The sequence below is a fragment of the Zootoca vivipara genome, chromosome 1 (genome assembly GCF_965207765.1).
Source record: "Zootoca vivipara chromosome 1, rZooViv2.hap1.1, whole genome shotgun sequence".
Lineage (NCBI taxonomy): Eukaryota > Metazoa > Chordata > Lepidosauria > Squamata > Lacertidae > Zootoca > Zootoca vivipara.
In genome coordinates this window covers 95,350,540-95,631,345 of record NC_142582.1, presented here as the reverse complement: position 1 = coordinate 95,631,345, position 280,806 = coordinate 95,350,540, and the positions used below count along the sequence as shown (strand labels likewise).

Here is a 280,806-nt window from a genome sequence, read left to right as displayed (position 1 = left end):
ACAGGCTAAACTTTTTGCTTTTCATTGCCATTTGACCCTCCATTATATCCCTGTATCTTTGTGTTGTGTACCTATCAACTGACAGTAAATACACCTGATCATAAAATAGTCTAACACCCTGCAATGCAGGAATATGCAGCTGTCCCTTATGGGGATCGAACCAGCAACCTTGGTTACAGGTAGGTAGCCGTGTTGGTCTGAGTCGAAACAAAATAAAAAAATTCAAAAACCATGGAGCCACCTGGAATGAACAAAGACATAGGATTCTTATCTCATTATACATGATCAAGCTTTCCTTAGCACCTCAGCCCTTGCTTCCCCCCCCCACAAGACCAATTGCAGTCATTAACAGTCGTTAACAGTCATCAACAGGTTTACCACTCCTATCAGCCCATCACCCATTCCCATCACCCCCACCCCCACCTTCTGAATATACATAAGGGTCTGGCTACTTCTGTTTCAGTGTATCTGACGAAGTGTGCATGCACACGAAAGCTCATACCAAAATAAAAACTTAGTTGGTCTTTAAGCAGCAACCTTGGTGTTATGAGACCACACTCTAACCAACAGAGCTATCCAGCTTCTGTTCCTGGTTTATTCTATTCCTCCATGAAATCTTGTGTTTCAATAAATCTTCATGGTTCCAAGAGACTCACTTGTGCTCATGGCTCTGCACTGGCCCTGTGCTTGTGCCAGGAAGAGTGAGGCTGAGAGGAAAAGCTGCAGTTCAATGGCAAAGCATATTTTTGCATTCAGGAAATTCCAGGCTCAGTCCCTGACATCTCCAGGTATAACAGGGAAGGCCAGTATGTGAAATCCAGTCAGACAACCTGTTTATCAATTTGTTCACAGAGAAATAGACAGCATTGGCTTTTTAAATGAGCTTTCATTATGATTTGGTTTGTGAAGCATGGACCACTTATAAATGCCATCTCCAACCCTTGAAAGATTCCACCAAGGGTTTCTCCCAAATTTTTTACACATCTCTTGGGAAGTTAGGCAAACTAATGCCAGTGTACTGGAAGAAGCAAAGATCACCAGTGTTGAAACAAAGATTCTTCAACATCAATTTTGTTGGACTGGTCATGTTGTGCGGATGGGCTGATTATCATCTTCCAAAGCAACTACTCTATTCTGAACTGTAAAATGGAAAGTGTAATGCTGGTGGTCAATAAAAGACTCTCAAGGCAAATCTTTTAAAATGTAGTATAAACACTGACAATTGGGAAACGCTGGCCTGCAGGTGCTTCAGTTGGAGAACAGCCTTTACCAAAGGTGTCATGAAACTGAAGATGCTTGAACTCAGGATTATAGAGAGAAATGAGCTAAGAGGAAGGAAGGATCTCACCGTGATCAACTCCCACCCAGAAACCCATGTCCCCACTGTGAAAGGATGTGTGGATCCAGAATTGGCCTCCACAGTCGCTTATGGACTTACTGTTAAGACCAGACAAAATAAAAAAATTCCTTCCAGCAGCACCTTAAGAGACCAACTAAGTTTGTCATAGGTATGAGCTTTCGTGTGCATGCACACTGCTGGAAGGAATTTTTTTATTTTGTTTCGACTACGTCAGACCAACACGGCTACCTACCGGTACCTGTTAAGACCAGGTTCATGGAAGACAATCTTACTCAGCTATGAGTGATTGCCAAAGAAGAAGAAGACATCCTGATTAGATTTCAGAGGGATTAGAAAATGTTGGCTATTTAATGATTTTGTGAGGTGGTTAGATGACATTAGATCAAAGCGAGTATTGCCGCGTGTTTTCTCCTGTTATCTTCATTGCATAAAGTCCTTTCTTTGGGGGAAGAGGGATTGTTGTGAATGACCCCCCCCCCATCAACTATAACTGTGCAACCTAAATTCTAATCCATGCTTCAGCGAAAGAGAGCAGCTCAAATCTGTGCTTTGTAATAGTGCAACGATGCAGTCCCTTAGCTTTATCTTGCAATGTAAGTACTTGTAATAATAATAATAATAATAATAATAATAATAATAATAATAATATTTCCCCAGCCACTCTGAGTGGCTTCCAACAAAATATTAAAATACAATAGTTGTGAAAGGACCAATACAATCACTTTTACAAACACAGTAAGTAAACGACAGTACAATGCAAGATTAACCACACACACACACACACACACACCATATTGTGTCTCTGGAAAAGGGAAGAGAAGGAAAAAAAGATTGACACTGGACTTTTCATTAATAACTCATAACTCAGACATGGAGCTGAGCATGCAGTGGTATTTATTTATTTTTCTGTCTCTAAGAGGTTTTTATCTACCACTTTTCAGGGGAGATTAAAAAGTGGTTTACATAATAAGTTTAAAATAATGAGTTTTCATAAAAATTATTCAATAAAACAAACAAAACCAGAAAAGCAAATGGGGGGAAACCCCTTGCTGAAATGCTGGTTTTTTTTGTCATGCTTGGTTCTCAAACTAGGTTCCCTCTTTGCCCTGTAGAGACAGATGGAGGAGAAAAGGGCCACCGCGGTTAGAACACTGTGGTGTTCCTGCTGCAGCTTCCATCTTCTCAGACTCAGAGCAATATGGGACTTCAGAAGCCTCCTGCGGTGGCAGTTTCAGGAGGAAAGGAACATCTCGGCTGGAGCACTGGAAGCTAAATGGCAGAAGCTCAACAAGCTGTTATAGTATACTAGTGTATTTCAGCCCGTTCAATAACGGGCGCTAGAAGATATGTGAGAGGAGCAGCGGGGCTGCGGCTTTCCCTCTCTCTCTCTCTAGAAAGAAATGCTTTTAATGATAAGACATAATGTTTAACTTGTGTACTAAGGGCAGCGGAGGTGCAGCCTTAGAACAGTTTGGACAGGAGGGTTCAGTGACTGCAGTTAGACGATTACATTAGCAATGCCTGATCACTTAATTCAGAATACATGGATAGAATCATAGAGCTGGGAGGGACTCCCAGGGTCATCTAGTCCAACCCCCTGCAATGCAGGATTCTTTTTGGCCAACGTGGGGCTCGAATCCTTGACTCCCTGAGATTAATGAGTCTCATGCTTTAGTGAACTGATGGTGCACAGGGGAAGAATAAGAATACTTCAGATGGCACTGCCTAGAAAACACCAATTCTCACATTCTAGGAGAAGAGAGTCGGCGCCCTGCCCTCACCCGGGAGTGCTGCTATCACCGATGCACCTGTGACTAAGCCCAAAAGCGCAGATATATCGTGTGGGACCCTCCCCCGGAAGACACAATATGAAATATTGGCGGGGGGGGATGAGGGAAAGAGGGGGGCCAGCTGCGTCCCCCTTCTTGACGGGGCAGCGTCACTCTCCACGATCGCGTGAAAGGCTGTGTGACAGGGAGGAAACGACACCCTTTCATCCTCCCCACCCACCCCGTGAAAGCCAAGAAAGAAAGAAAAAGTTTCAGGAAGATCCAGCCTTTTCCTGTCCCTATAAAGTTGTCTCATCATCTGCCCAATAAAAGACCTAAGTGCCATAACAGGATCAGGGGCCAACCTGGCAGGACACTGGGGGAAGAAGGCGAAAGGCTGTAGCAAGTAAACAGGGCTGGTGAAGAAATCTCAGCCTTTTACCAGGGGACGCTGTGGCTTTAAACCACTCCAAGAAGGGTTTCCTCAAACGTCCCCTCCCTGCTCGGTTGCCTCGCTCACCCGTGCTCCGGTGTCTGATTAAATGAGAAGGAAGTGTGGGAGTGAAGCTCTCCCTTTAAGAGGCAGCCTGCAATGACAATTTCAACAATTTGTGGTTGCAGGCTGCCTCTTAAAGGGAGAGCTTCGCAGCCTCCACTCCCAAACTTCCTTCTCGTTTAATCAGACCCCAGAGTGCAGGGGGGGGGAGAGGAAAATAGGATCGCTGAAAAGGGGGGGGGAGGAAGAAAGAAGGACAGGGCGGGGGAGGTTCAAGGAGGTGAGAAAGCGAGCGAGGCAACGGAGAAGGGAGTGGAAATTACAATGGCAATTTCAACATTGCAGGATGGCATTCCACAGCTCTCACTCTTCCCCTCTTGTTCACATCGGCAGACTGAGGATGCCGGCGCTAGAACATCCCGGGGTTGCCGGCTCTGTCGGTTGGGGGGGGAGGGAGAAGCAATCCGATCCTCTGCTTCTCCCTGCCCCCACCTGACAGAGCCAAATGCCGGCTCTGTCGGGTGGAGGGAGGGAGAAGCAATCCTATAGGGACAGCGGGGTTTACTGCTGTGTAAGCGGACAGAGAATTGTACTGTTGGCAAAAGACGTGCTTCTTCTCTCCCGCCCGCTCCTTCAAGGCGCCCCTTGGAAGGAACTTCCTCGCTTGGAGCAGCAGTTGGCGGCCAGGGAAACGGTAGGTGGGGGGGGGGGAGAGAGCGCGTGCGTGTGCGCGTTCTGTCTCTCCGTCCAATCCCTGTGTCTCTGGGGTACATGCGCAGTACCCCAGGGACACACGGGACACAGGGACTGGACGCAGGGACACTTGCATATTATTATATAGGATGTTTAACTGATTCATGCCCCAATGTGATTGGCTGTTTGTAGTCCACTCAGCCCAGACGTCCCCATGGGAGGGCACAGAACTCATCATGCCATGTGATGTCACATTCTGTTAATTATTGAGATCTGTTTCACCACCAGCGTTTTAAATCGCTCAAGTGCAAAATATGGAAGTGAAATTCCGGAGCTATTTACCTACCAACATTTTAAGACTGGAGGGGCATATTAGTCCCACCAAACTAAAAATTCCTCACTTCCTGTCTTACTCAGCACGCCTTTTGTGACCAGCACATTGAAATCCCCCTTCTTGACTCATGCTGAACAATCAGGTGTTTTAACGTGGATTACAGTGTCCATTAAACATAAAAATATCAAGATGCTTCCTACTGTCACAATGCTGAACAGTAGATTTGGCTCATTTTCTGCTCTACGTTTTGTCTTGCTCTGGTTGCCAGGCATTGTGGGGTGTAAAGCGGTTCATCCTGTTTCCCTCTCTGCACCACTTCGTTAGTATTATTTTTGGCAGCTTCCTCTGCTAAGTAGTTTTAAACTATGGAGCCAGAAATATAGAATAAAATAAAAGCAAAAGAGAACCCAGGTGACTAACTTTAAAGGACTGTGCTTTGATAGTTTATGGCATTGCGGTTAATATATTGTGAGTTGCGTTGTTGCAACTGTGATATAAAATTGAAAATTAATAAAAACATTTTCAAAGAGACAGAGAGAGTGTGTGTCAATGTGGCTTAGAGTGTCAGATTAGGAGCTGGGAGACCAGAGTTCAAATCCCCACTCAGGCACAATCTCGCAGCCTAACCTACCTCACAGGCTTGTTGTGGTGTTTAAATGAGGAGGGACAGCTCCTTGTTGTTGTTGTTTAGTTGTTTAGTCGTGTCCGACTCTTGGTGACCCCATGGACCAGAGCACGCCAGGCACTCCTGTCTTGCACTGCCTCCCGCAGTTTGGTCAAACTCATGTTCGTAGCTTCGAGAACACTGTCCAACCATCTCGTCCTCTGTCGTCCCTTCTCCTAGTGAGCTCCTTAGAGGAAGGTAAATGTAATACTAATAACTGAAAAAATAATTATTATAATGTCGAGAGGGATAACTGGAAGTTATTTGGTCCAACTTCCTGCTCACTGCACAATCTGCTGGATGTTCTACAGAACCCCTGACAGATGGTCAGCCAGACTCTGCTTAAATGCCATCAGCAAAGATAGACATCTTTATGCCTTCACTATGCCAGTATAAAATAATTTACAATAGTACTTGATGTCTCATCACTGAACAAAATGTGCAGAACCAAGCCGCAGAAGTGTTGAAAACATCATTCAAAAAATGATTCAAAATCGCTTAAGGCTCGGTCCTATGTTCCTTGTGAGGTGTCCTGGGGGGGGGGGCATAGGAGTTTGTGGCCTCCCTCTCTTTGAGTGAAGGGGAAGATCTGTATGTGGAGCAGAAGTTGCACCTGTTGAGGTCTCCTTTTTGCAGATGCTGAAATATACCCTCTGCCATCAAAGCTTTGGTGTTGAGAACCAAAAGAAAGTGCCCTGGGGACTGATTCCCTCAGCACACACCGGAACCGGAGCATGGAGGGGGAAGGCAGGATTACAATAATACAGTGGTACCTCTACTTACGAACTTAATGCGTTCCAAACGCACATTCGTAAGTCAAAAAAAATTGTAAGTTGAACCCCTTAGGAATGCATTGGAAGAAAAAATGTGTCACGGTCCGGTCGGCGGACGTCAGGACCAGAGGCAAGATGGTGGTGAAGAAGCAGGGTCGAGGAGCAAGGCAGAGGCGAAGGTCCACGGGGCACGAAGCAAGGCGAAGGCAAAGCAAGGGTCCAGGAACAAGAAGCAAGGCGAAGGTCCACGGGGCAAGAGCAAGGCGAAGCAAGGTCCAAGGAGCAAAGGAGCAAGGCAAAGGATCCAGGAACAAGAAGCAAGGCGAAGGTCCACGGGGCAGGAGCAAGGCGAAGGCGAAGCAAGGGTCCAAGGAGCAAGGAGCAAGGTGAAGGATCCAGGAGCAAGAAGCAAGGCAAAGGTCCATGGGGCAAGAGCAAGGCGAAGGCGAAGCAAGGGTCCAAGGAGCAAGGAGCAAGGCGAAGGATCCAGGAACAAGAAGCAAGGCGGCAGCAAGGCAAGTGTCCAAGGAGCAGGAGGCCAGATGCAACCAGGCAGGGATAGTGTTGCTGTGGCAAAGAGCTGAAGGGAAATGCTGGGCTTTTATCCCTCCCAGCTCCTGCCACCAGGTGCAGTGAGATCTCAAGTGGCCTCACTACTCCTTGCCTCTCCAACACAAGCTGAGGACTTCACCTGTGTGGCTGCGCCTTGCTTCTCCAGCACAAGCTGAGGCATGCCCCAGTTCTGCAAAGCACTACAGGCCCAAGAGCATGACTCCTGCCCATCCTCCTGACAAAATGCATCCAAGATGGCGGACAGCATCCAAGATGGCGGATGGAGCTCCGTTCGTAAGTAGAGGTACCACTGTAATTAAGTAAGCAAGCAAGCCAAAGGAGGAGATGGGAAACACACAGCTTCCACTGAGATTTGGGGGTTTGGTGGCTCTTCCACCACAACCACCCCTTTTGGTGCCCTGACCCTGTGAGGTTGCTTTTTTACTAAATATGATCTTGACCCAAGACCAGCCCGAGAGCTTTTGGTTCCTGAAGTAGGTTTGCCACTGATGCTGCTTCCCCGATCTGGGCCCATGCCCCGGTGGAGTAGGAGGAGCATGCTGCCTGAGGCAGGTCACTGGAGGTGTGCCTGCTATGCTACAGCAGCAAGCTAGCTTAAGGGCTATAGGGCAGACCACGTGGTAAACTTTCTAGTCACTTTCCACCCCTCAGAATTTGCTGTCTGAGGCAGCTGTCTCACTCTGCCTCTTGGTAGGGCAGGCCCTGACTTGACCTAAAATGGTGATGATGATGATGATGATGATGATGATGATAATTCAGATTATTATTGACTACAGTAGCTCTGAAGAATTAAGTAAAAATCACTTTCCTTTTATTGTCAAAATGCTTATTGCCTATATTATTAGGTAGTTTGTTCCAATAAAAAAAAACCTCTTGACAATGGAAGTAGATCTCGCTGTCTCAGTCGCTGTATTTACATTTTAAAATTCTAAATTCAGGAAACAGAAATTAGTTACCCATAGGGATATCTTTTGGCACAGCAAACAAGGATGATAAACAGCGTGTTGTTTTAACATTTTCAAAATGCTTTCAAAGCTTGCTGTTGTGCGATGAGGAAGTCTTTGAAGATAAAAATAGCTGAATGAAAGACAAGCCTTTAACAGCTTCTCCTCCTCCCCTCCCCCAAGCTAAATTTAGTTTTATTCTGTCTTTACAAGGCAACTCATTTCTTGTGGGCACATAGCAACATCAGTAACACCGTGGCACAGTAAACGTCGTAAGAGTGCTTCATTTTTAAAGTAGAGTTCAAAAATCTATCTGGGATTCAGTAGTGTCAACATAACACATTAAATTCTATGCAATACTAGGGAAATACACAATTGTCTTCTGAGAAAGATATGAAATTGTTTTCCTTTTCTTCCCATAATTGAAATACAACCGACTCTTTTTTTCTTAATATCCCAAGAGAATTTTCTTATCGTAAAAAGTCTTATCTTTTGGGGCAGCGGTTTTGTTGCACATGACATCCCAATGTACACCCTGAATTTGCTGGAGTGCAACTGAATCTCGTGCAAAGAGAGTGACACTAGATGCACCCGACTGATTATTTATTTGTTCATTTATTATTAAATTTGTATTCCGCCCTATTCCCACAGATCTCAGGGAGGTTCACAACAAACTTGCATGCAAGCGCATGTAATGCAGCTGACAGCAGTCAGGATCGCAATGGCTGCCACCATCTTAGAGAAGAACTGCCCTCTTCACGGTTCATGCGCAGAAATAGGAGATACCCTTGCCAAAGAGGAAAACATCTGGATTTCTACAGCAAACAAGGCGAGGGGAAGAGAGAAATTGTGTTTAGATGTCTTAATTTTCTTGGGCTGTTTGATTTCCTCTCCCCAGTAAAAATTAAGAAAGATGGAGAGCAACTACAGCAGCAAGTAAAGCAGCTCACATTTTACAGCTGCTGTTGCCCCAGGTGATCTAAGGAAGAAGGTCCCTGTTGACTGCCCTCTGCATGCAGAGAATTACCCTGCCAGCTGGCGAGGAAAATGAGAAAAGAGGCATGCTGGGACCAAGCCCATAGGTAGGAAAGCAGTAGGCAGGAAGTAGTAATGCTGGGCCTAAAAATATATATACATTATTTTAAATGGTAAAATCTTTCAAGTTTTTTTTATCTAAGAAGAGGAATTCATGCCATTTCCCCCCCACTGAAGTAACTATAACAGTTTACTGCATTCCCCTTGCACCAGAAAACTCAGATGAGGCTGGATAGAACCCTGGTGTTTCCAGTTCAACTCCAGCCCTATATCTACTAGATCACACGTTCAAAAACACAATTTTGCACTCATCTATATAATAATAATAATAATAATAATAATAATAATAATAATAATAATAATATAATAATAATAATAATAATAATAATAATAATAATATTTATACCCCACCCATCTAGCTGGGTTTCCCCAGCCACTCTGGGTGGCTTCCAACAGAAAAATAAAATAATCAAATTAAACATTAAAAGCCTCCCTAAACAGGGCTGCCTTCAGATGTCCTCTAAAAGTCTGGTAGTTATTTTTCTTTTTGACATCTGGTGGGAGGGCGTTCCACAGGGTGGGTGCCACTACCGAGAAGGCCCTCTGCCTGGTTCCCTGTAACTTGGCTTCTCGCAGCGAGGGAACCACCAGAAGCCCTTGGCACTGGATCTCAGTGTCCGGGCAGAGCGATGGAGGTGGAGACACTCCTTCAGGTATACTGGACCGAGGCCGTTTAGGGCTTTAAAGGTCAGCACCAACACTTTGAATTGTGCTCGGAAACGGACTGGGAGCCAATGCAGGTCTTTCAAGACCGGTGTTATGTGGTCTCGGCGGCTGCTCTCAGTCACCAGTCTAGCTGCCGCATTCTGGATTAATTGTAGTTTCTGGGTCACCTTCAAAGGTAGCCCCACATAGAGCACATTGCAGTAGTCCAACGAGAGATAACTAGAGCATGCACCACTCTGGCGAGACAGTCCGCGGGCACGTAGGGTCTCAGTCTGCGTACCAGATGGAGCTGATAAACAGCTGCCCTGAATACAGAATTAACCTGCGCCTCCGTGGACAGCTGTGAGTCCAAAATGACTCCCAGGCTGCGCACCTGGTCCTTCATGGGCACAGTCACCCCATTCAGGACCAGGGAGTCCCCCACACCTGCCCGCCTCCTGTCCCCCACAAACAGTACTTCTGTCTATATAGTACTGGGGGGGATGGCCAGGTTTTTGTTTTTGTTTTGCCCTGGGTGAAACTTCCAGAGGGGTTCCATTGAGGATCCCAGCCTGTGTGTGAATAAATGTGCATGGGGAGGGGGTTGCCAAACTGGGTGAAATAAAGCCAAGTTTTACCTCTGTATAAAGCACAGAGGAGTGTGATTTTTATGTCCATATCCTGGCTGCCCCCCCCATTGAGTTACAAGTTTGAGGAGGACCAAGGAAACGCTTGCTTTCTATTACCGCAAATGTGGTGTTTGCTCCCAGTTGTCAGGTCTCATTCCTTAAATAAACCTTGCCTTGCTGATCTGAACTGATTTCCTGCATCAACCCTGGTTCCAAGCTGTTTCCTAGCCTGATTGGCCCAGCAAAAGAAAGCAGCCCCTGAAAAAAACATGGAAGAAAAATGATTTTGTCATGACGATCTGTAATTGTTTTGAAACTTTTGTATTAAAATTGTTTCCCCCCCCCGGAGGCAATCCTATATTTCAGTTATGCTCTCTTGGGGTCCATAGAATTTGGCACAAGCCCCACTATCCTGGCAGAACACAGGGGGGAAATGACATTGGAACACCTCAGGTGCGTCAGGAGAACATCCAAAAAGGTTTAGGATTGTGAGCAGCCCAGGGGAGCAGCAGACTCAGGACATATCCTTATACTCCTCCAAACCGTGGCCTAAGCAATGACACAACTTTGCACCAGCCCCAGACCTAGTGCAATAATGTTCCCATGCATTGACATAAATGAAAAGGGGGTAAAGAGACAGTGCTGCCACTAACAGCCAGGCGGGGGCGGCCCAGTGGTTAGAATGTTGGAACAGAACCTGGGAGACCAGGGGTCAAGTGGGTGACATTGTGCAGTCACAGCTGCAGCCTAAGCTAGCTCATGGGCTTGTGATGAGGGTGAACTGTGGAAGATTAGACTCATACCCTCTCCAACTTCAGGTCCTGGAAGGAAAGGCGGGAAATAAATGCAATAATAAATAGAATGAAAGAAAACAGCATGGGCGTACCCAGGGGGCAGCTGCCCCCCCCCCCAGAAACTAAAAAGAAAAAAAAGAGAGAGACAGCTCGCGGCGCACGCTTTTGTCCTTCTCGGTCGGGTACACGATCTTGCCGCAGCGGGCACAGCGTAAGACCCCAGCAGAAGGCAGACAGACCCCAGCACACAGACCCCAGCGGGAGGAGGAAGAGGAAGAGGGCGTGAGGGAAAGAGAGCGAGCGCGCACACACCAGCCTACCATCGGCGTGCACTGTTTTTTTCCAGGGTAAAAAGAGCAGAGGCCGGCGGGGAGGAGTTGCGGAGAGACGTGTGACCGCCCCTCCCCTCCAGGGGTGTGTGTGGACATTGACCATGCCTCCTGAGAGGATCCCGGCCACGTCATCGCCAGCCAGCCAATCGGGTGGCTGGGGTGGGGGGGCGTGGCTTGCCTGCCCCCCCCAGTTTTGATCCTGGGTACGCCCATGGAAAACAGCATAGGAAATGCTCAGTACGCAATCACACCTTACCACCCAGGATATTAAACCAGGGAAACCACAACTTGGATGGAAGGATGTGGTGTATGAGGTTATATCTCTTGGGCCTCAGGCTGCATACACTTAGAGCATACCGTGTTTCTCATATTTTAAGGCATCCCTACAAAATAAGGCATGGCAGGATTTTCCTGAGGTGGAAAAATATAAGGCATACCTCGAAAATAAGACGTACCGGGTGGTGGAAGAAGGTCTGTGGCAAAGAAGGGTTGCTGCTGCCGCGTTAACCCCCGAGACCTGGCTGCAGCCTCAGCGCGCAGCGCGTGCAGCCCCAGAACCCGGCTGTAGCCTTTGCGCACCGCACGCGGACACCCGGGACCTGGCTGTAGCCTCAGCGCGCAGCCCCAGGACCCGGCTGTAGCCTCAGCGCGCAGCCCCAGGACCCGGCTGCAGCCTCTGCACGCGGACACCCGGGACCCGGCTGCAGCCTCTGCCTGCCGCGCGCGCAGCCCCAGGACCCGGCTGCAGCCTCTGCCTGCCGCGCGCGCAGCCCCAGGACCCGGCTGCAGCCTCTGCCTGCCGCGCGCGAAGACCCGGTGGGAGCAGGTCTGTGGTCTGTACAGATACCGGTACCGGTACTTAATTAAAAAATAAGACAGCCCTTGAAAATAAGCCATGCTGTGTTTTTTTCAGGAAAAAATTAATATAAGACATGACTTATAATATGAGAAACACGGTACAAGGGGGCAGTCTGGTGAAGGGACCATACCACTGAATAACATTTTTTAAAAAACCTGGACCTGCACCATTTTGTGTCTCCTTTCCAACTCTTATGAGTAGGGTGGTTGAATTTTTAAAAGAGATTCATATAAAAGCTCCCTTTGAAATTTTTGCGTCGAGATGTTAAGAACCCAGAAGTGTCACTGAACAAAAATAACCTGGTGCTCTGTTAGGTGTTCATTTGCACATGTGGTTTTCCTTTCCCTCAAACTTTCCCTATTTCTCCAATCTCTTGAAAAACTTCTAAGTGAGTGGGTGTCTGCCTACTCCTGTGGAGTGACTAATAGGTTAAAAAGTCCTCTTTTGTTTCCTTGATGAAGAAAACAAATTGAACCTAATGGAATCAAGAAACAAGGCATGTGGTTGGGGATTCAGGTGGGAAGCAGGTTGACTATTGTTTTAGAAGGTTGTGGTGGTAGCAGAAGACTACCAATAAACAAGCCAACATTAGTCATTTTAACTGACTGGAAGAAATTTAAATTGCTTCTGTCAGGTTGTCTGTATTTGCAGCTGTCCCTATATAAAAGGGATTATCTACAGAATCTGGTTTGTTAGCTGAAAATATTTGATGTATATTATATATATATATATATATATATATATATATATATATATATATATATGGCACATCAAATATTTTCAGCTAACAAACCAGATTCTGTAGATAGTGATATATTTCAGCCTTGTTTTCCAGGTCTCTAGGTCTTTAAAGATCCGACTGGAATAGTGAATGCACTCGGGCTCAGGTTGTACATATGTGTAAGTAAACCATATATCATTGTCTCCATGGTCTCTCATTCCCAAAAGGAAACACAAACCCTGGACAAACACCTAAAAGCCCTGGAATATCTCACTGCTGAGAGATTAGGATGGCACGCAACAACACTTTCTGAAACCACAGGGGTGTGCAACAAGAGGGTCATTTAATTTTACTTAAACTTTTGCCAAAAGTTTTAACTCAATAATTTCCTATGAAGGATTGCTGTGCCATGCATTAAAATTCACAACGTCCCACTGTATTTTTAATTTTTTTTTTTTACAATGACTCATACACTTAACGTTTCAACAACACTCTGGTTGCTAGGGTACGTGTAATCAGTGTGACATCTAAAGTTCCTGTTAAAAAGAGTTTTAGGTTTTGGAATATAAGGAACAAAGCTTCACATTTATTACCTTCATAAATACCCCCTCTTAGTATTTAATTATGTAAATCAGCTTGACATTTTAAAAGTCTTCAAGGAAAATTGATCTTTAGAGTTCACAGTCTCCATCTGATAACTATATTATCTACTCTTTCCATTTTTGTGAATGATCTCCTGCCGTCTTTCACTTGCTGTATGGAAGTTCCCTTGCTGATTTCTTGGGACTTTCTCTCTCTTCTTCTGGTAACTTCACCGCAGGGCAAACAAAAAAACAAAAAACAAACAGACTATAAACCTGTTTCTTGCCTGCAAAAAAAGTCTTTTCAAGGAGTACAGGTGGCTGGGGCAAAATGCAGGCCAAGTTAAACACTCCTCAGTTCCAGTGATTTCAAAAGGAGGGTGCTAAACTCCACTATTAACTTAATAGGATTGAAATAGTTAACATTGGCTGGATTGTACCTTTGACATTCTGAGTAGTGTTTCGTAGTCCAATGGAAAGTGCATATTATTACCTTTTAAGCCCTAAATCAATGGTCCTTGGCATTTTTCAGTCTGGGGGCATGTACACCCCCTCGGAAACATAAAACAAAACACAGACCCAAAAAAGTAGGCAACGCTTCCCAAATAAATAAAAGAAAAAGTAGTGGAAACACATCCTAAACCAACAGGTTCCCCCCAAAAAGCCTGCAGAGCACCCCCACCTGGAATCCAGAGGCATTCTAAGGGAAAGGCAGGGTGGGGTGCTTGCATACCTGCATTTTGTTTCCAGCTAGTCCACTCCAATTATGAGTGCCCTCGGTGTCACAATGGGGACCCCAATCCCTAAAACGTTAAGACCAGAATGCTTGCCTTCCACTTGAGCCTTTCTGCTGTAACATATATTTGTTGGAGTGTCTTATCATCATTTCACCAGTCGCCACCATCAAAGGAGGGCTTTCTCCAGGGTTCATTCAGTACTTTACCCCTTGCTGGGCGCCATATTCTCTGGAATGTGTCTGCAGAATGGTGATAGCCCTGGAGACCAAGTTCTACGAGGAAAGATCAGAGGAATGAAGTATATTTTAGCCAGGAGAAGAGGTTATTAAGAGGGAATAAATATGATGTTGTCATTTTCGAAGGCATGCCTTTGAGGTGATGGAGCACATTTGTTTTCAATGATTCCAGAGAGTAGGGCCCAAAGCAATGGAGTCAAAATACAAGAAAGGGAGCTTCAGCTAAACATTAGGAAGAACTCCTGATAGTATGAACTGTCAAGAAGGTAGTGGGCTCTTTTTCACCAGAGGTTTTTGAGTAGAGGCTGGATGGCCACAGAGCAGCATCTGCAACAGATGCAAAAGATGTCCTTTGAGGTCTCTCCCAAATTTTATGATCCTGGGAAATCTGCTTTGCCCACTTCCGGTGAGCTTTTCATTGCCATTAAAAAAAAAAATCTCATGTTGTTTCAAGAAGCTTATGGACTTAGCTGAGTTTTGTATTGGCTACAATCCCCTAACTTTGTGTTTGCTGCTGGTACTATTTATTGCTTTTATACATTAATTAATGTTGTTGGTTATAAGCCACTTTGGGCATTGCAATGCAACAGAAAGTGTATCTATAACTAAATCAATGTTATGCATGCGAAGCTGCACAGTATTGAATGTACTTTGGGAAACTGCATCCCTTAATTAAAATAATATGCATTACAAAGTCTGTCCTACCCAAGCATTTTAAGTAGTTATTATTTAAAGTATTAGATTTTAATGGTCTGTCATTGATTGGCTGGCTTTGAGTTTTGACATATACATAGAAAAAATGGGCAGCTTCAGAGAGAATTTCAAAGAGAAATTACAGGGCATTTCTCAGGTCTCTAATGTAAGATCAGCAATAAAGTCTGAACTGATTTAATCAGTAGAAAGACAAAAGGGGTCTGATGCACTAGAACCATTTCAAAATTACTAAGACAAAAAATGCCAGGTCCCCAAGAGTGCTATAGAAATCTGTGCTTTTAATAGGCACGTAAAATCAGGAGGTTATACGAGACAATCTAAGCGTCACATCCAGACCCACTCTTGGCTTTCTCACTCATTCTCCATCCACGTAAATATAGGAGTAACTTGAGATGTGTCCAGCAGTAGAAGGACTTCCATTTAGCTGAGCAAACACAATTGAACTGTCTAATTAGATTATATTGCTATTAAAGTAATATCTCTGAAGCAAGACATTACTCACTCTGCATTTTACATCATTCTTTGCAAGTGTACCCCATTTTAACTCTAGGCAAGTACTGTAGATGGGAGCAAATGCGTATCACAATAAATGATTTTGGAATAATGACAGCTGCATGCATATTCACAGGGAAACAGGCCATGGAAAAGGCTGTTGTCCACAAATATGTTTGTAAGTTGTTTCAGGTTGCCTTGGGCAAGTTAAAGCGACTAACAAATTTAATTAATTAGTTAATTATTAATACATTTCAGAAGAATAGCTGTGTTTTTGTTTTTGTTTGTTTCAGGTGGTTGTTGCAAAAAATCTTACGGCATCTTTTGAAAGCTAACTAGTATAATTGCAGGGTGACATTTCAAAGGCAGGCGCCCACTTTGAGGCCCAAAATGCTGAAATGTGAAGAATAACAGGGCTGCTCATTTAATAACTAGTCTCATAGTTCCTTCAGTGCCCTCAAAAGAGACACCCATGCTGATGTTTTCAGTATGCAGATTATTTACATTTAACTGATTAATTGACCAAATGGCACCGACTCCTACATGTCTACTCAGAAATCCGTCCTGTTTCATTCAGTAGCAGGCCTCCCCCCAGGTAAGTGTGTACAGTACAGGAGTACAGCCTAAAAAGTCTCATTATTTGATGGAGGAACATAGCTTTTGTACCATATCTTTATACCACGTTTTTTGTTTCCTCCTCTCACATTGTAATAATGTGAGTTGTAATTAGTATGTGAAAATTAATTTTTAAAAGGTGCATATGAAAAAAAGCATATTAACTATTCACGAACAGAATACAGTAATCATGTCACATTGTTGTAGGCAGACAAAGAATGTATATCAGTTGTAGGCGCCTTTCAGGTCAATTAGCTTAACACAATTTGAACTGGAACAGAGTAACCTCCTAGTGTGCTTTTGGATTAATTCTTTACCAGATATTGTTTTACCCAAGAGCAAACAATGAACCCACTTTGGAAACAAAATAGTGTTCAATTAGCATTAATGAGTCATATCAGAATGTTTTTTCACTGGAAACTTAGGTCATTTTATATTGGAATCACATAGAATTACGTGCAATGTCTTTTCTTACCTTGCCTAGCTTATTTTTTTTAAAAAAAAGCTCAGAAGGCAAATCTAAGTTTGATCCAAATCTCTCTCTCTTTCCATACAGCTAAACCACAGTGGCAGCAATTCTAAGCAGACTTACTTGGGAGTAAGCCCCAGATAAGAGAATAGAATAGAATAGAATAGAATAGAATAGTAATTTATTCGCCAAGTACTTACATACTTGGAATTTGCTTTGGCTAATTTTACAATGTAAACGTACTTTATACAAAATATCTGTTCAATATCTGTGTGAGGATCGGAGTGTGCAGAACACTATTTCAAGCAAAGAGGAACCACTCCGACTGCGCCTGGAGCTTTTGCCTTCTGTCTCTGTAGTGACTTCAGAACAGGTTGAGGTGGTTGTTGGTGCCTCTGGTACCAAGTGAATTGCTCTAGTTCATAATGCTTGACTTTGCTATAAAACTGATTCAGGTCGTTTACCAATTTTTGACTCTCCGGAGCAGAAGAATATGTTCTCTTATATTCAGTAAAAGAAGATATTCTCTTATATTCAGAAATGTTCCGTAAATTCTTCCAAAGAGTAGCCGATACATGTTTGAGAATTGAGTCCGAATCATAGGTTCGTTTTGCCACTATAACTCAATGGGACTGACTTCTGAATAAATAGGGTTGTGTTGCACAATACTACAGTGATGATTATAGGTCCTGTACAAACTTCCACACCCCAATGGCATGCCAAGTAGACAATATTCATCCTTTTCTTCCAACTCCCATTTTATGTTACCCAGCACATCTAAGTCTGATAAGCATCTAAAAATGTTTTCATCTAAATGCAGCTCCGGATCTATGTGAAAGCATTGACTAAACCTTCCATCAATTTACCGGTGCCAGATTATGCTCACAACAGCTCTTTTGTTGTAAGAGCTGCTAAAATTAGAGCTAAGCAGTAGCCAGCATCATGCAATTTTAGCTATTATAGCTACCTGGAACCTCCTGTATAGGTCTGATTGAGAGATGCTGAGGACAAAGGGTAGAGGTACTTACATAGCCTGCTCTATAATTTTGCCAAGCTTCTGGGGAAAGCAGCATAAGGTTTCATCTGAAACATGTAGCTTTACTGACATTGGCCTATACAATTTTCAGTTGTCTTGACTCAGCTTGCCCTGTATCCAGCCCATAGCTGCCAAGTTATCCCTTATTTTAAGGGATTTTCCCTTATGCTGAATAGGCTTCCTCGCGAGAAAAGGGAAAACTTGGCAGCTATGATCCAGCCTGAACCTCAATTTACCTTGCATCCTGCCTAGGCCTCACCACATCACAGAGCAGAACAGGCAGAAACACACACATTTGAGTAGGATGGATCCCCTCAAACTCTCTTCCTAACTTAGAAGTGCAGCGGGGAGAAAAGAATGATCCTACAGCTGCTATTTATGGGTTTTTAAAGATGTGTGTTAATTGCATTCATGCAATTAGTATGCCTAGTTTTGCCTCTGGGCTGCAATCCTGTGCACATTTCCCTGGAAGTCCCACTGAACTCAGTAGGACTAATTTGCCAATCGATGTGTAAAATAGTGCAACTAATGTGGGAGAGTTTTATGTCTCTACTCAAGAGATGCAGGTGTACATATTGCTCCCATATCCATCATCCAGCACACCCTTGATTTCATTTATGATGGCTTTGGACATAAAAAGGTTGGAGCCAGACTTCCCATAAACAGAATGCTATTCACAGGATGAGCCTACTGTCAGAAGGAAGGAAAGTGATTTTACAACTAATCCAGAATGCGGCAGCTAGACTGGTGACTGGGAGTGGCTGCCGAGACCACATAACACTGGTCCTGAAAGACCTACATTGGCTCCCTGTATGTTTCTGAGCACAATTTAAAGTTTTGGTGCTGACCTTGAAAGCCCTAAACAGCCTCGGTCCAGAGTACCTGAAGGAGCATCTCCACCCCATCATTCAGCTTGGACACTGAAGTCCAGCTCCGAGGGCCTTCTGGTGGTTCCTTCACTGTGAAACTGAGTTTACAGGGAACCAGGCAGAAGGCCTTCTCGGTGGCGGCTCCCATCCTGTGCTCCCATCAGATGTCAAGGAAATAAACAACTATCTGACTTTTAGAAGACATTTGAAGGCAGCCCTGCTTAGGGAAGTTTTTAATGTTTGATGTTTGATTGTATTTTTTATATTTTGTTGGAAGCCGCCCAGAGTGGCTGGGAAAACCTAGCCAGATGGGCAGGATATAAATAATAAGTTGTTGTTGTTGTTGTTGTTGTTTCCTCCTTTCTCCTGAAACAGTTTTGGAATATTTGGGGACCTTGCAACAGTGTGGGAAGGTAGCATTGGGGGAGGCTGTAGGAAGAATCTGCAAAAAAACCCTGCCTCCTCCCCTCCTTTGCTGGTTCTCATTCATTTCTGTGAATGAAAGGAGCTTTTCCATTTGCAGAAGGGACCAGCTCTGGATCCAGCTGACATTGCCTTCATATGGAATGTATTTTTTTTCCCTAATAAAAGAGGGAAGAACTAACACAAAGTCGTGTAATATAGCCCAATGGTGGAAACAACTTGCTGCTTCATGTGTGTTCTGGCCTTGGGGCACGTTGCCAGCAGACAACAAAGCAGAAAAGAGCAGGTGCATAAAGAAAAACCTTTGCTGAATGCTTGCCATTCAGAAATCAGCTGCCTGGATTGTGTGCTAACTTTGTAGACCCTTCAGACAAAGCACAATATCTTAATTGGCATGTTACATCAGACTTCACACTAGCTGGACTTGCCTTGTTTTGTTACTAGAACCACAAAATCGACCAAGCAGTGCTAGGTGCAAAAATCATATCAGGTAGAGTTACAGAACAGAGGGCCTCTGAACACGTTCTAAGCCTTGGGATTTTTCACGGCCAGAACTGAACTGAACTGAACTCGCAGTCCTTTCACACAAAAATCCAACCCTGGTTAGCTTCCATAATTGCAGCAGCCTAATTTAGGTGGGAAAAGTCATGTTGTTGTTAAAATTGTTAAACAATTGAGAGTCAGAAATCCGTACAGATTTACTGCAAATCACTCAAAGTTAGATCTATTGCCTATCAGTTATATATCTATGTTTATCCAGCAATAAGCCCCACCAAACTGAATAGGACTTACTCCCTTCCAAGTGTGTATAGGATTGCAGCCTTATACTTGCAAACTTTAGCATGGATGTTAAATAGATTATTATTGATATCCCCCCAGCAACACTCTAAATAATGTTATCGAGGGGTTTGTTTGTTTTTTTTGAAGTTGTTTTTAAAAAGGCATGCAAAATAGGAACTGGAAGATTATTTGGTTTTGTATCACATTTATTTCTTTGAAAAAGATCATTTATTCTGCCAACAGTATGTGTGAGAAACTTATAAATATGGCAAGAAGGCAAGTCCAGAGGCAGTGACTAACCTGAAGCATGTCTATTTAGAAGTTGGCCTACTGAATTCAGTGGGGCTTACTCCCAGGTAAATGGGGTTAGGATTGCAGCCTAGCATTGTGAGCTGGATTCAGCTAGCCCTATGTGCTAGAGGAAGCTAACACAAGAAGAAGAGAAGAAGAGTTTGGATTTGATATCCCGCTTTATCACTACCCGAAGGAGTCTCAAAGGCTAACATTCAACTTCTCCTTTCCCTTCCTCCCCCCACAATAAACACTCTGCGAGGTGAGTGGGGCTGAGAGACTTCAGAGAAGCGTGACTAGCCCAAGGTCACCCAGCAGCTGCATGTGGAAGAGTGGAGACACGAACCCGGTTCCCCAGATTACGAGTCTACCGCTCTTAACCACTACACCACACTGGCTCTCAAGGGCATGCAAGGATGAAAGGGATGGATATTTCATCTGGCAACCAGATATATTTGCACCGCAGAACGATCAGAAGAGTGTGACATCTAATTCTTCCCAGAAACACAGGAGGTGGGCTTCTTTGACATCAGTTAGTTCTTCCTGTTGCACACTGGTAAATCTTGAGCGGCTCCTTCCCCACATTACATTCTAATAGTTATCAAACTACACAAAAGCTGGATGAGGGCTAGTGCCACAATAAGGTAAAGGTAAAGGGACCCCTGACCATTAGGTCCAGTCGTGACCGACTCTGGGGTTGCGCGCTCATCTCGCATTATTGGCCGAGGGAGCCGGCGTATAGCTTCCAGGTCATGTGGCCAGCATGACAAAGCCGCTTCTGGCAAACCAGAGCAGCACATGGAAACGCCATTTACCTTCCCGCTGTAGCGGTTCCTATTTATCTACTTGCATTTTGACGTGCTTTCGAACTGCTAGGTTGGCAGGAGCTGGGACCAAGCAACGGGAGCTCACCCCGTCACAGGGATTTGAACCGCCGACCTTCTGATCAGCAAGCCCTAGGCTCAGTGGTTTAACCACAGCGCCACCTGGGTCCATAGTGCCACAATAAATAACACTAAAAAGGAAAAACAACCATTTATTGAACATGCCTCCTGATTTGTTTGCAGACAGATGATGTTGGCTATTTAATGAGCACTGTCTCTGGACTCAGCTATACAGCTGCAAATTAAATGTTTTAAATGTGTTGTAAAGTGTAATATACAAATTGGACACTAGATGGCAACAATGAGCTATGCACAATTCAATGTATTTTTCAAAACTAGACAATTTGCAACAAAGCCAGTGTTATCCCAAACTACCCAGGGCAGTTCCCCATCACTTTCAGTGTGTGTGTGTGTGTGTGTGTGTGTGTGTGTGTGTGTATATATATATATATATATATATATATATATATATATATATATCCCTTTTGGAGAAGTGAATTTGTTGCTTAGGAGCCACAAATCAGCTTCAATTGTGCAGCCTGAATTTTCCAACATGTGGCTGAATTCCATTTGAAAATAGTGACAGCCTGGGAGTCCCAAAAGAGTATTGTGGCACCATAACAATTTTATTTGTTACTCTTTAAGCTGCTACAAGACTCTGCTGTTCTTCCTGCAATACACTAACACTGCCACACCTATGGAAATTGTAACAAGGAAGTTACTCCCGTTGTTCCTGGGAAATAATCCTCTGCACAGAGCCTTTATGAAGCTTTGTTCTTGTGTTTTCATGCCAGGTAGGTTATTATATGTTCATTTGTTCAATGCCTAAGGTACTGCAGAAGAACTTTAGCATAAAACATTTCCCTGCTTGTGCTCATAATCTAAAAAAGAAAACAGAACATAGAACAGGGGTGGAGTTGGTAATGGAATGGGAAAGAACAGGGACAAAAAGATGCAGGTAATATTCAAGTACATGTACTCTTTCTTGATAAATAGATGATGAAGCTGCATTTGGAGCCAGTGTGGTATAGTGGTTGGGGTGTCGGACTAGAACCTAGGAGACGACAGTTCAAATCCCCACAATGGGGTGAGCTCTCGTTGTTCGGTCCCTGCTCCTGTCCACCTAGCAGTTCGAAAGCACATCAAAATATAAGTAGAGAAATAGGTACCGCTACAGTGGGAAGGTAAACGGCGTTTCCGTGTGCTGCTATGGTTTGCCAGAAGTGACTTTGTCATGCTGGCCACATGACCCAGAAGCTGTCTGTGGACAAACACCAGCTCTCTCAGCCAATAAAGCGAGATGAGCGCCGCAACCCCAGAGTCATCCGCGACTGGACCTAATGGTCAGGGGTCCCTTTACCTAGGCCTCTTATTCCTGGTCAAACAGTTTGTGCCAATAAAGCACTAGGAGAGAGCAGCATTGCCCCCAACAGGAATCAGGCTACCCCCCCTCCCCCAGAATGGTTTTCAAATTATGCAAAAGGTTTGTTACCTTAGATCAGGCAATACATCCCCAAACTTCGGCCCTACAGATGTTTTGGACTACAATTCTCATCATCCCTGACCACTGGTCCTCTTAGCTAGGGATCATGGGAGTTGTAGGCCAAAACATCTGGAGGGCCGCAGTTTGGGGATGCCTGCCTTAGATACATTATTACAGTAACATAACCTGTTAAAAGCCTCACCGGTGTTTGCTCTTCAGTTTGCTCATGGTTTTTAAACAGGAAGCCAAACTCATGTGTGGTGGTTTTCTTCAGCTTGACATAGCTAATATCTAGGCCTGTATTCATTATGTCAAGCAGCAGAAAACCACCTTCCTGAACAGGTTGTGTTGCTACTGTAAACTCTAAATGGCTGTTTGTGCATCTTCAAAGATCGGTTTTGCTGCGCTCTCACCAGCTGTACACGGCCGGATGCAAGGGATAGAGAAATTAAAAGAAACATGATGGCAGTTCTCGAAGCTACGAACATGAGTTTGACCAAACTGCGGGAGGCAGTGCAAGACAGGAGTGCCTGGCGTGCTATGGTCCATGGGGTCACGAAGAGTCGGACACGACTAAACGACTAAACAACAACGATGGCAGTTCAATTAAAAAGACCACCTACAAAATGCATGTTTCTCTGCAATCTTTCACCTGGCACACAGCACACTGCTTTATTTTTCAAAGACAACAAAATTAAGGGTTCTTTTTATATCCTTATATGCACAATCTTTCACCTCTTTGTAGAAACTCTTATAACTGTCATAGTAACTATAGAGATATTTGTGGTTGGTGGTGAGTTTCATACACACACATATCCAGCTTTTGAAGTAAGATCAACCTTGTGGTTAAAATGGACTTCTGGGAGAGAGATTAAGACTGCAGTCCTATGCACCTGGAAGTTAAACCTTTGATCTCAATCGGATTCACTTCTGAGTAGATATGCATTTGAAAAATTCTGTAAGAATTCAGTGAGAAGTTTTTTTTTACAGATGTTTATGCTCAAACTTCCCCATCCTATGAAGTCCTATGGTTTCTTCTGCAATACTGCATTTTGATGTTGTTGTTGTTTAGTCGTTTAGTCATGTCCGACTCTTCGTGACCCCATGGACCAGAGCACGCCAGGCACTCCTGTCTTCCACTGCCTCCCGCAGTTTGGTCAAACTCATGTTCGTAGCTTCGAGAACACTGTCTAACCATCTCGTCCTCTGTCGTCCCCTTCTCCTAGTGCCCTCCATCTTTCCCAACATCAGGGTCTTTTCCAGGGAGTCTTCTCTTCTCATGAAGTGGCCAATGTATTGGAGCCTCAGCTTCCAGTGAGCACTCAGGGCTGATTTCCTGAAGAATGCATTTTGATATAGTTCCCCAAAAGCCAGTGTCACTCTGACTTCAAAATTGTTTGAGTGGTGAATCCCAAGTATATGCAGTGAACCCATTTCAATCCTATATGACTGGAGCAGATCTTGGGTGTGAAGTCTCTCTGTGTGTTTTTAACTTAAGGTAAAAAAGTAAAGGTAAATGACCCCTGGACAGTTAAGTCCAGTCAAAGGCGACTATGGGGTTGCAACGCTCATCTCGCTTTCAGGCTGAGGAAGCTGGCCAGGGGCATATGAAGTGGGGGGCAGGCCGCCCTGGATGCCACTCTGGGGGGAGGGGTGACAAGCTGCCTCCCCCAGCTGTAGAGCGTCCGAGGGCGTGTGCAGTCGGTATGGGCTGCCTCTTGCACGGCAACCATATGGGCTGCAGGGCGTGCGCATTCCGTATGGGATGCTGCGAGTGCGCAGTCTGCACGGATGTTGCACGTGCTCCACCGGGCAGTTCGCCCCGCTCCTCGGCATTCTGCCCCAGGTGCCGGAGAGGGTTCCTCCACCACTGGAGCCGGTGTTTGTCCACAGACAGCTTTCTGGGTCACGTGGCCAGCACGACTAAACTGCTTCTGGCGCAACGGAATACGGTGACAGAAACCAGAGCGCACGGAAACTCTGTTTACCTTCCTGCCGCAGTGGTACCTATTGATCTACTTGCACTGGCGTGCTTTCAAACTGCTAGGTTGGCAGGAGCTGGGACAGAGCAGTGGGAACTCACCCCGTTGTGGGGATTTGAACCACTGACCTTCCAATCGGCAAGCCCAAGAGGCTCAGTAGTTTAGACCAGCTTCCAGATGACTTTTTATTGAGCACTAGTGTCATTCAGCCCATTCAGTAAACGGGCGCTAGCCGGGCGGGAACAGAGGGGAAGCCCTGGGACTACGCAGGCGTCACCTCCGTCGAGCGCCTGAGGCCCACCAGCCCCTCCTCCTCCTCCTCCCACTGTCCCGGGTGGCGACGGCCACCTCCACCTCCCTGCTGCAGCGGAGTGATGCGGGGCGGTGAGGCAGGAGAGCGAGGGGCGGCGCGCTTACCTGAGGCACGCTGCGGGAGGCGGCGGCAGAGGCCTCTTACTTCTCCTCAGGAGAAGGGAGGTGGAGGAGGTCGTCGCCACTCAGGACAGCGGGAGGAGGCGGAGGAGGGGCCGGTCTCTGTGCTCCAAGTCTCTGCGTCCAATCCCTGTGTCTGTGGGGCACATGCGCAGTAGCGCGGACACAGGGACACAGGGACTGGACGCAGAGACACAGGGACTTTATTATATAGGATTGTTTGCCAGGGAAGTAATATGACATCAATCAAGCAACTGTTATCCCACACTTTCCAGTGCATTTTCTCATCACTTTCCTTACAGAAAAAGTCATTTTTTGGAAGCAGACTGTTGTGTGAGATTGCCAAATCCATTTTAATTGTGCAACTTGAATTCCCAGTATGCACTTGAACCCCACCTGCAAAATAGTGACAGCCTGGAAGCTCTCTGAGGTGGTGAGTAAGACAAGAGACTTACCGGTAATATTAAGGGTGTGGTTGCTGTGTTGCTCCAACAAAATTACTAGAAAATGAGACTGGGCTGAAGGTGGGGAACAGTGCAGGTTGTGAAAGATTCAGTAGCTGATAGTAGAGATAATCCTCTCTTGAAATCTGACAGTCTAATTCTAAACAACACATTTGTTGAGCAAACCTTTTATCAGTACAGTAGTACGGTACTTCCTAACTACTTCGAGCTCCGACTTTTGCTCAGGCATAAGCCTCAGTGAAGTTAAAGGGCTTTCAGTACCAGAAGACTTAGGGGCATGAAGACATTATTTCCCTTTCAACCAGCTTTTACTTATGAATTATTACTATTATTATTAATTGTTGTTTTCTTTGTTATTTTATTTATACCCTGCCCATCTGGCTGGCTTCTGACATATACAAAGCATACTAAAACATCAAACATTAAAACCTTCCCAATACAGGGCTGCCTTCTGTGATGCCACAGATAAATAAGAAATCTGTTCAGTCCATGAACAGTCCAACTTGCAGAGCCACCCGCTGATGTAAATGATACTCTTTATAATCAGAATGTTGCTTCTTTTGAAACAGTTTATTGGTTCACGACTACTGTTAAACAGTGCATTCCTATACATGTCTCTTCTCAGAAGTAAGTCCAACTGAGTTCATTAAGGCTTAATAACAGGTACTGTAATTGGATATACGTAGGATTGTAGAGCTAAGGCTCCATGGACTCCACATCACACAAGTTAACATTCTATCAAGACTTGCTTTTTGTCTTGAAAGTTTTAAATATCATCTTAAGAAAAGAGCTTGGAATCTTAATGGTTTTCATTGACAACTACTAGCTGAAGAGCAATTTTGTAGCATAATGATTCTCACTGCATGCTTTTCTTCTCACCATAATTTTAAATGCACAACTCACTTTCCCATATCCACTTCCCACACTGACTGAGAGAATCCAGTCTTTGAAGATATTTGTCTCTGATGCAGGCGGACAAAACTGAAAATATGACTAGAGATGACTGTGAACAGCAGCATTCAGATACAGACTATAATTTCAAAGAATAGACTGGAGATCAGCATTAGGCATCCTAATGTAGGGTGCTTTCAGATGTATTTATTAAGTATTCATTCTGATATTTTTGTGGGGAGGTTAGATGACTTTACATCACAACTGTAACTTCACACTTTCCAGTGCATTTTCCCTATGCTTTCCTTATTGGAAAAAGACTGATCTTTGGGGGAAGCAGGTTTGTTGCACAGGACCTCCCAATTAACTATAATTGCACAACCTGAAATTGATGGTATATTATTGAATCCCATTCCAATAGCAAGGGTCTGAAAGTACAGTATCCTCAGACTTGGCTCCACAGTGAAAAATTATACACAGTAAATACACACTACAGTAAAAATTATATTTAAAAAAATATAAAAATTGCCCAGTAGTACCTTAGAGACCAACTACGTTTGTTCTTGGTATAAGCTTTCATGTGCATAATAATAATAATAATAATAATAATAATAATAATAATAATATATTATTTATATCCCGCCCATCTGGCCGGGTTCCCCCAGCCACTCCGGGCGGCTTCCAACAAAACAAATTCTAAAATACAGAAATCCATCAAACATTAAAATACAGAAATCCATCAAACATTAAAAGCTTCCCTAAACAGGGCTGCCTTGAGATGCCTTCTAAAGGTCTGGTAATTGTTGTTCTCTTTGACCTCTAGTGGGAGGGCATTCCACAGGGTGGGTGCCACTACCGAGAAGGCCCTCTGCCTGGTTCCCTGTAACTTGGCTTCTCGTAGCGAGGGAACCGCCAGAAGGCCCTCGGAGCTGGACCTCAGTGTCCGGGCAGAACGATGGGGGTGGAGACGCTCCTTCAGGTATACCGGACTGAGGCCTGAAGAAGTGTGCATGCTAGACATTTTTTAAAATTTTATTTTTAATATCTCGACTGCATCAGACCAACACGGCTACCTACCTGAATCTAACTACAGTAAGGCTGTGACGACCCTTTACAGATGAGTATTTCAGTGTACTGTACTTTGAGGCAGAAAACTGTAATTTATCAGGCAAAATAGGTTATGAAACAAGACCAACGTTGCCCATAAAGGGAAAGAGAGTTTCGATATTTCAGACCAGAGCTCCCCCTTGTGTTATATAGGCCACTTTACAATAAACAGATTGAGGGCACTAGGAGAAGGGGACGACAGAGGATGAGATGGTTGGATAGTGTTCTCGAAGCTACAAACATGAGTTTGACCAAACTGCGGGAGGCAGTGGAAGACAGGAGTGCCTGGCCTGCTATGGTCCATGGGGTCACGAAGAGTCGGACACGACTAAACGACTAAACAACAACAACAACAATAAACAGAAACATATTGACCATGGTATAGCATGCGAAGCTGTTCGGCTCTTTTAGAACCATCAAGGCAGGTCTAAAAACCATTCATCCCCTGTTTCTGTCCCACATGACATAGTGGTGTAATGTATGACTCGTTTCTGGCCACCTACACAGGCATGTTTCCCATTTGGGAGTACAATCCTATGTGTGTTTACTATGCCTGTGTCCTATGGGACTGGCTCCCTATCCCTAATAACGGGAGCCTTAAATCAAATGGTCAGTTCAATTTCCATTCTGCTTGTTATGTTTATACATACCCGCGGTGCAAATTGAAATAAAATTTGGAGGGGCAGGTAAGCCCCGTCTTGCTTAATCACAAGTTGTGGCACACATGCACCATTTGAATGGCAATGCCCATCAACTTTTGAGAGGCCTCAGACTCCTCAAATATATTTTTTTGGGGGGGGGGGACAAAGGGACCTCGGCCCCTAGGAGTTTGCTCCTAGGACAGTCATTTGCTCCTTTAACTGTATTTATTAATCTGGATCTGAATGGTTGTGCTGGCAATCACACGTCCTACCATGGTGGTTCCAGGCTGAGACTAATTACTTCCTTGGTGACAAGTAATAGCCTTATGCAGAGCAGATGCTAACATGACTTTTGCCCTGCTTGCAACAAGCCCAGATTCGAGACATACAAAGCACAAGCTTTTTTTTTAATGGCCTAAATATAAAATAAAAATTCTGTGTTAAGCTTCATTCTTGAGTAGTGGGGTGATATACAGTGTTCCATGTTAGGAAATCTCCTGCAGTTCAGTGAAAGTGCACCAAAAGCATGTTTTGGTTGGCGTTGTGCAAGACAAGGAAAATTCGCTCCCTTCTATCCTACGTGAGCAAGATTACTTGAGCCAACCGAATGCCACTGAACGCCACTTCCTATCGGCCACCGTACTCTTCTTCCCCTAGAGATAGGAATATGTAGAGTAACAAGCATATTTGAAAAACAAACAAACGAAGGGACTAGGAATACAACTGTTGAAATCAATGGACTAAACTTTGTCCTAACTAAACTTATTTTAATCGGTCTACTTTGCGTATGGCTTAGTGCATGGGTAGGCAAACTAAGGCTTGGGGTCGGATCTGGCCCATTCGCTTTCTAAATCTGGCCTGCGGATGGTCCGAGAATCAACCTGCTTTTCCATAAGTGGAATGTGTGCTTTTATTTAAAATTAATCTCTAGGTTATTTGTGGGGCATAGGAATTCGTTCATTATTTTTCCCCAAAATATAGTCCGCCCCCGCCACAAGGTCTGAAGGACAGTGGACCGGCCCCATGCTGAAAAAGTTTGCTGACCCACCCAAATAGCTTTGTGTCACCTTGTTTGAGAGTGCGGATTGTGAACCATGAGGATGGGGAAATAAAATGAATAGAAGTCCAGAAAGTAATAATTATGCAATTCACTATGTTCATTCTGATGTTGAACTTTCTCGATAACATATATATCCTTGCCTTGGTAACAATCTTGTTTGTGTTGTTTTTTAATTACGTTATTTAGTTGCAAACTGCTTTGAAAGGATGTCTATTCTGAAAGGTGGGATATCAATGATTGTAGCAACAATTAGCACGTGGTATGATAAAAATCCTTTGCCGAAATTCAGTTCAAAGGATAGCACTGAGTCTCCTGACATCTTTTAAATCAGTGGTTCAATGTTGAGGTCTCCCTTTGAAGTTCCTTTGACTTTGAGGTCATTTACAATTTCAACCTGTTACGATTTTGGGGTGGGATTCAATCACATACCAGCAAATTCAGGTTGCACAGTTAAAGTTGATTTAAGACTCCTGCATAACAAACTTGGTTCATTTTTTAAAAAATGTCCCAAAATCAATGTTTTAATATAATGAAAGCTGTGCGTGAAAAGAACATGAACATTTGCCCTTGCTGCTTCTTTGTAGTTTGGGAGCTGGGAGGAAGGCATGATGACACAATGTTACTAAATCACAGCTATCATTATGCAGTCTGGTGTTACTTTATTGATTATGCAAATAATGAGGCACATGGTAGAACAGTACCCCTAGTTTACAGCACAGTTTGGCGTGCATGAAGTTTATATTTTAGTTTATTTTCCCCTTCTCCCCTCCCTCCCCCTTCCTATAAATTCTGTTATTGATCCAAAATAAGCAATACACATAACTACTATACATAATTTCTTATCTGTGATCATTTTGGTATATACACTTGGATACAACTTTGTTATTACATTCAGAAAAGTTTATTTGAGTGTTTATTGCTTTATTTTTATTTTTATGTATTTGTTGTGTGTCATGTGCCCTAAAGTAAACAAAGATACATACTCAATTCAACCATGTTAAACAGTTGAAAGATGAAAATGAATAAAAACTTCGTTACAAAATAATAATAATCATAGCTTTAATAATAGTTCTGCTTTCCCCCCGTTATCTCCCGTTGCCTCTAACGATGTGGGGAAATGGTCTATAACAGGCTTCCAAATCAAAGACTAGTCAGTCTTCACGTTCTTGTGTCTATGTTTGTTTTATTTTTGAAGTGCGAGGACCCTTTAGCTTAACACGCGAACCGCCTGAATTTCACGAATCCTGAATGGGAAAACTTCGGAAAGAGAAGGCGACGCTCGAAAGTGACACGTTGCTACTCCCCCCCCTTCCCACCGCAACCGCCAATATTCTAGTCGCCGTGGCCTCGAGCGAAGGCTGCCCAGCAACCATTCCGGGCCTTTGCCGAGGCACGTCCCTTCGGCGCCAGCCGTTAGGGGCCTTGTGATTTCGAACAGAGAAATGAGCCAATCGGAGAGGAGGAGGGGCAGAGAGGCGCTCAGTTTGAGGTGAGACGCGGCCGACGGAGGCCACGGCTAAGAGCAACGGAACAGCAGCGGCGACGACTGGGATGGAGGCCTTGGAAAGCCGCGGAAGAGGGTTGGCGAAGCTGGCGGTGCAGCAGCAGCTCCGAGCCGCCTATGGGATCAAGGTGAAGAACCGACCGTCGAAAGGGAAGCCCTTGCCCGCCACCGCCGGGGAGGGAAAGGTGAGTGGAGTCGGGGGGAAGGGGGCGAGGCGGGGCGGGGCAGCAGAGGCAGAGAAGGGCGCCGCCGTCACGCCAACCGGGGAGCAGGGAAGCCCAGGGCGACTCGGGGCCCTTCGCAGCTTTTCCGCTGCTCGGCGGCGGCCGCGGGGTGTGTGTGTGTGACCAGGTAGCTGACCCTTGTGCCACCACGTCCACCCTTCCGATAATAATAATAATAATAATAATAATAATACCTGTAATAATAAATTACTTATACTCCGCCCGTCCAGCTACTCTAGGTAAAGGTGCGCTAAAGTAAATCAAAAACAAAAGCGCTGGGTTGAGAAAGCGCTTTTAGAAGGCGACCCTCTTGACTTTTGGGGGACGCCTTCTTAAAAAAGGTTGATTTGCTGTGCAGACTTCTAGCTCCTTACTCAGGCTGCCTGTCCTTTGAATAAGGAGAAACTAACCAGTCCTTTCAGCCTCATCTTTTTGAAAACGTAGGAAGCTACAGTATTGCATACGGACTTATTGGACTCCCTAGTTCAGTACAGTATTGACTCTTGAGTTTAGGATCCAAGATCTGTATTTAAGCCCAAACGGGTATTTGTCGGGAGGGACTTTATTTTATTTTTTTAAAACCATGTATCTTCGCAACTCTGGTTGAGATTACTGTAGGTCAGGCTGCAGCCCGATGGTGAGACAGTACCACCCGTTGAGATCAAACGTCTGACTGACGGGCTCTTGATTTCCCGGCAGGAATTTTTCTCAGCCCTTCCTGGAGGTGCCAGGGACTTGCTGTGGCCGTATTAAAAATGATGGGTTGCATGAGATGTGCGGTCAGATCCTATGTATTTTTACTCAAATGTAAAGCCAGCTGTGTTCAATAGGTTCCGTTCTGAAATATGTCCCGTTAAATCCTGTGGGAGTTGCTTTTGAGTAGCCATGCTTTGGATTGTGCTGCAAGGTGTGCTTTCTTTATTTTCTTGCATAGGCCAAGGGAGATAATGTTCCCTTCTCCCTTCAGAAATAGCAAACCTTAGAAATAGATTGGAGTGAGAATGTGTTGAATCAGTGAGGATTCTTGCAGGCACAATAGTGGGCTTCTGTCATCCTCTGAGTGAGAAGAAATTGCAGTTCAGCAAGGCAACAAAAGGCCTCTGTAACATAAAAAGTAGTGTTTTTACTCCCAGTGGCTATGTATGTGTTGAGCGCTTCCTTCACTTTCTTTTTTAGGAAGCAGTAAGACTAGATGTTGTGGCTTTATTCTTCTTGTACATAAACACTTATGATAACTACACAAGAGCCCATTTCATCAGACTTATCATATATGAAGTGTTATTCAGAGTTCGTAGGTATATGCGCATACATGTGTGCATGGGAGCATGGGATTAGCTGTGAGGCCACAGGGCAATTATTTAAAAATACAGAGTAAGAGTTGAATTAAAACTTAAATGTATGCAACTGATTGTAGTGACCATTCACAAAAGATGGATGTGTACTCATATCAGGATAACTGTTAAAATCAATACTGCTTTGTATTGATTTAAACCGCCCTGTGATCTTCAGATGAAGGGCAGTATACAAATTTAATAAATAATTTGTGAATGGTCACTGTAATTAGTTATATACATTTATACTTAAATGCAGTTATCACTGTATTTCTTGCAACACAGTTACCTTGATCTTATTATGCAGCCATCAAAACTACTTTTGAGTGGCCACCTTAATTAGTTTACACAACTTTCAGCTTTAATGTAATTATCACTGTAATTTTCATTGAGCTCTGATCTCATAGATTTCACCCCCCTTCTCCGCTCCCATTTCCTACCAACCCAGGATAAAATCCTTTCATCTGATGAAATAAGCTCAAGCCTGTGATAAGTTATTATGTATTAAAATGGTTAGTTTTTAAGGTGCCACAGGATTCATGATGTGTTTGCTGCAATATAGCTACAGTACTCCTATGGTGTCATAAGGATGTGCCTTTAGGATCCCCATGAACACATAGACACAAGGTTTTCGTTCAGCTCTGAAGTTAGAGTATAGAGTAAAAAACTGTCTTGGAAATATTTTTTCCCTATTTTCTGCTATTGTGTATACTGTACTTCTCTCTTTAATAAATCATCCCATCCCACTCCCTGCAGTGCAGCCCTCATCATTAAAAGAGCAACTTAAATTATTTGAAAGACACTCAGGTTGAGGCCAGTCTAGATGGCTCATGTTACAAAAATGCAAGAATTTCAACTTCCATGACAAAATAGAGCTTGCAAAGGGGTCCCTGTTATGCTTCATTTTAAGGGAAAGATAAAAATTTGTGTTCTGGGGCAAAGGTAAATGAGCATGCAGTTAAATTTGCTTGAATGAGTAACTAAGAATGCATATATATATAAGGATCAGTTATTGTGTGATTAGATACAGTCATACCTCGGTTTAAGTACGCTTCGGTTTGAGTACTTTCAGTTTACGTACTCCGCGGACCCGACTGGAACGGATTAATCCACTTTCCATTACTTTCAATGGGAAAGTTCGCTTCAGGTTAAGTTAAGTACTTAAGTATGCTTCAGGTTAAGTACAGACTTCTGGAACCAATTGTGTACTTAAACCGAGGTACCACTGTACTATCTGTGGTCCAGTCTTAGGCCGAAAAACGAGTACTGTAGTTCTTTCATCCGATGAAACAAGCTGTAAGATACAAAGTAAGATACAGTACTAAATCAGCATTCAGTGAACCACTATAGAAGGCATACCTTCTGGAATTTCTTTTCTCTTGATTTTCCACTTTTAAGTATTAAATTATGTAAATCACTATCATAGGATAGAATGGAAGCAATGATTTGTGTTTACAGTTCTGCACAATAATTTCAGAAATGTTTACATCACAAAAAGCTCTTTTAGACAGGTCTGTTGACATTAGCGAATCCCTTTGCATCCAGTCAAGAGTAAGTGCAAATTAATTATGTTGATGCAAGTGCTGTGCATGCACTTCAAAAGATATTAAGACAAGATTAAAAGGGCATTTAATTCATAAGAATCAGTAGTTCTAGTGTCCTTTTTGCTTTACCTCTGTGTTCTCCTACTTGTTGAAAAAAGTTGTTTTGTTTTCTTTTTTAGGGCAAAATATTTGGATTAGCTCTTCATGAATTACCTCATCAAGATGTGCCTGAATATGGCCATATACCTTGGTAAGCAAAACCTATAATATAGCAGACATAAGGCATTATTAGGTCTTCATGTAGTTTATTCTGGTAGAAACATAAAAGTAAACCTGGGGAGAGAATAATTCATGCTATCAACTCCTGAAATTTGTTTCTGTCCCACACCCCACCCCACAAATGGTTGGTGCCAAGGAAGGAAAGTTCTTCATATTGATGAGGGGAAAGGAAATTGCAACATTCCCATGATCACAGCAGCAGGCATACAATGACCTTTTGTCCTGATAGAAGGGAGAACGTACGCTTTTCTAGTAGAGCATTGTGAAACTGCTGTTTGAAATTGTGTAACTGGAGGTGGTGAAAAGCAATTGCAATAGATAACACTTGGGGAGAAAAACTATTTCATTTACAAGCTATTGGTGAGGAGCACAAGGAAGATGCAGGACAGCTGAACTGATTAAATCTTGAACTGCCCTAAGGAGTTGAGTGGATAGGGATTTCAAGTCTTCATTTGATTATACATGCCATCCACAATATTATGGAGAAAATGATGGCTCATTAACAATGTTACTTTCTGATATATATCAGTATGGACATAATTTAATATTTCTTTGTTTGCAGAGATTGAATTCTTAATGCCAAACACACTGATTCTTTTTCGTTTTTTCCTTTAGCTTCTTAGTTGAGGCATGTAAATATTTAGAGGAACACATTGGCACTGAAGGGCTCTTCAGAATATCTGGATCAGTTGTTCGTATAAAAGCATTAAAGGTACAGTACAACTGTCTTTCTCAGTCTGTCTTTCTAAGTAAAGTGCCTAACAATACTAGCTATGCATTGTACAAAATTAAAAATAAGGCAGGTTCTGCCTACACTTCCATAACCACTTAAAGTAAATGGTTAACACTATCTGGGCTGATATGCCTTCAAATATCTCAACATTTCTTTCAAATGCCTGTAGGGACTTCCATCCAGTTATGTGCTTTTTCACTATGGCAATGTCAGTTTTAAAAATTATTTATTTTATATTTAGGGTAAACTGGATCAAGGTGAAAACTGCCTGTCAACTGCTCAGCCCTGTGATGTTGCAGGGCTTCTAAAGCAGTTTTTCAGAGAACTGCCTGAACCCATTCTCCCAAGTGACCTGCAAGAAGCTCTCATCAAAGCCCAACAATTGGGCAGCAAGGAGAAGAATTCTGCCACACTGCTGCTTTCCTGTCTTATGAATGACAGAACAATCAATATACTCAGATATTTTTTCATGTTTCTCCAAAAAGTGTCTTTAAGGTAAGTTGTGCTTACTGTTGAGCCTCTTTGCTTGGAATAGCACTAAAATGTTTCACATCATAGGAGTGCAGTTTTTGCTGCTTGCCTTTAATTTAGTAGGATTTCTTTTCTTGTCCCTGAACAGGCAGCTAGAAACACACGTGTGTGTGTGTGTGTGTGTGTGTGTGTGTGTGTATGTGTATGTGCAGGCGTGTGTGTGCTATTTTTAAAGAATAAAAACAAATCTCAGGGAGTCTTCCACAATCAAAAATAAATATGCAGATATATGAAGCAGTATAATCTCCACCCCAATCTTCTGTTCCTATGCCAATGATTCCCATGTAGAGGAGTTCCTTCCTAATATCCACCCAGTTTCTTAAACAACTACACTAATTTAAGGCTAAACATTCACTTGGCCTTTTGGTCATAACCTGTAGTTTAGAAAGGAAAGACATAGCAAATATAAAAGTACTAACTTAAAGCACACTCATACATGCAGTACTACCAAAAAATAAAGTGAGGAATAAAAAACTGCACTGAAATTATTAGAAGAAATGTTAGCAGATGGAAATATCCCCCCCAAAAAACTTGATCTTTCTATAAAACTTCTGCATCCTGTATGCTTTGAAATACTTATTTTTATTTCATTTCTCTTGAGTGCTCACAGAGCTTAGGTGTCTTGTCTATGGAGGTTGCCCACCAAATAATATCTAATGTTAACCAAATAAACCTTGCTTTGTCCCCCTGATCAATGCAGGAACCAGCTCTTGAGTTAAGTAACAATTGCTAAATGGCTGTATCACTCCATCAGAACAGTATACTCAAATGCCCACCCATTTCTATTCCCTTGGTCATGCTGCTTACTCTGAATTTCCCTGCACGTCTCTTCCTCCTTACCCCAGTACTTCCCCAAACCCAATAGGGCATGTTGAAAATACTCCCTTCTTAATCCCGTGCCAATATGAGATAATTAACAGCAATAGTTAAATTTAGGAAAGCATGGTGGTGTAGGTTCCAAAGTAGCTCCCACATGACTTGAAGTGCTTTTTTACTTTTTTTTCTCTCCTTGCCTAAGATGGCTACAAGCTTGAGGAATCAGAATCTTTTGCTGCTTAGGATAAGCTAGTTGCAGAAGGTCTAGAAAATAGCTGTATTAACGAGCCAATGCTCAAGAGCTCTTCAAGTGCAGTGCTGACTGGCAGTTTGTCCAGGGGAAGTAATAATTGCATGCAGCCTTAAAATCAGAAATTGTATACTAGTATGAAACTTCTGGTGCCATTCTCTTTTTGGTTTTCTTTTCCAGATCCGCTGAGAACAAAATGAGCAGTAGCAACCTGGCAGTTATCTTTGTTCCAAACCTCTTGCAATCAAATGAAGCTGACAAGATGTCGGCTCATACAGAGAGAAAGCTTCGTTTGCAGGCGGCAGTTCTGCAGACACTTATTGATCATGCAGAAGAAATAGGTAAGGTGATAATTTTTTTGTGACATAGAAATTTTTAGCAGTTGTGATATTCCTTGCACGGGCAGCTCCTGGGTTGGGTGCATCTGAAAGATGCGCAATTGCGAACATGCGTACGGCACTGGACCCAGAAGTAGCCCCCCCCCAAGTCATAAAGACATCATGAAAAGGGGCAGGGGTGGAGCGGGCTTTTGGAATGGAATCCCGCATAACATACATAACAATTGTTCCCTAATTCAGGACATGTACCAAAGTTCATCTTGGAAAAGATACCTACTATGCTTGGCATTGATGATCCTGTCTCCACTCCTTTGCGGCAAGAATATGAAGAAAGTGAAGGTGAAACTCCAGGTGAACCTACAAGGAGGAGGAGGAGGAGCATGGGAGGTGAGTGTGCTTCTCCTTGCACTTACCTGTAACAAGGGGAAAGTAGCTATACGAGAACCTTCAAATTGCTAAACTAAAGGGGAAAGTACACTTACATTTAATGTTAATGATAGGAATGCTTAATTTCAATGAGCCATGTATGCGGAATATATTTTGATTCTGGGAGCAGGTTGCTTAACAATTGATCAATAGATATATATTTAGACCACACACCTATAAATCAATATGTGTACTTCTTTGGTGTTTTTGTCCAAAAGTGGTTCCTAGTCTACCTTATGAGCAATTTGAATTAGAAGGAAATTGTTGTGCAGGAATAGAGCATTTAAATTGTCATTGGCCAATAAGTAGCATGCTGTTTTTTGTCTTGTGCTTAAGGAGCACACTTTTGCATCTATTTAACAGTATGTTTTGTACACTCATATTTATGTGTCCTCTATCAGGTGGCAAGGGAAATTTGATTATTTGGCCATAGATCATAGAAAAGCTAGCTGCTCTTGAAACCTTAACTATGTTGCCCTTAGTGACCTAACATACTTGAGATTGCAATCTGCATACGTAACAGATTGCAGATTTATCAGTGAACATGGCAAATATGATGTAAGATTTTCACTATTTCTTATTTTACATATATACGGGCAAACCTTTAGCACTAGTGAGCAGTTGCACTATCAGTAGTGCTATTTCCATATCTGAGTTTTAGATATAAGCTGATGTGATGTTGATCTTTAGCATGATTGCTTACTATGGCCTGATTCACACAATGCTAAGCTAAACTGTGGGATACTGTGAAGAAACAAGAATAAAGGTTCTTGGATCAAAGATCATGACTAGCTGCTGTAACTAAGCATGGCTTAGCTTAGCATAACCTCTGTACCCAGGCTTGTGGTTGTCTCACTCCAAACAAACCATGAGCTGCAGCCAAGGTTTGTTTTTGGTTTACCATTTGTGGCTAATCTTAGGAAGACAATCCCAGGTTTGGAAGTAACAGGGAATGGCTTAGCCTTGGATAGTGTGGTGGCAGCAGCCAGGGTGGAGCACAGGAGTCATGATTTTTGCTCCAGTAACCTGCTTGTTTGCACTAAGGACTAAGCCATAGATTGGATTATTATTATTAGTAGTATTAATATTATTTGAATATTTATTTATTTATTTATTGCCCACCACATGGTCCTAGGGCAGGTCTCAGCAAATTTAAAGATAAAATATTAAAAACTATTTAAAACAATTGCATGCAAATTATGTACAAACTGGACCTGTGTTTTGGGTTTGTGAATTTTTTAATATTTGCTTTTTCCCTATGTTCGTTCTGTTTATTATTTTTGAAAAGTATTAACTCTGCGAATAAAATTCTATGTCTCATTTTGCTGGGATCTCAAATTGTTATGGAAGGCTTATTTAACAGTTTGGTCATTTTAACCCATTTCTTTGCAGGGAGCTTACTTTTCGGCCTTGCTGGGCAGATTAAAGGGAGGGAATCCAAGTAGAAGAAAATTATCCTGGATCTTTCAGCTAACCTTCAGGGAAAAAAACTTTTAAAAAGTTTGTTGAAGGGTAGCAGGGCCTAACAACATTGTGCTTCTTAGTTTGGCATGGGCAGCATACAACCCACAGAGTGGAACTCTCATTTGTCCAAGGCAGGTTCATGTAGCTAGGCTGCTTTATTTCTCCTCTGCTTCTGTTTTCGTCCCTGCTTTTGTCCAAAGCAGAGTTCCTCCTCTACGTTAGAGCTCAGGCCTATGTACTTTTCATTAATCCTCCTTCCTCTCCCATCCCCCAGTTCTGCACTAAATTTCACCCTGCAGTGTGTACTTCTCCCTTACGTAGCTGAGGGAAAATGCTTTCCCTTACTGCAACCTTCACCTCCTGCTTGGGCCTGTGGCAACCACTCAAGAAACTCCTATACAATGGTACTTTGGTTCTCAAACTTAATCTGTTCCGGGAGTCCGTTCGACTCCGGAAACCAATCGAAAACCAAGGCACGGCTTCCAGTTGGCTGAAGGAGCTTTCTGCACTCAATCGGAAGCCATGTTGGACATCCAAAAAATGTTCACAAACCGGATCACTCACAAAAAATGTTCACAAGCCGTTCGACTACCAAGGTACCACTGTACCTTCAAAAAAGGACAGTTTATCAATTTAAAAGTTCTCCTTTTTTTTCCTTAGAAAAAGAATTCATGCAAAGTTTCAAAGATTCTCTCATAGCTGATATTATTAAGGAGTTTAGTTCTTAGTGTCCAGCCTTCCTACAAGTGTTCAAGCTGCTTTTCCTCTTCATCTGATTTTCTTCACATCTCAGTCCATCACTATTCCAAGGAAGGAGAAGTTGTCAGTGCTGACCCTAAATCTAGTCAAGCTAAAGTTTCACATGAGCATTTCTGAACACCAGTCTCCTGATCCACATACCACATCCAAAAGGAAAAATCTATCCAACCTCCCCTGCTATATGGGTCAAAACCCAAAATATTACCTCATCCAGGATATCTCCTGCCACCATCTCTTCAGAGAGAAAAGAGGGACAGTGAAGTGACATGTCTGATACAGAGGACTATTGGAGCTGTAAGATGGCTTAATGATTTTGATTACAGTATTTACTTTATTGACAACAATGGTTTCTGCCTTAGGTTTGCATTCTTTTGAGCAGGATCCAGCACATGGCACTTCCAAAGAAGTATCTCTTCTGCCAGCAACAACATTTCCTTGGAGGATTCCCCCTGTACCGTGTTTCTCATATTTTAAGTCATCCCTACAAAATAAGCCATGGCAGGATTTTCCTGAGTTGAAGAAATATAAGACATACCCCAAAAATAAGGCGTGGTGGTGGGAGCAGGTCTGGATGGCGCCATGGAAGAGGAAGATGCCTGTCAGCGCCCGGAACCGGATGCTGCTGCCCCTCCAAAATGCCCAGCAGCATGCACCGCGCCAAGCGCTGACCCGGCGGTGGGACTGGCAAGAGCCACAGCGCTTGGCGTCGCTCCAAGCCCCGACCCGTCGGTGGGACTGGCAAGAGCCGCAGCGTGTGCTGCTCCAACCCGGCGGCGGGATGCAGTAACAACAACAAAAAACACCCGGCCGAGCCTTCATTGCCCGCCACGGCTGCCGCTCGCTGGTCCCTCCCGGAGCGCCTTTGCGAAGAGACTGCCCCACCGGAGCTTTGAACTGCTGCGCGTGGAGGCAGCAGCGGCGGTGAGTCGCTGGGAGCTCGGCGCCAAGCAGGAGCGAGTGAAAAAAGCCCCGAGCTTGAGCGCGCCGCGGCGTCAGGGCTTGGAGCAGCGCGTGCTGCGGGTCTTGCCGGTCCCGCCGCCGGGTTGGCGCTTGCGCTGCTCCAAGCCCCGACCCGGCGGCGGGACACAGCAAGAGCCGCAGCGCGCGCTGCTCCGAGCCCCGACCCGGCGGCAGGACACAGCAGCGTGCCCTGCTGAAGCGCCGACAACGCGCCCAGCAGCGCAGCAGCAGCAGCCAGTTCCGGGCGCCGAGCCATGACAGGAAGAGGAGGTACCATACTGTAATTTTTTTAAAAAAAATAAGACACCCCCCGAGTACAAATAATTGTCTTGAGTACAAATAATTATAAGACGTGTCTTATAATATGAGAAACACGGTAGGTTTTAGATACTTGAGTCAAAGTTGACCATACATTTAGGCAGCAATAAATTTAACAGTGCACACAATTACAGCATGGATAGCCTAACATTCCCTTCAGATGCTCTTGGGCTGCAAATCTCATCAGCTTCAGCCAGTATGACAAGTGGCCAGGAATGATGGGAGTTAGCATCCAGCAACATCTGGAGGGCACCACATTGACCACCTGTACATTAGAGCAACAAGCCCCATAATAGCCCTGCTGTCAGGGTTGGAATGGAATTGTGATGTCCCCTTCCAGGAAGGGGGGAAAAGATTTGATTTGACCTTAAAGAGGGTTATGAGGCCATGGCTTTTCCCATAAGGACAGCTTCCATCCTCATAGCAAGAGCCAGCCATTTGTAGTTCAAGCACTTAACTGCAGTTCCAGACTTTGGCTAGATAAGCTGCACCGGGACCACTCCACAATTATCTAGATTGATGCCACAATGGATGTGTTAATTTTTCACCAGAGCCATTGTGGTTGGTGTTGTAACTAGAATGTCAACATGGCTAAAACACTGGAATGTAGTCCCCTTTAAAGAAGCTGGCCTCCTTGGAGAGGAAGCACTGATGGAGGCTTTAGCAGAGACACAAGGATGTACTGTCTGTTTCCAGAAGAAGGCAGGCTGCAATCAAAGAGACAGTCCTCTTTCTTTTGTCAAGACTTCAGGAGCAGCAAACCTTTTTGGCACTGTCATTCCTCAGGAACCAGAACTTCACAACTTAAACCAAGCCAGACAAACATCATTCTGACATCCAGATCCCAGTGGGGAGTGGCTCCATTCTCCATTTTGTAATGCACAATACATGATAGAACTTGTTTGACTGTCTTGGGACAGGGTCTGCTCATCGCCAACCTCCATGTCCATTCAGAAACGCCGAATGATAAAAGCAGGCATCACCCACTTATTGGAGAAAGAGGCAAAGGAACTTGTTACCCCAGAAAAGAGATTCTAATCTTTGTGCTTCCTACTGAGCCTCAAGTACCTGACTTCATCAGGTTAGCTTCCACCCCCAGGGCCATGCAGGACCGCTGGAACATTTGTAGAAATATGTTTTTTCTCAAATTTCCTCAATAGCTATCTTTAACCATCCCGTAGGATAAATCATCTGTGGTGATCACCTGTATGTTCTGGGATCTTTTATCCTTCTCACCAGTGAGGATTCTCAAAATCTGGCAAGTGATCTCTCCACTTTGAAGATCCATAGCGAAACGAGCATCAGAATTCTTGCTTTTACCTAACCAGGCATGCAACAAGGTCTTGGACAAAATGGCTTCAAGCAAGAAGCCTAGGTGCTTCTCTTCTTTCAGCACCAAACTTTTGGGTTCATATCCTCATCCAAAGAGATTCGTCAGGGGGGCTTCCTTAATCTGCCTGCCCACCAGTTTCCTTCCTGGCAGTTAAACATGAACTTTTATGCTTTATCTCACCTGCTGTTTGAACCCCTTAATGCAGTTCCATTCTATCTAACCTTGCTCAAAGTCACCTTGATCACCATAAACAAGACTCATTTGAGCCCAGTTCCTAATCGGTTAACAACCCCTGCATTTTCCATACGGCTAGAGTTGTCCTGAGAACTGATCAGTCTTCATCTGAAGGTTGACAACATGTTCCATGTATCCCAAGAGTTAATTTTCCCCTCTTTTGTCCCAATTCTAGTCATTCTCAGGAGCATCCTTGGCATAACCTAGACATTAGGCAGACCCTTGAGTTACTCATTCAAAGAGCAGGGGCCTTTAGATAAGCTTAACAGCTGTTCCTTTTATTCTGTGTCCCTGGTCATAGGAGGGGATGAGAAGTGACCGGCTTCACTGTAGCACACTGAATCAAGGCCCACATAACATTGGCCCATGAATCTCAATGCTTACCCACTCCATTGTACATTACTGATATCTGCAAAGCAGCCACATGGTCATAGGTTTCCATTTTAACGAGCCACTATTAAGATAGTTTTGGAGAACTCTTCTTACATGTATAGACCTAACTACTTCCTGACTAGGCAGCCACCTTTATTTCTGTATGCTCTTTGTCTGTCTATAGCTTTTATATGTCTCTCAAAATGGGTTTCTCCCATGTCACACTGAGAATGGAACATCAGTTTCTTTCCTTGAATATTCCTTCTTGTTTGGCAACGTAGAGATATCCACTGCCACACTCAAGTTGTGGCATTATTTTATTCAAGTACCTGTTTGCTTGCATGCATGAAAACTCCCAATCAAAGTTTGTTTGTGGCAGGCTTTTTCTTTTCCTACTACTATATGGCTGCTGCCCCCACCCACCTACTTTTCATATATATATATATATATATATATATATATATATATATATATATATATACACACACCTAATTTTCTTACGAGATCCCTTCTGCTTGGACATGGTGCCGAACTGGAGGAGAAGCCAGAAGGGGAGGGAGAGGATAATCAAATTGCCTAGTCACAAGTCCCTGCCTTGGCTGAATGAAAGAGATACAGCTTACATAGTCAGTGTCTCCACAGGCAAAAAATGAACCTTCATTGTAAGGAACCCAAATCTCTTAACTGAATACTTTTAAAGGTTCTAGTGAAGTGTTTCTGAATACCATTTTTCATTTCATGGGGCTGGCATAAATGTGCTAACCTAAGAGGTAGGACCTTAGAGTGAAACAAGTACTTATTGCAACAGTTGTATGCATCTTGCATGCATCAGAACTCTGTCAGCACGACTGGGATTCATTGTGCTGAAGCAGTAATTTTTTAAAGGATCAGCTTGGTAACGGCACATAACAATTTTGACAAATTGGGTTTCAGCTTAAACAGAAGTACAGTATAAAAATGGATGCATCATTAAGAAGCTATCCTTTCTCTTTTTTAATAACAAAAATCACTTTATATGTAGAAATTAAGCAGTATAAAATTCCTAGTAAAAGCTTGATTGCTTGGTGTGTCTTCAATTTCAGATATTGTTAGTGGAGCTCTGAATAAACTTAAATCTAACAGAACCCCCTCCACTACTCCACAGAAAGACAGGCATGGTAGGTATAGTGCATTTGCATGGAGCACTTCATACCTTGTCCTCAAGACTTGAGCATTTTATAACAAGACTGTGCTCGCGTACAGTGCTGCAGATTACTATAACAAGTCTGTAATACTGGCTTGCTTGCCCTTGGCCTTGCTGTTGCACTGATTGTAATGGTCTGAGTTTCAGAGTTAGAAACTGGGCTGCTTTTTGCTACTGCATACTGGGGCTTAGGTGCCATTGATATGGTATCCATGAATGCAAATTATTAAAGAATCTCTCTTAACTTGGGTACATTTTCCTTCAGAAACATTGCTTTTCTCCTAAATAAATTTTGCCAATGAGATATCCTTGTCTAACATTGCAAAGAGTGCATGGCTTTAAATGTTTGTCATCTGCAAGGGGAGATGAGACATTCTAGAAGTTATGGAAATAAAATTTGTGGGGTTTTTTTTATTTAAAAAAGGCAGGACTTTACTAACTGCAGGAGGAAGCAAGCAACCACTTAAAATGTTTCCTATCTGTATTTTCTTGTTATTTCACATATAAAAAATGTGAGTGCCAGACCTGCTCTAGCTACTAGTGCAAATTCCAAGTTCCACTGTTTCAACTGTACAGCAGTTTTATCTTGTTGCTGTTTGCCATTTTAAAGCTTTTATTGCATCTGTTGCTTTTTTTACAGTCTTTTCATCAGTGACTCCAGTGATACTTACTCCAAATTTTAAACGTAAAAATCCACCTGATTCCTCTCAAGGTTTCTCTAACAAGAAAAGGCGATCTATCAGGCATAACTTGGTTCTTGAATTGCTACCAAGTAACCTTTTTAGCGTTGGATCAACACCTAGTTCAGGTAAGGTAATGATTATTTAAATATTTTCTCCAGCCTAATCAGTTCAGAATTCTCATGGTACCTCATGGTAACCCGCTTTGCCTTACAAAATTGTAGAGTTACTGCAGTCAAACATGGCTACATAAAGATGACTGTTTTGCATTTATTGTTTATGTTCCTAATTGTACTTGCATTATGAGCCCTCTCATGCATTGGGCTAAGGTGTGGATTGGCGCCCATGGGAGACAAATTAGCTTCCCTAACATATGTATGAAAAGGCATATAAAGGAGAGTGGATGGGTTAAGTCCCAAGAGAGGTGTTCTATCTTCAAGAACTAATTTGAAAACAGTCAGTTAAATACACAATTTCTTGAACAACTTTAATGAGAACTTACAAATTTTCAGTAAAAAATGGAGACCCAGATCATAGGTTTTTAAAAGAGGAAATAATTTTGTAGTTATTTTAACAATAGATCATTTAAACACTTCTCTCTATCCTGTTCACAGCTCATTTTGAAACAAGCCCTGGTGTATCACTTGACGCATCTCAGAGTTCTGTGTCTATCTCAGTCAGTAGTGAAAAGCACCTGCCTAGTGTAGGAAGTCGAAGAAGCAAAAGAATTGCCAGCAAAAAAGTACAAAGGTAAGTTTGTCAGAAAATTGGCATTACAGGAACAGAGAGGGAAATGCTACCTGTGTTTCATGATGTTTAAAGAAGTCTAGAACTCTAAAATTTCTAAATTAAATACAATTTCTAAGTGAAATGAGTTAACTGAATTCTGTGACCTGGTTCTTTTAAAAGTGGAGTTTATATTTTGGCTCCCATCCTCTCGGTGCATCATCAAATGTATTTTCAAATAATTTAATGGGGTAGAACTTTGTACAGTCTTTCACACAGCCTCCCATAATTTAGGTATAAATGGCCTGTTTTATGCTTAAGGGATGGTTACTGTGTTGGAGCCAAACTTAACCTGTAAATGGAAGGACCTTCTATCCACAAAAGGCTTTTATATCAACCACATTATTCACTGGGGTCTCTCAACACCAGAGCAGAATTTTGAAGAGCACAGAGGGAACTTGCAAAAGCTGCTTCCTGCACCCTTTTTTGCCAGTAGCAGTACCCCTTGAGCGAAACTCTACTTGGGATGCTCCCACTAGCAGAAGCAAAGTCTGGATCCAAGCCAAATTATGAACATTATTAGACTTAAAACTAGGGTATTTGAGTTCAAGACAATGTGTACTCAGCTTATTTCTGATTCTTTTCAGGGTTGAGTCTGGAAAAATGGGTTGCTTTTCTCCTAAGGTTAGTCGGAAAGAAATGGTACGCAGGTCATTGCGATTAAAGTTCATTCTGGGAAGGAGCAGCAAAGAGGTACTATTTAACATCTCTTGTTATTGTATTTCACTCTTAAGAGAAGTGGTTACTTTCAGTCTTGCGCAGCTTTCAGTTAATTGTTGCAACTGTAGAGAATTTTTTTAATGTTAACCGATTTTTAAATGCTTTTAAAGTAATCAAATATTTCCATGACCCATAAATTCAGGCTGTTTGTATATGATTTATATTACTATTTTATTGGTTTTATGTTGAGTTTTTGTCTTAATGATATTGTGCAGCACTTTGAGATCTAAAAAATATTAAGTATTTATAAATGATTTTAAGTAAACAAACGGCATTCTTTGTGCAAATATGCATTGGAGCTGAAGCAGAGAGACCTTCTCTCTTAATGACTTGTGATCTTGTTCCAATTGTAACTTCTAGTTTTCAAAAGCCTTTCCCAGGCTACAGTATTTATGTTTTAGGTTGTTTTTAATAAGTGAGTAAGTAAATAAGGGGCTGAAAGGTTAATTCATATGATGGAGAATGTTTGGCAAATGTCACAGAGTCTAAATACTGCATGCTGAAGTGCATGAAGATCTGTACTACTGCCATTTCTCTGTCCCTTGTTCACCCTCTCAGCTAGCTCCCTATAGCTGATCCCTGTTTGTTTTCCTCTTCTACAGCCACTTGGTGTCTATCTCTTGCCATTTGCAGCTTTTTCTGTTGTAGCCAGTTATTCCTATAGACTTTGGATTGTGCTGCTACCATGAATTCCCAATGCACACACTTCTTTTCTCCATTCACATGATAAACAGACAGACTTAACATTGCAAGCTTTTCATTGCATTCCTTGTTTAAATATATAGTACAGTAGCATCTTTTAATTCTGATGCTTTCCTTAAATTGTAAAAGCAGTAAAGCATTTGTGCTGTCTACATAAAATAAACTTTTTTTTATCCTAAAAAGAATACTGCAGTGGAGCATCTGCCTAGCAACAGATCTGAAAATGTTGGCCGTCGACTTGCAAGTCAACAAAATGTTGAAAGTGGAGTGAATTATGGAAAAACAGCTGCGTTTTTAAGTCCATGTGTTGGTGAATCTATAAGAAAAAAAGGTAAATTTGGTTTACTGCTGAAAGTGTCAAATGTTGCTTTCTATATTATAAATAAAATTACCAAGCATACAGCAGAACAAGTATTACTAAATAAGAACGAGCTAGGCTTCTGCAAAGGTAGGTTTTATTGGCTGAAAATTCACTGGTTAACAAACAGGAAATAGAGTAGGAATAAAGACAGTACCCACAATGGAGGGGTGTAAGAACTGGGGTTCTCCCAATAATCTTATGTTGGGACTCGAGCTGGGCACTAAATTGATAAACTGTCAGAAACAAGTTACAGGTAGGTAGCCGTGTTGGTCTGAGTCGAAGCAAAATAAAAAAATTCCTTCAGTAGCACCTTAAAGACCAACTAAGTTTTTATTTTGGTATGAGCTTTCGTGTGCATGCACACTTCGTCAGATACTTGTCAGAAACAAGTATGGCATTCCGATAATGATACCAGTTTCAGACAATTTGAGATATTGCCCAGCCCTAGTTGGGACTGGTGCTTTATAGCTTGTTCACTGCTCAGCCCTGACTTCAAATGATATGAAGTGGCCTAGTTTGCTGATGACACCAATTTCCTTGGAGCAGTAAACTGGTTGGCCTCTCTTATAGGGACTCTTGCTTTCTGATCTTCAAACAGGTAGACACTATTCGGGCTGAATGCTAAGGTCACATTTTTATTGGCTGTTTGATCTTCAGAGAATGGAGCTCAGAGGAACTAAGCTGATCTTGGGCACACATGTTCTGAAAGAATGCTGAGAGCAGTATTAGTGTGGATCAAGACAGTAGCATGGTTTGCATGTACTTTCTCTTTTCCTAAACAGAAGTTGATAGTAACATCTATAGGGTGAAGTAGGGCAGTCCACAGACCAAAATGAACATAATATTTATGAGCACAAGTGATTATTTTTCTGGAGCATCTAATCTCATATTTGGTATAAAAGAAGTAACCATAACAAATGATATGGTCGTTCTTGGTGCTTAAGTGAATCTTGCTCCCCCTTCCTTCCTGAAACCTGAAATGGCACCAGAGATTGAGGTATTGGTCACCAGTTTACTACCCATTGTTGTGTTCCCAAGGTTAGGAACAACATAAGTGTGGCGTGTCTGTTCCTTCTGCATTTTTTCTTGGAGGTGGTGTCACCCATGATAGTATGGTAGAAAGTTTTACTTCATACAGGCAAACAGGCAAATGTGTTATTCAAGTGTCAGCAGCCTTTAGCTGTGGACACATCTGGAATTTTCTGAGAGTGCTGCGGGTACCACCTCTCTGATTACTTCTCTTCCCACTCCAGACAAAAGAGAAAAACACATCGTCATTATTTTTTGCTTTTCCAATGGATCTGGGTAAAAAGTCAAACCAAATAGAATTGCAGCAGATCTTGAATTTTTATCATTTTACACAAGTCCTGTCCCCAAAATCAATTGTCAAATAAAAGCTTGTGGTGGACTGCACAGAATAATTGCAGATCCAGTTCTTGCCAGCACCACAAGAACATTGATCCAAGGCACAGATTCTCATGACAGTTTTGTGGTCATCCTATGTAACTCTTGCACAAATCATGGAATATATATGCGGACCCAGATATTACCTATTATTTGATGGTGGTTTTGAACAGATCCCTTGTAAAGAGTGTTTTTATGCTATGGCAACACTGGAAAGCAACAGGTTTTCATGCTTCAATCAATTGAGAAAGATACAGGGGTTTTGGTTTTGGTTTTTTAATGGGACGTGGGGAACCGAAGAATAAACAGGAATTTTAAAAGGATGTGTTTTACTCTGTGTGCGCATGCACATCAGCTGTCTCCTGTCACTTCTGACATTGCACTTTTCACCTACTGGCCACACCATTTTCCTTTCCCCAAGTCTCCCAGATTGCTTCCCTTTCCCTACTACCTCAATGATCACTCTGCTTTCTGTTCAGCTGCTGGTCAGATCCTGATTTCAGCCTTGAAAAGCAGGTACAGCTGAAAGAGGAAGCCTCACTTCCGCCTTCAACTCTATGTACTTTTCAAGGGAGAAAAAAGGCAACCACCATTGTACCTCATGATTAAGAGTGCAGTGAGTAGGTGCCAAAGTCCTTAATGGCACTACGCAACAACAAGCATCACATTGGCAATCACAAGTGGTTTTAGTGTAAAATTAATTAGCAAGATTATAACTTTCTGATATACTTACTGTGTGTGTGTGGTTTTTGTTTTGTTTTTTAAGATTCCAAAAACATCAGCAAGTCAGAGGAAAACTTGCAAATTGAAAATCAACATAATGAAACAACCTACCGAATGTCCTGGACTGGCCCCAGTACTGCAGGATCTGAGAAGACTAGCAATAGGGCTGCTGCTTTAATGGCAGAAACCTCTTTTTCTGAGCCTGTTCTTACAGCTAGAATACCACCAATCATTCCTGTTAAGTGTAGACCCACTGATGCAAGTTCTGAACAGGAAAGCAATAAACAACAAACTTCTTTTTGTGAGGATGAAAATAATTTGACTGCAGACACTTTATTGAAAATTAAGAAAGCATTTTCTGAATCGGGAAGCAACCTTCATAATTTATTTGAAACGGAGCCTTCAAAATTAAATTCAACACAAGGTACAGCATGCTTTTCAGAACTCAATCTAGAGGAAGAGCTCTCTAAAGCCCCAGCTCAGAAATTGACAAATGTAGAACAGAAGACTCCATTTGTAGGTTCTGCGAATAAATCAAATGTCTCCGACAAACGTCTGCCAAATATGGATCAAGTCAAAGCTCTAGACAGCTCCCTCTTCCCACACAATAAAGAGACTAATTATCCAGTCCATGGTCGTAGCAAAAGTGATGGATCAATAAAAAAGGAGCACTTGGCCATAATGACATCTTCAGGGATGCATTTAAATAGCACAAACACCCTGAAAAATGAGACATTGGAATCAAATGAAAAAACTGATGAAGAATTTAGATACTGTTATTCAGAAATTAAAGAATGTCGTGAAAAGGGGGAGCTTCTTTCTCAGTTGCCAGAAGATGGCGACAGAAACAATACATGTTATCTACACATGGAAACTTCTGAGAAATCTACGTTTTCCCCTCCAGGAAAGGTTGCTGACCATATACATTGGTTCAACAAACTTTCATTGAATGAGCCATGTTCTGCAACCAAAACCAAATCACCACTTAAGTTTCAACGTACACCCGTCCGTCAGTCAGTACGGAAAATGAATTCCCTCTTGGAGGCTAACAAGCCACCAGTTGCTTCTAGATTAATAAAAGCTGGTGATGACTGTCGTCCTCTTGTTAAATCAGTGAGTTTTGAAACCGCATTGCCATCCTACATGGAAAATACCTCTAGTACATCTACAGCTTCTCTACTTTCTTCTGAATCAACCTGCAAGCAAGAGTCTACCTGCAATCGGTATTCTCTGCCTTCCAAATCCTGCCCACAACTAACCCATCCATTACAGCAAGCCAGCAGGCCTGGTACAACCTGCAAAGAGACACTGACTACCAGTCATCAATCCAAGTCAGTCCTTGAGGACCTAACTAATCACGAAGCACCAAAAACTGTTGTAAAAACGAACACAAATATAAATATTCTGGTTGCTACACCTGACAAATGTGATTTCAGGAGAAAATTGTCAGAAAAGAAGGTTTGCTATAGAGGGTCTCCAAAGAACCCAATAGCCACAGCCAAACTCCTTCCAGTTGTTAAACCTCTTGACTTATAGGTTAAACAACCCAATTCCTGGCATGTTTCCTATAGACTTCATTGGTGTTTGTATTCAGGATTGTAGCCAAAGTCTGTTGTTTATCTTAAACTATCAATCTGCTTCTTTATTTTTTTTAAAAAAAATCTATCATTTTTGTTTTAAATAGTATTCTTTCTTGAATTGAGAGGAAATGTAAGCTGCAACTGAAACTTGAATAAGTTCTGTTGGGTAGTGTTTACCTTGCCTTTTATATTTTGACTGGATTTTAGAGGGGTGGGAAAGCTTGAAAATGCTGCTGGTTACGGTTAATTCAGTTTTCAAAAATTACGAAGAATCTGTTTTTAGTTGATCTTGTAGTGTGAGAAGTTTAAAATTGCATTTGTAAGGAAGTGCATTCCTCACTTGCAAAGTATAACACTGTGTTTGCAAGTCTTGGTTCACAGTCTTGAGTCTCACAATATAGTTAGTTCTTACAACATTTTAAGTGTCTGTAAGGTTTATATCGGGTACTGGTGCTCAGGTAAAAGCAGCTCACAGCTTGTCTACTGATTGGAGGTGCATTTTTTTTGTTGACTCAAACAAATAGCCACCAAATAAAAACATTGGCAAGTTAAGCAACTATGTAACTGTAGGTGGATGCACACAGAGGATGTTAGCACAATTTACGGTAAACATTCCAATGCTGCTGGGTGCACATTATTAACTGCAAATTAATTAACTGCTATGCGCAAAAGAACTTGCAGGTCTTATTTTCTTTTTTTAAAGTAATGTGGTACTGCAAACCGCATGATTCAAAGTAACGAAATATACCTATTATGTCACTGCAATAAAACTGTGTAGAGCCATACTGTTCATTTGCACAGATATTTTGCTCTGTCTGCTGTAATATTGAAACTGTTCAGTTCTGTTTAGAGTACATAAATTATTTAAACTTGAAGTTGATTTTTATTTAGCTTTTCTGTGTAATTTGATTTGTGATTGTGCTAAATTTATTTTTTTCAAAATTAAATACTTATTTTTTTCTTTAATGTGTGTGTGGTTCTTGATTCAGTGGCCCATTCTTAATTTGCTGTGCAAATGTATAATATCAGCTGCTTATTTTCTAGACCACCCAACTTAACTAGGAAAATACCCATTTTTATAATACCCCTTGGATTTTGACTTTATTAATATCATTTTATAAAGTATCTCAATTCTTATATAGTACTGCTTACAACTACAATTAGGTTTGTTCAGTGCATTTTTCTTTTTAAAAATGTTTAGGGGTACTCTCTTTTTGACTCAAGAAAATCACCATTTTAGTTCTGTGAGGGGCAAGGGATATCGAGAAGCCCCTCCCCTCCTGAGTTCCAGCCCAGCCCCGAGGCTGAAAAGAGAGAAAGTTCCAGCTCAAGTGGGGAAACAGGAAGTGGTGTCCAAGGCTCTGGCAGGGTAGAAGAGCCATCGTCCCAGGTGGGACAGGAAGGGGGAAGGAAGGGGGGGAGGCCAGTCCCCCCAACTCCGGAACTTCGCAGAAAGCGTCAGGGGAAGAGGATTGGTCTCCCCAAGTTGTTATGCTGGCGCAAGACGCGCCAAAAGCCACTTGGAGGTTCTGATTCAAGCTGAACAGATGTGTCTTTGTAAATAGCACTGCCATTAGCACTGTAAATACTCAGCACCAATAAAACCATAAAATGCAGAGCTGTGTAGAGTCGTTACTCTGAAGTAGCCTTCTCCAGCCACCGTGACAAGTTCAAATCAGGAAAAATAAATACAGTAAATGGACAAAAGTACAAAGATTCACAAAATGTATAGGGGAATGTGTACTCCTGCATACCCCCAGAAAAAAACTGGGTTTGTTACAGTTTATTAACTATGAAGGGAGGTCCTGCAACTTTCAGCAGCCTAGGTTCCTTCGGAGTCCCAAGTCTGCCTCTTATCAGGAGGAATTTAAATTTAAATAATGTTAGGCCACTTAATTTGCTCCATTATACAAACCTAAAGTTTCCTTTCTCTTCCCTCTGCCCCTTTACAGAGCTGTGGGGTACTGTCACTCACAGGCTCTGTCTGACTTTTCCTCCCAGAAACTAGAATACTGTACTTGCTACTTTTGTGGGCTGGGTATTGGTAAACAAGTCCCAGTGAAATCAATGTGCATGACTACTCAGGCCCATTAATTTCAGTGGGTCTAATCTGGATAGATAAATAGGAACCGCTACAGCGGGAAGGTAAAACGGCGTTTCCGTGTGCTGCTCTGGTTTGCCAGAAGCGGCTTTGTCATGCTGGCCACATGACCTGGAAGCTATACGCCGGCTCCCTCGGCCAATAATGCGAGATGAGCGTGCAACCCCAGAGTCGGTCACGACTGGACCTAATGGTCAGGCGTCCCTTTACCTTTACCTTTAATCTGGATAGAACTTAGTTGGATACAAAGCTCCTCAAGGCCATATATGATAAGATTAACTTTTTAGAACAAATTCAACAGAAGGAAGCTTTCCCATGGGAACTTGGCTACCATGAGCACAGTGGTGCTGGGCTTGGTGGGCTTTTGGCTCAATCCTGCAGGGCTCTTGCGTTGTGGGTTGGAAGTGATCAGTGCGAGTTTTAATCCCAAAACTCTGGAAGAGTTCGGGTAGCCAAGCAAGATTGTCTTCCATGAACACGGTTTTATTAGTCTGTGATTGTGGAGGCCAATTCTGGATCCACACGTCCTTCCACAGTGGGGACATAGGTTTCCAGGCGGGAGTTGATCATGGTGAGGGTTTGCCAAGCGTGCCTTCCTCTTAGCGCGTTTCTCCCTTTAGTCCTGAGTTCGAGTTTCTTCAACGCCCATGACACCTTTGGTAAAGGCTGTTCCACAATCGGAGCGCTCGCAGGCCAGTGTTTCCCAGTTATCCCTGTATCAAAACTCTAGGAGATGACTCGCTGCAGGGCGGGGGAAGACGTTAAGTGGCCAAAAAGCAAACAAAACCACCTGCGCCCTCTCACCCTTCAGCGCCAGGCCCCTTATCTGCAGCGTGTGTAAATGGGAGGACAAAAAAAAAAGCCCATCTGCCGGGGCTCGCGTCTCCCTCAGGGAATCCTGGCAACCGTTCCTGCTGCTGCACCTGCGAAGGGATAGGAGAAGGATGCGACGGCGGCGGACAGAGCCTCACCCCCCCCCAACCCACTGAATGATTCATCGTTCATCGTGCTGTGCGTCTATGCAGGCAGCCTCTCTCTGCGCCTGGCCAGGCAGGTGACGCTCGAAGCAGCCGGCGAGCAGCAGAAGCAAGAGAGGAAGAGAGAGCGCGCGCGACCCTCGGGCTTCTCCCGGTCCAGAGTGGTGAGTGCGTCGCATCCTTCTTCCCTTGGGAAACGGAATGGCGGCGGAGGGGGACCGGGAATACGCTGTAGCGCTGAGCAGCGGCGACGCAGGAGAACTGAGACTGCACGGGGCACGGGGTCGAGGGGGGGTGGGAGGGAGGTTTTTTTCCGCTTCCTTTCTCCCCAAGGAGCGGGGAGGTCTTTGCTGAGGGGCCAAGAATGGGAAGCGTAGCTCTCAGGTGGAGTCTCGAGCTTCCTGCTCCCCCCTCTAAAACAGGGAGAATTTAGGTCGCAAAGGGTGCGGCCACGCTCAGCCCTTGTTTTCTGGTAGCGGAGTGGGGGGGGGGAGAGAAATAATGTTGCGAAGAGGAGAAATTCGTCTCGAAATCCCTTAACGGGGGTATTTTTAAAAACGCATGGGGGGCATACAAAACGAATAGCATTTGAGAGGCATTCGTTGGCCACTCCACTTGTTTTCCCGCTTAGGTAGGCCTCTCCCGTGTTGGCTTTAGAATAATGATAATAATAATGCCGCATGTGCTGCGCCGGGTATGAAATAAGCTTTCCCAGCATGCACTGTGAACGTGAAGAAATGAAATATAGGCTTCAATTTTGTGTCCACTTGGGAGCATAAGGCTACAATCTGCTTGTGTTCCCATTTATCTGGGAGTGAGCCTACCATTGAGTTTGATGGGGTTTATTTCTGAGTAAGGTGCGGCAAGTTTCATTAAACTGAGTAAACAAAACATGCCTAGGATCTGGCTGGGATATTTTACAAAGGTAAACAAGGTGGTACGGTGATGTGATTTGGTGTGTTCGTGTCTGCTTAATCTCTTCGGCCTTTTGGAGAATCCTATCAAACTGGAATAAACAGAGGATAAAAGGGGAGAGGGGAATATGTGGGGAACATGTTACATGTAAGAGCATGACAGTTACGAGTTTCTTGAGTAAAATAAACAATGCATCAGTCACAGAAAATGTTCTGCTTTCTAAATCAAGGCTGGCAGCCCATGACCATTTTGCCTTTTCCAAATTTAAAAAATCCTTGTACAAGGACAACATTGTACAATTTAATTGTAAAGGAACTGAAGCTTGACTTCAAAACAAATCTAATGGATTCTGGACCCAAATCGAAATACTGTAATAACAAAAAGATAGAAAGATAAATACAGCTTGAAACATACGGCTTGAAAAATTGTTTAATAATCAATATTTGTGCAATAAGTTATTTGCATGATTTAGTCGTAAGTGTTCAATTGGCAGTGCAGAGTTGAATATAAATGCTCTGGGGCCAAATTCCAGTTTCTGTACTGCAGGATTACTACTACCACTATTATTACTATTATTTATTAAATTTTCTATACCACCCTTCACCCGAGGATGGTTTACAATATGAAAACACAAAAATATATAACATACTAACAAACAAAAACAATGCCCCCGCCTCTGCAGCCTTTTTAAAAAGGCCATAGGTTGTTTAATTAGGTAAAGGGCTGGGAGAAGAATTACTGTATGTTTTTGCCTGGTGCCTAAAGATATGTAACAAAGCCACCAGGTGGGCCTCCTTGGGGAGCTGCTACAGAAAAGGCCCATTCTTGTGTTGCTGTCCTCGGGACCTCTCATGGAGGAAGCACACGAAGAAGAGCCTCCAAATATGTTCACAGGGTCTGGTTTGATCCGTATTAAGAGAGGCAGTCCTTAAGGTACTGTGGTCTGGAGCCATTTAAGGCTTTATAGGTCAAACCACCAACCTAGCAGTTCGAAAGCACATCAAAGTGCTTGTAGATAAATAGGTACCGCACCGGCGGGAAGGTAAACAGTGTTTCCGTGTGCTGCTCTGGTTCGCCAGAAGCGGCTTAGTCATGCTGGCCACATGACCCGGAAGATGTATGCTGGTTCCCTCGGCCAGTAAAGCAAGATGAGCACAACCTCAGAGTCGTCTGCGACTGGACCTAACAGTCAGGGATCCCTTTACCTTTACCTTTAGGTCAAAACCAGCACTTTGAATTGGGCCCAGAAACTAATGGGCAGCCAATGCAGTCAGGCCAGGATTGGCGTTATATGCCTGGTAAGCAACCTGACTTGAATTCTGCAGCAGCTGAAGTTTCCGAACTCTCTTCAGAGGCAGGCCTATGTATAATGTGTTGCAGTAATCTAAACTAGAGGTTATCAGAGCATAGGCAGCAGATGTTAGGCTATCCCTATCCGGATTAGGGGCGCAGCAAGGCCACCAGCTGAAGCTAATGGAAGGCACTCTGCACCACCGAGGCCATTTGATCCTCAAGAGACAGCAATGGATCCAGAAGTACCCCCAAGCTGGAGACCTCCTCCTTCAGAGGGAGAGTAGTCCCATCAAGAGCAGGCAGCCTCCCATCCATCAAGTTTAGGGAACCTCCCACTAACAGTGCATTGTAGTCAAAGTGGTGCCATCCAGCTATTGTGGACTACAACTCCCATCATCCATGGCCATTGGCCATGCTGACCAAGGCTGATGGGAATTGCAGCCCACAAGATTCTGAGGGTGGAGAACCACATTGGCTACCTTGGGTGGTTTATAGAGTTCAAACTTGGGTGTCTCTTCTTAGTTTTGGGTTTGGGTTAGGATTGTTGTTGTTTTTAAAGTCTCTTGTGGTCCACTCTTGTGGTCACAGTTAGGTTGCACCTTTCCCCAAGCTAGAGGGGAGGGAATCAGGGTAGATCATATTCTCCAGCCATCTCCTTACCTTCTTGGTTATGACCTACATTTTTCCTAACAAAGGTTATCTCTGTCCATGGCCTATGAAAGAATATTTACAGTCATTTTGGGCCCCATTTACTCTGCTCAAATCCCCGATCACAAAGGACCATATACATGTAATCTACCTTTGTATAAAAGGTCCCACCACTGGTTTATGGAGCCTTGCCTTTGGGAAACTAGTTTATTTGCCTACAGAAGCTGACCAGTTCCCTGTTTTTTTAAAAAAGGAGGTGGTGTGCTATTTTATATTTTCATTCATTTATTTCTTTGGCACAGGTTGCAAAATACAGATTGACGGCACCATGGCTACTACTGTGCTTTGCAGCATGATACTTCTGCTGACCTTTAGGCTGGCTTTGACTTTTAGTCACAATCCCAGGAGCCCAGACAGAGTTTCTGAAGCTGATATCCAAAGACTTCTACATGGGGTAATGGAGCAGCTGGGCATTGCTAGACCCAGAGTCGAATACCCAGCGCACCAAGCAATGAACCTTGTAGGCCCACAGAATATTGAAGGTGAATATTTATCATTCTGAATTATTATTGCTGTTACTTTTATAATCATTCATTTTTAAACCAATACTTAACTGTCATTCTGTATGTGATTCCTTAGCTCTGGATTCATATCAAATGGGGGGGGGGAAACCTATCACAGAAAATAAGGTTAGTGTTAGGTGGTTTATTTAATTTGTGAAGCAAGTGTTGCTGATTAATGGTAGAGTCCTAAGCACATTCATTAGAGAATGAGTTCCCCTGAACTCTGGGACGTGCTTCTGAGCAAGGATGCTTAGGAACACTCTGAAAAAAATTTCTCTCTCTCTCTAGTTGAGGCTGTGGGCCAATTCAAGTACTGTACTGCTTCCATCTTGTGGAGACAGCTGGAAATTCTTCTTTGCAGTAACAGCTCCACGTGGCTGTCATAACAGGTTAAAGCTGCTAAAGACATGGGTTGTCAATTGTGTGGAGAGTCTCCTTGCCAGCATGCCCCTTACATTTTGCCAGGCATTTGGCTTGTTTCACTTAGCTGTTGTCGTGTATATTTCTTCTGCTTCTTTTATTTCTGTTAGTAGCAGTATTTTATGGCTGTGAATTTATTATATATAATTGTTTTGGTGCCTGGGAAAAAACATTTTTGTTTAGGCAAGCTTACCCAGATATGTAGAATGTTGATATGCATTTTAACTTGTTTTTGCCTTGTTTTGTTGATTTTAATTGCTTTTTGGATGGTTCAAATAGCTGTTTTTAACTGCTTTCATTGATAATTTTGTTGTTTTATTCTTTTTGTAAACCACTTTGAGGTGTCCCCCCCCCAACAATCAAGCATTATATACATTCTATTGAATAAATAAATGGTTGCAAGCCACCTTGGGGATTTGTTGCTGAAAGGCAAAGTAGACATTTTAAGAAGTAAGCAAAATTCCTGATAGCTACTAGCGTAGAAGTTCTCCATCCCATTGGAGTCCTCCATGGGAAGCATTGTTTGTGACTACCATATTGAGCGGTTGCTATGTTGGAAGCATTTCCTGCAGCTTCTATGTGAGCTTTAACAGTTGAATCCCGTTCTCCGCAAGGAAGAAAGCCCAACAGCTTGTATACTTCTACACTGGGCTGGGGAACCTGTGGTCCCCCATATGTTGTACTACAAGTCATCCCTTTTGACCTTCTGGCTGGGGCTGATGGGAGTTGGAGTTCCCCACCCTTATTCTACACCAGGGGTGGCCAACTCCCAAGAGATGGCAGTCTACTCACAGAGTTAAAAACTGGCAGTGATCAAAGGTCAAAGTTGTTGAGCTTTTTTAAAAAAAGAAAGAAAGAAAGGAAAGCCCTGTTTTTATGGGTTCAGGTCAAAGCTTTTTTAGGGAGGAGGACAGCCCTGGTTTTTGGGGGTGCAGGGAAAAAATGTTGAGCTTTTTTTTAGGGGAGCCAAACTTGTTGAGCTTCATTAGGGGAGAGCCAGTGATTTGCCACTGATCTACCACAGACGTCCAGTCACGATCCAGTCACAGACGTCACGATCTACCGTACCTGTTGGACGTCCCTGTTCTACACCAATATAAGTTAATGAAATAGAAAAAAACCATTGAAATGTTACGGATCATGACATTATATCGCCAGTATATGACATCTGTGTCAAATGCATAAGCACCAGCACAAATGTTGACCCTTGTGGTTCCAGAACACCTGATGTGCTCCAGTTTTAAGCTGAGCTTAAAACACACTGCGGTCCTTTACTTTTTTACCCCCTAACAATTCCTCAAATTGTTTGCAGGTTTCTTTTCAGATGCAAATAGCAGTTTGACAGGTGGAGGATGATTTTAGTCAGGGGTATAGCAGAAGTGGGAAAGAGTTTAACTCCTCCCCCATTCCTTGTGCTCCTCTCAAATAGCATAGATGCTATTTGCATTCACACAATGTCCCATCAAGTTTGGCTCTGTCAGTAGCTCTGAAGTGCAGCTTTAATTTTTTTGGCTCTTCGGCCAAAAAAGCCTCTCAGAGCAGCTGACAAGTCATAAAAAAGAAACAAAAAAAGACTGTCCCTGTCCTCAGACTCTTGGTCCATCGATCCCACTGGGATATCTTGGCAGCAGTACTCCAAAGTGTCTCCAAAGTGCCGAGACCACATAACACCAGTCTTGAAAGATCTACATTGGCTCCCAGTACGTTTCCGAGCACAATTCAAAGTGTTGGTGCTGACCTTTAAAGCCCTAAATGGCCTCGGTCCAGTATACCTGAAGGAGCGTCTCCACCTCCATCATTCTGCCCGGACAATGAGGTCCAGCACCGAGGGCCTTCTGGCGGTTCCCTCGTTTCGAGAAGCCAAGTTGCAGGGAACTAGGCAGAGGGCCTTCTCAGTGGTGGCGCTTACCCTGTGGAACGCCCTCCCATCAGATGTCAAAAAGGAAAACAACTACCAGACTTTTAGAAGACATCTGAAGGCAGCCCTGTTCAGGGAGGCTTTTAATGTTTAATAGATTATTGTGTTTTATTCTTTTGTTGGAAGCCGCCCAGAGTGGCTGGGGAGACCCGGCCAGATGGGCGGGGTATAAATAATAAATTATTATTATTATTATTATTATTATTATTATTATTATTATTCCATGCCCTACTGCCTGATATGCTTTTAGCTGGACATTTCAAATATTGAACCTGGGACTTACACATGCAGAGCATAACAGCAGCTATAAATTCATCTGTATACATGTGCTCTGTTACTGAGCTATGGCCCTCCCTCTTTCACAAAACTATCCTGTCAAAAACTATCCTGACCTTTGGAGTTCTTTCTATTGAGATTTCATCAGCATATAAAATGCCACTTCTTAGCCACATCACAGCATAAAAGAAAGATCATTTTGGAACATTTTAAACATTTACTTAAGGTAATGTACAAGTACAACTACTGTACAACTCTGCCTTTCTAGTTATCACTGAAACTCTGAAATATGTCTAAATGTGTTTATGAGACTTGCATTGTTGATTATGCAGTCAGGGACTGTGTTGTTATTAAAATAGGTTTCAGTGGGCTACCTTGATAAATGCTTTGCTGTTCCTTGCTTAGGCATTGGGTGGCTGTTGAGTGCTGGATGTAAGTTCTAGGAATCCAGTTAAGACTGTATTTATACATTTTAGTCAGCGGATGGTGCACTGTAAGCAGCAGCCAAATGCATTTTGGAAGTGTGTAATGGAATAATGTCCAAGATGTTAGTGTTACAAATCAAAGCTTTATGTTAACAACAATTTATTTGCTGGTGACTTGGGTTTCCTTTGAAGACCTGCTATAATTCCTTATAAGAACAATAAAATAATTAAGCATAGCAGTAACTGCAGCCTTCCTGAATTTTCTACTCATATTGCTGTGCAGTCCTGCTTGGTGTCATTTAACCATCTACAGAAGGGTTATTTAAAGAGCAGGGAGTTGGGGAGTATGAAAGCATGTATTCAGAAGAGCAATTCTTTTTTAATAGACTATCATAAACCAGAATTTGGAGACGAAAGATTTAATCTGCCCAGAGTTCATCCTCATCAAGTATTTCATGGTGGGTGGAGCCTTACGTTCCTCAGAGGGCTGAGTGAGTGGGGGGTGGGGCTTTAGAGATACCGTATCTTATAATCTGTATTCCAAGGACCATGAGCAAGGACTGCTAAATTGAACAGTCTCAGTATGGCAGTGCACCATAGGCTTTCTTTCACGTGACAGCTTGTCGGCGCTGAGAGTTGTGTAGCCTTTCCTCGGAAAGTGCCAATAAGACTTGCCACGTATACCTAATCTATTTATTTAGTGCATTTCTTTGAGGGCATATTACCCTTGCAAGGCAGTTTACAGGAAAATAAAATAAAATGTTGTTTAGTCGTTTAGTCGTGTCCGACTCTTCGTGACCCCATGGACCATAGCACACCAGACACTCCTGTCTTCCACTGCCTCCCGCAGTTTGGTCAAACTCATGTTCGTAGCTTTGAGAACACTGTCCAACCATCTCGTTCTCTGTCGTCCCCTTCTCCTAGTGCCCTCCATAAATAAATAAAACTACTAGCACTTAAATAACAGAGTCCAGAGAGAAAAGTATTGATAACACTTTACTGAGGAAATTAGGGCCGGGGGTGGGGGGGCGCTTGGGAAAGGAACAGAGAGGTTTTTGTCTTTCTTAGTTCAGGCTTTGTACGTAGCAGGGAGACATTTAATCAAACCTACAGAGGAAGGTTCTTGCAGAACAACACAGCCAGTCGGAGCACACGCTGCTTCAGTGAACATCATGCCATTATGCTGGGTTGCTCAGTAAGACCCCCCACCCATCAACTCTCTTGTTTAGTTGACTTCAACATTAAATGAATGATCTCTGCTGCTGCACTTCAAACAAAAAACATCCAAGAATTAACAATAACAACTAGAAGAACTTAAAATTTCCCAGCACAGCAGATAAATAAATAAAGAATAGACCTGAATAAAAATATAAAATTCAGAACTGAAAGCATGCAGTATATATTCCCACCCCACCGTGCCAGCACATGCAGGGAAATGGGGCGTAGCATGTGACTTCTTTCTTCTTCTTTGGCGATCACTCAGAGCCAAGTAAGATTGTCTTCCATAAACACGATTTTAACAATGGGTCCGTAAGTGACTGTGGAGGCCAATTCTGGATCCACACATCCTTCCACAGTGGGGACATTGTTTCCAGACGGGAGTTTATCATGGTGTGGATTTGCCAAGCATGCCTTCCTCTTAGCACGTTTCTCCCTTGCGTCCTGAGATCGAGTTTCTTCAAAGCTCATGACACCCTTGGTAAAGGCTGTTCTCCAACTTACCAGCTCAGGAATAACATGAACATGACTTATGAGGCTAGAGAATATTGAATAAACCATGATCAGTATAAGTATTGCCTCCACAGGTGCCTATTGTGTGTATTGTGTGATAAATTTGCACTGTTGTCCAGCCAACAGTCTCATCAAGAGGGCGGCCTTGATGCTATAATTGTCATTGAGAGGGTGGTCTATTAACTTTCATGCTTGACAAGGCAGCATGTTTATACTGCATTATTTTGATTTTTGAGCTGTGCTTCTAGTAAGCATAACATCGAAAGAACAATGCTAGAATTAATTGCGTGTTTGAATTACTGTCTGCAATATAGGAGTCAGTACTTTGTTTCTGCCACCCTGGTCCTTTACTAGGTAAACAGTTTGTGAAGGTTTACAAAATCACTCAAAAGTGCAAAAATAAGGCATTAAAATCGTGGGATTATTTACTCTGTTTTATGACGAAAACAAAGGAACTGGGCTGGGGAGAAATTTTGAACTGAAGGAAACAATAATGTGTATCGGCATAAAAATTGCTTTGTATGTAGTCCAGGGGAATTTTGGCAAGCACTTGACATTTTAACTACGTACACACAATAAATAATAGACTATATTTGGAGGCTCTGAGGTGCTTTTTTTCATAGTGGGCAGAACTCTGGTGCAAGAGGTCTGTACAATGTACGGAAGTTGACTTGATGGTGTCTGAAGGATGTTCTGCAACTAAATGGTAAACAAGAATATCTAAACACTTGGAGGGATGTAATACAAAACAATTAAATCTCCATCTTTGGGATTTAAAAGCATCTAACATTCATTTGAAAAGCCTGTGTTTTTGTGCATTGTAGAGATGGTGCAGATACCAAAAACTCTTGTTTGTTAGCACAATGACCAGAAGGATATAATACTGGGAATTATTTCCTATAGACTCGCTGCTCCACTTCACAACATATCTACACAAAAAACTTGTGTTGGTGAGGTTGCCATGTACACATCACTAGAACAGAGGGTATGTACCACAAGAAAAGAGGAGACAAAGTTGCACACACACACATGATGCACATTTAGAAATAATTTCAGGAATTTAGTTACAATTTTACAGAAGGGAAGCCAATTAATTTCCCACCGAAACAACTACAGTACTGTACAAATAAAAAAATAGTAATTCGAAATAAATAAGATGTGCAAAATAACCTCAAAGCAACCTTAATATACTATATGGAAGTGCTAAAACACAATAATATACCATGAACACAAAACTGAAAATATATGGAAAATACAAAACTGCAGTCTATTGACCACTAAAGAAATGAATTCCAATTCTTTTGGGGTATGGTGATTTTTACTATGAGGCAAGGTGGAGGTCTTGTTCTTGTTTATTAACCTTAATTAATTGGCAAGCCAGCAGCTCACAGCTGCTATTCACTGCAGAGTGAATCCTTAAATGCCCCTGTTTCCTTTTTCAGTGAGATGGGGCTACGGGGGCAGCCATTTTTTCCTCCATACAATATCCCTGAAAAAGGATATTGTGCCATTTCCAAAGAGCACTTGATGCTTCGATTCATTATGTGCTGCAGCTGCGAGCTATTGGCTTGCCAGTTAATTAAGTTTAAAGGGGGGGGGGGCTGGGGAGAAGAAGAGGAACACCAACCACAGGCCACCTCACAATTCTGGACTAAGAGTGAAAGAGGACAGGTTTGGTATGAAAGAGGACACCTGGCAAAGCTATGTACTGGACTTACTGTACCAGTTTCAATGGTCTTGGGTTTTCCCATAGAATCTTGGGAGTTGTGTAAGTTTTCTCTTAGAGATTCCTAGCCTTCCTTCTTCAAAGAAGTAGAGTTTCCTGTGAAAAGGAATGACTGTTAAACCTTTTTGTGTCTGTGGCACAGAGAGGCCTTTACAGTTTGAGTTACATAACAGAAGGGAAGCTTTAATTTTTTTTATTATTATAATTAGGTTTTATAAACAAGAATAATGCTATACAAATAAGTATACCAAGTTTTCTCATGTCATCTGTATATCACAAAAACAGCATAATAAATGTGAAAAAATATCTACAACATGTTTCTTTATTATTATTATTATTATTATTATTATTATTATTATTCCCTGCCCTTCCCAGTCAAGACCGCGCCCAGGGCGGCTAACAACAAGAATATCAAAGCAAGCATAAAAGAAACAATTCAATTAAAATACAGATTAAATACAATGTTAAAATTCAATTTTAAAATTAGGAATCTACAAGTGCAACCTCATTTAAATATCTGTAGGATATTAGTGGTCAGTGTATGAGTTCTTGGTTTATGAATGGGTTTAAACAGGAAGGAAGAAGAAGTAGTAGTAGTAAAGGGGTGAAGAGGGGGAGTGGGGTGGGGTGGGGTGGTTATGCTTCTGTTATTCTATTTAGTGTGTGTGAGGGGTTGTGTCAGCATCACTTGTGTGGGTTCTCTTACTATTCACTTGTTGTATTTCCTTGGTGGTGAGAGAGGTTGGGTGTGGCTTAGGGTATGGTTGGTTGTCTTTGGTTGTCTTTATAACTTTTTAGTTATAAAGGGGGCTTTGGTAATTTTGACAGAATTTGAACAAATCGGAAACAGATAAGCAAATGAGGAATACATGGTTTCCCACTCTCACAGTGAAGTGAAAAGAAGACTCACTGGGGGGTACTACGGTAACTTGTTGGAGAACACTTTAACTTCTTAACAAGCCTGTTTTGAAAGCTCATTCCCTCCAGATTAAGAATTTGCAAGGTAGCAAGTGATGTGATGCAGAAGGAGTAAGGCCTAAGAAGAAATCTGAATTGTTGTGTGCTCCAGTGTACCCTCTTTGGCAGTTAACGCTGCATCATCCATTCCAGAATAAATAATCTGTTGTTGCTCTTTGATCCATTAAACTACTGGTGTGCCAGTAGTGGCTGCTTCTCATTATCCCATCAAAGACAAAAAGACATGAATTACTTCAACCTGCCCACCTCCACTATTTTTAGATGAATAGATGTGTTCTTTTCATGAAATCTATATTGACGTGGGAGAGAGAGAAGAGAGAGAGAGAGATGCAACGAGTAGGAATTTTGGATAATTGAACATAACAGGGGAAAGTGCTGGACCAAATTAGGATCTGTGCAGCATACCACTGCTTTCAATAGTGATCAGTCAGATGCTTGTTTGATTTCAATGTCAGCACATGGGCTAAAGTTATTTGTCCCCAGCACCTGGGACTCTGAGGTGGGTGCTGCCTGTGAGCTCTTTACCTCTAGAAAAAGGTAGGCTGACCACAGGCTATACGAGACACCCAAAAAATAAATTCAGCTTGTGGCTTTTTGTGGACTGCCATTAATCACCTAAGCTAAGAGGCAAGTCAAACAAACACGACAAAAGAAATCTGAGGCGTTCTTGAACCTGCTGTACTTTGTGTGTAAATTTTTATTAAAATAAAACTAGACATAAAGTTAATTTTCAAAATATTTCTATTGTTTTCTGTTAACCAAATCCAAATAGTCACTATTCTCCAATTAAAATTTGGATGGCTATGCAGAAAGGAAGTGCAGAATCCTGAATTCCAAATTTGTGATTTTAAGCATACTACAGTAATACTGCTTTGCACTTTTTTGTATGGAATTTCTTAGCCAGATGCCTATACTTATTCACACCCTACATTAACTAGTTCACATGTGAAAGACATAAAAGATGCACAGAAACAATGTTTTGCGTATGATTAGCATTTTTCTCAAAACATCTGGACTTTTCCTATGGTTACTTATGTAATTTCGAAACCAAATATATAATTTCTGTAAAACTACACATTGTATAGCATTTTAAATGATATGCTTAACTTTGTCTTCTTGCATTATGCTGTTGTCCCACAGCACTTGATTGCAACTTTGCAGAGTCATTTACATGAAGATTTAGAGCAAGACAAAGTGTTGTCCATGTTCCAAGGGAAAATGTTCATTCATGCATGTTCTTAATCATCTCTTAACTATTTTGAAGAAGGAAAAAAACAGTTTTTACTCGTGGAGATATAAATCCTTATTTATAATCCTGTTTGTTACATGATTAATAAATAAATAAAACAGCCAAGACTTCCTGCCAAGTCACTAACAGCCTACAACTTGTCATTATGTTTCATTGTAATTCCCCCCCCCCAACATTTATACATTGCTTGATTGTAATAAAACCTCAGTATACAAAAAGAATAGAGCAATAAAATTATCAGTAAAGAACAGTTAAAACTTAGTATTTAAAGCATTCAAAAATATTTAAAAGCAACAATAAGCTAGAACCAGATTAAAACATATGACAGTCTCTACATGTCAGGATAGGCTTGCCTAAACAAAAATGGTTTTAGCAGGCTATTCCCATTATAGTTCACTCCATTGATCAGATGTTTCATGGGAAAGCTGTTCCCATGCTACCTGCTTTCTGCATAGTACGGTATAATAGCTTCAAGTAAGGCCCTGCTTCACATCTAAAGTGGTGGTGGGGTGATGGTTGGCCTAGTATGGTTGATCTTCACCAGGCATGGCCAAACTTGGCCCTCCAGCTGTTTTGGGACTACAACTCCAATCATCCCTAGCTAACAGGACCAGTGGTCAGGGACGATGGGAATTGTAGTCCCAAAACAACTGGAGGGCCAAGTTTAGCCATGCCTGATCTACACTGTCCTCCTAGAGCAGTATTATTGGCTAGCTTATGACATCACCAAAACGTTACATCGTGATGGTGAAGCGATTGTGAGTCACTAATGTCACACCCACCCCATCCATTTAAAGTACATAGCTTCCCCCAAAGAATCATGGGAACTGTAGCTTATCTCTCACAGGGCTACAATTCCCAGCACCCTCAACAAACTACAGTTCCCAGGATTCTTTGGGGGAAGCCATGTGCTTTAAGCCTGACTGGGATTGGGTGTGATCCTAAAACAGATGGGAAAATGCTGGCTGTGGATCTTGACTAGGATGAATGAACACTTTCTCCATCTTCAGGAAGCCCCCTTAGACCAATGACTGAGAGTTCAAATGCCCATATTTTAAGACTTCTGCTTTTGCTTTTCTGAGTTTGCTACCCATGGGGGTCTTTCTTCCTGGATCCATGCAGTATTTGAGGCTAGTGTTAATGTACATCCTCAGGAGCACATCCAGTTTCAAATCCAGATGTCCAAGAAGAAATGGATGTGGAAAGTTATTGAAAGGGAACAGAGGGAAGCTTCATGTTCTGTCATATAGTCCATTACTGTAATGTAGCCTGCCCTCTTGATGCTAGAGAAATAAACAAGGGTCTTGATTTTGGTTTCTTAGTAAATCTAATGTAGTAAAATCATCATGTTATCAAAAAGATGGTGTGTGTGGTTCTGTCTTTATTAGGTGGAGCCCATGAAGGTCTTCAGCACCTTGGTCCTTATGGAAATATACCAAATATTGTAGCTGAGTTGACAGGTGACAACATACCTAAAGATTTCAGTGAAGATCAGGGATACCCAGATCCTCCAAATCCTTGCCCAGTTGGAAAGACAGGTAAGTTGCATGGACTTACTACAGGATTTTGTGTTAAATTCTGCAAGAGAAGTGAGAGGCATTGCAGCCAGCAAAAACACTCAAAGGAGTATGTGAAGCAGGGCCACTAGGAGTGTGACTTGGGGAGAATCCTAAGGGCTAGACAGAGAGACGTTGAGGGCCACATTCAGCCCCTGAGGTGATATTCCCCATCCCTGTTTTACATTAATCCACATTTTTCTACTAAGAGTGAATTATGAACATAGTTGTGGGATTTAGATTCTATTTAATTTACACGGCTGGTTCTGCTTCCAAGGTGCAGGTTTTGAAAGTATTGGCCATTTTTGCCAACAAGGAGGCAACAGGTAGGATGGACAACTGGGGACTAATTAGCAATGGGAACATGGACCAGAAGGGATGGGGGAAGTGAAAAGGAATGATGCAGGCGATTGACGCCTTGACCATGGTCTGCTTTTGCATAACTGGCCAGTGTTTTCTTCAGATGCTGATGACAGTGTTCGCCAAACAGAAAGGTGGAAAGTCTGTGAGATTATATATTCCATTGTAGCAACCCCATAATGTAAATATGTCACACAGGGTTTTGGGTTATTCACATAATCATTTTCCAGGATACTTTAAAAAATCCTAAGCACATTTACCAGAAAGGTGCCTAGAGGATGGAATGCTTAAGAGTAGGACAGCGACCCTTCCACAAAACAGTGTCAATTGTTCATTATAACAAAGCTGCCTGCTCCTAGGTAAGCTTATTTAGTTCTGAGATAAGCATCCAAAGGGTTGTGGTCCAGTAGCACAATCCTGTGCATGTCTATCAGAAGTAAATCTCACTAAGTTCCATGTGACTTATTTCTAGGTATTGTGTGTATAGAATGGTAGCCTTGGTCTCCTTCCCCTTTCTGACTGAGTCTAAGGCAGAGCTAGGAAAACAGGAAAAAAACGTTATTGACATTTTCAGTGAATACTTCCAGGTGACTTAAGTACTTATGAAACACATTCAGAAACCTCTTGTGGCATGCTTGAAAATAGAAAACTATTGTGTAATTTCTTTTTCCAGAAATAACATTTTAATTCTTATTTTTCTGTATATCGCTCTAGATTTTTCCTTTCTTCTCCTTTTTTCCTATTTTGTTTAGCACAATAGACTCCATTACTGGTTAAAATGTCAAGATTGAAACAATAACTTCCGTAGTATGCCTATCAAAAATAGATTTCTGGCCTCCCCCCCCCCTTAATTTTAAAACTACAGCCAAAATGTTGTTGGTTCGACTAAGATGCATCCAGATATGAAAATGGATAGCATTCCTTGGGAACTCTTGCTGTCATTATAAAGCTGCTCTTTTGGACACTTTCTGGCTAGTGAATCATATGTTACTTGCATTTAAGTGAAGCGGTTTTCAGAGATTTAAATATAAACTGCAGTCTGTGCCCAAGTAAAGACTGTAAAAACGTATTACATGTTAAACTTATTAGAGAATTTCCTCAGTGAGGTTTGTGGGCTGGCATATTGAAAGATGGGCCTCTCTTAGTGGTTTTCACAGTAATATGTTCTGTCCAGATTTAAACATCTTGGCACCTAAACCTTTCACTATTAGGGTCCCTGCTCTGCTGTGGCCTCATCCATTTCATGAAGTAGTAAACATAAGAGATGGCAAATTATGGCTTGCTTCCATTTCCAGGACTGGCCAATTGTCTTTTTTGTTCTGTAGAGTTGTTCTGAAATTACACCTGCAAGCTTCTTTAGTAGTACCCTTTGGTGTAGCTCATCAGACCCTGGAGACTTGAATTCATTTAAAGTGGCCAGGTTTTTCCTTACCACCACTTTTCCTACCTTGGGCTGCAGCTTCCTCTTTGCATCATTTATTCTGTTATCACCAGATTGGGCACTTACTGAGCAGGCTAAGCATCTTCCTGCTAATAAATGCCCTGGAAGAAGCTCATCTTCCAGGGCAGATATCCTATTTGGCTTCCCCCTGCCCACAATTCTTATATTCCAAAAACTTGATAAAGCTGTCGGAAGATTCAGAACAAATAGAAAGCATTTCTTCGCACAATGCATAGTTAAGCTACAAGTAATGGCTACCATCTTGGATGGGTTTTAAAGAGAATTGGACAAATTCATGGAGGATAAGGCTAGCAGTGGCTTCTAGCTATGATTGCTATGCCCTATCTCACCTGCCAGAGGCACTATGCTTTTGGATACCAATTGCTGGGAACCTCAGGTGAGGACAGTGGTGTGATGCTCAGGTTCAGCTTTGTGGGTTTGGCATAGGTGTCTGGTTGGCCACTGAGAACAGAGTTCTTGGCTAGTTGGACTTCTGGCCTGATCTCTTATGTTCTTAGCATAATAAAGATCTATTTCTTAGCTGGGTTTTGAGGTTCTTCTTTTGGTTTTTGGTACTGCCTTTTTTCTTATTTAATATCTGAACAGCAATTTGTTTGACTTACACATTAAACATATGACCCGGCAAGAAATCAGTAAAAGAAATGAATTTTACTTTGTGTCTTTTCCAAGGAATGGTGGAAATAAGTCTTGCCTCCGAAGAGGGAAAGTACTGTTTCCTAATCCCCTATCCTTTTATTATAAAATTCATTGCATATGTTCATGATGTGGTTTTGCTGATATATTTTACAAGATGTCAAGCAGCTCAGGTCCCCCCCCCCATTGTTTTTCTTCAGTTGATGATGGATGCCTTGAAAACACACCAGATACAGCACAGTTCAGCAAAGAATACCAACTTCACCAGCATCTTTTTGATCCAGAACATGACTATCCAAGCATGGGAAAATGGGTGCGTAAATCTTTTTTACTTTGGAAATCTCCAAATAATGCTGAATTAGTTAAGAAAAGGTAACACACTTTATATAAGAGAACTATAGACTGTTAAACACATTATTAAAGACCTTTAGAGCCAGGTTGCAGTTGTCACAAAAGGTCATTAATCTACTATACCCTATTTGTGTGCACTGTCTATATATATATTGTGTATCAGGAATCTAGCAAAACATTTAGAACTTTAGAATAAAGGAACCTGCATTACAAGGTTGCTATAAAGCTTTCAATTTAGTTCATCACAGCCTAAAAGTTGTCAATGCTCAGTTGATAAATGCATTGGTTTAGTAATGCTTGTTCACAAGAAAATGATTACTCCATTACAGCTGATTCAATTTTAGATTTATAGCACTGATCACCTTTAGGATTCCTAAACTTTTAGTCAGTCATGTGAAAATTACCACGTGCTGGAAATTCTAATTACATTGTGTTTGATTACCAAAGATTGTAACATTAAACAAACCAGATGTTGAACTCGAATTAACTATTTATGCCTGTTCCACTTAGGTTTTTTTGGTAAGTTATTCATTTTTGTACCTCTACTTTGAAAACTTTCAGGTACTTGTGTCTAAAGGTGCATTCCTAAAACATAAGCCATGGTCTAGCCATAATTTATCCCATTGGTTTCAGTAGGCTACATTGAGACACATGCTTAACTCACTCACTGAAATAGTGGGTTAAACTTGCCTAATTTTGGCCATCTCGTGCAAATAATATGTTTTAAAGAATATACTACACACTTAAAATGTTTTGCCAAATACATTACCATGTCTCTTATAAAGCAGGAGCTCATTATACGATGGAAGAAAGGGAGATAAATAGAAAAAATAATGATGATGATGATAATATGATTTTGAAAACAAAATAAGAGATCCAGATAAAGCATGAGTTTCTGCTTCATACATCCTCTGATGTAAAATATGCTTAATTCTTGTTCAGTTCCAAGAGGAGCAAGAGATGTTCAGTGTCTCATCAAAAGTCTGAACTCTCCACTAGGGGAAACTTGCGCTGTATTTTCAAATTTACCCTTATTGCAGGGATAATGTCGTTCTTATATATCAGATTTCATAACCTTATCTGCACTCTGCTGCTTATTATATTTAAGCATTAGTTATGGTTTCAAAATATTCTCAAGCAGACAAAACAAAATATGATATTTGTTGAGCCGAGTCTGTCTTTTCTTTCACAGTGCAACTTTTTGCCTTAATTACAGTCCAGCTTTTTTTTTTTTTAAAAAAAGAAATTGTAGGAAAACATTTATAGAAGTTTCAGGTAGAACAATAAGTTAAGGGAGAGTGCATTTGATACCATAAGGAAATAATGTACAGTTCTGTTGTTGTTGTTTTACATGTTAAATTGATTTTTTTCCCCAAGTGAGTTTGCAGAAATTAACTGTAGCCAAGAATGTCTCTTCTTGGCCAATTTCATCTCTGTTTCCTTGTCTCTTTGGCACAGCTCTGATGAAATAGTTGAGGCCAGGCAAAAAGCAATGTCTTGTGAACTTGGGTTTTAAATTAACATGAGAAATACCAAACAGATAATGTTTGGCACAAAAGACTCCAGCCCTTGGGCCAAGTAAGCTTATACTTACACTGTGCCAGATCTGAAGATAAGCTGCTGTAATGCCAGAATGACCACCAAATCCAATGCATGCTCAGCCTAGAAGGGGAAACACACACAAGAAGTACAGAAATGCCATAAAAACAGCAGACACACCCCCAGCATCCCTAGAAACAAATGTCACGTTGAGAACAAAGCAAAGTGAGCTCCTGGGATTAAAACAAACACCACAAGCAATCACACTCCCTAACCACTCAGTCACAGCTGCAGAATGGCATCAGATGCTCCACAGGGCCTTTATCGCCTCCTCCTCCCCTAGCTCCAACACCCAGCCACAGATGCCAGGAGCCAAGGGGCTGCAAGAGAAGCCATGATCCTGTCTCTCATTCTACACAATGGGGGTCCCTGCTTTGAATCCAGAGGAAAGCGAAGAAGACTCACCTGCCAACCCAGACACATCCGAGCCATTCAGCAAGAGCGCTGCATCAACCAAGAGTCTGCTTTGCTTGGGCCAGTCCACCCTTTGGGCAGACTACCTCCCTCGGGCAGCACCAGTGACTTAGGCTGTGTACACATTCCTGTTTACTCTGCATCCAGTGTGTTCCCACTTCTGGTTTGGGAAGCAACCCCTCCTCCTCCTCCCACCTAACTGCTTCACACACACACAAACCCTTGCAGGAGCATTCATCTTCCTTGTGCCCATGAGGTAAGGTTACCAGACATCCCCGTTTCCCAGGGACAGTCCCTGGATTTACAAATCAGCCCCCCGACAAAATCCATCTATTTAGTAGGAAGTTGAAAAGTGTCCCTGGATTCATTGAAAAAAATCTTGAGCCCATCAAGCTCTCTGCACCCGGGACTAGGCTTGGGGACTGGGATCCAGATCACTGTGCTCTAGCCACAAAGAAAGAGACACACGTAGCAAAATCGGAGCCTTTACCAAACAGTGTCCAGAACGAAGGAGTTCCTGAGAAATAGCAACATGTGTGGGTTTATCAGCCATTAACTCTGGTAGGGCTTCCACTTTGGACACACAGCAGGGTAGCAGGTAATGTGTCCCTTACAGCTTCAGCTCTATGCTAGGAAAATGTTTATGTTTTGCCTGCCCACCATGTGGTATGAAAGGGGCACCCATTGTCAGACTTGCGTTCTTCCTGTGCATGGGTTTTATACTGCTGGTGGTGTGCTCTTTCATGGCAACATGGATGGAACAAGTGGTGGTGGTGGTGTGTGGGGTTCATATATCCCACCCATGTACACACTACTGAGCTAGGGAGACCAGTGGCCTCACACAGTATAGTGGCACCTTGGTTCCCGAACGGCTTAATCGTTGAACAAATCAGCTCCCGAATGCCGCAAACCCGGAAGTAAGTGTTCTAGTTTGCAAATGTTCTTTGGAAGCTGAACGTTCAACATGGCTTCTGCTTGAGTGCAGGAAGCTCCTGCAGCCAATCAGAAGCCACGCCTTGGTTTTCAAATGGTTTTGGGAGTCGAACAGAATCCCAGAACGGATTAAGTTTGAGAACCAAGGTACCACTGTATAAGGTTGCTCTTTAGGTGCTGTGTTCCTATGTCTCCAATCCCATCTCAGCCAATGAATCAGCTGCTGCATCCATCACATGGTGGGCAGAATATCTTGAATTCTACCTGCACTGCAGGGCTCCTGATACACCCTAGAACCCAGGGGAGGCAGGGGCTGTCTCAAGAACAGGACGTGCCCTAAAGCATTTGTTTCTCAGAAATCAAGGTTTAATTTCAGAAGTGATGGTTTTGTGAACCTCTCACTACATCTGTTGTTATTGTGACTGTTGGGTCAATTGCTTACATAGCAATTACGCAGTAAAAGCTACACACACACACAGGTTTTTTCCTAATTTCTCTTAACATTTTTTTAGTGCAGCACCACTGAATAATTCCAACTGAAACAAAAATCTGTTGAGCATGTGTCTGACATTCCAGACCTTATTTGAGCTCGCTACATCTATGAAATATAGCAATATGTGGAAACACTTGTACAGGGCTGTGGTCATAGTCATCGTTTTTTATTTATTTTATTTTTTAAAAATTGTTTTCTGTCTGCCAAGACAACTCTGGCAGTTTTTAAAAGGTTCACTCTATTAAAAAACGTTCTAGACGTTTAATTTTTTTTGAAGGAAGTTTATTAGGATGCTACCAAAATGAAGGAAGGAATTGTGACTAGGATTTCTTTACCCAGAGGGTGCTTAACAGTTTGCAGGGGAAGCAGTTGAGATAAGAATTCTTTAAAAGAATTAAATTGTGTTACACACAGAAGCCACTAGCAAGTGCTGCATAAAAAAACCAATACTGTTCTGCCCCAACCTGATAGCTCTGCTCTTCCTTGCAGTTTGAATAATATACTACAGGGACTAGAAACTTGTGGCCCTGCAGATGGTGGCGACCTACAGCTGCCATAATCCCAGCCTTACAACCTGGGGCTGTTGGGAGTTGGAATCTAAGTTCCCCATCCCTGTTATACCAAGTAAAAGACTATTAGTGCACCTAGCGTAGTATTTCATACTCTGACTGGTGGCAGGTTTCCAACAGAGGTCCCCCTTTTTTATGCAGTTACTGAACCTGGGATGTTGTGCATGCAAAGCCTGTGGTCTACTACTCAGCGATTTTTCCACTCTCCGAGACAGTTCAGATTAAAACCATCATGCAACTTAGAATCATCATATATTCCTATTCATATAATGGTTGATGACACTAAGTGTCCCAGAAGAATAGCAAAATATTTTATTAATAGCTACAGTAATTCAAATGTTTTCTTGTGGTTTATCTTTCCAACAACATGGCATTCTCTCCTGAACTGCTTTCCAAAATATTCATATGCTAATATTTAGATGGCACAAAGTCTTGCTTGAAGAGCTACAAAATTTGATCCATACTTTTGTGTTTCCCCCCCTCTTCTTCTTCTTCTTTCAGAATAAGAATTTACTTTTTGAGAAAATGAAGGGTGGACCAAAAAGGAAGAAAAGGGTAATTTTCAGAATGCAACTTGTTTTCATTTGCCTTAGTGTAGAATAAGGCAAAAAGCAAAGTAAAAAAGATTGTTGAATGACTAATACATCTATATTAAAACTTGGACTTAGTCCTTTCTTCCAGTAAATATCTGTGATAAGCAATACAACTTTTGCAAAAAAATTCTTCAGTCTAAGCCAGCATGTCCCAATATTTTGTTAACCAAGACCCTTGATTTTGAATAAAAACTGGAAATATACTTCACCTTGCACCCCCTCCCAGAGATGTGCTTCCAAGTGAAGAAGAGTAAGAACCACCCACAGTTGAAAACTCCCTGTCTTTTTAAACATTTCAGTGTTTCGTGTGTGCTTCATATTATTATTAATAATATAATATTTATTTCTTACCCTAGGGTCCCATGGCAGGTTACAGCAATTTAACATACAACATTAAAAACAGTTTTTAGCAACTTAAAATCACAAAAATAGGGTGGGCCTTAAAAATCTCAGGTGTCAAAGTCTAGAGTAAAGAGATGCACCTTCAGCATTCACCAATGAGGTTGCCAGACACACATCTGTCAAGAAGGAGTTCCACAACCTAGGGATGGCTGCAGAGATTGCCCTGCCCCAGGAACTGAGGGTGGCTGAATTACCAGGAGGGCCAACTTGCTAATATCAACACCTGAGAGGGTTTGTAGGGAAGGAGACAGCCTTTCAGGTATTTGGGGCAGGAATAATTTAGCGCAGTGGTGGCCAGACCTGGCCCTCCAGCTGTTTTGGGACTACAATTCCCACCATCCCTGACTACTGGTCATGTTAGCTAGGGGTGGTGGGAGTTGTAGTCCCCAAACAGCCGGAGGGCCAAGTTTGTTTGGCCACCACTGATTTAGTGTCTTAAACAGTAATGTGAGCACCTTAAACTGGGCCCAGAAATGAACTGGCAAACAATGCAGGTCTTTTAAAATAGTGGTTATGTGAGAGCTGAATAGAACTCCAGCCAGTAATCTGGCTGCTGCATTTTGCACCAATTTAAGTTTCCAAGTCATCTTTATGGGTAGTCCCATGAAGATCGCACTGCAATAATACAATCTGAAAGTTACCAGAGCATGGAGTACAGTGGCCAAGTCATCGTTGTCGTTTAGTCGTGTCCAACTCTTCGTGACCCCATGGACCATAGCACTTCTGTCCAAAAGGGGCCATCACTGGCAGACCAGCTGGGTCTGGGGGAAAACATTCCTAGCCACAGAGGTCATATGTTGAAGGTGCATCTCCAAGATGCAGACGTCCTCCTCCCAAGGGAGTGCAACCCTGTTCAGAACAAGTGATCTTCTCACCTTCTAGTCATGAGAACTTGGGGCACATCTCTGTTTTCAGGATTCAGCCTGTTTACTGGCCCATGCCCAGACCATCACTGCCACCAATCACCAGTGTAACACTTGATCTACATCTCCCGGATTCAGATGGAACAGACTAGTGTGTCACCTGCTTTTTAATTACAATTGATTAATAATAATAATTAAATGTGTATATCACTCGTAATCTGAAGGTCGCAGGGCAATTCATTGTTGAACTGCTCTTGTTCAACTGAAATCTACCCTCCAGTCATTTAAGCCCATTAGATCTAGCTCTGCGGTCTTCTGTGTGGCAGCTTCAGTCATTTGAAGAGTGCTCTTATGTCCCAACAGGCTAAACACACTCAATTCCTTCAGCCAAGTGACTTGGACAAGGCCTTAGAAAAAAACATGTGCTGTATAAAATTTAGGATTTGCTCATTCTTACAAATCAGATACTTGGGAAACCAAACTATAGCGCTGCTATTGATTGCATGATGCTTTTGCTTTACAGAGTGTTTAATCACACTTATTTTAGTTGTCTTTATTAGGTGAGTCATCATTATCCCCATTTTACAGAATTGAGACTGAGGGAGAATCATTCAGCTACAGTCCTAAACACACTTACTAAAGAGTAAGCCCTACTGAACACTCTTAAAATCTCCCTGAATCTTTTTCCATTTCTAATTGCATTAAAAATATTTTTTTCAGAGTGTAAATCCATATCTTCAAGGACAAAGGCTGGACAATGTTGTGGCAAAGAAGTCTGTTCCACATTTTTCAGATGAAGAGAAAGAGACTGCAGAAAATGAATGAAGCTTTGTGGAAAGCCCTAATACGGCTTATATAATCACTGCATAATCAGTGATTCAAATCCTCATAGCGGTTGCATGTTTATTACTTATATATTTGTTGCTGAAAAGCAGCTGGATTTGTAGCATTTGTTATCCTAGATATATGAACACAGTTGTGTTTTTTGTTAAGTTACGGTATTAGGAAGCTCTGGATTTACTTTAGACCTAGAGCAAACTTTGAAAAAAATTATCATTTTAATAACTGGCGTGAATTAAACAGCTTTATGAAGCAGCTTATAAAGAAGAGGACCATTTTCCAAAATTTTCCTATTATTGTACTTATGATGTGATGTTTGTTCTCTGGGAACAATTATTTCTTTAAGTTTTGTTTGTAAATAACCGCCTAATTCACAATAAATGTCAGATACTTGCTGTTTGTTTTAATAAACACTGAAAGCAATCTTCAGTATTTGCATGGATATATAAACGTGTTTCAGATGATTTTTGAGGAAATGGCTTGCCTTATTTTACTGGAAGACAAATAAAGTTTGCTATGAATGGAATCACAGTAAAACATTTTCAGTTGCTTGCTGGTAAAACTTAGGTACCACAAATGATAAGGTGAAATATTTATTTTCTTCATACAGCTCAACTCTAAAGTGTACACTATTAACCAGGAGATGCCACAGATAATAACGGAGCAATAGTCTGTGATCCTGATTGTTTATCGCACGCTAGAGGTTCAGACAATATTGCCTTTCTGCACATGCTGAATTTCAAGGGCAGTCCCATACAGTAACATTGCATTGAGATTATAAATCTCAAATGGTTAACTAATGCTAGGCCTGAATCAAATATACCTACCTGCCTACCCACAATATGATTTAATTTCTCAGCCATCATCACAACATAAAAATCCAGGAATAATGATGTATGGGGAAGCTTTTAAAGGTTTAATGTTTTACTTTGTTTTTATATATGCTGGAAGCTGCCCAGAGCGGCTGGGGCAACCCAGTCAGATGGGGGCAGGATTTACAAATTATTATTATTATTATTATTATTATTATTATTATTATTATTATTATTATTATTTTTAAAATGTCAGTGTTATATGTGACCAAGAGAGTTCAAACCCCATCAGTAATAGGTGTCTTGACACACACATGCACACACTGGGATTAGCCCATGACAATTGTTTAAGCTTTCCCCCCAATAGTTGTGCATAGAAAGATGATATTGGATAAAGGAAGTCTAGGTAGGGAGATGACACCCATGTGCTAGGTAAGCACTATTTTCATTTTTCCAGCTGGAAATGCAGCACTTTTAGTATTTTCCCAGAGAAACACATTTGTTTGGCTGTATTCTTATGGGGGAACATTAAGCACTCTGTTATCCAGCAACATACATGGCATACTTATTCTTTTCTCCTGGAGCATTCTGACACAAGTTGAAGGATCAGCTTGAATTCCTCCTGTGCCTTCTTCCTAATTCACCATGAGAAGGGCGCCTGTAGTAACAGTTTGTGCTTGCTTTATTTATGACAGCAACTTTCCCCCCCAGTGACTATGTGGTTCCCCATATTAGAACTATCTGGTAGCCATGTGTTGAACACATGGGAGCATTGCAAATCTTAAATGATAGTAAATGCCATGGCAGAAACCTTTGCAATTACAGCCGACAGAACTTTGAAGATCACGTACAGCTAATGCTATCTAGGGTGGTGGGTTTTTTTAAAAAGGTTTCAGGGCACAAGGGAAGGAATAGGGTGAAAGGTTCCAATCTTGAAAGGGTGGGGTGACTAAAATCATTTTTTCCACCCAAAATAAGAATAATTGCTTTCTGCAGAAACATGGAAAATAAGAGTGTTGGTGGCACAACATTCCCCCGTACAATTAATTTGTTGGATTAAGCTGAAAGTATGAAGAAGGAAAATAACTTGGTACCTCCAAGTTCTTGTTGTACTGCCCTTCTGTCTTCGTCACAAGTTCCTACCCCAGTGCGCATGGATGGTAAGCAGATGCTATTGCAGACCTTGTCATCTCTTTTTAAAATCCACTGTGCTTCCAGTGACATCGTACACAAAAGCACTTAAAATTTCTTTGCTTAGGGGACCCAAGTGAGGAAACTGAGCTTAGGAGACATGATTGAGATAATACAGTAAATTAAAGTCAACATGCAGCTATCTCCTCATACCCACTTTTAACTCTGCCACAATTAGGTATGTAAGCCTAATACTAATTATTACAGGTTGCATCCAACTAAGTTCTCAGAATACAGTCACTGAAATAAATTGAATTGTTAGTCAACTGCTTTTAATGGATTTCATCCACATATGACTTTAAAAAAAGGTTTTAAAAGGTAAAGGACCTCTGACAGTTAAGTCCAGTTGTGAACGACTGGGGTTGCGGTGCTCATCTCGCTTTACTGGGAGAGAGCCGATGTTTGTCCGCAGTTTTTCTGGGTCATGTGGCCAGCATGACTAAGCTACTTCTGGCGAACCAGAGCAGTGCACGGAAACACCATTTACCTTCCCGCCGGAGCGGTACCTATTTACTTGCACTTTGACGTGCTTTCGAACTGCTAGGTTGGCAGGAACTGGGACCGAGCAACGGGAGCTCACCCCGTTGCGGGGATTTGAACCACCAACCTGATTGGCATAGGTATCATAGGCTATACTGCCATGTCACCTCCAGCTCACAGGAAAACCAAGGATCTGATTCAGTGGGTCTCTAGGAGCAATAATGCAAAACAGATCATTGTTCTTCAGCTGACTATGGACCCTGGGTGAAGTCAGTGCAGCCAATCTTTATCAGGTCCCAAGCCTTGCCCACCTGGCCGGGATGGATTGGCCAGGATTCAAATAAACAGATGGCAGGAAAGTCTGCCAGTCTCCAGCGGCTGGCCTGGAATTCCCTAATGATCGCCTTGCCCATGTGTTGCTCCCAAGGGAAAGGAGTTTGGCATGATGGGCTGCAACAGCCGCCCACCTTGTGGCTGGGTAAGCAGCCATTTCCTCATTTCAGAAGTTGTCCAGGTCTTCAATAAGGCCACCAGTAGGGCAACAGGGCATTGCCCCTGCGCCAAGGGGCTCATGGTCTGCCCATAACAATGGATTAGAGCTACAACAAGCACCCCAGATCACCATTATTCTGACCAGAATGCAATGTCAAACTGAGAGTATGCTAGATTATTGTACAGGGGTAGGCAACCTAAAGCCTGGGGGCCAGATGCGGCCCAATCGCCTTCTCAGTCTGGCCCGTGGGTGGTCCAGGAATCAGTGTGTTTTTACATGAGTAGAATGTGTCCTTTTATTTAAACTGCATCTCTGGGTTATTTGTGGGACATAGGAATTCGTTCATTTCCCCCCTCAAAATATACTCTGGCCCACCACATGGTCTGAGGGACAGTGGACCGGCCCACGGCTGGAAAAGGTTGCTGACCCCTGTTATTGTAAATCACCCAGTGAAGGGCCATATAGAAATTTAATAAATAACAAGAATATCTGAAGTATCTGAAGAAGTGTGCATGCACACGAAAACTCATACTAATGACAAACTTAGTTGGTCTCTAAGGTGCTACTAGAAGAAGGGGAAAAAATTATTTTGTTTCGACTATGCCAGACCTACCTGTAACAAGAATAGATTACTGAAAACGAGGCACACTTTTGCTAGTATGCATATTCTGAAAAGATATTGACCAAAATATATTAGCTACACACTGTAAGGCGAGGGATGTGCTACTTGCTGTTTAATTTTGTCATTTGTGCCTGTTGTGGAGAGAAAGAATGAGAGCTGGGATGCAGATTGGCTGCAATTCTTAAGCATCCAAATGGCTTGCTAAAAAGATGGCAGAGAGCAAAGAATGAGGGCCAGCTTGAGTGAACTGAGCGTCTTTCAGCCACTTTGTGCCTCTCTTCCTTTTTGTGCCCTGAGAGTATGGTTCTCACTCTCTGGCCCACTCTGAATGTGTCCCAGCAGACAACCCAGAGGCATCTTGAGGGCATGCCTGGGACAGGCGTGGGGCACTCAAAGCATATTTCCATGTCAGCTGTGCTCTCCCAGTCTTTCCGACTCTCTCCATTCCTCTCGCCCACGCCCGGAACAACTGACCTCTTCCTATGACTGGAAGTGGTTTTGAGCATTAGGAGCATTTACGCTTTGGCAAAACACAGTTTATACTTTATGACTTGTCCAAATTTATTTAAAAACACAAAAGATTTGAAGCATGATTTATTGCACATTCTTATGTTTGGGTTGCTAAACTGTTCACAAAGCCCCACTTACCGTGTGGCGAATTTCCACATTCGGACACATTGTTTATATATCTGCATACATACAAATGTGTGTGTGTGTGTGTGTGTGTGTGTGTGTGTGTGTGTGTGTGTGTGTGTTATTCACAATCCTTTAATGTTTCAGTCAATTACATCAACTGGATTTTTTTAAATATAAAAGTTAACAGGCAACTTCAACTGTTTGTGGAAAATAAAATATCATACACAAACACTCTTCTTGGCTTCATGCAGCTCAATTTTACAAAAAGGGACGAGCCATTCCTGATGTGGATGTGGTCAGGGAATAAAATACAAGAACTTGCGAATGCTAATCACATTTCAAGATATAAGAGGCAGAGATCAAGAAGTAAACGTACTATTACCCTAAGCGAAAGTAGGGCAGAACAGGGGTTGTTCTTTCTTTGATAGAAAAACATATGAAGGAAAACAGAACATTTGGAAATAGAAAGACAAAAGATTTGGCCACAGGCTTGTGGTACCATTTCCCAGAAATGGGAAAGCTCTTGGCAGTTTCTTAAAGAGAGAAGTTTGGTAATAATACAACTGAAAGGTGTTTATTTTTGCAATTCATAGTTTTGCTTTAACTTTACAGGCACTTATTTATCATCCAAATCCTTATCATCCATGATTACATTGGCAGCTGATAATGTGGTCTTAGGCAGAAGGGTAGTAACAGCATGTAAAATGAGTAATGTTTTTCATTCCTTATATCTTCACCTGGACCTGAAAAGCTCAGAACTGGTCCTTCTGTGATATTTTAAAAGGTCTTTGCTTCAGCAAAGAGGAAATTGAGAGCCAAGCTACTTGCTAAAACCTCTGGAAGCTAATGGTGATCACTGAATTGGGATCTACATATTTGAATGCTCAGCACCAAAATGCACTGCATACAACCCTACTGTACTGGAATTTATGAGCAAATGACTCACCAGCTTTCTTGTCATCCTTATTAAAGAGTTCCACATGCGAGACTGGCTTACACATTGAAAACCATCTTTTGAAATCATTCATACATAAGAATCCCTGCACCCGGCGGCAAAGTGTGGGTTGCCAGCACCCAGGGCCATGTGGAGGGAGGGAAACAGGCAGAGGACGCATGTGCATTCAACTGCCAATGGCGTCCGCATCACCCAGGAGATTGCAGCCACAGAGATAAGAAAAGAAGAGTCGTTCTGTTATCTAGAGAGGTTACTTCTTGGTTAACATGGAGAAGCTGTTTTCAATGGAGCCCACTCACAGCCAGCACCGGGTGTTGAAATTTTGTGCACCTAACGATTTTGAGCTCAAGGCAACTGCCCCTGTGCCCCGCCCCCCCACTACACCACTGCCAGCACCTGAGCCATGTCTGACTCGGAACCTCCTATTTCAGTCCTGGATTGAATGTCATGATCCATCCAACATCTTGCTTCAGCTTTACAGTGTATGTATGCAAAATGAAATATGACCTGAGAAGAGTTCTTGGACTGAGCTGATCCCAAATCAAAATAATGGAGCCTACCATATTTTTCTGTGTATAACACGCCCCCGTGTATAAGATGCCCCCTATTTTGGGGGACTCAAAATTAAGAAAATGGGGGGATTGCCCCTGTGTATAAGACAACCAATTTTTTAACAATATTTTCAGTATATATAAAAAACACCTAGTACCATACATGGAAAAGTATGGTAATTTAGAGGCACTTATTTTTGATAATATGGCACATACAGAATTAGGAATAGTTTATCTATAGCCCATGTACTTAAGTTCTCTGGAATCATAAAAGAGCAAGAGGATCAATATTATGGAGAAATTCCCTTATGAAGAAAGATTGCATCATCTGGGGCTTTTATTTTTCAGAAAATGCAAGTAAACAGTGACATGACAGAAGTTCATGAATTTATGCATGGCATGAGGAAAGTGCTGAGAGAGACGTTTTTCTCCCTCTCAAGCACACGGACATCCAATGAAGGTGAATGTTGAAAAATTCAGGACAGATAAAATGAAGCACTTCTTCATGCAGTGCATAGTCAAATGCAGAACTCGCTACCAAAGGAGAATGATGGCGACCAACATGGATGGCTTTAAAAGAGAATTAGACAAATTCATGGAGGACAAGGCTATCAATGGCTACTAGCTATGATAAAAAAATTCCTTCAGTAGCATCTCAGGTATTGGCACCATTACAGTGGGTGTTTCCGGCTATATGGACTCTGTTCTGAAACCATATGCTATCAGTGCTCCCAGCTACGTACGTGACACCACAGATTTTCTGAGGAAAATACAATCTTTGAACAATCTTCCTAACAATACTATACTAGCCACTATGGATGTGGAATCTCTATACACCAACATCCCACACAATGATGGTTTACAAGCCATAAGGAACACCATTTCAGATAAAACCACAGCGGACTTTGCTACCAAACTCTGCCACTTTGTCCTTACCCACAACCACTTCAAATTTGGTGATGACCTGTTCCTCCAGATCAGTGGCACAGCCATGGGCACCCGCATGGCCCCACAGTATGCCAACATCTTCATGGCAGATTTAGAACATCGTTTCCTAGACTCCTACCCACTCAAACCTCTCTTGTACCTACGATACATTGACGATATTTTTATTATCTGGACACATGGACAACAGACCCTGGAAACCTTCCACCAGACATTCAATGACTTTCACCCCACCATCAACCTAACAATGAACCAATCCATGCAAGAAATACATTTTTTGGACACTACTATAAAAATACAGGATGGACGTATAGACACCACCTTATACAGAAAACCAACTGACCGACAAACATATCTACATGCTTCTAGCTACCATCCCAAACATACCAAACAATCCATCGTATACAGCCAGGCCCTACATTACAACCGTATCTGTTCCAACTCTATAGACAGAGAATCTCACCTAAGAGATCTACAGCAAACCTTTTTAGAACTAAAATATCCACCTGATGAAGTTAAACAACAGATCAACAGAGCCAGACTGATACCTAGGGAGAACCTGCTGCAAGACAGACCCAAAAAAGAAAATAACAGAACACCACTAGTCATCACATACAGCTCCCAAGTTAAAACAGTACAACGCATCATCAGAGATCTACAGCCTCTCCTGGACAATGACAGCTCCCTTTCTCAAGCTCTGGGAGGAAGACCTTTCATTGCCTACAGACAGCCACCCAATCTTAAACAACTCCTCACCCACAATGATACAACCACCAGACTTAACATGGACACTGGTACCAGAGCCTGCAATAAACCCAGATGCCAACTTTGCTGCCACATACACCCGGACAACATCATTACTGGCCCCAACAACATCCAACACACCATCTCAGGACTATTTAATTGCTCATCTTCTAACATTGTGTATGCCATCAAATGCCAACGGTGCCCTTCAGCTCTCTATATTGGACAAACAGGCCAAACCCTACGCCAAAGGATAAATGGACATAAATCTGACATCAGGAACCATAAGACTGAAAAACCAGTAGGAGAACACTTCAGTCTCCCAGGACATTCTATACAAGATCTCAAAGCAGCTGTTTTATTACAGAGAAATTTCAGGAACAGACTGGAAAGAGAAGTTGCTGAATTGGAAATCATTACCAAGCTTAAAACCATGGAAGCACCTGGGATGAATAGAGACAACGGATTCTTATCTCATTATGCATGATCAAGCTCTCTTTAGCACCTCAGCCCAGGACTAATTGCAGCCATCAGCAGCCATTAACAGCCATCTCCAGGTTTACCACTCCCATCAGCCCACCACCCATTCCCACCCACCCCCACCACCCTCTGTATATATATATAGGGTCTGACACTTCTGTTTCTAGTGTATCTGAAGAAGTGTGCATGCACACGAAAGCTCATACCAAAATATAAACTTAGTTGGTCTTTAAGGTGCTACTGAAGGATTTTTTTTATTTTTTTATTTTTTTATTTTGCTTCGACTCAGACCAACACGGCTACCTACCTGTAACTAGTACTAGCTATGATGGAGGTTATGCTCACCTTCCTCACCTGGAGGCAACTATGCTTCTGAATACCAGTTGCTGTAAACTGCAGGAGGAGAAGTGTTTTTGGACTCGTGTCTTGCTGGTTTCCCACAGGCATCTGAGTTGCCCCTTTGAGAACAGGAGGCTGGATTAGATGGGCCACTGGTCTGATGCAGAAGGCTCTTCTTTTGAATCACCGCCAGCCACTGCACCACAAACCCATGTATGAGGCACTTGGTAGGAAGCCGTTATTAAAATTGGACAAGTCAAATAGCAGGATGGACCTGCCGTTCCAACCTCAAACAGGATGCCTCTGTAGCCACATCAACACAAGCCACTCTGGACACCATCACAGTCACGTATATCTATGTTGAAACAACAACAAAAAATCCTTCCAACAGGTCCTTAAAGACCAACTAAGTTTTTTTTATTTTGATATGAGCTTTTGAGTGCATGCACGCGAAAGACCAACGCACCACGTCAGACCAACACAGGTACCTACCTGTACATATATCTATGGTTAGTTTGCCATGAACAGAGCAATACAGAAGCGGTTAGTAACATTCAAGTTGGTGTGGCTGAATGTTTTAAAATCTCCTCTCTTCTCTAATCTGAGTTTTGCACTTCCAAACATGTATAAAGTGTCGTGATTTCTCCACTACTGAACGTCAGCAAACATAATGGCTTCTACATCAGAGGATATAAGAATGACTTTCAAACACAGCTGAGTCCCAGTATCTCTCATTTAGATATTAATCAGTCACACAGATTACAGAAATCTTGAGAGAACAGCCTTCCGCAGGTGGTGGTGGGTGGAAAGAGGGATACTGGAAACCAAATAGCTAGATTGTGCTCACATGAGGAGCAAATAGTAGTGGTATGGCAACTGCCAGTAACCATGCAAACATCACCACACAAAGGATAAACAGCCCACCAAAATCCTCATCATTGTTTAATGAGGGTCCACATCAACAGTGACTGAAGATGTATAACAGGTTATTCTTACGTATTGGGTTTTCCACATAATGGGTAAATCCAAATTAAATAAAGAAAAACCATGGGCTAGCATTTTTATGATAATGATGCTGACAGCATCATACAAAAAATGCAAAAAACTTCCATGCACGAGAAGCACCAGTTCCACAATAAACTCCCTTCTGGAAACACCTAAGACATACAAATCATAGCTGTCAAGCTTTCCCTTTTATCGCGAGGAAGCCTATTCAGCATAAGGGAATTTCCCTTAAAAAAAGGGAGAACTTGGCAGCTATGGTAGGGGGTGGGAGGGGGCCCCTGCCCTCCATAAGGCATCATGCTAGAGTTAACCTGACTAAAAGAATAGTTCCTGTAGAACAGACTGAAGAAAATCTAACAAAACAAAGAGGAAAAGTGATTTCCAAGGCCCCCTAGTGAATGATGGGTGTAATAGCTAGAGCATCGGACTAGGACTTAAAAGAGTAGGACTCAAATTCACACTTGCATTTTGGCTTCCTAACCTCAGCCTAACCTACCTCACAAGGTTGTTGTGAGGATAAAATGGGAAAGGGGAGAAGCATGTACAGTATGCTACCTTGAGTTCCTCAGAGGAATAGAGAGAGTGAATAGCTCAGTTTGTAGAGCAGGAGACTCTTAAACTCTGGGTTGTAGGCTCAAGACCCACATTTGGCAAAATATTCTTACATTGCAGGAAGTTGGAGTACCTAACCCTGGTGGTCCCTTCCAACCCTACAATTCTATGATTTGTAAAAATAAAGATAAAAGCAAAAATAAAAGAAATAATTACAGTGATTTAATAAAATGTATCTACATACAATAATACATAACATTAGTACAGTATATTCCATTCTGAAGGAAATCAGCCCTGAGTGCTCACTGGAAAGACAGATCCTGCAGCTGAGGCTTCAATACTTTGGCCACCTCATGAGAAGAGAAGACTCCCTGGAAAAGACCCTGATGTTGGGAAAGATTGAGGGCACCAGGAGAAGGGGATGACAGAGAACGAGATGGTTGGACAGTGTTCTCGAAGCTACAAACATGAGTTTGACCAAACTGCGGGAGGCAGTGCAAGACAGGAGTGCCTGGTGTGCTCTGGTCCATGGGGTCACGAAGAGCCGGACACGACGAAACGACTAAACAACAAGTACAGTATATAAAATGCAGGGCTGGCTGCTACAAAACGCCGCAGAGTGGTCTCAACAGACCCTACATGGCATTCTTTCACCACTGAACATACTCAGTCAGCACTGGGCTATTTTGGAGTGCCCCCCAATATGATTTTTAAAATAAATAAAAAACCCTTCTGCAATGCTTGTCCCCTCCCCTGCAAGCCTGCTGATACCTGCCCCTTGTTTCTCAGTAGCCTTGTTTTGGTTACACAACAATAATATCTCTGCGCCCGAGGTCACTTTTAATACATCTATTTAATTCTCCTTCTCCCTCCCAACACTTGCCATGCCATGCCCAGTGACCATGTTCAGTCTGCCTCACCGAGCTGTTTGTGGCTTCTCCCTCACCCACCTTTCAAGGCTTCTCCATCCCTATTTGTGTGTGTGCACACGCCAACCTTTGGATTGTGAATACTGCAACTTCCTTTTGTGCATTGGTAGTGTCTCTTGGCTATATAAGGGCAGGTGCCCAGAGGAAGAACTGACTGTTAATATACCTGATGATAAAATATCAAGCTATACTCAAGTCACAATGATTTATAAAAAGTGAGTAGCATATCTAAGCAATTACCATCTCAACCAGTGATTGCCTGTCATATACCACCATCAATGAGAACCAGGTTATAAACAAAAGTTTCTGCCAAAGTGATGGTACATACCAGCAGCATTTGCACATTTTCTGTGATGAGTGAACATGATCCCTGATTGAACTTTAGCAGTAAAACTTCCAGAAGAACATTCTTGTCTCCTTTTGCCAACATTAACTGGCAGACCTAAACAACTCTAAAAAGAGAGTATCTGCCCTAGACATACATTTCTTGATGCAGGTGTGAAGAACTATTGCCGATAACAGTATCAGTTTAATTTAATTTAATAGTCTACTTTCTTGTGGGGTGGCTTTTAGAGTCTCCCATTAGCAGTCATCAGGGATGCGGGTGGCATTGTGGTCTAAACCACTGAGCCTTGGGCTTGCCAATCGGAAGGTCGGCAGTTCAAATCCCTGTGACAGGGTGAGCTCCCGTTGTTCGGTCCCAGCTCCTGCCAACCTAGCAGTTCGAAAGCACGTCAAAGTGCAAATAGATAAATAGGTACCGCCCTGGCGGGAAGGTAAACGGTGTTTCCGTGCACTGTTCTGGTTTCGCCAGAAGCGGCTTAGTCATGCTGGCCACATGACCCAGAAAAACTGCGGACAAATGTCGACTCCCTCAGCCAGTAAAGCAAGATGAGTATCGCAACCACAGAGTATTTTGCGACTGGACTTAAGTGTCAGGCTGTATCTGAAGAAGTGTGCATGCACACGAAAGCTCATACCAATGACAAATTTAGTTGGTCTCTAAGGTGCTACTGGAAGGAATTTTTAAAATTTTGTTTAGCCTGATGTAAATTGTGGATTAATTTCTGAGCATAAATGCTTGGGGCTGATTTGCATGGCTGCAATCCTAAAAACCTGGGATTATGAGGAGGAGGGGAAAACTTTCAGGTCTCTCTGGCTTGTGATCCTTCTGTGTACATTTACTTGCATACAAGGACCACTGTGATTATTGGAACTTAATCCAAAGTGTATGTGGGAGGAGTCCATGAATCCAAGATCTCTCAATCTTTCCTGAACACACCAAGCTATATCACAAAGCCTGCGGATTGATGGTCCTGCTCCGCTCTGCTGTGCGGCAATGATTTTAGACTGTCTTTTGCTAAGACTTCTCATGTTCAAAGCATCTAAGGCAAGCCTGGGTACCGTACACAAGATTTTGAAAGCGAGCAAAAGCCTCTTAAAGACCTCGAGCCCGACTCCAGCAGAGGCATCATTGTCGGGAGGAGGAAACCCCCCCCCCAAGAGGGGGAAGACTATCGCCCGCTGTCTTTGCCGATGGGTTCCGCCCCCGCCGGTCGCGCCCCCCCTGCCGGTCGCGCCCCCCCTGCCGGTCGCGCGTCCCTCGGCCACGTGGGGATGCGGGTAGCAGCCAGCGGGTCCCTCGCCCGCCAGCGCCGGACTGACCTGGAGGCTCAGGGAGGAGCCGGGCGTCGCTTTCTCGGAGAAAGGAGAGTTCTCCTCCCTGGCGGGAGTTGCTGGAAGCGTTTAGGGGGCGTATTGGGAGGCGGCCGCTGGCCAATGATCAGGAGCGCTGCTCTCAGCTGGCAGGCATTTAAATGGGAGACAGCGCGGTGCGCCTGCAATTCGGAAGCGGGACACGGGCTTTTCTTGCCTCTCCTCCCGATGGGCTCGAGGGACAGGGAGCAGAGCACCAGCACCCCGAGCCGTCGCCCCGCGCACTGAAGCGCCCCACGCCAGAAAGGAGCCGCGGAGCAGGGATCGCTCTCCGCCCCCGCGCAGGTGAGGAGGCAGCGAAAAGGACCTGGGCTTCATTGGGAGGCCTTAGGTTGCTTTACGCCGGGGTGAAGGATGGAGACTGCCGCTCTGCTCAAGGCAGGCAGGAGGCGCTGGGTTGTAGCCCCCTGGAAGCAGTAGGGTTACTCGTGGCGTAAGGGAGTAAAGTGATGAGAGCCTTGGAAAAGTGCCCGTCGACTCTGATGGGGTAGGATAACTTAAGTTAGATTTATGCCTGGCATCATGGATAAATTGCTTTCCTGGAATTAATCCAGGAAAGCCTGTCGAATATATTCTACGAAATACCGAAGCTCTTACCTTTCCCCGTATCTGTGTAGCGCCTGACTGGAGGGGAGCCGCTGGAATCCCCTAACTCCCACCGCACATTTCTCATCGCTGTTTTTTTTGGGGGGGGGGCAAGGGGGGAACTTTGCTGGCTTTTGCCTCAAATGGAACTACTGGTAGAAGCAATACCATTTTCACACGTGATTTATAGCGCAGTTCTATGCTTATTTACTTGGAAGTAAGGGCCATTAACTTAAAAGGGGTTTGCGTACCAGTTAGTAAACATGGGGCTTCAGACCGAACGAGTTCTCTCTCCGTGCACCTGAAATTCTACTCCATTCGTTGGGATGCCAGCTAAAAATGCGGATCCCCCAACCCTGCACTAACAATCTTAGCACTTGATGTTTTCCAAGCCCGGTTTGCTCGAGGAAACCTCCTTAAAAGCTCGTTGGATTGCCAACGACACTCCCACGGAAAAACAAGGCCCACTCTTTTCAGGGTGCCCAGGATGTGACCCAAGTCCGTCTCGTTTCCCGGGAAGCCTGTGCAGCCGCTCCCGCCTTCTCTGCGCTTCCCAAGCGACCGTAATACCCCGCGGGTCGATTCGCAACTGGCTCTCCTCTAGGCTTCTTGGGCGCCCTGTGGTGCCACTGCCTAATGGGCTAATTTAATCGAAAGGGCCGAAAATTGCTCACAGCCGCGCGGCGGCGGCTGGGATGTGCGAAGAGGGCCGCGAAAAACTCGTTTTAAAAGGATTGGCCCCTTGCAAGGGGGCGGGCGCTGGCTGACAAAACGGGCTGGGCCGGCGCCTCAAACGGGCCCTGCTGCGCCGAGGCGCATTTAACATGCAAGCCTACTCGGAAGTAACTCCCACTGACTTCAACGGGGCTTGTCCTCCGTGGTAGCCCCGCTCACTATTCCAGATGCCGGCGGTCACAACCGTGGCGGCGGCGGCAGGACGGGGAGCCCGTCCTTTGCTCGCTCGGGGTTGGATTTGCGCCGCCCCGACGGCAAACGGGCGCGGACCGTGGCGTTTGCTCCGGTGGCGACGGAAAGCCGTCGGTTCTCCCTTCCCGCGGGCAGCTCTTTCCCTGCCAAGGGCGGAGCCGCCGAGGGGAGGCGGGTGTCTCCTAAGACCCTGCCGTGTGACTTACTCAAAACCAAACAAGCGTTGGGCTCCGCGGCGCAACCCTGGAAACGGCCTGTCTTGGGCGAGGCTGAGCTGAGGGCGCTGCCCTCGTTTGGGGGGAGGAAAAGAGGCGCCACCCAGCGCGCTGCCGACCACCCTCTGCTGCGCCTCCTGCGCGGCGGCCTTTCTGGGCGGAAAAACCAGAGGCAGACGCTGGGCATCTCCGAGGGGACGAGGCGTGGTTCTCTGTCCAGTACAAACAGCCTTCGCCAACCTGGGGTGCTCCAGCTGTGTGGGACTTAAAACTCCCATCAGCTCCAACTGGCTGTGGGTAGCCAAGGGGGAAGAGTTCAGTTTAACCCAGCAGCAACACCCCAAGAAGCGTCGTCGTGATGAGAGGGCCGAATAGTAGCCCCGTTTGAGCCCTTGTCATGGACACGCTGAAACACGTGGATGTTAATGTGGGAGATAAATCCAAGAACGCATTCTTTCTCCCCCTCCCCCGTTGTATATTCCCTTCTCTTTGGCTAAACTTACTTTAAGCTTCCCATAAGAAATGCCTCAGTCTTTCCCTATGAAAGATCTATCTTCAAATACTTTTTGCTGCATGCCTTGGCTCCTGCTTCTGTCCTTCCGATAAGGGAAATAACTTGGTCAGTGGTCATGAATGGAGTTGTAATCTCAACAGGTTCCCCACCTCTGATCTGAAGTGGGGTGTGTGCACACTCAGGGGTTCACAAACCACTGTCCCTCAGACAGCCACACACTTCTGTTAGATCTGAATCTGGAACCTGTGTGTTTCAGATCAGTCTGTTTTCTGTCTCCCCCCCAAAAAAAACCCCTCATTCTTAAACTGTGAAACATATATTTTTAGACCTCAGAAAAATGACTGGCAGTCCCTACTTGCAAGGGAACAGACACTTGGAATGCAGTTCTGGCCTTTTCATCTCTAAAAAGAAATTGCAAAGCTTCAGGATGATGCAGAAAGGAGCAACTAAACTCCATCTTTTCCTGCAAGAGGTTAACAGTGTAGTCATATGTGTATCTGCTCACATCTACTTTCAAGTGGGACTTGCTTCCTGGAAAGTGTACATAGCATTGCAGTCTAAAGCTCTTTAGTTTTTTAAAAAGTGAATAAGATGGGGGTGGGCCACAAACATGTTGTCTAAAGTAGCAAGTGGTGTGGACTCAATTCTCTTTCAAATCACTTCAATTTGTAGCACCTAAGGAAGGTGATGTCTTTGCCTTGCATCACCATTCAGTTGCCTACCCACTGCCTTTTGCAGTTCTCAGCTTGGAACTGAGAAGTTTTTACAACTTAGGTGGGGATGTTTTCTGACAATAATGGCTGGATTGAATATGATTTATCCAGAATGGCTCTGAAGGATTGGGGATAACCCACAGAAAATATTGGGATGGGTGTGGGGACGAGAGGGAGGTACCTTAGCCTTAGCACTAGGACAAACCCAAGCCACTGAGTTGATTTGTTAGTGATCACTTTCACCTTTAATCTTTTGTATTCATTGGTTACACAGAAGTAGTTCAAAAGCAGACAACACAGGATAGAATTTTCAATATATAATAATATATAAACACACACCAAACCTTTAATTTAAAAGAAGAGCCCTTGACTGCCAATGCTGTCTGCTATGCCAACCCAAAATATGAGCTTTGTCCTGAAGGCTTTTAGGTAATTGTTGCTAATAGCAATATTGGTGTTCTTACTCCTCATAGACCATCTCACTTTCATTGCGATTTCCTTTAGAGCTGCGGTCTAATGATGGATTTAAAATAGAGCCTTTACTCAAAAGTGCTCGGGTTTCAGCTATTGAACTTAACAGAAGAGAGGTTGGTCTAGGTCAGTACTGAGCCCTTTGAAAGCCTACACCAAAAACTTTCTTCTGGAAATGGGATGAAGGTATGCAGGCACTCCCCCCTAAAATGTGTGCTTTGCTTTGTGAATGTTCCTGAAATAGGAATATACTTACTGTTTCCTATTATATTTATTTACTCTAGTATTGCAAGCTAGAACTTTCAGGCAAGAACATGGCTATGTTTCTTGAGCGGGTTCAGTGTGCGTGTATGGAAGTGTGTAATGGAATTGTTAGTCATCAGTTGTATGTTTGAAATGACACTAAGTTGGAACACTCAAGTCTTTTATACTGCCAACATGTTCAGCTTCTATTTCTTCAACCTCCAAGTACATTGGCTTAGAATCTACATCGTAGTTATGAGGTCTCCCTCATTGAGTGTTGCTGCAAAATGATCACAGCAAACTTAAACATAATATAAGTATTTAAATAAAAATAAATCTGTTATCCAGCCCCAGAGTTAAAGAGTAGGGGAGGGAAATTCTTGGTTCTGGAAAATGCCTTGCTTCCAGAAAAGCGGGTCAGAGCTGCTGCCTTTTCCATCTGCAACTGATCAGGAGAGGCCTTTTCGTCTCTCAGCGACAGAGAGGTGGGCTCTTGTTTTCTGACTGTAAAACGAGTCCTATTGCAAATGTACAAAAGTAATATAGCTAGTTCAGAAATGATGGCACAGTTGTAATCCATGTTGCATGAGTGAAAGGCAGCGGCCACAACTGATGTTTCCCTCCCTCTTCAGTCCCCTGAGTGTGCACACACCCCACTTTAGAATCTTTAGGGTGACCTTCTGAGCATTATGGGATGTCTTGTGGGGCTACTGTGGGAGGAGAGATTCGCCGGAAGCATGGAACTTTGTGTGAGCAGTACGAGATTCTTTTGCCTAGTTTTAGGCCCTTTGCCCTCCTTCCACCGCCGCTCTGTAAGTCACAGTCCGCAATGTTCATTAAATCTATCCTGAGTCTCAGCAGGGACTTTTTACAGGATACAGGTGGGGGGAGGGGAGGGAGAATATTGGTTTCCTGAGCCTACCATCCCTTTGTTCAACCCATTGGGTACAACTAAGAAAGAAAGAAAGACAAGTTTACAAACTGATACAGCATATACAGTATGACATAAATAAAAGAGTCAAATATGATCAGTGATTATGAAGTCACAGGTTGATAAAGTGATTTTCAATATAATTATAATAGCACACAACAATATGATGGGCAGCTGGCAAAAATCTGTTCCAGCTAAGTCTTCAGAACAATCAATGTACTTTGAAAATCCAAATCTCTTATGAGAACATCAATGAATTGCTGTGACCATCCATGTGTACGCCTTTGACAAAGCTTCTAATTACATATGGAAAACTCAGACTCATAAATGGATGAATTTCACATAGTATTCCCTGACAGTCCTGTAACTTATTGCAATGTCTTCTACATGATGCAGGATGCAGCTGTTAAGTGTCCTAACTGGTGTTGGGATATGGGCACATATTTAACATGTTCTGTGCCAGTTTCTCTATTTTCCTGCATGCTTTTAACCTTGAAAGCCTTGCATGGTCAGGTATCCTTATGCTGGAAGGACAGTCTCTGTCCAAATTCAAACCCATTTTCCAGTTTAGGTCAAGTTAGCTGATGGTGTGGCTTATATACACACGACATGTTCAGACGGTGGCAACTAGGAGCCAGGTTTTTCTGTTGGCAGTCACCTGTGATAAAATTGGCCCTTTCATATCCAGACTTTACCTGAGGGAAATTCCATACAGGTTGGAATCTCCCAAGTTGCTAGATTTGAAAGAGTAGGGATTTGCTTTCCTCCCTGTCCTTTTTTCTCCCACTCCTGAGAGGAGGTTGGCATTTTCACTAGCTTTTGGATACTGGATAATGTGATGCAACTTTTTAGCTGACGCCATGTGAAATGGATATATCCTTTCTCCCTCCCCAGGATGAGTCGCACAGTTTCTACAGTTGGTGTCCTCCTTCTGCTTGGACTTCTACTACCCACCACAGAGGGGAGGAAGAGGAACCGTGGAGCCCAAGGCGCCATCCCCCCGCCTGACAAAGATAAGCCCAATGATTCGGAACTAACGCCACAGCAGCAGCAGCCGCCATCGCCACCGCAGCAGTCGGGCGCCAGAATCCGTGGCAAGGACAGAATCAAGCCTCCATCTGCTGAAGAGGTGCTGGAGTCGAGCCAAGAGGCTCTGCATGTCACTGAGCGACAATACCTGAAGCGGGACTGGTGCAAGACACATTCCCTGAAGCAAACCATCCACGAGGAAGGCTGCAACAGCCACACCATTATCAACAGGTTCTGCTATGGGCAGTGCAATTCCTTCTACATCCCCAGGCATATCCACAGAGAAGAAGGCTCCTTCCAGTCCTGTTCCTTTTGCAAACCTAAGAAACTCACCACCATGTCTGTCACACTGAACTGCCCAGAGCTTCAGCCCCCGAGGAAGAAAAAGAGGATCACGCGAGTTAAAGAATGTCGCTGTATATCCATAGACTTGGATTAGGAGGCACCCTGATGGGTGCTCTAGTTGTTGCCCTTGACTACAAACCCGATCTGCCTGAATGGGACACAAACAATAGAGAATTGCAACAAAAACAATGTATGTGTATCTGTGTGCAAGTGTGAATGTCAATACATCAATTACAAAAGCATGCATATGGAATAGCACCACTACTTGGAGTGCAAGTTGTCACCTATTTCTAGGGTCAGTATCTCACTAGTTCACCTGTGTGCTGGGGTTCCTGCTCTTCCATTTTCCACCAGCGTCTGTGCCATTGACTTGTGCACCTGTTGCAAGTGAGAGCATTGATGTGCACTAGGTCCAGTGTTATTTCTTAGAACAAAATGTTAACAGGGATGCAGTAGTGGACTGTTACAGAAATGCCCCTTGTAAATAGTGTTCAATAAAGGGTGCAATTATAATTGGGAATGAATGTTCAGAAGCAGCTTTGTTTGGATGGAAAAACGCAGCCACTAGTATTAGAAGACTTTTTTTTAAAGGCAATGGGCAAGAGAAGGAAAAAATGAGAAAGTACAAGAATTAAGAGCAACAAGGGAAGGCAATGTGCATATTGACTCTACTGATGCTTTGAATGTACTTTAAAAACATTTTTAAGAAGTAATTGTTTTCGGATGCTGCATTCTTTGACTATAAGTGTGGTGTTTAATTCCATCATTAGCTTTTAGGTTTGCCGTAATAATTTGTCGTAAAATCTGTTAATGTATATGTGTACACATCTTTTCTGTCTCCATTATACTATCAGGTAGTTCAGCTTAACACAGAAAGCACAATTCTGCAATGATCGTTTGGGACTTCAAATGCAATAAGCATACAAAGCTATATCAGAGCTTCAATGGGAGCTGTGTGATAGATGCTGCTTAGTCTCTGGCTCAAAGGATGTACTGCCTTGCCCATTTACCTTCCATTTACCCATGTTATCTTAGATTTTGGATTTGCTAAACTTTAGGTGCTGTTGGGGGATGGGATGGGTGTGTGGCAGAGTGCTCAGACTTTCCTTCAGCATTTACTGAATATAAGGGTCTTTTCTTTGAATAGCTCTTGAACAGTCCGTTCATGTGTAAACATGTAGCAGTAATATATGGTGAATATTGCCTTTTGTCAGAACAGAACATCAGCCTTGAGAGCGAAAAATGGTTTTAAAGTGTAAAATTCATTATGTATTATTATTACATGGTTTGTAGCTGAATTCATCTTTGACCAGTTCCCCCTATGTATTATAGGATACCACCTCTGTTTCCATCCCCATTGTAAACCTCTGGCCTTTATTTATATTGTTGAAGCGCCCGGACAGATAGACTGGCTTTTGAAAGTATAGACACATTAACCAGCTGTCTATGCACAGTAGGCAATTTCTGGTTCATGCCACAAGGAGAGGACAGGTATTTATAGAAATAAAACACTTATTTGTCTGTAACAACGAGGAGCCTGCCAATAATGTGTCTGCTTAATAAGCAAATGTATTAATATAAGAAGCATTCTGGCTCTTGACATATCACACAGTCATCAAATATACCATAATAAAACAACCCATATTTATAACCTAAACTATCCATTTATCATTTAACTGTATTGGTGCTTGTTCCATCTTTTGAGGAAAAGTCAACAACTGTTTTTCTTGTTCTTTTTAAATGTTTCATCTTGTTTTAGAGGCTATAGCTGTATCCTCTAGTTACTTATTCATCTATTAAGTTGTAGTCCCTTGCATAACAATTAGGGGATACCTCTTTATATAAAAACCCCCAATTCACTGGGACCTTGACAAGCATGATTTAAGCATAGCTAGATGCCTGTCAGCATCCTTTCACATGCAAATTTTTTTTTTACTGCCTTCATCTATACCAGTAACAGATTGCAAACTTGCATACTAGCCATATCAGGATCACCCACTGCAATCTTTTTTTTTAAGGTATTATCATACATTTATTTCTGTGTAGATCATTTTTAAAAGCCTGATTTCTGAGTTACAGGAGAAAATTTCCACTGTGTGGAATGTGGGTAGTTAAGCAGAAAGATATTTAATGGTTTTGGCATTTCCATATGATCAGAGAGCTTTCCTCTAACTACTTCTTAGAAGGTACCAAGGTTAAAACATTCCCTTTTCCTTCTGAACTCTTGGGGACTTTATGTTAATTCTTGTTTCTCTTCCTATAATTCATATACAGCTCTCACCAAGCAATATATAGTTCTGGCTTTTGAAAAGTTTTAACTTCCCATACAGCACATTTTTGAAGCAACGACTTGTAAAATAATTTAAGGTTTATAGCAAGGTGGAATTGGTTATCTAAGAAAGAATAGAAGATCCCTCTTCAGAAAAAAATGTATATGTTGATTTCATAGGCAGGTCATTTATGATTGATTTTTCAGGTTTCAAGGAAACCAAAGATGCAGCTGCAAATGATTTCAAATCAAACCATATGTACTGTACTTAAATCTGACTTTTTCTTATAAAACAATGAAGAGGAATGTGTTCTGTAGAATTTCACAATGCAAAAGCTGTTTAAAAACAAACAACTTTGATTTTGTAACTTGCCAACAGTTTGTTCACTTGCTATAATAAACAAGTTTTTAAAATATATATGTGTGTGTGTGTGTGTGTGTGTGTGTGTGTGTGTGTGTGTGTTGAATTGCAGGCTAAAATGAAATTGCAAGGGTTTTAGAACTGGGTTTTCAAATGGGTAAATATGAGAGAGGCAAAAATGTCCAATTCCCATTCTTGGCATAATGGCTTTAGTTGCATCTCGCAAGAGAGCCAAGAACAGTGGTAAGGATTCATCCAGCCACCACAAGGAAAGGGAATAGGATTATGGTACAAGTCGGACAAGCAGTAGAATAGTTGGGGAAAGCGTGGAATAAGATTCCTGTACATACTTTCCTAACTTGGTATGCAATTAAGGTAAAACAAAAGTATCCTCCTGGGGCTCTTCAGATTCCTACATGGTCCATATCCCAAGCGCCATTTCCTCTTGCCTAACATGCTGGGAACAGATGGTATGAAGTGGGAGGTTATTTGAATACAACAGCAGGTTTCTTTTTATTAGCTTTGTGGGTGTTTATGAATTGGGACAATACCTTTCACAGAACCCCAGCAGCTACTGCAAGGGAATTCTCTTGTCTGCAACGAAGCCCCTTGACCATGCCATGGGAGATTGCTGGGAACTGCAGCTACTGGTAGCTCATAAAGCTCTTATAAGCAGTGATGTAGCGGTGAATTCTAAACCGCAGACACGCTTTGTGACATCCCCATAGCCTTCTAAGACTATGCAACATGAACTGGTTAGACACAGAGGAATAGTGGCAGGGACCAGCTGGGGAGCCGCCAGGGGAAGAAGGCTCAGAGCCTGTGGATTGGTGGTGGGAAAACAGTGCTCAGAGGGAGAAGCCTGGGAGGTGTCAGAAGATGAAGAGGGAACAGGGCTTAATGAGCAGGGGGAGTCTGTGGCAGAGTACAGTCCAGAGGCAGAAGCTGAAGCAGGAGAGGAGGGAGTCCAAGAGGCAGAGATGAGTCCGGCTGGAGAAGAGTCACAGGTGTTTTCCCCTCCTGCTGTGACCAGCTCCCCTCCCTTCTGGTCTCTCAGAACCAGGAGAAGCATGAATTGGGCAGAGAAGTTAGTTTTGTGCAGGCACAATCTTGGATTGTTTGGGAAAACCCCCGGAAAGAGGGAACTTTGACAGCTGTGAGTAGGTGGGGACCTTCAGTTCCATCAACTGCTTCATGGGGGCAAGACCTACCGGAGTTGAGTTGCTTTGCTCATTAGGAACGACACTGCTGTGCAGATCTCACTTTTGCTAGTGAAGTTAACGCCAGCTTGCTTGATGTGATTTACTGCTGGCTTGCTCCTGTCAAAGCGAACATGATTTTTTTAAAAAATCAATGCATACATTTTGATTTCAATATCAAGCCAGTTTTTTGTTCTGCACCCCCCCCCCCTTTCACTTTGCTTAACATTAAGAGTACTGAAGAGTTCTGGGCAACGCAAAAGCTTGCTCATTTTTTTGCCACGTTTTGGGTGGCCATACTAAAGAGACTTTGGAATTGTTCAATATAAAAGTGGCAGTTTAATCTAGAACCACATATGCTAATGTAATGTAATCTGCCTGTTCCTCTGCTTAACTCACTTGGGTTTCTCTCTGCATGTTGGCTTGCAGAAGATTGGCCAATCGTACCTTAGAAGCAGGGGTGGGTCTACTATGGAACTAAGGAAGCTTAAGCTTCAGAGCGTCTAATCCCACAATGCTTTAAAAAATTGGGTTTGTAGACCAAATATGAGTCACACAACTCAAACTGATTTTTGTTGTTGTATATATCACAAAATCCCAAAGTTTGAGTGTCAGTAGCACAGGTATTGAAAAGGCAGAGTGTCACATTCCAAAAACTATAAAGTGTATGAAATTTTCATTCACACCAGTGAGATAATCCAGTTCAGCAATTTTAATCAAAATCTGAGATATAGTAGTTCCTTTTTTTAAAAAATGTGATCTGTCATAGAATCACATTGAAGAAGATATCAGTGGGTATCAGTGGTTCAAACTTCAGGACCCCAAAATTTAGGTCCGCCACTGCTTAGGAGATGACATAATTGTCCCTGCTGTGAAATAATTTGTGGTGCTTGGTCCCGGCGCCACTACAGCACTTCTCATCAGCAAGTTCTCCACAAGCTCTTTTGTAGCTGTTGTGTCCTGAGAGATGGCAAAAGTAACAAATGTGTTAGTGCCCAATGCATCCTGTACTTATTTTATCCTGGGGATTTGATGAAAGGTGATGTGTAGAGTGAATGGATGAACGAATGGTGATACTCAGACTTCTGATATTTGCCTACAAGAGGCCACCCATTTAATGCCTTGCTTTGCAGCACTATGACTAAGTTTTTAAGTCATACAGTTCAGCCTACTTATGGTCACACACAATGGGCACACCCCAAGCCCCTTTCACCTGTTTTAGATCTGAAAGAGATTCACACAAAGGGGCAGAGGAGCCATGCCACTGGTCTGCCTACATGTCTTCCTGGGCACAGCCTTCAATGCCATGTGTTGAACATGGAGATCCGAGCCACAGAAACCTGTCTGCATGGGCATGTATACATTACATTATAGCTTTCCATGAAAGTTGGATTCCAGGATTCCAGTAGAAGTCAAAGAACATAGGATTCCCTGGCTTGGTTGTTCATCCCCACAAGGTGTGGATATTGGAAATAGTATCAGGGCAGCCACATGATGGAGGTGAAGTTAACAGCAGCCCCTCTTAATTCATGCATCATGCTGTGTCACAGCTAGTCACTTGAAATGAATATATTGAATTGGTCTTAGGTGCTGAGCAGGGACCTGCTGAACTGTGACTCATACCAGTTTTCTTGCAAGGCACCTTAATGGGCTTAGTAAAACACACCCACCCCAAAACCATTAACATTAGTTCTCAGTTGCAATCAGTTCCCCCCCCCCAGGCGTTTTACAATATTTCCAGACTATTTTTACTTTAAAAGACAGTGTTTGCTGTAATCGAAAATAAAAACCATAGCTGATTAAAGGCGCAGACATTGTGTGGCTTTCTCAATATGCAGAGGGTCAAACGTTAAAGAGTGAGAATTTAACCATAGAAATCTGGGGAAGCAGGAGGGCTTACATTCTCTGTGCCTTTTATTAGAAAGTTACAGAGGGTGGCCACACACAAGCATTTTTTATCATACACTTTCTGGATGCAAGGTTAATTTATCCTAATTACTTGGTAGTAGGATACAATCCCCATTCAGGTGATTGGTACCCATGGGTATCAAACGCTTGTAGGATTTCTCTACGTCTCCTAGATGCCAACGCACATGCCTACCACACTTCTAGTCAATGCATATTTGGCACCAAACTGCAGGGGTCCTATGCACTCACATACATATCAGCATATGACTGTACCCATGGGGATACGTTGCTTGGCTAATCAGATTTCCCCTTCCCATGGAGGGAGCCATACATGAGTAGGCCGTCTTCAGGATGTCCTTGACTTCTTTGGTGATCACTCGTAGCCAAGTAAGATTGTCTTCCATGAACACGGTTTTAACAATGGGTCCGTAAGTGACTGTGGAGGCCAATTCTGGATCCACACGTCCTTCCACAGTGGGGACATTGATTTCCAGACTGGAGTTGATCATGGTGTGGATTTGCCAAGCGTGCCTTCCTCTTAGCACGTTTCTCCCTTGCGTCCTGAGATCGAGTTTCTTCAAAGCCCATGACACCAACTGGAGCGCTTGCAGTCCAGTGTTTCCCAGTTGTCAGTGTTTATACTACATTTTTAAAGATTTGCCTTGAGACAGTCTTTAAACCTCTTTTGTTGTCCACCAGCATTACGCTTTCCATTTTTAAGTTCGGAATAGAGTAGTTGCTTTGGAAGATGATCATCAGGCATCCGCACAACATGACCAGTCCAACGAAGTTGATGTTGAAGAATCATTGCTTCAACGCTGGTGATCTTTGCTTCTTCCAGTACACTGATATTAGTTCGCCTGTCTTCCCAAGTGATGTGTAAAATTTTCCGGAGACACCATTGATGGAATCTTTCGAGGAGTTGGAGATGCCGTTTATAAGTGGTCCAGGTTTCACAAGCATATAGTAAGGTTGGTAGTACAATAGCTTTGTAAACAAGCATTTTGGTTTCCCTGCGAATGTCCTTGACTATGCATCTACTTCATAACATCGGAGCCCAGGAAGTGGGGTTAGTCTGCATTTTTTAAAGCAGAGCCTCCAGCTGTTGCTAGACTTAACCTTATCATCACTCCTGGCTACTGGTAAAGTTGGCGGGGGATGCTTGGCATGGTAGTCTAACAGTGGGGACTCGAGGCTGAATAACACTGTTCTAGAGAGTTCCTCCATGGCATTTGGCACTGAATGCCTACAGATGATCAAGTTACCACCAAATAAGACCATCCTGGTGTCGTTTGGTTATCTGTATGCCATATGGACTCAACTAATCCCTCGTCAACTTTACCAGTAGCCAGGACACACACTGCTAATCTTCAGCTTGTTAAGTGGTCACCTGTATTGGTAAATGGCCATCCTGTCTATGCCAAATCCATGTACAGAAAAGCAGGGAATCGTCATGAATAGCTATAATGGCATTTGAAGTCCAGTTAGCTGACTTTGCTGACTAAGAACTGTTGACTTTAATATGGTTCCACATAACACCCCATATGGCAAATGGATGACTTCTCAGCTAAGCTTTGATGGTGGGGGTGGGAGGGGGCAATGCTTTTTTAATTGCTGCTTGATTGTGCTTTCATTATTTTCCCATCTGATTGGAAACAATATTTATAACCACGTCCCTTTTAAGTAATTATAAGAAGATGTGAAAGACAAATATACTGACATAAAAGGAGAATGGTTTGATTAACAGTAAAACAGGAACATTTTTAAGATGTCTCTTTCATCTTTTGTTTGATACAGATGTAAAGTCACATCATTCGGGGATGAATCAGTTGGAGCAGAACATTTGCAGTGGTTCCTAACAAAAACACTGGCATTTCTTTCTTAAATTAAACATTCAAAAGCAGATATATGCTGACAATATAGTGATTGAGTTAGAGAGATGCAGCCAGATGCCCTGAGTTGGAAGATGTAGTTGAGGCAAGGTGGGCTATTGAGGGAGTAGCAGTGGAAGCTACTGAAAGGATGGATGAAATCTGTCCATTTTGCTTTCTCATTTTCAGTTCAGTTCACCACATTTTCTCATCGGTTTGCATGTCTTTCTTTTAAAGTCCTCATCAAAATTCAAAAGCATTTTAGTGCAAATCTGTTACCAGGCGGTTCCCAGCCTTTGAGGATCCCTTCTACTTCTACCCACCCCCAAATGTCATGGACCCAACATACAAAAGCTTGCCAAGGCTTTAAGACAATGATCCCCTCCCAGTTGAGCCTCCAGGGGCACAAATGGAAGCAGGGGCTGTCTTGAAGCCTCTTGCAAAAGTGGACTCTGAAGCAGCTTCCCTGCTCTTTTAAACACTGATGTTTGGGAACCACTGTTGTGGGTCATACTTCAGGATGCTTAAGCAAACTTTAACGTGAAACGGCAGGTTTTGTAACTTGAGAGAGAAAAATATGTACCATCCTATGTGCAAAGTGGAATGTGCAACTGTAAGTCTCAGAGTTCCTTAGTTGGGGGGAGGGAGGGAGGGGGGGGCTTCTCAAAGGTACAATTACATATGTCACAGTTCCTGCTTGCCGTTTTGTATGCAAGCAGTAGAAGCCAGTCTCCCTGGCATACATTGTCAACAGTAGTATCAGATGTAGGAGAGGACATGATGTGAGCGTCAATCCATTTGGAATGTGCATGCAATTAATACCCCCCCCCAACAAATGAATCAGCATCCATGTGAAGTCCTGCCCAGCATTGTTGTAGTCATTTCCATGGATGGAAAGTTGCTTTCAAAGAAGCATGGTGGAAGGTTTGGCTCTTAAAAGGGTGATGGAAAGAGTCACGTGTTGAATTAATGTATTTCCACCCATAAAGGCACATATTTCCTGTCTCTGAAGGAATAGCAATAGACGTATCTCTGGCAGTGTGTGACCACCCAGTACCAAAACAACAGACATACAATATAGGCATATAAAGTGAAAAATGAATGAAGGAGTTTAAAACGGCCTTGGTCCAGTATACCTGAAGGAGCGTCTCCACCCACATCATTCTGCCCAGACACTGAGGTCCAGTGCCGAGGGCCTTCTGGCGGTTCCCTCGCTGCGAGAAGCCAAGTTACAGGGAACCAGGCAGAGGGCCTTCTCGGTAGTGGCACCCACCCTGTGGAACGCCCTCCCACCAGATGTCAAAGAGAAAAACAACTACCAGACTTTTAGAGGACATCTGAAGGCAGCCCTGTTTAGGGAAGCTTTTAATGTTTAATAAATTATTGTATTTTAATACTTCTGTTGGAAGCCGCCCAGAGTGGCTGGGGAAACCCAGCCACATGGGTGGGGTATACATAAATTATTATTATTATTATTATTATTATTATTATTATTATTATTATTATTATTAAAATAAATAATTATTTGTGTAGGCTAAAATACTCTTGTCCAGAACCTGAATACTGGTATTTACATTGGAGAACGTGAAGTCATGTACATATTGACTTGGAAGCAAAGTGCATTGTGTTCAATGGGGTTTACACACATTGCCCAGGTAAGTGATTAGATAGATAGAATCTTTGTTTGCATCAGTCACTAGCCTTAGCAATAAAATAAAATACAATGTACTGAGGATAGAGCTAAATGCTTAGCTATAGAAAGTATGTTCTAGAGGGTTACATTAATACAAATGGCAGAATTAATACGTTACACAGGTAAGTATGTTCCATCCACTTTTGATACAGGCTAGTTAGTTCAAACTACAGACAAATAGTCACCAGGTAAGTATAACTGAGTAACAAGTCATCAAAGAACTCATGGCAATCCTATGCCAGTCTACTCAAAAGTGAGTCCCATTGAGTTCAACAGAGCTTACTTCCAAGAAAATGGGCATACAATTGCAGGCTTAATCTCTGTTTGGGGCTTAAAAGATTTTGGAGGGCTCTTGAAAAGAGTTGAAAGGTGAAGCCACTATTTCTAGATTGTATTCTTTAATTTGTTTGTAATCCAGATGTATGAAAAAGTGAGACTTTGCAAAATTAAAGCTGTCAAAGGGAAAGGAAAGATCAAGCTGTACATATGACGGAGTGGGACCTTGGCAACTGGATTGCAAGATGGCAACGGTAGATGATTGGGTCTAATTTTTTGCAGTGGAGCAAATGCCAGATGTTTTCCCCACTTTGATCTTAATAACACTTTAGGCTGCAGACAATAAGATTGGTTTAAAATTTATTGTCTCTTTGATTTCTACATTCTAATGCTTTTAAAGGCTTTTTACAAAAGACAGATTTCTAAATATTGGCAACTGAGGTGGCACCAAGAGTGTCAAATCATTAAGCCCCCTCACAAAAAGGTCCTGATTAGAACCCCATTTATGTTTCCGCGCATTATTAGTAAATGAGTTCTTGTGCAGGCAATCATCAATTTTCTTCATATAATAAAAAGACCTATTGTGTCGTATATGAAGATACTTGCAGCATCTGTAGCCCAGCTTCTTATAAACCTTTCATCTTGCATTAAGATCATTGGAAGTTGTAACAGTATATTAAAATAATAGTAAGGGACAGGAGTTGATGTATTAAATGATTCACTTTATTTGGAAAATCAGCTGCTGTAGAACTTTTATCTGCATTAAATAACAAATTATTTAAATATCTCTGGGATTTTATCAATGCACACTCATAATTTCCATTCATGTTGAATGAATGCCATTATGAGATGCAGAAAAGTGTTGGGTATTCTGCAAGAATTTCATTAACAGCAATGATCTGGAAGCCCAGTTGCAATGCATGGAAGTGTCAGAGACTAAATCACACTTATGAGAGTTTCATGTGCAAACACTTCCCTAAGCAGTATGGGAATTTCTTGTGAGTGTCATCCTCAATATGACCTTAACAGATTGGAGAAATGGACCCAAATCAACAAAATGAATTTCAATAGGGACAAATGTAAGGTTCAACACTTAGGTAGAAAGAATCAGATGCACAAATATAGGATGGGGGTCACCTGGCTTGACAGCTGAAAAGGATCTAGTAGACCAAAGGTTTAACAGTGTGATGTAGCAACAAAAAAGCTAATGCAATTGTAGGCCACATCAACAGAAGAATGGTGTTCAGATCAAAGGGAGCAAATAGCAAGCTTGTTTTCTACTGCCCAAGAGTGTAGGACCCAAACCAATGGATTCTAATTGCAAGAAAGGAGATTGCAACTAAACATTAGGAAGAGCTTTCTGATGGTGAGAGCTCCTTGACAATGAAATGGACTACCTTGGAAGGTTAAACAGAGTTTGGATATCCATCTTTCAGGGATTCTTTAACTGTAATTTGTGAATGGCAAAGTATTGAACTAGATGACCCTTGTGACCCAGTTCTGTGATTCTGTGATCCCATGCTTGAAAAAACATAGTTCATTATTTCTCCCTTATTTGTAAAACTGACTTCATTGAATCCATCCCGGTGGATAACTGCTACTCTCTAGACCAGGCATCCCCAAACTGTGGCCCTCCAGATGTTTTGGCCTACAACTCCCATGATCCCTAGCTAACAGGACCAGTGGTCAGGGATGATGGGAATTGTAGTCCAAAACATCTGGAGGGCCGAAGTTTGGGGATGCCTGCTCTAGACAGTGGATGATTTCCATGCAAACATGGAACACTATCAGGACTGGCCCAACACATTTGGTGCCTGAGGTAAAGTACAAGACCAGCCCCCCTCCAATTCTATGTACAGAAGCTGACTGGACTGGCAGGTGAATTTCACTTTAATCCTGGCAATGGAATGGTGTATTCCATCCCATCTGAATGCAGCAAACTAGCTTAAGAGTGTTCATTGCAGGTTGTGTGGCACATGTAGCTGTAGTGTCCAAAGCTACTCAATGCCTCAGAACATCTGGTGCCTCAGGTGACCATTCCGTCAAGACAGCAAACTCTAAAGTAATAAATAATAAAACCATCCATACAAACTCTAAAAACAATGTCACAATTTAATCAAATATAAAAGTTATCTTCCACAAATGACTGGGTTACAACTTCAATGAAAACCTTCCTAAACAAACATGTCTACTGTAGGTGCCTAAACATAATTCTTTCTGATTTCAGCTGGTAATTGTTTCAAGAGGTTTCCAGCAACTGGTATTCAGAAGATTTACGCACACGAAAGCTCATACCAATGACAAACTTAGTTGGTCTCTAAGGTGCTACTGGAAGGATTATTTTTTTGTTTTGTTTCGACTACGTCAGACCAACACGGCTACCTACCTGTAACCAGAAGATTAAGGGAAAACCTATCAGCAGTTTTCAAGTATCTGAAGGGCTATCATGCAGAAGATGGACCAGACTTGTTCTCTGTTGCTTCAGAAGACTCAACTTAATTGATCGGGTGGAAATTGCAGAGAAACAGATTTCAGGTAGACATTTAGTAAAAACTCCTTGACAGTAAAAGCTGTTCAGCGGTGGAACCGCCTCCTTTGTTGGAGGCACTTAGGCATATTTAAGGGGCCCAGGTGGCACTGTGGGTTAAACCACTGAGCCTAGGGCTTGCTGATCAGAAGGTCGGCGGTTCGAATCCCTGTGACGGGGTGAGCTCCCGTTGCTTGGTCCCAGCTCCTGCCAACCTAGCAGTTTGAAAGCATGTCAAAGTGCAAGTAGATAAATAGGTACCGCTACAGCGGGAAGGTAAACAGCATTTCCATGTGCTGCTCTGGTTCGCTAGAAGCGGCTTAGTCATGCTGGCCACATGACCTGGAAGCTGTACGCCGGCTCCCTCGGCCAATAATGCGAGATGAGCACGCAACCCCAGAGTCGGTCACGACTGGACCTAATGGTCAGGGGTCCCTTTACCTTTACCTTTTTATGCATATTTGGGTGTTGCATTCTCAACTGAGCATGATGCTGGGTCAGGTTACCTGGGAGGTCACTTGATCCTTGTGTTTCTATTAATATAATAGATAAAATACTGTGTATGATACAGAAATTAAAGAGCCTGAAAAGAAGTCATGCCACTAATGACATGCTACTGTTAGAATTAAGATGACAACCAGGCCCACACCATGAAGAGTACACAGGATGGAAGTAGGAACAGTAGTCAGACCTAAACTTACAAGGCCTCTACGCACAACGTTCTTCTCTAAAGCTGGGAGTCAGAAATACGTCTATATTTGATTTGAATGGTTTCCTGCCCAGTCCCTGCTGTGTACCTGGCTACCTGGGGCTCCCATCACACTGTGGTCCATTGGGCTGACCCTGGACGGAAGTGCAATTGAAGTTTAAACAAGGACATGTCGTGGGGGAGAACTTCAGCCGACTGAAACCCAGAGTGTCTCTTTCCCTTTCGGATAGAACTGGATGTGGCTCCCTGAGGCAAAAGGTCAGCACGTCCGTCACGCATAGGCGAGACCGTCTGCTCTTCTCAGTTGGAGAGGGATGTTATTTTCTTAAGAAGCAGGATGTTATTCCTAGAGGTCTGCCACTTGGCGAGGTCAACAGTAATATTTTATGCCTAATGTTTATGATTAATTTTGGCTGCGGCCTTTCCTTTCAGCATTTGTATGGTGTCAACCTGAGCTGGCGAGGGTCAGAACTTGACAAGGTTATGGCGTGAACCATACATTTGCTTTTCTTCCCCAAACAAATACTAGAATAACAATGCACATGGGAACTGGGAAACACATGGTTAACTCATACCATAAGATCTACACACTCAAGAAACTGGAGTACAATCCAGGAATATTTTTCTTTCTTTCTTTCTTTCTTTCTTTCTTTCTTTCTTTCTTTCTTTCTTTCTTTCTTTCTTTCTTTTTTAAAAGCAGATCTATTTTCAAATAAATGGAATCTTATTAACCACAACTATAGTTGTAACCAAATGCCAAAATGTTGGGGTATTTATTTATTTTTGCCTTCTTTCTCAAAAAAAACTTTGATGACTGATTGTAGAGAAGCTTGGCATTGTATTCAACTTGCTAAGGTGTGGTTTGTAATGTCAGAGGATTTGGGCTCCACAGCAAAAGCAACATTACTATTCACCCTTACTTGGGAGTAAGCTCAGTGGAACTTTCTTCAGAGTAAATGAGCATGGCATTAGATGATATAAAAGACAAGGTAGATTAGAACCCAAACTTTCAGAAAGAAGCTGCTCTTGCAATGATGAAAGCAGAATAATTTTGAAGATTCTAGCTCACTTCTCAAAATACGATACAGAAAATTTCAAGCATAGCAACAGCATCAGACCATGCTTGGAATTATATATACAGTAGTTTCTGTAATAGGGTAAATTTTCGCCACAGCGAAATGGGACTGTCCCTATATAGACCTGCAAATTCACTTAGATCATCTGGGGGAAGATTCTTCTCATGGCACTGAACCCTACAGTATATAATAAATCTGTGACCTGAAAACGGGCATTTTCTGTGGTTGTTGCTAATTTCATTCTATACCACTTTATTTATTTTTAAAGAAAAAAGTTCAGAGTGGTTTACAACAATTAAAATGTTAAATAAAACAATCCAGAATAAAATGTTACTGAAGAAAGTCAGATATAAAGTGTACATTCAATTGAATTAATAGGAAACTAAAATATTATCTTAAAGATTTCAAAACAAAAGATTACAATGGAAATAAACTACAGAATGCATTGCACATCTAATGCAGCAAAGTTAAAAAAAACTTAAACATTTCAAAAGAACACATTACTAAAGGAAGTCAAATATAAAATACACATCTAGAACAGCACAATTAGCAAGAGGTTAAAATATTATCATAAGCATAGAATGTATCTGCTGCTGTTGCTGCCACTCGTGCCCATGGTGGTTCATGATGGGCGGCAGCTGTGGAAGTTCAGGGTTGATAACTTGGGTTTACACTAAGAGATAGCCAAAATGTTCTCTGGCCGCTGCAGCAGCCTCAGCTGTTGTAGTTGGAGTCAGTCAGGGCCCTCCTCTCCCAGGCCAGGTGTCAAAAAGCATGCAAGACACAGAACAGGTCTTCCAGGATACACAGCCAAGATGGTCACAAGAAGACTGCCCTGTTCTGTCTTTCTGCCATGGGGGAAGATTCAGACTTCTTATAAAGACTTACCTTTTTTTGCCAAGGCTTTCCTTGACTCACCGATTGGAGCCCGATATCTGTGCATGAATTCCTCCTGAGTTTTATTTGCTTTCATATTTTTGTATTTTTAAAAATTGATTTTAGGCTCTGTTTTAATGGATATTGTTTTGTATAGTACACAGAGTACACCATTTAGAGATTTTTAAATTGTTAAGCAATTTAGAACGGATTTGAAATAAATGAAAATAAAAATAAAAATTGGGAGGCAGAAATATGTAGCAAGGGAAACACTACTCTAAAACAAAAGGAACAAGTTTTGTTTTCGGGAGGGGGGGGAAGGCTAATCAAAGCACACTTATGTTCTTCCATGTAGCCTCATTCATGCCACCACAGTTCAAGGCAATTTGAAAAACAAGTAATGATTTTTAATCTACAATAGATTTTGGAAACTTGCTCAGAAACTTGTCGCCATGCGTTTGGACCCCCCCCTTACAAAAACTATAACCAAATTGGTTCCTGAGATGAAGAAGCAGGTTTCAACTTATATTTGGCTATAATTGGATGCCATTTCGAATCAAGATGGCAGGCTGACCCTTTCAAAATGGCAGTGACTTTTTGGTTTCCTGGAATTCCTGAGCAACACTGGGTGTGAGGCTTCTAGTGGTATATTTTCCTTAGAAAGGAAGATGCAAGGCAGGTAAAACAGGTTTCTTTTTTTACCATTATAGGTACCAGTTCTCATTAGCCACAGATAGGCAACCTGTGGCTTTGAGGCTACATATGGCCCTTAGGTTTTGTTTCCCCAAAGTCCTCTGCTGGTGATTATTTAAAACATCTAGCAAAAGTGACCTGTGTCTCTTCAGCAGCTCAATGGGTGGAGGAAAGTGGGAGACAAGGAGAAAGCGAGAGAAGGGGGGAGCCAGAAATGAAAGGGATGGTCCTCCCTGCTTATGGCTTTTCTTCCGATCACAGTCATACATGACCCAATCACTTACCCTCAAGGGTTACATGAAACTTAAAACAGTTGCAGACAACAAAACCAACACACTTTAAAATTCCTATTTGATTTTTAATGTATGAAGTGGTAGAACAGGAATTAGAATAACATGTTTCAAAAAGTATTCTGTTGATCAGGTGATCTTTTGGTGGTTATAAAGCTATGGCGGACAGGATCAAATAGTGTGTAACAACAAACAGGTTTGGAACAAATGAAAAGTAGATCAGCCATTAATGAAACACCTGCAAATGTTTATATTGTAATATATAACTATATCTATATCTCCGTGGAGTCAAAATACATCATTCTTGTTTTTAAATAAATAAATAGTTTCCACTGCATCAGGGTTAGTAAAACATAGTCTGAAGCTAGAGATTTAGCATATAAAAATACAGAGCAATAATATGGAAAATATATTCTATTATTTACATGCAATGGTCCCGTATCTCTTTCTTTGAAAAATAAAAGCATTTATACAAATTCAACTTATCTTGAAATTTCCAGTAAAATTAGATTTTTAAATACTCAACGGGAACATATGGTACATAATTGTAAAGAAAAATTTAGCTTAATCCAATCAGCTTCTTTTTAACAACTGGAAACTTCCCTGAAAGGAAGAAAAACATTGCTATTCTGCATACCCCCCCTCTATATTTACATCCATGCAACAAGCATTTCCTCAGCATCATGTCTGGCAATGCAGCTTGTCTTATTAGTGTCACTTCCAGGGAGAGTTCCCATTTCCACCCCACCCAACACCTTCTCATTGGTCTTATATGTATTTTATACATACTACTGTTTCTTTAACAATATTAATCCTTAGTATCTTTATACTAAGCGCCCCCTCCAGTGAACAGCTAATAAATCGTACCTATTTAATCACTGCAACAGCCTTGCTAGGTTAGGCCAGTATTATCATCATCACCCTAGATGGCAGACTCATTGAATCATGGAATTGTAGAGTTGGAAGGAACCAGAGTGGGCGATAAGGTGCAGAGAGGCTAGGACCACGAGACTCCAGATAACCTAAGACTTCCCAGTAAATTTATGATTAAGACCAGTGCTATTTTTTTCTAGAAAATAAGGTGCCAGAACCCCCCCATGAATGTCCCCCTTGTTCTCTTATAATGGCAATGGTGCCCATCTGAGAGGTTCCAGCAAGTTCTGGTTGAAAAAAAAGCCCTGATTAGGATGAAATTTGAACCACTAAGTTATTGCCATGCTCTTAACTACTACACAACCCCTGCTGTATTTAGAGGACTAGACATTCGGGCATTTCAGTTTCTTCATGCTTAGAATCTTTATATGCACTGAAAATCTTTATATCAACAGCAATGTCAAGTCTCAGATGTTGCTGCGAGCTCAGGAATTTATTTCATATCACACAAGTGCCTGCTCCTTATGCAATAGTCTGGATTGCATCATTACACAAGGATTGCTGACTTGCCTCTGAAATCTCGGGAACAGGCCCCAGAAGACTGGTTCCCATGGAATGAAGCTTTACGGAATGGCATTGATTTGAACTTCAAATCTTTCAAAGCTGTGTTCGATTAACCAACTCAGGCCCAACCTAGACATGGCACACAATTGAATGCAACTCTCCCCCTTTTCTCCCTCTACCAAGGCAGTTCCAGGAGCCTGTGAGTTTGGTGTTGGTGATGGTAAATGCCAAGGAAGAGGCTGCTTAACCCTTTTCTGTCTGGCCACTCCTCCCCAATCCACCTGTGATTTCTAATGCAAATGCACATTCAGATATAAACCAAGTCCCCAGTTGATGCTACAGCTGCCAAGTAATGCATATGCATGTTCAAACCAGTGCTCAATGTCACTCTAGGTGTACCTAAGCTCCCTTGCAACCTTAGCAAGGAGCTTTATTGATGCGTCCCCCCCCCCCAAAAAAAGAAATCCCACTTCTCCTGTTGGGGTTCCTTGTGCCCTTGGCAAGGACCTGTACCAGCACCCCCCCCAATCACTTCTCCCACATTTGATCTTGTCACAACAGTGGTGGCACATAACCATACACATGTCATTCACTCCATAGTCTCCAGTAGTCTACCTTCATGCCGTCTTGCCATTTCTGCTACTGCTCAGCTTCCAGCTCTTGTCTAAACTCATGACATTACACAGATAACTGGAGACTGATTTCTGGGCTGATTTTTGTGGCCCTTCCCTCAGACCTGTGCTCCCAGTGGAGCTGGCTTTGCCAACTCCTAGGCACTCCTCTGCCTGTGTTTTAGCTGCCCCGCCATGGCCAATGTGAGAAATCCAGCACTTGGCCCCGTTCTGCCTTTGTTATAAGAAATATTGTGACTTTTGACTCCTGGACCGCTTGTAGTGCAGAAGTGGATTGGGGTAAACCTTTCCCAAGCTGCATTAAATGTAGTGCCAAGGCAGTACAGTTGTGCCAAGACAACGGCAGGGGTTTGCTGCTGGTAGAATAGCACCAGTGCTTGTTACTGTGCTGGCAGTGGGGCTAGGGTCAAACCCTTGCGTTCTCATGGGATTCTCATACCCAAGTCCTATGTGCTCCTTTGTCAGCATATTGACTCATGGAACTGGGTCATAGGGGAGACACACTAGCTTTCACCCTCAGTTTCAGAATGAACTTCCTTTTTAACCCATGCCCTATGAGATCAGCTGCATGCTTAATAATATTTGTTGACTGGCCGGTTGGAAATATCTATGTTTTCCTGACCTTCCTACAGTCTCTGTGGTTTCTATAACATGCAAATTGGGAAGAGTTGTTTATGATGTTTATTTATTCAAGCACAGAGGAATGTTTTTTATTGCATACCAAACAAGGAGGTGATGTAATGCAGCTGAACATCTTGATCTAACTTTCATTGAGGAAAAAAATCCATTTGCATTCACTAACAAATTACTACCAAATTGCAAAAAGACCTGATAAAAGCTTTCGTGATATATTCTAAAAACATTTTACCCATGATTGACACTAAAACCTCAAGCGTTCAACTACAAGTGAGATGCTTCACTGAAATATGAGAGGCCCTTCTTTGTGTCCTGCCATGGGTGGAGATATAGATGATGACAAGAGATAGGGCCTTTTCAGTGACTGCACTGATAATGTGGACTATTTTGACCCACAAAGGAATACACTTAAGTTCTTGTCAGAATGGTTAGAAATGGAAGAGGAACTAAGACGACTTCAAAATTCTATTTATTTGTTTATCTAGGGCCATCTATGTACATGGCACTTTTCAAATGATGACAGATCCCCACCCTGAGCGGCTTACAATCTAGAAATCAACACAACAGAGGAAAGGAAGAGAAATGAAGGCAGGGGTCAACAGTTATACACACTTGGCTTGGTCATACTAGAGCAGGCATCCCCAAACTGCGGCCCTCCAGATGTTTTGGCCTACAACTCCGATGATCCCTAGCTAACAGGACCAGTGGTCAGGGATGATGGGAATTGTAGTCCAAAACATTTGGAGGGCTGAAGTTTGGGGATGCCTGTACTAGAGTATGAGAACGAGGAGGTTATGTGAAAGGCTTCATGGAAAATACAGATTTTGAGAACGGATTGGAAGGAAGCACAAGACATTGAAATCACACAGGCATTCTAGGAGGGAGTTATAGGCATACAGGGCATCAAGGGGAAAAAAGACAAAATCATTTGAGGGAGCAGGAAGCCTTGGGAAAGGTGACGGTGCTAGAGCTTGATAAGAAAAGATCACCATCAGAGATGCTTTAGGACTGGAAGAGTCAAGTAGAGATGGCGGGAGGATGTCTTACCCTGATCCAGAAAGAGCAGTCTGCACACAGACCAGCTATAGTTTGTGTTTTGTTTTGTTTAAAAAAACCCCGCTGGTACCAATTATCACATCCAAAACTGGAGGTAAACACACATAGTTCCTCAAAGTGTTATCTTATTAAGAGTTATTTGCAGAAGGAACCAAAAGTGTTGCAGAAGGTGGTGGACAACCTTGTATTGTCCCTGGATCAGTGACATGGTCTGGAGACCAAGGAGGCTTGAACTAATTGCAAAATGCTTCAAATAAACATTGAACACAGATAGAGGGCTTCCCATAAACCAGACTTTCCAGATATTGAACTTTGTTGTGTCCATATAGCAGTATAATACAAAAGGCTACTTTCAAGTCCTAAATTTAACTGAAGTTTTTACTCGTTCAGAAGGTACAATTATTGGGCACAATCCGGCAACAACAACATTCATCATCAAATGTGCTTAAGTTCGAGTGATTTAAATGGGGGAGATGAAAACATGTGGTTTCTCCTGCTGAAATAAGCTGGACTTTCAATTTTTGTGACGCAACAAATGGGATATCTTGCTTTTCCTGTCACTTCAAGAAAGCCAACAATAAAAACAACAACACTAAAAGTCTATTAGCAGAGTGCAGTTTGTAGACTTCACTAGTCTAGACCATCATCTTTAGGAACAGATATAACTATCCTCCTCACCAAAGAGGTATTTGCATTTTCTTCTATATGGGAAAATTAGTGAGGTGAAACAAACATCAGTACCAGTGTATAGTCTGAAGGCAAGCAAGACCACCACTCTTCTGAAGTTAGGCAGTACTGGGTCTAGTCAAAGTACACTGTCTTAGATTCCATGATGGGAAGAAAAATGAGATATACATGTAAGAAAAGCTAATTAATTAATTAATTAATACAATACTATGGAGTGGCCCCACCTCCCCAAATTGTGAGTCAACGTCTACATGATTGTGCTGCCAGTCATATTTGATACACTGCCTGCGAAAACCTGCCCAAGGCTTATAAGCTAGTGAAGCTGTTTACCGAAGTAAGATGCGTAGACATTATGCAAAACCGGATCCTCTGACAACAAACTTCAGATACCATGTTCTCTGTTTCTTATGAAGCATCTAAGATGACAGTGGTATGAAAGAAATTTAATCAGGTATCTCTGCAAAAAAGAGAAGGCATGTAATTGCTTATGATCTCATATGTGGTAGTAACTGAAGAGGGAAAAGGTAATGTCTTTCTACATTGTGAAATAACTGCATATTTGGCATTCTCTTCTCTAGCTGGTTTAGCATTGTGGTTTGGAGTTATTTGCATTTTTTTTCTAAACTAAAAAACTGAAGTGGTTGTTAAGACATTTTTCTTGCATAAAGAACTGTTTGGAGAGTAGGAAGTTTGAAGACTTAAGACGTGTGAATTAAAAATACCACTCATATGAAAACCTAGCTTGATCTGCTTCATATGAAACCTTAAACCTATAAAGCTCTTTAATGCAGCATCGTGAAGCCTTTGGGAAACAGCATGATTTTGTGTGGAACTATTTCTCTGATTTTAGTTCTGTGTTCTGCGTGGGAGACTATTCCCATCCTAGACAGTTCAAGTTTGTCTTACTCAGAATGAATGCCAACATTATTCTCAACACACTAGAAGATTCCAGCACTACTTAGAGGCCCAACAGAGGACTTCTGAATGGGAAAACCAGAGCAGCCAGGCCAACAGAAACAATTATTTTTGCTTTCTTGCCTAGCAAGAAATTGAAGATGGGTAACTATTTTATGAAGGGATTGTAAGTACCCATGACTGTCACATCAAATGGGAAAATACTGAAAGAAAATTTATATTACATATTCTTTGGAAGGTTTCAATGTCTGAGAAAAACAAAAGTGTTATATGACCAAACAGTGATTCTAGTGATTTTTTTAGAATAAAGAGGGAAAGTGTTTATAGCTTTCATAAGAAAGCAACCCTCAATGATGAGATTAAATTTCCAAATGTAGCAAGAGACAAAAACTGAAGACAACCATGAAAAATAACAGCGACAAGGAACTCTATTATGGAAACAGGAGAGAGATGCGCTTATAGCAAAAGCAATGCAAGAGTAGGTTCTTCTGGTATGGCAAATCGCTTTGGGATAAAAAAATGTTGGATGCAGCCACTTACTAAACCTGTTCGTCAAAGAGTTCAAGTTTTCAAGCTAACTCTGTAATACTTCATTGTTCAGCTCAGTAGAAATAATACATATTATAATTTATTATTAAGTCTTTATGAATCAGAATGGAAAGGCAGCTTTTTCATAATCCATTAGGATATTCTCCTGCTTCTACTTAACAGTTACACAGTGCTGACCGAATGGTAGGTACAAGTGGAATAACCTTAAAATAATAATCAAGGGCACCTTCAAGGCAGTGCTTTTTTTTCCTGGGGGGACGCAGGGGCAAACATTTTGTGAATCTAAGTTTGGCCTCATTGAGGGGCAGAATTTCAATATGAGTAGGAAAATGAGGGTACCCCTAAACATTTTTTTAAAGAAAAAAAAAAGCACTGAGTCAAGGTATTCTTCTTTGTAAATATTCTTACACTTTGCATGAGTTCTGAATCGGGTATATTTCTATTCTACTTGATTAAGGGGTTTTGTGTGAGCTGAAAGTTTGCATGATCTTCCAACAATATAAACTGCCTCGTTTTCCAAAACAACAGTTGTGCCAATTTGTGTTAGGCAGAAGAAAAACATTATTCTGGCAGCCACTTGATGACATAACACACCAGCTAAATAAAATTCACATCACTGAATATTATGCTGGTTCAGTGCATCCATGTAGCTTGGCACACTTTAAAATGGCTGTAGGAGTGCCTCACCACATACCCAGCATGCAGTTCAACTCAGTCACCACATCTTTCATATAGCTTCCAAAAACAGATTGAGCAGTGATGTGGTGAATGTGGATGAAACTATTATATGACTGAGTAGTGAAAGTGATCACACACACACACATAGTTAAAGCTATGGTTTTCCCAGTAGTGATGTATGGAAGTGAGAGCTGGACCATAAAGAAGGCTGATCGCCGAAGAATTGATGCTTTTGAATTGTGGTGCTGGAGGAGACTCTTGAGAGTCCCATGGACTGCAAGAAGATCTAACCTATCCATTCTGAAGGAAATCAGCCCTGAGTGCTCCCTGGAAGGACAGATCGTGAAGCTGAGGCTCCAATACTTTGGCCACCTCATGAGAAGAGAAGAATCCTTGGAAAAGACCCTGATGTTGGGAAAGATTGAGGGCACTAGGAGAAGGGGACGACAGAGGACAAGATGGTTGGACAGTGTTCTCGAAGCTACGAACATGAGTTTGACCAAACTACGGGAGGCAGTGCAAGACAGGAGTGCCTGGCGTGCTATGGTCCATGGGGTCACGAAGAGTCGGAAACGACTAAACAACAACAACAACAGTGAAAGTGATCAAATAACTGTTTTCACCATGCTCTGAACTCTGCATATTCCCACTTAGCTCACATTCTCAACACACTAGTTTACTGTGGGAAAGGCCCTGAATTTCAAGGTGTCATAGCATTTTAAATATCTTTATCAATTTTGCATCAGGGAGTAGAATACAAAGATTATTCTCTTCTAGTTTGTAGCAGGATAGTTAAGTATTAGGAAACAAAAACGCAGGGCATGAGTTTGGGAACAGTTGTTTACGTTCCACTTGGATCCATTTCCAGTGCTACTGTAAGTAAACTTTAAATAAACAAAACAATCCAGAAATGGGCTCTGAATAACTGTGAGATGCTAATGGGCTTAGGACAAAAGATTCTTCTCAGACTAAACAGTACTATCAGAACTCGCCAAACAAGAGGGTTGACTGTTATAACAATACTGTAAAAGGAGTTCTGCTAACAGCAACACAGTGGAAATGTATTAATGTACATTCCATACAGCTTTGGCCCAGAGATGTGCAATTTCCCACTGATGGTTCCCACATTCAGTCTAGAATTGGACGCCACAAGAAGACTATCTTAGACTGCTCAAGTCCAATGAAGCTGAGAGTCACATAACGGGTCCCCTGACACCCACCCACTCGCCCCACAATCCGTAGCAATGACTACAGCAGCGTTTCTCAAAATGGGAGGAAATGTGCTGGGTTTCCAGCAAGAGATTACAATTTTGCATGCTGTGTTGGTAGCAAGATTTAAAAACAATCAAGGCTAAGGACTTCCTTAGCACAAGCAAAACTGGCAATTTCACTGGGTACCATTTGGGGCTTTTAACTTCATCCCGCTGTAATCATCACGTATTAAGAAAAGCAGAGAAGATTCAGATAGAGATGAGAGCAACAGTGATGAGGAAAGATTTGAAAGGAAAACCTGAGGCAATTCCTTATAGTTAACACATACTATAACCATATCCTGCTCTTATTACAAATGCAAAACTCCAGCCGGACACTGTAGAATGGCACAAGTGTTTTCCTAGCCTTTGTGTAGCACAGCTGCCCCATTCAAATAGGTTTACACCCCTTAGCTGAAGGCATGAAGAGGTCGAGGTTTTTCTGCCTCTGTACGATCCAGAGTTTATAGTAAGAAAGGAATGCAGCTGTTCTCATCAAAGAACTAGTATGGCATAGAGAGAGCTGGACTAGGGCCAGGGAGACCTAAGCTCAAATCCCTTACTCAGCCTTGAAGTTTAGTGGGTGACTTGGGGGCAGTCACTATTTCGCAGTCTAACCAACCTCACAGGGTTGCTTTGAGGATGAAATGAGGAGGAGAGTCATATACAGTACACCACCTTGAACTCCTTGGAGGAAAGGTGGGATATAAATGGAATAATAAGAGGGGCACAGGCAAATACTTGTCTCCCCGTTGACAATAACATTTCACTGCTAACCATCATAAGCTGAGCCACAGGACCAGTTTGGTAAGAAAAAATGATGATCTAACTCAGAAAATGGTGGTTCAACTCAGAACACGTTTCAAATATTTACAAGGCTGCTCTAAAGAAGAGAGGAAAAACAGCACCAGGGAAGAAGCAGTAAATTCCCGATGCAACAGGGCAGAAATCAGATAAACTGATACATAGTGAATTGTCCAGAGAAGCTTAAGTTCTAAGCAGTTTAAGATCCAGGGGATTCTATCAATGGCAGATGGAAAGATGAGATGATGAGGGGGGAATATGTCTCCAAAATCACCTACAATAGCCCAGTTTTAAAGCCAACACTGAGCACTTCCACTTTGAATTTCTTTCTCATTCACTTTAATGACCACTTGGGCTAATAGGACTTGGAGCCCAACAAATGGAGAATAAGAAGCCAGATGCACATTTTTGTGTGTGGATGCTGCTTGGCTCCACTGAAACGAGTGACATCACACGGCACACATGGGTTGCCCGGACATGGATGTAAATGTATAGTAAAAATCTCAAGTCTCTTGTGAGTATTGACATTACACTGCTTCTGAAAGAATACATCAGTTAAGATCAATGTCAGTTGAACTAATTGTCGTGTGGCTGCTGCTAAGTTTTAAATTGTGGGTTACATCAAAATGCCCTTACATTTCAACTGCATAGCTCCATTATAACACACACACACACACACACACACACACACACACACACACACACACACACATTTGATCAGAAGCATGTCACTAAACCTCCACAGGATTTTGTAAGAGTCTGATCATCATTGTCTGACTACTGTTGCCCTACTCTTTGGCTTCTCTAGAGACTGTATTACTACTTTGGTCTGTATTTCTAAAGGTGCTGTAATTTTCCTGTTCCTATACAAACACTTTCAATTTTTTAGAATTATGTTTCCTTCAGCATAGGAAATTGTAGGGCTATATATGATAGATGTTTACATTAAGAGGGAAAAGATAAGTTCATTAACAGGGAAAAGATAAGTTCATTAACTGCTTTCTAATGTCTCAATATTTAGGATACTAAATTTCAATGACATTTGGATACCAATGGGAGACATAATATGTGCTGTCTGAGAATCTTGCCCTTGAATTGTGTAAGAAAAATAGCATGTTTCATATTAAATCTTTCAAATAGGTTGTTCGTACAGCTACATTAACGTCTTATAATAAGAAATTAAAAGTTATTTTTTAAGATAAATGATCGATTCAATTGTGGCACTTTGCCTAGGCCTATTACTAAATATGGTTCTCCTGCATTTGTCCTGTAGGTGACAATTTTCCCCTTTCTTCCACACTCTTTTCTGAATTTAATTTACCAGATTCCCTTATACTTTATTACAAGTGTCCTCTAGTACGGAGAACCTCTGTTCATCTCCTTCTTGGTACACTCTTTAGTTGTTGTGGCAACCATTTGTTAGCCTGTGTTTAAGTATTTATGATATATAGCATTTTATTTTACATAATTTTTCCACTGCAAGGACCGCTCTTTAATTTTAAGGGTGTGATTCTGCAAGTTCTCTCAACTACAGCCTAGAGGGGAGGGATCCTGACATACCTGACAGAGATTCTAAATGGCACTTCACATGAGACACTTACAGTACCTCAATGGGAGAACAATGAGATATTTCTATTCAAAGTCTATGGAGCAGAATAATGTATGTTCAAGAGCGCACATATGTCTGTAAATGATCTTTCTCTCACACACATGCACATATGTACGGGAAAATGTAAACATGTTCTAAAATCAGCTTCACCAAAATGCTGGCTATAAAAGAATATAGGCTTTGGTATAGATTAATGATAAATAATGGAAATGCGTGTTCTACAGCTAGAAGACCGACTACCTGTATAAATAAAGCATTATTGAATATTGCTAATTTCACCTCATGTTGATACGGAAAGTATTCATTTTGCCATCAGACGAAGAAGATAGTATGAACAAAACACCAAACGTTAATGAATGTAGCAGTTACATTATCTATGCCTTATTCAAGTACATATATATATATATATATATATATATATATATATATATATATATGAGATTTCTTTCTCCACATGTGCAAAAACAGTATTTCTACTTCTATGGCATTGATTGGGGTTCCTATAAAAATAATTGTAATAAAATACAGAATAGATCTGATACACTTAACTTCCACCATTTGCAAGAAGGTAAAGTTAATCCTTTGGATACCATCAAAACCATTTTAAACAGACATTGACTTAGTAAATATTACAGTCTACCAGCACATGAGCCATCCTGCAGAGCTGGCATAAAAGCTATTTAATTCACTGTCTAAAACCCTGCTTTTGCTGTCTTTTACATTAGTGCATTTTGCATAGAGTACTTCAAACAACTTTTAAGAAAAGAACTGCATTTAAGCCACATAAGGAAGAGTTACATAGAACTCTTCATAATTCCCATGTAAACAAACTTCTTATTGTTCCCTCTTCTGCACAAGCCAAGCCAAGGGATTCAGAAGTCTTTTGAGGATTGTCTGAGGAAGAGAACAGCAAAGCAGAACTTCCTAACGTCCAAAATAAGGTGCTCTCTAGGGAATGGGCAAAATCATGCAAGGTATTAAGTCACAATGCCATTATGTTCATGTCTTCTTTCAGTTGGTGGTCGCACTGGCTTCCTTCTGACGTAGCCTTTCTTTCTGTTGTTTAAGAAAAAAAGGAACTTTATTATCATTCTTTTATTTTATTTTCCATCTGTTCTCAAATTGCACAGAGTATGTGGTCTATTCACTTGAAGAATGGAGCAGTCCAAAACCAAAGTAGACATAAGCCTTTCCTTTTCTGAAAATTAATTCCTGAAGTGCCAAGCCAAGCCAATGGCAAGCTTTATACAAGCATACTTAGATTTGCATCTAAGTCACACCCAGAGTAGACACACTGAAATAAATGAATACAAAGGAGTCATGACAAACATATTGATTTCAACGTATCTACTCTGAGTATGACTTACCTGGATACAAATTTAGCCTCTCATATCATCCTAAATATATGCCTAATGTGTTCTGAAATGCCTTTCCAGTTAACATTAGCTAATATTGCACTGCTACAAAATATTAGTACTGTAATGTGAATGCAAACAAGAATATCTGGGGAGGGATTAATGTCTCTACTTACAGAAGGAGATTTATTATTATTATTAATTTTAAAAAGAGAAATGTACTGGAGCTGATTTTTAGCAGGGGCATCCCTTTCCCACAAAGTGGGACAATACTGTAGTGATTTCTCATTGCACATATGGAGAGGCCCCTTGATAAAGAGGAAATCGTAATAAACCACGATTGTGTGGGGAACCTTGGGTACACAGGAGTTGTGAACAAAAGCCAGTATAGACCAGATAAATTGGCTCACACTCTTCCTTAAGCCAAATTGATAAATGACCATCTCCCCTCCAGGTTCATCCCTGTGCGTTGCCCTTTATCCCAGAATGTACCAATAATAAATGGCACAAGCATGATTTAAGCACAGGTGTGTGTGTGTGTGTGTGTGTGTGTTTTCAAATATTGCTGCTAAATTGGATCCACCTTAATTTGGCAAGCCAGCACTGGTTGCATCCAAATATGGCAAAAGAATTTTCCATTTGTCTGTGCACAAAAAGAAGAGACAGCAAGCCTATACTGGAGAAAACCCAGGAAGCCAGGCTTGTTCCTAGATAAACAGGGTGACAAATGTAGGAAAAGGCTGAAAATAATGCCCTATTGGCTTGCAATTTCAATCTGCTCTCCCCTCTCACCCACTTCAGAAATGTGATAAAAATTTTAGGAGCACATGTTGTAAAAGCAGCCCTTGAGATTATTCAGAGTACAGAAAACAGCAGGCAAGAAGGAGAGCAATGGGTTAGAGACAAGTGACAAAACTGAGACAGCTCCTGAGGACTGATTTTTCCCCATGCAGACTACTTTTCCTGGCAAAGGCCTGTGCAGGGATATATTGAATTTAAAATTGCAAAGGCTTTTGAATTGATTCCCAGTCACTGCTTCAATCACTCAAAAAAAAATTACTTGAATATACGTACTTTGGGATTGGAAAGGACATGATAGTAAATTGCTTTTGAATGGACTAAAACATGCATCCTATTAGCTGTTTTTAAAAGCAAACTAGAAGACAAAGCATTCCAAAAACACATCATACCAGGCTGGCAGTAGGGTTGATTTTCTTTGTTTCCACTTTCTTTTCTGCAGTTAACTTGTTCACTGTTTGTTGAGCCACTTTGAGTCTGAAACAAAATACACAGAACAAATCTTACTGGAGCCAAAGAAATGGTACATATCTGGCATATGCAAGCTGCTTTCGGGAGTGCTTAGTTGCTGAATATGAATAAGGCTGTGTACACATTCCAGTAGTGATGTATGGAAGTGAGAGCTGGACCATCAAGAAGGCTGATCGCCGAAGAATTGATACTTTTGAATTATGGTGCTGGAGGAGACTCTTGAGAGTCCCATGGACTGCAAGAAGATCAAACCTATCCATTCTTAAGGAAATCAGCCCTGAGCGCTCACTGGAAGGACAGATCGTGAAGCTGAGGCTCCAATACTTTGGCCACCTCATGAGAAGAGAAGAATCATTGGAAAAGACCCTGATGTTGGGAAAGATTGAGGGCACCAGGAGAAGGGGACGACAGAGGACAAGATGGTTGGACAGTGTTCTTGAAGCTATGAACATGAGTCTGACCAAACTGCGGGAGACAGTGCAAGACAGGAGTGCCTGGCGTGCTCTGGTCCATGGGGTCATGAAGAGTCGGACACGACTAAACGACTAAACAACAACAACAACACATGATACCTTTATAGCATATTCAAAGCATATTTCCGTTCTCAAAGTATCCTGGGAACTGTAGCTTGTCAAAGGTGCTGCAAACTGTAGCTCTGTGAGGGGTAAACTACCGTTGCCAGGATTAAGGAGGCAGAGAGAGGGAAGAAATGTGCTTTGAGTTTGTGTAAATGGTATCATGCGCTTACAATGCAAGTGTGCAAACAAACAAGACAGTATCAAGCCTAAAAGTTTGAAAGGGAATGGTATTCCCTTCTCTGCAAGGCTGGAGAAGATGTTAAGAGCAGAGGCTACAACTATTAGAGGTGGCACAGCACAACGGGCTAAGAAAGAAAAGCACCATGGAGCCAGTAGCAGCATTTCCACTTGCTTCTCTTTCAATAGACCCAGCCTGGGATGTTTCTGGATCATTGTATTGTCTGACAGAATGCTGGAAACAAGTTTTCATATACATCTGTGATTTATGAAGTTTACATGTTGTTTTCCTGTCCTCTGAAGGGTGCAGTAATATGAGACAGCTTATTCCTTTAACAGCACTCTGTATTCCTGCAATTTTCACTGGTTAATAAGCTTTATTATCTTACACACACTATCTAAAGATTTTTTTTTTATAAAAAAACCAAACTGCTTGTCAAAATGGTGCCCATACAGCTGTTCAGTGTTTGTGACTTCATTATTCTTACTTAAGAAAAGAGTCACATTACTTTCCAGAGGTCTTATTTCAAACCATACGTATCACAGTGTGCTGATAAGAGAAACAGAAATGCACTCCCCATTAATTAAGCATTCAGTGATTAAATCTCAAAGGCTTAACATACTATTGTATGTGACGAATGTTGGTCAGATTTCTTCTCCCTTCATACTTAGTACAAACATAAAACCTCCACACATTACAGGGATTATAAATCTTCCCATGAACTGCTCTTCATTTTTTGCATAATGTTCTTAATCTTTAAAATGCATTGGCAAATTATGTCCCTGGATGATATGGCACTGCAACACCCAAACAAAAGAATCATGGTTGGCTTTCATTTAAAAAGGTCAATGAATATGTAGCTTATATAGCCTTAATTAATCTACTACCTGTTAGAAGTGTAAGACTGGCTCACACATAATGCTACACCATGTGTCCTTCCAGATGTTGCTAGACTACAATTCACATAATCTGTGACAATTGGCCATGCTGACTGGATCCAACATCTGGAGAGTCATAGGCTCTCTGTCCCTGATTTAGTACTATCCACACAAGGAGAAAGCAGCTGCCATAAACCTCGGGCTCCTGTACTTCCCCATATCTCTCCTCATCCCACAAGTCCAGGAAAAGGATTTCTGGCACAATTTAGTTTCACTTTCTACTTGGGTTATCATTAAATAGGAAGCAGGGATCATGGCTTAAAACAAACTTTAGCCAGTTTCTAAACAGATCAATTCCAGACCATGTGTTATGAAGCTGACTTGTTAAACCACTTGTTCATAGGAACAAGTGGGGTTTTGCAGAAAGTGAATTTGTGCTCTCCTTAAATGTTGTTTTTACTAGAAACTGAGAATCCTGTGGCCCACCACTGATCTTTGCATCTTCAAGAGCATAAACTTAGGATCTCATAACAGTTAAATCATAACTAAACATAACTATGAATCAGGACCAGTCCAAGATTGTCCTAGTGCAGCATCCTTTGAAAGAATCCTCGCAATCAGTGAGCACTAGGTAGCCAACTGGAGACTGGCCAATGGTTCACCAAAGTCTATTTTTTGCCTGGCGTCAGCATCAGGAAGCAATCTTGTCACGTTGGGATACTGCTCCAATATAAGTTAATAGAATATGGAGAAAACTACAGTTCTGGATCCAATACAAAATTCAAAATCAAGCAGATAAGACTACTTCACTTGACTTCTTTAAAATTTTGACTGGTGCCAGTGTTAGGATATTGTGTCCAGTTTATTGTATCATAACCTGGGCTAAATTAAGGTTTTTACTTCTATTTTCCATGTCTATGTGAAACTTTAAGGACAGCTTCATATTTATTCCCTCAATACATTCAAGAACTTTATGCTAAACCTTTTAGCATTTCCATGAATGAATGGCCTTATATTCTTTTTATATAACAACTGAACAGAATGGTTAGAACAGGACTCAAGGCATTACAGTCCCATTGAAAATAACATGGTCATAATAAACCATAGTGTTCTGTTTATCATTTTGGTTGCAGATACTTTACGAACAGATGTTTTATGGGTATATGCAGAGTGTTAAAAAAATTCTCAATATCATATAAACATAACTGAGGTTACTTTGTGAATAATTTTGCATTTATCAAAAATAGAGTTGTGAGTTTCTTTGGTAACTATTTCCTCTGCTTTAGAGTTAACCAGCTTTAATAATTTGGTGTCATCTGTTCAGCATAACATGCGAACTACATTTTTTGTTGTGAGAACTGACACTAACTAGAGTTTGCAATCTATTTAATCCACAGAGCAACATTCCCTCTTAATTCATATAATTTAACTTTTTTGAACTTTTAGGAAGGAACTGTAACACTACTGCATTGCATTGATCTGTGAGTGATGTAGCCGGTACCCACTTTCCATTCAAGACAATTCCCATTACTAATTTTTGAATCTTCAGTTGAAATGGGGGCGGGGGGAGAGGCAAAGAATCTTAAGGAATGCAGTTAGTTTAAACCATGAAATCTGACCATATGTACGGGGAATCCGTTCAAAAGAAGATTTAGGATCACTCATCATGGTGCAAAGAAGGTCAAAATACACAAAAGAATTGAGAAGAAAGGTTGCTGGTGTCAGCAATAATATTAACACACTTTTACAACTGTCGTGTATTGCCATGCCGTGCGGAAAACCACAATGTAAAGCAACAAAAAAAGTAGAATTCTGTATTTCAAAAAAACCTTAAACCACCTGATTTTTTTGCTTCAGAAAAAAAGAACAAAACACACAGCAACTGAGTTTGGGGTACAAAGTTAAATTAACTTCAAATTCTGTTCTGGGGGAATCACATTTTCAAACCTAAATATCTTCAGATTAAATGCAAGAACAAGAGCTATTTTGAAAAAATAATAATTATACAAATGAACTATAGAAGTTCAAATGAGCTTTTTTTTTTTTAAAGTACCTTTGCGTCTATAAAGTAAAAGAATAATTTTCACCTTTACAAGAACATACATAGTTGTGCCAAGGGTTAGGAAGAAAAAACACTGCTTACTTAACCCTGTGGCCTCTTCTCATTCTCAACATAGAGGGAGGAAAGAATAGGAATTAAGCCATGAAGTGATCCGATACCCAGAGACTGATTATTAGCCACAGACGGCTTCCTTGCTGGCGCAGCAACCAGTAGATTGGACCTTAAGTCAACAAGTGCTATTAAATGCTTGTTGGCACTATATACTATCATCACCATATTAAATTCCAACTTGATGATCTGTACTTATGGGATATGTAAAGGATGCTAGGGTATACTTTGCAGTATGTTATTGAATAGGGTTACTAGCTTGTTGAGGCTGTTGTGTTTTTCAATAGATACAAGCTGTAACTGACAATGTTCTGTTCTGTAACTGAAGCTTGGAATGTATATTATTTTTTTGGGGGGGGGATACTTTTTTGGGGGGGCTTTATGTCAGGTCCACATATAATGCCAAACTACGAAATGCACAATAGAAATGAGCTTGTGTGTGGCTCCCTCTCCTTGTCTGCTCTTCTTAATTACTTACTTCCTGGTTGACTGCATACCAAAGTTCACCATTTCATACCTTACATCAGCATGGCATGTTTGGCACTTGCCCTCAAAACCATGATTTCAGGCTGCAAACTAAGAGTTCCCCCACAAATCAGAAAGCAGCTAATTAAGTGGAGTTTCAGCAAAGGAGTCACGTAATGTGAGAGATGAAAACTGACGTCTATTGTAGGAAAATCCATTGTGACTTATCTGAATTTGTGAGACATGTGAAGAATACCAACCATATATTTATTTTTAAAAGCACTGATATCATTCTGTACGTGCTTCTGTAGATAAGACCACACATCCCCACCCCTGCTGCTCCATGGTTTCAGGAGGGAGGTGAGCTGATTTTTCAGAGACTAAAGTACGGTACTAACAATGGCCTTTTACGTATGTATGTGACTACAGCAGCTACCGTAGAATGCTATATGCACAGAAATGGAAAGAAGAGATGGTTCAAAGAAAGGAGGAATAGCTTTTAAAAGCAATAGACTATGTGGAAATGGCAAAGCTGACAGCAGTATGAAGAGATCGAAATGATGAACCTTTTTTTTTTTAAAAAAAGAATGGAGGCCTTTTTAGGACTACAGTGGTACCTCGGAAGTTGAACGGAATCCATTCCGGAAGTCAGTTCGACTTCCAAAATGTTCAGAAACCAAGGCGCGGCTTCCAATTGGCTGCAGGAAGTTCCTGCAGCCAATCTGAAGCTGCAGAAGCCCCGTCGGACGTTGGGTTCCAAAAAACATTCGCAAACCGGAACACTCACTTCTGGGTTTGCGGTGTTCGGGAGCCAAAATGTTCAACTTGCAAGGCATTCGCGAACCAAGGTACGACTGTATTTGAAAAAACACTACAGTCAAATGAAATCACAGGCAAGATTTGAGATAGGAACAATGGAAGAAAAATGATAAAGTAATTGTATTGATTAGAGGAATTTCCATAACATAGAAGTTTGATATATAATACAGTAGAAAACGGTTTGAACAAAAACACTGTGGAAGTGCGGGTGGGAAATCAATGCAAGAAACAATGTAACTATTTAATTTGAAGTCAATTTGATAAAAAATATATTATATAAAAAGTACTAACAATGGCCTGTGAGTGGATGCTCCCAAAGATGGAAGTCGGGGAGAGAATTCTTGCCCATTCTCGCACCCCTTTACAATCCCCAGAGATTCCCCAAAAGTGCCCTTCAAAAAGTGTTGGAGATGGTACAATGGGTTCCAGGGGAAATCAGTGTAAATCAGGCATCCCCAAACTTCAGCCCTCCAGATGTTTTGGACTACAATTCCCATCATTCCCGACCACTGGTCCTGTTAGCTAGGGATCATGGGAGTTGTAGGCTAAAACATCTGGAGGGCCGCAGTTTGGGGATGCCTGGGGATTCCCATCATTTCTACCATTTGGAACCTCCAGTGGATTAAAGGCCCTTCTGTGAATGAAAGGAGCCCTTCCACTTGCAGAAGGGCAAGTCTAGATTCAAGTCTTTGTTACTGTAAGTGGCTTCCCAAAAGACTATCTATGCAAATGTCAAATATACTGCATTTTTACAACTGGGGAATTGCAATACTCCTGTAACAGCAGTGCTCCGTTAAAGGAGAGTGGCTGCATCATCCACAATAGCTGAATATACTTTTACTATATAAGAAATTTGATGAAGCATAAAGGCCCTCAACACTCCAATGGCTGAGTTTTTTTATATCCATACTCAAATCAGGACTGACTAAAAGTCACTACAGATTAAAAATAAGACCATGAAAGTGACCGTGTAAATTGACCCTAAAACGGTGTCACATCCCTGTGGTATTGAGAATACCACATGGTACTGAGAGTAAGATAATACTTTTCAGCTACTTCATTCAAAATTTTCACCCAGCTGAGCAAAATAGCCATACCAAATTTATGACTGTTGGGCACACGTAATATATTTCTGCTGTATCCTTTTCATGTAATATTCATGTAATATTTATATTACTGAGGTAATCCAGGAACTTCATCTTAACTACCTTTTGATTTACCGCAAGTAGTAAATAAGTTTGCTAGTTATATATAATGTTTGTACCTTTGAGTACCCTCAGATTCCTGTATGCTATGCAGATTTTGTCTTGGGGCAAAAATCAGCTATATTACACAGGCAGCTAATTTATTTTCATGGTAGGTTAAGTGTAGAGCAGCATGGTTAAAGTGTTTCCTCTTCTAAAATGTCTGATAAAAATCTAATTAGATTTCTACACTTTTCTTACATTAAAAGTCAAGTAGTTTTCAGACAAAACAAACTCTTGCAGCCTAGCCCATTGCTTGGTTAAAGCTACCATTAACTTGCTTTTTCCTAGTCTGCTAAGAGATGTTGCACTGTCCTTTGAATAACCTCAAAATACTCTAGAACAGGCATCCCCAAACTTTGGCCCTCCAGATGTTTTGGACTACAATTCCCATCATCCCTGACCATTGGTCCTGTTAGCTAGGGATCATGGGAGTTGTAGGCCAAAACATCTGGAGGGCCGCAGTTTGGGGATGCCTGCTCTAGAAGAACCAATAGTGACAATAATGTTTGATGTCTTACTGTGTCTTAATTTGTTAGAAGGCGCCTAGAGTGGCTGGGGCAGGGCAACCCAATCAGATGGACATCATCATCATCTCATAATTGACAAGTTGGCAAAATAGGATCGTTTTGTTGCTAGATGGGCATCCTGTATAAATTTTTGCAAACTTGCCTCTGTTCACATTTGTGTTTTAAATTGTTGTAAAGAAAGGAACAAAAATTATCAACTATCTGAATCATCAGGTACAGTGGTACCTTGGTTCTCGAACGTAATCCGTTCCAGAAGTCCGTTTGACTTCCAAAATGTTTGAAAACTAAGGCACGGCCTCCGATTGGCGCAGGTGCCCCGGAAACAATAGCCAACAACTACATCGGATGTTCTGCTTCTGAAAAACATTCAAAAACCAGAACACTTATTTCTGGCTTTTCGGCATTCGGGAGCCGAAATGTTCGAGTACCAAGGCATTCAAGAACCAAGGTTCCACTGTATTTAACCTTTCTTAATCTAATTGAATGAAACTATTTTGTGTCTCTTTATTTCGCTGTAATTCCTTCTGTTTGGCCACTGTGAGAACAGGGTGCTGGATTAGATTGGAAGTTTCCTATGTGTAGAGAGGGCTTTTGTTTTTTTGGCACAGGGCGTTCAAACATGCAAACCCTCCTTCTTCTCCCTCCGGAATTTTAAATGCTGCAATCCAAGAAATATTTACAGCTTGAGTGTATAAACCGGCTCCTTTTCTATTCTGCTGAGGTTATGAAAAAAATATGATTACACTAAAATACACCTTAGGAAAATAATTGTTTTTCAAGACATAATGGTTATTTCTCAGTTCTCTAAATATGTTTCTTCCTGGAAATATGGTTGGCAAACTGTCACTCATACTTTGTAAAATAACACCCTCTAAAGGGTCATGGTTCTAAGCCATTTGAATGTGATAAAGAAACAACTCATCTGTCATTCAAACTCATATACTTGACACCAGCAACTCATTGTCTTCATGAATCATCTACAAATTGAACTGAGAATAAACCGAGAATAAACCGAAACCTTTAAAGGCTAAAAGTAATCTAATGAAGTCATTAGTAAATTAGCACAAGCCCCACCAAAGTATATGAATAAAATTCATGGTGTTAAGAAGGAAAAAACAAATCATTCATGCTCATGACAAAATATATGCAAGTCTTATCTTGCTACTCAAGAAGGCTAATCCAAACTCAAAACAGCATATCCAAAAATCACATATTTTACTCTGAATTTATTAATCTGGAATTCACCACTCCCTCTGCACTCACTGTCTTTCACTTCTTAAGAGCCTGGCCTATTTAAAACTGAGTTTGGTTCTATACTTTACAAGACTTGGATAACTGCTCCACAGTCAGAAGCAGTGCCCACCAGTGGAAACTGCAAGAGGGAAGAGTGCTCTTGTGATGGGAAACAGGTCCTGTTTCCCATACACCTGACTGACCACTGTGAGAACAGGATGCTGGACTAGAAGGTTCATTGGCCCAATCCAGCAAACTTTTATTATATTCTTAGGTACTCCTGACATTTGAGGAAGTGACAGCATCACATCCACAGTAGAGTTGTCTTTGCAATCCTGTTCATATTGTATCAGCTTTCCTGGTAACAGCAGGTGGAGTCTATTCCACATTCCAGAATTCCAGCTTTTCTCACTGGCTGCAGTCTTCCATTTCAGTGTTGCATGAGAAAAGTGAAACAAAATCCAAATATTTCTTCTTGCACTCTCACTTGCGCAAGGGGAAGCACGAGAACTGCTGCAGAACCTTCCTGTTACATGATGCAAAGACTCTTCTACTAATGTTTGCAGCAGCCCTCCATTATGCTTGATTCTTTAGTTCCAACCCAACATTTGGAGGAGGTACTGTGTTTCTCCAAAAATAAGACACCGTCTTATATTTATTTTTCCTCAAAAAAAGCACACTATGGCTTATTTTCAGGGGATGTCTTATATTTTTCCTCCTCCCCCTGCTGCGGCCGGTATTGCTGCTGTGCCTATCACTATGTCTTATTTTCGGGGTATGGCTTATATTCTTTGAATGCTTAAAAATCCTGCTATGGCTTATTTTATGGCTACGTCTTAAAATAGGAGAAACAGGGTACCTTGAGCAACACTGTCCCCTAGCAAACATTTTCCTTGAAATGGCAAACAAAATTCACTCGCTCATAAGTAGATCTACTCAAGTAACAAACTGCAACAATTTCTAATATGACCAATTTCACTTTAGAAGTATCCCCCCTCCGCAGCATGTTCCCTCTTAGCAGTGAAACTGACTATTCTAGAAGACTGCTGCTTGTGACAAAGGAATCAAGTGACAACCTAGCCCGCTGCATTAGCAGATCTATGTGGTATAATTAGCACGGCAATTTACTGGATTATCTCTATCTGCATTTAATTTAAAATTGCATGCTAAAGGATATTTAAGCTTCTAATGTTGAGCCTGATTCACACTGCTGTTTCATATGCAAGGCCAACTAACTGATAAATGATTCAGGTTCCAGAGTAACAATTATTTCTTTATATTCTTAGTACACAAAATAACAGACCTCAAGATATAAAAAGTATCAAGTATATGATTTCTGTTTGTACACATTAGGACTTGAAGATGTGCAGAATATGTGTTTGGCTGCACCTGCACCCTGCTTGGCATTTTTCATGCAATCACCCACTGATATTCACCGTAAGGGGCATGGTTCACACTAGGCCTAGAGAAGCTGTGACCTGCCAAGCCTTAGTAAGTGATGGATGGACTACATTTGTCTTGGTGAGTCACATATTCTGCAGCCATCTTGTGATCTTTTACTGTTTACACACCACTCCCCCCCCAATCAAAGGCTTGCACCTATTTAAAAGAGTGCGTGCTTCTGAATGATTGTTTTGGATTCCATCTTTATCACTGCTTTCTATCCTGCCCCTTAGTATTCACCTAGACTAGTCCTAGAGAGCTTGTTAATTTTATCTGCTCATTCATTTTAAACTGGCCTCTTCAAAATTCAATCACAAACTGCATCAAATTTGTTGGGAAGCACTGATGTGACTGATCATATTCAACATTTAATAAGAGAGAAAGGAACAAACAAAAAATAATAAGTCTGCGCTTGCCCAGAAGAGGGAAAGACGCACATTAGAACAGGACAAGAGGGACCTGCAACAAGATGTTGCAGCATGGAGTGTTTCTGCTAAGGATAACAGTCATGCCCTCTCCTACGATACTCCATTGGATTATTCCCACCCTCCCCTACAGTTTTCCATTACCTGTCCTACAGTCAGTCAATGAGCATGCCTGATCCTCATGGGACTGTTTTGAGAGCTCCCCCCCTTTAGCTTACAGTTTTACTTCTAAATGATTTTGTGAAGTTCCTGCAATGTTAATGCTACCTTGCTACACAAGGAGAGGCACTCACGGAGATTTGTATTTCCTATTAGTGTACAGTGGTACCTTGGGTTACAAATGCTTCAGGTTACAGACTCCACTAACCCAGAAATAGTACCTCGGGTTAAGAACTTTGCTTCAGGATGAGAATAGAAATCGTGCTCTGGCGGCGCAGCGGCAGCAGGAGCCCCCATTAGCTAAAGTGGTATCTCAGGTTAAGAACAGTTTCAGGTTAAGAACGGACCTCCAGAACGAATTAAGTTCTTAACCAGAGGTACCACTGTACATGAAAAGAAATACAATAAGAAACACCTATTGGGAAATTCCCTTAATTATTTTACAATAGAATGCCATAACAGAGCAACTGCATACAGTTAAAAAAAAGGGGGGGGAAGTATATGAAAGAAAGTGTTCGTTTTTCTTTTCTTTTTTTAAAAACAAATCTCAAGAGGTGAAACCTTTTATTTTAAAAAAAGGGTTTTAACTAAACCTAATAAAATCACAAGACAGTGGGAGATGCTGCGGCATGGAGTTTGATGTCCACAGCAGGATACCAAGAAACGGTGCTGTAAATTCAGTGTGGGACTTCAGCGCTGTGCTAAGTGTGGCCTGAATCTCATAGGCTACCCTTTGATGCAAGTGTAGTATATTAACTGGAAAAAGCATTCACTTTTATTTGTCTGTCCTGTCTGCAACAGCAATATCGCCTCATTTAGAGCAGTCCAACACAAAAATGCAAAGAGAAGCAATCTGTTACAAATTAGCACAGCTCCCCTTTCATTTTACTAGCTAGTAATTGGAAGGGGTTAAGAAAGTGTAATTTATCAGATTATATGTGTTTATCTTTTTGTGGGGACAGCATCCCTTTGGTGAATTTTCCTAGGCACCCTGAGGGAATAATCTTTCCTTGATGTCCATTTGATCTGAAAGAAAACAATGACGCCTGTGAAATATGGGAGTATAATTTGTTGAGTTTAAAAAAGGACCAGTTTCCCAGACTTCTAAAAAAAATTGTATTAATGACTTTATTAGAACCTTACCTTTCTTTGGAAATGTTTTTGCTCTCTCGTTTCCAAATGGCCTTAAAGTCGCTGCAGAACTCATACCACACCGTGAAAACGTAGTTTGGCGTGGTCTCCTTCTCGCCAGACTTTGGTTTTATCTCGAAGTATCCCACCAATTCTTCAAAGCTACAGTGTTGGGGGCAGGGGAGGGGGAAATTGTCAGCACATAAACCTAAGGTGGAAGTTCAGTTTCCCTCAGGGCAGATTTCTGACTCAGTAGCCTAGGCTGGCAATTAACATAAATCTGCTGTAATCTGGAAACTGTACCAGCAATGGATCCACCCAGCACTTCTGAATTAAATAATAATAATAATGGTGCTGTTTTGGTGGGTGTGTACATTAAGCAAAAAAAAAAAAGAATGTATATGGGCACAGAGACATTTTAGAAAGTGTCTGATTTTGGAACAACAGTTATTTTCCAGAATCCTATTGACTAACGCTCATTACCATGGGGATTTGGAAGCCCCCAAAGTCCTAGATCAGAGGTACCTTACCTATTTTTGTGCCTGGGGCATACCTGGAAATTTAAGGAACAGTTGCGGGCACCACAAAATACCCATTTTGTGGAACAAAAACTGGTGATGTTCAGTAAAACCTTCCAAGCAGCAGGCTAACCTTCTCCTGCTTCCCCTCCCCAAAAAACACAAACAAAACGCAGGCCACAGCTCCCGCCCCCAAATAAACAAGCAAACAACAAAAGCCAAAGAGTTCAAAGATTCTGAAGGAGAAAGTGGTGGGCTTCTCCATGGATGAATACCTGCAGACACCATAGACTTGGGAGTCCTGCCCTAGACTGAGATACTGTACAGAATTCACTTCCGAAACAGATTTGGTTTGCTTAGCTCCTTTCCTACTCCAATTTTGTTGTCACATTAAGCCATTTATATTTCAGTTGGCATTCCCAGCTGTGCAACTGCTTAATGATTGCATTTTATGATCTATTTATGACTTATTTTTAATGACATTCTTATGCTGACTCTATTGCTCCTGTTAATTGTGTTTTCCATGTTTATTCCTAGGAGTTTTGTTTTGTTTTTATTACGGTGCCATTTTACCCTGGAAATTTGTTCTATTTTTAAGCAGTCTTTCCAAGTCGCTTGGAATATTTTTGAGGAAAACGACTAACTGTCTTATATATAAAACAGTTAAATTTCCCTTCTGGGGCACCTAAGTTTAGAACTCTGTTCTTACTTCAGAGCCTACACTGTCCAGACTTATGAGATGAGCCTGGCTCTGAAAAACCATGCATTAACTAACTTCACCTTCTGTGGGGTGAAGAAAACTAATTAACTAACTAACAAAAAACCCCAACCCCTTCAGCCTTTGTAAGGGCTCATTCATACTAAGTTTCCTTCACACTTTCTAGGCATAGGTTTGTGCTTTACCAGTCCCTGTCCGAGCACGTTTTTTTGCCCTGCTGTTTTGCCCACAAAAACCTGCTCTTTAATGCTCTCATCAATCTGTGAAAAACCCAAACTGCCATTTGCTCCAATTCAGCGTTAAAGAGCAGGTTTTCCTGGGGAAAGTGGCAGATATGGACTAGGAAAGTGTGGACCTATGCCTGGAAAAATTGGGCAAAAGGTAAGTGTGGATGAGCCCAGAATTACAGCCTACCATATTTTTCCGTGTATAAGACTAGGTTTTTTCCCTAAAAAATAATGTCAAAAATTAGGGGGCGTCTTATACACTGGGCCATCTCCCCCTATTTTCTTAAATCTGAGTCCCGCAAAATAGGGGGTGTCTTATACATGGGGGCGTCTTATAGACGAAAAAATACGTATATTTATAAAAAGCAATGTCAATATCACCTCAGTTAATATCCGATGAAAGTCTGCAGGTATAATACCCTGAAAACAATTTATTTTCTCAGGATCTTGGTAAACTGATGACAGCAGCAATAAACAACAGGTGTTATTGCTAATACTTTAAGATTTACCTGGTCCATACTATAGGCTGAAGTACTCTTGAAATACATCAGAGTCTTCTACTATTAAACTTGTTTTGCAACAAACTTGTATTGGAATATTAAAATGTATATTAATATCTATACACCTGAAATCTGAACATACAAATCAGTGAAGAGAGGAACAGATGTCTCAACACACACAAAAAAGCATTTGTTGCATCAGCTGGGATTTGATGTGTCAACTGGGCTTTAGTGTAAACAACAATCTGTACCTACATAGCAAATCCCTTTTGAAACTGATGACAACTGTAGTTAAACGGTCTACAAATTGTCAAGTGTGTAGTAAAATTGTTCCTAGACTGCACCACTGCAGATTACAGGTCTGAATGCTTCCCTGCATTAAAAAACACACAGCAGAAATTCTCCCTTCACAAAAGCCAAGATGCTGAGATGAAATGTTCTAAGTCTGCTGCTATGGCTAAGGAACTGCTCTATGGACCTTGCAGTTTGAGTCTGAGTTCCTAGAGATTCACACAGTTCAGTCACAGGGTGTTACATGCAAAAGGTCCCAGATTCAATCCCGGCATTCCCTAGTACAGCAGAGTGAGGCCCCTGCCTGCAAAACTGGAGAGCTGCTGCCAACGGCTCAGTTTGGAAGGAACGCTGAGTCAAATCATTCCTCACCGTGAATATGCAAGCATGCAGACTTATGGAGAAATTGCAGCCGCTCTGCTTCTTCTTCAGTTCTGCTGCAGACACACTACTGTGTCCCAAGCCATGACTCAGCAAGCCGAGCTCACCTAAACCCAGACTAGTGGTTTGTCTCTTTCCAACAAACTTAGCTCAAAGCAGTGCAGCAGCAGCAGCAGCAGCAGCAGCAAAACTGGTGGAGGAGCAAAACATTTCCAGTCTCCTGTCTTGGGAGTCTACCCACTGGTCCATTCATGCTAAACCATAGTTTGCTTTAGTGCTATATGCGAACTATGTGTAGACGTTTGAGCCACGCAGACCAATGACCTCACTTAATCTAAGGCAGCTTCTTATATTACCAAGTCTCTGCTTTTTCTGTGCATGTGATTATTTTAATCAATCATTCAACACCCCTCACCAAAACCTGGAGTCTGCAGTAGAACACTCTAAGTACAGTTTTTAACCACATAATGAACTGTTTTGTCTAGAAAGCTTCCATTTCAGACAGCTTGTTCCCTAAAGTCCAAGACAAGCTGTATGAAAATGTTGGAACTATGAGCATGTGTTTAAAAATAAGGACTCTGGTGCATTTGATGATTTTTCACTTATTCAAATATATTTAAAGATGAAGTAGGACCTTTCATAACGCAACGTGTTAAAGAAGCTGTAATACTCACCACTTCTGCACATTCTCCAAATGGCTCTCCACTGTCTTATGTTCTTCTACAGCTACAAATAAACAACATGTTTATTATTTAAGAAAGCGGATTATGTATCTGCATATATATATATATATATATATATTCACATTTCTCATACTAAGAGTGAGCTATTTCAAGCATTATAGTGTATTCTTGTAGAAACTGTAGGGAGTAGTGCTGAAGCTTTCCATCCTGAACATGTGCAAGGATTGTGGAGCCCAGTGCAGTGGGGATAAAAGAAATATTTCTACAAATATCATGTGGGCTCTAAACTTAATTGGATGTACATGCACAGCTTTCAAGATGGGTATTACTTGTTAGAAAGGAGCTTTTCCAAGGGTGTCTTTTATCAGAGAACTATTCTTGTCGTGTTGCAAAAGCATCACATTTATAGTGAGGACATGCATAATTGTCCATTTTCCTGCTTTCCATTTAGCTCTTGCATGCTGAAGCAAACCAAGACAGGTACCTTGCTGCAAGCTCATCATGTCTTCCTAATGTGTGGGTTGAATGCTTGTCTCACACTTGCATCCATACATGATGTGAACACAAAGGACACATAAGTATTGAAAAATGTGGCATGGAGTCACACTTGCTCCTAGAATCACAGAATCGTAGTTGGAAGGTACACCAAGGGTCATCAAGTCCAATCCCCTGCAATGCAGGAATCTCAACTATCTAACATCTGGAGGATCCATTCATTACAGGTGCTCTCCTCCCTCACCATTTAAACCACAGATTTCAGAACTTTTGGTGTTCTCGGTTAATGAGTATAGGCCCCCAATTTAGGATCTTAGAAGTTTCCCGCATCTTTGGAAACGAAGCCATTTACGGTATTTTCTGCTGTCAGCATAATGCAGGGATCTTATAAAAAGGAGAAGATTAAAGTTCCCGATGGAATTTCAAGATGCTGCTCTTCTCATGCTAGGGAGGACAAATATATGAAGATGTCACCAGAGATCTTTCCCCAGGAATCAGAGGTAACCTATAAAGATTCATCAGTTCCTGACAAGAGACATAAGCCATTTCTCCAGACAGTCTGGCATCAGACAAAGAGAGAAAGTTGTGCTGTCTGATCCATTCTTGACAAAAATGCATATTCTGGGAAATCTCTTCTGGAAGTCCAACACAACATAGCCTCTGGAGCAGAGAGGCATATATCATGTAATAACTGGATTTCAGTAAGCATTTCTTTTGCATTGAATATGCCATTAATACACTTATCTAAATAAAGGCCTTCTGGATCAGGTCAATGGCCCATCCAGTCCGGCAACCTGCTCTCACATTGGCCAACCAGATTCCTGCAACAGCACTCTCCCCTTCTTTGGTACCCAGTAACTAGTTTTCAGAAGCATATAGCTTCCAATAGGGGCAGCAGAACAGAATTTATCTAATCCTCTTTTGAAGCCACTCAATTCCACAGTTTAAGTATGTTCTGGCTGTTAAACTATGTTCTGGCTGTCTTGAACCTTCCAATATTCAGTTTCAATGGATGTCCATGAGTTCCGGTACTATGAAAGAGGAAGAAAAATGTTTCTCTGTCCATCTTCCTCACACCATGCATAATTTTATACACATCTACCGGTATCATATCTTCTCTCACTCATCTTTTTTTCTAAACTAAAAAGCCCCAAATGTTGCAAAAGGGGCCCAAAGTAGGTTTTCTTTATTTAATGATTGACAATAATGTAGGCGATAGACAAAATGAAATGAATTTGTGAATTAATTAAAACCATTTTTTTTAAAAAATCACATAGAAAACTTGCTTTATGTGAGGAACAACTCTGTTCCCATTTTTTTAAATTTAATTTTTATTGGAATTTTATTTACAACATAACACAACCCCCCCACCCCCAATACACAGATCCACCCTCATTAAACGTGAATATAACATACAGTGAACATAACATACAACAATGTGTTGTTATATGTATTGTTGTAACTCTGTTCCCATTGATATCACAGAACTAGTTCTAGAAAGCTGGCTCTAGCTAGACAATTATTGAGTACAAATTCCATAAAAGACAGACATGTTAATTTGCTGTGGCAAAAACTACACAAAGATTGGTGGCACCTTACAGACTGATGGAGGACATTTTCACACCTCACTGAAATAATTCTCTGAGCTTCCATTCATTTTAATGGATCTGAAAAGCACTTTTTGAAAAGTAAAGTGGGTTACGGAAGCTCCAACTCTAGACCGGAGATCACCTCATCCAAATCAGGCAGGGAGATTATTTGAGCAGTGGGTTGTCTAGCACATTAACGGTATCCCTGCTCTGACTCATAAGTCCACCATTAGGTGCATACACTCAAAATTAAAAAGGTAAAGGACCCCTGACAGTTAAGTCCAGTCACGAACGACTCTGGGGTTGCGGTGCTCATCTCGCTTTACTGGCCGAGGGAGCCGACGTTTGTCTGCAAATAGTTTTTCTGGTTCATGTGGCCAGCATGACTAAGCCGCTTCTGGTGAAACCAGAGCAGTGCACGGAAATGCAATTTACCTTCCCGTCGGAGCAGTACCTATTTATCTACTTGCACTTGACGTGCTTCCGAACTGCTAGGTTGGCAGGAGCTGGGACTGAGCAACGGGAGCTCACCCCGTCGCGGGGATTCAAACTGCTGACCTTCCGATCAGCAAGCCCTAGGCTCTGTGGTTTAGACCACACTCAAATTTAGGTGATTGCTAAACTGGACAGGAAGATAAAAATCATATAAACTACTGCAACTTGACCTCCCTGAGCACCAAAATCACAAAGATTTGCCAGCTGCTGCATCAGGAAACCGAGTGCACAAAATGGGGACCAATTTACAATTCTAGCCCCATCCAGCCACATCTCCAATATGTGCCAGGTCAGCTCATGTATACAAGGCCAAATTCTGGATGGCCAAGTCCTTGACAGCTACTTGCCCGATATGTAGCACAGTTAATATTACCCCCCCCCCTGTATCATGGTCCTGATCCTTCCTGGTTATTTGATTATTTTAAAACTCTTTGTGTTAATTGCTAATGATCAATTAATGAAATGTCTATTTTTGTTCCCAAGTCCCATTCCCCCCAGCATGGGGGAATTACACTGGTGTGGCCCAGCTGTACTAGGAATTGCATAGCTGCCAAGTTTTCCCTTTTCTCACGAGGAAGCCTATTCAGCATAATGGAAAATCCCTTAAAAAAGGGGATAACTTGGCAGCTATGGAATTGGCTGGCTAAATCAGAGAACTGCTCAATCCTAACCTACTCATCCTAGCAGACAACGGTCCTGAAAGATCTTCATTGGCTCCCAGTACGTTTCTGAGCACAATTCAAAGTGTTGGTGCTGACCTTGAAAGCTCTAAATGGCCTCGGTCCTGTATACCTGAAGTAGCGTCTCTACCCCCATCGTTCTGCCTGGACACCGAAGGCCTTCTGGCGGTTCCCTCACTGCAAGAAGTGAGGTTACAGGGAATCAGGCAGAGGGCCTGCTCAGTAGTGGCACCTGCCCTGTGGTACACCCTCCCAGCAGATGTCAAGGCAATAAGCAACTGTTTTACTTTCAAAAGACAACTGAAGGCAGTCCTGTTTAGGGAAGCTTTTAATGTTTGATGCTATATTGTTTTTAATATTCGGTTGGAAGTCGCCCAGAGTGGCTGGGGAAACCCAGCCAGATGGGCGGGGTATAAATAAATAAATATTATTATTGGGTTTGGATTGCTCCCTTAAGATGTACAAGAGACCGGCCGGTATAGGGCAATATACAAATTTAATTAATAAATAATAATAACAACAACAAATTTTTAAGGGGCAGTGTTTGTAACAAATCTTAAAAATGCCAGGTTTTATTTGTGCATTACTGCAACCTAACCTGTTTTCAAACCAGTGTTGCTTTGATGTTTAAGAAGCGTACATATGTAAGTATAGTGTATACATATTTGTGCATGGGGGTGTACTACTCATCCCTAAACTGGAGGGATTTTAGAAGTCTTAACATTTTTCAAGTCCATGGTACATGAAATCTCAAGTATTCACAACTAATGCAAAAACACTGATTATATTTATGCATTCAGCCCACAGAACAAATTCAACTGTTTATTATCAGAGGTAACACAAGGAAACTAAGAGAATATGCTCTGTTTAAAATAGGATAATGTTGGCTATATATTTGTCAAAATAATGTTGAAGTTTAGTTTACTAGGTATGATGACAATGAGGCCAGCTAAGCCAGATATTATATATTCATTTTTCTTCGGTATCTTTGAATATAAACGACAATCTTCAACCCCTAGAAATTTGCTTTTGAAAGACAGATTGTTTTACTTAAAGAAAACTTCTGCTTAGAAGATGAAAGATGATATTTTAAATTTTGTTTTCAATTAATATATTCTTTAGCAACACCACTAAAATATACTGGTGCTAACAGAATACCCTGCACGCCTCTAAATTTAGATCATGCTGAAAGTAATGTTTTTCTAACTGGAAACTGCAAAAAATTTAATTTTGCAAAAATATTCCCATGCAAGTAGGTTAAAATGACATCAATCTATCATTCCTTTTCCAGCTGGGATTACAGATAATAACTTTTAAAACACATTCTTATTAAACATAACAGAAATGTATGCTAGTATTACAAACAGAATGTCATTGATTCATACTTCTGAGATTGCTAAGCATACCCAAACAGTTTAGGAAACTTGAAAATTAGTTTTAATCCCTTTTTAAACTCAGTAAATTTAAACTAATATATTCTGCAGGCAGATTTCACATATAAAATCTTCTAGCAAGAATTAGAGGAAAAAAACATAAAGATCAGCACATTCTTAGCAAAGGGGTAATATGTTCAAAATTATGATAAATGATGGTCCATAAGAATAGGAAACAGGTCTTCTCTAAAACATGAGACTGTTATAAATACTCAGCTAACAAGTAAATTGGTTTATATATCCAGCCTGATTTGTAAAGAATGGGTCATTGTATATGTGTGTGTGTGTGTGTGTGTGTGTGTGAGAGAGAGAGAGAGAGAGAGAGAGAGAGAGAGAGCATGCATAGGGGCAGAATGAAACTAATTTTAGGAAAAAACATATGAAAGTGAAGGCTTGAAATGTTTTAGAAGAGAAAAACCACAGCATTACCTCCTCCTGTGGGATGCTAACAATGATTTATGAAGCTGAGGTTATTTCTTCACATTGAGCTTTGTAAAGATTGGTTTCACATGATCAGGTAAAAATATAGGCATGCAAGATGTGCAGCAGACTCACAGATCAGAACATATGCAAAACTATGTTTTCCTAAAAGAGTTAAAAGGTGAAAAGGATATAAAAAACAAGGGCTTTCATTTTCATTTATTTCCCCTCCCTCATTAGGGCATTCTCCTTTTATGAAGTTAAGCCACTTCTGGTGGTCAGGAGCAGAGGCTCATTGTAAATGCACAGCAGGATAGTGGCAAAGCAGAGATTAATTCTTCATAGATTTATATAGACTTTTCCCCACTGTTAATTGCTTTGTACCATTTCAAAGGTGCTTATGTTGCCCTTTTTATTGTTGGTTACTGACTTTATTCTGACATATGGTGGTTGGCGCCAAGTCAGAAAATGAGCATTTTATACCAGAATGAAAATAGGATATTTGACAGTTTCTGAAAGAGAGCATGGAGCAAAGAAGTTGTGCGACAAGATTTATAGCATATTTTATATGGAGCACATCTGTTTCTTTGCTCATTTAAATGTATATTTCAATCACAGTGAATAGATTAAAGGCACAAATGGGTATGTGTGTGAGTGTGCATTAGGAAAAAATAAAGAACTGCAGTACTCAGGTGTTTTTTTTTAATCCAAGTGTTGCTTGGAAGAAAGTGTAATTTTCAATAGCTTTTTTGCTTAGAGAGTCAGAAAGCAATATCTGAGAATATTCAATGTTAGAAATGGTTTAATATCCATAAAAGTGCTGGCCAAATTGTGAATTGCAGCTTAATATACAAAACCAGGTCACAAGCAAATGATCCTGCATAATGTTAAAAATGCAATGAACACGTGAGTCTATTTCTATTCTTTTCCTTCAGAATTTACACCTTTAAAGCTGCGCGCATGGATGCTGAGCTAGAGAAAGGGCTTGGTTAGGCCAGGGGTCAAAACTGCGCTGAACAGGGTTGCTGTTTTTTAGTTCAGAATATGATGTCTGAAACATCATAACTAGGTTGAAACTATCTGTCCAAAGAGTTAAATGATTTAGGCAAGCCTCCTTACACTTGTTTCTCCCAGTAGGACTTTCTCAGATGTCTCATTTCACACTCTGGCCAACAATATAACCAGATGCAAATAAGGTACTGAAAGTATGCCCATGTTTAACTTGTATGGAATTCATAATTAGTAGTAAAATCAATTCATATTTACTATGTGTGCACACTGGATCTGCGTATTCCCTGAATAACAAGGCAAACTGGGGTGATTCAGGGGACACCCTCATGTTCCCAAGTCAGAGCATACCATTAACAAGGCATGTCAAAGTGGATCAGAAGAAGTCTACATGTGTGGACATTGGTAGTGGAAGGGAGCTGTTTGGAACTGGAGAAGGGAACTGGAGTAAAGATTTCCACCGAGGGCCTTCTGGCGGTTCCCTCGCTGTGAGAAGCCAAGTTACAGGGAACCAGGCAGAGGGTCTTCTTGGTAGTGACACCCACCCTGTGGAACGCCCTCCCATCAGATGTCAAAGAGAAAAACAACTACCAGACTTTTAGAAGACATCTGAAGGCAGCCATGTTTAGGGAAGCTTTTAATGTTTAATAGATTATTGTATTTTAATATTCTGTTGGAAGCCGCCCAGAGTGGCTGGGGAAACCCAGCCAGATGGGCGGGGTATAATAATAATAATAATAATAATAATAATAATAATAATAATAATAATAGGAAGACTCTAGGCCAAACCAGGCAACTGAGGGTTCTACTTGTCTAATGAAATTGTCATCTTAGAGACAAAACAGGGATGTTGAGGGACAAATGTCTATAGAAATAGGATTTGGCAATTTAGTGACCTTGAAGAGATAGGGACCACCTTGGCTCTCCACACCCCCTGACTCTATTCTCAAAGCAGGTCTCCAGTGAAAGCTAGTTGCTGACTAAGGCCTTGGGATCTCATTTACCTTTTTCTGTATCTTCATGAAGAATGTAGGCTGAATATTCATGAAGGATTTATATCCAGTCACCTGATCCCTGTTCATGAACCAGCCTTCCTAATCAGGACTAACAAATGTGCTCATGGACATATGATGGTGACATAGCAGACCAAATGGTGCTTGGGCTGAAATAAGGCAGATCGCCACATATTCAAAAATCACGTATAGGAGTCATTGCAGGGATATTAGGACACAGGGCCATTGTTAGACCAGTGTGAAATAGTCATTCCTTCCCAGTAAACAATACTCTTAGGCAGTACTTCACAATTTTAAACATGGAAAACCTGAAAATGAGCTACTGCATTTAAAATGAATAACCACAACAATGAATAAGGGTTATAAAGCAGTTAATCCATTATTGTTTGAATGTTATACATCTGTGTCTATGGACATGAATAATTTTGATGTGGTCTGGGAGAACTTCTATTATCAAAAGAATAGTTACTTCCTGGTTGATAAGGACAGCAACTGTCGAACCAGGTGATTTAAATGAATTAACTTGTACTAATTTGATCCCTTTATGTACAACACAACTGTTAAGAAGTAACTGTAATGGTATTAGGACAGTTTTTTTTCATTAGATTGCAAAATTTCAATTAACAATAGTGTTTTCTACTTCACAAGGCGAGATCCATTTCATATTCGAATTTGTGTGCACTGAGCCTCTTTCTACAACTGCAAACAGCAATTACATGGGCAAATAAACATTCCTGTTGAAAAGAGTATCTCAGTACAGTCATACCTCGGTTTAAGTACGCTTCGGTTTGAGTACTTTCAGTTTAAGTACTCCGCGGACCCGTCCAGAACAGATTAATCCACTTTCCATGACTTTCAATGGGAAAGTTCGCTTCAGGTTAAGTACGCTTCAGGTTAAGTACTCCGCGGACCGTCTGGAACGGATTAATCCACTTTCCATTACTTTCAATGGGAAAGTTCGCTTCAGGTTAAGTACACTTCAGGTTAAGTACAGACTTCCGGAACCAATTGTGTACTTCAACCGAGGTACCACTATATTATCTCCTTGTAAGATTCAGTTTTGCTGTTGAGAGCAGACAGTCATATCCTATCCCTGGCACTACTAACATTTTTCCAGTCGCCTGCAGCTGTTGCAATTCATGGCCATGGAAAGAAAGGGGAAACATGCCTGAGCATGATGCAATGAAAATCAGGATCACAATAAATGTTTAGCAAGGAATGGAATTTGAAAAACATGGAAATTATGGTTATTCAAACACTGTTTCACTAAAAACATATGCCATAGACGGAAAAATTGATGCACTGTGAAGCATATTTCTGATTATTTTAAATTACTATTCCATTATGTTTTTACCACTAATTAAAAATATCCACTAATTAAAAATAGTAATGTGGCATATCATGCTTTGGCTATCAACCATCCAGGAGTTTCTTCCGAGATCAGTCCTTTATGAGTAAGAGCAGCTGGCCTCACATATGCTAACATGTTCTGCCTCTTCTGTAACAAACAATATAAAGCCATTTTGCTTTCCTACATGGAGGTTATGTGTGAATGTCATGTATGCAACAGCAGACCAAATGTACAAAGAATAGGTGAGTAAGCAGCAGGGAATGCTCAGAGAAATGTATCGTTTGACTATTATGGGATACTTCATTTAGGGCTGGGGCAGGGGAGAGTTAAGAATTATTTTCCTTACTCAGGTTGTCAAAAGTAATAGTTGATTTTTCCAGTAATTATAATTTCTCGACCTTTATAGAGATGATTTTTTAAAACACACTTTTGCTCTTAAAAAAATACCTGCACAGCAGCAGATCCAACAAAATAGAAGATTTTCTGCCTCGTGCACAGCATGTGCAAATGAAACACTTCCAATCCCTTAACAATAGCTAAAGTACTGGGAATGGGTGGTCTGCATAAGCCTTTACTAGGTAAGATATTTAGCCTTATTACTACAGAGAAGGTATCCAGCTCGCAGGAAGACAAACACGTAAACAACAATGAGTAAAGCTGTAAACTCCTCACTAGTGGAAGGGAACACGCAGCCTTTAAGGGAGGCATGACCAACATGGTACTTTGCAGATCCTGCTGGACTACAATTCCCACGACCCCTAACCACTGGTCTGGTCGGGTAGGGCAAATGGGAGCTGGAGTCCCACAGCATCTGGAAGGTACATTTGCTACTTTTGCTTCAGGGACTGGAGGTGCAGAGCTGAAAACTTCGAATACTTGTTTTACTGCATAAATGAATAATTTGAGGGGGTTCGTCATTTTCCAACTTCATCATTGTCAAAATCAAGAGAACTATGATTCTATTACGCTTCCTGGGGTGATAGACATGACAACATCCATGCAATTAACAATTGCATGAATGGTTGTAAAGAACGGGTGTAAGGGCCCCAATCCAGATCAGGACTAGAGAGTGGGGGCACTCTCTATTCATTCCTACCCCATTCCTAGGGCCTGAATCAGGGCCCCCAAACATGCTATTTTCTCTAAAGTGGTGTAACATCTACAGGTGAAACTCAGAAAATTAGAATATCGTCGAAAAGTGCATTTATTTCAGTAATGTAACTTTTTATTTTTTTTTATTTTTACAAATGCTTTCTTTTGGAAATTCCACAGTAATAAAACAAATAGTTACAATAATACAAAAATAAACACCGCTATTACATTTCATTAATTATATTCCATTTATAATTGACCCGCCTAACGACAAATAATTACAATTACAACAAATAAAGGCTTGACATATCTTGCTTTGCATGTCACGCAGCTATCTCATATATTGGTTTCACCTTTTACATTGCGTTACTGAAATAAATGTACTTTTCGACGATATTCTAATTTTCCGAGTTTCACCTATATTTTGCCCCTAGGCTCCTGAATAATTTCAGCATGACAGTCCCCTTTAAGCAAGCCTCGCATATCATAGAATACATTGTGGGGAGATAAGTTTATCTGTAGAAAAAGGCTGGGAAATTATTAACCACTGGAGGTAGGTTTTTCCCATATGCTTTTTTTGATTATTTAGGGTTGCTTAATTTGAACAGAAGGCTGGCTCAGAGTTTAGTGGAAGGCAATATATATCAAAGTGTGCGAGACTGCTGGTGTTAATGTGCACATATACGCAGCGCTTTCTCAAGCTCACTTACTGCTGGAGCCATAAATATAAACTGTTAATTAAATGAGATGAAAAGACCACCAGAACAGACATACCTGTGACTGAAACAGTCCTACTGTGGAGGCCTTTCCTTGCAGGAACCCTGCTAAGTTTATGGGGAAGCTTAATATATGTATTACATTTTCTAGAAACGTATCATTAGTGAGGGGCAGGAACCTATGATGAGATGTTTATAGTCTAGGGTTGTAACCCACTGCACATTTACACGGGAGTAAATCTTACTCAATACAGAGTGCAATATACTTTGTTTCAAAATTATTTGAATTTGGGAAGATTATAAAACGAAAGTTTCAGGTCTCCTTCACAGCCATACTTGTGGAAGAAAAATGAAATTGTAAGACTAGCCACTCACATAATCAAACGGTGCCACCATGCATGTGATTTCTCAGGCATTTGGCAGTAAATTGCTGAAGACTTTTTTTTTTTGAGATACTGCCCGCTTGGGAATATCAATTTCCTTGAATAGGCACCGCAAGTTACAATTAGCTCTGCTTTCCCTTACAAGAGTCTCGTAGAACTGCTGTGACAATAGGAGATCTGTGTTCCTAATTGTAGTTTGTGATACTCAAAAGTGCAGTCGAGAAAAATGGAGCATGCATTAATGTTATTGACTTAAATAGAAACAAATTTTACTTTTTATGGAAGAAATGATAAATGAGGTACAAGGTGACTAAAGTGTAAGGTAATACATTGGGGCACAAGAATCACAGGGAAACTGATGGGGGTCTTAACTGGCAGTGACTAACCAGGAAAGAGATCCTGGGGTAACTGATTTAAAATCCTTGATGTGCAGCAGCAGTGCCAAAATGCAAAATCCATACTAGGGTTACTAGGAAACATATTAACACTAAAGCAGCCAGTTTTGTAAACAAATCTATGGTGTAGTAGCCTTTGGGATACTGTGTACAGTGATGGTTGCCATGTCTAAAGAAAAAGTTATCACAGACCTGAAAAGGGAGCAAAAATAGCAGTCAAAACTCTGTGAAGAAAGTGGACAGAGAGGACTTATTGTCTGCTCAATACCGGTAATAGAAATGGATAGGCAGTAGATTTAGGCTAGCTAGCTATCGGAAAATACTCCACAAAATAAATTTATGTGGCACATTATGTGGCACAAAACAGCAATGGTTAGGGACACTAGCCTTTAGGGGCTCACAGAGGCCGACCTGAAATGAGAGGCGAGTTTTTATAGCTCCCAGATTCTCCCCCTGCTTGGATTTTTAACTCTGAGCAGGAGAACAACTGCTGGCTTACTGAGCTGATAACTTTGTCTGAATAGACACCATTTTGGCCGCCAAAGCCCACAGAAGCTTCTCAAAATGGGCCGCAAGCAATGCAACAGTTAGGTTGCCGTATTATATTGAAAGCACTGAATTTAAGAGGTGTAGGGGCAAAATATTAATGATGTTGGGATGAAAGCTGCTCCCTGTGAAGGACCCACGAGGAGCGGCCTTCTTCCCACCCTTGGGTCTGTCCCCAGTAGGACTGGCACAAGTGAAGATATCCCACAAGTCTGGAAGAGTGGTCTGTTTTTGAGCACTATTCCAAGTCCTGTGCTTACCTTTAAAGTCCTTGACAACTTAGTCTCTGAGGGATAATTTTCTCCCACATGTTTCTGCCCATGTGTTAAGATCTGTATTGAAGACATTTCTTCATGTGCCCCCATCACCTGCAGTAAGCTGAGTGGCAACCAATAGGACTTTTTAGCTGTGGCACTTTTTCTCTACAACATTCTCTTCCACTGAGGTTCACCTGCCTTCTCATGTATTTTAGCACCTTCTCATGTATTTTACCTTCTCATGTATTTTAGCACCAGGTAAAAACTATTTTATTTTCCATGTCTTCTTAAACACTGGCTAATTTTGATTGTAATCTGCTCCGTGAAGCGTGGTTTTTTATCATCTTGTCAGCTTTGTTTTACTGCTTCTTGTTTTAATATTTTTTTATGGATTGTAAGCCATTCTGAAGCAATGGTTAAAATCAAAACCATTCAATGAATTAATCTTACACAAAATATGAGAGATTAAAATGTTAGTAGAGATTGGCACAGAAGAATCTTGCTGGGTAGCCTGCTTCATCAATTTGGCTCCACGACTGACAAAGCCCTGACACATCCCCACACTGTTTCAGCTTTCAGAGCCAGCCCACCATTCAGGGCTGGCTCTAGGTAGACCCCTGGTGGCGGTGTGTGCTAGGGTGCCGCGCGGCTTTGCCGCGCGGAAACCATCCTGCACCCTGCGAGGGTGCCAGAGCGATCTCCGCCCCTAAGCACCAGGGCGCACGACCTGCTCGAGACTGCCCTGCCACCATTAGGCAGAATGAGAAGGCTACCCCAGGCAGCAGATCACAGAGCACAATGAGTGGCAGCAAGGTGTTGGAAGACTGTGAGTGGTATGTGGCCTAACCTGTTGGTCCTAAGCTTTTGGTTTTATATGTAGAGCTCTTATTTTATTGTTCCACACTATGAGATCATACTATGAGGTGGGTTAGAAATGAATGAATGAGTTGTTAAGTGCAGCACAGGGTACTGTTCTGTAACCAGTGTAACATTCATTTGTCTGATCAACTTCCATAGGTGAAATGATAGGGGAACGTTATCTTGTATTTCCCTCCAGCCAGCAAAATTGCCTTCAAGGAGGCAATTTTGTGCAGGACATGACTGACCTTAAAGATTGTGTGAGGTGTGTGTGTGTTACAGTGGGAGGAGAGTACCATGTTGGCAAAGCCTTTTCTGAGTTATGTAGTGTCTTTGCCTTTGCAGGTAAAGTAAAATTATGAAAGCTAAGAGACCATCCATATAAGTGCTACAGTACCATCTGAATATGTCTGCCTTCCCCATCTGTATGAAGAGATGGGCACCAGCATTCAGTGAAGTCTGAACTATTATTAAGAAGAGAACCCTCATATGGCTGTATAAAGCATGAGAACACATATAAACAAACATTTTTTGGAAAGCACATACCTTCCAGGAAAAAAGCTTCCATTTTATCCTTAAAGGGCTGGAGATGTTCTTCTGGTGAATCTCTGAAAACCACTTTCATCTGTTTTTCACAAACTGCAACAACAAGTTCAGTTTTACCTTTTAATAAAACTTTTTAACCAACTAAAATAACATCCAAGTATTCTCAAACATTCAAAGACCCAATGGCTATTATATACTGTGCCTTTTATTGTAGAAACAAACAAGAGCATGAATGCAAGAACTGTCTCCTATCAGAACAGAAGAAGTATTATTTGAATTCTTTAAGAAAAAAATGGTTTTAAAGATAGTGATTCTGCTGATCCACATTGGCTGCATTCTTGGTCATTAAAATATCTGTATTTTTTTAAAAATGCCATTCTCAACAGGGAATATCTTAGATTATGGTTAGTTTCAAAATCACAGTTTGCTCCCATGTTATGAAACAGGATTCGTTGTGTATTAACCACCCCCAAATTAGCCCTCATCACCTATATTAAAGTACAGCACCAAAAGACACTAAAAAACTCAACAATGTGCCTTATTTTAGAGGTGTCTACATGATTCAACGAATAGTTTAGTAAAACAACCCAGATGGCTCAAGCTTTATACTAAGAAGGCATTTTGAAACATTTGGGAGTTATGATTATATTGCTTCTGTGATTACTGAGATCCTGGCTGCAATCCTACACTCACTCACTTAGCCCCAATGAACTCAGTGGTGCTTACTTCTGAGTAAACATCTAAGGAGAAGAGTGCTTATTTTTTTCAGATGATTTACAAACAGAGAGGTAAGCAAGGTCCCTTCCTTATGTAATTCACAGTCTTACATCTTGGTCCCATAGTCGTATTTTTGGAAATGAAGCCAGTTGACTTACACTGATATTATGTCTATATGCTCTATATGTTCCTAGGGTTAAACACTAGTCTAATACACACACCTGAAGAGAAAACAGCAGGTTAATCGATTTGCACTTTGTAATAATTGCATTATCTTAACTCTAGTGAAATTATATGTGAAGAGTGGCAGTTAAGAGAGATATGGTGTGGGGGATTTAAAGAAAAACAATTATACAAGAAGGAAAATGTTATAGCCAATAGCGATATAAATGATTTGTAAATGAGGTGATGCTGCATCAATGCTCATTTGCATATAATGAGAATACCTCCATACCACATTGTAAATTCTCTTGCAGCAGTATATGGTTAAAAGACATCGAAGACATGCATGGAAGTTACTAGTTTCTTGTGAGTCAGTGATAATCCAGTTAATATTTATTTTACTTAGTTCTAATAAATGGAAAGAGTACCTAGATAAATGCCAGATAGGCACTTATCACTGGTTATATAGGTAGTAATGTGAGAAAAGAACTGAAAGGGAGTGATAAATGCCTGGATAAGAGCTTTAAATATGTGTAACTTAATATATTTTTCAGAGTTATGTGATTTTCAGTTAACAACTCCCCATACTCATTACTACCTATAATTACCTAAGGGAATGGCACAGTTACAATCTGTGCAGCTACTTTTGAAAATGGAGGGGATTAGGCGAAGTTTTGTGAACCAGGAGATCTAATAACACCCACTCATGGGATGTTCAAGTCGTATTTTCTTGACAGCTTTTTTAAAAAAATGCTATTCCATGTACTCTGCATAGTGGCTGTAAGTTATTATATAATGGGGAAAGCAGTGCAATTATTTAGTAAGAATTTGAGGCGGACTTGCTTTTATTGCTTTGGGTCACATCAACCCAAAAAGGATTTCTTCTGCCCTAGCAAATTCCAACTTCATATAGAGAGTGTGTCAGATAATCGCACTGAAGCGAAAGATATGCTAATATTAAGTGATATCCTGTGGGGCAGAGGACCCTGCAGTGGGGCAGAGGACCCTTACTCTTTGTGCCAAACCTATTCCCTGTGCCACCATGGCAGCTTGGCACGTAGGGAAAGCTATTGGCCTTATCTCAGATGCACTGCAGTTGCCACAGCTGGACAGTGCATACATTTCCTCTTTTCTGATGACGCATAAGTGGACATCCTATCTATGAAGTATGTATGAAGTGACAGAGAGGCATGCATGAAGATAGGGTGGCCCGCTTATGCATTGCTTGGGGGCGGGGAAGAGAGAGAACTACACCAGTGGTAAAGGTTCAGAAAACAAAAGAGGGCACACAATTGCACAATATCTTATTTTTATATCAGAGGTATAAACACATCAGCGTAATTATTTAATTTAAATAGAATTAGAGTACATAGGACCCTTGAGAAGATTGTGAATTGCGTATCTGCTCAAGCTGCTGATTTAGGTGATAATTGTTGATGGGCAATGTCAAGAGTCCTACTTTGCCTTATGGTTCTTTATCATTAGACCAGACTTGGACCAAACAGTCCTTCAAATAGATGACAACAAGATGTCCCCGTAAAGCAGGACACAAGGCCACCTATTTATGGGAGTTAGGCAGAGAAGCAGTTTTGGGAGAAGAAAGAGGATCACAAGGATCTTAACAAACATAAAGTTTCAAACAAATCCATGACATATCACCGTGTTTTTACAAGCTGGTGCAGAAGAACTCCAATCAGAGCACGCAATACATGTGGACCACCAGGAACATTTAGCGAAAACCTCCCAACCAATGCAGACTAAAATAGCTTTTTTGGAAAAACACAACACTTCCCCTACAAAATACCCCCCTTCAGTATTATGTAAAATTGATCTTTCTGCCACTTAGTGTTGCAGAAAAGGCATTCCAAGTGTAATTCAGTATCCTTAAAAATGGAATATGATTCATTTAAAAATAAACAATTAAAGAAGAATATAAACAGTAGGGCCTGCGCTTGTCCCAAAACACTTCACAGTGCTATTTTCTTAACTGTTGACTTGGCAGCCACCAATGCTTACAACAGAGCATGATAAAATGGGAGGGAAAAAAATGCAGCTTCCTGAAAAATATATTTGAAGAGAGAAAAGCTTCTCACCTTTCAGTCTGACCCCAGAACTTAAAAATAGAAAAACTAATGCCGCAACCTACAAATCAAAGTTTCCAAGTAAACTAAAGTCAACTAAGGTAAAGGTAAAGGACCCCTGGACAGTTAATGGTGACTATGAGGTGCAGTGCTCATCTCGCTTTCAGGCCAAGGGAGCCGGCATTTGTCCACAGACAGCTTTCCAGGTCATGTAGCTAGCATGGAAACCAGAGCGCACAGAAAAGCTGTTTATCTTCCCCCGCAGCGGAACCTATATATCTAACTGCACTTGTATGCTTTCCAACTGCTAGGTTGGCAGAAGCTGGGACAGAGCAACAGCTCACCCCATAGCTGCCAAGTCTCCCGTTTTTCACGGGAAACCCCTGTATTGAAACCCATTTCTCACTGTTATCCCGAATAGAGAAAAATCCCGTAAATCCCCCGGATTTCCTACCTGCCAGGGAGGCTCCTTCTGCACATGTCTGGACATGCGCAGAACCGATTTCGGGTGCCGCTCTGCCCATGTCTGGGCACTGGAAATCGGGCAGTGCGGCACCGGAAGTCGCTTCTACGCATTCATAGAAGTGACTTCCGGTGCCGCTCTGCCCATGTCTGGGCACTGGAAATCGGGCAGCACCGGCACTAGAAGTTGCTTCTACGCATGTCCAGACATGCGTAGAAGCGGCTTCCGGTGCCACGCCGCTGCTGATCCCACATTTTTCTTACCGGGAGTTGGAGGGTATGGCTCACCCTGTCCTGCGGATTCAAACTGCCAACCTTCCGATCGGCAAACTAAATGTTCATATATCAAATTTGACTATGAAATTCATTGATGTGGGTTTTAAAGCTTACATGACTTTTGCAAAGAACCTGATTCCATTCATATTTACTCAGAAATAATTGCCAATGACTTCAAAAGTATATAATGATACTTTTCTATATTTTTGTGTGGGATTCCCTACAGAATGCACTGCACATTTTTATTCGCTAGTTGAAAATATTAATGGAAGCAAGCATATGTATATCAATATGGAATATTTAAAGAACTGACAGTCTTAATTTCATGGAGACTTGCTAAGTAGCAACATGGCATAAGATCAGGCAAGGAAATCCTTTGTCCTTGAGCAAGTTCTTTTCTTTACATCCTGGGAGCAGCAGAATCCATCAGTAATGGAGAAAATGTCCAAAGTATGCAGCCCAGTTCAAGATGGGACAGGAAATCATGGATGGTGTGTAGGGAGTGGGCAGGAAAGGCAGGCAGTATCTCCCCAGACAAGTACCTTGCCCCTTCCCTTCCCTGCTAGATCCCTACTGTTATTTCAAGGTAGATAATTTTATTGTTACTTGAATGGAAATCAAAACTAAATCACATACTGGAAATTAAAATAAAGCTGCAAAACTAAATATGCTGACTTGAAAGGTAACCTTATAAAATAAATATAGTTATTTTAGAATATATTGGTTGATGGTAGAAGCATGTCATGGACTGGCTGGATGGAGAGGAGTGGTGGTGGGAGGACTTGCTGGGGAACTCCCAAGGGAAGAAGGCTCAGAGCTGGGGATTGTTGGATGATGATGAGTGGTCAGAAAAGGAAGAGGAACTGGGAGGTGGTGTCGGAAACGGAAGAGATAACAGGGTTTTATAAGCAGGAAGAGGCTGTGGCAGAGAGCAGTCCAGAACCAGAGGCAGAAGTGGAGGCTGGAGAGGAGTGGGCCCAAAAGGCCAAGATTGGCAGGCTGCTCAAGAAGCCAGGGACTCTCCTTCTCCTGCTGCGACCAGGTCCCCTCCCTGTAGGTCTTCTAGGACCAGACGAGGTATGAAGAGGTCAGAGCAGAGACAGATGCTTCCATGGGGTCTCAGACTGCTTGGGAAGAACCCAGGGGAGAGGGGGCTTAGACAACTGTGTGAACAATCTCATTGGAAGGAGCTGCTGTGTTCACTAGGCCTGGCCCTCCTGAGCTGTTTGTTTCTTTGAATAAAGACTTAACTTCACTGATGCCGTATGAGTTATTACTGACCTGCTCCTAGCACCTGCCCCTGACAAAGCATTAATGTGAAATATATCATTTCTTTTTTTTATTTCAGCAATGTAAGTCTTGGTGCAAAGCTCTCTTCCTCATACAAAAATGCTTTAAAATGAGGAAGTAGGGCAGAGATGTCTTACCTCCCTTGCTGCGGGTGTTGGTCAAATCACAGCAGCTAAGGAAGGGGACTGGAATACGCTGTCATTCAGGAAGGGAAAGAAGCATGCATGTTCAGTGTAAAGGTGCATGCTTATATTTATCCTAGTCAGTTTTATTGAGAAGTGGGGTGACTGTTTTGTTTAAACTGAAGATAAGGAAGGTTCTAAAGGAGACTGGATTCTTTAAAAAACAAAACCTGAATACAGGCATGAAATGACTTCCTCAATGGACTCTTAGAGAGGTCTGGAAGGAACTGTTTCTGCTAATGACTCTTCATGCTCCTTTCCAGTCTTCTCCCTTGATAATGAAATGTACTGTAGTAAACAGTCGTTCCTCATCCTGTGCCACACTGGAATGATGGCTAAGGAATGATGGCTAAGGGCAGATCTGAGGATTAAGAATCCAACTTGAAAATGCAACACTTTTTCTCTGGAGAGGTTCAAATGACTTTAGCTGGACGACGCTGTAGCAAAGAGTAGCAGCCAAGAGGCCTGGAGAGTTTAAAGAAAGAGACAGCGGTGTAAATGGGACACTGAAATTGAAGCTTGTTTCATGAGGTTGGTTGCTACGTTAGTGTGGATCTCTGGTTCACGAAGGATATCCTTCCTGAATACTGGCTTGTGTATATAATAAAGAAAATATGACTAGCTGTCAAATAGGGTGCTTCAAGGCTCACTCAACAAACCATGGCCCAAAGAACCTTGAGGTGGGCATGAAAACTACTAGTGAATCAAACTGAATTCCCTTTGTAGTGGACTGCAATATTCAAATAGTGCATTACAAGAATAGAGCCCTTTAGCAGACCTTAACATATGGGGCGAACTCTCTCCCCTTCCTTCTCTAATGTGTACCCTTTCTTCTCTGTCCTGTGCTCCAGCACAGTTTGCCTATTAAGAAGCTTGCATGAAGACTTTGTACCAATCGCTGCAGCTGCCTCAGAACACAACACAGGGTTAGTTACAGTAGGAAGAGGTGTTCCCTTGGACGGACACAATCTGAAGCTAGGATTCCATCAAATTCTTTTGGCAGAGCTACATGGAACCTGAAAGATCTTTAGACAGGACCGACTGATTCTCATACATTTGGCATTATCAAATGTTTAGCCGTCAGAACAGCAGCTTTGCATTGCAACAGATACGAGTGATGGGGTTTCTTAAGAGAGAGCCCGGTCCAATTTAGTATCAAATGCAACTAGTTTTAGCATCACGTGCAAGCAGCTTTATGTAATCGTTTGCCGCAGTACATTTTTAAATAGATTTCCTGGATGCCTGCCGTGTGTTGGCTACATCAACCTTAAAACGAGTATTAAAATTATCTATACTGCAAAATGTGTATGGAATGTAATGAGAGGCATTCCTGAAAATTCCTCAACTTGCGTACTGTTAGGTGTATATTGTGGTTCCCACGGCAAAGCTTAGATATCATTAGCAAAATGTTCAAACATAGCTTGAGCTGCTGATTAGCAGTTTGCCACTCTCTACAGATTTAATGGGGTATTTGGCTCAACCTAGGGGGAAAAAATCCCCAAACAAACTAAAATATTTACAAAGCTGAGTGTCTCTCGCTTAATGCCTGTTGGGCAAATCGTCTTTTAAAACTCCACAGACACTTGTAAATCTGTCCAAAGAATCATTACATATAAACAAACCTTCATGTAAGGGGTACTGCAGTGTCAATCAGGCGGGAGTTGGTATTTCTAAGTGTCATTTTAAAAGTAAATGTAAAACTAGAAATAGTTCAGTGTTGATAAGAGTGAATTGCTGAACAAATACTAGGACCTACCAGTAGCGCTTATGGGAATCATCCTGACAGTGAACCCAAGTATTTAACAGCATGGACCCCTGTAAACCTGTCACTGATACTATCCTTCATGAATTATACACCAGTGAAAGTTTCTAACAGCCACTACTGTTTGTGTATCTCCTAATGTCTGCTCAGAGCCTGACAGTTAATACCATCACAGGATTGTTAAAGACATGCTTATTTCATAGTCCATTTGAAACCATGTGTCTCTTGGACAGAAGCTTTATAATTGGGATGTTAAACTCAGGGCATAAATTATTTTTCTAAGGAAATACTACTGCAAAGATTGGCATTAATTGTTATTAGGTGCTATGTTTCTATTATTTTATATGATTTTAACACACATAGTTTGTAAATTCTTTGCTATTTATAACATTTCTTTTTGTACAAGTGACTTTATAAAAAATACAATTATTTTAAACTGAAAGCAACACATACACACCGAGAGATATGAAATAACAGAATTGAGCTCAGAAACTGTCTACATATCTTTTGCCTTTACTTCATCCACAATTAATTCCTAAGTACCAAATATGTCTATAGCAACCAGTTTTTTATGTGATTACTGCCATTACAGTCGTACCTCAGAAGTCGAATGGAATCCGTTCTGGAAGTCCGTTCGACTTCCAAAACATTCAGAAATCAAGGAACCCGCGGAACCCGCGTCAGATGTTCAGGTTCCAAAGAACATTTGGAAACCGGAATACTCACTTTTGGGTTTGTGGCGTTCGGGAGCCAAAACGTTTGACTTGCAAGGCGTTTGGGATTCAAGGTATGAATGTAGTAGTCTGTTGTCACAACAGAGTTTTTGCACCGTCTCTCCACCAGAGACTCCCGTGCCCCCCATGCCTCAAATGCCTTTCCTGAGGGTTCGGAAACCTTCAGGAAAGTTCTGGGATATAGTGTGAGGGGTGGAGGAGAGAATTGCAAGAAGAAGAAGAAGAAGAAGAAGAAGAAGAAGAAGAAGAAGAAGAAGAAGAAGAAGAAGAAGAAGAAGAAGAAGACAAAGGTACCTTGTGCAAAGTAGAGCAACATAGATTTAGATTTTAAAAAGCACACAAATCATGCTTGGGCTTTTAAAGTCTTGGTTTGATGAGGCATCTGAATGCAGCCAGTCTCACAGAATCCTTCCGCGCAGAAATGTCCAATAAAGCTAATGCAGATTTACAGAAGACAAATTTGCACCTGAATTGATCATCACCGCCTATAAAAACTGTACCCCTGTGATCTATGTGAACTGGTCAAATACTTGGTGTTTTGAAAACCATTTTATAAGACAAAATGACCTAGGATTGTGCTACAGGCTTGCATGCTAAATAAATGAGTCTCAGTCTGTTTGGGGGGGGTCAGAACTGGTTCAGCATCAGCAGAATACTGGTGCACAATGTATGAACATGGATGTAGTATGGGCTAAAGTTCTAACATAGTTTTAACATAGTTTGAAAAGAGAGATGGAAATTGATCTTTCAAAGTCTACTGTTTAGGCATGATTAAAAGACTATTAGCTTATATATGAAATATTCTGTTTTTTCAGTATTGGTTATTCCATACATATCTGGCACTTTTAAAATTAACTTAGGCACACACTCAAACTGGTTAAATTGTGGGTTTCTCAAAAGTTGTTAGAAAGAAGATAGCAGATAAACCTTTGGTTTGATCCAGCAGAATCACTATTTGCTTTTAGGAGCCAGGCAAAAACATTATTATGTACCCCAGGTCTTTGGACCCTAATTTTCAGCATGCCTTTTACTGGGGTGGGGTTGATTTATAGATATATTACATGTATGTTTTCGGTTGTTTCATCTAAAATACTATCCTTTATCCCTTAAAAGATGTTTAACTATGTATTAGCTGACATTATATCTTTCAAATCTCAAGTGAGAAAACCCAAGGATAAAAACACCAGTGGTCCTATTTGCGTTTGAACTCTTGGTTCCGTATGGTCTTGGAATTTAAAACTAGAGACTTAGAGCAGAGTCATTTAACTCTGGTATGAACAGATGATGTGGATTCTTAGCTTCTACATTTTACTTTATTTAGAAGGAATCTCTTAACAGTATTTTGAGATTTGAGTAAGATCTCACTGTAGCTGAGATCTTACTGCAAAATTGCTTGTCTTCCATCATAATTTATTTGCTTTTCTGATGTGAAAAAGTAACACCTTTTTTTCTTTCCTTTTTTGTTTACTCACAGAAACTACTTCTGTTATTTTTTTAAAAAATAAATATTATTTGTATGTCCACACCAATTGCTAAGGACAGATTCCCACATTTCAGAATGCCCCCCAAATAAATTCAAGAACTGTAACATTTAATAAGCTAACATTGCCCAAGCCAATCGTATGCAAATCTGTAAACTCATAAACATCAATAAAATTACAACTCCCAATTTCTCAGTTCTATCATACATCTTTTTTTGGATCTATATATCTATAATACATGGAACTTAATCTTGTCCAAATAACATATATATGAATGACTTTGTTTGCCTGGACATTTGCCTCTCCCAACACATTTTTTTTTTTTTGCAAATCACATCTGTTTGAGCTTTAAGTTTTCACTCGCATTTTGCCAGCAGCCACAGGTTTTTAATGGCTACCATAAACTACAGATGCTCATCAGATCTTTTGTATATGTACTAAAAAACAAAATGCTCTTCAGTTAAAATATTCCATGCAGAATTTTCTACAATGTTATATGGGGAAAAAACTTAGTTTTTTTATTTACTGTGAATTCCCATTTTTGAAGGTCAGCAGAGCACAGTCTTCACCTCCGAGACACCTCCTCTGGGCAGAGTCAATCTTTTCACCAGTGGAATCATAGAACACAAGTCCCTCAACCTGGCATTACTTAGCAAAGAACTATCAGCTAAACACCAAATGAAGCACTGCAACAGTTCAAACAATAACACAATAGAACTCAATGAGAAGAGTGACCCCCATGAGGCTTTGTCTAAGTCAGGCATCCCCAAACTGCGGCCCTCCAGATGTTTTGGCCTACAACTCCCATGATCCCTAGCTAAGAGGTCAGGGATGATGGGAATTGTAGTCCAAAACATCTGGAGGGCCGAAGTTTGGGGATGCCTGGTCTAAGTTGTTTAGGTCTGACAGACAAGCATGGTGCCCCAAACAAAGTCTCTTCCTTTCTGGCACTTGACAGCTGTCCCACCTTCTCTTTCATTTAAACAAGGAACACCTCTAGCTGGACAACCAAATGCAGGGCTGGCACAGCCACCAGGCAGGGTGAAGCTGCTTCCCCAGGCAGCAGAAGCCCCATAGGCAAAGCCACTGCAGACCCCCCAGTGGAGAAGCAGTGGCAGCATCCGCAACCATTTGCAGCGAGATCTCAATGATGCATGGCATCTTATGGAGCGCGTGAGATCTCGCCAAAACTCGACACAATGCCAACACCGCTTCTCCACCAGCGCCACTTTCCTACTGGCAGTAGAGCTGGCAGGGCAGGGTGTCCTGCTTCACCTCAAGCAGTGAAACAGGATGTGCTGCCCCTGCCAAAATGTGTAGAACCCATGAAATGGGAATATGCCATAATCTGAATCTGTAGGAATGATGTCTCTCTCTCTCTCTAGAAAAGTTGCTAGATGAAGATGACTGTCCCTCTTCTTACAGCAAAAGCTTCTTATTGAGCAACTCTTGTGCCTAGACTTGTGATCTTCTTTGTGGTTGGGAGAATGTCTTCCTTTAGTGAAAATGGCCTGCTCTCCCCTGTCCCCCTGCACAGACCTCTCTTGACTAAATGCATTCAACCAAATGCACTTCACTCAATTGTTTTAAGTTACAAAGGTGTGGGGGGGGGGGAAATTCAGGTTGATAAGGCACATGGAACTTTATGTCCCATGCAAAGCAAAGTAGCATGTATCCAAGAGAAGTGCCTGCATAATTTCTATCCCATATTTAGTGAAATCATCAGCTGCTGTAGAAGCAAAGAGTCTAACAAACTCCTCAGTTTAAACAGGCTGGAAAAGATGAACCGTGAAATCAGCATTCTGCTTTTCTTTCTGCCTTCATTTTGTAACTGTCATTGACATCATAAGCATGTCAAAATCTTGAAGCACGGCCAGCAAGAATGAAATCTAGAGCACCAGGACTACACATTTGGAAAAATAGAAGACCAAACACAGATCACGTTTCAGCACAAACTAGCACAAGAGAGGGCAGGCCAAGGGTTTTACAGAGCCAAGAGATGAGAGGAGATAGAGCATTCATGTATGCCAAGGATGAATAAATAACAATTGATACTTCCTTACCACAGTTGACCTTTGAAACTTTCTTTAAGGTGACTATAGGCTAATTCAGCCATGTCTAACTGGAATAATAAATTATTTTGTGAAGACTTTTTTTGTCTAACCTTAACAGAATCCTTTCATTCAATGTACATAGAAAGCTCTATTTTAAGGACAGTAAGACCAATATTATTATACAGATTATTCCTTATTCTTCAGGTAGTAAATTTACACCTCACGTTTATGGGCCCAAATAATTTAATTTTGTTAGTCTGTTAGTTAAAATATCAATGAAACTTTAGTTTGAGTCATTGTGGACAAAGCACTAGATGTGAACTTCTTTGTTTCCTTTCCTGGAATACCTGGAGAATAAAATGCCCATATACAAGTAAGGACAATTTTTGTGCAACTGGACCTTCCTCCTCTTGAGTAGCTCCTTCTGCCAAACAGTCAAATCACTCTTCCTTTTAAAAGGGGCCTTTTCTTGGTTCTTTAGGAATAGAATTTCTCTTTAATCTGCAAGCACCATCTCTAGTTGCATGCAATTATTTTGACTGTGCCCAAACTGCTTATTTTATTCTTCATTACTGTGAACAATGAACAGTCCTTGACACGATTGTTGCACATTACTGAACTATAGAGACAAATATACCGGTTATTGGGCTCATCCATTTGCAAGGTTAAATTCAGAGCCCCCCAGAGAAATTAGAATAAATTTGCTTGGAATTCACACATTTCCTGCAGATTTCCTCTGGGACTGAAGAACTGAATGTGATATTAAGAAAAGTATTTGTCACTGGTTGTATTTGGAACAGACCATTGAATAGCATAACTTTTAAGTTTGGTTTCAGGAATAAGTACTAATAACAGGCTGAAATCACAACCTCACTTGCCTGGGAGTACTGAATTCAATAAACTTACTTCTGAGTAGACATGGCTAAGCTTGACTTGTTAAGCAGTAAGGCTGCAATCCTATGCATATTTATGGAAGCTTTATAGATTTTAGGGGGACTTACTTCCAATAAAACATACAGAAGAATTTGGCTGCAGATTTTTAAATGGTACTTGGTCCTTATTTACCTTCTAAATCTCTCTTCAGTTTTCTCAAGTCTTTTATTAGGTCTTCAAACTTAACCTGCGATGCTTGGAAGAAATCCTGCGGTTCTGGTAGAGGAAACACACTCTTTTCTGTTCCTGCATCCTAAACAAGACAAAGGGGAGAAAAAACCTAGTAGCTATAATAGTGTTAAGATTTTCTACCCAAACAAGCCATTGTTCCCTAAGCATTAACCTATCAATGTGAACAAATAAACAGAGCCAATAGATTGTAAGTGCAGCATTTATTCAAATGGCAGAATGTGCATTACTGTACCAGTCTTTCCCCCTTCTTCTTATGATGTTTAAAGATTTAAGCAGACAAATAAACTGTTGCTTGTATATGCATCTTATGCACTAAAATTTGTTCTAAGATATTACAGCAAAAAGAGAGAGGAAAGGCTATGCAATGTGCTAATGGAATTTTAATATCTGGAGCTGGAATTCTGCATATGGCTTTGTGAAACAAAATGGAGAACAGGATGCCAAGCTATTTTCAAGTTGTAACTGCTGGGAGGTGGGCACCAAGTTCAAATCTTAATAAAAAAATGAAAATTGGGAGGAGGGGAGAGAGGAGTTAATTTATAGAATACCAAAAAGAGTAAGGTAAAGGTAAAGGGGGCCCTGACCATCAGGTCCAGTCGTGTCCGACTCTGGGGTTGCGGCGCTCATCTCGTTCTATAGGCTGAGGGAGCCGGCGTTAGTCCGCAGACAGCTTCCAGGTCATGTGGCCAGCATGACAAAGCTGCTTCTAGTGAACCAGAGCAGCGCACGGAAACGCCGTTTACCTTCCCGCTGGAGCGATCCCTATTTATCTACTTGCACTTTGATGTGCTTTCGAATTGCTAGGTGGGCAGGAGCTGGGACCGAGCAACGGGAGCTCATCCTGTTGCAGGGATTCGAACCACCAACCTTCTGATCAGCAAGCCCTAGACTCTGTGGTTTAACCCACAGCGCTACCTGGGACCTAACAGAGTACCCTTGTGATACAAAGATAGCTGCCAAGAAAACCTATAGAGGTGGGCTTCTATGTTTTCTTTCTCAAAGGGAAGCTATTTGCGAACAGAACATCACAAATTCCTTGGATCATGGCTATTCATTCTCTTAAGCAATGTACCAACACACGATTCACCGTACAATAATGAATGCAACAAAATAATTTACCTTGTCACAATGGCGTAGGTAATATATCACAACATAGTCCACAAGGCTGATATTAGTATCCTAAAAGAGGGGAAGGATTCCAAACAGTAGAGAGGTAATGAGAACACTTTTAGAAGTACTGCTGTTTAAAACAAACATACACAGAAAAAGACCTGTCTCCATTTGTATATTATGTTTAGTTGCAACCAAGACAGAGTGCCAGGAGTCTCTCTGTTCTCCAGCAAGGGAGCGGAGCCTGGTTTGTGTGTGCTCAGGCTCAGTCAGCAACCATCCCTGGTCAGATCGAGTTATCTCTTGCCTTAGACCTGTCCAGGGTTCTGAAGGATGTGTCTCTAACCTCACTTGCTTTCTGACCTGTGGCTTTTGAGTGCATACAAGTGCCTTGCCTGACAACCCTAGGTATCCTGTTTCCACCAGACTCCACCATGCTCTTATCCTTGCCAGGACTGGAAAATTCCTAATGGTGGACCCCATATCATATAATTTATTGACTTAAACTAACATTTATACTGCACCTTTCTAAAGGTCAAAGATGTATAATTTTTTTTAAAGTTGCTTACAGCAATTTAAAATAGTATGCAAAATTGTAGTAATGTGCTAAATTGCCAATCATTTGGGCTGTACTTCCCATGCTGGCAGTGCATCTCAACTGAACCAATGGCACCATCATGGGCAGTATCTCATGCAATCTGGACAATCACCTACTCAATATCTCCAGTGAGACAAGGGACCTTTTTGTAGTAACCAAGGTTCGACAGTTGCACTGGTGTGGAATGCTGTGTCCAGGGCAATGAGCAATGCCTTAAGCCTATGATCCCTCATTCCAGTACTGAACTTCTTAGACCCCTTAAAACAGGGGTGGGGAAACTGTGGCCTTTCGGAGGTGGTTGGACACCTGTAACTTTTATCATCCCGAGCTATTTGCCATGTTGACTGGGCCTGATGGGACTTGGAATCCAGCAACATCTGGAGGACTACATGCCCCACATCCCTGCCTTACCTAGCGAAAAGAGGAACAACTGGTTTCTTTGCATCAGCAATAGTGTGACTGCAATCATTGGTGCTTCTGGTTGCTCCCAATCCCTAATGTATCAGCCCCATGAGGATCACTGCAGTTTGCTTAGCAGAGAAGAGCAGATGAGGAAGGATGGTGACGATACTATGTCTTCCTAATCACATGGCATGTTATGTTACTATGAGATTTACTGGACCAGCCTTCCCTAACCCAATACCTTCCGTAACTTTTGGCCTACAGCTCCCATCATCCCTGTTCATCCCTCTTCACTGGGATGGGAACTGTAGTCTAAAACATTTGGGGAGCACCAGATTGGGAAAGGCTACACTGAACCTACAGAGGCCAATACAAAAATGTACTGTTCTAAACTAGCAGTTAAGGGACTGGCATGCAGGTTTTTCTGGAAGAGTCATAGACAGGTTCTAAAGATAAGCTGAATATGAAGATAGGCAGGGGACTTGGGGCTCAACCCCTGCTCCACCTCCTAACATCACCCTTAGGATTGGTATCATATGCCTATGACATGTTAACCTACACATGCACCAGTGCTATTTATCTAGAAAAAGAGGTGTCGGAACTTACCACGATCACCTCCCTTGATCTCTTAAAATGACAATGGCACTCACCCGAGAGGTGCTGGAACTGAGTTCTAGCTGAAAAAAAGCTCTGGTGCTCTCTTTCTGACCTATTTACCTCTGTACTACTGCCAGGTGCAATTTGGCCTTTTAAAGGGACTAAAAACCCTATATAGCCTATAGGCCTTACATTATCTGCCCATTATCTAGATGTCCGAAATAGTGAGCAATCTTATGCAATTCAAAAGAAAAGGGGATCCAACAGATTATTACAAATATATTTGTGGAGTGTCCTGTGAATATCACACTGTCATTTAGGTGAACAAATGCTAATTCAGTCAAAAGAAAGCATTTTACGTAAAATAAAATATTTTTCTTGTCTTGTACTATTTGTTTGACATTGTCCCTTTATTATGCAGGGTACTGAATCAAATCAGTGAAGATTAACTAGGGAGAGGGATAAACTGTGTTTTAGGTATGAAATCACTAGTTACTGGAAATTATTAAATAGCACAAAGAGAAAGACATTGAACTGTATTATATATGGAATGCCTTTGAAGTGTGCATTTGCTTTTGAAAAGCATACCAAAAGCTACTGAGATAGGATTTCGCTGTGCAAAATACATCAATAGAATGTATTAAATTCAGGGTCCATGTATTCATTTTAATTTTAATACCATCGTGCAGCATCAAAATTCTTAACTGCTTGTTCTATTTTTTTTTTTTAAAGAACCATGCAACTGGTAATTTGACCATCACCACAGAATGGACCTAAGACTCTAACAGCACCTGACTATGCATGCCTGTTCAGTAGCAAGTCCCACTAAGTTCCACAAATGTTTAGGATTAATGTTGCAATCCTATACTCACTCATTTGGTAGTAAGACCCATTGAGCCAGTAGACGCGTATAGAATTGCACTCCTGTTTTGTTATTCAGTCATTCTTTTCCAATGAGACATCACAATGCAATGAGACAATCCTTTGCAAGTGTAATCAGTCTTACTGTGTTAAGTGGGGTTTATTTCTTTGGTAATTGTGTCTAGGATTGGAGCCTAACATAGATTGGATGGGTAGGTAAAGGTAAAGGGATCCCTGACCATTAGGTCCAGTCGTGACCAACTCTGGGGTTGCAGCGCTCATCTTGTGTTATTGGCCGAGGGAGCCGGCGTACAGCTTCCAGGTCATGTGGCCAGCATGACAAAGCCACTTCTGGCAAATCAGAGCAGCACATGGAAACGCCGTTTACCTTCCTGCCAGAGCGCTATCTATTTATCTACTTGCACTTTGACGTTCTTTCGAACTACTAGGTTGGCAATAGCTGGGACCGAGCAACCGGAGCTCACCCTGTTGTGGGGATTCAAACCGCCAACCTTCTGATTGGCAAGCCATAGGGCTCTGTGGTTTAACCCACAGTGCCACCCACGTTAACATAGATTGGATGGGTACAAGCCCCAAAATTTGGGTGGACTTATTTTACTTGCCAGTTAAAAAACGAAACAGTCCAAGTCTGGGTCTGAAGAGCTGCGAGCAAAGGAAAAGAGTGGCTAGAGTACTGGCCCAGACATGCTTGCACAAGAAATCTTGCAATCTGTAGACATTATAGCAGTTCTGCTTGGGCATGAAGCTGAGAAAGACCAAGAGACACTTTATGTGTGCAAAAATGCACCTTTGGATACAAGCACTGGTTAGCAGAGCATCCTTTGTGTAAGAAATTGATAGCTACATTGCACAAAATGAGGCTAGAAATGACTTTTAACAGCTTCATCTGATTCACCAGCTATGCCCATTCCAGGCCAGCGATAGCTTGAGGTAAGCTTGAGGCTGGATTACTGTAACATGGCTTTATGTGGAGCTGCTCTTGGTTTAGAAGCTCCAGTTGGTGCAGAATTCAGCAGTCAAACTGCTGGTGGGGACACCTAGCTGATAACATGTAATGCCATTGCTAAAACATCTGAACAGGTTGCCCATCTACCACCAAGCCAGGTCCAAGGTTCTTGTGTTAATTTACAATGCCCAGAAGAACTTAGGTCCAGGGCACCTTAGGGAATGCCTGAACCACTCCACTCCAGCTCAGTCTCTGAGATTTTTGCAGGAGCACGGTTGGAGTGTTCTCTGAGTTGGTAAGGTTCTTTGACAGCAACAAGAAACCGAGCCTTCAGTCCTGCGGAATACTCCACAGCAGTTTCTGTTTCAAACACCTGCTGAAAGTGTTTCTATTCCACCAAGCCAAGGCAGGCAATTAAAGAACACACCTTTCTATAATAGTAAACTGAGATCTGATTAAAAATATATATATGAATTTTATTGTATGGTTTTATGTATGACTGCTGTAAACTACCCTGATGCTTTTATTGAGCAGCAGTATATAAATATTTTCTCTCTCTCTACATAAATAAAAGTTGGGAATGGGAAAAGGCAAATGAGTCGTGCTTCTGAATCAATTTTTAAAAGTTCTCAAGCAATGCCCTGTGAATCTTACTCAGGAACGTTGTAATCCATGTACGAAACTGTGAGATCTATTTTCTCACACTGGAGACAAGAATGTATGTGCATACGTGACAGTGGTGCCTTGCAAGACGAATTTGATTCGTTCCACGATTCAATTCATTTTGCGAAAAATTCGTCTTGCGAATCGCGGTTTCTCATAGGAATGCATTGATATTTCTTTTGTTGCCCATAGGAATGCATTAATTAAATTTCAATGCATTCCTATGGGAAACGTGATTCGCAAGATAAATTTTTCGCAAAACGAATTCGTCTTGCGAGTCACCATCAGATCGCAAGACACATTCGTCTTGCGAAAAAATCGTATTGCAGGGCATTCGTCTTGCGAGGTACCACTGTATTGTGGAGGTGTTTTTTTTTCTTTTAATGGCAAAGTCCCAGGTGAGTTCAATAACTCACTTGTCATTTGCTACTGGGGATGGCTGCTTGTAGTGGTGAAGCTGTAGCAATAAGAAACACCCATTAATTGGTATGGAGAAGGGCTATATCCCTCTGCCTGTGTCTCAGGCATAAAGAAAGGCAAAGAATTGTAGGAAGAAAGAGAGAAACATTGGCACTTGGCAGACCTTTGCTTAAAATGCCAATTTAAAAAAAAATCTATTTTTTTTAAAAACAACTACTTACTCTACTTTTAACATCCTTTAATTTGGGAAGTATTTCCAAACCAAACCCATCTGCTTGACCACGCGTCCTGTTCCCTCCATTCATGTAATTTCCAAAAGCCAGGATCAATCCTAAAATGTCTTTCACACTTTTTATATCCAGCAAATCCTGAAAGAAGAATGCCAGTGTTTAACATAGGGAAGCAGAGGACAAGTACATACATATCATTTGAATGCTAGCCTCTTTTTACACTTATGAATGCTTTGGTGTAGAATGAAATAGAATTGCACTAAAATCTTTCAAAAGCAGCTTTTAAACTTCTGATTAAAGTTTTTATCCAGAAACCTGAGGGTAAACATTATTTCTGAATGCTTTCACAACCAGATCTGTGCAATGAAGCCACTGCATTTACGCTGCCATAGTTCTAAAAATATTTTCATTGCTTTTGCATTGTTAACTGTCTTGGATTTCTTAAGGAAAGGTGGGACACAAATGTCTTAAATAAGCAAATGAAAAGTAAATTAATACATTTTCCGGTGATGAAATGTGAGTTGTGTTGCTGTATTTGCTTCTCTGCCCTCCCCCACTTTATTTGAATACATATTATTGTAAAGTTGCTTTAGAACCAGCCCAGATCCATTATTTCACCACAAATTTACAATCGGTTCTGACAACTACCTTAGAAACACGGTTAATAATATCGACTTTCCGGTGCACTGCAGTTATTCCTTCATTGAAGACAGACTGAAAGATTATACATCGAGCACGTTCTGCAAAATTGGAGATCTGGGATAACTCATATAGAAACCTGCAAAAATAGGTGGAAAAAAATAACACTAAAGTTTCCTATTGACCTAATTTTACATTCATCCAATACAATTTATCAGCGAATAATGTCAAACTCCTTTCATAAAATTAGCTTTTTGTGTGATTTAAATGATACAAGATATTGTGCATGTTGCTATTTACCATGAAAGGAGATGGACAGCTTTAAAACTTCAACACTGGAGTTAATGTACATGAGAAACAGCATGAACAAGAACGAGAGACAGGGAGAGATACTGCACTCTGCTGGTCGGGAACAGTTCTATATAAATGGTGTGTGTCCCCCTCTCTCTACTGCGGTTGTTTGACAAAGAGAGTAGATTGCTTCCAGATCTGAATATGAACCCAGGAGTGCAGCCATTTCTAGGGTGCACTCCAAACACAATTTGTAGGGAGAAAATCACATTGAGTGCCATGGGACTCAACTTTACGCTGTTGGTCCCAGCACAGAAATCAAGAGTAATATTGTTCTGCCAGCCCTAATGCAGTGATATTGTAAAGATTAATGATATAAGGACAGTTACAGGTAGGTAGCCGTGTTGGTCTGAGTCGAAGCAAAATAAAAAAATTCCTTCAGTAGCACCTTAAAGACCAACTAAGTTTATATTTTGGTATGAGCTTTCGTGTGCATATCTGAAGAAGTGTGCATGCACACGAAAGCTCATACCAAAATATAAACTTAGTTGGTCTTTAAGGTGCTACTGAAGGAATTTTTTTATTTTGATATAAGGACACAATGCATTTTGCACCCTTGTGTTCACAACAGGACTTCCCCTACTTCTCTTCCACCCCCTACGTGTGTCACAGCAGATAAGGGTTATCATGTCATCTGAACCCAATCTCATGGCGACAGCTCGTGGTTAAGGAGGAGAGAGGTGAACCATGAACCTAGGTTCAAACAACACCACACTGGGCTGAAATGAAAGGACTGGGGAGAAGCAAACCAGCTGCAATCTCCTCTCCATGAGCTGCATGTTTGTGCCTAGCCATAGTTTGGCTCAGTGTAATGTGCAAATGCAGCCACTGTATGAAACAAAGACTGTTCTGAGCCTTTGGTCTTCAGGAGTGGTGTATTTGTTTTTAAATCTGTATCTGCTATATTTAATGAATACCACTGGGAAGCTCAGAACATCAGTTCACTGTTATTTGCTAGGAAAAGAAGCCGGAGGTTGGAAAGGGCAGGAAAGTAGGCGTAAGTTAATTTTAAAAGTTTGGCTTTAGACTAAAGTGCCAAACTTTTTGGAATATCGGCCTTTTGAGATTTCCAACAGAAGTATAAGCGGACATCCATCAGAATGGGCTTTCTAGTGTTGGAATGGGCATTTCACAATTTGGCATGTGGGAGCTTCTTTGAACAATTCTATTCGATTCTATGCAGTGCTATTCCAGCTGTTCTGCTTTCCAAAGACTCGTTTGAATGATAGGAACCTATGGCAGGACCCCTGCACCATCTTACTGTTCTGGTTTATCGAGAAGTTTCACTTCTTCTTCTTTTGAAGTGTCATAATGCTGCTTTATTTTCTCCAGTTCATCCTTCTGCGCTCTCTGCAATTCCAATGGGGGAAAAAAGAGTAATGAGTTTTCTTAGCCTCAAGAGAGAACACCCCCCCCCAATGTGCCCACATCTTTGGAAGCACTAAATACTTCTTGGAGTGGCAGGGAGAAAGGGGGCTGAATTCAGGGGTAGGTGCTGCTGTCCCACCTACAAAGAGAGACCGACAGAACCATACACGCAACATCAACAGGATGGGTTTTCCTAATAAGGTATTTTCAATGTAGAAGTAATTTTGTTTCACTTGACACAATTCAGCATACAATGGACAACAATTAGATTTGAATAGCTAGTATAATTCTTAACTAATTCTTGTTCACATTCTTGCTCACTCTTCATCCTGGGTGCTCCCACCACTGGTTTGGGAAGCTGCGTGCACATGACATTAGCCGTAGTCCATATCTATCTTGTTATTTCTTACGAAATTCTGTGTTCTGCTGCATTTTCCCGCAAATAAGCCACAGACTGAATTGGAAAAAAATTGGCTGCACTTTAGGCTGGTAATATGTAGACAGGCATTACAATTAAATACACAATGAGGCCCAATCTGTGTCATGGATGTCACAACGTTCTCAGAAACTGCATAACCTTTTGCACATGTGTGTTTGACTGAAACACACGGTGCTATGTGAACTACACTTCCCAAGATGCAGTGGAACTGTCAAATTACATGTGGGTGCATCTGGAGACTCTGAGCAGGATGTAATCTGAGCAACAGCAATTTGGCTTCAATGTCACCACTGCCATTCCAGAATAGTTATCTGATCCTGGTTGCACCACAGAAGAGTCCAACCTGTGCCAGTTATAGCAGGGGCCAATTATAGTGGGGTTCAAATGATATACTCAAACACTGAAATAACATAAGGCCAGGAGAAGGGGTTGAGCAAAATTGCATAGACTAGCCCTGCTCCTTTTTACCAGTGCCTACAGAAGCCAACCAGCCACCAGTGTGTTTTGGCTGGCATGTGAAGGAGTTGTACTGATGCGGTGCTCCTCTACGTACTCTGTGTTCCTCCTACACAATGTTAGCTATCATGTGATCCCTCAACTCTTGCTCTGCATGTGCCATTACCGCAGGAAAGAATGCAAAATGAAAATGAAGGACTATAGAATACGGAAATGTCTGAACAAAACAAGAACTGTATCTCAAGGTGGGTTCAACCAGACATCTATTACTAAAGAGAATTGGGGGGAGGGGGGGAACCTGCATTTCTGTTGCAGAAAGACAGCATTTGGATAAAGAGGACATGGGACATGCAAGAAGATGGAATATGTGCCCACAGCTCACTTTCTATTTGGGAACTAGCAGTGTGGAACTGACTCTTTTATACTTACGTTCTCATACAGTGCTTCCAGTGTTTCTAAGTCGACGATGGAATGATCCACGTTTAGTATAGCTGTAGAAAGTATAAAATCATAAATTAGATAGTATGTCACAACTGCGTTTGTTGGCTAATCTGCTGCCACAAACAGTAAAGAAAAAAACCTGGGGAACGTGTTATCTTTCATGTAAACGTTTCTCCTACGCAGGCTTACTCATAGCTATGAGTTAAGACACTGAAAGAAGGTGGCTGCTGTCCTCTATACGCAGACATTTTTCACTGACCTTTTGCTATGGAGTTTGGATTACTAGTTGACTCTTTTAGACTACTGATGGTGTGGCAGGTAGCGTGAATGGTGTAAAAAGACAAAATGTGCTCTTATATGAAAGAGTTTACGTTAGCACATTGCCTTTAACTGGAAGCTCAGCAATGAATCAACGTGGCGGATAAATCAAATCCATGTAATCAGAAGTGAAACTAATGTGGACGCAACCAATTCATCATGCCAGCAGGCTCTTTTTATGCATCGACGGCTATTATTACTGATCACATTTTCTACAATAAGAGGAAATTTGAATTAAATGTAAAAGAAAGAAAGAAAAGAAAGAAAGAAAGAAAGAAAGAAGGAAGAGGGTTGGCATTTTGATAGCAATGGCATCAGGTGGATGACATGAAAAACTTGTATGCATGAATAGCACCAATTCCACAAAAAATCTCTCAGCGGAAGCACCTTTTGTATATAATATCACAGAAACCCATGAAAGGCTTTCATTTATTCAAAAACAAATTATTATTTATAAAACCCACAAATGTAAGTATCCCAGGCATAACATTTCAGTTTGCATCTTAAAGAGAAATTGTTTGCTTAAATGAAAACAGGAGGAATATTAATAACTTTGACTACCAGCTATGATTCTGCATCTGCTGAAGGTTTAATAGCTGGTATCTTGATTTCTGCTGCACATACTGCCTTACCTATAAAAGGAGAAGTGACCACTCACAGCTAAAGAGTTTAAAAGCTCTTGCTGAGTTTTGTTTTTTTTCTGTGATGTTTGAGAGAGGCAAGACAAGCATCTTTAAATAATTATTTAAAAGTAATAAGGTTGCTCCCCCTTCTACCTCCAACCCCATGATTTTACATTGTGAAATTAACCAGCAGGCTAGTAAATTTTCTCCGTGGCAGGCTAATTAATTCTATTAAAAGGTCCAATGACATTTAGAATGCTTTAAAATTCTGCTTGTCAGTTATGATTCTGTGCCTAACTTAGAAACAAAGGTGGTTGGGGAAAAGGTAAATATTATGAATAGCAAATATAAGGTCTTAACAACCATGGGAAATATACATTTATGATTGTTACTGAACTATATTTAAAATCTACAATGCATTCAAATCCAGAGTTGCATACACGGTACACATATCTAGTGCCTTTGTGAACAGGGTTTCCCATTTACTTCAATGAAGGGAACAGCTCTGCTCATGCATCCTTTTAAATGGAAGAAGCCACCTTTCTATTAAGGTAAGTCACAGAATTGTAGAATTGGGAGAAATGGGTAATCTCGTCCAATTCCCTGCAATGCAGGAATCTCAGCTAAAGCATCCATGACAGATGGCCAGACAATCTCTGTTTAGAAACCTTCAATGAAAGAGAGAGTCCACCACCTTCTGAGGGAGCCCATTCCACTGCTTCTACATTGGTCAGACCAAAACCGACCCAGGTGCTAATGTTAATGTTAATGTTGATGTCAAAGTTTATGTTTAGTTTAACCAGAGTGTGAGATGGTGGCAGTGCCCCCCCCCCCGGCAAAATTTGTAGATCCAGCACGGCTTACCCCTGCCTTTGTCACTCAAATGACACACATATAGCCTACAAATCAAATGCTGCTTGATTCTTCCTCTCTCCCCCGGCCCCCATATTTTGAGTGAGTTGCAAGCCACCTCCACCTGACCTTTGGCAAGTCTCACCTCCCACTGCAGAGCTGCGATAAGAGAAAGTAGCTCGCAACCGTCCTGTAAAGGAATGGGCTGTTCCATTTCAGGCCAGAGGTGGGGCTACTTCAATGACCCCTTCAGTCCTCCTCCCAGGCCTCACCAAACATTTCATTGCATACAGAAGTCTCGTGCTCCATTGACCTGCATGCCGATCAGTTACACTTTTAAGCACTAGAATCCTAAAAATAGGATTAGATAATAATCTTTATCCTAAAAATATTTTTTTTTGCATGAAGTAAGACCCAATTTAGAACAGAGACTCTTGTCTTTGATGATAACTTTTATCTTTCCACCCCCTCAGCCACAGTTACCTGAGCCCAGACTGCAACATTTGGCTGCAGGGCCCCCTGCTTCAATTAACTAAGGTGAGATTACTGCAGCAAAGCCTAACACATTTAGAAACTGGATTCCAAAGCAGCTGCTAAAACCTCATTTTTACGTTTAATCTTGGTGAGCCGTCCTTCTTACACTGTCAGTTTGGTTAGGGTATCTCAGCTACACCTCACAATATGTCGAAAGGAAATAGATGCATGCTGTGAGGAGCTGGTAATTTTATTGGGTTCCTCTACCTTTAAAAATCTGTTACTAGGACAAGTCTGGTTTCTGGACTCCTTTTTTGTAGGGAAATTGAGGCAAACGTTTTTATGTGGCCCTATGGTGTCTGCTCACAACAAGAAGAATTTATATACATAAGGATAATTAGCACAGTATTGCGCCCATTAGGATAAAATAACCGTCAGCAAGGACAAAAAGCAGATCAGCACCATACATTCAGCCTAAGTGCCACACATAAAAATACTTGCTAACTGCATTACACAAGACGGCAGCAGGACAATAAACTTACTATAAAAACAACTTTGTGTATATGTATATATATATATATATATATATATATATATATATATATATATATATATATAACACACACACACACACACACACACACACACTATCTAAAAGTTCACTATTTTTTTCATACCCGCATTCCCCATCCCCCAAAACATTGTGAACTATGTATTGATAGAACAAGATTTAAGGAAGCCTAATAATTAATAATTAATTTGAGAGTATATAAAGCTGTGGGCATTTGTAGTTCTTAAAGATTTAACTCTAAATAGTCCTCTAAATTAAGAAAGCTTTAACTAGCTGAAATTCTGCTCACATAAGTGACAGGCAGCTTCCAAACAGCAAATATTCTAAGCAATAACTCCCACAGAATAATAATATTACTTCAATCATATATTTCCTTTCCTCCAAGAAGCTCAAAATAGTGTACAGCGGTACCTCTGTTTTCGAACGTAATCCGTTCTGGAAGACTGTTCAAGTTCTGAAACGTTCAAAAACCGAAAACTAAACAGCCGACAGCTAGGCCTCAGGATCTTGCACTCAGCGGAAGTTGCGTGGCATGGTCGACTTCCGAGGCGTGTTTGAAAACCGAAGCACTTACTTCTGGGTTTACGGCATTTGTAAACTGAAATGTTCATCAATGGAGACGTTCAAAAACCGAGGTACCACTGTATATGGTTCTCCTTCTCCACATTTTATCCTCACAATAACCCTGTGATGTAGGTTAGGCTGAGAGTTGGTGACTGGACCAGGATCATCTCAGGTGAGGTCCTAGTCCGATACTCCAAACACTATGCCATTTGGGCTATCAAATTACCTATTTTATATACTAGAATTACAGTACTATTTGGTACTGAAGACAAACACAGATTTTTAAAAAATTGTTGGCATAGGATAAATCCTACACTGATAAAAAATTCAACAGATCCAGACTCTTTATTTCAGATGCATAAGCTCCTCTAAAAGCTCCTTCTACTATTTGACTGTCATGCAAAAATGCTGTAAGATTAATGAGGCAGAAAAGCAGTCTGGGTATAAAAGTGGGCTTAGAAGGTTAGGAAAGCTCAACTGCTGCATGAAGTCATGAGCAAAAGACTCGGGCAACTCATGTTAACCTAACCACATCAGGCTTGGTGCCCGTAGGCAGATTCACAAAAACCATATGCTGCAAATTATCCAGAACAAAGGAAATAACGTTTAAAGGAAATTGTTTCCCAACTTCTGAGTTGTATATTAGAGCTTGCCCTGTATTATTTGGACAACACACACACACACACACACACACACACACACACACACAGAGAGAGAGAGAGAGAGAGAGAGAGAGAGAGAGAGAGAGAGAGAGAGAGAGAAAGAAAGAGAGAGGTTATATACTATGAAAGTGACATAGTTTTTAACTTCTGCATACAGTAATCTGTTACCAAAACCAGCAGCTCCTTATCAATCATATTCATGCAATACAGCTGTTGAATGATTTTCTCATGTGTCTTCCATAACCAGCAAAATCACAAATTATCCAGGGCTTTTTCCTATGCCAGAGAAAATATTCTCAATACAAAATTCACTCAATAGTTTCACTAAACAGCATCAAACTGAGATGCACATATGTCTTCACGGCTGCCAGTTTTCCTGACCCTGTAACTGGATAGATATTTGACATGAGGCAAAGAATAAACTTTGCATGAACTTATTACAAGAAAAGTTGAAAAGCACTTTACCGTTTTCTTTCACAAATTGCTAAGCAGATGACCTCTCTAGAACTTTGAACGCATGTACGGTAGTACTGTCAAATTATTGTTGTTATTATGTTAAACGCCTACATTGGTTAGGCAGCAAAGGGCATGATTTTGCATGAATGAAACCCCAGAATCAATTCTCCAAGTTTGGTCTCCCAATAAAAGACTTTGGGATGCAGAGTCATGAAAACCCTCTGCTTGAGATCACTGAATGTTTCTGACAGAACCTCACAATACTGGGCTAAATGGGTCACTAATGACACTTAGTGAAAAGCACCTTCTTATATTAAATATATAGCTTTGCCAACTAATGTGAAGGCAGGCTTCAAAATGTGGCTTTCTGTTTCGCCTTCTTAAAAAGCTTATTGAATTACTTGAACTACGGCACATCAAAGGGTGGTTGCAAGATGGTGGGCTGAGGAAAGAGGGTTGTAGCTAAGGCTTTGAGGAAAGCTATTGTTTGCAAGACGTTATGTATGCCTTTAACTTAGAAGAAACTGCTTGAAGAACCTTCCACTCAATTTGGGGGTGTGGGAGTCTCCCAAACATCCATTCTCACTAGGAACAAAAATCAGCAAAGCTCTTGGGTTGGGTAATCTGCAGCGAACAGAGCCTTATTTAAACAGCAAAGAATCCTATGGAAAAGTTGTGCCTGGGCCAAACGGCAGGGAAATGATTGGCTGTGTACCCTCACCAACGCCATCAGTATAAAATGTAACAGAGGCTTTGGTTGAGATCACACCATACATTTAAAGCGCGTTTCCCCACACAAAGGATCCTTGGAACTGTAGTTTACCCTGTGCAGAACTTCAATTCCCAGCATATACTTTAAGGGTATGGTGTGCGTATGCAGCCTCGGTCAGCGATTTGCTGTTTTGTTCTGTAGCTGTACAGCAGCCGGAAGGAACAACCCTGACAAGCTTCTGCTGACATTCACACACTACGAAGGAGGTAAAAGTTCCAATTGCCTGGGTCTCAAATGAGCTTCCGTGGGAGTGAATAATGGGGTACCTAATAAAGAAGGGATCCTGACAAATCCCTGATGTTCCATGCTGTCCTTGGAATGAGCACTTATTAAAAATTTGCAAATACTTCTAAGCAGCATTTTAGGATTTCCTACAGGTATCAATTATTTTCCAAGAAGGAGACCTACAAGGTCATTCTATATGTCAACAAAGATAAATAAGTAGTGAAAAGCACTTTGATTCCAGTCAATAATGGTGTTGAGGAGACAGAGGTCTGGGAATGCCCAGCCTAGAAAGAAGCAATGACATGCTAATAATATATATTTGCTTTTTATGAGACACATCCCCTATTTTAATCTGGCACAGAAAGGTTTTGATTTTCTTCCAATGGGGAGCTCAAACTACACACAAGGCTACAAAACCATTCTCTGTGCTTAATATTGTTGCCTTTTGTCCAGCAGTGATAGCACCGTTCTACCTTTGTCAGGAATAGAAAATGTCACCCTCTCCTAAGAAACATCTGTGGATGATTCCTCCCGCAAATGTGGCAGTCCTCAATTTGTTGGCTAGTAATCAAATGCAAACCAAACCATATGTGTGCCAGATGTACAGAGCTACACATACTGCCATTGCTAGACAACATGAAAAACTGCCAAGTATGTCAGTTACTGGGCTTAGACACAACCGAAGGTGGAAATCTCTCAATGCAAAAATCCTACACCACCCTGAGGTAGCATTACATTGTCTTCCTATTGCTTCTCTTTTATCTTCTCCCTAGTTTTGCATGGACATCTGCGGATGCGATAGGTTTTCGGAGCAGAAAGAGTGTCCCGTTGATGCAAGCTCAGAGGTTATTTAAAAATAATTTCTTCAGGCACTATGGCTTGGATCCAGACATGTCTTTGCAGAAGCAGAAGGGCCAAGTCCCCCATTCTGTTGCAGACCCCCCTCTCTGCTCCAATCCCATCACACTCTGTACTGAATGTTCCCTCAGTCTTCAGGGGCAGCAGCTGAGTCGTGAACCAGGAGAACCCCGGTTGCACGAGTAGATTTTTAAAAAATACCTTTATTAGGCATAACAGACCCGGCAATTTCAAAACAGACATTATAAATAAAATACTTAAATTATAAACTCAGTGAGGTAAAATATATGTTAATTAAAACAATATATCAGTTCCACATTACTGGCATGAGTAGAATTCCAATCATCTATCTCTGGACCCAACCTTTCATTCTAATTTTATTTTTCTGTCATCAGTTGATGACATTGGAATTACATACAGTAACAGCTTATCTCTGCATTTGGGGAGGGGTTATGGGTCAGTGGTCCTATGAAGCAATGTGATGGGACAGCTGCATGCACACCTGACCTTGCTGTCACTACCTTGACTCACTCTACATCTACATCTGTCCTAACAGGTGCCAGCAGCAGGGGATACAATGGTCTCTGTCTCACCTCTCATGAGCAGCCCTTGGCTGACAAGACAGGAAATGATGATGCTGATGTTTGTTACTATGCTCTGGTAAACTATAATCCAGAAACCCCCAAACTGCGGCCCTCCAGATGTTTTGGCCTACAATTCCCATGATCCCTAGCTAACAGGACCAGTGGTCAGGGGAGATGGGAATCATAGCTGCCAAGTTTTCCCTTTTCTCGCGAGGAAGCCTATTCAGCATAAGGGAAAATCCCTTAAAAAAAGGGATAACTTGGCAGCTATGATGGGAATTGCAGTCCAAAACATCTGGAGGGCCAAAGTTTGGGGGGGTGCCTGCTGTAATCCCATCCCTCCCAATCCTAGCACATCAAGAACTACTGAACTGAACTACTGAAATGACATCTTAAAATCAAAAATTTAATTTGTTGATTGGGCGATGAGTTTTTTGCTTTGCTGCTCCTTCATAGTAAGGAATACTGCAAGAGGGTTGAAACTAGGCATCTCTACAAGACAGCCACTTTAGGCGTAACACAGCCAATTCCTAGGACAGGAGTGCCTACTCTCTATCAAGCAAGGGATTATACAAATGTGTGAAATAATTTACGTCTTTCTTATGAGAAAAGGCTAGGCATGTTTAGGAATTTAAGAAAAATGGCAACTAAGGCAGATCTTTATAGTGTTATGCATGGTATAGCGGTCCTCGTGGGGGAGCAATAAAACTGCTATGGTTTCAGATTGGATGGGGGACTGCATGTTGAGATTCTTACATTGCAGGGGGTGGACTAGATGACCTTTAGGATGTCTCCCAATGACAATTTTATGATTCTATGTATAGGAAAAATCAGAATAGACAGCATTATTCTCCTTTTCTCATAGCACTACAATTAGAGATCCCTTAATGGAATTGATTGGCAGTGGACTGAGAGCATACAAACCCCCCCCCCCAAATACTTCTTCATACATAATCAATTTGTGAAATTCATTGCCATAGGATCTGGCAATGATCACTAGCTTAGATTTTAAAGTGGACTAGAGGAGTAAGTGGCAGATAGGGTGTAGCAACAGCTGAATGCTAGGGCTGCTAAGTGGAACTTCCAGTTCAGAGCCAGTGTGCCTATGAATTCCAATTGCAGGGGTGGGAAGCAAGTATAAGGATTGCCTATTTTATGTTCCCTGGAAGAATCTGGCTGGTCGCTGTGCAAAACATGATGCTGAACAAGAGGGACTCTTGTTCTGGTCTAACAGGACTCATCTAAAAATATGGAAAATATGTAACTAGAGCTAAATAACTAGAGCTGAAATTAGGGAAGTTTTATACAGCTATAGAATATGTGATGTAAAATATGCATCTGAAGGTTATTTTATTATTATTAACTTCTGAAAACATCTCCATGCACAAGGTTCCTTTCAAGATACAAGCAACACTCACCTTGTTGTATGTCCTTCATCTCCAAATGTAAACTGGAAATCAAAATCCCTACAGTTTGAGATCTCTTTCCATCCAACAGTTTGATAATCTGGAAATAAAAATTGTTGGTCATACTTAAATGTCCAAATAAATGTGAAACGTAAAGCAAGCTAAATTTTTTTTATAAGTGACTTAAATGTGACTTCCTTTTCCCTTCATCTTTCGTGGTATTTTCTTTTTAAAAACCTGTATGCCAGGAATAGATGATAATATAAAAAGTATAATATAAAAGTATAATATAAAAAGCTTTACAACCATTATCGAAATCCAGCAAATAAGTGTAACCTAGAATTATTTCTAATTCATTTTTATGGCTAAATCTATGTATACTTTCCAATAAAGAAAACCACCTTTACCTGCCACCAATTTTAAGGGTGTGTGCTTAACTCTTCCACTTAGATTTCTGGCTTGGATTAGGGCTGACCCTATACATTTTGTTGCTCCTGTTTCACATACAGAAAGCAACTACGGTATGTTGGCAGTTGAATCTTTCTTTTATGTTGGCAAGAGGACAGTGTCCTCCACTACAGCTAAGGGTGGCTAGCTCTCTTAGGAGGTACAGGGCATGTTGTGTAGAACACACAATTCTGCTCTTCAACACTTAGCCAACATATCTCACCTCCCCACATCTGCTGCCTGAGGCGAATCCCTCACTCTGCATAATGGTAGGGCTGGCCCTGACAGATTCAGATATGCACGGCCTATTCATGTCTATGTACAAGCAAATGTCATTGAATTAAATGAGACATACACTCAGGTAAGTGTGTATAGGACAACAGTCTAAATTAGTTTAATTTCCATTCCCTTAACTGCTCCTACTGATTTCAACAGGACTTAAAAGTTAGTCTGCACCCAAATGCAAATGGGATTTAAATCTACTTAACTTTGGCTGTAATGTGCCCAGTTTCAATTCTTAGAATAAAAGTAGGATGGATGCTCAGATATTTTCTGAACTCATGTCTACAAAATAATGGGTGTATATTTTTTGGTCTCCATTCACTCTTTTTTAAAATAACAAAACGATTTTTAATAACAAAAAATTAGAGGGACAGAAGAAAATTTACCAGAGAGTAAATCTACAAGTTAAATGGAAGTTTGTCACAGACATTTCTGAAGTTATAAATGTTATTTGATGAACTTGGCAGCAGATTAAATTCTAATAGGGGTAATTAAAGGCTTAAGTAGAGTGCAATTTGTATACCATTCACTGACCTCCAGGCTGACCCTTTTCAGAGGAAAATTCATAGGCTGTCATAAACCCCATTAGGCATGCCTAGTTTGAGGCAAAACCTTTCCAGACGACACCTCATACCGGCAATATTATATTTGAAACTACTACATTTGTAGGTACGGTATGCCCTAAAGATAGGATCAGGTTAGCTCGCACAACTTTCCTACTCCAGTATCTTATTTTAAACTGCAAATGCCTTTAATATTACATAATTTAAAACTATTAGAGAGAGGTTCACTTCAGAACAAAACAAGCTTTATATTTATAGCCTTTTATGGGAGGAAAGTACATATGGTCACAATTATAAATGCCAAACTAGACTCTGGCTACCTGAAATAGTCTGAGCAAAATGATCAAAAATTCTGTAGGGCTGAAATTTGTCACACTGGATAACAAAATTGTTAAGCCAAGAGAATAAAGGCCTACCTAGGGCACACTGGCTTTCTGTTAGCCTTGAGCAGTAGCTGAGCTCTTACTGGGAAGTAAAGAGCAGTACAGTGCCTGACTGGAAGGCAGATAAGCACTGTTGTCCCAACATGCTATCCACTATTGAATCAAGAGGCATACTGCATAGCTATCCCAAATGCTGCATTCAGTAATGGGGTTTACTGTATTGCATTATTTTAATGGTTATAATGCGGGCACTTCTTGTCCTGATTTTAATGTTCCTTTTACAGCACAGTACCTTTTTGTGTGATGGAACAGTTTTTTTAAATAGACACCCCACCACGTGTCAGGCTAACATTTAAACAGCAGGAAATAACTTTACGCCGGGTTACCACCCCCATTTTTTGTTACTTAAAATTGCAGTGCAAAACCACTCCCGCGGTTTTCTGCGTTAACAGGATCACAAAATGGATCCACCCCCCTGCAAACAACTGACATAGAAATTAGTGCTAAGCCTCTCTACCTGATTTCCAAAAGTGGCTTTTATGTCATGTGAGAGATCACATAAAATGTAGGAAAACAGTGCAGTCTTGACTACAGTCTAAGTGGTAGAGAATTCAACAACAACAACAACAGCAACAGCAACAACAACAACAACAACAATAATTTGTTATTTATACCCTGCCCATCAGGCTGGGTTTCCCCAGCCACTCTGGGTGGCTCCCAACAGAATTAAAAGCCCAATATGTGCTGTACGTCTTTTCATATGCCTCAAATCTCCCAACATTCAGTTTCACTGAATGATGCCACCTACTGCTATTATCTGAGACAGAAAAAAATATCTCTATCATCTTTCTCTACACCATGCATCATTTTTCATACCTTATGATCTCCCTCCTTCTCTCCTCTGTAACCACCAAGCTGAATGCAGCACAGCAGGCATGCATGTTGCTTGCTTGGAACTGCAAAAAAGTGTGCATTTGTCAAGCTCCTTGCAAGCCCTAATGCACTGCTGAGAAGCAGCTTTTATCTTGGCGGATCACAGATTCAGTGGGTATGCACTAAATTAAGGTTTGGAAAGACCAGATTGTTCCATCTGGCCCCAGCTAGTGAAAGATGCTTCAAGCTCCCAGAAGTACGCGCTTTGTGCACAGATGACAGTAGTATGTAAGCAACCAACTTCCTAGCTGTTGCCAGTTGATGATAACGATACACCAGCTGGCAGGATATGCCTAAGCAACAGACATGGCAGCAAACTGTCTGTCTCTTCTCTGGTTACTAAATATACCAGTGAAATAGATGCAGTATTTCCAGAGCCTGCAACATTGTAAATGCTGCAATCCCATGCTTCTTCTTTCCCTTGTACAAACACGGGGATTGTCACAGCCCGTGCAAGACTTGGTCATCTTAGTAGTAAAAGTAAAAATTCAAAAATAACACCCCTCCTTCCGAACCATGCTACAGGCCGATGCTCACAGGAGCAGGAATTAGGAAAATGGTGCTCCCTCCGAAACCCACCACCTGCAGCAAAAGCTTACACTCACTATGTAAGACCAGTCCATAGGGGAATCTCATCGGGTCAGCATGTCAGACACTCAAAAACTATCCAGAGAAAGAGTTCTTCTTTGAAAGTAAAGGACAATTCACACACATCTTGTTGTTTATTATTATTATCATGCTTGTTAACCTGAGCTCAAGGTTAACAAGTGAACAGGTCCTGTGAGTGATCAGCTACGACCAGATACAGTGGTGCCTCGCTTAACGAATGCCCTGCTTAACAAAATGATTGTTTGAGTGGAGGTTGCCTCGCTAGACGAATTCGTTTTATGAAAAGTTCGTCTAGCGAATTGCGGTTTCCCATAGGAATGCATTGAAATTCAATTAATAGGTTCCTATGGGCAAAAAAAAATTCAAAAAAAAATTCAATGCATTCCTATGGGATTTGCTAGATGAATTTTTCGTTATAAGAAAAGACCCGTGGAATGAATTAAATTCCTCTAGCGAGGCACCACTGTATTGTGATTTTGGAACCCTAACATGTAGTCGGTAGAGAGAAGAATAACCACATACGGCACAACAACAGGGGTGCAATTACAAGGGGCACAAAAGGATACAGGCCCTTTGACAAGCTACTCACTTGTATGAGTTCACAGTGAATTCCACTAACAAACAGATTACATTAGTCTTAATGGTCTTAATGTTGTGTAAATATATTTAGGATTGGCACAATTCTTAAAATATTCTGACCCAGGATGGTGTGACCCAGAATTATGAAGCCATCTTTTCAAGAATCGTGGAATGTTGTAATTGTTATTATTATCATCTCACAATTACAAAATAGGCAAAAACATAAAAACCCCTGATGACAGATATATCCTCTTTTTAAAACTACTCTCATTCAAAAATATTGACACTCATCGTAAATGAGAACATGTGCTAATAATTACTTGAAACGAGTTAGAGATAATGGACAACAGAAAAGCCATTATCTTCAGTGGGTTTCTTTTTCAGACTTTGATATGATAATCATAGCACTAAAGAGCCAAAGGTGATTGATGGAGTCTTATTTAGATCATGCAGATGACACAAATTATGTGACATTTATCCCTTGACTTTGTAGGAAGAAAATATAACAGCATCAAACTGAATGTTAGCATCCACAAGAATTATTAATATCTGGTAGATATAGAAAAAGGTAAATCAATACCGTGAAAATTAAAATGTAAAAATCCTACTCCCTATACATTTTCCATTCCACACATGGGACAACCATCAAGTTTGCTACAAATACAATGGCTTTAACACCTATGCCTCTTGCCACAAAGTGTGAACGACAGGCATGTTAACTAAAGCATGCACCCGAGAACCCTGACTGGCTACAGTTCCATAACATGTTATATAAGTGTTTGTATGGCTATTATTCACATTTTATGTGTGTATGTGGTGGGAAATACCAGTACAGTATCAGTGCACCTTGGCAGCACGATAGTTGTGTAAAGAATGGGTAAAAAAGGGGGGGAGGTAAAGGACCCCTGGATGGTTAAGACCAGTCAAAGGCGACTATGGGGTGTGGCGCTCATCTCGCTTTTCAGGCCGAGGGAGCTGGTGTTTGTCCACAGACAGGTGCCCGGGTCATGTGGCTAAGCATGACTAAATCCTTTCTGGCACAACAGAACACCGTGATGGGAACCAGAGCACAGGAGAACACCATGATGAGTGCCAGAGTGCATGGAAATGCCGTTTACGTTCCTGCCGCAGCAGTACCTATTTATCTACTTGCACTGGTGTGCTTTCAAATGGCTAGGTTGGCAGAAGCTGGGGCAGAGCAACGGGAGCTCACCACCATCATGCAGATTCGAACCGGTGACCTTCCAATCGGCAAGCCCAAGAAGGATCTAGGACCCCATTCTATGATGCCTGATCACTAACTGAACTTCAAAGTGTATAGCCATATTTATTTACTGTTTTCAAGAAGAGAATTTTCCCAAAGTGGCTCAATATTTGCATATGTACTCTGATGTGAACTAGGCTCTTTGGGTGTGGGTAGAATCAGCCAAACAGATCTCCATGCATTCAGGCACTCAAGTTGGGTACCAATGAGAAATGAAGTCTATTAGCATGGAGAAGAAAAGGTGTCTGCTCTGCCCTGTTACCATGCTCTTTCTGTATCGTCCTAGCGAGCAGTGGCCTTGTGGAGCTGCGGGGTCACCCTCCTGGCACCATTGTTGCTGTAGCTTACCTGGATAGGATTAGGGTAGGGAAAGATGGTGGATAGGTCAGGGCTGCACAAGGACACTGGTGGAGCAGGCCAGTGGGCCCACACAATCTCATCCTTGCTGCTGCCCTCTCCTGCACCAGTCCCATCAAATTAAGCTGCGGTGACATTATTGTGGGGAGGATGGCTGCCCACCAGCACAAAGATTGCTCCTGGCCCCAGGTGAGCATTAATTGGGGTCTAGGCTTGTGTGTGGTGCTAATAGTTATGCTCCGTTTTAATGGAGTTCTCAAGGCCATTAATAAGAATGAGACAATTTTTAATTCCAGTATGAATTTTAGACATAGCCATAGTTAAGAACTTAATCCTATTGTCAGTTTCAAATAGTTTCAAATAGCAGCCTGAACCAAGTCTGAAGACAATTCAATCCCAGATGTGGGCAATTATTGAAAAGAAAAATCTCAGCCTAAACAATGACAGATTTGGGCCCACCACCTATAAGACCTGTCATTCGAACATCCTTTTGTATTTCTTTGTTCTTGTTGTATTACTGCAAACTAAAATGCATATAAGAAAGATACTCAATAAAACCCTAGATGATGATGATGATGATTAAAAAAAGATTAAGTTAAGGTTGCAATGCAGAAATACCTTTTTGGCTTTTGTTTTCTTTTCATAAGACTCTGCTAATGGCTTTTTCTTTTCCTGAGCTGTTTCTTTGGAGAATAAGTATTCAAATTCACTGGCATCACATATGTCAGGCTCTTCCAAAGAATCCCACAGAGTTGGCGCTGTGTTTTGACTAAAATTGGGAAAAGGCAAAATAAAATTACCACGTCTTTTTTTAAAGTTACTTACTTACTTTACCACATATTTTAAACTCCACCAATTTTTAGTACACCTGCCTTTGGACTGGCCTACTATTTAGAAAGAAGTTCCATACCCAAATGTTTATACTGCTCAATACACTGTTTTGTAATTCTGTCTTCCCCTACCTGGAACCTTCCAGATGTTGCTGGACTGCAACTTCCATCATCCCTGACTAATGGCTACGGTGTCCAGGGCTGATGGGAGTTGGAGTCCAATGACATCTAGAAGCCATCAAACTGGGGAAGGTTAGCATATTCAATGTGTTTTTCTCACCGCTGCATAGATTGTGTAGCTCTTCAACACACAGATTGTGTATTACCAGTACTTATTATTTTAAGTTATTTGCATGGACTCAAGATTTCAGGTAATCTGACAAGTATTCTGAACATATACAAAATAGTGGGGAGGGGATTCTAGGCAGAATGCAAGCACAACCTAGCCAAATATTGACAGTATCTTCCATATTCGCTTCTTCATATTAGTATTACACTTAGTATTACCACTGAATGGTGAGATCTATAATTTAAAAACAATCTCATTTCAATGTTTCATTCTCCGTTTTGAGAATCTTTAGTAGCAAAAGAGAGAAGATTGCTTTTCTTTGGCAACTACAGATTCTTAATAAGAAAATTATCTCTTGGTTTTATTGGTAGCAGCTGGTATTTTCCCTCCAGCAGGTGTCACTCACATGACATTTTATTCCTACTTGTCATTTCATATCAAGTCTCACCTTTTTCCCTTGCTATATTCCCATTATAAAAAATAATAATCAAGGCTCACAGAATAAGCAATGTTCAGAAATGAAAGTATCAGATCTGGACACGTCTTCTACAATGCAAACAGATTCCAGTAAGCCTTATAATTAAAAAACGCAGATGAAGAAAATGTTATAAATGCTACTTTTAATATAGTACCACATTTAGTTATAGAATGGTGCTTGGGCTGTATCAACTGATTTACTGACGGAGATATACTCTTAACCAAGTTCCACGACAGATAGACAACAGAAATTTGGTAACGGGGGAAATACATTTTTAATGTCTCTCCCTCAACATTTGGGCACATAAATCTGGTTCAGACATCTTAATCCAATCCTGGCTTCCTATCTTGGTTTGTCAGCAGTGATCAATGCACGGTTTCACAGTTTGGATACCCTCAGGAGGTTGTGGACTCTCCTTCCTTGGAGGTTTTTAAGCAGAGGCTGGATGGCCATTTGTCCTGGATGGTTTAGCTAAGATTCCGGCATTGCAGGGGGTTGGACTAGATCAGTGTTTCCCAACCTTGTGCCTCCAGCTGTTTTCGGACTACAATTCCCATCATTCCTGACCACTGGTCTTGCTAGCTAGGGATGATGGGAGTTGTAGTCCAAAAACAGCTGGAGGCACAAGGTTGGGAAACACTGGACTAGATGACCCTTGGTCCCCCTCCAACTCTAAGATTCTATGATTCTATGAAAAAATAGCAGTAGCCAGAACAGAAACACTAAAGCCAGACATACACAGGGAGGAGGGAAGGGGAGTAGAGAGCTCATGCGTACAGAAAAGAAGTTCCAAATAAGGATATGGTGTTATTGTTGTTTGTTATTTGATCTCTATGAATTCATAGTCCAGCCTTTTGTCTTCATCAAGCTAGGCAAAGAACAAGAATAAGAAGAAAATAGAGAAAGTGGGCAGGCAAGGGCAGGAGAGCTGCCTGTCTAGGGTGAGTGGGAAGACATTTCATCACAAACTTAGGGGCAATACAACTGTCATCACTGCACTTTAGAATGCTGACCCTACATCAACTTACATATAAGGCATTCCTTCATATAAATTCTAGGAATTTTGCTATGCAGTAATCAGTACTTGGTGGAGAGATGTATTTCCAGGCAAGTAAAATTATGTCGCTTACCGACTTGTGCTTAGATTGTGCTTAGCAAATTGCACTTAGTAAAAGTTATGTCGCTTAGGCTCCTGCTAGCTAGATGGGGCTTTCCCCTCTTTCCTCCCACTATGCCTCACCCAAATCTACTCTGGAGGTACAGGAGAGCCCCCAGAACAGAGCTTGGGAGGGACGGGGGGACTGTTTGGGCAAGCAGAAATGCTTGTGCTGGTTGAACAATAAGAATGTGACAATGAATTCCTCCCTGGGACTGCAGTCCTGTGCAAGTCAGTGGGGATTATGGCTGAGAAGGCATGCACAGGATTGTGTTGTAAAGCCCTGGCTTTTGGTGATGCCACTAAGACCAGATCCATTACTAGGGAAATGTGAAGTGTTGTTCTAGCCTAGAGAAACATAACAGCATTTCTCTTTCTAAACAAAGTGCAGGAGCAAAGTGATGGGCGAGGGGTTGGCTAGGACTGATCACACATCCACTGTTGGGGACACGCCAGTGCCTGGGGTGTGTGCATGTGACATCTGCATGCCCGCGGCGTGTTGACATCACGATGGCATGCCCGTGACATGCTAACATCACCTGCACACATTGCTGGGGCATGCGGATGTGACATCAGCATGCCACATGCTGTGTGCACGCCACATCAGCACATTACAGGGGAGTGCCGACGTGACACACACATGGCCAAATGGAATCGGGGGGGGCAGCCCCTTCATTGAAAATTTGTGGGTGCTCAGGAACCCAGGGCTCCCCATAGTCAGTGCCTATGTTTGGGGCTATCTGCTGCTTCTGCACAGGTATTAGGCCTACCATGTGGTTCATACAGCTAAAGTTGACTACAGTGGTGCCTCGCTAGACGAAATTAATTCGTTCCACAGGTCTTTTCTTATAGCGAAAAATTCGTCTAGCGAATCCCATAGGAATGCATTGAATTTTGTTTGAATTTTTTTTTGCCCATAGGAACGCATTAATTGAATTTCACTGCATTCCTATGGGAAACCGCGATTCGCTAGATGAATTTTTCGTAAAACACATTCGTCTAGCGAGGCAAGCTCTGCTCGAAAAATCCTTTCGTTAAGCGGAAATTTCGTTAAGCAGGGCATTTGTTAAGCGAGGCACCACTGTATCTCAACTCTACTAGTTCTTTGTATGCACCACTAAGCTGAATTTATTTGGCATAGCAGGAAGAGCAGTCAAGCATCTGAATGGCAGTGATATAGGCTACTGGAAAGCCAATGGCCTTCTGCTGTGTCTCAGGCCCTTAAGGATTATCATATGAGCTAATCTGATGGCAGAGTATCTCCAGGACCAGGTTCTTTGTAACTCATGCCTCTAGCAGTACTAAAAATACTGCATGCCAAGTCATATTACTCTATTTGTGTGTGCCACAGGGTACAGTTCTGAACAAGAACCATCCTATTTTTTTAAAAAAAATTCTACATTTCAAAATACAAACAAAACCTGAGTTGATTTTTTTTTGTATTCCTGCAATGTAATCTCTTTTTGCTTTAGTTGATCTTGAAATAGTGCACACAGGTTTCCACTATACGTTTCAAAATAACAGGGAAGCATAACTTTACCTGCTGTCTTGTATTTGTATTCTGGTCCAGTAAAGTGGCTTCATAGGACAGGCAGGTTCGATGGCAGGCTTTCGAGGACCTTGGCTTGATGACAATGTGCTGCTGAAAAGGAAACTGGATCCAGGAGGTGGTGGTGGTGGTGGTGGAGGAGGAGGAGGAGGACCTGCTCCCGATGGAGAAAATCCTGGTGGGGGAGGTGGTGGAAACTGACCTGCAAAAGCTGCAGGAAGTGGAGGTGGAGGAGGAGGAGGATGGGGTGATCCCATGCCTGGTAATAATGTTGGGGGTGGAGGGATTGAACCAGGAAGAGGTGGTGGTGGTGGTGGCGGTGGTGGTGGTAACATCTGAGATACAGCACTCCCTGAGGCATGGCCATAATTGCATGCTTCATTATTGTCCAATGCGGGTGAAACACTATTATTCAAACAAGGTATAGTCAGCTTTTTAGGTATTGTTTGGTTATTTTTGACTGTCCGGCTTTCATCTTCACTTGGCTTTATAAAAGTTTCTCTGTCGGTTTGTATACATACAGTTCTGTATGTCTTTGGAGGGTGATCATCTTCAGTCGATACACAGGCATCCTTTGCTTCCTCGCTTCTCCTGTATAATGTATTTTCCAGTTCATTTTCCAAATTTGCAATGACTTCCTCAAGCTTTGCTATGGATGACGCGTGCTCTCCTCGAATATGAAAGACCCTGAGTTCAAACTCGGACTGTGAACAAATAATGAAAAGTCGCCGTTTAAGAAGTATAACTGCAATTGCCATGAAACGTACAGTGCAAGCCTGTGCTTGCTTTCTCAGAAATAAATCCCACTGAACTCACAGGGACCCACTTAGTATGTATAGCACTGCAGCCTTAATTGCCTTATTTATTGTGCACAATGCCTGCGATCACTTATAGTAACACTGTCTTATTACCTAAGAGGGGAATTAGGTCTGACACTAAGGCTGGGCAATATCTGTTTTTCAACATCATATATTACCAGTGAAACATTGTGATATATCACAATGTCTGAAATAAGGATGGAGGTATGTAGAGGCACTGGCTGGCTTCACGGTTTTCCCCGCATTGTGATTTTTGCAGGCCCCTGCTCTTGTGATTTGCTGCCTCCAGGGGAGAGTTGAGCCAGCAGAGTTAACAGGGGCTGCAGGAATTGAGAATCATTGGCGGCTTCACAGTTTTTCCCACATTGTGATTTTTGCATAGCAAAACACATACATCATGTTACAGGTAGGTAGCCGTGTTGGTCTGACATAGTCGAAACAAACAAACAAACAAAAATCCTTCCAGTAGCACCTTAGAGACCAATTAAGTTTGTCATTGGTATGAGCTTTCGTGTGCATGCACATTGCACACTTCTTCAGATACATCATGATTTGCGATATATGGCCTGATCAAAAATTATGAAACCGATATATCACGATATGGACTTCAAACCAGATTTAGATGTTATATCGATATATTGGCCAGCCCTATCTGACTCACATCAATGAAAAGAAATACAAGTTACACGTAAGAAGGAAAATGTATATGCTAAGCTACGTAAGAAACTAAGATGAGCCTGGTGGATCAAGCCAATGACCCCTCTAGTCCAGTATCCTGTTCTCACAGTGGTCAACCAGATGCCTATGGGAAGCCTGAAAGCAGGACCTGAGCACAACAACACATCCCCCATACCTACAATTCCCATCAACTGGAATTCAGAGACATACCACTACATAAGCATCAGTACCAGGACACCTTGATAGACAAATTCATGGCGGATACACCTACATCTCGGTACATAACCTAGTTCTGGTTCTGCCTTTTGTCTTTTGAACTACTTCTATACCAGTGATTCATGCCACTGACTATTTGCATTTTAGGAGTTAACAAAGTGTGTGTGGGGAGGGGGGATTCAAGATAATTCACAGTGGTTTGAAGAAGCTGTCTCCCCTGCTTCCACTGTGGGGCTGTTAAATAGTAGGAAATCTTGTAACACTGTTGGGGAGAAGCTGCCATCATACTAAGAGGTGTTGTATGGAAGGGACAGAACAATCATTGCTGTCACTGTCTCAAGCCTGGCCTGTCTTGGGAGATCCCTGTGCACATTTGCAGCACCAGTACAAACAGTTCCCAGCCCCTAACCTTTGCTCTTCATGGAGAAGGCAAGGACAAGAATGTAGCAAAGCTTGTTGGGACTGCTGGGGGGGGGGGGGAGGATGCAAGTGGCAGCCTAATACACCTAACTCTCATAATCACTTGCTTCTTTGGTAAACAATTCAAGGTACGGATACATGTGCTAGCGATAGCCATCTGAGGAAAGATTTTGAGGAGGTGAAGGGTCTGCAAGACTATTTTCCTGAAAGACAAGTTAGTGTCTACCATTGGTAGAGAGACCCTCCCCTTGCCTGTGTAAGCTGTTCACCCATCTACATCCTGGGAGCAGTCTCTTATTTGTTTTTCTTATACCATGACTACTGAAAATAAAACACACTCTCCCAAAACTAATATGCAAACACGAGTCTTCTCAGTATCTTTTATATGGGGAAATTAGACCTTGCAGAGGTCAGTTTTGAAGTTTTATTTATACAAGCATATAGTCACGTATGTGCAAACAGTTTTTGTACTTTGTAAACTGCTTGGAAGCTTGTTTTAGCATTTAGCAGTATAGAAAGTAAGTAAGTAAGTAGGTAAACTAATGAAGAAAATGTTTTCACTGCTCAATACCAGAAACATGAAGTAATGAATTGATAATAAATTTGCCTACAAATATTTTTCAGGCAAAGGAACGAAGTTAGAGGACATAGAGGTTCATAGACTCTCCTGGCTTTTTGCATGATATTCTCCTTCTTTTCACAGCTGCTTCTTTCTTTACCCAGAAACAGCAATAACACACTTGGGCTGCCACACATTTCACATTAAATAACAACAACAACAACACAACTTGCGCATAACCCCCCAAAATCGGTGGCCTTGAAAAAAAACCAAAACCCTTGAACAAAGAATACATTTGTTTTAAATTTCAGCAACTACAATCAGAGGCTTAACAATCAAAGGATATTTGGAAGAACAAAATACTGTATGCCAATTTGCTTAAAAATCAAAATTCCTTTCTCGAGACACCTCAGCCATCATAATCTGTTTCATATGCTGCATTAATATTGTCTTCAAGGACAAGCATTTCGTTTTATTCCCAATGCATGGACTGAGAATAATATAATTCAAGACATGACACATGCAAAAATCCCCAGGACGCTAAAATATTTGTGTTGTTTAAGAGGTGTCTATGGAATCCAAATGTGCATATGAGTGAATGAGAGATGCAATTACATGTAGGAGATGTGGCAACGGAAGATTAACAGAAAGTGTAAGGTTACCAAAATACTATTAGGGGGAAAAGTTGTGGAAACGTATATATATTATATGGAACTGCTCGATTTAAAACATTACATGCGCAGCAGTGGATCTGGATCCGGACTTCTTGAGAGCAAAACTGCAAGTACAGAATATTTGCAGTGGAGAACAGGCAAAATGATTTCTTCCAACTCCTTCTTCCCCTTTGCTCCAAAGGGCTAGAGAGCCTTCTAGTACAGTTTTGGAAGTGGCACCTGGGGGGGCTGCAGTTGGAAGGGGGAATCCTCCACTGGGAGTCTTCAAATTACAGTCATACCTTGGTTTTAGAACAGCTTAGTTCTCGAACGTTTTGGCTCCCAAACACCGCAAACCCGGAAGTGACTGTTGTGTTTTGCAAACTATTTTTGGAAGCCGGATGTCCGACGGGGCTTCCTGCAGCCAATCAGAAGCTGCCCTTGGGTTTCCAAACATTTCAGAAGTCAAACGGGCTTCCGGAAAGGACTCCGTTTGACTTCCAAGGTATGACTGTAGTGAATGGATGGAGTCCTGCTGGTAAGCAGTCCTCTACCTTGCTTACTGGCCTCTGGGAAGGTCATGCAGGGGTCCTGGGATGCTCTCAGAACCCTTGTGCCTCCTTCCCAAAGGCAGGTAAGCAAGGCGCCACCTTCCTTACTGGTCCTCTGGGGAGGATGTGCAAGGGCTCTGAAAGTGTCCAAGGACCCTCAAGTGACCATCCCAGTGCCTGGTAATCAAGACAGAGGTTGTTACTCCTGCCTGGCAAGGAAGAACCATAGGGGGAAATAAGTACAGCAATGCCACCAAGTCTTCTGCTATGTGAGGTTCAAGATAACCCTTCTGCTTTCCAACAAGTCTTCACAAGTCAGTGACGTTAGTGGCTATTTTCAAATGCACGACTAGTAATTCTAATGAATGAGACTCGATTCTCTAGCAACCAAACCACCACTTGGGGGGTAGAGGGAGAGCAACACCCTAGAATGCACACTTCATTTCAGCTGTTGCCTGTGAGAGGCAATTACAATGAAGTTCTATCTTGAGAAAATCGTAGCACCTTAATATTAATGAGTAGGCTTCTTGCATCATTAATCTTTCTGCGATCTGACAAGTTTTGTGTTAAGAAATGGGGGGGGGGGAACCTAAGATAAAAAGATATGCCAAACAAGTTGTAGCAGCAGAAGGTTCAATGGTGTGGTCAAATGAGAGTGGTTCGATCTAATAAGAACATGGTGTGGACTAGAGGGTGATTGTCTCTGATCTTGGGAGAATGTTTTTGGACACCTCGCAGCTCTTTTATTGCTGTAGCTGATTAAAATGAAAAGCCTCACAACTAAAATGTTCTTTTTGATGAGGTTTTCTTTTCTTTCTTTTTTTACCATGAACTATAGACCTTGTAGTCCAGTGGGACAGAAACCCTTTGATCTTCAGCAGTCACATAAATTCAAGGTCATAAAACAGTGTTGGGTTGGATTTTATTAGTGTGGCTGATGCCAGACTTGTAGAGTTGCCATGCTTCTGAGGCAACCATGATCCCACCTTCCTATTCTTTCCATCCAGGTTTTTGTACGTGAAACTACATCACTATTTTTTTTTGTGATCTGAAAAAAACACAAGAAAAGAAAGGCGAACTGGCAAGAAGACTCATGGATTAAGCCATAATTTAAAAATGCTGGCATTAGAGAAGAATATGCCATTATTCAGTGCACGCTAAGTCCATGTTTTGTCAGCCAAAAACATATATGTAGAAGACAACTGTGAGCATCAGGGAATGAAGTCAATACATTCCTAGTTCAGCTCTGAAATTGGTCCAGTTTCATTCCAATTCAGGTCAACAAGTGGTCAGGAACACAAATATAATAAAACACACATCCAATTTCTAGTATAATAGACCATTTATATCCATACAAGATACCCCTTAGAGACACTATATGTTGTGGTTGGACACTACGCATCCCAGTAGTAATTAAAAAAAATAAAAATAAACAATGGATTGTATCAAAAGGTGGCTTTGCCTTAACAGACAGCTCAGGTAAGACAAGACACCCTACTTTTATCAATTCCAGAAAACTTGCTCATTAATCATTTGTGCTATTTCCCCTGTAGCACATTGTTTCCTTTTTAATAATACTCGTTCTGGATGAGATGACTTGTGAATATTCCATAGAATTATTTACACATTTCAAACAGTGTGAGTTGCAAAGGAAGATGACAGAAGTAATACTTAAAGAAGGTCCTAAGCCAATAATTTTCTTTATCGTTATTATTGCAATTAGGCAGTCTCTAAAACATCGCCACAGCCGTTTCTATATCTGGATAGTATTTACGCTGAAATACTTATGGACAGGGAACAAAGCGGCTCCTTGTTGATTTTACAGTCTTCTCTTACTGGTTCTTATGAGGGGTTTTTGTGCTTTTTAAACTGCCTGTCTATTGTTTCTGTGCTTTTTGCAAAGACAGGACGTTTGTTCAAACCTTACTACCTATGGCAAAATCCCAGCTGATTGAAGTCTTGCAAGCCTTGGCCTCTAACCATGGAGAGATAATGCCCAAACCAGGCTGTTCCACATTTATTTGACTGTAGTATCTCTCTTGATACCAATGCCAGTGAAGAAGCAGGAGGGAGGCAGGGAGTTACTGCATTCTAATAAACTCAGCACAGCCTGGATCAGACCTTCCTTTCTCTCCTGCAGTGAGGGGATGGGAGGGATTGCCCAAGAACCTGAGACTCTAGTTTAAGTTTTAAGAAACAATTTCCTCTGAGCATCAAAGAACCGAGAGAATCATGTAAATCTTCTGAAGATCTTGGAGCATACCACAGTTCTTGCATTTATTCAAACATGAACTGGAAGAAGAGCCAATACATTGTATAAAAACAATTATGCTTCTATGTTCCTAATAGTATCAAGATGTTTAGTATATGCCTTCCATGGCAAGTAAATATACCAGACGTGTAGTCACGCAAGCAGTTTAGCTTTCAACTTTGATAATAAGGAGATTTGTATTGAAACTTTATTTCAAGCGTCAAAAATACTCTGCAGCAATTGAATGCACCAAACAGTTTATGGTTCTCTATATATCTGAGTGGCCTTATAGGCTGTAGCAATTACATGAGATGGCTTATTTTAATAGTTTCTTTGTTCTTGATTCCTTACAATTCTTGTGGGTGCATGTAACTTTAAATAGCTGTAAGATATAAAATTATCAGTGATTATACACAAAAATCAGTGGAGTTTCTCATGGAGTTTATAAGTGACAACCAGATATTCTTAATTCCAATTAAGCCAATGGCAGCTAAATATAGGGAGCTGGTTCCTTGTGTGGATAGTCCCTACACAAAAACAAGAGAGCACATGGGCACACAGAAACAACTCTACTAGCCTCCTACCTTTGTCAGAGGGCAGCAATGCAGGCAAGACAGTTCCTCTCTTACACTAACCAGTCCTTTTTCTGGGGGTACGCAAGGGTACTGGCAACTCCCCCCCTCCCACACTGGTTAAAAGTGTGGCACTTACTATAACTACTTCATGGTAAGTACCAGCACCTTTTTTCTAGAAGGAAAGCACTGACTCTAACTATTAAGCTGGGGAAAACTGGATTTATGGATCAAGTTTTTGAAAAGTGTTATAACTATGTGTAGTCATGTTAATAGGCATTATTAATGACCTGCTGAATCTTTTCCAGTTTCAATAAGCAACTGATATATGCCCAAGAGAGGACTTAACACCTTGCCATCTAAAATGGGATGGCACGTCATAAAATTGCATCCCTGTTGCAGAATAATGAGATATAACACAAGGTATTGGGATCAAATAGGGGGACGCGGGTGGCACTGTGGTCTAAACCACAGAGCCTAGGGCTTGCCGATCAGAAGGTCGGCGGTTCAAATCCCTGCAACGGGGTGAGCTCCCGTTGCTCGGTCCCAGCTCCTGCCAACCTAGCAGTTCGAAAGCACATCAAAGTGCAAGTAGGTCAAAGTGCAAGTAGATAAATAGGTACCGCCACAGCGGGAAGGTAAACAGTGTTTCCGTGTGCTGCTCTGGTTCGCCAGAAGTGGCTTTGTCACGCTGGCCACATTACCTGCAAACTGTTCGCCGGCTCCCTTGGCCAATAACGTGAGATGAGTGCCGCAACCCCAGAATCAGTCACGACTGGGCCTAATGGTCAGGGGTCCCTTTACCGTTACCTTATTGGGATCAAATAAGGCCACAGCTTTGTTACAGATATCAGAAGTTTGGCATAGGCATTGGGTACCATCACTGACTTCTGACCCACCTGCCAGAAGTAAACCTTGGGTTACCCCAACAGCGGGGGTGGGGGCGACGCTATGACTTATATAAAATAAGAGTGCCCCTTGTGGGATCGCTGTCTTGGGGACTGCATACCCTCCAACATTTCTCCGGTGAAAATAGGGACATCCTAAGGAAAAGTGGGACATTTCAGGATCAAATCTGAAACCGGGACAGCTTCTCTAAAATAGGGATGTCCCTGGAAAATATGGACACCTGAGCATTACGACAGAAGCAACTCCTCCCAGATTCTTTTAACCAGATACCCATTACTCAAAGGGGCAGGCAGACGCTAAAACCTCCCCTCCAGCTCACAGGCATGAAATTACCATTGGAAGAAGAAGAAAAAGGTGGCCTAAGAGGGGCTTTTCTTTAATCATTACTAAATACCTTAGGGAATTTCCAAAGCACCGTTAATTCATTTGTTTTTTGTTTCAAAATCAAGTCATTATTATTTTTCTTGTTAGTTTGAACTAACAACAGCAAATAACGTATTTAGTTGTTATACACTGCCACTCGCTGTTTGGTTGATAAGGTTCAATGCGACTAAGGCATGCCATTTGTGCAGCTTTATGAATAGGAACCCTCCAGAAATAAAACATCCAGCAACATTCCAACAACAACAAAGCAGAAAAGCTCTCTCATTGATATAAACAGATGCAAGAAAGAAAGGGCCATGAATCAGTTCCACTCTCACTAAAGATTCTGCGCATCAGCCTAGGAGAATTGTTGATCTCTCTTATTCTATTACCAATAATCTTCTACACTTCTTCTCAGAAGCTCAGGGCCAAACTAGATGCACACTTAACAAACAGCAGGCAGCAGCATGTATTGATTTCCTTTAACTAATTACAGGAGATGGGGAGCCACTGTGAAGGCAGTGCAAAGGAAAGGGGGAGGTTATCTCTTTATTCTTCCACTAAGACTGGAATGGAGATAGTTCCTCCATGCAGCTAGAGGCTATGCAAATGAAGTCCCTATTTGCACCAAAGCAAACAGGCCTAGAATAAGATTTATATTAAGTGGATGCAACTGCCTAGTGGCACAGGACTTCAACGGGACGAGGATAGGAAGACACACAAGAGGGAGCTCTTTGTGTGTGTTTGCCCACATGCTGCACGAGTTGTCAGAGGTCAAAAATACGTAATATTTCAGCAACAAGCGCAACTAATTCACATAGGTAGCTGTGTTAATAGTGTATTCAGATGTTTGGTACTAAAGTGTTATCAGATGTGTAAAAGGAGATTCTGAACATACAGACAGCATCCAGGCACTGATGTACCCACCTACCAACTTCCCTGACTGTAATTCATTTCAGGCCAACAGGGACCTACATACATATCAATGAAGTTTCCCTCCCTGTGGAGAGAGCACATATAGATACATTTGTACACACTTAGACCGTGTTCAGACTGGTGGCAATCACATGTTGCTAGCACACATATTAGCACATATACAGAAGGTTGGGGCAGTCCATGTGCTCTAGAGCAGTGTTTCTCAACCTTTTTTGGGCCACGGCACACTTGTTCCATGAAAAAAATCACGAGGAACACCACCATTAAAAAAGTTTAAAAATTTAACTCTGTGCCGCCCTATATTATAATTATGACTGTAAGAAACACTTGCCAAATATTGCTTTCCAGTGGGTCAGTGTTGTGTATTGGCGGCCGCCAGGCTCGTTTGCACTGAGCTTTGGGAAAGAGGAGGAGAAATATTGTTTTCCGGCGGGTCAGTGTTGCTTATGCAAATCGCCCTTCTCGTCGCGGCACGTCGCGGCACACCAGCCAGCGTCTCGCGGCACACTAGTGTGCCACGGAACAGCGGTTGAGAAACGCTGCTCTAGAGACCCTTTCACATGTTCAGTACTGAAAACCTGAATGAGTCTGCTCTGTTACATCAAAAACGATTGTCTTGTGGAAGTTTAAAGACCAGCACAATCTTTTGTGGACTGCAGCCCACACAATTAGTTACACAAGCTGTTATCCCCAGATTAAATATATTACACAGGTGCAGATAAAATTATTATCAAAAGCAGGAGCAAAAGACCAAGGCATGTGGGAGCTGTAACTGGCGATGCTTCCGCACAAAGCTCAAAAATATTCAGGAAAAGAAGAGCAACTATTGCCAGCAACAATAATCAGCAACAATAACAATCTTCCTAATTTGTGCTAGGCAAATTCATGGGATACAACAGCGGCAAGCTAACTAGATGAAGTTTTGATTTGGTGCAATGGCTTCTTTGTAGGAACCAGCATTATGTTTCACAGAAATGCTGTACATGCTTTAGGGTAATTTTGCAAACAGTTTCATCAGCTGTAGGGTTCAAAGAATCAAGACTTCATTTGTATGCTGATTACAAGACTCATATGATGTATACATGTGGATGAAACAACGTGCAGAGGGCTCGTACTTTTCAAATAAGAGTGGAATTGATTACGAACCACAAGCTGAAAGACCTTCAGCAGCAGTAACACATGGAATACTGAAAAAGGTTAAAAAAACCCTCATTAGGTAAAAATTGACTTGGCGACCTCGGCTGCAGCTTTGGACTGTAGTTAAGTTTCAGCAACCAAAAGTTTTCTTCAAAATGTACATGCTGGGCTCAATGGAAGCTCTCTTCCAAAGAAATTTCAAGTAAAAAACAAAAAAGGAAATACTCGAGGCATTTCAGAGCTTTTATTGTGATTGTAAAAAGGGCTCATTTCTATAAAATATGGAAAAAGTCATTTTAAAGAGCAACTTGCTTACTTAAGAGAACTATAATGCTCTACATCCAAAGAGGTCCCAGCAAAGAGTTCCAAGGCTGGAATCCTATACCCACTTACATGAGAGTAAGTCTCACTGAACTCAATGGAACTTACAATCTTAGACTCATATAAGCATCAAATTGCAGAGTTGGAAGTGACCCTGAGGGTCATCTAGTCCAACCCCCTGCAATGCAGGAATCTTGACTGCAGCATCCATGACTTAATTATGAAAATGAATGCTAAGTGATTTGAACTGTAACTGCACGTGTCATTCAGAGTAAAAAAAAATCATTTTATGACAATAGGCAAGCAAACTACACTGCAAAAAGTGCCCCGAGCTAATGTAACAATTCTGCATTCATGTGCAAGCTACCTTTAAAACATTTCAAAGTAGTCCCATCATTGCCTTCCTGAAGAATCCCCCTATTTGCACAATGGCCTCGGTCCAGTATAGCTAAAGGAACGTCTCCACCCCCATCAATCTGCCCGGACACTGAGGTCCAGCTCTGAGGGCCTTCTGGCGGTTCCCTCATTGCGAGAAGCCAAGTTGCAGGGTACCAGGCAGAGGGCCTTCTCGGTGGTGGGCCTGCCCATCCCATCAGATGTCAAAAAGGAAAACAGCTACCAGATTTTTAGAAGACATCTGAAGGCAGCCCTGTTTAGGGAGGCTTTTAATGTTTAAGAAATTAGTATATTTTAATGTTTCTGTTGGAAGCCGCCCAGAGTGGCTGGGGAAACCCAGCCAGATGGGCGGGGTATAAATAATATATTATTATTATTATTATTATTATTATTATTATCCCACGTAGACATAGCTATTCACTCCCTAAACTCTTCAACAGAACTGCCACTTTAGTCTGTTTTAGATTCTGCTTTGGCTAGGGTTTACAATAATTGCTTCTAATTCTGTTCTACATGCTGTTATATACATAACACATATATATCTCCATTGCCAAAAATATGATTGCACAACTAGCCTGGCATATAAACAGGCAGACCAGCTGGGGTATTTCAACAGAGCTAAAGATGTAGGGACAATGGAAATCATACAACATCCCAATAAAAAGCTTGAAATAATTCACTATATTCCATCATTACTTTTTAATATTTTAAACAGTAGATGAGAATACAAAGAAATCTGAACTACTAAACCTGTCACATTTCCTCTAGCACATGCACAACACATTTATTTCTGTATATTCTTGCACCTATTAGTCTGTAATATCCACGAAATCTTGTGCCCCTGACATTAAGATTAAAGCACACCTGTGTGGCAGCAAATTCCACTGAAATCACAAGGACTAAAGCCAATTCCTAGGCTGTGTCCACACTCCTGTTTACTCAGCATCCTGTGCACACCTGCCACTGGTTTGGGAAGAGGGAGACACAGGTTAGCTGCAATCCATATCTATCCTGTTGTTTCATATATAATACTGTGTTTTGATGCTCCCAATCAGCTTTGATCCAAACAGAGAAAAGGAACAGCCCAGTTGCATTTTCAGCTGGTAATGTGTACACAGCCCTAGCCACTGATCTCCTGCGTGACAATGTGCAGGCATATTCTGCATGCGCTACATTTCCCACACTACTTTCAAGTGGCTCTTGTGAAACCACTGAGAACTGTGCAAAAAGTCAACATGCAAAGGGTTCTTTGTGTACTGCTGGCCTGTACGTAACCCATTCTGTGTGACAATGGCACCTAGAAGCCATGAGCAGTGGTTGTTCTGACTATGGTAATTATCTCCTGAAATCAATTCTTTCATTTCTTTTACACACAGTAAGATACAATGCAGTGATTTCACCATGAGGTATCACATCAGGGCAATGTACTATATATAAATAGCAAAATGCAAAATAAAAATGCAGTAATGTGTCCCACCCACCCTGGTACCGATGGCAAAGAGGTACTAATGGTCCAAAAACAGCTGGGGACCAATGGTTGAGAAACACTGGTGGCAAACCCTCCTTCCCTTACAGCATGGTCCCAATCTAGCTCAGCACCTAACTTGTGCTAGCTATCTGTTAAATAAAAAAATCTGCTAATGCCAGAAAACAGAACCTGTCTCTGGTATACAGGAATAGATCAATGTATGAAGCTATGTATGAACAATTTCATTTTAAAAAAGAAAAAAGATGAAAGCTGCAATGTTTGGCATTTTACAAGAATCTTTCTGCGAGAGAAACATGGCTTAGTCTGTGTCTGACAAGCATAAACTAACATCATCTTTACTTAACTGGCCAAAAATCTGGGAGTAGCTAGCAATGATGATGTGAGATAACCTCTCCTATGAGTATGTTTGCTCAGGTGGGCCATTCTTCAAAATAAAGATATGTTGCAGATTTTTTTATGTTTGGTTTGGAAAAAAACAACAGCTCCACCTCAACATACTAAAACCTCAACCACTTAAAAAATAAAAGAAAGCTCTGTACTAAAGGGAGATTGTAAAATAGCATAAATGTTGAAGCATTCCTTCAGTATTATCACAGAATGTCATGGCAACTCTCCCAGAGGTGGACTGTGCAGCTTCAACTAGCACTGCCATATATAAGTAAGCTATGAAACATAGGAAGCTGCCTTATCCTGAGCCAGACCATTGGTTCATCTACCTCAGTATTGTCTACACTGACTGGCAGCTGCTCTGCAAGGTTTCTGATAGGGGACATTCCTAGTTCTAGAATGGAATTGAACCTTGAATCTTCTGGATACAAAAAGCAGATGCTCTGCTACAGATGATCTATGGTTTTATAGTCCACACACCAAAATTTGCATCTATATCTATTGGTTGTTTTTTTCCAAGGAAGAAAGGAGAACACATTTACTTTTTTCCTCTAATGTTCCCAGAAACTTTTATGTTAACCAACACAATTCAAACCGCAAGGAAAAAGTAACTTCCAGTTCTTGGAAACCTCACTTATTCAAAGCAGTTTTTCAGAGAGTGTAAGGGTAAGAGACTATTGGCAAAAGTTGCTTCCCACCTTCTACCAGTGGGCGCATCCCACAAGCAGAAAGAACGCCACTCAGGGGATACTGCTGCCAGCAGGAACCAACTCCGGATCCCAGCCATTATTTCATTTATTTCATAAAATTTATATACCCCTTGACTGTAAAAACAACAACAACCACAACCACATCCAAGCAGTTTACAAAAAAACAACACAAGAAAACCAAGGGGGGAAAAACAGATAAAATTACCTCAGCATTTTAAGCATCTGGGTAGCTTGTCTATACAAAAAGGTTTTTAGCAGGTGCTATTGATTCTCACCTGCCGTTCTGTGGACTGGTAACCGAATATTTTGCTTTGGATTTTAAATCTTTGTCCCACTGGCCAACTGGATTCCACATGATAGACCAGAACCATTTCTAATTTAGGCAGCAGCAACAAATTAGAACTGTTTTCTGTTCAACTCCATAGGATGGCAGCAATAAGAATAGAGACCTATTAAAAATTCAAGCTAGCCTATGGCCACAGGGGAGCCTGTGAATCCTGGCTCCCTTGGGGATATTCTAGGCCTCTTCCCTGAATTTTCTGCTTTCATTAAAAGCTGTTAACTGTAAAGCAATAAACATTCAGGTTTACTGGTCAGAAAATGAGAAAGGCAAGGAGATAACTGACCCTGGCCAGCTCCAATTTTCAGAAATCTTATTTGTTTTTATGAATATTTAATACAATGAAATAAATGTAAACACACCACAGCACAATTCTAGGTCAACTCAAAAGTCAATTGTATTGAATTCAATGGGGCTTACTCCCAGATAACTAGGGTTAGGAATGCAGCTTTAGACCATCTTTACTTAGGTTCTGAATGTTTCACATTCATTCCACCTCCTCACTTTGGCACCTTAAATACAAAGTTTTTGGCCAAAGACCTGGAAATAGGACAAGGCAATACTTAACTGACCTCTGGTGGGGAATGCAGAAAATGCATTTTTACAAGAATTGGTTATATGTGGACTTGCCTTATTGGTCCCAGGGAATGAAAGAGTTGGGCTTTCCAATTTTGTGCCACATCAAAAATCGATAACCATAATGCCAACTGGAAGTGGAAGACCTAGCAGTGACCCTGTGGTATACTGCAAGATGTGAGCATTATGTACCAGGCATGAAACAAATGTACACAGATACTGTCTCTTCCTGCACAATATGGTTGAAGCATGTAACTACAATCACGATGGGGAAAATGTGCAAATAATTGATGTTCTAACATCCTGATATCCTGGATATAAACACATGGAAGTACGTCCCACTGTTTTAACAGAACTTACTCCCATGAAAATGTTCTTGGGGTCACAGATTACAAGATAAAGATGAGATGATGGAAGCATCATTTCCTGTGTTATGCACAATAGCTTCTTTTGTCCCACTGCCTTCTCTGATCAAACAAGTCTGCAAATTTTTGAAGCACTACATAAACAAGTTTGACTATAGATATTAGCTGGGTAAGTGTGCACACCATGACTCATCCATTTTAATTCATCAGGTGCTGCTCTGATGTTTGCTGAATCCAACAATTTCTTGGGCCTAACAAGATTGGTTTAACAGATTCTTTTGCACCAATTTGTAGTCTCTGAAGAAGAAAAACCTCAAACTCAACTTTCTCCAGGCTAAGATGAACTGAACTGCTAGTCAACGGAAAGCCATTCAAAGAGAATACACTGAATGCATAATAATATTCTTCCTAATCCTTGCGTATGTAGACTGTTTCAATCATTTCAATGGAGTGAGCAGATTCACATGAGTAGAAGAATGAGACCATGGATCTGCATCCTTAACTGGCACCTCTTGCAGGCAGCAGTGCTCTGTGTACACACTGGGACTCATACTATGCCTGTAAGGAAGGGCTCCATCAGAATAATTAGCAAGTTATACAACATTTCAAAAAAAGGGGGGTCCCTTTTTAAAAAATAGGTTTGAATGAGAAGAAATATTTACCTTCAGTTTTTCAACTTCATTTTTGTGCTCCTTCTTTAAGTGCAAAATAGCAGCATGGTACTCTAAAAGTAAAATAAATGAAATCACTGGTCAGATCAATGACACAAAAGTTCCAATGTGAGCACTGCTTCTAGTACTCTATCTAACGTGAGCCTGCCAAAGGACATGTTCTGGCTGCAATACAGTAAGGTTGGTACAAAGGAGGAACTAACAGTGTCATTGTGTTAGTTGGAGCATCCTGAAGACCAAGGTCTATTTAGCCTATGAAGGTCACTGTTTATGACAGCATTTTAATGTATCTAACTTTTTTCTTTGTATTCCTGAATTAAAAATATTTTAATTTATGGATTTTAATAAAATGAAATAAACCAAAAGTGGATACGCTTGTCCAGTAATCAACAACTGATGCCTCTTTTAAGAGAAATGTGACTTGGCGAATAGTACTCTTATAGGAGTGCGATGGAGTTTAATAATGAGGAGATGAGAGGGAGAGGGAGTGGTGGCAATTCAGGTGTATATACACACCTGAATATAGAGCCTGCTGGTCCACCCTCTAGGTCCACTTGCCTCCTGGCAAACAGTTGCAAGGAGTGCCTAGACACAGGCAGTGAGTCTCAGGCCGGACAAAGGTTTGCAGCTGATCAGCTGATTTAAGGCTGCTGAAAACCTTGCTTCCTTTGCCCATGCTGCTTGAAATCAAACTATGTGGGCACCTGATGTCATGGTGATGTTAGGTGACTGGCAGGTGGACTACCCACCCCATCTGTCAAAGTGGCCTGTGGGGGTTTGGGGAGTTCTGGCTCTGGACAATGTAGATCCATTCCCCTACCCTTCTCTTACAGTCTTGAAAATGGAATAGGTGGTACAGGAAAGGTGTTTAACATTTAATAAATGCCAGTTATCCTTGCTAGGTAGAATTTGTATTCGCAAGCCACAGACCTTCCATAAGCAAACAAAATAGGAGGGATGGGATCAGACAGATGTTTTATGTGGAATAGACGGAACAAATGAGACTAGAGTGGTAGAACAAATAATCACTGAAGAAATTGTGGTGTTGAGAGTAATAAAGGAAGACAGCAAAGTGGTATCAAAAACAGAGAGAAGGTTGCTGTTTCATTTACTGTTGTTAGACTAATCTACCAGGTTACACGTTTATTCTGGAGACTGTAGCCTATATGAGGATTTCACTTTCTTGTTTCAGGGAAGGCAGAAAGAAACTGCCCCGAGAACAGCTTGCTTAAAGCAGAGTTTGGCTCAGGAAGCAGAATGTATAGCTATTCTGCTTTCTAGGAAAGGGATGGAATCTACATCGGGTGTGGCTACCTCGGAAAGTTAACTTCAGGTCACAGTGGAAAGCTCACAAAAATGACACCACTGGATGATACACTTTAACTATTAGGGGAAAGGGTTAAAAACAAAACAAGTATCATAACACCACAACACAAATTACATAGTGTGTTCACATTCTGGCTACTGTAAAAGCTACAGTCACCCTATATCAAACAGGTTATCACAGAATTAGAGAAAGACAACCAACCACCTGAGATTTTCACATGAGAAAAGGCTCAGAGGTCGTAGCTTTCCTTTTAAAAACATTAAAACAAGCTAAACCCTCAACAAAATAAATCTGAAAGTTATTTCTTGCTATGCTAGTTCCATAAAGTGCAGCTAAAATGTTATGGTTTCCTCCTATGCTATTTTAAGACTTGAACACCTCACATCAAAAGGACACAATTTACTTTAAAATGCTTTATTTAAGAAAGGTGTATTCTACCTAGCCCAAGTCTGTACACAATGTGACAAAGGATGACTAGTTAACATCCCTTTGATCGACAATCACCTTTTTCCTACATGTGGCCTCCACCCATGTGGGAAGGGCCCTGTTAGTTTTCTTTTCTTTTTAAAGCACACCCAGCTGCACCTAGGATATAAACATAAATGAATACTTTCTTCCCTAGCAAAGTTAACTTTTAAATATTTTTTAAATACTAGGTGTTGAATCCTGAGTTGCCCTTCTGTGAATAGAAGGGACTATGATCTAACAGAGGCTGGTGAAATATAATTTTTTGTCAATTCCCCCTTTCCTGGTGGTTCTCCTCTTCATCATCTTATATGCTGCTCCAGAGGTCTTACCACAACCCTGCAGTGCAGATTTTTAGGGTGTGTGATAGGAATGGAGGGAAATCACCTCTCTGCCCTACTGCCAATGGTAGCATTTTGTGAACTCTGGGACCATGCCTAGCTATTTAACTCAGAGAGACTTCGTTGATGTACCGGTACTTTTTCATGTGGAAACTTATATGTCCACTGATTTAAATGTCAAAATCCAACATAGTGTGGGTGAATAAGCTATCTGTGAGAAAAGTTATAGATGTATAGTCCTTCCATTCTTATTTAGAATGTCTATATATTGCACCATATTCCAGAAAATATCTCAAAGTGTTATAGAATGAGGGGGGAAATATGAATGATTCACAATTCTGCAGGTATCTAAACAAATTACATTAGTATTATTTTATATTAGTAGGATAAGCTTATTTACTTATATCTTGATATAACAGGCAGGTTGGCTTCCTCCCTTGAGGACAAAACACCAAGGGTTTCTGACACTCTCTCGTTGGAATTTGTTCTTGGAAGGTACTTGCATCAATTTAATCTGCCATGTCATGGTGCCTGGGTGAAGCTGAAGACAAATGTTGCATCGGTACATCAGATTAGCTGTTCTTTCAATATACTGCTGTGCTTATCTGTTACATCCATGTATTTTAAGAATTCACAAACGCACAGATGCTATTGCCGGTATTTCATACACTTTCTGGCACAGACTTGAATCAAAGGGGCCCAGAGAAACCAGCCATCACTCCCACAATTTAGAATTAAAAATTTAGGAGGCAGGGACATCACGCGACATTTCATTTGGGCTGGGGGCGGGGAAGGTGCCTTATCTCTAACTAGATAAATTTTCAAAATTACAGTTCAACAGAAGTGACCACAACAATAACTTCAGGATGATAATCAAAACCAAATTTGAGCCAGCCAGCATTTAATTCATATTGAATAAAACTTAGGAAAAACAAATGGGGAAGCAGCAAGACAAGGCTGATAAAGCATAACAGAAAAAACTGCATGCATAAGAACATGGCAGTTACAATGGCAACTGTAAGATGGAAGTAAAAGAAAATGGATATTTTGACAGCATCACATTTAAACTGGGATGTATTTCTAGAAACACAGCTTCAAATTAATATTTAAAATTATTCTCTTACTGGTGTCTTAAAGGCATAAAACAGATTCCTAAAGTAACACAGCATATAAACAACCAATAGGTAACACAGTATGTTTTACTGCACCAACATTGGGTGAAATAAAGGCAAAACCCACAGAACTTTTCTGGATGCAAATCCATAGCCTATTACCCCATAAGACAGGAGTAGGAAAGCTGTGGACTTCCAGATGTTGCTGTAATAGTTCCATCATCCCTAACCACTGGTCCTGATGGGACTCGGGAGTCCAACAACATTCTAGAGAGCTATAGGTTCCCCACCAATGCCCTAAGGCAGGGGCGAAGTTTATGGAGAAAACATTTCAGGATGTTCAACCTACTCTCCTTATTTGTTACCAGACTTGATTTGAGAATTTACAAATTAGCAAACAAATTAACTGTATCAGTGATGCCCTCCTGGGAGAAGTTGCTTCCAGTTTTCCACACCTCCCTCCTGCTATACATGTCCCCTATCATTCTCTGCAGGAATAAATACATGGCATCAACCTATTGTGGCACTTCCACAATGTGATATCTAAGCATAACCTGCAGAAAAAATAGTATTAATAGATGAAAGTCAGTGGGCTATAAATGTCACTATTGATCAAAGTACAGCACACAAAGTTATTTTGATGAAGTGCTGGTTGTGGCCAAGAGGCACTGGAGTTTATTTGCTCCTCCTGCTATGAATTCTTCTTATATTACACATATATGAAAATATACAGCACTTCTATATTGCTCCTTAAACTTCCCAACAAATATTTCTAATAGGTCTTGAATGTTCTATCATATAGTTCATGGAAATAAACCTTATACCGGGGTAGACACTGCCTTTATGGGAACATAAAGCACAGACATGACAGACAAGGACATTGGGTGTCACATTTTACCCACCTGGCTTTGCCGTGAAAGATACCAAGTCAGCTAAAGAGGTAAAAGCACAGGTAAAAATATAGTGTAGCCTCACTCAACCAAAACATCTTTATGTTCACTTAACTGGAGTTACTATCAATTCTCATATAAAACATACATTTTATTTCAGTTATGAAAGCACTTGCTTATGAAAGGTGAAATTAACTGACCATTCATCAACTAAGCTCCTAACTTTGTTTTAAAAGGAAGACTGAAAAGGGTTATGGAAGTCACACTCCTATGAACCACAAGCTTCTATTAGCACAGGATAGAAGATGTTATGATAAGCAGGGCCAACTGACATTCTTGGCAGCTGCCAGAGTGCCTCAAAAAGACCAACATTCGATGCTGGCCCTGGGGCCCCCACACTGTAGAAGATGCCCACCATTTGCGATAGTTGCCCATATGCTGCTGGGCCAAGTTTAAGGCTCTTGCACTGATTTACAAGACCCTTGTCAACTTGGGTCAAGTATACCTTAAGGACCACCTGATTCCTTATATTCCTGCCCAATCACTGAGGTCTTTGGGGATGTCATCATTGGCACCCCCCCACCCCCATGGCTCATACACACAGCTCATACGCACAGAACTGTGCACTCAATTCTATGAAACTTCCTCTTAGCTGAGATCAGAAAAGTTCCCTCCTCCCTGTTGAACTTCCAGCACCTGGTAAAATCCTTTTTATTATTTCATCAGGCATTTTAAGTAAGTTTTACGGTTAATTTTAAATGGTTTTATCTTTTCTATATCATTCATCACCTTACTGTACAGGCTATGGTGTTATGCAGTATATAAATGGTTGAGATCATTCAATATAGTTTAATTATCCAGAACTGCTTGAAGCTGCATCAAAGCCATCTTTAGTTACTAAAATGGCAGGTGGCTCACAGCCACCTAGCATAAACTGAAGCACTCTGGTGGACACCACAGCAAGTAACCTGTCACGAAGGGTACCAGTTACAGGTAGGTAGCCGTGTTGGTCTGCTGTAGTCGAAACAAAAGAAGAAGAAAAACCACAACTCCTTCCAGTAGCACCTTAGAGACCAACTAAGTTTGTTATTGGTATGAGCTATCTGAAGAAGTGTGCATGCACACGAAAGCTCATACCAATAACAAACTTAGTTGGTCTCTAAAGTGCTACTGGAAGGAGTTTGTTTATTTTGTTTCGACGAAGGGTATCAATGCATGAGGAGGAATACCAGAGGACACCTGGCAAACATGGCATCTGCCTGTATGACAGATCATACAACTTGGAATAATCACACCAAATACAGCCCAACTACCATGAACAACCCAATAAGCCAACTACCCATCAGCAACCCAATAAGCCAACAGCTTCTCCTGCCTGCCTGAAACTGCAGAACACATGGTTTTGTTCAACTGGGTAGGTTAAAAGTGGTACAGACTTTCTTTTCGGACTCTCTGTATCCTTTTTAAAGTGGTTTACAACAAGTCATAAGACAAGGAACTCTGCATCAGATCTCTCAGTCAAACTGTATCACATAGCAAAAGTATCTTCTTCATCCGAATTATGACGCATAGCACATATTTGACTAAAAGACACAATGGAGGTACTGTATCTTTGTACATTAAATAACCACAATGCTTCCTTCTTATGTAGTATCTTCAGCAAACTAGGAAACTGTTAGCGGTTTTCAAATATTTGCAGTTGACAAACATGTTATGCAGGACAATAAAATTAACAAATTTTGGATTGGCTACAATAATTCTGAAAGGAGATCTTGAAATTACAGTGCTCCCTAATGATTCCTTATCATCCTGGAAAAAAGTGACAAGTGGGGTGCCACAGGGTTCTGCCCTGAGCCTATTGTTGTTCAACTTTTTAAATAAATGACTTGGATGCACATCAAATTTGCTTATGACTTGGATGCACATCAAATTTGCATATGACACCAAACTAGAAGGGGTAGCTAACGCCGCAAAATATAGAATTGGGATTCAAAATGACCTTAACAGATTGGAGAACTGGGCCCAACTAAACAAAATGAATTTCAATAGGGACAAATGTAAGGTTCTTACTTCCTCTTAGCTGAGGCAGGAAGAACCAGCTGCACAAATATAAGTCAGGGGACATCTGGATTGCCAGTAGTACATGTGAAAAGGATCTAGGGGTCTCGGTGGACCACAAGCTTAATATGAGCCAACAGTATGATGCAGCAGCAAAAAAGCTAATGCTATTCTAGGCTGCATCAACAGAAGTATAGTGTCCCGATCAAGAGAAATAATACTTCTGCTCTATTCTGCCTTTGTCAGACCACTACTGGAATACTCTGTCCAATTTTGGGCATCACAATTTAAGAAGGATATTGACAAGCTATAATGTATGCAGAGAAAGGCAACCAAGGTGATCAAGGGTCTGTAAACCAAGCATCAAGATGAACAGTTGAAGGAGCTGGGTATGGTTAGCCTGGAAAAGTAGAGTCTGAGAGGACATATGATAGCCATCTTCAAATATTAAAAGGCAAGCTTTTTAACATGGAAGATGGAACAAGCTTGTTTTCTCCTGCATCTGGGCACAACTTAGTGATGATGTTTCTAATATTATTGATAATGGTAGAAGATGCTTGTGTGTGTGTACAGTATAGGCAATCCATTTCATCTCAACTTTCTCTCAGTGATGCTAAGTGACAAAGATACAAGTGCTCTCAAGGACTGCTTTTCTTGGTACTTCATTCTGCTTAAGAGATTTTGCTTGCAGAATATTCTGGGACTATGTGAAAGATGCACAGGGCCAGTCTTGCTTATGTAGCTGTCATACTTTCACATATACCATGTGGGATGGCATCATGGCGAAGTGATTGTGTGTGTGTGTGTGTGTGTGTGTGCGCGCGTACACATATGTGCGAACACATAAAGCTGGTCAGGCAATAATCCTTTCTTCTCCAGCTCACACTTTCACATACCCCTAATGCTTTCAGCATCCTTCCAATTCTGTGTCTCTCCCCAACCTTCACATCTTTTCTGTGCTCTCATGCTTCCCTCCCTCATCTCTTTCTTCACTTTTATCTTCATATCAATGACACTGTAAAATGAGAGGTGCCAGTGGTTCACTGGTTCATCAGGCTTGAAATCACTCTTTGGCCTGGACGTGATTCCTCTTCATCACAGAAATTGGGGTACTAACCAGAGTTTTTCAGCTGGCAGACACTTCACCCATATTCAGCACCTTTTCCAGATAATTTCACACGTTCAAGGCCTGAGTCACAGGCCTTCGATTTAGGTTCTGGGAGTGCCCTATTGTAAGCTGAAATTGCAGCCTGTTCAAGGCATAGCAAGGGCTATGCAGACCTAGCCAACTAATATGCTATCTTTGCTTATTACCTCAAATCAACTGGTAAATGAAATGTACCAAAGAAGAAGGGACACGGGGTATGTCATAGCTTGGGGGAAGGCTGAAAATCTAGAAAACTCCAGTGGAACAGAAGACAAACACTAGAAATGTGTTGGGAGGGGCTTCCTGCTTTTTGGTCTGTGTTTCATTAGTTTTGGTGGGTATAGGTGTTTTGTCTGTTTGGGTTTTTTGCTTTGTTTTAGGGGGCTTTGTGTTGCAACTGGGGACAGCCCATGAAGCAGACCAAATAATCAACTCTTTCAACAATTAAATGAAAAGACATTTTCCCATCCCATCATGCCCTCTGGAATCCACTTGCTAGGGAGACTCAACAAGGGGTATTTTTCATCATCATCATTATTATTAAAGGTTTCATGGTTTTCAAAAGTATGGGCAATGTCTCTTTTTTCAGGTTACATTTTCTACAGGTCAGTTTCATTTGTTGAGACATTGGGTAGAGAGAGAAAAGGGGGGAGAGGTGGAGGGGGCCATGGTGGGTGGGGTTGGGGTTGGGTGGAAATGTTTCTATTCTATGTGTGTGTCAGTGTGAGGTTTTGTGTCAGCGTCGTTTGTACGGGTTCTCTTTGCTATTCACTTGTGTTCCTCAACAAGTGGTATTGATATTATCACGTGTGGATGGGTGTCGACTTGGGCTGATGAAGCATTTCTGGAAATCTGGTAGGTAAAAAACCCAGGAAGAAGATGTGGAAAGTGCCTTAAAATATGTCTGCATCCGGTGGGGAAGAATGAAATTACAAAAAGGCTGAGTGGTCTGGAGAGAATAGGGAGAAGTGATTCACTCTCTCAACATGCAAACTCTTTGTTGCATCTAATATAAGAGAAGGTTCTGGAGGAAAATGAAGACCTAATGCTGGGGGGCTCAATGCGTTGCCCATCACCCACCAAGCCCCCCCTGACCATCCCTATTTTGAGGTGGTGGTGGTTATTTGGTTGGGAGAAGGGTTATTCCCCCCCTTGCTCTGCATTTTATTGGTTTTAATTTGCTGCCTGTTATTTTTTCTTCTCTGAAACCTGTGATACTCATAGCACAGTTTGTTCTAAATGCCTCCTGGGCTCAACAAACTTGGGGACTTCTCTACTAATGCGCCTACAGATATTGTGAAGACCCCTTCAAATAAATGGCTTTAAAAGCTACATGGAAGATAGCATGAAGAGACACAAGGTTTGTAATTTTTTCAGTAGGGAATGTGATTTCTGAGCAGAAAAATGGCTAGAAGGAAGGAAATGGATTAAGGAGCCCCTTCCCCTTACCATTTGCTGTCCAGACTCATTGCAGAGTTGCTACAACTGCTTTTCAGTGGAAAGTCCAGTAAGAAATGGTAACATACAGGTCCTGTATAATGTTTCCTTTGGTCCCTCTGATTCCCCCACCCGCACCTTGAAGTTTTTAAAATTTTCCTCATGTAATTTTCTAATTTACCCACTAGATGTCAGTAGCACATATTTAGTCTACTGAATGCCATTAAATTTTAATGCTATTAAAATGTACCAGACAAGTTTTATTTTGCAAATTAGACATAATCAAAACTGAACTGAAGAGTGCTAGGCTGCCCAACCTTTCTGAAACAATGGCATTTGTTTTTCTAACTTGTGCAAATAACTTTATGCAAACCAGATCTAAGTAAAAATCAAGATGCACGGAATAATTACTCATGACTGCTTTCCATGTGTTTAAATAAGAACTAAGGGAAATTCAGATATATATCAATGAATATAATGTGATATCATATTAAAAACAAGTTTCAAATAAGTACACTTTGTGGGAATGTTTGGAACTAATGGGTATTATTAGCAAAATAAATTGCCAGGATAATTTCAATCCCAGCTCCAAGAAAAACGCTTTACAAAAGAGGGAGGAAATGCCATATTAGAGAGTTACTGGGTAAGCACAGAATGACTCAGCCTCTTTGCACATGCCTGGAAAGAACTGCCAAAACTATTCCAGCTTCTACTAGCCACTCCCAAGTTTGGGTGGAGCAATTTAATTACACAAAACTGTGTATTCCTGGATCAAACATCTGTGATGAAGCAAACATTTATAGAAATGCTGTACCCCCAACCACATGACAGATTCTTTTGAATTTAAAGTGGAATTTAAATCTAGGAGTCTATTACAGTCTCCTAGATTGCTTTGTATGGCTCAAGGTCAGGGCCGGATTTAGGGTTGATGAGGCCCTAAGCTACTGAATATAATGGGGCCCTTTATATGTCCAGCTGTCCTTTGTCAACAACAAATTGTCACTGTTTTTTGTGTTGAATATATGTTATATGGTAATTTATGGACCTAATAGGTATCTAAAGCCATTTGCCCATGTTGCCATGCGACCAGTCCATGCAGAATGTAGGCACCCTATACTGTATATAGAAATGAGCAAACCAGTGATATTTTAGGGAGCAGGCTAGCAGGCGGGGCCCATTACTTGCATCATAGGAGCCTACACAACACAAAACACTGTTTTGAGGGCCCTAAGCTATAGCTTGTTTAGCTTATACATAAATCTGGCACTGCTCAAGGTATTCAAGACAAGGAAGAAAAGATGAAACCATTTTCTCTCCCACAACTGGAATTGTCTTTTGATTTTCAGAGTGAGCCCAGGAAACAATCAGAAAACAAGAGGAGGGGCCCACTCTGGAAAAGCTTTCATTCCCATTAGAAAGCATTGCTTTGACATGGATACAGCACTAGTAGAACTTCTGCAGCATTTTCTGTAGGACACATCTGATCTACCAATGCAACTGTGGCCACAGCTAGGTTGCTGAGCACATGCTTTGCCAGCCCCCCGCCCCCAATGAGATCTTGCTGCAAGCTGGTGCCACTGCCAGCAGTTCGTGAGTGCCACTGCGCAATGCAGGTGAGGGAGGCTTTGCAGTGTGGCACAGTAATCCCATTTTGCCTCAAGCACTTTTGCATTCTAAAAGGTCCCACGTTAGTTCAATCCCTGTTATTTCCAGACAAAGAATCCCAGGCAGCAAGGCTACGAAACAACTTTGGGCAGATATTTGAAAGCCATCACAGCAGGCAGCGCTGGGTTAGCAGAGCCAAGGGCCTGACTCAGCTGCACGTGTACTTTACACATCTCTCTACCAAATTCAAAAACACTTGTCTGCACCTTGAAAGCCCTGACCGTATGAAAAACAGCAATTAAGAACACATTGGTACTTGAATGAATGAATGAGTAAGTAAGAAGAAGCAACCTTTGCATAAGAACCCCAAGGTTCAGACTTTACAGAGTAAAGTCCAACAAAATACATCATCAGACAAAGACAGCACAGTCACCATCTCAGCAGCTTAGGACACAAAGATGCTACAAAATAAGAACATTCTAACAGCTTTTTGAAAGGAGTCAGGGATATGGATTGCCATTAAAGAAGGAATTCTATCACTGAAGTGCCATGACCAAAAATGTCCTTGGTGTGGCACTAGTAGACTGGCCCCAGAAGCTGGCAGCAACCTCATAAAAATAACCTGCCTCTTGCAAAATAAGGAGCAGACATGGGGAGGGAAGAGGTAACCAGCACGTAAGAGTTTTTAAAATACAAAATACTCGCAGGCAAATGCCTCAACAAACCAATGAGATCCATAGCAGATCACAAAACACGTACAAAGAAAAGTTTTGAAATGGTTGTTGGTAGCTGTGTGCATTTCAATTTATGCTGTACAGTACTTGTTTTGTAACGTCTGGGTCAACTGATGGTATGTACAGTGGTACCTCGGGTTACGAACTTAATTCATTCCGGAGGTTCGTTCTTAACCCAAAACCGTCCTTAACCTGAGGCACACTTTCGCTAATGGGGCCACCCGCTGCCGCCGGCATGCAATTTCCGTTCTCATCCTAGGGCAAAGTTCTCAACCTGAGGTACTACTTCCAATGTAGCAGAGTTTGTAACCCAAAGTGTTTGTAACCCAAAGCGTTTGTAACCCAAGGTACCATTGTATATATAACTACCGTATGTAGAACTAACCTGTTCTGGAAAAGAACATGTTAGTTAGTTAATTATTTCTACAGCCAGAGAAGCTTTGCATAGAAAAGATCCAAAGTTACCGTACTTTTGCATAAATGTGGATATACTAGAGTAAACATTCATTCACCATAGTAGCTATCTAACTAACCTTCCCCACGGCTGCAACAAGTAAAGCTGCATCTACAATGCGTTTATTTTACAGAGGACATTAATAACTTCACCGATGGTTCATGTGCTCTCGGTAAGGATGTAATGAAAACACCACAGCTGGGCATAGCACCTTGGTTTCTGTCTGAGTCAATATCTTGCTGTCTCCTTGTTTACAGGGGAAAAATTTTCAGCTGCCAGATCACATGCTACTCTAATTATCCTGTTTCAGTGCCAAACGCTCAAGATTACAGTACAGCAAATAATTACCACCCAGCTGGCAAACATTTAACAAGGTTAAATAGGCATGTCATTTACATGTTTCACACTCCTGTCACCTATTTCAAACAGAGGAGCGGTAATAATGGAACACCTACATTGTTCCTTAAAATCTGATCCTATAAGACACATTCAATTTAGGCATAAGCACGTTTTGGAGATTAAGGAATGTGTCATAGGCTCACATACATTTTTTACATCTTCCAAACGCAGATTGGTTACTTTTTGTTCAGTACAAACTACAGTTTCCCATTACATGCACACCAACAAACTATGGCTTGCACTTGCTCTAACCAGAATCAAACAAGCAATCACATTTCTGACGTGTTACCATCACCACCACCACCAATATCATTTCAGTTCACGAGGCCATCCAATTAATTCTGCACGATTTCCTAATAATATTTGCAATGCCTCCTAGTTTGGTACCATCTGAAATACCATAAGCAAATTCCTACCACCTCCCCTAGATTACTAATAAAAATAGCAAATCTGAGGAACTTTGTCAAGAAGCTTTCCCTTAACAAAATCCTTTGACTAAGTCTCTCTTGATGCCTTACTTTAACAAAGCTACACCACACACTAAGTAATAAAACAGTATTCCAATGGCTTTTTTAACATTGGAAACAGTGCTTCAGAAAGGGGGCAACTGGAACGGGAGAACTGCACAAGGGCTACTTATCCTCTTCATTCCTCACTTTAGAAAGTGCTGTCAGTGTGTCATGAGTTCGCCTGTAAAGTGTACTGGATTCCTTGTCTAGCTTACAATCTGGTTATCGATACCTATATTTCCTAGCTTGGCCTAGAAAGTGTTCTATGCTGCTGTTTGGGAGTGGGTTTGCTCGATTCGCAAGGATGAAGCCTCATATTACTTTTGGGCATATAACACCAATTCTGGCCTGACTGCACTGGTTGCCAATTACAGTGGTACTTCTGGTTACGAACTTAATTTGTTCCGGAGGTCCGTTCCTAACCTGAAACTGTTCTTAACCTGAGGTACCACTTTAGCTAATGGGGCCTCCTGCTGCCGCCGCCGCGTGATTTCTGTTCTCATCCTGAGGTAAAGTTCTTAACCCGAGGTACTACTTCCGGGTTAGCAGAGTCTGTAACCCGAAGTGTTTGTAGCCCAAAGTGTTTGTAACCCGATATGTTTGTAACCCGAGGTACCACTGTAGTTTCTGGGCCCAATTCAAAGTACTAGTTTTGATATATAAAGCCTTAAACAGCTCAGAATTGCAGAGCCCATATGAACTGACCCAGACCCTTCAATCATCGTCTGAGGCCCTTCTTCATGTGGTCCCCTCCATGAGATCCAGGGATGGCAACATGAGGACAGGCCTTTTTATGCAGTGGCTGCCTGTTGGTGGAAAGCTCTGTCCAGGGAGGTTTATCTGGCATCATCATTATACATATCTTTAGGCGCTACACAAAAGCTTTCCTCTATAACTAGGCCTTTCACCTTTAACTATCTGTGGCCTTTTAGAAGTGGGTGGGATGTTTTTAATATTATTACACGTCATCCCCCAATTTCCACAGTTTCAGGTGCTTACCCAGGGTCTGTGTTTACTTTTGCATAGCTGCCAAGTTTTCCCTTTTCTCGCGAGGAAGCCTATTCAGCATAAGGGAAAATCCCTTTAAAAAAGGGATAACTTGGCAGCTATGCTTTTGGGAAATAAGGCACAGCAGAGACTGTGGTGTCTTTATGATATATGGTTTATATACAAAGGGGCATTACACTTGAAGAGGGTCTTGCCAACCTCCATAAATCACATTGTGAGTTATGAGGGGCAAATTCAAACCACAGCTGAAATATATTTTTCTGTTATATACAGTTGTATTCTCAATATTTTTTTTAAGGTTTCTCATTCACAACCTTGCTTCTCTTTCTCATACTGGTATAAAAATAGTGTTTATAGCATCAAAGACTGTTGCCATGGAAACTGAGGTACCATAGAAACAGCATGACTTTGCTGCAGGATGAAGTAACTTAAAAAGGCAATGAAGAAGCAGAGACTTGTCAATATACACAATTAATGAGGAAATTGCTACAAAAAAGAATAAATGTGTCATGAATTGTATCTCAGTAAGATTATTTCCAACATTATCATCCAGTCAATGGAAATTGCTACTTTTCTCATTTTTAATATAAGCTTTTTAAATGAAAAAGTTTTTGCAAATTAGAACCACTGCTTTTGTAGCAAAACCCTCCCCAAAAGACCCCCCCCCCCAAAAAAAAAGTAGACACGAAAGCCTTTCAGTAGACTTGGAACATGACAATACCATCATCATTTATTGTTGACTCAAAACTACTTGATCATAGTATCATAAAATAACAATGAAATAAAACATTCAATATTTTCACCCTACCAGATAACATAACAAAAGTGAAACAAAGGTACACAAATTTTAACACCCTTAGATTCCACTGTCAGTTTGCAAGTCTATGATGCCTCCGACTACACATTTCTGATGAGAGAACACAAACTTAGTTTAGCCAACACCTTTGATCAATGCTTGGGATGATATGTAATTATGGCATCTGGTTTGCATAATGGAGTTCTTCCTGCATTAGCAAGACTTCCCCTTCTGCTCTTTCCTGCTCCAGACACTCCAGAGCAGATTTGGGGAGCACTGCTTCCTCCCACCAGGGGAAAAGCAGGAGCAGGAGTGCTGAAGAGAGCACCCATCGCATTTTGAGGGACCACTCCCTGCTTACTGTCCCCTCCCAAGCTTGTCAATGCCACCAGGCCATGGCAACCAAAAGCAGTCAAGATAATGGAAACAACATGAGTTCTATGCCAGTAACACCAAAATGCCCACCTCTGGGAAGCATGGCCCTTCCATTCAAAGGATTTATAAACAATATCAAATACATTAGGAACTGGGGGCTAGAGCAGCTTAGGAAAACAGCACAATCCTGTTTACAACCCGAGATGTGGTGAGGGAAAGAGAACAAAGGAGCTCTGTATGTGCTAGACAAGAGCTCAATGGCTCACTAAGGAAAAGGACAGTCAGTCATCACAGTGGAGAAAAAGCACACAAAATCTACTGAACAAAACAAAAAAACCTGAAATTCTTATTTTTTTCCTTTATTTGTTTCTGTGGGTCAATGGCCCCTGATAGAAAACTCTTGCCCTAGAAAGTGCCTTTGGGAAGAAACTCAGGATGAATTCCTGGGGACAAACTCTCAAAGAAATGTTAACTGACTGAAACCAACCTTGAATGGGAGGACTCTGCCTATTAACTTGCTGTCTCAGACTTCTGCTTGCCATACCTCTGACCCCTTTAACCCTCTATGCTGTCATGGTACTGAACATTCTGCCTGACTTTGACGTCACACTTTCATCTGAGCCTCCGATCCAGTGCCTAACCTCCATCCCTTCAGTGACATCATCTATCATCCTTCTGATCCATGCCTGAAATGGACCCCCAATGCTAGGCCAAAGCCTGACACACGGGCTGGGCCTCCCTTAAACTAGCCTCTAGACAAAGAAGTCACATAATTATATCTACATAATTGTCTGTCCATAGCTGCTTGTGTAGGTTAGAACAAAATAAAAAAATTCCTTCCAGCAGCACCTTAAAGACCAACTGAGTTTTTTATTTTGGTATGAGCTTTTGTGTGCATGCACACTTCTTAGTTTTTTATTTTGGTATGAGCTTTCGTGTGCATGCACACTTCTTAGTGCGCATGCACACAAAAGCTCATACCAAAATAAAAAACTTAGTTGGTCTTTAAGGTGTTGCTGGAAGGAATTTTTTTATTTTGTTTCGACTACGTCATACCAACATGGCTACCGACCTGTGTAGGTTAGGAAAGTGTTAGAAATTAGTCACTTCCAGGTGACCTGTTTATTGAACATACGTTGTGGTTTGTTTGCAAGGAAGTTAGACAGTGCTGCATCAAGCTTTCCAGTGCATTTCCCCATCACATTCCTTATCACAAAAAAGTCCAGTTTGGGGGAGAAGAAGGCATGTTGTGCAAGGGGTTCAAATCAACTTTAATTGCACAACCTGAATTTGCCAGTCATGTGATTGAATCCCACCCAAAAATAGGTATAGTCGGTATGCATTATCCATGGCCAAGGGAAATATATTGCACATGAAGAGAAAAGGCTGTCATTAAACATTATTTTGAATACAATCAGTGAAAGGAAGCACATCTCACGTTCTCCTAACAAGAGGAATGACCTGTTTGGCAACTTTTGACATCTATAACCCAATGAACAAGTAAAATAGAAATCATTGCAGATCTGAGCACAACCATGTGTAGCAACATTGTGATAGCATCACTGATTCTAACAGGAATGAGAAGAATTCTATGTTTATAGCATCTTCTGGATTAGCTTTAAGGGTAATTTATACAGCAGTGAGAGGGTATCAAAAAGCCTCTTGTATGAAGAGCGTGAAAGTAAAGTTCATACATGCTCCGCCTAACTCATCTGAATATGGTACTTCTGTCCTGTTACGTCTTAGTCACTGCTAAATTCCCATCTCTTTCAGTAATGACATTACTTCAGAATCCAAGCTCTGAGCAAATTACAATACATTTGGTATGCTGTTAATTTCCACTCAAGTCACTGCACCAACAGCTGGCAGCATTGTACACAAGATCTACAGTGTTCCACTTTTCTCACAACAATAGGTATATATCTTATTTTTAAATAGGAAAGTTAAGGGAAAGAATATTTAGAAATGAAAAACACACACGCTTTAATTAAAAATGTGGTGGTGGTTTTTTTTTCTTTTTATAAAAAATTCTGTACTTCCATCCTACCCACAAGCAACAAACGCAGCAGGTAGGCAGCAGCACAGCTGTAAAGGCAACCCATCCTGTCACAGTGGCCGGATGGGGCTACTTCAGAGTAACGACTCTACACCGCTCTGCATTTTATCTTTTTATTGGTGCTGCGTATTTACAGTGCTAAAGGTAGAGCTATTTACAGAGACACATCTTCTCAGCTTGAATCAGTACCTCCGAATGGCGTTTGGCGCGTCTTTCACCAGCATAACAACTTGGGGAGACCCATCCTCTTTCCCCTACGCTTTTTGCGCAATTCCGGAGTTGGGGGGATGGGTCTGCCCCCCTTTCTTCCCCCTTCCTGTCCCACCTGGGACGATGGCTCCTCTACCCTGCCAGAGCCTTGGACACCACTTCCTGTTTCCCCACTTGAGCTGGAGCTTTCCCTGCTTTCAGGCGCGCTCTGGGCTGAGCTGGAACTCAGGAGGGGAGGGACTTCGCGATAGCCCCTGTCCCTCACACATCCAGACTACTATTTAGCAAGGATAAATTCTCTCACAGTGGTCTCTCACCACTTCTGCCACCATCAGTCAAGGAATGGTAGAAATCAGGCCTTGCCCTCCTCTTACCATAGCCCCTCTCCTATGGTGGTCATCACAAAAGATGGAACCATGTTGTGATGAGAGAAACTGTAGAAGAAAAACATGCACCAGGTAGGCCCCTATGTACTGCTCCACTCCTAGCCAGAATTATAGCCAGTTAATATTATTATTATTATTATTATTATTATTATTATTATTATTATTATTCTATTCTTCATCTGAGGGCCAGTGTAAAAACAGAAAAATACATAACAGGATGTCAGGGGATCTCCGTACAGGGAGCCTCTGCCTCTCCTGTTGACCAGCGCTTCGCGCCCACTGAGAGCAGCAGTAGCAGGTTGGGTGGGGGGGGAATGAGGACATTAGTGGGTTGGAGGAGTCAGGGCTCAGCTATGCTAGACAGCCATTGCAACGCCCTGACCAACAGGTGGAGGGGAACAGGCAGCCCCTTCCGGCACCCGAATTAAGGTGCGCTACCAAACGAAGAGGCGTTTCGGGGTGCCCAAACTCTTATGCTGGGCACGTAACAGGAAACGTCCACTCCCGGATTCTGCGAGTGACTGAGAGGTCATGTTTTCTATGCACAATAAAACTCTTAAAGACAGAGTGGATTTGGGCATCTTTACTCAAGAGTAGCCGCAACAGCACCATTACACATAATAACAAACAAAACAACACCCCCCACAAGTTTAAAAGTCCATAGTTTGTTAATTAGCCAAAGGACTGATAATGCCATAGGGCACTTAGGAGGAAACATAAATAGCCTATAAACAGAGAACAGAATAATTAATATTATTCCTTCTACATTTTAAGTCCCCCTCCCTCTCTCAAACACTATTAAGGAATCTATGACGGCGTCAAAACTGAAGAAGTGATTCGCTTTAACATGATCTTAACATACCACATTTAAAGCATAATACAAACGCTTACAATTAAGAAGTAAGCTGCTAATATGAAGGTTTGGCACAGAGATTGCCATAATTACACTTTATATGAGCAGAGAGCAAATATGTTTTTGTTCTTGTTTGAAGGTTTATATTAACATGTCTTTGGATATACATATGGTCGGACACAGTGGATTATTTCAAGCTATTTATTTATTTATTTATTTATTTTTAAAATCTATTTTCCCTACTTTATTTTCTGTTTACCTCTCTTGAAATACCCCAGCTGGTTTGCCAATTTAGATGCCAGGCAAGTTGTGTAATCATGTTTTTGGTAATGGAGATATGTGTATGTATATAACAACATGCAAAACAAAATTAGAATCAATTACTACTGTAAACCCTAACCAAAGCAGAATCTAAAACAGACCAAAATGGCAGTTCTGTTGAAGAGTTTCAGGGATGAATAGCTATGTCTACATGTGATAATTTGTACAAATTCTCTAGCAAGGCAATGATGGGACTACTTCAAAATGTTATAAAGGGAGCCTGCACATGAATGCAGAATTGTCAAATTAGCTGGGGGTACTTTTTGCTGTGTAGCTTGCCTACTTACTGCCATAAAATGCTTTTTAAAATCTGAATGACACTGTCAGTTACACTGAACATTCCTTTTCACAATTAATCCATGGGTGCTTTAGTTAGGATCTCGGCATTGCAGGGGGTTGAACTAGATGACCCTCAGGATCCCTTACAACTCTACTTTTATTATTGACTTCTGTTATCAATACTGAAGAAACACCAAAGAAGGCTCCATGCAGGATATTTCCCCCTGCACTGAGGTAATGGGTTGTATTCAACTAAGTCCAATTCAGACCAGACCCATTAAATTAATTAACCTGTCTTAGTCATGATAATTAACTTCAATTGGTCTAATCTGAATGGAGTTAGTATTGAACGCCACCCATGACATGTGTAAGGAAAACAGGTATTATTACATTGTGAGTATAGTATTTATTTTACCACACTCATGTTGGCTGGGAAGTTCCTGTACTAGTATAGATTGGTTTGCGACAGTCTGGATTGACCAGGCTATGCATACACCTGTTGAAAAGCTACCTGTAACAAAATTCCTACCTGGCAGCCTTTGAAAACTAATTACAGCACCAGACACAAAGCAATCAACTTTTTTCTTTTGAGTATAATATTGTGAAAGAGCCAGTGCTAGAAACTGGGTAACAGGTTCAGGTGTTTTTTGTGGGGGTTTTTTTAAAATAAAAAATAGACATTTTGCCATGGTATATTACCTGCTTCTGTGTATTTTAATCCTACTTTCTCTTCTTCATCCTTTGCTTTGGGTGGTGGCCAGACAGTCTGCAGTCTACCGGGAGTCTTGTCATCCTGATCAGAAAGTACTGCATCAGTCTGATAAAACAAAAATATTTTAAGAAATATTAACATATGAAGGCACATGGCATTGAAAACTGCTTGTTTATAAATGTTAAAAAACAAACAAACCCCACAGCCTTTCCACCTTTCTTTTTGCTTGCGGTAATATCCAGTCAGAAATAAGAGTACTGGGGAAATGTGAGAGCTTGCTCACAATTTTGCGACATTTTAGCTAGTTCAATATACTCCATTCTGATTTTTTGGGGACTACCTGCAATTTTTGTTTGTTTGTTCACATACAATACGTCATAATGACTGAATGTTCTGATGTACAACAGAGGTCAATAAAGGCATGGGTTTTTCCATTACCTTTATTGTCGGGGGGGGAAGCCATGGGCACCCCCCGCCGGCTGTACACGTGAAACGACCCACCAGTATTAAAGAGTGCGCTCTTAATTCACTGTGACACCAGTTTCAGTGGTTAGAGTGACCGGTTAAGGCTGGGGAGGTTTAGGTTCAAATATGCATGCTGACAATAAACTCAGTAGGTGACCTTGGGCCAGCAACTACCTTAGCCTAACCTACTTCACAAGATTTTTGTGAGGATAAAAATGTACACATCCATGAGCTTTCTTTTTTGGGGGGAGGGGGGAGGCAGGATTGGGATGCTGCTTTGATGCCATGTGGCTGGCAGACTGCTGGCTTGGAACTCAAGAACCACAACCCAAATGTCAGATCAGCCACAGACTCAATACCTTCTGGCAAATTAGGGAGAAATCCAAACCAGCACTCCTTATCTTGGCAGGGCTTTATGGAAAGGTGGGACCACTGCTGCACCTGCAGCCCTGCTGTGCATAGTGATTGGCAGAAGATTGGAAGGTCAGGCAGATCCCTGTACCAGTCTCTATAGCTGGTGCAGTGATTGGGCCCAAACTGGGTCTGATGCTGCATGGATGGCTCAGAATCCAATGGATTCCAGGTGAGCTCAGTACTCCCCACCCATATAAAATCCAGCTCTGGGGTTCCAAGTGACCGTACATTTAGTGGGTTGAAGGGGGTTCTGTGTCAGCAGAGTGACAAGACTCTGCAGGTGGCTGGAAGCAAATGGAGGCCAGCAGGGCTAGCAGAGAGACACTTCTATTCAAGCCACACACTCATTCCTGCCTGCCACCCAAAAAGGGTGTGTTGATTGCTCATATCTCAACTTCAGTACATTTCTGAAATGGGAAATTTTCTGACAATTTCAGTGTGTTGTTATGAGGTTAGACAACCCATGTTGTGTATCATATTTTGCATGGTAAAGGGACTATGCAATTTATAAATAATAACCCACATTTCAACAATACCATTCACCAATACAGCTTAGTATTGTGACGCCAGGTGCTGTTGAAACAGGCATCCCAGTCTCAGAATGGTATTGCTACGCTTGGGTCTTTTCTATCCAAAATAAGCATTTGCCATACTTATTTTAGATCACATCTATCTATTTACCCGATTAGTATTTTGCATTAGCCCTAGCATACAAGAGTATTAATCAACCTACTGGTTTTGTGTCAGTTGCTCCATCACCTTTAGACCTTTCAAATACTGCCTTCAGTGATTCTTTTTCATGTCTCATTTTGCGTTTTATCGCTTCTAGCTCCGAAGTATCAGCAGTTGTCTCTTTTTTGGGAGGGCGTGTAAATAAAGCTTTAAATGCATCCAATGCAGATTCAGCGGGACTTGGTTTTGCCTCTTCAGAGGTGGAGGATGCTTTTCTCACTGAAGATTTGCTTTCTTGGACATTCTCGCTAATGCCAGAATCACTGGACACCTCACCAGAATCTTTTTCTTCAGTTTTAGGCCCTAAGAGATGAGAGAGCTGTTCTAGAAAGGTAGGGGCCGCTTTGGGCTCTGCTGGTTTCCTCTTAGTTAACTGATCAGGTGCAATACTGGACTTTTTAACAGGCTGTTTTAATTTAAGCATAGCCAAGTCGCTGTCTTTCTGTTTGATTTCAGTGACAGTTTCCTCCTGATCTGAAGAGAATCCTTTCTTCCGTACACGTAACCCACTGAAAAAAGCAGGAAGCTGAAAGGTCTTCTCATTCAAAGATGGTTTTTGGATGGATACAGTGCTGGAATTGCTTGCAAGAGGTCCTTGCTCATCTACAAACCCCCGAGTATCTTCTCCTGTGAGAGATAGGCCTGTATTGTTCTCATCGGTCAGTGCTGCAGTTTCAGTTTCTGAACAAATTTCATGTACTGTATCATCCATTTCTGTTGAATGAAGCTGAGAACTTGGTAGAATCTGCTCTGTTTCATCTCCATTTATAGTACCATCTATTTCTCTATATCCTTCTGTTTCTGGCTCCTCTTTATTTTGGTCATTATCCTCCAAAGACACAGTACTATTTAAAACAGATCTGTTTGCTATATTTTCGCCACTGTTAAGATCTGTAGGCTCATTGTCTGATTCTGTGTCACTTGTTGAATGAACCAAAGTACCCTGAATAAGAATGGCACCCTTGTCATTTTGTTTGCCAAATTCAGACAAAAGAGAGTATAGAGAATCTGAATGGGAAAGAGAGGGATCATTCTGCTCCTGCAGTTCCAAGTCATCTGGGCCGCAAGTGTCAGGCTCATAGTCATCTGGGACAATGGTAGTGTCTACAAAGTCAACAGGTGTGCCGCCGTAGACTTCATAATCAACATGATTGCTAATATCAACCTCAAAGTTACCCAGGGCAGCATCAGCATCAAAGTCAGTTGGCACCCAGGCACCCACTCCTGAGACAACTGGGGCAGTGGCATCAGCCTCCAGGGCAAACATGTCGCAAGAACTGGATTCTGAAATTTCATGAGCATCGCTTGGGCTTTCAGCCTGTGTTATTTCTGAAAGTTGATGATCTCCATCTAGATAATCATCTCCATTGATTCTGCTCCTCACTTCCTGGTTGTCAGCATGGCTACTGATATCATTGACATTTCGAAATCCTTTCAGAACAGCTTGTTCTTTTGAAGTGCCTGGTTGCAGTTTAGCCGTAAATCCAAAAAGGGCTTTCATAGAAAATTTTGTGTAGAGAGTTGGGCCTGGTTCAGGCTCGCTTGCCCCCTCTAGATTGGAGGGCTCATGATGGCCAGAAGTCTGATTTGCTTCCATGTTGGGCAAATCACAGTGGTACTTATTATATTCCCAGAAGATATCAGTTTGTTTCTATATGATCACTCCCAAGGAACATCTTTCATTCAGTCGATTACATTAAAACACCACAGAGAGAGGCAGTTTTTCACCAGATCACATGCTGCTCTTCTCTAACAATGGTCTGAAAGGCACATTCCAGCCAAACTTTACAACCCGAACAGAGGCGAAACGGGAAGATTTTGCATCGTGTTGCATACCATAAAAACTTCCTAGCAGCGTCACAACTTATTATTTACACAATGGGCCTATTTTTTGCCAACGCAAATCTGCTACAAACTCCACCACCGCCCTAAGGCTTGTTGTTCTTTTCTGCTACACTCAGCCTTTTTACTGAATAGAAATAGCAGTTAACAAGACAGATCTCTCTCTCTCATTCTCTCTCTCTCTCTCTCTCTCTCTCTCTCAACTGAACAGCTGGTACTTGCAGTTTGCTACTTCCTCATGCCGGCCCGAGAATCAAGAAAAAATCGTCAGCAGAAAAACTCCTCAAAAGTTTCTTGAAAGGCTCCCCATGGTGGTCAAAAGCTGCTTTGAGCAAAGTTGTCGAAGGAAGGAAGGCAAGAAGATCAGAAAGCTGGAAAATCCCAAGCAGAGAGAAATGTTTCCAAATCTTCATACACAAGAAAGCGTGCCTTCTTTTAACTTCTGGAGATTCCTAGTTGCTGAGAAGTCCCAGTGAACGTTGGTGCCCTTGAAGCTGAATAATCATAATAAAAAAAAGCACCACTCTTCCGCTTTTGCTTCAGGTTTCTGTCCTGTAATGCAGATTCCAGCCAAGAAGCACCAACCAACGAGGCTGGTGTCGTGTTGCTGCGTCTTAAACTCTGCACAGCTATTTCTGCCGACCATAAACAGGTAAGTTATCAGACGAGGTAACCACACCCACGAATTAAAAAACTACCTAGGAGGGCAAGGTAAACAGCCACTGCCCAGAACTCGGCTATTAACTCTGCAAAGAAGAGAGGGGTGAAAACATGCACGTCCACTGTCTTTTCTTCCAAAGCGATTTCTCTTAATTTGTTTTCTCTTAATTCCCGGATTTCTTTGCATCTTAGATCTCTGCACCTATCTTATTTCCTCATTCTAGGAGAGGCGAAAAGAAAGCACACGGGAAGAAGTCCCGGAGGGGGACCTGGGTTACTCCGCTGCAGCAAAAAGAGGTAAGAGCCAGTGACGCAACTAGAAAACTCCAAGTAGAAAACTGTGTATAAAAAGGCTTAGAATCAGCGAGTCAAGGAGTAGCTCACTTAGAGGTAAGTTGCTTACAACTCCCCCCCCCCAATTCCTTTTCTGGCAAATAGCCTTTTTTTTCTAGATTTTGTGAATCTAAGTTTGGCCTCATTGAGGTGCAGTACAGTACAGCAGGGGTTCCCAACAAAATTTTCTCGAGGACCCCTCATCGAGCCGCTATTGTGACAAGGACCCCCATTAATTCCTAATCCTAAAATTAAAAAGTGAGAGCCAAATTAAGAGTCTTTTTATATTTTATATTTATACGTTTTTTACAGTTACAAGAGAGTACTCCATCAGTATACAGTTAGTTTTAATTTTCAGTTCTTAATGAGATGAACCACTTTTTAACCAACGGTCCATTTTTAACTACGCGAACTGTAGCTTCCGCGAAAAACAACGCTTTGTTTACAAACACTACTGTTTTGCAAAGAGGCAGCGCGCGCCAGGGAGGAGGGAGGGGAATGGAGAAGACAGGGTACCTGCGCAGTAGCGCACAAATGAAGCCGACGCGCGCAAAGCATCTTGGGGAGGTGAGCGTTAGTAGAATGCGCGCGCTGCCTCTTTGCAAAACAGTAGTGTTTGTAAAGCGCCATCTAACGGCATACAGCAGAACTACTGCCTCTATCTAATTCTAGTTTTGCGCTAGACTCTGCTCATGCAGGAAGTGGCCAAAACAAAAAATCTGTTATCATATGAAATATATTTAATATATTTTTTATTCTAATAGCATCTTGAGGACCCCTCTGGCATAGCTCGCGGACCCCTGGGGGTCCCCGGACCACCTGTTGGGAACCACTGCAGTACAGTATTTCAAAATGAGAGTACCCCTAAACATTTTTTAAGAAAAAAGCACCGGCCTTATTAGATTATTTCTAGCATTTAAAACTGGAAGGCTGCAGCCTTCTGCCCACTTTCCTGGGAGTAATCCCCACTGAACTTCTGAGTAGGTGTGAATAGGATCATACTGCAAAGGTTTTCAAAACATACAAATCACACCCGATATGGTGGTTATTGGTTTGTTTTTGTTGTGTTGTGCTGTGTTCTAATTTTGTATTTTTATGTTGCGAACCACCTTCGGATAAAGGGTGGTATACAAATTTAATAAATAATAATGATACTAAAGAAAGATCACACCAGAAACCTATCTAATCTAGCATCCCAGCTCAGATCCTAGCTGTCCTGAGAATGGGACAGAGTTCATGTTCATGGAATGGAAGATCTCCCTCTTCCCCCTCCGCTCTGATGTGCAAAGAAAAACTTTATTGCTCCTTACAGGAGCAGGCAAGAATGGAGACACTAGCCCCTTGTTTGTCCTCCTTGATTGGTAATCAGAAGTATACTGCCCTTAAATATGGAGGTTTGATCCTTAGCAAGATGAGTTGGGATTCTCTGAGGTTACACCTACATTATGGAGCTCTCAACCTCTCGTCTCATAATAATAATAATAATAATTTTATTTACTTATTCATTCATTCACTCATTTCCCACCCATCTGGCTGGGTTTCCCAGCCACTCTGGGCGGCTCCCAACAGAATATTAATAATAATATTCTCACCCTCCTCACCTGCTGTGCCAACACTGTTTTTCTCATGTAGGTATTTGACAGGCTGAAGCTTTCAGTTTGTGTGTTGTTCATTTTCTAACCATTTTATTGTTTTTTTCTTGGGCTGAGGAACTAGGAGGGATTTCTTTGTTTTAAAATTGTTAAAATTCCCTGCGTGCTGAGCACACAATGGAAGAATAGTATATAAATCTTTGGAAACAAATAACAGAAACAAATATGGTTTTGGCAATAAATTTCATCCATTGGTCACACTAAGTGAAGTGCTTCTTCCTCTTTGACCTGCAGCTTTGCCAGACAGTTATACTTAGTAGCCCTGGCCTATTCAGGTATCATTCAGGTTATTAAAACCATACCCCATTTATAACAGGCAAACTTCCAGACTTGCTCATTTTCAGCATGGCGCTTTCAATATAAACAGGTCTGACAAACCTTTTTATTTAATTTACACTCTCCAGGCCCCAACAACTAGCTTTCCAGATGACTGTTGCAGTTCTCAAGTTCTTGGAGGGGGGCATAGGGAGATCCCTAATGAAATCCACCTTGTAACTCCTCGAATGACAGTCTTCTAAAAACAGTTGACTAAGGGGACTATACTTAAAACCCTGAGTTGCAGATAGTCATTGAGTTTTAAGAAACCATGGAAGAACAAAAGCAGCTTGGATTACACAGTTCCATGTCAACTTAGATCAGTGGATAAATATTTTCAGGAATATTAGGGCAGTTTGACTATGTTCTGGCAATCATCTCTCAGCTTAATAAGGCAAGATATGGCTTCATTTGCATATCATGGTAAGCCAAGCTATAGTTTACTGTGACTACACAAACGTGAGCACACCAGGCAAGGAACTCCCAGCTCTGTTTTTACAGCAAATCTTGGCTAGACAGCTCATGGCTAACAAGGCTAAGCCAAATAAATGTGACCCTCAAATTGAAAAGGTTTCCACAGCCGTGTGCTTCATGGCATGAGAAAATCAACCATTTGCAGTAGAAATCCATCTCAACTTAGTCCTAAAGGAATATGTGAAGTGGCCCAGAAGCTTATTTAATAAATAAGAATGTAACCAGGCTGGACTGACAAATATTCTGTGGCCTTTTAAATGTGTGTGTGAGGGAGGGTATTGTTTTGTTTTTGTTTAACTGATTTTGTTTTGTTTTTATACTGTATCTTTATGTTGTGGACCGCCCTGAGATCTTTGGATGATGGCCGGTATATAAACCTAATAAATAATAAAATAATAAATATTAGCTGACAACTGATTGAACCTCTGCTTTCCAAGCTGAATGTTATCCTGGAGTGGAAATCCTCATTATTATTTTCCCCCTCCTGCCATTACAGTATGTTCTCTGTACATGTATAACAATTTCTTACGCTATTTGCACTGTAGTGACTTGTAATTGCAATGATTGTGGTGACTTTATTCATCTGAGGCATGGTCAGCTCATGTTGACAGGCAGCATACCATCAACAGGTAGATAATTATAGTGTAATTGTATACTGTGCTTTTATATTTAGAGCACTGCTCTGTCTTAAATGGAATAGCCAGGAAGAAAGTAGTAAGTCTTAATTTTTGTTCACTAAACAGGTCACAGCTCTCCATACAGTGAATATTTAAATTCATAATCTACTTTCTGAAATTCCTTTAGCTGAAAATGGAGATATGGAATGCATATGGAATACCAACTCAATGGATGCTTTGCAACTGTGTTGGGTAAGGAATGGTGGGTTTTCCAACGTAGGCAACAATGACATTGCAAATATATAGTTGCCACCACATTTCCTGAAGAACCTGTGACTCAGTTTGGTCAAACCCTCCCATTTCTGTGTCATAATCTTTGAAACTAAACATCAAAGGCTAAGATATAACTATGCTTCAATTATAGCTAATGCATCCTGTATTCAGAAGGACCAAGTAGTTTAATGTTCAGTTAATAATAGTGAACTCATGTGGTTTGATTTTTCTGTTTGGAAGCAAAATAGGACAACCCCCAAACAGTGGACCGTTTCCTACATACTCTCCCCAGTATGAAGAACAGGATTTGAAATAAAACAAATGTTTAAAAACAAACCCCAAATGGCCTGACAATAACCTATGAGCTTTTTATGTGTTTAAGTATGCTGTAAGCTGCCCAGAGTGGCTGGGGAAACCCAGCCAGATGGGCAGGGTATAAATAAATTGTTTTAAGTGTATCTGTTTTTGTGTGTGTTTTAAAGTGTTTAAAATTATTTTGTGTGCAAATTGGTGTGACAGAGCAGTTTAGAAGGAAAACATAAATTGAAACAACAACAACATTTTTTTAATGTGCAGAATCACAGCTTAACCACTAGAAGTTTAAGCTTGTTATAATCATCCCAAACACCAAAGAAGCAAGCAATTTGAAATATAAGCAACAGGACTGTATTAAAGCAGTGACCTGAAGATACACTGTCAACAAGCAACTCTAGAATTACCATAAATCAGAACTTTACATTTTTTAAACATCTCTCACTATTTATAAATTTTGCTTCATTTTTGGATCCCTGTCCTGTGGATGTGACACTTTGTGTAAATATCTACAGTATATTCTGGGCTCCGCAGGCGCACACATTTAAAAACACAAAAATAGGCGAAATATTTTTTAGGTACAGTTTATTGTTTACAGAGTTAATAACAAATAAATTTACAAACAGATTCAATTACAACATGTGGGGAAATTGCTAACTGTTGAAAAGGCTTAATTCTGTGGTGCTATAATGTAAGTAGATGTACAAGTGATTTATCAAAAAGCAACAACTGCTAAATTTCAGAATAGGGTGATAAAATCTTACGGGGTTTGGAAGATTATTCACAGCGTCTTTCCACAGGTATTGTGTCTTTAAAAGAAACTTATGTATGCAGTGTTTCTAACGGCCTGTGAAATAGCACCCTTATGGATCTGAAGTTGCTATCACTGTAGAAAAATGTTGCACATATTGGAAAGTCTATTATTTTTCTATTTGGAATACATTTTCCCTATCATACTACAGTCGTACCTTGGAAGTTCAGCGGAATCCGTTCCGGGAGTCTGTTTGACTTCCAAAACATTCAGAAACCAAAGCGTGTCTTCTGATTGGCTGCAGGAAGCTCCTGCAGCCAATCGGAAGCCACGGAAGCCCTGTCAGATGTTCGGCTTCCAAAAATAGTTTGCAAACCGGAACATTCACTTCCAGGTTTGCAACATTCGGGAGCCAAAACGTTCAAGAACTAAGCTGTTCGAAAACCAAGGTACAACTGTATTCAAAACCCAGCTATTGCTTTAGGCTCAACTTTTTATTATGCATTGTGATGCAGAAAGGCAACTTATGAGTCAGGGGTTAGAATGCCTATTTTATTATGGTATGAAGGATTCTTAAATATACAATGAGAGTTTCACAAATATTACTTATTAAAATAAGATGATGGCAAAAATCCCTTAGCTTATCTCAACTCGTAGTCTTAATTGGGTGCACATTAAAAGTACAGGACTCCCAAGTGTGAAGACTGTACAAATATAGATGCATGAGGGGGGGAAGGGGGGAAAATGCCACTAAAACAAATATTAAAATAGTTTGTGGTATCTGCTGTTGTTTCACATCAGATACAACAAACTAATTAATGAATTCATTTCAGGTTCTTAAAAATTTAGCTAGCAACTGCCTACAACAGGCACCCCCAAACTTCGGCCCTCTAGATGTTTTGGACTACAATTCCCATCTTCCCCGACCAATGGCCCTGTTAGCTAGGGATCATGGGAGTTGTAGGCCAAAACATCTGGAGGGCCGCAGTTTGGGGATGCCTGGCCTACAGCGTTAGGAATAACCAGTAATCCTTTTCATCAATTCATGTACCCTTAAAGGTGTAAATTGTGGTTTAATATTGTAAGTAATTAAAGTTGTACATGTACAAAAGATTTTGTATGGATCGATATAAGAAAATAATAATAATAATAATAATAATAATAATAATAATAATAATAATAGAATAACCAGTAATAAAGGAATATCCAATTTAGCACCAGTTATTCATTTCCACCATTTAACTCATGCGTTAAAATACTAATATAAAAAGCCACTCTGTAAAATTATAGCCAAAATTGAACATACAAATTCTGAATTACTTTATCAAGCAAGTAAATATGCACAAAACAAAAGTTTTCTTAAGGGCATGCATGCAGCAATCTGATTTATTTCTAATCCATTCCTGTAGCTTTGCCAACAGATGTCAGCATTGCTCATGTTAGTACAACTCCGAGCACTGCTGCAGCAGTTGCTGATCATTTGGCTGAAAAGTGCTGCATGATAGTATGAAACTGGCTTCACAATATCAGAATATTAAAGGCTTTATTGCCCGGAACCCAATAATGGTCTGTAAACATCTGAGGTTGTAGCATTGCTGACGCTAATCAGGCATGGGCCTGAGCAGTCTCTTGGATAGGAGATTGCTGTGCATCCCATATTCAGGGTAGAATAGAAGTCTTATAAATTATACATTAAAAAGAAGAGCTAATTGACTGTGCATGGGAATGAATCAGTCGTTAGTTGACTATTTCACAAACAGCCGTTTGAATCAATAGCAATTAATAAAGTCATTTATAGAACTACTCACATTTAGGTCCAGGCGTAGTGAATTTCTGTCAGCTCTCTCTGACTCACTGAAACAGGTAGATGGGTAAGATTCTCCCAACCTGCAACCTAAAACCCAGGCATCGCCATCTTTATTTGTGACATGTATATTAGCTGCCTGTTCTGAAAAGTCATTCTTCAAAGCAGCATCTGCTGGAATACCTAAATGATTTTAAAGAAGAATAAAATTATCCCCACTTATGAGAACTGCGGTATGCCAGTGTGCCACTTGGAGCTTTACAATACCACAATGGAAAGAATACTATATATTTTGCTTTCATTTGATTGAAAAGATTTAAATATCCCATCTCTTTTCTCACAGCTTTATCATCTGAAACAGACTCAAAAGTTCATAGCTCCTTTGCAAAAACTGCTGTGCTCTATACCAAAAACGGATTTCGTAGGCACACCCTGATTACAGATGATCGACTCAACAAGTCTCCCAATCAAACCTGGATTAGAGAACTAGAAAAATGCTTGTCAACAGGTAAGCAGGAGCAGGAATGGAGAGAGGGACTGAGTAATACTATGATGTTTGACAGCCCAGAGCATCTTTGTATCCTTTGTACACAGGATTGAGTTTTATCCCTTTGGACGGCCAGGTGACCAAGGGTCAGGAGGGAACGTTTTGCCCCCGGTGAAACACATCCCCATTAGCAAAATGTTACTTTCCCTCATTCACATACGGAAAATAAAACCAAGAGATGTACATGGGAACACTTGTCAAATTTAACATGGACCAGACCGTGATGATCCTGATTACTTGTGCTAGATCTCTTCCAACCACATGAAACACATTTACTTTGTTGCTAAGAACTTAATGGGAGCAACTGAGCATCAAGCCCATTCCTACCTAAGAGTCCCACCGTAAGTTCTTGTCCCACCACAGATTCACTCAATTCATGCACAATATGTGTGGAAGATGATCCATGCATTGAATGGGGTAGCTGTGCCACTGGGCCCGCCTCAGCATTTCACAGGTTACTCAGCCCCACCCACCAGTGTCCCTGATCACACACAGGGTTTTCCCACACCTGTTAGGGTGTATTTGAATAGGCACCTCTGACCTGTTCAGATGGTCAGGATAGCAGTGTGACTTTGGGAGCAGAGCCAGGGGTGCAGCCCCACTTTCAAAGCATGGAGGGAGACAGTGTGACAAAGAGACAGAAACTAGGAACTGGCTACAAACACATTTGAATGGATGCTAGATGCAACAGCATTTAGCACCTGAACAACTTCCAGATATCATTCCACATACCATGCCACAAAACCAGGAGAAAATACAAAGGAAATGGGCTCTGTATATGGAGGTGTACTGCAGTTTTTAAGTAGGGGAGTCACAGGCCACTGCAGCAGTGGAGACTAGTATAGACTGAATGGATGTGGGCCTGCCATGGGGGAAATATGGTGGCCGGACAGAACCAGAGAACAAGAGCATAGTATGAAAGCTGCACAAGATTGAGGGAAAATGAGGTTCTTGTTTGGATGCACAGATCTATATATGAGAAACACACTTGCAGATACGAAGTCCCGAAGGATGGAGTCACATTGAACAGAAGGTACCAGATAGAAATGATATTTATGTGACATCATTAATACTTACAGCCGGACCTTCACTGAATGTTCCCAGGACTGGTTACATAAAATATCACAATTTTTAAAACAATACAATACATTAAAATCATTAAAACAACAAAAACTGAACAAAATATATTAATATTTAAGCAGTTGTTTTGATTTTTGTGTGTGTGTGTGTGTGTGTGTACACACTTTTGGTGCAAAATTGGCTCCTAGCTTAAGAGTTTTGTCTCCCGCATCTAAGAACTAACTTGAATTAAGGATTTTGTGCACTTGCACGAATGCATACAGCAGAAGACTGACAAGTTTTCCAAAATGCCAATAACCATTAGTAGAGGATCAGAGGTCTACAGCAAAGCTGCATTTCTCGCTTTACAAATATCCTTGTTCAAGCACAACAACAGCAATTTAATCAGACAGAGCCAGTAAAGATCATTGTTAACCTGATTAGGTAACATGGTCGCGTATCAAGGACTTCTGGTACAACGGAGAATGCAACTGTTTTCCAACCATTAACTCCCGTGGCCACTCTTTGTCCTGCCTTGGACTTTTGGGAGTAGTTTTAGGAATTCATTGGTCTTAGAAAAATATCATAGACTTGAAGGGAGCTAGTGGGTAGGACACTCACTGACAGTGGATGTAACAAAAACCAGAGACTATTGTGAGGAAGACTGATAAACATCAAATATATGTTGAATGACGAACATGCTGCTGAGCAAAAACTAGTCAGGTGAAAATGATTCCAAATTCTACAAAATTCCTGCTTAGGACATGTTCACATAAACAGGAACTTCAGTTTCATGAACTCTTGGCAGTGTAAATCTCTTCAGAACTCTCACTAAGGCATATTCACATGGCTCTTTGAGTGCATATAGGGCTTTCCCCCCTTTTAAAATCAGTTTGTGGCGATTTTCAACTGCACTGCCACAGGTTAGCAGACCATGTGACCACCCAGCTGAATTAATATTGGATTTGATTTTGATGTTGATTTGAAACTGGTGAACAACCCAATCAGCACATGGTCTTATCAGTTGCCTGAGTGGCTCATACAGAAGGACCACGTGGCTCCTGTGTAAATAGGTCCTGAGAGAGAAGTAAGGGCAACTGCATAATCCTGCTTCCAACCTGTTCATCTGATATCGCAGTACAACGAAACACTTTCTCATGAGAAATCCAAGTAAGGAAAACCTGAGAACATTTAGCTGCTAATGCCGGGGGTCTTACACATGGAAACATAAGTGCTACAGCCCCCTTCTTAAATAAAACATACAGGTGTTTCTTGTGCCAGTTCCCCTTGTGAACAAAAGTGCAGTTGAACAGTGTAACCAAATGAAAATAGAAATCATGCTTGTCTTTATTTCCTAAAATCCCTAAGATCTAGCGCCCTCTAGAGTTCGAAAGACGCAACAATCCCATGCATATAATATAAGGACAATATACAAAGCGTCGGACACGACTAAACGACTAAACAACAACAACAATACAAAGAAAGTAAATCAATTAAAACTATTATGTTATAGGAACAGAAGGAGAGGTGTGGCAAGATAGAATACAGCATCTACAAATGTGACTGGGAAAAATGATTAAATAACAGAATAACAACCCATTTTGTGAAATATTTTTCATATGGAAAGAGATGATCAAAATCAACGGCATAATCTCTAGCAACATACTGTTTTGGTATCTGAAGAAGTGTGCATGCACACGAAAGCTCATACCTATGACAAACTTAGTTGGTCTCTAAGGTGCTACTAGAAGGAATTTATTATTATTATTATTATTATTATTATTATTATTATTATTATTATTATTATTATTTGTTTCAACTACATCAGACCAACATGGCTACCTACCTGTAACCATACTGTATTAGGCACCATTTATAAATGTTATAAAAACAATGGTCATGATCCTGGCACACTTAAGTGCTTTTAGGTCTCCTTGATTTTACTAAAGGCTGTTTTAAGTTTCCTATTGAAATCCACAGGGCTTGCAGCACCATCTTATGCATGTTTACTCAAAAGCAAGTACAGTGGTACCTCTACTTACGAATAACTCTACTTATGAATGTTTCTACTTATGAATAGAGCTCTGTCCGCCATCTTGGATGCGGTTTAGATAGGATTTTTTCTACTTACGAATTTTTAGATAGGGTTGCTTCTACTTACAATTTTTTCTCCTAATGCATTCCTATGGGATTCAACTTACAAATGTTTTCTACTTACAAATGTGCATTCGGAACGCATTAAATTTGTAAGTAGAGGTACCACTGTATGTGCTCAATAGGGCTTACTCTCAGGTAAGTAAATACAGTTGGGTCATGCCCGATATTTTAAGAAGACACAATAATAATAATAAATGTTGATAAAAACAGATTTGTTTCCAATAAGAACCAGGCAGTTGCTCATTTAGCAAAGGACCACAATTCTGCTCAGTGAACACATTTCAACTGCCTATTTCAGCTCAGAGCCACACTACACATTGCACTGCAGGTTAGTGTTTCATTTGTATTTCAAGAAATGCGGACCTGCGAGTACAGGGCAGTATACTACTACTATACAAGTACTATACTACTAATACTAATACTAGTATTACTACTAGTAGTAGTCGTTGTCGTCGTCGTAATAATAATAATGCATCCACAGGGGGTAAGGTAAGGAAGATGCAGGCAATGTATTTGGTGGTGGTAGGTGGACATAGTATTTTACCTTACTCCCAGCATCATATCCCAGTAAAAAGTTACCCTCCCCACACTACACTTCAGTAAAAAACCAAACAAGAAGTTAGATCAATCACAGATTTCCTATGTCATGTTATTGGGAATGTGTGGCACGGTTTCCACAGGCCCTGTCTCCTGCTTCCCAACCCAGCCACTGTCACGTGGAAGAGACATTGTTAGCAAAACCCTTTCAAAGGACTAAACATGGACAACTGCAGAATCTTCTTGTTTGTTAGGTTTTTTTTTTTTGCCTTTTCAGATGAAATCTTCTGGAGGACAGATGTGTCACGTTTTACTGCCAGAGGAAGGCAAAGCACATCATCATTTACACACGCAAGAAGGCTTCGTCAGGAGTAGCCCAATGAATTATGCATCTGGTTTGAAGTAACCTAATGCTTGGTTTTCCAGAATCCCTGCGACATTTCCGCAACGAGAGGAATTAAGGCATGCTGTTGTTGTGTGCAGCCGCATTTAAAGGAAAAGGTCATAGCGTTGAAGAGTGCAATCCAACTGTCACTGGTTCATCAACTTGGGGTGGGGCGCTGGCATTAGGATGAGGCAGAAGACTCCCGATGCCACCGGAAGTGGAGAAATACTGCCTTAACTGGACACACTGGTGTAAATGCCTGCATATGCTAGGGAAAGGTTTTGCAGGTGGAGTTCCACCCACAGACACCTAAAAATGGGCCGGAGTTGTGGGCACCACAAGAGGAGAACTGCCAATACCTAATACCCACGGTCAGCCCACCCATGAGGCAAGGTGAGGGTCCACGGGGGCAACGGATCTAGCCTCCAAAGAATGCCTTGCTCGTTGCCTCTGCCATGTGCTCCTTGGAGACCAGATCTGGTGCCAGCTCAGCAGCCCCCTACCCCAATGCTGCCTCTGCAGTGGCCTCTCAGAGAATAGGAGGCACTGCCAGTTTCCTCCCACCCCTAGGGAAGCGATGGCGGAGGCTGCCTTTTGGGGTCTCCTGGACTCTGGACCTGCCCAGCATGATTCAGAGCTGGCCCATTCCTCCTTCCTAGTTCCCAACGTAGATCTTTATTCCCTTGTTTCTGCTGTATATATACATCCACCCGTTCTTCCCTGGTGGGAGGGTACACCATTGTGCAGGCATGGCGGACATCTAAACCAGGACATGACACAAGGACAGTGGCACCTCGGTTCTCGTTCCAGAAGTCCATTCGAGTTCTGAAACATTCGAAAACTGGAAGCGGAAGCCTCAATATGGAAAACTCAAAATGGAAACCGTGTTTCCTGTTCAACTTCTGAGGCACGTTCGAAAACTGAGGTGTTTACTTCCGGGTTTTTGGCGTTCGAGTTCCGAAACGTTTGACTACAGAGTCGTTCAAAAACTGAGGTACCACTGTAATTCCCCTGCCATTGACACCAATGGGAAGATGATATATATAATTTTAAGATGTATTTTAATTAATTGATTGCCTGTTTTTAGGTTCTTATGTTCTTTGTACAGTATACTGTGTTAGTTTCATGATGTTAGCTGCCCTGAGCCCGGTTCTGGCCAGGAAGGGCGGGGCACAAAACTAATAATAATAATAATAAAAATTGTTATTACTATTGTTATTGTTATTTAGATATTGCTCTCCCCACCTCCCTTCTGTTTTGCCCCTCCTTTCATGAGCTGGATATAGTTTTGTTGTTGTGAATGTTCTGAAGAAGTGGTAGCTATCACAGATCCTGCCTCACCCTCCCCCAGAAATGTGACTGTGTGTGTTCTGAATGCTTTTATCGTAAGTCTGTGAATCAGATCTGGTGTGAGTCCTTATCTATTTAACTATTTGCCATGAAATTAGCTCGCTTTTAAATATTTGGTAATTTAAAATACTAAATGCTATTCATGAGCAGCGTGCCCAGCAGAAAATGATACCATGCTAAGCAAAGAATACATGAAGTATACATGAAGAGTTTAGCAGGTGTTGTGAAGAAAAAAAACCCTGTTAATTCCCACTCAGAAGAAAGCCCAAGTATGTTTGATGGGGGTTGCTCTTTGTACTGTGTTCACAGGGTTGCAGCCCAGCTCTTTTGTATAGAAATCAAAAGGGATCTAAAAGGGATTACTTTTAAGCCCCTTGCCAGGTAAATTCTGAAAACCTCTAAAAACAGAGTCAGCAACAAGATGCTGATATTCACTCCTTTCTTTAATTCTACAAATGCTTCATCATAAGTACCAGATAAGAAAAACTAAAGAATAACATTGTTAAATCTGGATGAAGTTCAAATTTTCATCCTAATTTATGATGTTTTGTTACACAGATTTTCCATACTTTTACTCACCGGGCTAAATTGATTTTCCATTGGTTTTGGTCTGGGCATGTGTCAACAAAGTTGCATAATATTTTCCAGCTATTTTTAGTATGGGTAAAATTTAAGAAGACAAAATTGTGGAGCTTTAAAAAAAAATAAAAAACAGATTATTCCATCCATTAAAATTGCTTTCATGAAGGTATCCAATCATTCTTTCCTGGCCAAACTTACAGGCTTGCCTTCTGACAATGCAGGGACAATGTGTCTCTACCACAAATGCTACCAATTATCCGGTCTGCCCTCCTTGACACGTTCTTCCCCTTTCATTTTCCTCTCTCTCCCTCTGTTTTCCTTTCACCAGCTTCATCCTGCCTCTGTGGGCTACACTTTCCCAGTCTCAGGAGAAGCAAGGTTTGCAAATGTGGCACCCATGGGTGCAGCAGCAGCACCCTCAAAGTTATCCCCTGTTGCAATAAAGCCCCTGAGTCACCAGCCCCAGCACTTACTACCCCCTTGGTTAGGAGGTGCCATTCCTTTTTTCTTCCTTGAAAAGCACAAACAGCTGAAGGAGAAGGTTAGAAGAATTTCTCTAGTTTTGTGTCTTTGTGGAAAAGTGGCACTGATCTGGGAAGAGGTGGGAGAGAAGGGACAAGTTACGGTAGGGTAGCGCTCACTCAGAGATCCAAATGGACCTTAAAATGTTGGCAACTTCTGCAGTAGAGGCTTCTCAGGAGTCTTATTCCTTACTCCCCTTTCCCATCTCATCCGTGTGCCATTTAAACTACATTATTTATATTTGTATGATCAGCAGTGATGTTAATAATTCCCATTTCTATCAAATTTGGCATAGCTGTCAACTTCCGGATTAGAAAATAAGGGATCAGCAGCGGTACGGGCTGCCCGTGACCGCATGTCTGGGCACCAGAAAACGCTTCTGCACATGCCTGGGCATGCGCAGAGGCAATTTCTGGCAGCACTCAGCAAGCCAAGCGAGCGAGCAGCCAGCCAGGAGCCGGGACATTTACACAGCTGAGGAGCCTCCCTGGCCAGCAGGAGCTGCTTTCTTAGAAATCCGGGAGATTTGCGGGATATTTTGCAGTTCAGGATAACAGCGGGAAACAGATTTAAATATGGGCGTTTCCTGCGAAAAACGGGAGAGTTGACAGCTATGAAATCTTGTATTCCTAACTGAACCTATGCAGTACAGAGGGTTTGCATGGCTTGTGAGAAAATGAGATCTTTGCTCAGCTGAGCAACTCACTGGGTGACATTGGTCAGTAGTATCAAAAGCCACTCAGTTATCCCGGAGGTTTAACAGAGTTGCACTTTCTTTCTGCCAGAGCACTCCAACCATCAAGGTGGTCTAGGTTGCCCACACCCTGGCCTGAAACCTGACTGGAATGGGTCTAGAAAATCTGTTTCTTCCAGGAATGTCTGAAGCTAACCAGCTACCACTGTTGAAAATATTGGCACAGAAAGTAAACTTGGCACATGGTTGGTAGTTCTCACACATCTCTGGATCCAGGGAGTGTCCTGGAAAAACCGAGACATCCTGGTTTTTTTCGCGAGAGGGCAGCAGCCATTTTGGGTGCCATGATCTCTCGTGATTTTGTGTTGTGTTTCCTCCCCTGAAAAAGCTCTTGGGGGGCATGATCTCGTGTGGCACCCCAAAAGATGTTTGGGTGCACCATGCCCCCAAAATACTTTTTCTGGGGGAGGGGGGATTGTAGCACAAAATGGCCACTATCCTTCTACAAGAAAAAACAGCAAGGTGGCATCCCAGAAGTTGGTGTCTATTGGAGGGTATGGTGCTACTGCCACTATCAAGGTGTTACTGTTAATATACAAATCCCTTAACAACTTGGTACCAGTTCACCCACGAGATCGCCTGACCTCATATGTGTCCACTCAACCGCTTTGATCAGCAGAATCAACACTTTGACAGGTGCCACGTAATACTTGATTGTTTAGTGTGGCAGCACCGACACCATAAATTTTTTTTTGGTGCCTGCTGAATACACTTTTATTTATACCAGGCTACCCAGATATTTAGAAAGTCTGTATGACTTTTAATTTGTTTTAGTATATTCTATTGTGGTTTTAACTTTCTATATGTTTTTAATTGTGGCTGTAAATCTTCCAATGATAATTTTATTGTTCTATCTCTTTTGTCAACCACTTTTAGGTTTTTTTCCTACAATCAAGCAGGATATAAATTTAAACAAACCTATAAATGATGGGTTAAAGGAACCTTAGCCAACCTGGTGGTCTCCAAATGTTATTGACAACTCTCAGAATACCTGACCATTGGCTAGACTTAAGCATCCAACACAGCTGAAGAGAACCAGGTTGGCAAAGGCTGGGCTAAAGTCATAATGGGAATTGACCTGGAAATTAGCATTCTATTTGTTAATAAGAATGCAATTGAAGCCTTTGAATCAATACAGTTTTTAAAAAATTCTTTCCTGATTTAAAACAAAAAGCCCACGCAAAACCTGTTTCACCTGTACCAGCTATAGAGGTTCACCTTGGAGCGCCTTACTAGAAACAAAGCCAGCAATGAAGCATCAGTAAAACAAAAGTGTATCGTGTAATGACTGTGCAAATATACAGGATAACTCAATGCAATATTTAAACAGCAGGCAGCTAACCTGAAATTAAGCTACGATACGAAAAGAAGCTATCCTCTGAAATATGCTCACATCCAGATACACTTCCCCAAATTAAAAGGTAGGTTATATAGGTAATTTTAGAATAACTTCCTTTCTATTGCACTTTTATCCAGTTTGCGACACTTTAAATTTCCAAAACGTCCCAGGATAGATCAGTGAAGCTCTGCCCTTAATTTGCCCTCATTGCAGAGTGCTTTAATATATATTGTACAGCTAAATATCTATTTCAGAAGATGCATTGTGCCAGTAGATTCTTTCTGATCAGGGCAGCCTAGCCCAAGACATTTTGGTACCTGAGGTGTGAACCACAAAATGCCACCCTCCCACCAGAGGAGAAAGATGTGTAAAGTGAAGATCTACACCATAGAATCACAAAACTGTAGAGTTGGAAGGGGTCACAAGGGTCATCTAGCCCAACCCCCTGAAATACCGGGATCTTCTGCCCCAGGCTTCCTCAACCTCGGCCCTCCAGATGTTTTGAGACTACAATTCCCAGCATCCCTGACCACTGGTCCTGCTAGCTAGGGATCATGGGAGTTGTAGACCAAAAACATCCGGAGGGCAGAGGTTGAGGAAGCCTGTTCTACCCAATCTGGGGCCCACAACCCTGGGATTAAGAGTCTCATGCTCTACTGAATGGCCCCGGCCCCTGCCCTTGCCCAGAGTGATTCAGTTAAGGCCTGTTTCTCCCCCATGACAGCTTTTGATTACCTTTTCAACCTCTTAGTTAGGTTTATTTAATTCACACACACACCGCCCTTGTTCCCGATGTAGATCTTTATCCTTCCCTTGTTCCCGAACCCGGGAAACTATATTGCAAAGGGAAGTAGCAGAGGCGCTGTATCTTTGCTAACCCCTTTACCAGAACTGCAGGAGTTCACCACTAGCTATGGGGAGGTATGGTAACTCTCCACCAAAACCTCCAGGGTGGAAAGAGCTTGAGAGCGCAGTACGATGGGTGAGCAGCAACCTCAAAGCAGAAAAGATATAAGGCTCACTCTGCTTAAACACCACCAGTTTATAAAACACCATAATCTGGATTACCACCATTCCCCACAACCTGACCTGCTTCTATAGATACCTCTTCTTTCTCACTATCTGATGCACTAGAAATCTGAGCACTTGTTACATCTAAAGGTTAGCAAGCCAGCTCTTTCAATTACCTTCAGCAAGCTCTGCTTACATACTAGCATAAGGTTACCTTTGTGGAATCCCGAATTCTTTACGATGCCACAGAAACACATGTCTTTCCTTCGCAAACTGGAACGATTCTTTCTCCACTGTAAACATGCTTTCAGCTGTCCTCCTTCTTTTGAAAGAAAACAGTTTGAAAAAGAGCTCATCTCTCTTCAAAGGAGTCTAACTAACTTGATTAAAATAAATTATTATTACTAAGGCTGTCCACACCTGCACACTGCCTTCTCTGTGCTCTAATTTTGGACTGGATACTGAATCACTGCTGCAACACAGCGGCCTTAAAATCTCAAGCCAAGCCAACACCCAAACCTTTATAGCTATTGTTTCCTAACCTTTGGTCTCAAATAGGTACATATATTAAAATAGCTCTCCAGTCCTCCATGAGAGCCTAATAAAGTCAGGTAAAGCTCTAGTACATTGTCCCAGGAGCCAATAATGCCGAAAGTATTTAGAATTATGGATTTATTTTGGGTGATGACGTTCTACAAGAATGGGTGTAGTAAGTAAAGTCGTAGACATTTTATTTATAGAGTTTTTGTTGTGGTTGTTTTTAATCACAGAATTTAAATGCGGAATAATGAGAAACTCAGAGAAACAAAAATGGATCTTGATCTATGTTTCTGCATGTTGACATCCACCTGTCTCAAGAGACAATGGAGTTCACTTCCAGGGGTGAAGTCAAACTGTTGCATTAGCAGCAATGAAGTGACCTCACTGGGTACAAGCCTGCGTGGTGTGTATGGAGGTCCAGGGCTGCCCAGAAGACAACCCCCTCTTTTGTCCTCACTGATGTGGTCCAAAGGAAAGCAGAGAAATACATTTGGCATCAGTTGGCCGCAAGAGTTGAGAGAAGGAGGTGTACAAGGCACAACTTAACCATCTTAGGGACTCCACTCTGGATCTGTGTAGGGTTTACTCCTTTGCCTTTTCTTTTCCTGAAGATATCCCACAAGGCGGCAGCAGTGGCGGACGAAAACTTTCTGCGGCCCAGGGTGGCACCGTGGGCGTGCACCCAGGGGCGGGGCATCGCCCCACGCAGCATGCATGCCTGGTGTTGCTGCACACGACACATGCGTCGTGCGCAGCGGCTCCGCACATGCATACTACGCAGTGGAGCCTCTGGCAAACCTCAGCGCCGTACGGGGATGCTGTCGCCCGGAATCCTCCGCTCGCGGCTGCAGCGGCTTCATCCCTGCACGGCGCTGGAGATGTTTGCTGCCGGCTCCGCTGTGTAGCGGGGCCTCTCTGCTACGGCGGTCGCGCCGTGACAGCAGCGGTTGGTGGAGGTGGGGAGGGGGCACTGACCCCCCAGAGTGGAGCTTGGGGCGCCCCGCCCCTATCGCCCCCCTCTTGCTACACCCCTGGGCAGCAGAAGTTTAGGATCAGATTTTCCTCCTCCTAGATGGGCTACCTTCTCAGGTAGACATGCCTCATCTTGTCCCTTACATCCCTCTTCAACACATGCCAAAACTGCCTTCTTGACCCCTGGACCCACTACTGGTCTCGCCTGCTCAATCTGCCAGAGCCTGTCTTCGCATGCTCCCTGTGCAAACAGTACTGAGCCGGACGAACTCAATAGTCTGACTTCATATAAGGCAGCTTCCTGCGTTTGTTCCTTCCTTGTTTATCCAATTAGCTGCTGGTTCTCTATTGTGCTGCAAGTAACATACGTTTGTTGCCTTTAACAAATGAGTACAGTAACCTAAGGCCATTCCAACTCTAAACATATTAAAAAATATTTACCAAATAAAACATATCACAATCCCAAAAATGTTATAACACCACCTACTTGTGGCCAATTTTTCCATTAAAAAAAAAGTAGAAGCTGGAAAAATAAAGAGCAACGCACATTGCTAATTACAAAGTGTGGGAGACAGTTCCAGCTTTTCGAGAAGATCAGAAGGCTAACAATTTCCAGATGGATTAACTGGCAAGGTAACCATGGCCTCCTGCCAAGAAAATTATTTTCTGCCCTCAAGAGTCTTGAACAAATCCCTGAACAAATAGACTTTTTTATGTTCCCCCCTTTATAGGAATTTATTTGTGGGGGGGGGGGAGCTTAGCCACATCCTTATAGGTATTATTGCTGCACCTATATAAGGCAGGACGCGGGTGGCGCTGTGGTCTAAACCACAGAACCTAGGGCTTGCTGATCAGAAGGTCGGCGGTTTGAATCCCCGTGACAGGGTGAGCTCCCGTTGTTTGGTCTCAGCTCCTGCCCACCTAACAGTTTGAAAGCACGTCAAGTGCAAGTAGATAAATGGGAAGGTAAACGGCATTTCCGTGTGCTGCTCTGGTTCACCAGAAGCAGCTTAATCATGCTGGCCACATGACCCGGAAGCTGTCTGCAGACAAACACCAGCTCCCTCGGCCAGTAAAGCAAGATGAGCGCCCAACCCCAGAGTTGTCCACAACTGGACCTAACGGTCAGGGGTACCTTTACCTTTTTTATGTAAGGCAATAGCACCTGAACAAAACAAAACCTGCATCACAGGTAGAAGCAGAAGAAAGAAGCCTGGCATCTAGGATTCAAACTTAAGCACCTTACATTTCATATATTCACATGGCCATCTCAATTGTCGCAGGAAACTTGGCATTTCAAGTTCCCACTCTAGGTCAGTGATCACAGGCAGAGCTGAATGCATGCAGAGATTCTATTAGGAAAACCACAGAACAAGCTCCTTTTTAAAAAAGCTGAGTTTCTAGTCCTTATGACTGCAACAATATGCTGACTTCTGAGTGCATAGGTTCGACTTGTAAAACATACCAAGTTAAAAAAAATTTTTTTAGCCTGTTGAAATATAATCTTTTAATTTGAAATGCAAATAATCTTGCAAAGAAGTTGCCGCTTAAAATTGCTAGTATGAGGTATTAATCCTATCAAAGAAAAAAAGGAAAGACGTAACCAACCACTGCTCCATTATATTTTTTCCTCCTTCTCTGACTTCTTTCTCTGTGCTAATCTGTCACAAACAAAGTGAGGGAAACCTCATTATCATTTTATTCTCTTGCCTGAACAAGGAAGGTTCACCAGTTACCCTGGCACTCTGGCAGATTTCATCACTGCTCCTGCTCTGCAACAAGTCCTGGAGCTGCACTTTCCCTCCACTCCACTACTACAGGTGTAAAATAATTTTGTAGTCCATGTAACTGGACACAAAAATGGATACCTGCGTAAGTACTTTTTGTATTAGAGCTGATTCACACACATTTTAATTTTGACAGTTGCAGGAATCACACTCTAGGGTCAGAGAGCATCCCACCCCAGGAATTGTGTTTGGCCCAGGAGCTTTCAGTGGGTGTTTTCTGCCAAGAAGAATCACAGCATTTCACTTTTATTAAACTGCAAAGGAGGAGGAGAAGGGAGCCATTGAGGAGAAGAAAGTATTATGTAACACACTCTCTCTCTCTCTCTCTCTCTCTCTCTCTCTCTCTCTCTCTCTCTCTCTCTCTCTCCTGGCAATAGTAAATTCTGGCATAGCTAAACAACACTCTAGACCCCAACTTGCCCTTAAAAAGCAGCCAGCTCAGATCTCTTTAAATATTTTTGTCATTTGGTTCATTTTGACTGCTGTGCAGTGCAATTATACGACATTACTCAGGGAGGCATAACTGTCACATTTGAAAGTTCATGCGCTAACAAGAAATAAAGATCATTACCAGATCAAGTGTTCATTCCATAAGATAATCTGTCCCTGACACAAAGTACCAAGATTCATGCAAGAGACCTATTAACATCAGCGAGACAACTTCTGTTATCTCAGCTTTTGTACTAAAGATAAAACACAAGTTTAATGTTAAAAGCTCACCAGAATCTCATGATTCTCTTATGCATGTCTTTAATAGTAAATTCCAATGGATGAACGTAATTAGTACCTTAACATCACTTTCAGGAACACTGAAAACAATATGATATTAATACAGGTTATCAAAATATTGAAAGCTGCTTTAACTATTTTCTCTCTATACACTCAAAGCAATGTGAGAACCATGCAAATCGCTTGGTCTCTATTATAATCGATTTTCTCTCCCCTTAGTTAAACATTGACTTATAGTCACTTATTTTTTCTTAGGTGATGTCAAAAGTAACTTAATATTCTGAACTATATATTTTGCTTCCATCAAAAGTGTCTAATTAGTTGCACTTCATCACACTTTCTCTTGAGGATAAGGAGAGAAGTCACAAAGGAACAAAGACATTTAAAGTCATTTTCCAGAAAATCCTTACACAGTCTACTGACTCCTTAAGTTCAAAAGTTAACTAGATTTAGTGGCTTTAGCTCACGGATTTAAATTACTTTTCAGTGTAATTCTCGCATCTAATTATGCAAAGTAAAGCCAGTTAAAACCAGTATATTATTATTAGGCATACAATGGTTATAAAAGTAGCTTCTCTGATACCTCAGTGCAAATATTTTGAATGGATGTTATCCTTTGCCAGTTTTATGAAAATGGGTAGAACCTAATGGGTGTCACTCTGCTTATGAAAGGCAATTCGGGCAATTTTCCTCCCCAAACTGCCCCTGCACACACCCCATGTACCCTAGAGGGGTTGCCCAGCAATCTGGAGCAAAAGAAGAACCAGCCCAACAGCCTTTGCAAATCCTGTGCTTCCCAAGTTTCCCTACCCTTGAACTCACGAAAACTGAAAGAAGAAACCATAGCATTTTTTCTAAATACTTATGTTTCCCACCCAGAAGAAGAGGAGGAAGAGGAGGAGGAAGAGGAGGAGGTGTTTGGATTTGATATCCCACTTTATCACTACCCAAAGGAGTCTCAAAGCGGCTAACATTCTCCTTTCCCTTCCTCTCCCACAACAAACACTCTGTGAGGTGAGTGAGGCTGAGAGACTTCAGAGAAGTGTGACTAGCCCAAGGTCACCCAGCAGCTGCATGTGGAGGAGTGGGGAAGTGAGTCTACCACTCTTAACCACTACACCACACTGGCTCTCAGTGGCAGGGAAGATGCAAGGAGATGCAACTCAAAAAATACCTCTCTCCCTTTTCCATTGACAGATGATCTGTTAGTTAAGAAGAATTCACCAGCCATTTAACTCTGGTTCCGATTATCATTGAACCATGGCTTGATCCTGGCATCGTCATCATCATTGCTATAAGAAAAAACTGCTCTTTTTCCCTTATGGGGTATCCAAGAGCCCATATAGAGTCCTTATGTAGGTTCTCTATCGGTAAGAGAAAATAACAGAGACCAATCAGAGACTATTGAAAAGCAAAGCAGCTAGTAAGCCTGATCTTTATTAAACTGTTGCAACAGGGTACTCACACACCCCGCCCCCCCCCCATGCAGGAGGGAGGAGGAACCCAGAACAATAGTGTGCAAGCCCTTATATAGACTTTTGAAATTGCCACCCTGTAGCTCAAGACCATCCCCCAAAACATCATACATGCATCACAGAAGGGGTGGTCTACAGCAGAATCCTGTCTGGCAGGATACCTGATAATGGTCACTGATTGCTTTTACCTGGGCATCCTGGCCAGTCTATTGTGATGGTAAATACTCAGTTCCTGAATCCAGGTCACAGGCTCACCCTATTCATACACAGACACGCCCTTAAGACAGGATTTGTGAGCAGCAAAGAGACAATGGGGAGGCTTTCCAATTTCCTTCCTCCTTGCAGAGAAACATTTGAGGTCAATTTGGGAGAGTCAAAATGGCTTCAGGACTGCCCTCCTGCACCACTTCAGACATATGGCCCATATAATAATAATAATAAAAACAATAATAATAATAATAATAATATATTAGTTATACCCAGTTATACCCCGCCCAGCTGGCTGGGTTTCCCTAGCCACTCTGGGTGGCTTCCAACTGAATATTAAAAACAATACAGCATCAAACGTTAAAAACTTCCCTAAACAGGGCTGCCATCAGTTGTCTTTTAAAAGTAAAATAGTTGCTTATTGCCTTGACATCTGCCTGGTTCCTGTAACCTCATTTCTCGCAGCGAGGGAACTGACAGAAGGCCCTTGGTGCTGGACTCAGTGGGGGTGGAGACGCTCCTTCAGGTATACAGGATATACAGGACTGAGGCAGTTTAGGGCTTTAAAGGTCAGCAGCAACACTTTGAAATGTATGTGTTTGCCTGGTACATTTATGAACATTTATTTTATATCTTAGACCTTATAATTCTCATAACATCACCATCAATTATTTGTACCCCGCCCAACTGACTGAGTTGCTAAATAAAATCAGTAAGACTTCCTTTAGCTCAATTCTGAATAGGCTCAGCTAATGTACATCATTATAGAACATGTCAGATTCGGGGTGGGGGAATTATTATTCAGATGCCAATTCTGAATTCTGTCCGCAATATTATTATTATTATTATTATTATTATTATTATTATTATTATTATTATTATTATTAATATAAAATGTTTATCTCCCTTTCTTAGAAATCCTTTCATGTATTGATAAGGGAGGTTTTTTAAAAAAACAAAACCCTTTTTAACACTGTGTCAAAGTAGTACAAACAGGAAATTGGTGCTGCTCTTTTGTCCCACAGAATACTGAATTGTTCATCTATGACCACCATGAAACATTAAGCTTCGTCTGGGTTTTCATTCCAGTTTAATTCACTTTGCTACCCTTCAGTGATTGGCTTTGAGGAGGAAGCCACATTTACAAAGAAACAACGCTACCAATGTTGCTTAAGAGTGTCTTGTTCAAAAACTATAACCAGAGACGCTTTTTCACAGTATCGTAATGAGAACACATCAACAAACAACAGATCAGCTGTCTTTTTTCAAAGGGCCTGTAAAAGGTTCCTCTGTTTTGTAAACTGGTTTCTTTTGTTTTTGTTTTTACTTAAGGGCATATCACAAGACTTTCCGACTGAATTCCTCTTATTAAGCTTGCTTGTTTCTTTTTAGATCAAAGATCCAATTTCTTGTTCCAGCAACTAGTTGCGGTGGGAGAGGCGGCTAGAGCTTTTGCTGGACTCAGGTAGTGTTGTAGCAACGGGGTATAGCCTCAAGCGATATTTTTTCCCCTCAAGCTTTTCTCAAATACAACTTTGATCACTGAAATGTTGATGCTTCCTGCGGAAATAATTTCCTGTCTTTTGCAAATACTGTAAAAAGCAATGGCTATTCTACAGGCCAGACTTTGTTCTTCTGTACACAGCCATCAGGACTGGGCCATAGGCAGCCAAGTGCATGGGAAGTCGAGGTGCCAATCTTGGCAGGATGGAGCACGAACAGGGGAGTTGGGTGGGAAATGAAAAAGAAGGTCAGTCCAGGGGCAGGGGGAAATGCAGAACAGATTCTGAGCCAAAAGGTCTGTCCAAAGGGTGCGTTGTGCATGCATGCTAGAATGAGCAAACGGTTGCACAACAGCAGGCAGTTATGCAAGGAACTAGATAGGAAAGGGCAGCCAACTCCCCGAAAGCCCCAGCCAACATGGCCAATGGCCAGGAGTGATGAGAGTTGGAGTCTGACTTCTGGAGGGCACAAGGTTGGCTACCCCTGGGATGGGGCATCAGGCAGATTGGGAAGGAAGCAGGAAGACATGCTGCAACATTTGATACCCATCAACTGCCCTGGAAAAGCCAGGACATTCTGGTTTTTTCCTGTGAGAGCACAGCAGCCTTTTTGGGTGCCTTGCAATCACACTATTTCGGGTGGAGATCTGGCCCCGAAAAAGTGCTTTCTCCAGGTCTGTGATCTCATGTGGGTCAAGTGATTTGGGCTGCATCGTGTTGGAGGGTATGACACCATCCTACAACTGTTGCCACTTAAATTCTACTATGTTTTTTAACGATTCTTTATGGTTTTATTACAGGAGTGGGGAACCTTTTGTCAGCCTGAAGGCAACATTTCCTCATGAGCAACCTTCCGGGGACACATATCAGTGGTGGTTGAAGGCCAGAGGGAAAAAAATGGACGGAACAATGAGTGTTGCTTTTAGCTTTGTAAAGTAGGCTGTTTGGGAAAGATTGAGGGCACTAGGAGAAGGGGACAGCAGAGGACGAGATGGTTGGACAGTGTTCTCGAAGCTACAAACATGAGTTTGACCAAACTGCAGGAGACAGTGGAAGACAGGAGTGCCTGGCATGCTCTGGTCCATGGGGTCGCGAAGAGTCAGACACGACTAAATGACTAAACAACAACAACAACAACAACAACATCATCATCATCAAAGTAGGCTGTGTTCCAGATCAGAAGTTTCTACACACTCGGCACACATTTGTCTATCCAGACAAGGAAGAGTTATTATCAAAGTTCAAGGATATGCAACAACCAGGCAAAAGCACTCAAGGGGGAGACATGGTGTGAGACGAGGATATATGGCTTAGAGTGGGGGGGGGTATGTGCACTGAGCAGACTCTCAAGCGCCAGATAGAAAGCCCTGGAGGACCACACTTGAGATTCCCCACCCCTGTTTTTTAAGTCACTATGGTTATAATTTATAGAAAAGCAAACAAATATCTGGAGCAAGATTATGATGCTATCAGAAGGCTGATTTTGCAGTTGCCAAAGGACTACTGTGAATAGTCTACCTGGGATATGGCACTACACTAGAATCTAAGGAAATAATACCTGCCCCCCCTTTCCTTCACTGTGCACACCTGAGTAGCTTACCTTAAAAGAACACAGTGCTTAGATAGGGAGGTTGAGCACAATAATAGCCCACACCCAATACGAACCAAGTTTACTGAGAGGTAAGCCCCGCACTGATTTAAACAGAACATGCCTGGCATTCCAGCCATTACTGCAGATACCCAGCAGTAAAACATTATCACGTACCACTGATCAGATAGATACTTTCAATTCAAAGTGTAATTAACATGCCAACTCATTTCTGTTAAGGAGGGCTTCACTGGAAAAGAAAATGAGAAGATACAGCAACATCCCAAATTGTTACTGCCATTATCCTAGCATCTATTTCTGTGCGATCTTTCCCATTTCTGATTGCTATATTGATTTTAAGCAGTCCTGAGGCTTGTCTGCTGCAATGAAAGTGACAGTAATTATTCAGGAAAGTTCATTCATCAGAATACAAGCATCTGACTCACCAGACTTGCCTTGTGACTCCAGTTAAAACTACAAAAGGCATTTCAGCCGTGGAACTGCATTAAGTTCTTTGAAACACATTTTTTTTAGTTCATAGATATCCCTGTTTTGTAAATAGGAGAACTTATCTGCTGTGAATTTGGGAACTATTTTACCCTTAATGTATTTCAAAAACATTAATTAAATTATTAAAAGGAAAACTCTGTATGTACCAGCACCAATTTTAGAATTAACATTTCACAGAGGAAATATGATGCAAAATGCAAGACCATTTTAACAAATAAACTGAATGCCATTTTAAATATCTTTAGGATTGCTGTCTTTTGCATGTGAAAAACGTATTTTGTCATACCTTATTCAACAGTGAATGCAAAATATCTAAACAAAATAGGTTACTGTTCTCCTACGTTCAATATTTTGACAGCTATTGCTAATAGTAACAAGAGATTGTAAATATAATCTGTAGCAAAAACACATTTAACTACATCCCCAAAGCCAATCTTTAGAATGCGTAGTTAAATTTAATTTAGGCATCAGATTTTGAGATATCAGTTCATTGTGGGCAGAATTCCATTGAAGACTTTGACTTGTTATTTTGTCTTTATTACCATAAACATATCTTACAGCACAGTCCTATAGATGTCTACTCAGAAGTAATTTTTATCAAGTAATTGTGTTTAGGGTTTCAGCTTAGTGCTTTAATCCTTTACTTTACTTATCTAAAAGTATGCCCCATTGGACTTACTTCTGAGTAGACATATAGGACTGTGGTGTTAAAGATGTGTTCAGAAAAAATAACATCATATAGATGTGTATATATTTCTCCATGCAGCATGCACATTTGCAAAACCTGAAAATTAAGGTATCTTGACCAAAATTGTTGCTATGAAGTACGGTAACTCAGGGGAAAACTGCCCCGACTGCCACTTGTAGGTAAGTAGAAGAATATACATTTTAAAATAAATTTTGAAAACTTTTTTTTTTAAAAAAAACAGCATAGAAAAACAACTGAATTATGAAACAACAACCGTGTTATGCAGACACAGTATTTTTTTTTACAGTTTTGCGATTCCATTCATGCATTTTAAAAAGTGCTTCATGGCAGATTGTATTTGAAACATGATAAAGCAATGTTTTTGTTATTTTGTTTGTTAAACATACAAGAATCAAAAAAAGTCTTTGGCATATTTTGCCTATATTTGAAGGCTTGAAGAAAAAAGGTTATTGTGAAAATGTAAAAACGTGACTGGTCAATTCACTAGTGGAAATAAAAACAAGCAACAGCAAATTTACAAAGTTAATCTAACAAATATACTAAACCTTACGTGCATTTCTATATAGATATACGCTTCCACAGCTTGTCCTTTGTGGGTCTCATAAATTCTAATAGGACTTACACAACAGGAATTCCCAATAATTTTTGCCTTATTCTTGGCATTTTAAAATATCTTAAATATGACTAACCTGGATGCAGTTTGTGCTGTAGTTGAACACGGTTTTTTTCTTGAAGGGTGCTTTTTTCAAAGGCGTCCTCACTGGCAACTTGATGTAGGCCTGGTTGTCTCACAGAAAGTCCGGTATGTCCAAATTCAGAAAACCTGAGTTGCAACTGTGCTTCAAAATCTTTGCCCAATGAGAAATTTGTAGTGGAATGCCTTGAACGGCAATCATCACTAACACCAGACTCTTCTTCAGTGTCAAGCATGGGCAATGGAAGTATTCTGTGGTGTAGCTGTGGGCTAGGCAGACTTGAGGATAAAGGAGAAGGAAGAGGCGACATCTGTTTGTGTGTATTGGACAGTGGATAGGAATTATTAAAAACATTGCTAATTGCTACTAAGGACGGAGACAGTGGCCTTTTATCTTCCTGTTTAATGATGGTCCTTGCCTGGCAAGTATCGGGACTCAGATTTATTGGCAGGTGTAAAGACAAATGCCTTTTGTCCTCCTGGGGTACCGTAGCTCTTTTTTCATATACCAAGCCTGCTGGGCTTCTGTCTCCTCTTGTAACAGGCTGTAATCGCTTCCATTCTGCCGTTTCATCTAATCTGTCATACTGTGTGACTTTCAGTAAGGTTTTATTGATGACTCCCGCTAGACTACACGAGTCGTCAATAACATGGTCTTGTTCTCCTTTATGTTGTGGAATATAGCCTTTCTGTTCTTTCTCCTGTGTTACAGTGGCGAAACCAGAACCGACTGATTCTTTGCTCCCCTCACTTGAGGCATAAGGTACTTTGCAGGATTCCACAGAGGCGCGTCCAACGTTCTGCAGGTAGCATTCAGAGTCTTCTGCTTTTGAGACCACGCCAACTTGAGGCTTGCTTTTGCAGTTTCCTGCAATACGCTCATAACCGTGCACCATTTCAGTGGCTGAGGTCTTCTCGAAAGCCTCAGCTTCATTGGTTGACGTTCCCTGGAAAGAGGTCCGCGAAGGGCTGCTCTGCTGCACCTGGATCCCTTTAAGGGTGTCCTCTACATCATCTAGCAGACTATGGCTATGTGCAAAACAGTGTCCAAACACATCATTGTCGTACTCAGAGAAAGAAACAGAGAGATCTGTATCAGACCCCCAAACCCGGCTGTTCTCAGGCAAATACCACTCTCTCCTTGATCCTTCTGTTAGTTTATTCACGTCTAATGATAAATCATCTTTGTCTTCCACCTTCTCCTGACGAGGACATGCAGATGAGCTGGAATATTTGGCAGAAAGAAATTTATCATTTCCCAACAACATTGCTTTGCTGTTTAATGCTGGCGGCTCCAAAACGCCAGGTGTCTTCCTTTTCATTTTCTTGTTTATGAAGTCCTCAATGCTCTCTCTCCGTTTGCTGAATCTCCTTGTCTTTTTGTTTTTTGGAGTGGACTTCTTCTCCACAGATCCCGAAAGAGACTCTTGTTGATCCTTGAAACCCTGTCTGCCATCGTTGCTATATTTCAGGCTTTCAGAAATGTCTTGCAGCTTCCCCTCCTGGTTCCCCATTTTAACACCTAGAATGTGGCTTGAACTAAGGAGAGTAGCCAACAGCCTCTCCTTTTCAGCATTCAGTTTATACAACTCAGTGAGAATATCCTTAGTAGTTGTTTCCTTGAAGAAGATGTCTCCAATGTTTTCACAGGCCTGCCCTCTCGATCCTACTGCCTCCGAGCCTTCGCTCACTCGATAGCAGCGATGAAAATGTTTACTGGACTTGTCCAGAGTCACACAGCCCTTGTATGTGAACCCTCTGATTTTCCCCTTTGGGAGATAGAAGCTGACGTAGCAAAGCTCCATAATGGGCCTGTGCAACTGGAGGACAGTATAAGTGCCTTCCATTGTGTTTGTCTAATTATTTAATTTAAATTATGAGGTCAGTATTTCTAACCTTGCATGACACACCATGTGATGCAAGGAAAGTAGAGGAGGCCTCTGACTAATCTTCTACAGCAACATTTCCTGTTAAAAAGAAGAAGAAAAGCTTGTCAGAAAGATGTTATCCTCCCCACAATTCTTTTTTAAAAAAACAGAACGAAAACAAGGATCTAATCTCCTTCAAAATATAATCCAAAATACCAGCCTGTCACAAGAACTGTGACGCATATGAGTTATTGGTCACATTGCTAGAAAAAACACAAACTTCACACTGTTAGTGTGTTTCTGAACTACGTGACTATTGTCTTATTGATCTGCTAAACATTAACAAACCGCTTTGTATTTGTACTGTAATAGGACTATGGTTCAGTGGTACCTCTGCATTTAGAAGGTCCCAGTTTCAGTCCTAGATGTCTCCAGATAGTGGTCAGAAAGACTTCTGTTTGAAATCCTTGCAAGCTGCTGCAAGCCAAAGTAGATAATACTGAGCAAGATTTGACAAAATGTTCCTACATACTGAACCAGTAAACACTCTAAAATACTAGATTACACTACTGAAAGTACAAATGCTGGTGTAAATATTAGTACTGTATGAAATAAAACACATCCAAATAAATTAATAAAAGTAAATAAAACAATTTTGATTTGCATGTAATCCAATTATCATTTTTTATATAATGAGATATTACGTTAACAGTCTATTAGAAGTTGAGTGTTGCACCTAAGAGTGCATTCAGATATTTGCTGATTATAATGCTAGAGCTTCCATCCAATTTTCTAATGTTCCTTTCATACCGCAGGACCTGCTGTGTTATGGAACAGTGGGTTTGGGGCTGATATAGACCCATGCTATGCTAAATTTTATTTACCCTAATGGGTATAGTGTGACACAATAGGTAAAGAACCCATGGATGGTTCAGTCAAAGGTGACTATGGGGTTGTGGCGCTCATCTTGCTTCAGGCCGAGGGAGCCGGCGTTTGTCCACAGACAGCTTTCCAGGTCATGTGGCCAGCAGGACTAAACCACTTCTGGCGCAACAGAACACCATGATGAGTGTCAGAGCGCACAGAAACACCATTTACCTTCCTGCCACAGCAGTACTTATTTATCTACTCGCACTAGTGTGCTTTCGAACTGCTAGGTTGGCAGGAGCTGGGACAGAGCAATGGGAGCTCACTCTGCCGCATGGATTCAAACCGCCGACCTTCTGATTGACAAGCCCAAGAGGCTCAATGGTTTAGACCACAGCACAACTCGCATCCTCCTGTGACACAGTATCATTACTGGACAACGTCACCACTAACCCCATGAAAACAGCAGGAAAGAACTGTATAATGGTATACTGCCCCAAATTTCATCACTTTGCTCCCATGATCTTCTGAGTTAAAGGGACTGCAAATGGATTTTTTTCTGGAAAATGTGCATTAAAAATGTGCTGTATTCCGTTAGTTTTCTAGAAGTGGTTTTTCCTCATGTGAAAGCTCAATTTTAATGCAGAAATTAACAGCTAGGGAAATGTCAGAAAAATAGAACAAACTGCCATGTGAACGAAGCCGTAGCAAATGTTATTCTGAAAAGTCAAGCACTGGGTGTCTCTGCTTTGTGCTCAAGAAGAGCACTTTATATGGAACTTTCCTAATACAGAGTTCGATCCAACAAAGTTGTCCCATTGCAGGGGGTTGGACTAAATGGCCCTTGGGGTTCCTTTCATCTCTACATTTCTACTAACCTATTATCAGCGCAAGGACTTCTGCCTGTATAGGAAGACTTCCTCTCCCTGTGCTCTCCCAAATCTGTTCTAGATTGTTCCCCCAACTCTCTAGGGCAGATTTGGCAGTGGTGGTGGTGGTGGGGGGGTTAGAGAGGGGAGGGAGGGGAAGTGCCTCTGTGGACATATAAATAGCATTTCTCCTAAGTGCTCAAAGTTATTCATCCATATTAATATCACAGTCTACAAACTGTGAGGGGATACTGTATTTTTAAAGTAGGTTACCAAAGGCCACCCAGTGAGATCTTTGCATAAAACCAAAGAAGAAGGAGGAGGAGGAGGAGGAGGAGGAAGACCTCAAAATATATAAAGTGGAAGTTGGCATGATTTACAAAGCCTTTAAGATCAGTTTTATATTATTTAGCACAGAAAACATTTATTTCTAAATGTGGATTTCAACCAAAACATTTATTGCCTGTTTTTTGCTTTCATATCTAGTTTGACATATTATTGATAAGAGTATGATAGATGAGTGTGTACTAGCAGCACTACGGAAGCTAGGGACACAGTGATTACATTATGACTCTTTCTAATTTCATTTAACCACGCTACATGCATAATATGCTCAATTCCAGTTCCAGGTCATTTTGGCGTACACTGTTCAATAAGCTCTTTCTTTCTCGAGCAACAGCAAAAGCAACTGGCAATAGCTTTTACCATGTACTTATGAAACATCTGACGAGATGATGCATCTCAATAGGATTTTGACAAATGTGATGCAAAAAGATCGTGCTTTCCCATTTCCATAATTGTCAGTACTGCTTGTTCCCTGGAAAACTCCTTTGCTTTTCTTCCATATACAAAATTATCTAGATGTGTCTCTGTTTTTTACAACTGCCCAATTTTTCTGTGGAAGTGACAGGAAATTAAGGAACACATCCTTTTAACTGATGCAGTACCTCATATAATCTGGCAAACAGATATCTGCACTACTTTAAGTAGGGAGCCTGTGGCTCTACAAGTGTTCTTGGACCACAGATCCCATCATCCCTGACCGCTGGCTGGGGCTCATGGGAGTAGGAGTCAAAGAGCACCTGAAATGCCACAGACTCCTCCATCTCTGTGCTACGGTAACTACTTAGGCTGCACAATCTCCAATACAGCTTAAAGTCTAGCTACATGCAATGCCATTGGAGTTGGACAATGTCCAAAATTAAAAGATCTATATATATATAAATGTAGGCATTGCACACACGGATGAAACAGCCTTTCTCCATAACCACTGAACCGAATTGAAACAAATTGGGGCAGAATGTACCTTGCCCATCAGGGAGGGATCTGGCATAATTTTTTTTAAAAAAAAACCCACACCTTTCACACCTAAAATAATGATTAAACACAAAAGTGGCACCCCTATTAGACGTCAGCATCAGAAGCTCTGAAGACTCCAGCAGCTGCGCTGCCAGATGACATCACAAAATTTCACAGCAACCAACTGAAAACAGTCCTTTTGCAGCAACAAGGCCCAGCTTTTTCAATAGGCCGCAGCATTGCCAATCAGGGAAAAACAAACAGAATACGGCCTTTCGCAATGGGGGGGGCACAGGGATGAGGCACAACAAAGGGAGGGGGGTAAACACATAGCCATGGGGGCAGGGAGGACCCTAAGTCAGCCAAAGCAGTGGGGGGTGGGTTGGGACAGGGAAAACTGAGTAGGCCGACCGCCAAAACGGCCATTCCACCCTCAAAGCCCAAGCCCAAAGCCTCTCCCGGTGGCTGCATTAATAAACGCCTGGCAGCATTAGGCAGTCGTTCATCATTTCCCCTAACACGTACTTGGGGGCACAGCGAGGGATTTTTGCTTTTTAAATTAGCGGCCGTTGTGTCACATGCGAGGCTACGGCGGCCATTTTAAGTAAGGGCAGTCGTGCCCCTTTTAACCTAGGCTTTATACTATGACTGATTGCCAGCCTCTGCATCTTTAAAAAAACAAACAACCATGCACTTTCTCTACCCAGTTTAAGTCCTCGGATATTTGCAGTGGCGAATCTCTCCCACACACACACACCCCCATTTACAATCCCCTACCTTCCCCTCGCCACTTCCTGGGTTTTTAATAGAACCGAACAGCTCGGGTGCTTCGGAATGTGCCTTCTGTTGCTACGGGGCTGTGGGGCTTCACTATTTGACCCCCCCAGCCCGGTCGGGATTTTTAAAGTAGTTCTCTGGGTCCTGGGGTGTATCACCACCGATCCTTTTCTTTGCCCAAACGGACCTCTCCCCACCTTCCTCAACACCAAATACTCCTCAATTATACCCACAATAAAAACCATAAAAATAAAAAAGTTACAAACAACACATTAAAAAAACAAAATTCATCCTACATTCCAAAAAATTACACCAAAAATAAAAATACCAAAAAACAACCCCTCTCACCAAAATCATACACCTCACGCCAAAATAAAGGACAACCCCAATTAGAGAAATAAAACATTGCAAACAGCACAATTAAAAAAACCAACACCACATCCTACATTCAAAACACCTACTCCAAAATTAGAAAATCCAAATAACAAACAAACAAAGCACAAAGCACACAACAATGCTCAAATCATACAATACCCACCACAATAAATGACAAACCCAAAAATAAAATTAAACAATAGTAACTTCTGCTTCTCATATTCTTATTTAAAATAATAATAATCTATATATATATATAAATGTTCACGATGCGTGCGCAGTAGCCAATGTATGGAGATACAGGGGGGAGGGGTCAACACACCCCAGGGACAACAGAGGGCTCAGACAAAAGAAAATACTGGGAAATAGAACCCAGAAACTGACAGTTCCTTCTCCAAGGGTGGGGACCAATGTAGGAATATACCGGGAGGAGGGGCCAACACTCCCCAGGGACAACAGAGGGCTCAGACAAAAGGGCATGCTGGGAAACAGAACCCAGAAGCTGACAGTTCCTTCTCCAAGGGTGGGGGCCAAGGTATGGAGAGACGGGGGAGGGGCCAACACTCCCCGGAGACAACAGAGGGCTCAGACGGGGGGGTGGGGGAGGAGTGGGCTCGATAACTCATGCGTCAGGACAGGGTGGGGCCAGTCACAGGGATGTGCCGGAGGGGTGGGGGAGAAGGGGACTCGATAGCTCATGGGTCGGGACAGAGTGGGGCCAGTCACATGGATAGCTCATGGGTCGGGACAGGGTGGGGGCAGTCACAGGGATGATCCAAGGGGTGGGGGAGGGGGCAGGATAAGTCATGTGTCCAGACAGAGTGGGGGGAATCACAGGAAAGAACCACAGCAACGCGTGGCCGGGCCAGCTAGTGTGTAATAAAAATGTAAGTTATTTATAAGGGCCATCTTGTGCTGAATGTTGAGCCTGTGTATAAGCTTGACCAAATCGCACGTTCTCAAGATGATTTCACGGTCTATAATATGGAATACAGAAAAACAATTCTTCTCAATACTTAACCCGTGAAGGACAATAATATGTCATGTGGCTAATTCTTGTTGCTTAGGCAGAACAACCAATCAGGGCTAGAAATTATTGTGGAAACTGATAAGGTAATCAAGCATGTTCTTTTCCTAGAGTCTAATACTGCAACTGAAAAAAATTCCTTGCAAAATCAATTATCTACTTGTTGTTATATGATGTAGCACTCAGACCCCAAAACTATTTCAAGGTACACAGCATAATTTATTCCTCTTGCCCTCCCCAAAATACTGATGTGCTTCCAGATGTGGTAGCACTAGAAGCTGTCATTCAGTGCTCTTCCACTGTAAACCACATACAGGATTACAATTGATTTTCCACACTTCAAGGGTTATGGGGCTTTGTGTGTTTGTGTATGTCCTTATGTACATTCCACTATTTTCCATCCACACTAGTGGGGGAGACACAGCTGTGTGGGTATGGAAGGAGCAGTTCCCCTGACTATACTGTTTGTTTGTTTGTTTGTTTTTAAGAATCATTTTGGTCAAATTTCAAAAATTATACCAATGTAGTTTTATTTAGGCTCTCTTGTTCACTTGATTTAAATGTTTGGGGTATTTTTGGTGTGTTTTTTAAAGTCTGGATCCAACTGATTATGCTTGTCCACTCTCTTACATAAACTTACTTGAAATTTATTTAATGACGCTGGGAGAAGATATTTTATCCGGAGACACCTAATATTATCCTCTATTTAAAAATATTTATAAACCGCCTTCCCACGGTAGAAAAAAACCAATGCAGCATCAAAATAACCAACAAGTATGAAACAGCCTTCAAGCTGACATGCAAAATAAAACAATTTGCCAAAAATAAAAACAAGAGGTGCCAAGCATTTTCCTTCAAGGAGCCTTTTCCATAGACAGAGTGTCACCACTGAGAAGCCCCTGTCCTGATAACTACCTACCTATGTTCCATAAATGGAAAGGTCCAGAGCAGAGCCTCATAGCAAGCCTTCAAAATCTTTCAGAAACCTCAGCTCAGTGGTTCCCAAACTTCTCCCTCCCCACACACACAAACCACTTGAAAATCACTTAAGGTCTTAGTGGACCACTTATTAATATTTTTCTGCCTGATGTGGCCATTGTGCAGTATATGATTTTGGATAATATTATGTTGCGCTCATTCATTCTCTTCCCAGCCAACTGCTGGTAGAAGCTTACATCAAAGGATTCCTAGTTTTAATTATTAGAGCAGAACTGTTGAAGGATGATAATGATAATAATAATTCATTATTTATACCGCGCCCATCTGGCCGGGTTCCCCCAGCCACTCTGGGCGGCCTCCAACAAAACATTAAAATACAGTACAGAAATCCATCAAACATTAAAAGCTTCCCTAAACAGGGCTGCCTTGAGATGCCTTCTAAAGGTCTGGTAATTGTTATTCTCTTTGACCTCTGGTGGGAGGGCATTCCACAGGGTGGGTGCCACTACCGAGAAGGCCCTCTGCCTGGTTCCCTGTAACTTGGCTTCTCGTAGCGAGGGAACCGCCAGAAGGCCCTCGGCGCTGGACCTCAGTGTCCGGGCAGAACGATGGGGGAGGAGACGCTCCTTCAGGTATGCCGGACCGAGGCCATTTAGGGCTTTAAAGGTCAGCACCAACACTTTGAATTGTGCTCGGAAACATACTGGGAGCCAATGTAGGTCTTTCAGGACAGGTGTTATGTGGTCTCGGCGGCCGCTCCTAGTCACCAGTCTAGCTGCCGCATTCTGGATTAATTGCAGTTTCCGGGTCACCTTCAAAGGTAGCCTCACGTAAAGCGCATTGTAGTAGTCCAAGCGAGAGATAACTAGAGCATGCGCCACTCTGGCGAGACAGTCCGCGGGCAGGTAGGGTCTCAGCCTGCGTACCAGATGGAGCTGATAAACAGCTGCCCTGGACACAGAATTGACCTGCGCCTCCATGGACAGCTGTGAGTCCAAAATGACTCCCAGGCTGCGCACCTGGCCCAGGATGGTTTTTGAATACAGAAACAAAATGAAGCAGAGGAACATGAAAAGCATTGAAAAAGTACTGTAGTCAGGTTTTTATTCATAGTACTACCTGGCCCGGCCACGCATTGCTGTGGTTCTTTCCTGTGATTCCCCCCACTTTGTCCGGACACATGACTTATCCTGCCCCCTCCTCCCCCACCCCCTGGTTCATCCCTGTGACTGCCCCCACCCTGTCCCGACCCATGAGCTATCGAGCGCTCTTCCCACCCCCACCCCCACGGCACGTTCTGTTCTGCCCCAATTTGTTTCAATTCAGTCCAGCGGTTATGGAGAAAGGCTGTTTCATCCGCGTGCGCAATGCCTAAATTTATATATAGAGAGATTAAAAGGGCAGTATTTTCTAGTTGGTAATACAGTAGTACGTTTTGCATGCAGACTATAAAAAAACTGTTCAAATACTTTAAGACACATGATTGGATAAAAATCAGTTCCCTGTCTTCCTTTATGGCGTACCATGATGACTATATGAAGATGAAACAGTAACATTTCAACAGAAGGAATGCATTAAATACTCAAGTTTTTGGCAAAAGGTTAGCAATCATACCACATGGTAAACAGATGGCATAAAACCTACACTATTTTGGAAAAGCAACAACATTCCTGTGCCAGATTCTTATACAGTCATACCTCGGTTTAAGTACGCTTCGATTTGAGTACTTTCAGTTTAAGTACTCCACGGACCTGTCTGGAACGGATTAATCCACTTTCCATTACTTTCAATGGGAAAGTTCACTTCAGGTTAAGTACGCTTCAGGTTAAGTACGGACTTCCAGAACCAATTACACTCATATTTCAGGTTAAGTACACCAGTTTAAGTACTCCACGGAGTAATCCACTTTCTATTACTTTCAATGGGAAAGTTCGCTTCAGGTTAAGTACAGATTTCCGGAACCAATTGTGTACTTAAACCGAGGTACCACGGTAAATACTACTGAGATTATGTTGTTTCTACGAAGTCAACAGTAACCTGCATTCTCTCCCCCCCCCCCTTTAACTACATTTTTGGTTACAATGTTTTTTGTTTGTTAAGGATCAGTTGTGCATTGGCTGTTTGCATGTTGCTTTTTACAAGGATACCATCTAGTAATCTATGGCTAGCTTTATGCATGATGCCACAGTCTTTGCTGATACAATTAATTGTATTGACCCTGAGTTCATTACCCAATGGTGCATGTTTAAATTAGCAAAACTTGTTTAGCTTTTTAGTGCCTGTTCATTCTGCAGAATCTCTTTTAAGTTAGTGATCTGAAGCCACTGCAAAGTTCAGCTGCTTGCTGTTTAAATTACAATGTTTGAGATTGCAGCAATCATCTTCCATACTTTGAGAAACACTGTTCTTGCTGTACATATTCCCTTTGTACAAGACTCTCAGCTGAAACATAATTTCTGATCAGGAGGGCTTATGGCTCATGCCCCATCATATCTGATTCCAGTGGCATTGGCCCTCTAATATCTGGAGATGACCGGATGCTTCAGTTGAGATTCCTGTATTGCAGGGGGTTGAACTAGATGACCCTCAGGGTCCCTTCCAACTCTACAATTCTATGATTCTATGAGTCTGACAGTATTTACGTTAGAAGATCTTGGTCAAAACAGTAATGCCACACAGACACACCCTTATAATGAAAAGTGCTTTTCTGGTCATACCTTACTGAAAGACTAGGCAGAAGAGAATTTCAAACCGTCTAGCAGTTCTTCAAAATGGGGGTATTTAGAAATGGCTATTTCTAAATGCCCACGTGCTTATTTAAAATGTCATTGAGATTTATTCCCAAATGAGGTTATGCTGCTTGGGAGGGCACCAGATTGGTGAAGGGCTGCATTAGCTGAATAACACGCCCTTCACTGTGTATAGCATCACATCTGCTCTATTTAAACAAAACTCAGTAACCCAAGGCTTGATATTATAAAAGATTTTACAGCAAAATACATCTACCTACTCTAAAAACTGCAGGCCCAGAAGCAATGGGAAAGATTCAGCTGATCTCACAAGTCCAAAGCAAAAAAACAAGTAAAAAAATAATTATTAATTACAGGTAGAAGGAAACGTCATTAGCCTCAGGATATAGAGGTCTGACACGGAATAGCTATTTAAGAGAAGGGTTTTCTCTCCCTTCCCCCTCCAAGTTAACAAGCCATACAAAGGGCACATTATATTATGGATGCCTGTGTTTACAGATTCGCAGGCAGAACAAGCTGCAGGTTCAAGGGTGCCTATGGCAAAATGCCCTGCTGGGGTCCCTCCATCACACTCCCCTCCCTGCCTTACTTAAACAGTGGGCACCAAACCTTCCAATCAGCACAGGTGACTTCCAATGGAAATTCCACAATGTTCCTGATGTAGCAGAGCAACACCACATCAGGCACATGTGGGGAATTCGAATGGTGGCTCTTGACTCAGCTGCAAAGCACAGGAAGGGGTACCGTACTTGTTCGTAGCGATCACAGCACCATTTCTGGAAGTGTAAACTAAGGGCTTCTTTCAGTGCAAAGCCTGTATCAAGATTACATTATTATAAGTTGATATTAATAAACAAATGCATTGTAGCTTGCCAGCCACAGTCATTTTGTGTTGATGATGCGTGCTGGTCAGTTCTGCTTGCTCAGTGCAATGAAAGAACCAGTGCTGCGTTGAAATGCCTATGAATGCTAGTAGCTAGGAATCACAAGTGATGTTTGCAGGACTTCCCATCTGGTTGGTCACTATGAGAGCAGGAAGCTGTATCAGATGGGCAATTGGCCTGATCCAGCAGAGCCCTTCTTATGTTTTTCTAAAACCTGTTGTCTAATTTTTTCAGTTGTCTGCCCCTGCCCTGCCCTGTGAAAGGAGCTTTCATTTTTCTGCCTCATTTCCAGGGCACTTTCGAATTTGATTAGAATTTCAGTGCGCTGGGAACCTTGAGATTAACTTATTGTTGAAATGTGGCTGGGGGAAGTGTGTACATTTTTAAAAAAATCCAGTACCCATTTCTTCAGCAATCTGCAGCCTCCCTGGATGTCCACAGTTCATGATCTGAAAAAAGCCCTACAGGAGAAATGACCCTATGATGGTTTTCCCTGGGCATTAATGGGAGTTCCGGCTGCAGAGTGCGGACCACTAATGAGGTGGTTTGTCAAATGAAAGAAAGTTCCCTCACAAACACCCCTCAGCCAACTTAAAAACAAGGTATGGATTAAAAAAAAACCTCCAACACCTGCACCCCACCCTTGAGAATTTAATTTGTTTCTCTCTTTTGAATTTTTTTGAATGCAATTTCTTTTCTGATTAATTTGTGGGGAATGGCTGTTAAAACATGGAGAATTTTTCAGCACAGCATTACAAGGAACCAAAATATCCGAAACATTTCCTCAAGTAAGGGACTGTGTCTATAATATCTATTTTAGAATTCCTAGAGCTGTGGCTTTCAATCTTTCCATGTCAGGGAGCTTTTTCCTCATCCAATCATCTGTCAACAAACCCTTGTACAGGGCAAAAGAGTCTGAAACACATTCTGCAATGGCACAAAGTGGCACTGATCAGGCCTGTTGGGCACAATCAATGCTCTGTGCCCATCACCCACCCAATATCCCCCTGCAGGCCTGTTATGGAGGAACTTGGGTAGCAGTGGGCAAGCTCTCTTTCAGGGAGGTTCGTCTACCATTGCTAATCTTATCACTGAGGAAAGCCTCTGAAAAACTGCAAGGTTCCCTGAAAAATAGTGGCCACGCTATAGTATTTTACGGTAGATTTGAAATTAGTAGACATTGTGGCATTAACATGACATCATTCTTCTACATTCAGTTGTTACTGATTTCTCCATATGGGAATTTTCTTTTTATTATTTCCAGCTTCTCGGTCATTCTTAAAGCCTATTAGGAGGCCACAGATGGTATCTTCATGGGGTGGGGGTGGAGAGAAGAGCCCTCATCAGAAGACTGGGTTGCTGGAAGTAATAGCTGTGTTTTGTTTTGCAAACACAATACACTGTATTAGTTTCAACCTCTGAAACTTCACACCTCTGCAATTTTTTTTACTCAAAATAATTCTGTGAATGAAGCTGAGAGGTGTTGATTGCCCTGTGGTCAGGCAGTCAGCTTTTGTGGTTGTATAGGGAATTGAACCCAGATATTTATACTCCAAGTCCAGCTTTCTAACCATAACACCACACTGGTTCAAGCTCCACCGAGACCACCCATTTTACCTTATTCTATACCAATCCTCACAAGGGCAGGGGAATTGATATAAAGAGGCACTTTCACTGGCTTACACGCCTCAAGGAGGGTAATGTATCGCATCAATCTTTGATTTGTTCTACCTTTTTCATTTTCTGAGTGAAATATTTTTAACTTGCTCTCAGCATTTCAGAGATGGAAATCTTAAAAATCCAGGTGCATTTAAATAAGAGATCATGAACAAGTTTTGCATTTGCACAGTAAATTATGAAACAGCATAGCTTATTATAAAAAGTAATTCTAATTATCTAATACATCAATTACTGATTCCCCCGACCCTCCAAAAAATATTTTCTAGTTAAGGAAGGGAGTAGGTTTTTGACCTGAAATCCTCCCCCCAATGTACTAAGCATCACAGCTTAATTAACAATCAAAAGTAACTTTAAAAAAATAAATACTGGGAGCATTGACTCAGTTCCTTTGAATGAGGGTTTATTCATATCAACATCTGATAACAATGTTAACAAATATCTGGAAGATGTGTTAAAAGCACTACATTCTTGTAACCGGCTGTGCTGAAAGAATATGTGTGTCTGCTATTGATTTTTACACAGATCTAGGCAAATTATTGTGACATACAAATGCAATTAGCAAGAAGCCTAAAGTCAATAGCTCTAAATCATCAGGGATAATGGATTATAGTAGTCTGAAGGCGCTAACCAAAAATGTAGCACTCTACTACCACAAACAGCTTCTGGGGTGCTGGTTATATTAAGCTAGTCAGAAAGAAAAGCTCAGCTGGGAAGCCTTAAAAAAACTCCTTGGCCAAACATTGCTATTATGATCATCAGGTCCCAGGGCAAGTTACATCAATTTAAAAATTTGTAGTAAAAACAGTTGAAAACCAATTCCAGTCACAGTCTTGAAAACACACACCTCTGGTATCAAAAGCCAAGGTAAACAGGTATGTATTCAGCATTTGGCAAAAGCTGTACAGTTGTACCTCGGCTCCCAAACGCCTTGGGAGTTGAACGTTCTGGTTTCCGAATGATCAAAAACCGGAAGTGAGTGTTCCGGTTTTTGAATGTTCTTTTGGAAGCTGAACGTCTGGCGGTGCTTCCATGGTTTCTGATTGGCTGCAGGAAGGTCCTGCAGCCAATCAGAAGCTGCGCCTTGGAAGTCGAACATTTTGGAAGTCGAATGGACTTCCGGAATAGATTTTGTTCAGCTTCCAAGGTACGACTGTATATGGAAGGTGCCAGATGCACCTCTATGAGGAGCGAATTTAACAATTTATGATCTGCCACATAAAATGCTCTCTCCTGAGCCACCATCACTCCATACCTCAGAGGACAGTGAAACTACCAAAAGGGCCTCCTCTTAACACCTGAGAGGGTCTGTAGCTACAAAGGGCAGGGGTCTCTCAGATATTTGGAGCCTAGGTTGTTTAGGGCTTTAAATACTAGCAAGAGCCTGGAAATGAACTGGCTAGCAATGCAGCTGTTTAGAACTGGGCTTATATGAGTTCTAAAGGAAAGCTCAGTCAGTAATCTGGCTGTTGCATTTTGGACCAGCGGAAGTTTCAAAGTTGTCTTTAAGGGCAGCACCACATGGAACACATTGCAATAATTCAATCTGGAAATTACCAGAGCATGGAGTACCATGGCCAAATCATATCTGTCCAAAAAGCTGGAACTCTTTGGGTAATAATAAACAACTAAGTTGTAGGACCCCATGGACAGCATGAATTTCAAATAAAGTATGTTAAGAGTGTTGGTGCAGTTTGACTGCTACGTTGGAAGTCAGGTGAAAAAACTACACAATGAAGTCTTTGTGTATACCTATGTATGTACACAGGTATCTATCAAAGAAGTATGACTTCACAAGACTACCCATCCCATACTTCAAACCCTGATTTGCTATTCTGAGGAGGGTTTGTTGCTATTTTAAAAAAGCTTGGGAGGCAAATTTGACATGAGGCAATGTTTGCCACTAGTCAAATATATCTATTTCAATGGATAGCTGCTCCGATCAACTTATTTTTAAATTCTGTAGGCTTTATGATGTTTTGATATTTTGGGACATTTTATTGTACTGTTTCTATTTCAAGTGTATAAAATTTATTGTTTACATTATAGTGTTTAATTTTGGTGTTGGGTTTTTGCAAAATGCTTTGTGATTTTTTTTTCTTTATGAAAAGCAGTACACAAGTTACTGAATGAATGAATGTGAGAAGCTCAGATCCATTCAGGAGGGCATCTTAACTCAATTTCCCAACAGTTGGCAATGTCATGGAGAGAAGTTGCAGTATCCTCCCCCCCCCATGTAATCCAAGGCTTTTAAAATTAATTTTGTGGTGTGCCACAGAATGGCTCTGCAGTAGATTGCACGCTGCCAAACTAATATGAACAGTGGATCTTAGAGATCCCCAAGACCTATTGCAGGAGGAGCTTGACAGTCCTGGGCCAGATAAACCATTACAGCAGCATATCTAAAACACAGTCTTCCAAGTTCATTTGAATGATTCAGGTCTACTGCAAAACAGATGGGAAGTGGGTTGCACCCTTTGGCACATTAAAATAAATGTGCAGCATTGAGAAGTATAATCACTGAACTGGGCTGCCAAGGGTATTTTGTAAGCATGAAAAATCTTTCACCTTTCCGTACAAGATGGCACATACCATCACAAGTGGGCAGACTTGTATCGGAGAAGGGGAACCACCAAATCCACTGGGCCTAAACAAATTAGGAGTTTAAAGGTCATCACCAGCACTTTCAAGGGAGAAAAATATGTCTTTTTCACATTTTCACCCCAGGCAATGTTTTGCACATACATGTGTAGTAGATGGTTCAGTTCATACCAAGAGGGATGGCAGAACAAATGAAGATCCCAGCATTCTTTTAGAATGAATACATATTGATTTGGCATACTGCGGTAGTTTTGAAATCGTTCTTGGCAATGTATTCCATGCTTGGGCTGCTCGTGCACAGCAATGTTGGGGGCAAATAGGAACAGAATTCTTCCTTAAGCTTCTCCTGGGGTTCTTGGTCCAGCCCTCCTTCTCATCCATGCTGCTAGTGGGATAGGCCAGCAGGCTCCACCACAGACTAGGTGCATTGATTAGAGCTGTATGCACAAGGGCAGTGGTGGGAAACCTAGAGGCCTCCCAATTTGGCCTGTGAGGCTATCTTGACTAAGCCACACCCACCTGACACACACTTCATGTCATATACGATATCAGGTGAGATTGTGGGCACTGCCAATCTGAGCTTCCATGGGGCTCCACAAGACTTGATGACCATAAGGACTTGCAAGGGCCTTGTGCTCCGCGCTTGACAGCACTCGACAAACATGGCTAGCACCTTATGGAGTGTACCCATGTGGTTTCATTTCAAACCATGCAGGGGAAAACAGGACACCTGATGTCATTGTGACATCAGGTGATTGACAAGTAGACAGTCCCCCCCCCCACTGTCAAACTTAGTCACCAAAAAAGTCCTTCTGAGTGTTGCAGCCTAAGTATCTGTATCTACAAAAATAGCTAACAATGGGAGTACTGTATCACTCTACAAGGCTACTCACCTCAAACTCGGCATTGCTATTTTGCGGGTGGATTATCATTGTTTTTAAAAAGCTTGGGTGTGGTAAATTTGACATGCAGATGAGTAGAAGAGGGATGCAAATTTGGCAAGAAGAAGAGTGGGAGAGGGAAGTGCTCGACTTCATCCTGGTCCACACATTTTCCACTTCAAATCCCTCCCCATCCCCTAAGCTTCATATTTTTATTTTTGTATCATATTGCATTTTAAATAAGTATTTGTTTTAACGATCATGCTTTTTAGCTATGTATGTCTGTTTTAGCAGGTCTGTTGCTATATACTAAATGATAGATTGACTTCTTCGTTTCAATTTATTCTCCAAATCCCAGTAGCTGCTTTCCTTTTCTTACAAAAATGCACTGGGGCTCTAATAAGTGCATTTGTTCATAACATGTAATTAGCACCTGTCCTCCTCTACTTTCTGATGTGTCATTTTTGACACTCTAGAATGATTTTAGGATGCTTTGTTCTGTGAGGCACCTCAGTCTGTCTCTCCACCTTCAACTCTAACCACAGAAGGATGCCACCTCATCCCCAGTGTTTATATGTCTTTTGGCAAAATCAATAAAGTATAAATGAGCCGGAGATAATCTCGACATACAGCAAGAGGCAAAACCAGGATCGCAGTTGCACATGATTCTTCCATCGATGCTCTTTTCACTAGACTGTCTACAAAGTCCCTTTCCTTATGCTGACTTGCATCATAGCAAGCAAGTACTTTGAACTTGGTTAGACTGGAAAGAGAGGAAAGCAGATAGACAGATATTGATATCTATCTACTATATATATATAAAAAACCTCACCAAGTTTTTCCCCCTTCAACAAGTTATTTGCCTGTGTTGCTATATTACACTCAGGGACATGCCATGCAAATACTGCCATTCAAAGCAGGGCTGGTCTGCTGCCTGTTTCCCAGTGCACCTTGAGTGTTAATAGACTGCTGGAGAGACTGTAAACATTAATCATGTGCTTTCCGCTCACTAGCCCACCTAGGGAAGACAAACTGCAGCTACCCTCTTCGGGTCCCGCGCTCGGCGAGGCTAGAGCTACAGTGGCAATGAGGGGAGCCCCTTGTGCAGTTGTACTTGGTGATCCAGAAAGCCACATCATGCATTAGGAAATGCGGCTAATAAGAGCTGCAGGAGAAAACCGGCGTGATGCAGGAAGGACAGGCGATGGTAGATGTTTGCAATGGGGGAAAAGAAAGGTGCTGACCGTACGGATTTCATCTCTTCCCTGGAGCTGAATGTTGATTTTTGGGGAGGGGAGCAAAGTCTGCTTCCTTCCCTCCAGAGGATTATCCATATATTGGCAAGAGGCGACACTGCAGGGAACTTGGTAAGAGAGAGTTACCCCCACAGAGAGATAAATAAAGCGTAGTTATTTACCTTGTGAGAAGTGCAGCCCGCTCCTGGGCTCAGCTATTGCCGCAGGTGCAGAGGAAAAGAGAGGATGCCCAGTCCTGCTTGTGGGGCTGCGGCTGCCTTCTGCTAAAGTCACATCCCCCGCCCGCCCTTGGTCCCCAGGCAGTCGCTGCTGCTGCTGCCTCACATTTAACTCCCCCTTCCCCCTTAAGACGCGCTCGCCTTCCAGACCCATTCACAACCGAAGAGGCTGTGCGTGTGTGCGGCAGCTTCAACGAGGGGGAAAACTGACAGGGCCGCTGACCAATCTGAAGGCGGAGCAGTCGGCCGGCTTGACTAAGAGGCCAATGGCTCTGCCACAGACGACGCCAGACGAACCAATGGTGGGCGGGCGCAGGGGGTGACAGACCCCAGGATAGGGACACAGGCGCCCATAGCAGACTCCAGGAGACGTTTCTGTGTGAGGGCCTGTTCAGGAGCCGGTCACCACCCTGGCACCACGCCTTCTTGAAAGGTGTCCTAGAGCACCGCATCTTCCTGCTAAACACTAACTCACACAATAAACATTTTGAGAGCTTTTTGGTTTTGGAATTGGGTTAGTGAAGAAGGACGAAATCCTCTCTAAAGGGTGATCTTTTCGTATTTATTTTATTGAACAGTCCACAGGACTGACACCTCCCCCTCAACAATTATCAACACAAAAAATACATTTGGTGGCTGTGCTTTGCCCCATAATTATTTATGTGGTATATAATGTGTTAGCTGTGCTAGAAAAAGTAACAAACGGGTCCCTCCCAAAGTAGCTGAGCGACCTATCGCTTAATTTTTTTAAAAAAGTACCTTCCATGGTAAATGTGCAGCACTAACAACAATTCTCAGACCGCATTACTTCTACATAAATTGTTCTTGACATTCATAATCACCTAAAAATAAAATAAAACTGAAATGTACTCGGAGTCGAGAGTGAATTTCATGCTCTTTATTCAGCTCATATTCATCAAGGAGAAGAAGAGAAGACGAATGGCTCTTTTCCCAAAACCATCTGCTTATATACATTATTTACACAATGGGCCTTGCGTGATTGGCTACTTCAGGGCTACACCTGTGGGCCAATTATATTGTGGATTGACTTCTGCCTGCAGCCTGATTGGCTGCTCCTACAGGCCAATCAGGTAGCAGATTCACTTCTGCCAGCCGCCTGATTGGCTGCTCCAGCAGGCCAATCAGGTTGCGGATTCACTTCCACCTGGAGTTGGATTGGGTAGCTCCCGCTGATTCTGAATCCTATTGTTCTAGGATTCAGCTCAGTACATAACAAAAACAATGTATACATTGCTGCCTTTTTGCTCACCGGCTTATCGTTCTTACTAATTCTCACAACAGCTTTTTGAAAGCACATCATTAATATTCCCATTTTACAGGGGGAAGCTGAGGCAGAGAGAAAGTGCCATGTCCAAAGCCTCCCCTTCAAGAACAACAACTTAAACTAAAGACCACAGTGAAGAAAACCATAGTTAATTCCAGGTGTTGAATGGAGTTGTGGTTGCCACTAGTTCTGGAATGTGGTAGAATCATAGAATCATAGAGTTGGAAGAGACCACAAGGGCCATCCAGTCCAACCCCCTGCCAAGCAGGAAACACCATCAAAGCATTCTTGACATATGCCTGTCAAGCCTCTGCTTAAAGACCTCCAAAGAAGGAGACTCCACCACACTCCTTGGTAGCAAATTCCACTGCCGAACAGCTCTTACCGTCAGGAAGTTCTTCCTAATATTTAGGTGGAATTTTCTTTCTTGTAGTTTGAATCCATTGCTCCGTGTCTGCTTCTCTGGAGCAGCAGAAAACAACCTTTCTCCCTCCTCTATATGACATCCTTTTATATATTTGAACATGGCTATCACATCACCCAGGCATCCCCAAACTTCGGACCTCCAGATGTTTTGGACTACAATTCCCATCTTCCCCGACCACTGGTCCTGTTAGCTAGGGATCATGGGAGTTGTAGGCCAAAACATCTGGAGGGCCGCAGTTTGGGGATGCCTGATATCACCCCTTAACCTTCTCTTCTCCAGGCTAAACATACCCAGCTCCCTAAGCCGATCCTCATAAGGCATCGTTTCCAGGCCTTTGACCAGGCTTTTGGTAGCTTCAAATAGTTTGCAATTCAGCAGGGATACTGTTCAGCAGGGATACTGTTCAAGGGTAAATACAATCATTATTGTTATCTGCTCTGGAAATACTAATGTTCGGGATACATATTTGCAAAATAAATAACATAGATGTTTGGATTGTGGCCATAGCCTCAAAGGCAGGCTTAAAATATTGCTGCTGAATATCGTAAGCCCTTACGTTCAAGAGGGGTCTTGTAGTTTATTATTTTCCAAAGGAAGTAAACCACATACATTTATTCCCATAAAGAGAAGGAAAGGCAATGTGCAAAGTAACCACTATGAAATGATTATGTCAATCAGAAATGTAGGGCACATGGAGAGCAAAACCTAATCTCTGAGAGGTTTCCCCTTTATCTGCACTCAGCTACATAATCAGCTTTTCATCTCAACATAGGATAAATGCAACCTGCCTGCTGCTTCATTTACCCTATATAGAGCGAGCTGTGGTAGAATTGTATGAATCAAATAGCCACAGAGTTTGAATGAAATTGCCTTAAATTCCCCCAAAAGTTGTTTCAGACTTCCAAAGCTGTACAACATGCAAAATGGTCAAGTCTTTAATTGCATTTCACACATGAGGAAGGTTACTTCCTCACAGTTCAGTCCTATATATATTTACTCAGAAGTAAGTCTCAGTGACTGCTTACTCCCGATAAAGTGTGTGAATAGAACTGCAGCCCAAGTGAAGCATTTTTTGCTCCTACAAACAAGATAGTCAATTGCCTAGAACTACAAGACAATGGTATGTAATTCAAGGATAGCAGCAGAATTGATGAAGAGCAATTCTATGAATAATCCAGTTCAGTGCACTTAAAATAAATCAGTACAACAGTTTAATTGAATAGAACAAGGAGTCTTCTTTATGAAAATTAATTCACTGTTTTGCATGGAACACCATCTTTTGTAGAAATATTAAATTGTCTGTACAATAAGTAACAAAGCTCAGTCTATGTGCCTGATTTTTTTAAAATGTAATTAACACAAGGTTCTTATTTTCCACAGCAAACATCCCCAACCTCACTTAAAACTGCATTATGGGAGAGTAGCAGAGAGAAGAGTCAGAACAAGGAATAACATTCAGAAAGTAGTTCTGCTTAAAGTCTACCACAATAAGTTACTCTGTGTAAGAAAACGTGATAGAGGGAGTGCACATCACTAAATTTAATAATCAGAGAGGTTTATAAAAGGTAGCTGCATTTTCTTCTAGTTTTACAAAATATTTTCTCCTCATAGAACTAAAAATGCTGTACAGTGGTACCTCTACTTATGAATTTAATGCGTTCCGAATGCACATTTGTAAGTCGAACAAAATTGTAAGTCGAATCCCATAGGAATGCATTGGGAGAAAAAATTCGTAAGTAGAAGCAACGCTATCTAAAAATTCGTAAGTAGAAAAAATCCTATCTAAACCGCATCCAAGATGGCGGACGGAGCTCCATTCGTAAGTAGAAACATTCGTAAGTAGAGTTATTCGTAAGTAGAGGTACCACTGTACTCAGTAACACTAGTGTAATTTCTTCCAGAATCAATAGGGATTTGGGTTGGAACAGTGTTTCTCAACCAGTGTGCCTCCAGATGTTTTGGGACTACAACTCCCATCATTCCCGACCACTGGTCTTGCTAGCTAGGGATGATGGGAGTTGTAGTCCCAAAACATCTGGAGGCACACTGGTTGAGAAACACTGGGTTGGAAGACAATCTTACTCAGCTACAAGGGATCGCCAGAGAAGAAGATATACTGTGTGTGTATTAGAGCAGCATTTCAATCATTTGCACTCACTTGCTCAATACTAATGTTAAGTTCAGCAATGGAATCCAGGAAAGTCACTGCCAATCAATCTAGACCAGGCATCCCCAAACTGTGGCCCTCCAGATGTTTTGGCCTACAACTCCCATGATCCCTAGCTAACAGGACCAGTGGCTGGGGAAGATGGGAATTGTAGTCCAAAACATCTGGAGGGCTGAAGTTTGGGGGTGCCTGATCTAGGCTATGGCTGGGGAACCTGTTTCAGCCCAAGAGCCACACTAGGAACCTTCTGGTCTGTCGGCATGCCTCTCTTCACGCAGGCAAGCAACTTGCAACATCATATGTTTAAGTCAGGAATGATGGAACATTTCTATTGTTTATGTGAGCTAACAATGCTTTTTCTTGTTGTTGTTATATATACAAAATTTAAACAAATAATTGCTTCTACATCAGTGCTATGTTAGAGTAAAAAAAAAACAAGCAAAAAAACAAGCAAAAACTGTTTCCCAACCCTGGTTTAAAATAATTTTAAAAATGAACACTTACAAGTTTCACATTTTAAAATCACTAAAATCATCGTATCATCTCATGACTATGGGAATAAAAAGGGGTTTGCTTCTATCACTCTGATGTTAAACGTATTTAGGGGGCATGGATGGGGAGAGGCCTAAGTTCCCGTTCCTGACTTACAGGATCCTGGAAGAGATACAACTTGAAAAATGCACATACC

General features: G+C 41.5%; 6 protein-coding genes and 1 long non-coding RNA gene across 18 annotated transcripts; 5 read left to right on the top strand and 2 right to left on the bottom strand.

Annotated features, from left to right (window-relative positions):
• The first annotated feature begins 30,042 nt into the window (after window positions 1-30,042).
• ARHGAP11A (Rho GTPase activating protein 11A) lies at window positions 30,043-51,389 on the top strand. Of its 4 annotated transcripts, XM_035110645.3 has the most exons (12): window positions 30,043-30,557; window positions 33,651-33,721; window positions 34,366-34,462; window positions 34,725-34,978; window positions 36,261-36,421; window positions 36,659-36,805; window positions 43,367-43,441; window positions 44,108-44,275; window positions 44,762-44,897; window positions 45,521-45,626; window positions 46,539-46,686; window positions 48,887-51,389. In XM_035110645.3, exons 1-12 carry the CDS (start codon window positions 30,420-30,422, stop codon window positions 50,377-50,379), a joined length of 2,994 nt encoding a protein of 997 aa, XP_034966536.3. In that variant the 5' UTR covers window positions 30,043-30,419; the 3' UTR covers window positions 50,380-51,389. The 4 variants fall into 4 exon arrangements, with proteins under 4 accessions (XP_034966536.3, XP_034966545.3, XP_088527245.1 ...); XM_035110654.3 differs by lacking the exon at window positions 43,367-43,441 and having other exon boundaries at window positions 30,106-30,557; XM_088671115.1 differs by lacking the exons at window positions 30,043-30,557; window positions 33,651-33,721 and adding an exon at window positions 34,113-34,172.
• Window positions 51,390-53,587: 2,198 nt separating this feature from the next.
• Window positions 53,588-77,237, top strand: SCG5 (secretogranin V). The gene is made up of 6 exons (XM_035110663.3): window positions 53,588-53,665; window positions 56,660-56,899; window positions 67,032-67,181; window positions 69,855-69,967; window positions 74,515-74,568; window positions 76,592-77,237. The coding sequence occupies exons 2-6, from the start codon at window positions 56,686-56,688 to the stop codon at window positions 76,694-76,696; spliced, it is 636 nt and encodes a 211-aa protein (XP_034966554.1). The 5' UTR covers window positions 53,588-53,665; window positions 56,660-56,685; the 3' UTR covers window positions 76,697-77,237.
• Window positions 77,238-89,093: 11,856 nt separating this feature from the next.
• GREM1 (gremlin 1, DAN family BMP antagonist) lies at window positions 89,094-97,819 on the top strand. The gene is made up of 2 exons (XM_035110670.3): window positions 89,094-89,446; window positions 94,655-97,819. Exon 2 carries the CDS (start codon window positions 94,656-94,658, stop codon window positions 95,226-95,228), a length of 573 nt encoding a protein of 190 aa, XP_034966561.1. The 5' UTR covers window positions 89,094-89,446; window position 94,655; the 3' UTR covers window positions 95,229-97,819.
• Window positions 97,820-110,929: 13,110 nt separating this feature from the next.
• On the bottom strand, window positions 110,930-230,021 carry FMN1 (formin 1). Of its 3 annotated transcripts, XM_035110694.3 has the most exons (17): window positions 227,964-230,021; window positions 226,339-226,456; window positions 206,869-206,930; window positions 191,551-192,263; window positions 187,876-188,026; window positions 181,853-181,940; window positions 173,464-173,525; window positions 172,033-172,121; window positions 170,430-170,559; window positions 169,773-169,919; window positions 165,053-165,112; window positions 163,874-163,994; window positions 151,608-151,700; window positions 138,322-138,373; window positions 135,025-135,174; window positions 123,681-123,765; window positions 110,930-122,191 (listed from the first exon to the last, which is right to left on the bottom strand). In XM_035110694.3, the coding sequence occupies exons 1-17, from the start codon at window positions 229,557-229,559 to the stop codon at window positions 122,147-122,149; spliced, it is 3,762 nt and encodes a 1,253-aa protein (XP_034966585.3). In that variant the 5' UTR covers window positions 229,560-230,021; the 3' UTR covers window positions 110,930-122,146. The 3 variants fall into 3 exon arrangements, with proteins under 3 accessions (XP_034966585.3, XP_088527190.1, XP_088527195.1); XM_088671064.1 differs by lacking the exons at window positions 110,930-122,191; window positions 123,681-123,765; window positions 135,025-135,174 and adding an exon at window positions 138,815-138,943; XM_088671069.1 differs by lacking the exons at window positions 110,930-122,191; window positions 123,681-123,765; window positions 135,025-135,174; window positions 138,322-138,373 and adding an exon at window positions 138,955-149,592.
• Window positions 230,022-230,325: 304 nt separating this feature from the next.
• Window positions 230,326-242,892, top strand: LOC148687680 (uncharacterized). 7 transcript variants are annotated; one of them, XM_088671083.1, is made up of 6 exons: window positions 230,487-230,515; window positions 230,689-230,761; window positions 233,982-234,107; window positions 237,339-237,503; window positions 240,582-240,617; window positions 241,573-242,892. In XM_088671083.1, the coding sequence occupies exons 3-6, from the start codon at window positions 234,062-234,064 to the stop codon at window positions 241,668-241,670; spliced, it is 345 nt and encodes a 114-aa protein (XP_088527209.1). In that variant the 5' UTR covers window positions 230,487-230,515; window positions 230,689-230,761; window positions 233,982-234,061; the 3' UTR covers window positions 241,671-242,892. The 7 variants fall into 7 exon arrangements, 6 of the variants coding, with proteins under 6 accessions (XP_088527221.1, XP_088527209.1, XP_088527210.1 ...); XM_088671095.1 differs by lacking the exons at window positions 230,487-230,515; window positions 240,582-240,617 and adding an exon at window positions 230,326-230,456 and having other exon boundaries at window positions 234,043-234,107; XM_088671084.1 differs by lacking the exon at window positions 230,487-230,515 and having other exon boundaries at window positions 230,538-230,761; window positions 234,043-234,107.
• A 3,105-nt stretch (window positions 242,893-245,997) lies between these two features.
• On the top strand, window positions 245,998-255,385 carry LOC148687679 (uncharacterized). Its single transcript, XR_015950335.1, has 3 exons — window positions 245,998-246,309; window positions 254,341-254,413; window positions 255,251-255,385. It is a non-coding gene; the product is annotated as an uncharacterized LOC148687679 (long non-coding RNA).
• Window positions 255,386-257,941: 2,556 nt separating this feature from the next.
• On the bottom strand, window positions 257,942-260,248 carry LOC148687678 (formin-1-like). Its single transcript, XM_088671073.1, has one exon. It carries the CDS (start codon window positions 259,796-259,798, stop codon window positions 257,942-257,944), a length of 1,857 nt encoding a protein of 618 aa, XP_088527199.1. The 5' UTR covers window positions 259,799-260,248.
• Window positions 260,249-280,806: the final 20,558 nt, after the last annotated feature.

Excerpts from the sequence above, each read along its gene's own strand:
- FMN1 (XM_035110694.3), bottom strand. The coding sequence starts at position 229,559 with ATGGAAGCAAATCAGACTTCTGGCCATCATGAGCCCTCCAATCTAGAG. Across the intron at positions 192,264-206,868 it reads ATGAAGTTGAAAAACTGAAG|TCCGAGTTTGAACTCAGGGT; the intron begins GTAAATATTTCT and ends ATTTGTTCACAG. Across the intron at positions 169,920-170,429 it reads TTATTAACCGTGTTTCTAAG|GATTTGCTGGATATAAAAAG; the intron begins GTAGTTGTCAGA and ends TTCTTCTTTCAG.
- LOC148687678 (XM_088671073.1), bottom strand. The coding sequence starts at position 259,798 with ATGGAAGGCACTTATACTGTCCTCCAGTTGCACAGGCCCATTATGGAG.
- SCG5 (XM_035110663.3), top strand. The coding sequence starts at position 56,686 with ATGGCTACTACTGTGCTTTGCAGCATGATACTTCTGCTGACCTTTAGG. Across the intron at positions 67,182-69,854 it reads TTGCCCAGTTGGAAAGACAG|TTGATGATGGATGCCTTGAA; the intron begins GTAAGTTGCATG and ends GTTTTTCTTCAG. Across the intron at positions 69,968-74,514 it reads ATCCAAGCATGGGAAAATGG|AATAAGAATTTACTTTTTGA; the intron begins GTGCGTAAATCT and ends TTCTTCTTTCAG.
- LOC148687680 (XM_088671083.1), top strand. The coding sequence starts at position 234,062 with ATGCATATGGAATACCAACTCAATGGATGCTTTGCAACTGTGTTGG. Across the intron at positions 234,108-237,338 it reads ATGCTTTGCAACTGTGTTGG|CTTTATCATCTGAAACAGAC; the intron begins GTAAGGAATGGT and ends CTTTTCTCACAG. Across the intron at positions 237,504-240,581 it reads AGAAAAATGCTTGTCAACAG|GGCTTGCAGCACCATCTTAT; the intron begins GTAAGCAGGAGC and ends TGAAATCCACAG.
- GREM1 (XM_035110670.3), top strand. The coding sequence starts at position 94,656 with ATGAGTCGCACAGTTTCTACAGTTGGTGTCCTCCTTCTGCTTGGACTT.
- ARHGAP11A (XM_035110645.3), top strand. The coding sequence starts at position 30,420 with ATGGAGGCCTTGGAAAGCCGCGGAAGAGGGTTGGCGAAGCTGGCGGTG. Across the intron at positions 34,979-36,260 it reads CTCCAAAAAGTGTCTTTAAG|ATCCGCTGAGAACAAAATGA; the intron begins GTAAGTTGTGCT and ends TTTCTTTTCCAG. Across the intron at positions 46,687-48,886 it reads TGAATCTATAAGAAAAAAAG|ATTCCAAAAACATCAGCAAG; the intron begins GTAAATTTGGTT and ends TTGTTTTTTAAG.